General features: G+C 42.7%; 3 protein-coding genes, 3 long non-coding RNA genes and 1 pseudogene across 8 annotated transcripts; 5 read left to right on the top strand and 2 right to left on the bottom strand.

The window, feature by feature from the left end:
• The first annotated feature begins 1,409 nt into the window (after positions 1–1,409).
• On the top strand, positions 1,410–62,344 carry Arhgef33 (Rho guanine nucleotide exchange factor 33). Its single transcript, XM_052186762.1, has 20 exons — positions 1,410–1,516; positions 4,600–4,684; positions 11,280–11,389; positions 12,100–12,213; positions 12,266–12,390; positions 13,385–13,434; positions 21,868–22,032; positions 22,578–22,699; positions 24,313–24,473; positions 27,920–27,979; positions 30,054–30,278; positions 36,083–36,212; positions 40,911–41,043; positions 42,649–42,732; positions 43,950–44,033; positions 46,147–46,295; positions 47,148–47,312; positions 48,885–49,695; positions 55,058–55,197; positions 61,950–62,344. Exons 1-20 carry the CDS (start codon positions 1,410–1,412, stop codon positions 62,077–62,079), a joined length of 3,150 nt encoding a protein of 1,049 aa, XP_052042722.1. The 3' UTR covers positions 62,080–62,344.
• A 5,443-nt stretch (positions 62,345–67,787) lies between these two features.
• On the bottom strand, positions 67,788–154,898 carry Sos1 (SOS Ras/Rac guanine nucleotide exchange factor 1). Its single transcript, XM_052186454.1, has 22 exons — positions 154,297–154,898; positions 134,823–134,948; positions 129,768–129,899; positions 128,249–128,413; positions 126,516–126,725; positions 124,119–124,262; positions 120,493–120,603; positions 120,317–120,415; positions 109,152–109,279; positions 107,784–108,439; positions 98,417–98,498; positions 97,407–97,529; positions 96,969–97,072; positions 95,021–95,243; positions 93,800–93,919; positions 89,369–89,531; positions 87,026–87,143; positions 81,968–82,140; positions 81,650–81,766; positions 80,098–80,365; positions 73,578–73,696; positions 67,788–72,604 (listed from the first exon to the last, which is right to left on the bottom strand). The coding sequence occupies exons 1-22, from the start codon at positions 154,381–154,383 to the stop codon at positions 72,113–72,115; spliced, it is 3,960 nt and encodes a 1,319-aa protein (XP_052042414.1). The 5' UTR covers positions 154,384–154,898; the 3' UTR covers positions 67,788–72,112.
• LOC127687640 (60S ribosomal protein L17-like) lies at positions 119,531–120,064 on the top strand (annotated as a pseudogene).
• Positions 154,899–170,527: 15,629 nt separating the features above from the next.
• LOC127687643 (uncharacterized) lies at positions 170,528–224,661 on the top strand. The gene is made up of 3 exons (XR_007978444.1): positions 170,528–170,749; positions 221,305–221,430; positions 224,555–224,661. It is a non-coding gene; the product is annotated as an uncharacterized LOC127687643 (long non-coding RNA).
• Positions 207,380–244,038, bottom strand: Cdkl4 (cyclin dependent kinase like 4). The gene is made up of 9 exons (XM_052186456.1): positions 243,612–244,038; positions 239,301–239,422; positions 234,289–234,361; positions 228,689–228,779; positions 224,610–224,807; positions 220,662–220,744; positions 216,640–216,696; positions 211,073–211,207; positions 207,380–209,050 (listed from the first exon to the last, which is right to left on the bottom strand). Exons 1-9 carry the CDS (start codon positions 243,777–243,779, stop codon positions 208,949–208,951), a joined length of 1,029 nt encoding a protein of 342 aa, XP_052042416.1. The 5' UTR covers positions 243,780–244,038; the 3' UTR covers positions 207,380–208,948.
• Positions 224,828–234,075, top strand: LOC127687642 (uncharacterized). Of its 3 annotated transcripts, none has more exons than XR_007978443.1 (3): positions 224,828–224,980; positions 225,533–225,611; positions 233,284–234,075. It is a non-coding gene; the product is annotated as an uncharacterized LOC127687642 (long non-coding RNA). The 3 variants fall into 3 exon arrangements; XR_007978441.1 differs by lacking the exon at positions 233,284–234,075 and adding an exon at positions 226,737–231,361; XR_007978442.1 differs by lacking the exon at positions 233,284–234,075 and adding an exon at positions 226,737–231,361 and having other exon boundaries at positions 225,537–225,611.
• A 1,257-nt stretch (positions 244,039–245,295) lies between the features above and the next one.
• LOC127686751 (uncharacterized) lies at positions 245,296–248,807 on the top strand. The gene is made up of 3 exons (XR_007978236.1): positions 245,296–246,042; positions 247,280–247,436; positions 247,989–248,807. It is a non-coding gene; the product is annotated as an uncharacterized LOC127686751 (long non-coding RNA).
• Positions 248,808–250,034: the final 1,227 nt, after the last annotated feature.

A 250,034-nucleotide genomic window follows, 5' to 3' on the forward strand; every position in this document is an offset into this window, starting at 1 on the left:
GGCCAAGCAGGACTCCAAGGGCACTGTCGGCTATGCAACAAGGTGGAGATTAGCCTAGGTTAGCTGAGACTGCCTAAGATAAAAATAGGATTATATATATAAGTTGTGCCACTGAATCCTAATAATGATGAGTTAGATGATAACTTGACTTAGTAAGGATAGGTGACAGTTAAAAACCACTGAGGTAGGGTTAAGGTAGAGTTGGCAGCCTGCTTATCAAGCATGCATTAAACCCTAGGCTTGATGCCTGATACTGCATAGAAAGAAAGGCTGTGGTGTATGCCTATAATCCCAGCACTTAGGAAGCAGAGGCAGGAGGATCACCAGTTCAGTCCAAGGTCATCCTCCATCGCACAGAGAGCTTGGGCTACTGGAGACCCGGCTTCACGAAACAAACAAAAACCTGCATGAGCCACTCCTTGGAGGCCATAACTGCCCTTTGGTGAACAGGACTTGAGTTGCCTGGGGCGGAGGGTTCAGGCAGGACTGAGATCCTTAGGTGGCCCACACATGGCTTATAGATGAGGATTCTGAAGGATGAGGTTATAGTATTAGTGGCTACAGAATATCATTGACCTTCAGGGTACACTGACTATGACCCATGTTTTCAAAGTCAAAGATTTTCAAAATGTTGTCTGTGATTCCTAGCTTCTGGAGTCTGCTCTCACTGGGCAGTGGTGGGAAGGTACGATCATTCTGAAGACTGCATTTTACTGTTTTCCTAACAGCCCCCAAAGTGCCAAAGGCAGATCCAAATTGGATGTCCTTTTATTGGAATGATGAAAAACCTTCTCCCAGGAGAAGCAGTGATAACCTGCTTCCCCGTCTCACCTAAAATAGGCCCTGGCAACTGATGAGCTATTTTACAAAGTGCGTGGACTCAGCCACCTCATTTGGGACTTGCAAGACCTGCAATTTCTTGGCTTCAGCAGATGAAGTATTTCCCCATGACAACTAACTACTTAGTTTCCCTCAAGGGATCTCCACCCCCATCTCTGCAAACAGGATTTTCCTGGCTGGAGGGAACTTTCTCTGGAGGCCAGGACTGTCCCTCTGGGTCTTTAGCTGTCCCTTTTCACTTGCAGGTGGCCTTACCAGGGACAATGAATGTCACTTTGTTTTTTGTTTTTGTTTTACTTAAATAGATGGTTTCTTTGTGACAGAGTCCCACTATGTAGCCCTGGCTGGTCTGGAACTTGCTATAGAGATCAGGTTGGCCTTGAACTCATAGAGATCTGCCTGCCTATGCTTCCCAATTGCAGGGATTAAAGGCATGTGCTTTCCCTCTCACTGAGAGTCCCCGATGAGAAACAGAGACTGAAGAAAATCTAGTCAGGGTAGGAAGAACGACAGAAGACTTTCCTGACAGATCCACAGCTCAGGAAATACCCAGGCCATCAAAAGCCACTATGACACACTCAAGTGCACCCAGCAATAACAAGAGGCCGAGGGGCCGCTGGAAGAAGAAGGGCCTGAATTTTGATGAGTTGCGTCATCTTCCACGAGACTTAAACATGTACTCAAACTCATTCACCTCAAGGCAGGCCCTGGCTGAGAGAGCAGGCCGCCATGCTTTCCTTCTGCCAGGTCTGAGCAAACCTCAACAACTCAGCCAGTTACCCAATCCCAAGTGAATAGAGTAACATGATAATGGGGTATGGTTGGAGGATCAGTGACAGTCTGATGTTACATCAGAAAGAATGTTCTATGTGCTTCTGAGCTAAGAAAGTGTCTGCTCTGAGTGCGTTGTCTAGATTCTCATGGGCTCCGGACACACCAGGGCAATGGTGGAGCACCACAGTTGGTTTGGAACATGAGAGTTGTTTAGGAGTCCTGCTGGCTTCAAGCCCGCTGCTGGGTGCAGGATTTCTCACAGGGGAACTTTGCTGTGCTGAGTTTTGTTTTTCTCATCTATCTATCCATTAATTTTTGGTATTGGGAAACGAACCCAGGACCTGCACTTGACCACTGAATGACTCTTCCAATTATTATTTGGAATGGAGTCTGTAGTAAATACCATGTTTCTCATAGTCTGCTAGGTGAAAATTCACATCACTTTCTCAGACATTTTTTGAGACCACCTGAGGACCTTTGGGGAGTGTGGTGTTGGAGCTGGGGAGGAGGATGGACGCTCGCCCTGGGTCTTCAGTTTCTTGCAGCGTAGGGAGGCAGCGTGCATGCATGCGCTGTCCTCAACCACAGGTGATGATTCAGTTTTGACATAGGCATAAGAAAGTAGTTGGGAGGCTGAGGCAATCTTTGAGAGACCTTCATTTATTAATTTAAAAATAAACTAATACACACTGTGTGTGAGTGCTTTGCCTGGCTCACACACATATGCCTGTGTAACTCATTTTGTGCCTGATGCTCACAGAAGCCAGAAAAGGAGTCAGGTTACCTGGATCTGGAGTTACACATGGCTTGAGTTACCATGTGGGTGATGGGAATCGAACCTGGGTCCTCTGAAAGTGCAGCCAGCCAGTGCTAACCCATCTCTTCAGCCCTCATGACACACTTAATTTAAACACCATGTCATTACATGTCATGAGACTTGTTTTCTCTCATCGGATGACTTCCGATGAGAGGGTCACATTATAGTTTTTACTTTATTTTATTATGTTGATTACTAAATTATACAAACAGATTTACAAATATATTCTAGAGCAAATTATATGTATTATAGTATTATGCATTGTTTTATGCTATTTTACTTAAGATATGTGAGAATTCATCATTTTAGAGTAGATTTAATATCAGAATCCTAAAATGGCTTCAGTGACTTATATGTATTTCATTTGCAGTAGATTATATAACAAGTCATTGCTATTTTTAAAAATTTCCTGTGAGATTATTTGGACTTTATTCGAAAGGATCAATAACAGACTGTCCTCCTCCCCATCCCCCACTCCCGTTCTCCCCTCCCCTCCTCTCCTCTCCCCTCTTTCACCCTCCCCTCCCTTTCTCAGAGTCTTGCGATGTTGCCAGGGCTGACCTTGAATTCAAAAAGCCTTCTGCATCTGCCTCCAGAGAGCTGAGATTGCAGGCGTGTGATCCCGAACCTGGCTTGACCCTCTTTTCGGTCCTTCACACAGATATTTGTGCTGCTTAACTTCTCTTCAGATTCAAAGGCACCAATTCTCGAATGTCTAGAAAGCAGTCCATCTCACCAGCTAACTTTTGCTTAGTGTCAGGTGCGTTGGTGCGACAGGCAGAGTCAGAAGAATTCCAAGTTCGTGGCTAATCTGGGATACTTAATGGGGCTCTGAGAATGCACAAAGGAAAAGTGTCTGTGAGAAAGCGCACACAGCATTTCACCAGCACAGTTCGGTGTTCTTTGAGCTGGCAGTCACAGTTCCCTTGTGTGTGTGAGAGCGTGCACCCATGGGACACTATGTAAAGGTCAGAGGACCAGTTGCTGGGATTAGTTCTCTGGACCTCAGGCCACGAGGCTTGGTAGCAGGCACCGTTACCAGCTGCCCAAGTGCCCCAACCATCCTCTCCTCTTCTTTGCCCTCAGTCTTTCCCTCATCACTCTGCCAGGCTCCCTTTCTTTTTAAAGTCATCCACTCAATCTGTTTTATTCAAAGAGTTAGAAAGTAGTTGGGAGACAGAGGCAAAAGGGTTGCTCTGAGTTTGACGCCATCGTGGGCTCCATGTTGATTTCCAGGCCAGGCAGATCTCCATAGCAAGATCTTTTTCTCTCAAAACTAAACAACCATAAACTCAGAAATCAAGTAGGTACAGAGTCCACAAAGGAATCAATGCTTTATTTCTATTTACTTATTTATTTTGCTGTGCTATCTTTTTTAATGGTGGCTGCTGTGGCAAGAAGCAATTAAACAGAGAAAACTAGAAAACTAACCACCATGCGTAGGCGGTACACTTGTGTAGTGAGGGCAAACACTTAACGCTCTGAGGTGAGTTTCAGTCTGTAAAATGCCCGGGAGTAAGCACTGTGCCCACTGATGACCAAGGACAGTGTCTCTGACTCTGCATTAATCACCATCACGTACACACAAGCCAGTGCTATTCATCATTAATCGATGTTGATTTTAGCTAACATTGGGAAAAAAGAAAACCAATACAAGTGCTTCACACAATGTCTTCAGTAGTTGTTGGACATCACAGAGGTCATGTAGACTTTTTTTTCTGATCATGTTTGCAGGCTTTATCTTGATGAATTATTTAAGTTTCAGGGGAAATACTTCCTTGGCACCCTTCCCCCAACACGAAAAGTTCTTGTTCTATTAAATTAGAAATATGCACTGAAGACCCATTCAACAAAGGACACTGAAGTGGAAATTAACTCAAGTCTGCTTTCAATTAATTTCAATTCCCCAAAGTGCCAACATTTCCATTTCGGTCCCAGCAGTGATTGGAAAGTAATAGGCAAGCCCGAGTTCTTGTAATTGTGCGTGTATGTAGGGAAGGAGGGTGTGCATTCTAGGTCACCCTGGGGGAGGGGCAGAGAGCCTGCAGTCTTCTTCAGATCCCTGTTAATTTTACAATGCAGTTTTCCACCTAATTTCATGACAGTTCGGCCTTCCTGTTTTAGATGCAAGTTTCTGTGTTTCTGTTTCTATGTATTTACAATTTTAGAACCTTTGCTTTTGAACAGCAGAAACAGATTTTAAAAAGGGAAATCCTTTCCAAAAATTACAGCACTGGAATCAAACAAATGCAGGTATTGTGTGGGGGATATAGAGGCGGAATCAGAACCCTGAAGCTTCTGCTTAGCCCCCCAAAGCACTCAAGAAAACCTGGTGGAGCTGGAGCTCAGTTGGGTAGAGCACCTTGCTTGCAGAAGAGACCCACATTTAGTGCCCAGTACCACATAAACTGGACGTGGTGGCACATGCTTATAATCCCAGCTCTTGAGAGCTAGAGGCTGGAGGATCGGAAGTTCTAGGGCAACTTCAGCTGTGTATGAGTTTGAGGTCATCCTAGACAGACCGGTCAGTAGTTAGGAATGCTTGTTGCACAACCACAGGGACCCGAGTTCTGATCCTAGCATTCTTGTAATGAGCTGGATGTGGTCTCCCAAGCCTGTCACCCCAGCATCCTGGGGGTGGGGGTGGTTGGAACATATCTGTGGTTTGCTGGTTGGCAGCCTAGTGGGAAAACAGAAGCTCCAGGTTCGAGGACAGTCAGAAAGGAGGACAACTGGTGGGAGACAGACAGAGACACAAATAGGGGCAGAGACAGAAAGCCATGGGCAGAGATCAGTCCTGGAGATGTCAAAGAGAGTAAGCTGGAAACCATTGCTTTGTATACAGATCGGCATGAGCAGGGGAGATGAACAGATGGTTTCTAAAGCTTTAGCAGTGTTTCCTCAAAGATCTGCCAAGACCCAGATGCATATTTTAAAGGCCAGCTCTGCAACTGTGGAGATGCAAGGAAATCTAGGGAAAGGGGGCGCATAAGCCACGCCGGCCGGCGAGGGACACTTATTATTTCATGGTAGATACTGACTCAAAGACTGTCCAGTCAGAGTATAGAATTGCAGCGGACCGAGGACAGCCCGTGGTATAGCACTGGCCTCAGCCTGAACCCACATTGAAATGAATTCCTAACAGCACATTAATTAATTAATTCCTGGGTTCTGAGAGGGAGGAATTCTCAGCACAGAATGGGTAGCTTACAAGAAGAAAGATCTGGAATTGCCGTAAGACATTTTCTAGAAAAGTAATGCTACTTTCCCATGGAATCTTGTTATTCTCCCCTCCAAATGTGCTTTTCAGTCTATATTCCTCATTAGTAGGAGGACACACTTCAGTTGGTCCTGGGGTTCAGCCTAGGAGGAGAGTTGGGTGTGACGGTGTGTGCTTGCGATCCCAGAAAGTTAGGTTGAGGCAGGGGGATCAGCCTAGGAAACATAATGAGACCTTATCTCAGAAAAAAAATCCTTTCTGTAAATCTTGCTTAAATATAAAAGTTACAGTTATTTTTTTCATCCATGATGTCAGTGATACTCAGTTAACTAAGAATGATGGAAGGAGGGAGAGGCAGCCATTTTCACCTCACGCAGCAGTCAACCATGTTGACGCTCTGTGGGGAAAGTGTCAGTGACAGGAGCACTCATGAGTCCTCCTGCCATCCATTAACTTATGGTCCTAGTGCTTATTATTAGTATTACTATTGTTTTGTTTCTAAGAACAGGTCTCATGTAGCCCAGGCTGGCCTCATGTAGCCCAGGCTGGCCTGTTATTCTATATGTATCCAAATGATGACCTTGAACTTGTGATACTCTAGCCTTTCTACCTCCCAGTTCTGGGATTTCAGGGGTGCATTCACCTGGTTTGTAAGGCACTGGGGATCAACCACAGAGCATCATGAGCAAGAGGAAAGCCCTCCACTGAGCTACAGGCCCAGGCATAGAAGGGAGTCCAAGCAGTCCTAAATAGAGATCTTTTCTTTCCACATTATTACTAAAAGTGATTCTGAAAACTCTAGCAGCCGCCGTAAGGTGGGACAGTGGGATCCTTAGCACGAGGGTTCTGAGGTAAGGACGGAAGTATGACTGAGTGTGACTCAGTGGCAGAGCCCTTGCCCAGCAGGCGTAAGGGCTCATACCTGCTGTCTAACACCTCAAAACAAACAGGAAAAAAAAAAGGATAAAAATCACCTAATAATTGCTTCTCTGACTTTTAGCTAAGATCACCTGTAGGAATCACTTAATAAGTAAATATTTTACATTTTACATAAACGATGAAGAGATTTAGTATGATAGGTGAATGTAAAAATAAGTACACATAAATAGAGACTACACAGCCAGCTATGTATAAGAATGCGGGGGAAATGTTATTCAAAACATTTATAGCAAAGACTTACAAAGTACTTAATACATTTAAAAGTGCAGGATCGTTAGTGTGAAGAGATGGCTCTGGTCGTAAGAGCCCTTACTGGCCTTCCAGAGGACCTGGGTTCCGTTCCCAGCACCGACATGGCAGCTCACAACCAGCTGTAACTATTTCCGGGGACCTGACAACCTTTTTAACCTCTGTGAAAAGCAGGCACACATGTAATATACATGCATATATGGAAGAAAAACATATCTACAGAAAATACAATAAACAAGCCTTCAAAAAATTACAGGAGCCTGACCATACATGGTGGTTCATACTTGTAATCCCAGCACTTGGGAGGCCAAGGCAGGAGGATTACCATGAGTCTGAGGGTAGACAAGGGAAAGTCCAGGCAAGGCTGTGCTACATTGTAAAACCCTGTCTCAAAAAAAAACAAAAACAAAAACAAAAACAAAAACAAAAAAACAAAAAAAAAACCAAAACCTTAAAAAAAAGGGTACAGATTTATAACAAGAAAATTATGAAACTATTGAAAAACTGGAAAGAACTGAAGTTCTCTTGGATAGGATTTTGTTTGTTTGTCTTTTTTTGTTTGTCTGAGACAGATTCTTATTATGTATCCTTGGCTGGCCATATAGATCAGGCTGGCCTTGAACTCATAGAAATCTGCTTGTCTCTGTCTCCCAAGTGCTGGGAGAAAAGATATGTGTTACCACGTCCAGCTTGGATAAGATTTGGAAAAAGAAAAATTCCTGTTCTCCCAATTACCATAAACCTGGCACAATTCCAATGAGAACTTCTTCTTCTTCTTCTTTTTTTTTTTTTTTTTTTTTTTGACTTTAGTCACTTGCTTTTATTTACTGTCGTGCTGCGCCGTGAGCATGGCTGCCCTCGATGAAATCTAACCAGTGAGAACTTCTTCTTCTTCTTTTTCTCCTCCTCCTCCTCCTCCTCCTCCTCCTCCTCCTCCTCCTCCTCCTCCTCCTTCTTCTTCTTCTTCTTCTTCTTCTTCTTCTTCTTCTTCTTCTTCTTCTTCTTCTTGTCATGGGTATAATGTTTTTGGACTTTGTTTATATAATAAAAGAAAGACCAGGAAGAACAAGTTATAAAAAAAGAGCAATAGCTCATCTCACCAAATATTTTTTAAAGATTTATTTTTGTTATTTTAAATTTAGAATGTTATTGTGTGTGTGTGTGTGTGTGTGTGTGTGTGTACACATGTGCACGCAGGCATGCACAAGTGTGCACGGTGTGCTCAGGTAAATGCTAGAGTCACCAAAGGACAGAAGCACTATATTTTCTAGAATTAGAATTACAGATGGTTTTGAGACACCTGATGTAGTGCTGGAAACTGAACTCAGGTCCTCATAACCTCTGAGCCACCTCTCCAGACACTTACCAATTTTTTTTAATACACTAAAGACTACAACCTGTCATTTGGAGGTTGATAGATAGATAGATAGATAGATAGATAGAGATACGTAGACACACAGATAGATAGGTACATAGATAGGTGGTAGATATACATAAAAGAAAGAGTTCAGGGTATATGGAAATTTAATGTTACAAAATTGAAATTCCAGTTCCATGAAGAAAGATGGCCCTCTTAACCTGTGCAGGTGCCAGCTTTACATCTGGAAGATAAGGAAGTAGACTGTTCTCCTGTCCTACACATAAAACCAAGCTCTAGATGATTCAATCACTTAAAAAAAAAAAAAAAAAACAGAAGAATCCTGAGGAAAATTTAGGGGAAAATATAATCTTGTGGTCTTCAGAGAGCTTTAAAGTAAATTCAAGAAACCTAGCAGAAATTAGGAAAAAACAGTGGCTTGCCTTGAATTCTACTACATGTTTCAATAACAAAAGTGATTAGGAAAAAAAAAAAGTATGGAACTGGAGCGACGGCTCAGCAGCTCAGAGTGTTGGCTGCTCTTCCAGAGGGCCCTGGTGTGATTCGTAGCACCAATATGGTTACAACTGTCTACAGCTCGAGTTCTAGGTGACTCAATATTTTTTTTTTTTTGCCTCTATTGGCACTGCACACATGTGGAACACAGACATACATGCAGGCAAAAAGAATAAGATAAAAAATAATTTAAAAACTAGATGATGGCAACACTATAGCATGTGATTCTCTCTGTTATATAGTATTTTCTCTAATTGTTATGTAACAAGCAACCGATGAAAAAAATGTCAACTCAGAGGAATAGGTAATCTACAGAGTGACAAAGCCACCGCTCCAGTAAGGACACAGAGAAACATTCAGCAGCTGGGCAGTTAGCAGAAATAACTAGTAAATAATACTGGTCAGCCATCTGCCTGACTGACAAGAACTAAAACCTGTTAAGCTTCCCATTGGCCAGACTGATTCAGAAGAAAAGCAGACATCTGTTAAGACTGCTCACTGCCCTTCCACAGGACCCACGTTGGGACTCACCACTCACGCCAGAGCGCTCGCAGCTGTCTGCAGTGCCAACTCCAGAGGATCTAACACTTCCTCTGGCCTCCGCAAGCACACGCGTGGCTTTCATTCACACAGACACAGACACACAAATCACAACAAATCTTAAATCCACCACCATAGAAACTCTGTGTTCTGAGGTCGACCGGCTCAGGTTCTTTGGTGGGATTGCTGTCCGGTTCCAAGTATAGAATATTATAAAGGCTCTGCTTCAGCCCCACAGGCTTGTAGCAGGGGAGCGTCTGCCCCGCCCAGAACATGGAAATCATGAAGGCCAAGAACCCGAAGAAGAGCTGTTTACACATGATATTCTATGAAACGGGTGAAGGGTGTGTGCACACAATTCCTGATATGCATGTCTAGGTCTGGGCACCCAGTAACCTCAGTTCAACCTCGAGTCTGGGGGGTGCCATTTGTACATGGATCCCTCCCATGCTAGGAGACACCAGGGAACTTCTGTAGTCACCGTGCCCCATGCCATCACTGCATACGGCTCATAGATTATACTTGGGAACCAGGGCCTGTTCTTCTGGGGACAGAGGATACCATCCTGGCAGCAGGTCACGTGGAAGGCTGTCTGTGCCCCGAGTCGGGCTAGGCCACACGTTGCCCTTTGCGGCCGCCATACTCTCAGGGCTGCAGCTCCGGCCTCTCCCGTCTTCACCTTCTCCAGCACTAGGCTGTGTGGGTGGTTATAATTACTTTTGCTTTTGTAATTAACTAAATAGAACAAGATTTCTAAGTTATATTGATCAACACACACACACACACACACACACACACACACACACACACACACACACCTAACCAAACAACCAAACAAACAACCAAAAACTGGGTATAAAGGTATAATGCCTGTAATTCAGCATTCAGGAGGTAGGGGCTGGGGAAACCAGGAACTTCAAGGCCAAGCTTGGCTCCACAGAGTTTGGGACCAATCTAAATATATGAGATACTGTCTACAAAGAAAAAAAAAAGCATTAATCCCTATGTCATATTCATCAAGCCTGAGGTATGGGAGGCTGGGAGAATTGGGCACTGTCAGCCTTCGTAGTGGGAGGTTCACAAGATGGGGGAATTGAGCCAACAGGAGAAAGGGTTAAAATACCAAAAGGGGGAGATGCAGAATGGCTAAGTGGGGCCCAGCCTTCGCATTCTCTCCTTGAACTGGACTGCGTTCTGAACTTGCGTCTTCGCGCCGTGAGGTCGCAAGGGCCTGCCCACATTTGCTAGGCTTCTCCTGTGCACAAAGGACACCAGGAACTAAAAATGGTGGCTAGACACGGACTTGCTGCCCTTCCTTCTTGCTGAGGATTTTCTTCTTAGGGTAATTTTCCTAAACAGCAACTAGCTAATAAAACCATTAAATAAAGCCATTTGATTGGATCCAAAGGAGAATGTCATGCATTAAAAACTACCATATTTTTTAGCAATGAATTTCATAGTTATAAAATGATATCTGCAGGCCAGTGAGATGGTTCACCTGGTAAGAGCACTTGCCTTAGGCGCCTCATGACCCGAGTTTGGTCCCAGCACCCACATAAAGGTACAAGGAGGACCCCGAGTCCACAAAGCTCTCCTCTGACCTCCATGTTCATGTCATGGTATGTGCCCCTCCTTAACAATAATAAAGTAAAATATCTGACTTTGCTTTTTTAAATATTTATTTATTTTTATATTATGTGCATTGATGTTTTTATCTGATTGTAAGTTTGTAAGACAGTCAGCTTTCCTGGAACTAGAGAACTGGAGAGTTCCTAGGAACTGGACAGTTGTGAGCTGCCATCTGGTTGCTGGGAATTGAATCCAGGTCCTCTAAACAAGGAGTCAGTGCTCTTAACTTCTGAGCCATCTCTTCAGTCCCTGACTTTAAGTTTCAAGTTAAAGGCTTACTCGGTTTAGCAATTTATTCTTTTGAAATTGTTTACCCTTTAGCTGTGTTTAGCTAATCCATAAAACCAGTTTAGTATCCTCAGAGTACTACCAGATATCCTTAATTCTTTAATTGGCAGGTGCAGGGAAGGGGAGGTGGCCTGACCCAGGGCGAGGATGACGCAATGCTGAAGAGTGAGCTGGCGGAGAGAAGCGACGGGCACCATGGAAAAACCCAAAACAAAGCAAGGTCAGATCCCCAGCTGCGCTGGAGCTTGGCCTCCAGGAAACTCAGGTGTCAATCTGTCCTACCAAATGCCATTTTTCTGTCCTCACCTTGGGGACATAGACTTGCTGGGATACAGGAAATGCCACAGGTGTAACATGGCTTGAGTCCTTCTCTTCCTCAGTGATAACCTGAGGACTGCCTCAGGCCCTGTGGAAGAAGGCGCACTCCCTAATAGACCTGGGCCCCTCCCAGGCTGTCCTAGAAGAACAAACAGACGCTCTTTTCCCTGTTCACTAGACAGAAGCAGTCACTCTTGACATTTCCGATGGAGAGAGCAGTCAGAGAACAGTCGGATGACAACTACAAAGTGTCACATTTAGGCCTAAGGTCCTGATTTGTGTTTCTCAGTCTTGCTTCTTGTCATTTGTTTGGACACAGTATAAAATGGGTTAAATTATCCTTACTCTAAGCTTGTCTGGAGAGGTTCGGTAACCTCAAACCATTGGGATTTTATAGGGACAGCCTCTACCGAGTCCAGATTCTAGGCTGAGGTTATATATTAGTTATAAGGCTAACATATGGAGGCTGGGTCCTCCAAGGGGGAGGGGTCTATACCAGTATGCCTAAGGAGAACTTTGTGCACACCCATGCAGCCAAAGGCTCACGGTGAGGAGTTTCGTGAGAGCAGCTTGCTCTGTGCGATGTGACCCCTGTGCAATGTGATGCTGCAGGAGCAGCAGCAAAATGGTTGAGCTAATGTTCTGCATCGGTGGCCACCTCTTCACAGCCAACCCGTGTGGTTCTGAAAGAGACTTCCTAAGCCAACCTGGTTTTCTCCCTGAGTCGTAAATGATTTTTGACAGCTTCAGGTTTCCCTGTGTCTCCCTGTGGCTGTAGTGAGGGCATTATTCCTGCCTACAATCTTCCAAAAACTTCCACTGGCAAGTCCTTCCTATCAGCCCGCCTGCCTGATTGGACTAGAGTCCCTCATCTGATTGTGGCTGTGAGCTTTCAGGAGTTTGGTGATGATCAGAGCGAGGCGGGAGAAGTAGGGAGGGTTTATGTTTCTTCCTGAGATGGGTACATGACAGCTAGGCACCCACCTGGCTGGCTTCCCTTTCCTGTTGCTATGGTAAAGTACAGCTTGAGGGAGATGGGTCTTGTTTGCATAAGTCCAGGTGACAGTCCCTCATGGCGGAGAGTTGCAGCAATAGGTGACTGACCGGACTGGTCGCGTGACAGCCACATGTAAGAGCAGAGAGAAACACGTTAGTGCTTGCCCTTCTCCATTTTCTGAAAAACATTTTTTTTTTCAAATGTGCCTGCAAATATGTATGTGCACATGCATGCTTGGTGCCTGCGGAGGTCAGAAGAGGGGGCCGTATCCCTCAGATCTCAGTGACAAGGAATGGGAAGCAAACCCAGGTCCCCTACAAAAGCAGTAAGGTTCCTAATTGCTGAACCACTTCTCCGGCCACCTTTCCCTATCCATTTTATATACTCCAGGGTCATCAGAGAATGTCCTGCCCCAAATTATCATGCATCTTTCTGCATGAATTAACAAAGACATTCTCAGAGACCGACCCTGATCTAGGCACGTGTGCCCAGAGGTTTGCTTCCTAGGTGAAAAGTTGACAATTCATTCCAACCATAACCTTGGCAAAGAAAGGTTATGTCTGCTCAGGTAAACTTTAGTCAGCCCTAAGAATATAGGGAGGTTCTCCCAGGGTATGCCCTCTAGCCAGTTAATGACTACCACATCATTGAGTTTGGTAGAGAAATTTCCCTCTGTGGTAAGAAAGGGTTATCTACTGTGATAATTTTGTCCTGTAGTATGTAGAGTTTGGCCAGTGGGGGATGAACATGAGCATCACTGGCACCAGCCAGAATCATCTGGTTCTTGTCAGCCAGGCACAGTTACAGGCTCCTGTGTGTTACTTTATTTCCTATGTGTATCCAACAGGAGGCCAGGCAGAGCAAGTCCTACTGATTGAACAAAGCTCTTTCTCCCTGCAGGAGAGAATGAACACATGCCGGTGAATAGCCCTTCCACACAGATTTACCAGGTAAAGACGAACGCCTTTTTGTGAGTCCTGCCCTGTGAATAGTGGTGACTGTCCTCCTCACACAGCGATGCTTAGCGCTTAGGTGCTTCCAGGTGTCCTGGCTTTAACAAGGCCAAGGCACAGGCCACTCATTTTGAATCTTTGAGAGGACCAGCTGGCAGAGTAAAGTTATTCTGTTTGCAAAATTAAAGTACCTATACCGCACCTCAACTCTGATTCTTTTTGTTTGTTTGTTTGTTTGTCCCCCCCTCCCCCGCCCCCATGGCACTGTAATTGTGGTCACCGCAGGCAACAGCATTGCTATTAGAGCGCATACAGAGGGAGCATGTCTTTCTCAGTCAGGTGTTGCGGTGCACATCACAACCCCTTACACTAAGGACCCTGAAACACCAGTTTTGCAAGTTCAGGGCTGTCTTAGAGTACATAGTGAGACCTTGTGTAAAAACATTTTCAGAAATATGCTGTTTGTTTGTTTGTCTGTTTGAGACAGGGGCTTTCTTTGTAGCTCTAGCTGTCCTGGAACTCTCTGTAAAGCAGTCTGTAACTCAGAGATCGATCCTTCAGTGTCTCTCTTCTTGAGTTGCTGGGATTAAAGGCATGTACCACCACCATCTGGCTAAAATATGATCTTCTTAATTACCTCTCCACCCACCCTGGGAGAACTGAGAATTAAAGGAGTGCTAGCATCACAAATGGTGACAGGAAAAAAAATAAGTTCAGTTTAAACGATGGCATAATTAGGTTCTTTACAAAGAAAAGGTTTTGCAAAGTATTTTTGCCACAAGAGTTCCAGGGGGCAGCTCCAATGTGCAAATAGAATATATTTGGCTTCTCTCTTCCACCCAGAAATTGAATTAAAGTTCTGTCCTTAGCAGTTACAGTCGTTTACTCTGCCATCTGCTGTCTTGTAAAGACAGTTTGCGCTTCTTTGTAGATTTAACACGGTTATCTGAAATCTACATGAGAAAGAGCTGGCAGAGCTTAAGCTGGTCCTGGGAAAAGGCTCATCATTTTTTTTTTTTACATTTATTTATTTTTATTTACTTGTTAGAGTATGTTTGTGTGTCTATGCGTGTATGCATGTGTGTGTGTCTCTGTGTATGTTTATCTGTGTATATGGGTGTATATCTGTGTGTATGTGTGTGTTAGTCAGTTCTCTCCTTCTGTCATGTGGGTCTGTGTGACAGAGAGCAGGTGTCAGGTCTGAGAGGCAAGTACCTCCACCTATTCAGCAATCCCCCAGGTTCCTGCGTTGGGTTTTAAAGCTATTTCAAGTAAGAAGACAAGAGTTCACTGGGGGTGGGGGGCAGACAGCTCAGAGGAAATGTTATTTAGATGAGCTGAATTTGAATGCTGCTAAAGTCAACCTAACAGAAGCATCCTGCATGAGTTCCTCTCCTGTGGGCCTGACTAGAGCAAGCTAGCAGCAGGAGCACAAGGCAGTGTTAACTGCGCTGCTCTTAGATCAACAGTGTCAACAGTGGGAAGGAGTAGAAGAAACAGCCTTCTGCAAATGTCATTCATATTTGGTGAATAGCTATTATGTGCAAAGTCTACTGCTTAGCCCAACTGGAAATTAAACAGAGGTAATGGACTTACTAGTTTTTTTGAATGTCTGCAACTCTTGAAAATACATTGATGAATAAATAGCTCATAAGAGGTAGGCTTTGGAAACGGCTACAGTGAAGGCATTGATATACTTCAGTAGGAAAGAGATGGATTACTGTTGACTAAGAGATTTGAGCGAGTACCCAAGGACAAGCCAATCATTGGGACATGGACTATTAGGAAAGATTACTCCACATAGGGTGACCAGCTCGGAACAGAGCCTGGGGGCGGGGTAGGTCTCCTCCATGCTGATGTGCTGCCTCTTGGGTACAAGGCCTCTGGGTGCCCTCTGTGCTCACCTCTGTCTGTTCTCCTCTGACTTGCCTATGACCTTTGGATGGGTGTGCAGGCCTCTTGAAAGTCAGGCATGATTTGGAATCTGTTGTAGATATGTGGGTCAGTCCCTTGAAGTTGACTAAATTTAGCTGTGGGTGGGGGGTGTGCCCTCATTCTCTCACTGTGCCACAGATTCAAGTATATCAGTTCACGCTGGAGGGTTAGAGCTGGGAAAACCTTTGGTCTATACTGATGACACCATCTTTGTTTTAAGAGAGCACTTCCTAAGTCTGTTAATTCCAAGAAATTTTTAACCAAAAAAAGGAGTCAAGGAAGAGGAAAGAGGGCAGGTAACTGTCAGAAAATACAATCTGCTTTAGGAGGGACAATGGAAACATTTTTCCATTTTTTGGTAGATTCCATTCCTTGCAGATGCTATTGTATTAACTTGATTTTTAAAAAAATATTTCCAGGACAGGAAATAGTGATGCAAGCCTTCAAGCCCAGACAAAGGCAGTAGATCTCTGTAGATTCGAGGCCAGACTGGTAAGCAGAGTGAGTTACAGGCTAGCCAGGGTTGCATAGTGAGACCCTGTCTCAAGAGAAAAATCTGTTTTCCTGTTTCCTAATCTAGAATGTAAACCAAAAGGCAAGGGTTTAGTGCTTTGCTCTCGGCGCTCTCGGCATAAACCACAGCTTATGCACAGTCACTAACTAGTACTTGAACACACGGGTGGTGAGCTGAAAGCAAAGCGGTCTGATGCAGGCATTCCGGCTGGTGGGAGATAGTGTTGGGAAAAAGGAAGATCTTCACTGACCCAAACCAACTTCAAAGTGTTTCTTAAACAGCTCAGTATGAAAAGGCCAAGCTGGATGCGGCAGTGGCACAGCACTCAGAAAGCTGGGGAAGGCAAGGGCAAGGTCAGAAGTTCAAAGCCAGCCTGCATCACGTGGACCCTGTGTCAACAAAACAGATCTAAGAAGAAGTACCAGCAGCAAAGCAAGGCTCTGTCTCAAAACCAAAGCCCAACCTAAACAAGAATCTAGGAGAAACAAAATATGAGGGGCAGGAACAAACCAAACCAAACCAAACCCACCAGAGTCTCTGCAATGTGATTTTGGCTCTACAGACATCTTTGCTCATGCCCCATAACACAGGTTAGGTTAATTCTCACTTTGCATTGTCTAGTTTTCTTTGTAATGAATATGTCAGTGGCAAAGAGAGGCACAACTCCAGCCATCTCCCTCAGACACATGAAGTTTTCAGAGACCTCTTCGGGCAAAACTGGATCGTTGGTCACACCACAGAAAAGAGTTTCTGGAAAAGCCAGTGTGAGGCAGAGTTGGATGCCATTGAAAGAGATGGCAATACGATTTTAAGCACAAGGGTTAAGAGGGGCATGCTCAGGAAGAAAGTATGGTGAACCCCAAAGTATGGGTGTGGGCTTCTCAGAGAGCCACTCTCTGCTGTCTTTACAAGGCTTCCACACAGGGTGTGGTGACTTCTGGAGTTATTCTCTTCAGAGAGTTGTCAAAGAATTCAAATGAGTTCACAGGCTATTTCCCAAGGTTCGCCCAACAGGATGGTGATTAAGGAAGAACTGCAGAGCACAGAGGCTGAGGAGACTGCTCAGTGGGATGCTCCAGTCACAAAAGCATGGGCACCTGCATTTAGAACCCCAGAAACCGTGCCAAAGCCAGGCACGGCTCATACCTATAATTGCAGTGCTCCTATGGGGAGTTCAGAGGAGGGGGTGGGAGGATCCCCTGTAGCCCAGATACCCTAGACTGTATCCAGGGGAGCAGCAGGAAAGACTGCCTCACACAAAATAGAAAACGAGCCTGGTGTCTGAGTTTGTCCTCTGACGTGCACCGTGGCAATATGCCCCTGTACCCATGCACAGAAACATATGTGTGTATACCACACTGTTTAAAAAGAAAGCTAAAAGTTTTGTTTGTGAGTTCCCAGAAAATATCTGAGAGGAGTGAGGCTCCGCCCAAGGTCACACATATCCAGGTCTGAGCCTTGGTTATTGCTTTGTTACCTCTGTGTCAATAACCTTTGGAGTAGCCGGCAATGATGCTGGAATTCCTAACAGACAGTAATGATGCTGGAAGTTCTACTTCTCAGTTGACCATAGACTTCAAACAGACTCTACAGTAAGGGGGTCTCTGCCCTTTCCCCACCCTATAATTTTCTGTCTTCTTGACTTGCCTCAAAGGTAGTTTAAAGTAATAAGCTATGTGTCCAAAAGACCTCTAATTCAATAACTACGGACTGGGTTCATGGTGTTATCCTACGGTGGCTCATGTCTGTTACTTGAGACAGAGACAGGAGGATTCCAGCAAGTTTAAGACCAATCTGAGCTACATCAAGTTTTAGGTTAGCCTGAGATACAATATAAGCACTTATCTCAAACTATGGGAATTAATCTTGTATGTAGTACTAGGTTTCATTGTCAAAAAGGGCACTGAGGGTTGTCTGGGATCTCTACAACCTTGTTAGACCTCAGTGCCACTGAGGAAAGTCTCAACACCAGAGCAGTTAGCTCTTCCAGGTCAATGGTCTGTAGGGGTCAGTAACAAAAGTTTCTATACAGCAGGTTCACCTCACCTTCAGCAGGCCCTGTGAGAAGGACTCTTAGGTTATCTTCTACAGGAACAACAGAAGAGTGGATTAAGACATTTCCTCTCAGAATTAAAATACTCAACCTAGTTTGTGCTTTAAACACAGCATCTTTAAAAAAAAAGAAAAAAAAGAAAAAAAAAAAGGGTTTCTCTGTGTAGTCCTGGTTGTCCTGGAATTCACTTTGTAAACTAGGCTGGCCTGCCTCTGTCTTGAGTGCTGGGATCAAAGGCATGTGTCACAGTGCCTGGTTAAACACAGGGTCTTTGAGGATCAATACAGAGACCTAAAACTGGGAAAGTAGAGGTTGATTGAAAAAACAGGTTTCCTCTTCAGTTTGGGTTAAAAGCAAAAAGCAAAACAATTCCTTTGGTATCTTTGGAATCCCAGGACATTTGGGATCTTGCTCATATAGCATCATGGATTTTAGGAATTATGCATATCTTGTGGAAGTTTCTCAAATCTTGACATTGATGAGTTTACAATGTTCCTAAGGCACAGCTACCAACCTTGTAATATGGTGGAGAGAGATGGAAAGGCCTTGATAAACACAAATTGGAATTCATGAACATTTAGTTTGAGGTTCAAGAGATGTTTGATGGGAAAAAAAGAGGAAGATGTCTACTGGCATCATCTTGTGAAGAGTTAAGAAGTCGAGAAAGAAAAAAATTGAGAAGAGGAAGTCGAGAAAGAAAGAAATTGAGAAGCAGAAATCAAGAGCAGTAAGTAGGGAGAACTTACACTCTCTCCGGTTTCTAAGATGCCCTCTGTGGAATCTCTGAAGTTCAAGTCTCGTCTGAACCTGCTTCGAGCGGGGCAGGATGGAGGGATGGTGACCTCTCTAGGTCAGCTTATGAGATGAGGAATGTGTTCAGCTTGCTGGAGCACAAGGTAGACTCGGTTCTAAGCCGCAGGGCAGGAATGTGGGCTGTCCGATCGGAAGGCTGCAGAGGGTACCACGTTTAGACTGAGTTTTCCAAGTGGTTTATGACCACGGTCAAGTTGGTATGCAAAACCAATCTGCCTACAGCTGAAGATGGCTTGAGGAGCCCAGACGTCTCACACGTGACTCCTCACCTCAGGCACGTGGCTGTGCTCACGTGGTGCCTCCCTGGGGGTCTGGGTTCTGACGCTGCTTAGAGGATACAGGTCTCATTCAGGCATGTGGGGAGAAAATGTGCCAAGAGTCCAAAAACAATTACGCAATTCCCAGAATCCCTGTACATGGTCATCAGAGAATGTATCTAAATTTTAGTTTTTGAGAACTGGGGTTCTCCAGATGAGGAAAAGTTCTTTCGACTTTCCTGTTGTCTCTGTCGTTGTCTTTTGGCTTCTGGGGAAAATCACATGTCCACCCTGGGTAGCTGTGCTAACACCCATCCCCCCCGGAGAGTGTTCCCTTTTCTTCTCTGCCCTCCTCCCCACTCCCCAAGGCAGGAATAGGAGCATCTCAGGGCCCCGTGATAAGAGCCACACTGCCTTCTTCCAGTTGTAAAATCTGCACGGATTTTGCTTCGCCATCACAAAGATTCATTTAAAATGCTTGGAATGAGGAGCTGGTGAGATGGCTCGTTGGGAAAGGGAATTTGCTGCCCATGCCTGGTGGCCCTCGTTTCAAATCTCGAACCTAGTAAAGGTGAAGGGAGAGAACCAACTCCGCAGTGTTGTCACGTGACTTCCCCATGCGCGTGTTCACTACCCAGAATCATGTGTGCAGAGGGCAATCAAAACCAACGAGAAGGATTGGAGAGATGAGCGGGTCGCTGGTGCTGCTCCCCGGCCCCTGCCCTGGCTGCTCCCCGGCCCCTGCCCTGGCTGCTCCCCGGCCCCTGCTCTGGCTGCTCCCCGGCCCCTCCCCGGCCCCTGCTCTGGCTGCTCCCCGGCCCCTGCTCTGGCTGCTTCACAGGCTCTGCTTATTCTCTGCAGAGCAATCGCTTTGGCTCCTCTTATTTCTCTCTACTCCCAGTCCTAGAAGAAACCATTTGTGAAAACAGCAGAAGCCAAACATCTGTATCTGACAGATGTGGTATATATAGGGCAGGCACTAAGCTGTAGTGGAGGGGAGCAGAGCAGGATGGGATCATTTGGATGAGTTGGTTTTGGAAATGTCTAGAAGTTCACATATGTAGAGACACATATGTGGACTGTCAAGGCGCCTGGACTTTATCTTACTTGGTAGACATTTTAAAATACCCTTGTTTTAAAATTCTGTTTATATGTATATGTCTGTGTGTGGATTTGTGTGCATGGGCACAGTGCCCAAGCAGGCCAGCAGAGGGCTTCAGCTCTGCAGCTGGAGTTACAGGCAGCTGTGAGCAGTGGGTGCAGGCGGCCGAGCTTGTGCTCCTCGAGTGCAGCAAGTGCTTCAACTACTGAGCCATCTCTCCAGACATAAGCCTTCTCAATATTTCTGTTTTGAAGAGAGATGTGGGCCTAAGAGTTCTATGCTTAATCAGATTATAAAATCAAGACAACAAGATCATCTTACTATTATCTTAATTTAGTCTCTGTGGAAGTGCCTCTGATATTTGCTCTATAAATAAAACAGATCTTTAGAAGTGTTCCATTTCTCCATACTTCTGTTTGTGTTTAGCTTTTTGGTTTATCACTTGAAGAAGAAAGGATTTAAAAATTTGGAGCACTCAGTACAAGGCCTGTGTTTGGGGTGGGGGTGTGTGTCTTCACTTACATTCACTAGTTTCATCCTCCAGACAGTCCTGGGAAAGAGGTGTCATTATTGTAATTATTCTACAGATGAGCACACTGCTACCCAGAGGTTAACCAGTTTGCCTACGTTCTTCATCCTTGTTTGCCACAGCTTAGGATTTGTACCCCATGACTCCATCACCATCTCCTCTTATGGTGTCCAAGCAGCAGGTGTGCATCCAGTGCTTCACACATGCCCTGGCTGACTGCTGATAAATGGTTCTTGTCACCACCAACGCATGGAGCAAAGCTCATTGTGAAAAACGCCATCACTTCTTTTTCTGTCAAAACATAAGAAACTACAAGACAAAACCTTTTTTATTTTCAAAGAAAGTATTTCAAAGAATATTCAAATATTTCAAAGAACATTTATTTATTCTCCTATTTAAAAATATTTATTTTTAATATTTTGATTGTTTGCATGTATGTGTTTGTGTGATTGTATGTACACACATGTGTGCAACTGCCCTTGAAGGTCAGAAGGTATTGGCTCCCCTGGAGCTGGCATTACAGACGATTGTGAGCCGCTTGGCACGGGTGCTGGGAACTGAACTGGAGTCCTCTAGCGCATCATCTGGTGCTCTTAACCACTAAGCCAGCTCTTCAGCCCCCCTTATTTTTATTTTTCACTTCTTTAGGGGAAAAGTACAGAGTTTCTTTATATTCTAGAGACGGTGTCTCATCACTTCTTCACAGAATTCAAGTGCAGGATCAGAACTGTCTTAACTTACACTTACACGCTTTAGTTTCCTAGTAAGCAGCTCTCTCTCTCTCTCTCTCTCTCTCTCTCTCTCTCTCTCTCTCTCTCTCTCTCTCTCTGCCATGTCTGTCTGTCTGGGGACTCTCTGGCTGGTCTTGAAGTCTGAGATTCTCCTGCCTTTGCCTCCTAAGCTGGGATTTATGACATAGGCCATCCCCTCCCAGTTTCAACCTTATTCTTGTGTCAAGGGCTCTTTAGTAATGGCAGCCTGCATGGTGACCTGAACCCACTGCAGTTCTGTTGTTACCTGTCAAGTTTCTGTCACACTGCATAGGTTACCTTTGCCCTGGACGAATAGGGACAGAGTCACCTTAAAGATTCCAGCTTGGGTAAACAGAGCCCATGAGAGTTTTCAAGAACTTGTATTCTCAAAGAAAGGAAGAGGTCAAGGGGTCACTACTGGTGCCACTTATAAAAACTTATAGCAAGCCAAGTTCACTCTTTCCAAATTGTGTAGCTGCAGGCCCTGGCCTCAGAACTGAAAACTGGCTTCACAGAAGCAATGCAGGAGCTGACAAGGATCCAACATGGAGAATATGCTTTGGAAGAGAAGGTCAAGAGCTGCAGATGTTCCATGGAAGAGAAAGTCACCGAGATGAAGAATTCACTAAACTACTTCAAGGTGGGAGCCTCTTTTATTTCCCTGATGAAAAGAGTATGTTGGTTTCAGCACCAGAAGCAAGAAATTTGCCTTTTCTTATAGCGGATAGCGGCTGTTCCCCCTGAGTCATTTGTTAGTCATCAGGAAATAATAGCTACCCCATGCTTGCTCGCTGGGTTTGCAGTTTCTGAGCTCTGTGTTGAAATTAGAGACCACAATGAAAGCATATTCGCCTCTCATTCCCCATTTACTCAAAAGTATGCAACTAGGTAAAGGCTTAAGGGAGACTGGCTGTTATGTTCTCTTACCCCAGGTACCAGTGTAACAATGTAGCAATTTCTGCATTGTAGGGAGACCTGCCTTTCTGTTCTCTTATGCCATATACAATGTAGTGTAACAATGTAGCAATTTCTGCATTGTAGGGAGACCTGCCTTTATGTTCTCTTACGCCATATACAATGTAGTATAACAATGTAGCAATTACTGCAATGTAGGGAGACCTGCCTTTATGTTCTCTTACTTCATATACAATGTAATGTAACAATGTAGCAATTATTGCATTGTAGGAAGAGCTGAGCAATGCAATGTCCATGATCCAGGCCATCACTTCCAAACAAGAAGAAATGCAGCAGAAAATCGAACAGCTTCAGCAGGAGAAGAGAAGAGAATCTCGAAAGGTTAAAGCCAAGTGAGTATCTTAAAAATGTTCATTCAGGGCAAACCCATAATCAATGGCTCTTCCCCAGAAGCCCTGAGGAAATTTCCAGCTGTTAGCATGTAAGGAGTGGGCTCCTGAGCAGGAAGAGCAGCCTGCGCTGGAAGGGTTGAAGGCAGCATTCCTGGTTAATCCTGCACTGGAGAGATGGCTTAATAGTCAAGAATACTGGCTGCTCTTGCAGAGAAGCAGACTTCAGTTCCCAGAACCACACTGTATGGTTCACAAATGCCAAGAACTCCAACTCCAGGGGATCCAACACTCTTTTCTGGCCTCTGTAGGTGAATGGGCATGTACACACACACACACCACCACCACCACCACCAACAACAACAACAAAACAAAACAAACAAAAATCCCAACACACTCACCACAAATCCATAAAAGCACAGAGCTTGGATCTTTAGAACCCACATAAATGTCATGATGGAATCTAGCCAGTGAACTAATCATATTGGTGAGCTTTGGGTTTGATTGAAAGACCCTGCCTCAAGGGCATCAGGTACAAGAATAATGGAGGATAATTTACAATCTCAACTCCAGGCCTCCACATGCATGAATACATATCTACATATATGTGTTCACATGCATGCAAACATACAAACATATGTGCAAATGGAAAAATGGTTAGTATAAAAATGGATGGTAGCATTTCATGGGAAAATATATTTAACATGATATGGAATGAAATTAAAATGATATGCAATGTGTACATGGTTTGATTTTAGATGTAAAGTCATGTAAATTGATAACTAGGAAGAGCGTATTTGCTGTTTTAAGAATGTGGGACACCAGTGATTTTCCTTTGTTTTAAAACTTTTCACGGTTTCTCCAGTGTTGCTGTTATTTTACTTGGGTAGTTGAAAAATATTAGTCAGTGCCTCAAACAGGTAGAAACAAGTCAATGTTCACCAGTAAAGAGTTGCAGTCTTCATTGGTATGTTATGGGAATCATAGTTGTTTGAGCCTGGAAAACAGGTTATGGTGATGTTTTTCAAGTAAAATGTTGGTACTTTGAGGTTGAGTTGTTAAGGGAATATAAATCATCCCAAGCAAATACTCAACACTGCAAACTTTAAAGACCCTGATAAGAGCTAGGCATGGTGGCCATGCTTTTAATCCCAGAAGCTGGCAGAGGCAGGAGGGTCTATGTGGTGGGGTCTACACTATAAGCCTAGGGGGCTATCCAGGGCTACATAGTGAGACCCAGAGATAGCCATGGCTACATAGTGAGACCCAGGGTCACAAATGAAAATCAAAATAAAATCAAAGATCCTGGTGACAGGGAAGCCAGTAATAGAAAAATAAGAATGAAAACATCACAATTAGATGTAATTTATGATACTTAAAAGTTGGTGAATAAAGTTGAACCATACAGACTGTTTGGCTTCAGCCATTTATAACTTATTAAAAAATAGCAATTTATATAGTTCAACCTGTTTGTGCCTTGGCTGCACATTAAAAAAAGAGGGGGGGGATTTATAGAGTTCAACCTAAAAATTCATTCTCTGGTATTATTCTGAATTGAGTCTTTCTTAATCAATCAGATTAAAAACCAAAGTCCTTTGTATTATCTCCTTTGCTAGGAAAGCACAAAAGGAAGAACATGGCGCACAGGCCGGGCCTGCATCTGCTCCTGGGTCTGCGCCTACACAAGGAAGCCCCTTCCGTTCCATCAATGTCCCTGAGTCTGGGCTCCCCAGTGAAGACTTCACCAACATGTTGCCTTCTCAGACCTACGAAAAAGGTACAGCTCATAAATCTTGGGGGCTTGACCACACATCTCTCTCCCTGATTCCCTAGGGTTTGAGGAAAAGTGGGAACAAACTCACATCCTCTTTCCTCATCGGAAGAAAGTACAATGTTGCTGTTTTGCCTACAGTTCCTGAGAGACTGCCAGATTTTACTGTTTTCTCTTTGTGGAAAATACTAATTTTGACACTGCTTCTAGGTGTCAATTAGATTACAAATAATTTAGTGCATTCAGTATTATACTAACCATAAGAGAACTGGATTTTCAAAAAAGTCACTCTAAATAGTTATCTATTGGTACTGTAACTGGCCACCCATGTTTCTCTGAGAGCCCGGATGGTGCTGTCTGTGAGCTGAGACAGTTGCCAACCACATCCTGAGTGTACAGATGTGGCAGGGTGTCATGTTGGCAGTACCAAAGGAGAAGTCAAAGATTGTGACTCTGGACCTGTGTTCGAATCAGAAAAAAAAAACCAAAATAAGACAAAATTTGCTACATCATTATATTCTCAAGAGTGTCCAACAAAGTACCTATGTACAGAAAAATGAATGTAGAAATTACTGTACTTTGAATCTCTCTCTCTTTCTCTCTTTCTCTCCCTCTCCTTTTCTCCCTCCCCCTCCTTGTTTTAGTCATGTATAGAAAGTCCTCAAAAGGTAGTGTCAATGATTTTTTAATCAAGTGTAAACAGCTCAATGGCAGGGTTGCTGATTCCCTGTCCTGATTTTTATAGTTCAACCTAAAAATTCATTCTCTAGTACTCATTCTCACAGCTCAGGAAGAATGTGCTTTACTGATGCATACACAGTAAGCATGTCATCAATAACTGAAGGTAAAATTCTAAGGTGAGTGGCGTTCGTTTGGTGAACTACTGAGTCCAGACTTATTTGGCCATTGGCCGTTTGCCTGCACATATGAGCACGTCTTTTAGCAGCTGTATGTGCAGTCTGTGGACAGTGACTTGATCCATCTGGACGGGGGGCCCATCAGTGGCCCTCTCATCTTTACTGTACATTGTGAAGAGTAAGATGAATCAAGATGGCCATGAAGGTGAAGAGCCCAAGACAGGCTCAGGGTAGATGTCAGGTCAGGAGCCGGTCTTGGGAAGCTGTGTGTATTCACATGATGCCTTCACACCTTCCCGCCCCCCCAAGACAGGGATTCTCTGTATAGCCCTGGCTGTCCTGGAACTCATTCTGTAGACCAGGCTGGCCTTGAACTCAGAAATCTGCCTGCCTCTGCCTCCCAAGTACTGGGATTAAAGGCATGCATCATCACTGCCTTTAATCACATGATAGGCTCTTAGGATTTATTTATTTATTATATGTAAGTACACTGAAGCTGTCTTCAGACACTCCAGAAGAGGGCATCAGATCTTGTTATGGATGGGTTGTGAGCCACCATATGGTTGCTGGGATTTGACCTTGGGACCTTCAGAAGAGCAGTCCGTGCTCTTAACTGCTGAGCCATCTCTCCAGCCCCCACGATAGACTCTTAAAAACTAGATTTACAAAGCATATTTGTGCATCATTACAGAACAGGTGACAGCCGTCTTAAGCTGGAATACGTCCATGGGATTTTATTTTAAATCCACTGGAAACAACTAACCCAGATGATTGCAGTGCCCACATGCGTTTACTTATTTAAAATGTTTTATTTGTTATTGTTAGTTTGTATGGGTGTGTATGTATTGTGTGTGTGTGTGTGTGACTTCAAGTGAGTGTGTGCCACAGCTCGCATATGGAGGTTAGCCACTTTTTACTGTGGGTTCTCTCTTTCCATTAGGAATTTCAGATCCAGTTCAAATTGTCCACCAATTGCAGTGAGCAAGTTCCTCGGCTGCGCTGTCTCTCCTGCTGGATTTAAATGTTCTGCTCACCGGCAACTTCTCTTTCCCGCCTTGTGATAGAGACATAGTCATAGCTTGTACCACGCTGCTGTAAAGTTTGGGATGTGGCCTTTACTACGACATCATTCGTATACCTGGCAGTAGTTCATATGAAAATTCAGAATTAAAGGATCAAACCTTCAAAAATGTTGGTTTATCCTTTTTTAATGGCACAATGGTGTGACTCTTGTCTGTTACCTCAAATTCAGGAGCTCCAAGCAGCAAACATTCATTACCTAGGTTTCTCTGAGCCAGGAGTCTGTGCACAGTTGACCTGGGTACCACCTACTTGAGGTCTCTCCTGAGGTAGGTTGCTATTGAGGCTGGCCAAACCTCCTATGCCACGTGAAGGCTGTACTCAGAGGTCTTTTTCTTCCAGAAGTATGCACACTGTGTGGCAGTCCCTGTGATGTGGGCCCACACACACAGGTACCTACTTCCCCCAGGGGACGTGGACTAACAGAATGTTCAGAACAAAAGCTGTAGCTTTGCATAACCTACTCTTTGGAGAAGCAGCTCATCCTTCCTGCCTCATTCTATTTCTCAGAAGATAATCACTAAACCCAGCATCACTCCCAGGACCAGTCACAGCCTGGGGGGAGGAAAACTGCAGAGCCATCTTGCATGCTATTTACCATGGCTAACCATCTTTCTTTTTTTAAAAAAAGTTTTGTTTTTAATTATTTTAAACTATGTAGATTTTCTGTGTGGGTATTTATCTGAAAGTGCAGCAGAGACATCAGTTCTTCCTGGATCTGCAGTTACAGGCATTTGTAACACACCCAGTGTGGGTGCTGGGAATTGAACTCGGGTCCTCTGAGAGAGTGGCGTGTACTCTTAACCTCGGAGCTGTCTTCCCTACCCTTCATTCTAAAAAAACCTGGTTATGTAGGTCCTCTGTTGTGAAGCTTCACTCATATACATTATAATTGAAAAGCTTGAAATGTTATTTAAAGATATGAGATAATACTCTTTCAGACTTATTGGTTTCATTTTATGTGTATTAATGTTTTGCTGACACATGTGTATGTGTAACACATGTGTGCCTGGTGCATATGTGGGTAAGAAGAGGGAGATGGATACCCTGGAACTGGAGTTTTAGATGGCTGTGCACAGTGCTGAGAAGGGAACCCCTTCCTCTGCAGAAGCAACAGTGCTCTTAACTCCTGAGCTGTCTCTTCAGCCCTTGAAAATGCCTTTTTATGGAATCTCTTGCATTCTTCTAGCCTAAGAAGCCTTGAAGAAGATTTTTAAAATGCAATTGTACTTCTTAATCCCTACTTATTCTTGTTCTGAACATCTGAGAGCCAACCCCTTTCTGTGCTGGATCAAACCCATTGGAGTCTTTATTTGAATAGATATCACTAGTGGCCATCTTTAACAGTTGAGAAACTAGCTTTGGCCCCACTATCCTGCATCAAGCCCTGCTCTGTCTCTCTCACCTGTGATGAAATGGTAAAATCTGCGAGTCTGTTCTTTTCTCAGGTCATAGGAGGTGCTTGATCCGTTGTTGGCAGAATGGGTGCCAAATAAAGTTTTCCTTTCTCTGCAGCCCAAGAGTCAAGATCTGTTCATGTAGGAGACGGCAATGTGAAGGGAATGATGGGCCCTGGTGAGTGGCTCCTCTTGGTTTACGTTTTTATTATTATGTGCATGTATAATGTGTGTGTGCGTGTGCACGTGCTCACACACACACACACACACACATACATACGTGTGTTACTGCTCAGGGGTGGAGGTCAGAGGACAACTGGCGAAGCTGCCCTTCACATTCCACATTTAGGGTTTCTGGGAGTTGCACCCAGGTTATTGGACTTGCAAGGCAAAACTTTGCCTGCTGAGACAACTAAATAGTCTAGGCACCTTCCCTGTGCTACTCAGCCAGGCCCAAGCCAAGCAGGAAAGGACTCGGACATGTTAGTCACTTTCTTGACTGTGACAAAGACCTGAAAAACAAAAACCACTTAAAGGAAAGATTTATTTTAGTCCCTGGTTTTAAAGGTTTCAGTCCAAGGCCAACTTGCTCCATTGCTGCAGACAGCTGAGCAGAGCATCATGGGAAGCCTGTGGTAGAAGGTTCTGCTTACTCCATGGCCTCCAGGAGGCAGAGCGAGGAATAGGAAGGGATGGGAACAAGGCACACATGACAAGGGCGTATCCCCAGGGACCAGTTTCTCCCAAATATGCCCTGCCTTTCATAGTTTTACCGTCTCCAAGTTCTCTGTTTAAAGATGGAATCTGTTGTTGGATTAATCCACCAGAGAGGTGGAGCCCCCATTACCCAGCGCTTCCCGTTCTTACGGTTGCTTGCGTCAAGGGCCATGCCTTCCATCCCGGACCTTTCAGAGGACACTTCCTATCAAATCATAAAGCCAGATAAGAGTGATCATCCTTTTCACTTACGTTCCTACACACGGGCTGGCACAGGGACTCATTAAATAGAGGAGAGAGGAGAGCAGGTGCATTTTTAGAAGAATAAATCAACATTCTTAGCTCTTTCTCATCCCAATTACTGATAAGCTAGCATTTGCTGAAGTCTCACAGGGGAATACGCCAATGCAAATTTTTTCTTGCTCACATACTTTACAGTTTAATCCAAAATTTACTTAATTGATAATTCGCCAGAATTTATGCATTATTTAATCTTCACTCTGTTCTTCTTTCCTCTTCTTCCAATGTAGCATCCTAGGATACAGGGACTAAATACCAAATGAAATACCCCTTGTCACCACCAGGGGTCATTAGTGTCCTTCCCTCTCGGAAGCAAGCAGATACAGGGAGTCAAATGTGCTGCTTTAACTTTTGGTTAGCGCGTTGGTATAACTAGCCTAGCCTAGCCTAGCCTAGTCCACTCTAGTCTATTTAGGCACAATCTCATGTAGCCTTGCTGGCCTTGAACGTTTTATGAAGCTAAGGATGATAACATTGAATTCTTGATCTTCCTGCTGCCATCTCCCAAATGCTGATATTACGGGTCTGTGCTAACATGCTGGGAATTTTAAAAGCTTACTCATTTTGTGGAGTCTATGTATGAAAACAGATTAGAGGACACATGGGCCAGAAAAAGAAAGAGAAAGCTGACTCTGTACAGTTTGGGTCACTTTTAACCCTTAATTGACATATTTAGTCTTTCAAGGATGAGGTACCCATCTAGCAGTATATTAGTTAACAGTAACAAATACTATTTCCCTTTTCAAAAAGAAAGTTCAAAGGGGTCAGGGACACAAGAACCGGATGCATAGACTTGTCTAAGCAGGGCTCATAGGGGCTCACAGAGACAACCAGGGAGCCAGGGTGGGCCTGAGCCGGGCCCTCTGCATATGTGTTATGGCTTGGTCTTCCTGTGGGCTTACAACAGTGGGAGTGGGGCTGTCTCTGACTCTTTGCCTGCTCCTGGGACCCATTTCCTCCTACTGGGGTGCCATGATATATCGTCCAGCTCTGATATAGGTTTTGTGCTTAGTTTTACTGTATCTTGTTAGGTCATGTCAGTGGATATCCTTGGGGAGGGGGCTGCTCCTTATTTGAAGGGAAATAGAGGAGTGGATCTGAGGCAGAGGAGAGGCAGGGGAGGGGGCAGGGGTGGAGGGAGGGGGCGCTGCAGCTGGGGTGTGAGAGAAGAATAAAAGGGTTTTGGTTGTGTTTTTTTTAAAGGAAGTTTTTGTCTAGTAGGCATTGTTTTTCAGGAGTGAACCCAACAACTCCAGAATCAGATGAAAACCTTAAGCCTTCTCTCTCAGCTGAGATCCAGTCCAAGGGCCATCACACGCCTGGCCTGTGGAGACAGCCTAAGGATGGCAAGGAATGGGGCGAGGAATATGTCACAAAAGATCACCCAGATAAACTGAAGGACGCTGGCCAGGGCAGACACAGCTCCCTGGAAAATGTTTTATGTGAAACCTCTCTAGCTGGTAAGTCCTGGGAGGGTATGGGTGGGGGTATAAAAGGAAGCATTGTGAACGAGGCTGGGGCAGAAGGACCAGAACCCGGGCAGTGTAGATGGAATGGACACGCACCACCACCTTGTGTCTTTTCAGGACAAAGTCTCTGAAGCCTACAGAGGTGAAGGGACTTAGCTTGGGTCACCTACTCTGGTACCACCCTGATCCTGGGTGTTTATGACATTCTGTACTGTGGTGCTTCAGAAAGCAAGCAAGCAAGCAAGCAAGCAAACAAACAAAAACTAAAGTTCTTGGAGGTGATCTATTTAGTCAGCCAATCATTTATTGATAGTCTGCCCTCATTGTCAAACCCTGCAGCGGCCTCCTTCCTGCCTTCCTTCCTCTTTTCCTTTCCTTCTATGGGGAGTGGATACTGACAGTAGCATTTTCTATACTGGGGGAGGGGTAATTTTTTCAAAAAATAAATATTATTCTTAAGAAAATATGTAAAAATTAAATAGAATTAAAAGCTTTTTAAAATTATTAACAAGAAGCCTTAGCAACCACCTTTTGATTGTGCATTAATTTCTTTTTTGTTGCTGTGATTGAACACTACAACTAAGTCAACTGATAAAAGGCATCATTTAATTTGGCTTCTGGTTTCAGAGGGCTAGTGGTCATGATGTTGGAGCAAAGTCATGGTGAAAGCTTACATTTTGACCTACAACCATGAGTCAGAGAGAGGGAGGGAGGGAGGGAGAGAGAGAGAGAGAGAGAGAGAGAGAGAGAGAGAGAGAGAGAGAGAGAGAGAGAGAGAAACACTGGGAATCACATGAGTTCTTTGAAACATCAAAGTCTGCCTCCAGTAACACACCTCCTTCAACAAGGCCATAACCCAATCCTTCCCAAACAGTTCCATCAACTGGGGACCAAGGATTCAAATATGTGAGCCTTTGGACCATTTTCACTCACACCATCACAACTTGCTTCATATTTTATGCTAGTTTATAAATAATACTTTGTCTAAAGTTTATTTACATAGAGTAGAGTTCATATTTAAACTTAAAAATTTTTAATGTGTATGTGTGTATTTTTATGTGTATGTGTAGGTGTATGTGTAGCATACACTACAGTCGTGTAGGCTGTTGTGTGAACATGAAGCTTGTGTGGCCAGTGCTATATCCCCTGAGCAGCTCTGTGGGCCTTAGCTTATGACTATAGGGAATTTTTAATTAATTCTTCTTTTCATCACATTTACCACATCCCCAACTCCTCCCAGATCCAACTCCTCATTTTCTACCCTCTGCTTCCTGTACACAAAATTGTTTCCTCATTTTATGTTTTTTTTTATAAAATAATCCAATTTGTGTCGCCCATAAGCTCTAGGGTGTAGGGCCAGCCCTTGGAGCATTGCCAGTCCCCTGCAGGCCACACCCATAAGGAGAACTGACTCTCTCAGCTTGACTTTTTCCATACAAACATTGTCTGGGATCACTGTCAAGATCAACATATATTTATGCTATGCTGGGAATTTATCTCATGCTTCATTTTAGTCAACATCTAGGGAAAGAAACACTGTGACTATTGTAACGATTCATCTGTTCTTGAACTTCCCATAAATGGTATAATGTTTTATGTGTCCTTTTGTGCCTAGTGGCTTTCTCTCACCTTGTGTTTTTGAGATTCATCTACATTGTTGCATGTAATCTACTCAGTAGCTCATTCTTTTTTATTAACCACACTGAATGTCTTCATACTTTTAAAAAGATTTATTTATTTATCTTATTATGTTAGTACATTGCAGCTGTCTTCAGACATACAAGAAGAGGGCATCAGATCCCATTACAGATGGTTGTGAGCCACCACATGTGGTTGCTGGGAAGTGAACTCAGGACCTCTGGAAGAGCAGTCTGTGCTCTTAATCACTGAACCATCTCTCCCACCCCCATCATATTTTGAAATTCCATCATCTAGGCCTGGAGAGATGGCTCCTGGCTAAGAGCACTGGCTGCTCTTCCAGAGTTTGATTCTAGTACCACATGGCAGCTTACAAGTAGTCCTGAGATTTCTGTTTTTCTCCATGTAACAAAACTCTATCATATATATCTTTTTTATGGTTATATCCTTGTATTTATTTTGCATAGAGACCTCAGACACCTTACTCCATCTGTGGCCCATTATACTGCTGTCTTCCTGGTTTAACAGAAAGCCCTTTTTCTTATCAATCTGAAGCAGTTCTTCTATTGTCTTTCAGCTCTGAATGTTGCTGTTGGAGAGCACAGCATTCCTCTCATTTTAGTTCTTTGAATGTTACAAAGTAACATTCTGTTACTACCAAGTCTTTCTACTAGGTAGGTCCCCAGGGGAGAGGAACTCAGGTCCTCAGGCCTTTACCCTCTAAGCCATTTTGCTGGCCTCTCTACCTGGTAACTTTTAGGGTCTTCTCCTTATACCCAAAGTGTTACAACTTCACCAGGATGTGGTGGTCCTTAAGATGATATGTGATCTTTTTCATCATTTATGCAGAGAATAAAGGAGCCTCCTTCGGTAACACATGTCCTGGGATGCGTGTGCCCACCCCTCCACTATTAATTTTGCAATATCATCTTAGCTATACTTTCCCTTTTCTTTGAAGTTTTTAGTTTTTTTAAAATTAGATATATTCTTGTTTGTTTGTTTGTTTTTGTTTTTTGAGACAGGGTTTCTCTGTTTAGTCCTGGCTGTCCTGGAACTCACTCTGTAGACTAGGCTGGCCTCAAACTAAGAAATCCACCTGCCTCTGCCTCTCAAGTGCTGGAATTATAGGCGTGCGCCACCACTGCCCGGCCTAAAATTAGATATATTCTTTATTTATGTTTCAAATGTTGTCCCCTTTCCTGGTTCCCTCCTCCCCCTAAAATCCCATAAGCCATCTCTCCTTCCCCAATCAACCCTCTCCCACTTCCCTGTTCCTCTATACTAAGACACTAAGCCTTTCCAGGGCCAAGGGCCTCTCCTCCCTTTGGTGTCTAACAAGAACATCCTCTGCTGCCTGTGTTTGGAGCCATGGGTAACTCCATGTGTACTCTTTGGTTGAAGTTTGTAATTTAATGTTAGGGTCCCTGGTTTCATTTTTTCATGGGCCAAATATTTCTTCAAAGCACATTTCTCTCCTGCATTTGGCTTCTCCTGAGGGTGAAGGGAGATGCCTTTGGCTTGATCTACGCTTAAAGTTTTCTGCATTTTTTTTAAATGTCAGAGTTTCTTCTTTTAACATAGCACTCAGTAAGAATATTTTGCACATCTTTTGGGGAATAGTAATTGTTAGATTTGCTGTGCATCACAGGGTTTCCCTGGGGAAGGCAGTGAGGGGTATGGAGTCAAGATCAGGTCCCAGAGCTGCTTGACCTTTGGCTATTCTTCTGTCTTCTTTAGCTCCTTGCTATTCTAAGGCCAAAAGCAGCTGGCTTCTGGTAATTACTCCTGTTGTTAGCATTATTTCTGAGTTGTTATTATAATAAATAAAGAGACTAGTGCATAGGAAAAAAAAGAGTAAAAAAGCCTTAATTGCTAGGGGTTCTTTTCTCTCTGGGTCCCTTGCTGGCCAGGCCAGAGGCTTGGAGTTTGTTAACTCTTCATGAACCAAAGAGAAAAGAAAAGAAAAGAAAAGAGAGATTGAAACAAGGAGAAGAGAGACAACTGAGGCCTTGGAAAACATGTACAGAGTGGCACTGTTGCTTTCTTGCTGTTCTCAGAGTTTACACTTTCTCTAAAACATTTCCCACACATTTATTATCTGTTACTAGCTCCATAAGGTCATTGTAAGTTTAAAGCAGTTTTTTAAAATATTTATTTATTCTATGTATGTGAGTACATTGTGGTTCTCCTTGGACACACCAGGTAGAACTGTTACAGCAGGATAATTGCTTACATGATTTTCTAAATACTTTAACATTCCAATAGGTTTGGAGTAAGTTTAAGGCAATAATTTATGTCGTAGATCAATAAGACTTAAGGAGTTACAACAGAAGTGTTTATGTCATCCCATGAAGACTAGTATTTGACTTAACATTTATCATCTGTTACTAGCCCCATAAGGTCATTGTAAGTTTAAAGCAATATATTTTTTTTAAGATTTATTTATTCTATGTATGTGAGTACATTATGGTTCTCCTCAGACACACCAGAGGAGGGTATCAGATCCAAATACAAATGGTTGTGAACCACCACGTGGTTACCAGGAATTGAATTCAGGACCTCTGGAAGAAGAGCCAGTGCTCTTAACTGCTGAGCCATTTCTTCAGTCCAACAGTAAATTGGGCTAATTTTTATGTCACAAATTAGCACAGTTTTGTCAAGAGAAAAATTATCTGCCTGTGTCTTATTATTTTGAAGTTTGTATAGATAAACTAGTTAATATTGTATTTTCTGACCTTGCACATACAATAAATTGTTCACTCCCAGTTTATGACCTTTAGGAACCAGATAATGGTCTCACAGCTAACTTAGAATGTTTTCCTTGACTGTAATTTATTCCAAGCCTGATTTCTTTTCCTTGTGCAATTAGCCAGCGACACATGAAGGTTTACAGAGCTCTATTTGCAGTTTTCCTTTTATAGAGGGCTTGAGATTACTTGTATAAATTTAGGAGTTATATAAAATCATTATCAGGAATTATGACATCATCCATTTGTCTATATAGCATTACTACATGAAAGTTCATATTCACATTGATTTGTGGGAAATCTGCCCAATAGGGTGGGCTGATGCCCGGGAAACATTAGGCTATGTAAAAGAGACAGGAAAGGCAGCTCAAGGTTGAGAAGCAGTCCTGCGAGGAAGTCTCCAGGGATACTGCATCCTTAGAGATCAGGCAACCCCAGAAACTTCACTTGCCTGTCTTCGCCTTTTCTAGATGGCTTCTGACATGGATTTACTTCTCACATACCTTTGTGTATTTCTTTTCTCTCTTCTATGGTATAAATATTATTCAAATGTCTCAGTAGCCTTAATTGTTGATGTGTTTAAGAAAGATTACACTGCAAAAGGAGCGTTAGGAAGGAAGGAAGAAAGGAAAGAAGGAAGGAAGATCCTCAAATAACCTGGAAATTTGTATTATCCAAGCTTGTCAGTAGTGAGCTTCATTGTAGGTATGCTAATTAGATAGAACATTTACGTATCGGTAAGTGACCCCTTCACAGTGCCGCCTTAGGGTCCTGGTCCAGCCTGGGAAGTCCCCTCATGCAGCTTCTCCCACTTCGTGAAGCCAGGACGTCACCAGGTCTGCAGTGTGATCTGGAAGCTCTCACAACTTATTCAGATTTACCTCATTTACCCAAGTCTCTAGTCCTTCAGCCTCTACTGCTTTTTAGTGAGGTCTCGTCTGCAGACTCATGATTTTGTGTCCTTTGGTTCGCTGGATGAATCTCATACCTTCAATCTGTTTTTCCTCTTTTACAAATACCCCTGCCTGCCTGCTTGACCTCCCTCATTCCCTCCTTCCTTCCATCTCTCCTTCCCTCCCTCCCTTCTTTTCTCCTCTCCTCACGTCTATCACTTCCTTACTTCACTACTTTTCTTTTCCTTTCATTTTTGCCTCAAGGGACCCAGGTAGGCCTTGAACTGGCTAAGTAGCTGAAGATGACTTTGGGCTTCTGATCCTCCTGCCTTCAACTCCCAGATAATAACTGTGCACACCAAGCCTGGTTTTCTGGTGCAGGAACTGAAGCCTAGGCCTTCTGGCAAGCTAGGGACACACAGCCAGTTGAGCGTTTCCGTCTGTTTTTATCTCTCTGTTGCCTAGCTTAGTGTCCAGGAGGGAGTTAACAAAAAATCACCTTGGGTTTGTTTTAAAGCAAAAAGGCAAACTGTGGCTCTAGAGCTGCTTGAATCAGAAAGGAAGTATGTCATCAACATCTCTCTGATCCTGAAGATAAAGGCGACATTCCAGGGCTCGGATGGGAAGAGGAACCCCAAGGAGAGAAGGTACCTTGCTAACTGCCTTTGCTTTTCAGACGGACGGGATTTAAGGTAAGATGCTGCTTAAGGAATTCTGGGGCCTAGAGAGTTCCAGAAACAGTCTTTGCAAGAATAGGCTGTGACAATAGGCAAGTCTCAAACTGGTTCTCAGCAGGTAGACAGTGAATATAGTCTGTGGGGCCTTCAGTCTGCGTCAATTCAGAATCTAAAGTGAGGCACCGTGTGTCCTCATGGATGGCAGACTTCACCTAAGTCTCAGGAAATGGATGTGGCAGAGCTCTGACAATAAAGGCCCTTAGACAATGATACCGGAGATCCCATAGCAGCAGGTACTGTGTAAGAGCATACACTGAGGTGTGGCACTGTACCTCCAGCGGGCTGGCCCCCATGTCACCATGTGCCCACTTATACTCTTTACTCCCTCTGCTGGGAGATAACAGGATGGGGGAAGGGTTAATGAAGAAGAGCTGATTCAGACTGAAGGGAGGGAAAGAGCAATCCCGATCAATGGGAGTCCGGATCACGTGGCATTAGTACCGTAAATATTTATTCCATGAGGTGATAGACACGGGTGCTTTGTCAGTTATGAATCTACCTAAGGAAGTTCCTATTTTCCCGCTTCTTCTGGTTCCTCCCATTTTACGTGACTTCATAGCCGTTCACTATCCCCTCCTACCAAACACAAACACCCGCATACCCACCCTTGTCTCAATGACTGAGGTGAGGAACACACAACTGTCTTGAGTGTTTCTAAGCATTGGGAGGGCTCAGATGGAAAGAGGAATTCCAAGGAGAGGAGCTACCCATGTGCCCGTGGTACCAGTGGCCACCACCATGAGCTTGGAGTTTACCACCACAAGATGCTGATGATCAAAATATACCCAGCAGAAGGCTGACGTGAGGCTTGCTCATCTTCCCACAGTGGCCTAGACTTTCTCTGTCCCTTCCTATCCCATCCCATCTGGCCACCTGACTTCCCACTCAGAGATGGGATAGCCTGACTTACTTTCCCTCCTCCTCCTCCTGAACTGGGGAAGGTTCTGGACTGGAGCTTTTTGTTTTTGTTTTCCTCCAAGTACCCGCTCAGTTTAAATGACTCAAGTGGAAAGGGAATCTATCTTTCGGTGTCGGTCTGCTTATGTATTTAAGGTCTCTTTCTAGTTTCCATAAGATTGGGGGTCTGGGGTAAACGTAGGGAAGAGCCCTGTACCTTGGGTCCTATGTGCCATGCTTGAGCTGGAACTTCAGGACTGTCCTCAGTGCTGGGGGACAGAGCCATGGGGCAGGGCACTTATCTACTCAGGAGGCCCTGGGCACTATCACCAGACTGGAAAAGGAATCTGCAGAACCTTGTGATGTCTATATCCCAGAGGAAGACACCAAGGTCCAGAGACACTCAAAGCCACATAGATAAGGGATTCCTTATTCCATCGTACACAAGACAATGCTGTTCATCTTGGTTGTCAAGGTAACCCTTAGGCAAGCAGCACAAAGCGTCAACTCAGAGCACTGCGACTGAAAGCGCATTGCCCTGTTCTAGGTCAGGCTGGGCTGCCTTTTCTGTCCTACACTTGGGTTCTCTTCATCTTCATTTCCTCACTATCTATCTTCTTTTCTGTATGCTTTTCTGAAACCTTGGTGCACTGGGGATAGATCTATCTACCGGCAATGTTTTTCGTGAGATTTTATTTGGTGACTTTGCCCACCAAATGGTGGCGAGGTGTGAGCACTTTCTACCCCTTGTTGAAGTGGTGACCACTGACATTACCCCTGTCAGACCTGCAGACCACAGCCGTTGGCTGTCCCTGGAAACACTGAATCACTCAACGAGGCCTCAGTCGGTTCAGGCCAGCCTTGTGCATTTGGAAGGACACATGCTGCCAGAGAGCGCCTAGGTAGAAACTGGTCACATGTGGGGATGTGACGGAAGTTACTGTTCTGACATTGCTTGAGTCATTTTAAGACTGAGCAGTCTGGGAACACCTGTAGGGAGGACTGCTGTTTCACCCGATGTACAGAATTCAGAATCACATCTACCAAGAGGTGATGAGTTCTGTGTTACAGATTTCACTCATTTAATTATCTAAATCCATTCATCGGTGACCTGCTGCTCTTAAAGCCAGCCATGAACCCATTCAGCAGGGCTGTGGCCACTGCTTGTAAAGCCAGGCATCATCTTGGCCCAGTGCTGAATTAGCAAGAACAACGTGACTAAGTTGAAACGATAGCAGGTTTTCCTTGATGACTTTTATCTTGCTCTTTTTCTTCTGTTACTATTTAAATAGTATGTTGATGAGCAGAGAAAGAGAACTTTGAAGGCTGTAGGAACTATCCACATGGCCGTAAAAGAATTAGAACACGTCTTAGTTAGGGTTTCATTTGCTGTGAAGAGACACCGTGACCAAGGCAACTCTTATAAAGGACAACATTTGGTTAGAACTGGGTTATTCATGGCAGGAAGCGTGGCAGCATCCAGGCAGACATGGAGCTGGAGAAGGCACTGATCTGAAAGCAGCCAGAAGGAGACTAGATCTTCCAAATCTGATCAATGGTCACCACAGAACCCTTGAATGTTGTGACTGAGAGTGAAGCCTGCAGGGGAGTGAGGCCAATGGGAGCCTTTACTGCTTGCAATCTTTCGCCCTCTGTTCTCCATCTCCTGGTTTAATTCCTCTCTGCTCTTCCATGGCTTCATATAATATCTCCTAATTTTTTTCAAAAGTTTAAAAGCCTGTTTTCCATATTTGGTCAGAACACACTGTAAGTCTTTGCTCTTCATGAAACATGTGTTTCCACTATCATTGCAAGGATTAGCCATGCCTAACTGGACACTGAAATCTCAGTCATCCGGTGACAGCCCCAAAGAAGGTATCAGCTCTCTAGGCACTAGGAGCATTAGTTATAGTAAAGCAGAAAATGCTATTCTAGAAAGAAAAAGAAAGGGACTGGAGGAAAGGAGGAAAGAGAATCTAGAATAGATCCTATAATTTATATGGGCAACATCCAAAGTCAGGACTCAGCGTGGTACAGCAACTTCAATACCACAGTGGCTGTTGCCTGGAGTCCTCTGCAGCCTCCGTGTGTGTGTGTGTGTGTGTGTGTGTGTGTGTGTGTGTGTATCTGCTGTGCGGCGTTTGCTCTTCAGTGTGATCAGTTTCTCCAGGCTCCTGCTCTTCTCCCAGCCTGCCTGGTTCCCAGCTCCTCTCCAAATTCCTCTCTGGTCTGAACAGGCTATTTAGTTCTTCCAAGAATACTTTGCTCTGAGTAAGTTCAAGAGGCCTCTCTGTTTGTCTTAGAGGCAGCCAGCCTTGTGTGTGCCAGCCTTGTGTGTGCCAGCCTTGTGTGTGCCAGCCTTGTGTGTGCCAGCCTTGTGTGTGCCAGCACGCGTGGGCCAGCGAGCTGAGCTGGATCGCAGTAGTGGAAGGGCTCTTTGTTCGTCTCATAGGAGAGCTCACTGTCCTGCTCTGATGTTTTTCTCTTCTCTGAGATACAACTCCATGGAAGTCTTTGCTTTGCTTAGAAAACTGCAGGGGAGCCAGACAAAAACCCTTCTTATAATCTGACATCCTGTCTAATGCAGAGGTCTGCTTATGGCCAGATCACCTCGATGGTCCACAAATGTATGCCCATCACACCTTTGGGACATTTTTAATTAAACTCAGCTCTCAGAGACAAGCAGGCCATCATGTCTGTGTTAAATGTGTTGACAGCACAAGGAAATCTACTTGGCATTTCCCTGAGCCATCAAGTTAGAGCTCAGGTCCTTGCTGCTGTGCAGCAGTTCTGTTGTCTTCCTTTTCTTCTTGTCTTGTTCCTGATGTTCACTCCATCCTCTGAATTCCGGCTCCCCTTCCCTTAGGTGATCTCTTTGTCTCTCTTCTCTCCACCCCAGCCTTCTCTGACTTCTCACTTCTTCATTTCCTCTGGGTTACAAATGAGGCACACAAACAGGTAGAGGGAAGAGACTTGAAACCGGAAAGAGGCTCTATGAAACACCAAGAAGTGCTGGGCAGCCCTGGGCTATAGTGGGCAGGGGTCCAGACAGCAGAGCATTCGTGCCCAGCATGACTTTTTGATGCTGAAAGAAAAGGATGGGTGGGCTGGAGAGATGGCTCAGCAGTTACAAGCCCTGGCTGCTTTTCCAGAGGTCCTGAGTTCAATTCTCAGCACCTGCAAAGTGGCTCGCAGCTATTTCTAAGGAGATCCGATGCCGTCCTCCAGTGTTCAGATGCATGTGAAGCACTCATACATTAAATACAGACTTTTTTTTTAAAGAAGAAAAAGACACATGAGTTCCTTCATCGCCCTGACTCCCTGAATTCTATCTGCCAGGGTTAACTGAACTTTACTACTAACCCAAGTGGCATATTCTAGTCAGTAGCCAAGAAGAGATTGTTTGGGTATCAATCAGCTTGGAATCTAAAACACTGAAAAAGATTTCCTTTAGAATATCTACTGAGTGAAACCTAAAAGAACCTATTCTTTATTGTTTGATCAATCACATTGGCATAAGAGGCCATCAGTAAGGGGACCTTATCTGTTGTCTGGGGATGTCTGCTTTGTTGAAAAGAAATTTAAAATCCTAAATACAGACTTGTGAGAGTGCTTTGGATGTTAGAAAGTGGGGCGTGCTGCGTTCACCCCTGTGGGACCGTCTCTTCCCTTCCCCTGGCTGCTGTGACTCTCCCTTTGTTCTGTCTCAAGCCTCTTTCCCGGCTCCTTGCGCTACCTTGTCCAGCAGCACTTGGATTTGCTTCACGCGCTGCAGGAGAGGGTCCTGAAGTGGCCACGCCAAGGAGTCCTTGGAGACCTATTCCTGAAGCTGACAAATGATGAGGTAAGAAGCTCCCTTCTACACACTTGGAAAGGCCTGTGTCTCCCTCACCTGCTTCTCCTAATGGAAAATCAAGAGTCTGCAAGTTTCAGAGTTAGAGGAGGCCTGAGACCTAGTCCTCCCTCTCCGTGCTTCGCTGACACCAACCCCGTGTGCTGTGTAGTTGGCTATCCACGATTGGAACTCTGTTATGTCATCTATCTTCTGATTCACAACTTCGTAGTGTACTGTTGTAACCTCCACTGATTATGCATGTATATGTGTATATGTATTTATATATGTGAGTTTATATGTACATGTGTGTATATATATATCACTTGTATTCATGATATATAAATGTACTATCAAGCATGTATATAATTCTATATACATATAAAACAAGTGTGAATAATATATATTTTCATATATAATTTTCTTTCCTTATATATCTTAAAATATATGGTAGGTAGCTGTTTGTTTTGCATGCTTTTGTGTCAATTCATTAGAAAAAGAGTGCTGAATTTTGAACTCTCTTTGGTGTTACAATGAGAACACATCCAGACCAGAAGTTGAAAACCCAAATGTTCCCAGGACCAGACAGTGGCATATGTGATACATGGAATCGAGTGTGAAACAGTTTGGACTGGGAACTGGCTGAAGTAGGCTATGTTTGTTTAGATGCAAAGAAAAGCTACTCAGATATTTCCAGTTATTATTTAGGGAAGAAGGGCTGGAATTAAGTGCCATCTAGAATTATATGTAAAAGGTTCTTATTTTTAAACATCGTGTGAGGAAATTAAAGTTAGTCATTTTTTTCTGCACCTTTATCAACAGCCTGGATCCAGAGTGAGTTTCAGGACAGGGGTACACAGAGAAACCCTGTCTCCAAAACTAATAATAAAAATAAATAATAATAATAATTAATGTATTTTTAGTGTTTAACAATGTAAAAATACTTTAACTTACATGACTCTCAGTGCTTTCTTACTCTCTTGATATGAAGGTAGAACTGTTGTGTTTTGGTTCCCATGTTATAGTAATATTTATCTTAAAACCAAAACTAATTTTTATAGACATAGTCTCTTAGGTCACTGGCTGTCCTTGAACTTGCTATGTAGTTGAAGATGACCTTGAACTCCTGGTTCTCTTGATCTTCCTCTCAAGTGCTAAGATTATATATGTGTTCCATCATGTACATCTAAATGTGGAGGAAACAACAAAGGAAAAAAACCTCTTTAAAAGATGAATAAGGGTCTGGAGAGATGGCTCAAAGATTAGGAGTTCTCGCTCTTGCAGAGGATTGGGGTTTGGTTATGATAACCAGCATGGTGGCTCACGACCACCTGTGACTCCAGTTACAGGATATCTGATACCCTTTGACCTCTGAGGGTACCGGACACTTAAACATAGGTTACAAATTAGACAAACACTCAACCCACATAAAATAAAAATAAATCTTTATTTTAAAAAGATGACTAAATCATCCAAAAGCAAATACAGAACATAGTTAATAAATTGTCAAAATATTCTCTGAATGTTTCTCCTGTTTTATGTCCATGGCACTATAAAAAAAACGTTGTCATTCCTATTCCCAGGTTCTTACCATGCATCTTTGTGTTTGTTTTAAAGAATAATTTCTTGGATTATTATGTTGCCTACCTGAGGGATTTGCCCGAGTGCATCTCGCTGGTTCACGTTGTGGTGCTGAAGGAGGTAAGTAAGCTGAGCTTCGCTCACACTCCATGTGTGTCACGTCACCGATGACACCCATCCGCCAGGACAGCATGTGCTCTGTGAGCTTGGCTTCCAGCCTGAGGAGCCTCGAATACGTTCCTGGTGCCCTCCGCTGGGTCAGAGCTCCTTCGGGGACCAGAGCCATTGCTGTGGTCTGCAGTGCTTTAATGATCCACTACACTAAACTACACACAAAGCAAAAAGGAATTCCAGAGTTCTTCAGCACGCAGCTTAGGTGCTGTGTGTGTTGTTTTCAGGCTCAGAAAATGTGATCTCAGCACTGGATCCAAATCATCCTTTGTCAAGCGAGAAGATCGAAAATCGTCTCTGTCCTGTTCCATTTAAGCATGGCCACGTCAGCGATGGTTAGGTGGTTGATATGCACGTTTACATGCACATGGTGCTAATCTAAGTCAACTGGAAAACAGAGGTCAGAGCCCTAAAGCTGGGCGCAGTCATGTCTCACAGGGGATGAGAGGCTGTGCCTTACTTTTTACTTTACCTCCCTGACTCCTCTGAACGGAAAATGACGAGCAAATGTCTGGAAAAGGAAGCGAAGGGAAGGTGCAGAGGGGGAGTCCATTGCACTTCCTGTTTCTAGGCTTTTCTAGTCATGTCCCCACTCTTGCAGGGCTCTCGTTCACTCTTAGAGCCTATTAGTAGATGACTTGCTGGAAAACCTTAATGCATTAATTCAAGGACAGCTTGCTGAGTGCCTACTTCTGTCCAGCATTCAGGGTAGTAGGGCTGGGGAAGGAAGGGAGAAAACTTAGATCAATAATATATGTATGTATGAATGTATGTATGTATGAATGTATGTATGAATGTGTATGAATGTATGTATGAATGTATATATGTATATATATGTATGAATGTATGTATGTATGTATGTATGTATGTATATATGTATGAATGAATGTATGTATGTATATATGATGTATGTATGTATGAATTTATGTATGTATATATGTATGTATGCATACATACATGTATGTTCTTTACTGGGGAAATGTTGTCCCTTTGGGTGTGTCCCTGAACATGTGGCCTCTCCGGTGAGCGATCAAAGCCTCGTGATGATTTCTGGAAAGAAAGCACCTTGGAAATAAGCATTTCTTCTCTGGTGGGCAAAATCTCTGATGTTCCATCGGCAGAGCTGATGGGACACTGAAGAGTGACTGCACGTTTCTCTCATGCAGGGTGATGAAGAGATTAAGTCGGATATCTACACTCTGTTCTTCCACATAGTACAGCGCATTCCTGAATATCTGATACATCTGCAGGTGAGCCTGACCGGACGAGTCAATAGTCTACACATGGACTCATTATTTGAGTTTTTGACTTCCAATAATAAATACTGCAAAGGTGCAAGGACTCATTAATATTTCTAAGAAGTATTCACATGACTTAGGTTGTTATGGTTATACCACACCACCCAATACCATGGAGAATGAGCTAAAAAAAAAAATCTAATTTTGAAATTTTTGATTTATGGTACTTGTCTTTGACGTTCCATATTCCATCCAACTTACCAGCAATCTCCACTTTGGGGGGGGGTCTAGAATCTTTTATAAACACTCTTGATAGCATCTAAGTACCTAATTCAGTCTCCTCCTCTTCGGTTCTACAACCATCAGAATGTCACCTCTGGCCTCTTGATTTCTGCTTATGTGCCCACTCTACTACTATCCCGATGGCTTCAACTTGTCTTGGGTCCAGGGTTCCAGCATACAGTGCTCATACTTTATGTTGCCCCAGTAGAGACACAGGAGCTGATGGACAAATTCTCTACGTAATTTTCTATGGAGCGTGTAGGCCCATAGAGGAAGTGGAGGTGGGAGTCCAACAATTTCTTTCTAGAAGTCTCTCTTCCTCCTGCTTCACAGCTGTTCAGGTTTAAGGTTTAACTGAGCTTAAGTAACTCAGTGATGAATCTTAGAAATGCTTGTGATTAACCTCAGCATCAGTATTGAGATCTCCCCCTGCATATGGCTTCAGGTCCTAAAATATTTTCCCACAATAATTATCTTATGGGTCTGTTCACCAGTTTCACAAAACAGGTATTACTGTTACTATTTTTCATAAGGACACAGAGGACCAAAAAAATCCCAGTACTGTGTTCATGGCAACACACCTAGTAGGCAAAAGCCTTGGGCTGATGGCCAGGTCTCGCAGACACCAGGCAAAGAGGACTGCTATGGTTCACATTCAAATCTTCTGTCATTTATTAGACCTAAAGGAGACCACTGAGGATAGATATCTCTGTGTCTGTCCTTATTATATAGAGGTCATTTCTGTACCTAACTGGGTTGTAATAAAAACTAAATAAGGCCGGGCGGTGGTGGCACACACCTTTAATCCCAGCACTTGAGAGGCAGAGGCAGGTGGATTTCTGAGTTCGAGGCCAGCCTGGTGTACAGAGTGAGTTCTAGGACAGCCAGGACTATACAGAGAAACCCTGTCTCAAAAAACCAAAAAACAAAAACAAAAAACAAACCTAAATAAGATAATGAATATAGAAGAGCTTAGTTTCTGCTAATGGCAGGTGGTCAACAAACAAATAATATAGTTGGTAACTGTTAGCTTTTGCAATCTAAATCAGGTTAATATTCCACTGCAGCATATAAGATCTTTTATTCCATTTTGTACTACTATAACAAAATGCCTGAGGCTGGGTGTTTTTTGAAGGGAAGAGGTTTATTTTGGCTCCCAAAGCATGGTGCTAGCATTGGTTTCTGGTGACCCCCCTCATGGTAAACGAGGTGGTAGCAAAGATAGCAATGGCTGGTCACACTGTCTGAAAGACAAGTAATGGCGCAGTGACTTTTTTTCTCATCAGAACCCACTCTATTAAACCAGCATTAATTCCTTCATGAGGATGGTCAGCCCCCACTGGCATTTCTCTAGATCCCACCTCTTAAAGGTTCCTTACCTTTAAAAAATCGTTACACTGTAGCGTCCAGAACCTTTGTGAAGTAAAGCACATCCAAGCCATAGCATCAGCTTGTGTGGTAGGAGAGGCCACCATCCACGGTTCTAGTCCCACAGGCCCTTACTCAGGCCTGCCATTCTCACCACTGCTCTGACTCCCGTAAGTGTTGCTTAGAGATAGCAGTCGTTAGAATATGTCTGTCATTTCATTCATCTAATTATTGGGTCTTGCTAACTTTTCAAGATGGAATCACATTATGTCACATTCCACTAAAATAGGACAGAATGGCTTCTTTGGCCGTAATGGTTGAGCTCCCAGCGGATTGGCTGGATGGAGCACGTGTCTGAGCTATTTGTTTAGATTGAAGGGCTGCAGCCCTCACAGTAGCGCAAAGGGGGCTTCAGAAGAGACGAAGCAGCTTTCAGCCTGATTGTACAAAGCTGCTTCCTTTTCCCTCCCTGCAGAATGTCCTGAGGTTCACAGAGCAGGAGCACCCGGACTATTACCTGCTGCTTGTGTGTGTTCAGCGCCTCCGCGTGTTTATCTCTCATTACACCCTGCTGTTTCAGTGCAATGAAGATTTGCTTATTCAGAAACGGAAAAAGCTCAAAAAGTAAGGTTGTGCCGGTGCCACACCTGAGAGAGGTGCCTGAGGAGAGGGCACAGACTGCCACTTGTGTTGAGTGGCTGGAGAGGGGTGAAGGGAGTTGGAAGGAAAGGGTGGGGATGGGAAGGGGAGGCCGGCCACAGGAGGGACACACCTATGGCCTGGTGGAAATAACTTTACAAGAAAAGCACTTGGACTGCGTTGTTACCTCTTAAGTTGTTTCCCTTAACGTTTTAGGTCCAAGATTGCAATGTAATGGTCTGAATATAGTTTCCTACAATAATGTAATGAACATTTATTGAGGACCTGTTGTGTGTTAGGTACTGCTCTACCCAGTGAATATACAATGACTTAAATAGCCATAAACCTCTCACATGGGACTTAGTCTCTAGGGCTGGACCGTGGAGAGTAAGTTAGGTGTTGCGTGGTGAGGATAAAGTGTTGGGGTGGATGTGCTGAGTAGATCTCACAGTGTGAAGAAAAAGAGAGGAGGTGCCATCTGGACCTTGGGGAATAGAAGCAACCTACGGCACAGCTTCGTAATGACCTAGGTTTCCTTAAACATCCCAGCCTGTCTGGAGAACATTGTCACTTCTCTAGGGGTTTCCTAGAAAGACAGCTATCTCCTAACCCAGTGCTCTCCTGACGGTGTCTCACAGTCCTGTCCTGAATCCTCAATCTCTTTTTAGCCAACTGCCAGCTATTATGTAAGCAATCTGGCTTATAGAGGGCTCTGGGTATAGCAAACCCTTCACAGAAAGCTTGATCTGAGAGACACATCTATTTTTCTTAGCACAGTATCTGCATACACAGAGTCAGCTTTACAGGTACAGCCTGAGATTATTTCCATTCTCTTAGGTCATCTATGGCAAAGCTGTACAAAGGGCTGGCTTCCCAGTGTGCTAATGCTGGCCAAGATGCTGCCCCCAATGCAGGCCAGGAGGCTGTCCATGACAGTGGGGTCCACTCAGAAGAAATGCTCCAACCCTATCCTTCCACTGCCAGTTCCGCTCCTGCTGTCACGTAAGTATCTGTTGCTATGGAAACATTAACAATATTGGCCTTGTAGATAATCTGTACAGGTAAGCAAACTGGCCTGGATTAGGAATGTGTTCTGCAGAACTCCACCTTCTCCCTTGCCCTATTGTTTCCATATTAATAGCCAAGCTCATCAAGATGTTTGATGGATCCCAGAGAAAGAAGAGGCAGATTTAGAAAGTGCTAACAGGTGGCTTCTGGCCAGTAGTGCACTCCTTTAATCCCTGCACTTGGAAGGCAGAAGCAGGCAGATCTCTGAGTTCAGGGCCAGCCTGGACTAGAGAGTCCCAAGGCAGCTGGAGCTGTTACATAATAGAGGCCTTGTCTCAAATTAAAACAAAACAAAACAGTACTAAGAGGTGGAAAGTAGAAATTCACTTTGCTTATTACTTCAACTCTTTGGCATGAAATGTTTATTTTTCTTCAAGTACAACAAATAGAGGGGGCAAGATCTACATTATATCCAGGCCAAACTGTGGCTATTACACTCTTCCAAAATTAAGAGTATTGACGTAAAGTCAATTCATTTTTTTCACATCTGTAAATTTTAAGTCCTACGTTTCATTCTAAGATCTGTCTTGCAATCCCTTAAAATATTGTTAGTATTCACATATACATCCATATGTAATTCTGACAGAATTAAAATATAAATAAGAAAGTAACCACTTTGGTCAGTGTGCAGTAGTTCATTGACATTTGTCTAGAAGGTAAGCAAAACCAAAAATCCTAAGTGATGGGTATCCTACACCTTTTAAACTGTGTAAAAATTATGTGCTCCCAGACAACAAAACTACAGAACAGGGCAAATTCAGATAGATTTTACATCACATTGTTTTGTGAGTCGTTTGAGAAGACAATCAAGATGTTTTACAGCCACAAAACTTTGAAAACTTTTATTATAGAAGCATAAATTTTACACTTGAGTTTATCCTCTATATCTGCATCCAAAGTTCAACAGTTTATTCAGGAACACAATTGTTTATGTGAGAAGATCCAGGAGTTGTATCAAGTTCATTTTCCAGTATGTATGACTCTGTCACAGCAATACAGGGCGATAAATTGAAAAGAGACGCCTTGGGACCATGCCTGTTGGCAGGGAAGTTCGTAGCTTCCACCAGGCCAGTGATAGCGACAGCCATGTGCTGCCAGCCATGTGATGTCTCAGTGACTGAGCCTGGTTTCCTGGCCACTATTTTCACTCTTCCAAACAGGCCTAGGGATTTTTTAAAAAAAGATTTATTTATTTTATTATATATAAGTACAATGTAGCTGTCTTCAGACACACCAGAAGAGGGCATCTGATCTCATTACAGATGGTTGTGGGCCACCATGTGGTCGCTGGAATCTGAACTCAGGTTCTCTGGAAGACCTTAACCGCGGAGTCATCTCTACAGCCCCTAGGGATTCTTGAGAAAGTCCCCTAGTCATTTTGTGGAGCTTTTTAGGTGACCCACAAAGGTGGCTGGGAGATGAGGAGAGAAGCTGGCCTCTGGCCAATTGCTCCACAGGAGCTCTGCACTATTTGATCGTCTCTCTTGCACTGTTTCCCCTTTAAAGACATCTGATGGCCCCGGCGAAGAAGGGCCAGCAGCAGCAGAGCCTCATGGAGAGCATGCAGCCTGGGAAGCCTGGAGACTGGGAGATGGAGGGCAGAAAGCACGAGCGGCCCGAGAGCCTGCTGGCGCCGGCGCAGTTCTGCGCGGCCGAGCAGGACGTGAAGGCGCTCGCCGGGCCTCTGCAGGCCATCCCGGAGATGGACTTCGAGCCGTCCCCCGCCGAGCCGCTAGGCAACGTGGAGCGCTCGCTGCGTGGTCCGCCCGAGCTCCTGTCGGACGCGCGTGGCTTCGTGCCCGCCGGCTACGAGGAGTTCGAGTACGGGGGAGAGATCTTCGCGCTGCCCGCGCCCTACGACGAGGAGCCCTTCCAGGCGCCGGCGCTCTTCGACAACTGCTCGCCTGCCTCCTCCGAGTCCAGCCTGGACATCTGCTTCCTGCGGCCCGTCAGCTTCGCCATGGAGGCCGAGCGGCCCGAGCACGCGCTGCAGCCGCTACCCAAGAGCGCCACGTCGCCGGCGAGCAGCAGCGGCGCCTACAAGCTGGAGGCCGCGCAGGCGCAGGCGCACGGCAAGGCCAAGCCGCTGAGCCGCTCGCTCAAGGAGTTCCCGCGCACGCCGCCCGCCGAGGGCGTGGCCCCGCGCCTCTACAGCACGCGCAGCAGCAGCGGCGGCCGCGCGCCGCTCAAGGTCGAGCGTGCTCCCGCACCCCACGGCCCCGCCGCCGCCGCCGCCGCCTCCCGCGGGGCGCCGCGGACCTTCTTCCCCCAACAGAGGTCCCAAAGCGAAAAACAGACCTATTTGGAAGTAAGGAGGGTAAAGTAAAACCCAGCGGACGCCCGCCTCGGCGCCCCGCCCCGGGCCTAGATTTCAGGGCCAGCCCCGGTTCCCCTGGCAGGGAGGGAGCAGGCAGAGGCGGAGCCAGCACACACGTGGTCACAGGCAGTGGCCCTGGTGGCCTTCGAGGGCGAGTGGCAGGGCGGACACCACACCGAGAGCACGAAGGCAGAGAGGGCGAGCAGGGACTTTGTGTGTCTAGATGCACACAAAGAATATGAATTAGGAGTGAAAGGATTTGTTCCTTCTTGCGGGCTGCAGGCCTGCCTGGTGCACTTCCTGGCTTAAATGTACAACTCCCTCCCACCCCAGCATGTGATAGCCACTTCCAGTATCTAGGGAGGACGAAAGTTGCCCTGTCTCAGTGTGGACTAAGAAGTTTGTTGCAAAGCGGGTTCATTTTTCTTTGATTTCTTAGAATAGGCTGCCTTGACTCAAACGCACATTTAGCTTCAGTGAATGTTGAGCCATTCTGCTATCTGTCCTTGGTGTCTCCTCCAAGCCTTGGGATATTTAAAAGTATGTTCTAATACTAACCACGAAGAGGCAGGTTTGTGGGCAGACACACTAGTTTTCAATGTGACAGAATCAAGTGATTAAGCATATTGACAAGATAGCGCTTACCTGTGCCACTGCCCGTTCGTTCTGCTCATCATCAAGAGAGTGGGTTAGATCGATGGTTACAGACTTTTAATTTCCAGTGAACACGGCGCTTGCTTACCAGGCTCTCTGCCGATTGCCGAAGCTTCAGAAAGCAACAGTGCAGAATTATGATGTGGGGGCTTACAGGAGGGATAGCTAAAACCTGGGTTGATGAGGTTACAGAATGCCCTCTAAGTACACCGAATATCTGAATTAGATTTTAAAAGTGCTTAGGAGCTATTGGGGGCAGGGGGAAAAGCCAGGTAGTGAAGTTTCAAAGAAAAGACCCCTGGGCAGAGAAGAGCTGGGAATGCTTCTCCTGTGGCCCAATGCAAGGTGGAAGGAAGGCCCCAGAAACAGGAGGGAAATGGATCATGGCAAGCCCTGGAGTTGGCTGCTCACCCGAGGTCTGAGAGTCTAATCGGCAGAGGGAAAGAACATCCAATATTGTGGTCTAGTGAAGCCGCTGACATCCTTCAGGATTCTGAGAATTTTTTCTTCTGACTCTGATTTCTTGTCTACAAACTGTAAAAGTTCATTCGGACAAGTTTTCTGAGACAAATCAATCTTAGATAATCTTGAAAGTTCATTAAGAGGGGAAATAGAAGGGAATTAATAATACCTGTTTAAACTGGGATAGGCAGAGGCATACACCAGAATCTTTCAAGTAGTGTACTCGGCTCTCAAGAATGATTTTATTTTACATGTTCATAAAAATGTGAAATTTCTGCCCTAACTCATGTGAAAAACTTGAAAATTGTAGCAATTACCAAGGGGAAAACATATTAGAAATAACAAATAATGTATCTGAGAAGCAAACAATAAATATATTTGTGGCTATTTGCTGGACATACCTCTAAGAAATATCAATATTCCAGCAATCCCTAACATGGGAAGACATAGGTCAGGTCAAGAAGAGAAACCAAGGAAGAATCATGCAGAGTTTAGTTGAGAAGGGGCTGTGTGTGGATATACATGTTTGTGCATATGTATGTAACACATGTTTGTGCATGTGTATATAACACAAGCATGGTTGAGTATATCTGTGTCTAAGGTGGGGATATGGCTGGGGCTTCAGCTGCAAAAGATAAATCTGTAAAATGTATGGCAAAGCCATTTGGCGTCTTCAGACCTGCTCTACATGCCCCACCTGTGGCCAGAAGAGCCTCATAATGCCAGTTCTTTTGTCTGTATTAAGAGTCAAGAGAGGAGAGAGTCTTTTAGTGCAGGGCACTGGGCAGCAGGCACTCTCTGTTCTAACCCAGGCTCTGCTGTCAAACAGCTGCCTGCTTTTAGACAATTTGCAGGGCATCTCTGTGCTTAGTTTTCTTATCTATGCAAATAAGATACTCAGGGGCCTAGGGAGATGGCTCAGTGTTGAAGAGCGCTTCCAGTTGCTCTTCCAGAGGACTCAGGTTCAATTCCCAGCACCCACATGGCAGCTCCCAACTGTCTTCAACGCCAGTCCCAGGGGGTCTGACATCCCTTTTAGCTCTCCTCCAGCATTAGGCAAGCACATGGTACCAGACATACGTGGCAGGACACTAATACGCATAACAATAAGTTTCTATAAAAAGTAAGATGTTTAGTGGGTGGTAAGAGGGTTCAGTCAGATAGAGATGCTAACCAGAAGACCTGACTTTGGCCCGTGTCCCACAATGGCAGGAGAGAACCAACTCCTCAAGGATTGTCTCTCCCTTCCTCAAAGGCTCCCTGACACCTATGTGCCTGAACTCATACACATGGAATCAAAAGCTAGTAAGTTTGGGGTAGCGACAGCTCAGCAGATAAAGGCACACACCACCATGCTTGAGGACATGGGAAGCACACGAGGAAGGAGAACTTAATCTTGCAAGTTGTCTTCTGATCTCCACATGTGCCCCGGCATGTGAAAACCCTTCCCTCCATTCCAAATAATAAATTTGTGATTATAACTTTTAAAAAGTAGATCATATCTACCTCACAGGGTCATGAAGATCCAGCCAAGTAAGATACTTTGAAAGTACACTTTGTAAAGTATGAAGTGCTATGCTGATGAATGATATCAAGACCATAGTTCCATAGACAGATTTTCTTTAAATCACTTATGGTTTTCCTGAATGAAGGATTTGGTGTTGAGTTAAGGATCATTTTAATGGAGGTCCAGAGTTGTTAGGAGGCAAAAATCAAGCTCCTGCCTTCTCCGAAGTTCTCTCCAAAATTCTGAGTGTGGGACGTCCTATCTCCAGCAGGTGCTTTGGCCAGCAGTATAGCCTCACCTTACTTCCCGCAGAGACTTCCCGCAATGTGGTCTTGGATGTAGTAATAGATACATTAATCTTATATTTTATAATTTTATAAATCCAGAATCTGTAGACTTACCTACCGAATCAGAAACAACTATTAAGCATTCATAGGTGTTTGATATAGACAGTAAGTGGATCGGGCAGAAGCCTGCCTGAAACCCCTGGCTTTCATATCTAAGTATGCATAACAGTTATGTATACAGCAGAGATTCCTGATTTAGAGACTCTAGAATGGGGCTTAAGAATCTATAGGTAAAGGCAAGTGTAGATGGTCCTAGGGTGCCGGGAGTGTACTTTGAGAAACATTACATGAAACCACCAGGATGCTGGTCTCCATGGTTTAGTTAGGAATCTTAGTGGCATCTCAGGAACTTTTCAGGTTGGCTGCTACAACCCCAAGCGGAAGTCTCAAAGTCAGATCTAGATGTTTCCTAGAGAAACCTTTTGCCCTTGCTTTGCTCCTCACAGGCTCTCAGTCACCCAACTGGACTGGCAGGGCATGGTGGTGTGTTTTCCACTTTGACTTAGGGGCTCTTAGCTAGGGTTTTACTGCTGTAAACAGACACCATGACCAAGGCAACTCTTATAAGGACATTTAACTGGGACTGGCTTACAGGTTCAGAGGTTCAGTCCATAACCATCAAGGCGGGAACATACCCGCCTTGTATGAACATGGCAGCATCCAGGCTGGCATGGTGCAGGAGGAGCTGAGTTCTATATCTTGCTGGGCAGTGGTGGCACACGCCTTTAATCCCAGCCCTTGGGAGGCAAAGGCAGGTGGATTTCTGAGTTCGAGGACAGCCTGGTCTACAGAGCAAGTTCCAGGACAGCCAGGGCTATACAGAGAAAGCCTGTCTCCAAAAACTGAGAGAGAGAGAGAGAGAGAGAGAGAGAGAGAGAGAGAGAGAGAGAGAGAGATCTACATCTTCATTTGAAGGCTGCTAGCAGAATACTGGCTTCCAGGCAGCTAGAAAGAGGGTCTTAAAGCCCATACCCATAGTGACACACCTACTCCCAACAGGTCCACACCTTCTAATGGTACCACTTCCTGGTCTGAGCTTATATAAACCATAACATAGGGTTACTCAAAATTAAGCAGCTGCTTTTAGATTGTTTTGAGTCACAGTCACCTCAAGATAAATATTCTATTCCTGTAGGATATAAGTTTTTGTACATACCTAACACATTAAACATGCATTTAAGTATATTTGCACATGATAATACATCTTACATTTGAAAATAAACAAGTGCACAAAAAGTATCTTTGTTTTTAATCGTACTCTATGGACTGAATTATTTAGGTTGAAAGCGTATTCATAATTCAGATACAGGAGTTGATCTCTCTCAACAGTTCTGACCTCCAGCCCCATAAAATACAGAATTATGAATACAACTTTAAAATTATGGTTACATTGTTGGGCATCCTAATTGATCTGTTTCTCTCAAAAGTGAAACAACAACAGTAACAAAACCCCTTAATATTAAGTTCTCTTATTTTGTAGGAAGGGAAGCATATCCAACTATGCCAGGGATCAAGTGCTGGCTTATTCAGCAAGATACAGTTGACGCCAGAACAAAGTTTATTTTCTGTATTTAAGGCGCTATAGAAATGGCTCCGTGGTTAAGAGCACTAGATGCAAAGGGTCCAAGATCAATTCTCAGCACCTACATGGTGGCTCACAGCTATCTGTGACTCCAGTTCTGGGAGATCCATTGGCCTCTTCTGGCCTCCATAAGTACCAGACATGTATGTGGTACACAGAATCAGGCAAAATACCCATATACATTAAAAAGGGAAGAAGGAAAAAGAAAAGAAAAGAGACATACATCCATTGTTATCATGTGTGCCATGGCAAGTGTGTTGAGGTCAGAAAATGTACTGGTTAATCTTTTATCAGCTTAATAGAAACTAGAGTTGTCTGGCAAGAAAAACTTAAACTGAGAACAGGCCTCCATCAGGTGGCTATAGCCCGGCCTGTAGGGGCATTTTCTTGATTACTAATGGATAGAGGAGGACCCAGTCCCAGCACCCAGGGTGTGTGTGTGTGTGTGTGTTTGTGTGTGTGTGCAGAGGGGTGCTGTCCCACGCACTCTGAGCAAACCTAGGAGAGTAGGCCAGTGAGTAGTGATGCCCCATGGTTTCTACCCCGAGTTCCAGCCCTGCCTTCCTGCAGTGCTGGAATGTTACCTGGAAGTGCAATCCTTCCCAAGTTGCTTTTCAGTCATGGCCTCTATTTATCACAGCAATAGAAAGCAGAGGAGGACAGAGGGCAACTTGTGGGGTCAGAGTTCTCCTGCCACAGGTAGTCTTGGGAGTAGGAGAGGCAGGCGGCAAAGCTAAAGCACCATCCCACAGCCAGGGCAGATTTTTCTGTGGAAAAGAGTACAAAAACACTCCTTTTCTGTGTTTTCAGGAGATGCACCTAGAGGATGCCACCCGATTCTGTCCAAAGGAAGAAAGAGAGAGTGAACAGACTTCTTTCAGCGATCAGAATCCCAGGCAAGACCAGAAAGGGGGCTTTCGCAGCTCATTCCGCAAGCTCTTTAAAAAGAAGTGAGTAGCCCTTAGATAAAACAGTGTTGTGTAACTCATTTCCCTCTGACAAAAACCCTGAGGTTTTAACAGTAGTGATTACTAAGTAGCCCAGTCATACACAACTGTTTTAAATTTAGTGTTTGTGTTCAATTTCTGAACAGAAGCAAACTCAGCTTCCCTTCCACTTCTTAAAATCCTTCCTCCTCATTCTTAATGTTGCTTTGAGAGGAGTGAACAGAAGGGTTACCCTGGAAAATGGGTTGAGAGGGGCATGGTCCTCTCTTTGAGGGGCTGGGTGTTGAGTCAGAGTCTTCCACCTGTGGAAAGTGTTCTTCAGGCACTGGAGCGCTTCTGCCCTCTTGGGCCGCGTTATCCACGTTCTTAGAAGTGGGTATTGATCACTCTGTAAGGGTTTTCCCTGAATGAATGGAGTTTCAGGTCCTATTGAAGACTTTCAGAGTGTCCATATTAGTTGGGAATTAGTTCCTTATTCTAAGTCTTATTGTTGCATGAAACATTATTATTGCAGGCATTTTGGCCAGTGTCATGTTGTAGATTGGGAGGTAGGGCCAGGTCCCAGTAAGGGGATGTGACTCCCAAGTGACTCGGCAGTCCAGCCTTTGCCTGCCGGGTGGCCCCTGTTCCACTGACACTGGTCCTCAGGCCTGCCTTCCTCTCCCTAGAGAGGTCTGCTTACTAGTCACTTCCTCTTGTTAGAGATCATTTTAAGTCAGGTTTCAATCTCAAGTCTATTTTTTAGTTATTAGAAAAACTAAATGAAGGTGTTCTTGTTGCCTTTGGAAACTTACTGGGAAATCCCTTTCTCCTTAAAGGTAGATTACTGGTTGATTTAGATACTGGTCTTGATAGAAGAAGTGGGGGAAAGCCTGCCCTTGACTTTCTTTTTTTTTTTTTTAATGCTTTGTCTAATTCTCCTGCAGTGGGAGGGTGATGTTGAGATTAGTGGGTATCTGATTGTCGGTCCTTGCCTGTTGTTACTAGAAGGAGGAGGAAGAGGAAAGAAGAACATCGGGTCTACAGTTAACCAAGCCCTCCAGTCTCCTTCCAGTTTTGCTAGGCAACCTAATGCATGCATGACTGTTGCTGGACCTCAAGCCACTTTACATAGGGATTGAGGCTTAAGAACTGTTTTATCCATTTCTAGGATTATGGATATAGTTCTTTCCTGGTCTATACTGCTAATGACATGACCAGGAAGATGTAGACAACTTGCCAGTCTGAACTTGGGATTTAGGTTCTAAATCCTTTGAAGAACTCCAAACTCCTAAGGATACACACTGCTTGAGTCTGTTGGATACTTTTTAAGTCATAAGATTCTCCCAAAGAAACAATTGTTTGTCACTTACTACCATTTATAATGACTGAGCACTAGCTGTTGGAAAATAATTGGCAACAGATCTACCATTGGTTCCTTAAAAATTCCTGATTATCAAAGAGATACTTTAAAAAAGCCCTTTCAGTCATACAAGGCAGGGAAGAGATTGCCCCTTTATGTCCAGGGGTAGCACTAGCCAAAGTGAGGAAGAGGAGCAGGAATACACTAAAACTGCACTTGCCTGGAACTGGGGGACTCGGGAGAGTGAGTGGGTTGTCTGAAACAGAAACTAGATGGTTCTAGCTGGGTTCTCTGAACAGTACTCCCACAACTGGATGGGAGATTGCACAAGAAATTAGAGTCTCTTATAGTTTGTATATTTGCTTTATTTATACTTTGACTTTTTTATAGCTCAGTCTGAATAGTCACTTAGTTATACCGCCCAAAACAAGAAATGAATGTGCTGTTGGGCCTATAATTTCAAATATTATAGAATGCCAGGTTTTAATATTTCTCTAGCTCCCTACTCCCACGGACCTTGGTATAATGCAGATGACTTGCTATAGCTCTCCAGATTCATTCTGGTTAGTTGCCTTCAGTCCTCCGGCAATGTTGGACATGTTTCTTAGGGAAGAAGTCAGTGGATTCTCTTAGTCTTTTCTTAGATCAGTCTGCGTTAGTCACATCACTATCAACAGTAATGACACTGTCCTTTGTATTTGGAATGTGAAGTATTTTCTGAGTGGAGGTGAAGGTGGAGCCACTGAGACAGGTTTTCCTGGCTTACAAGATCTGGTCTAGAACAGTCAGTACCATGGAGATGGCCTCATTATAGCTTTGTGCTTAGGGAGTCTTTGGGAAGAGGCAAGAGTTAAAGAAGCAAGTTAAATAGCCTCTTCTGGCATTTTCATCTGAAGACCATGGAAAGTCTATTAAGGACCACACTTGTATATCGTATTACAGAGAGAAGGGCCTGTGCTTTTAACTCAGATGTGAATACACCATTCTTGTATGTGTGCACAACTCCAGACATGCATATAGGATCATGAATGACGTGGTCCCAGCCATTGCACAGTAACTTGCACTCTGAACCCAGGAATGCATAGGATGAAAGATAAACTATCCCTTCTAGAGGAATCTGTCTGGAAGTTATTAAAGACTTAAATCTAGATTGTTGTAAAAGATGAGGTACAGGTAGAAAAATGTCAAACCATTTTGTGTCAGGAAGTCAGTTGGCAGCAAGCCCGGTGACCTTAAGTAGCTAACCCTGGCTACTGGAATCACTCCAGAGCCTGGCCTCCCAGGAAAGCCACCTTCATGCTTGGGGCTTGCTGCCTCCCTCCCCTGTAGTCCTCTGAGGTTCGGGCCTCTCTACACTGACACACTTTTTGTTCCATAGGGGCTTGTTTGGCTGGTGGCCCCACACACCCAGAGTGCTGCTTCGGGATGAAGCTAGGCATGGAACCAGATGCAGCAGAAAACCTGAGAAAGGGTTCTCTTCCCTCTGAGGCTGGGAGGGCCGAATGCTCATGCCCACAAGGATTCAAAAGGCAGAGTCAAGTTGACATCATAAAACATATTCTGAAAAAGTGCCCACGATATTTGAGGAAAAGGGTAACCCATTTATCGTTTCCATCTCAGGCACATTTGCCCTGGGTAGATACCAGGTCCCTGAAAACTCTGGTCAGAATGAAGTGTACTAACTTACAGTCTGAAAATGTTAAATGACTTTACACATTTTAAATGTGATTCTTAGACACTAGGGACAAACGTGATAGTAAAGGCCAATGCTTGACTGAATCCTTACCTGTCCTCCCTTAGAGTAAGATGCAAGATAAACGATCCCCTAGAAGAGTATATATGTATGTATGTATATATGTATGTATATATATATATATATATGTATGTATGTATATACATACATACATATATATATATATATATATATGGACACCGTCAAAGTCTTAAACCCAGACTGACATCAAAGCAGAGGCAAATGCTTTCACACCTTTATTCATAACTCTTACTCCTGGGTAAGTGAGTAGTCTGAGCTGGGCAGAGCGGCGGGGAGACTATGTAAAACAGGTGAGGAGCAGGGCAGAGAGGGAGTCTCCACTTTTTAGTATTCATGTTGTGGACAGAAGATAAAGAATATGGCCTCTGGATGCTGAATACATTTTTTCACCCCTTCTCTTCTGTTTTAGTGCTTTGTAATTTATACGATTATTTCTAGTCCAGCTGTCATATTCCCTCCATCAATGGCATCAAATCTATTTCATTCACACATGGTCAGGTGTGCTTCTGACCCTATATATTCCATTGTCAGTGAGCCCTTTTTTGTTTGGTGTCTTCTCACAGTTTTTGTATATGCCTCCCTTTGGAACAGTGCATAGAACAGAAAGCAGAATTCGAAGATCAGTTGGTTCCTTTATGATCATTTCCTCTGCCTCCTAACACCCACCCCAAGCCCACTCTTCCTTTTACCACTTTGTAGTTCTGTCTTATCTCATTTAGTTTCCTTATGCAAATTTCAAATCCAAGAGGGGATGCTTTTAAAGGATAAGAGATTTAGACTACCAAGCCTGATTGTTAGTGCTTCTCAGCAGGTCACCCACAGTCAGTTATTTAAGTGTCTTTAGGTTCTGTGCAGCACCAAACAAGGAGAAGATCTAGCTCCTGCCCACTTGGAGCTCATTGTCCAATGAAAGGGCAGCATAGCTGCACGGTCTAGTCCGCAGCACGTATTAACAGAGCGCTTACTCTTCAGCCTGTGAGTGCCATGACTGTTTTCACTATTAGGGCAGGTGCTTCTCCACCTTCTCCAATCCTCTCCATCTGCAAGCATAACTCCTTCAAGGAAGTAGTCTTTCATATCCGAGAACCAAGTCTCTCTGTTGGAGATTATGAGCACTTGACTAGACCTTCCTTTCCCACTCCAGTGATTTCAGGGTTATCTGTTAAAATTGTACTTACTGACCTACCCAGCTTGCAATTTTCTTTTTTGCTGTCACTTGAAGGAAGGTTAGTTACAAGTCCATTCTGTTTCTTTCCATTTCCATTTATGTCAAATTATTGGATAACTATGTGTCAGATTATATTGGCAGCCATTGTTCCCTTCCCAGAGAGTTCCTGCCTGTCCTTTAGTATCTGATGTGCCCTGCAGCCTCTCAAAATGGTGTAGGGTGTTCAAAAGCCATTTTTGTGTTTTACAAAAAAAGGGAATAAAAAGAAAACATACTATCTCTTTCTCTTAGATTCTGCAGGGCTTTCCTTACTTATTTACACCTACTCCTTTGGAAGAGTCCAGGTATACCTATCGTATGGTGAGGATTATAAAAGTCAGCTAAAATTGTCTTTAAAAAGGTGAAAATGAGCTCGGACTCATTGCTACAGTAGAACTCTGTATTTTGAAAACAATTAGTAAGTTAGCCACTAATTACTTAGTAATTAATAGTAATTAGTAAATGTCAGAAATGTAGACATTTGTACTGGAGACAAAGGGAAAGTACATTTTGTAAGAAGAGTAGTTAAAAAAAAGTCTGAGCTCAGTTTGTGGAAACTAGACAGGGCGATTTTGGCATTTGTTTCAGAAATGGGAACTCAACTGGTGAAGATTTCTGTGGTCCTTGGGGCTGGTGGTGACATCAAAGCTTTCCCAGTTCCAGGTAAACTCCAAACAGTTGCATGTGGGAACCTAAAAGTATGACATGTTGGGCTTTGGAGAGGTCAGATGTAAGAAAGAGGGAAAACGAGAGGTGAAGGCATTGATTGTGGACTAATGACTTCATTGAGAAATATTCACGAGGGAAAACAATTGAGAATAGACAGCAGCAATTGAACTCCTGCTCCCTGCCCTAAACCAGAAGGAAGGGCTTCCAGGCTCCCACATAGCAGAAGAAAAGGAAAGAGTGAATAGCCAGGATGAAATTACCAACATTTGGGGCACAACTATGCTGACCAGGAATGATCTGAACTGGAGGGAGGCAGGAGTTCTGAGAGCTGAAAGCAATCGTAGAGTTTGCGGGAAGTTGTGAATCTGTTTTTAGGGAGCTTAGGCTGACCCCTGAAAAGAGGTTATTTACCCTACCCAGGCACTCTTTTATCTCACGAGTCCCCAGATGTACTGATGCTGAGAGAGCAAGGTTTCTCTGTTAGGATATAGTGGGAAAGCATTCCTTTCTAACCAGAAGAAAAGCATGCTAGGTAGCTATAGCTTCATTCCTGTTATCAAATTGAAAAATAAAACTATCTAGTCCATTTATCACTTTTCCAGACATCTTTAGTGTTTCCATAGGGCCAGTGTTTTTACTTGAAGAATAGAAAAGGATGTTTGAATTCTTCCCCAGTAAATTCCTCAGTAAATGCAGATTCATAATTAATAGAAATAATTATTAATAACAAGGACTTGGGCTGGGGATATCTTGCAATAGAGCATTGGCCTTTTGCGTGAGGGCCCTATGGTCAGTCACCACAGTAGAGCAAATAAAGCACCCTCCCACATACACAAAAAGTAACCAACAGAAATCTCCCTGAACAAACAAGGACACAAAAATAGTGTACTAGTGACAGTGAAAGAACTTGGTGACAAGTTGCCCTGCGCTTGTGTTTAGGGAAAGCACGCCTGATGCAGTGTATGGAGAAATTATTCACTTCAACAGGAGCTTTGGAACATCCCTTTCAAACATCCTAAGTAGGACTCTGACATTGGTTCTTGGTTACTGGGCTACTTTTACCCATCCAAACTCAAAGTTTAAATTAGTGAGAGGGCTTCAGTCTAGTTGTATAAGAGATTATTTCTAGAAAGCCTCCTCCCTCTAGGGACTTCTGACATGAACAGACTGGAGAAGGTACAGATCTGGAATGGATTGCCTAACTGGTTTAACCAAGAGAAAGGAAGAATGCACCCTCGACTGGCACTCAAACGGACTGAGCTGACTATTGATTAGTCTTGGTTTTCTTTGTGGTGGTTGAGACAACTGTACTGATTTCTGCATTCAACAAATGTAGCATATATGTGTGGTTGGCTTCAATAAACCTCTCCTTTAAAAATGAAAACAAGCAAAAGCAAGAGTTTGTATGTATTGTCTAGATTAAGCAAGGGCCCCTGCTAACCGTTTTAATTTAAGGGCCTTGGTAACCTGTGGAGTAGTTATTTCATTGAGCTTCATTCCTGCTACAGTGCTTTTCCACGGTGACTTACACTGGCATCTGTAGTTGTCACAGAAGCCCTATGAAGCACTAGAGAGAGATTCTGTATGTTCACTGCAAAGTTTAGATACACATATCTTAAGTTTTGAAATCCAGGGGAGTAAAAAATGATTCCAGATCTAGGAGGCAACTGTTTTACAAATGCAAAACAATTTGGATAGATAAAATACTTGAAAACAATTAAAACCAAATCAACCTGTACTTTATCTGTGTGCTGAGATTTTAGGTCCAGTGGATCAGAATACAGGGAAAAAACTAATGAGAACCCCTCAATGGATCCTTCACCCACCAAACAAGATTTCTTCAGAAACCGACTTGCTCTTGCAAATGACCTTGACCAAGGAACAGCTGTGTAAATACATTTACAGTTGTATTATCGAGTGGTAAGAGGAGGGTAAAAGCTTGTATATATCTCTGCAGGAATATATATATATATATCTCAATGTATAAATCCCTAAGGAAAACTAATATAAATATTTACATATGAAACTAAATCAACATACAAGAAACCTGAAGTGATGACGATTAGTCTATGGTTAAGACTTCGCTTTATGAACCTCAACACTTGGGTAAAGGGAAATGAAGACTTTCCACATCATTACAGGAAGAAACATACTAAATTTGGAGGAAAATAAATGTTTGTAAGAACAAAAACTTGCACCTTGAAGTCATTCCCCAAGTATAATAATAATCGTGTTCATTTTTAGCGTGGATATGAATTTTGTTCTTCCTAGGAATTTTAATGCATAGTTCATGAGTTCCCCCACTGTGCTTAGACTAGAGCAGTCTATGTGAGGGCCCAGTGTGTCGTGCTTCATACCTTTCCAGACCTCAAGGCAAAATGTAATGTCTTTTAAGGCATCAGGTTAACAGAACCGAATTTTATGTGTACGAATCAGAGTTCTAAAGAATTTGTCCTTAAAATATGACTTAGAAGCTTCAAAACTTAAAGATACAGTGCTCTCCAACTTGTTCTCTGGTTCTGGAACTCAAATGAAACAGGGGTGGAGACAAAACAAAGAAATACTTTGCTTGTGTGGGCTGTGTTGGTGACTGCAACAATCATAGATCCAGAGATCTCAGAGTGTTTGATCCACTTAAGCCCAGGCAGACCAGGAGAAAAAGAGCACTGACTTGCTACATCCTCTTTCAAAGGCTTTGCACCCAGGGTCTGGGGCATGCCAGGCAAGCGCTCAGCCACTGAGTTATATCCCCAGCCCTAAAACCTTCCTTTAGTCTAGACTGAAGCTGACCCCAGCACCAGTTCTCTAATGGTTACATTTATACAGTGGTTACTACAAACACAGGTCAGAATGAAAACTTGAGGTACTCCTCAAGTCTCCTAGGGGTAATAAAGAATAGAAGCTATTGTAGCCCAAGTAGAGGACTCAGTCCTACTTGAGTGAGGCCTGCCTGGCTCTGGAGTGGTAAAGTGTGCTCTTGAACCTAGACATGCCCCAGATGGCCAGCATCCTTTTCCTGGATAGACCCCAAACATCAGATTTATAATAGGAAGAAACAAAACAAAGGTTTAACCACTTGGCTCCATGGCAGGCAGTTGCCTAAAGACAGTATTCACATTGATTTCTTCAGACAGTACTTCTGTAGGAATGCACTGTTGGGTGTTTTATTTTTAAGTATTATAATTTTCTCCTTGTCTAGTGATTAATTGGCAACACACCTATCAGCATACAATTAAATATGTGAAACATGTAAAGGATTACTACCAAAGTTTTGGAGTTTCAGTATTTAAATATCAGCTAAGGTTTTCATTTCCTGGAATTTAATAGACCACTGAAATCAGATTTTTTATCAGGCTAAAATTGTTCTGGGCAGTGTTTAAAAGCACAATGTCAAATCAACCAGATGTGGAGAGTGAAACAACTAAACTACAAACAAAAATAAGAATTTTCTTCCTGCTTGTCATCAAAACAGTGGCTTACTAGAAAGTTTTAAAATATTGCACGCCTCTGAGATTTTATTTTGACAGCATACCTCATCTCTATCTGCAGACCACCGTTGTATATGATTAAACTAATAATGTTGCCACTCTGGGTCCCTGTTTCCTGTTAAGTGGACCCTGGCTGAGTGCAGTTCTACCTACCTCTAAACACTCCTGCTTCCCATATTCCCCAGAATATCCATATTACCAAACACAGTTTAGTGAAATACAGCTCTTATCTGTGCGCAGATCCCCAAGTCCCTAGTGCCACAGTTTAGGGTCACTCTATCATGGCTTCTCGTTTTCTGTTTGTGGCTCTGCATAAACCAATGTCCACTAAACTGGGCTCCCTCTTTGCCACTGAGCCGAGCCCTTTCCAGCTCACCCCTGCTTCACATCCCTGCTCTGGCTCTTCCCGCTGAGCTGATCGGAAGATCCAGGTTAAGCCTGCCCTCATTTTTCTGAGATCCTGTGTGGTGGTCTAGTTCATCTTTTGATATTTGTCTTACCTGCATATTAAGACAGCAAGTCCTCTCAAGGGTGAGACAATGCTTTGTGTGTGTGTGTGTGTGTGTGTGCTCCACTAATCACTTCCACTTTGCATGTGGCAGAACTACAGCATTGTCAGCTCAGACTCTCACATTTTTTTTTTAAGGAAAATGCTAATCAGAAAGGAAGTAAGATACAGTTGTCTTCAGAACCAGTTAAAGATACCACGCCACTCTCCCAGTACTGAAAAACTTCTCCAATTAAAAGAGTAATAGGTTACTATCTTTTCTTCTGGCTCATTTCATAATCTTTCTAGATAGCACTGAAAATTGAAAGGGAAGGTGGGGTCTTTAGTGACTTGTGATATTGGGCATAATGATGACTTAGGCATGAATTAGTCAAGGTGAGACAGTTGCTCTACCTCTGGTCTCCAGCCCTCTGACCACTGGTGTCTGCAGGAAATGATCAGGGTAATAGGGAGAAAGAAGCCACTTCACCAGAGATGCAGATTTTTCTACTAGAATGTCCCAGTAGTAACTTTTGCCGCCTTGAAGAGTCTAAATACAAGCCCAAGCAAGGAGCATCTTACTTCTCTTGAGTTCAGAGCTGGACCGTCTGAGAAAGAGGGACGTATGGGTTACAATGCTAAGATTCTTCTGCTGGGCTGTTTCATTTTGTGTTTAAGCTCATCTGAGATTGGAACTAGATCGTTAGGGAAACTCCTAGAGTGGAGTTCTGTGGTAGCTGATGGTACTGCTTTTCCACCTCATTGTTCTTATGTCATCTCAGCAATGGCACTGTGCAGTCCCGTTAGGGTGGGGTTATTTGGGTCTTGGTCCAGAGTTGCATTTATGTTTGCCTAGGCTGAGATTTTGTATTCCTAAATTTGTTACCTTTGTAATGAGCAGTACACATTGTGATTTTATTAAAATACATGCATACACAGGATAATTATTCCTTATTAATTAATATTCAAGAAGAAAATCAATTGCAAGCCCTTAAAAATAAATGACTAAATGTCTTAGATAACACAGGGCAATAATATTATCTAGTGCTTATATTAACTTTTTCACAAAACATTGCCATTAGTAAGTTTCTACAAGAGCCTAAAACAGCAACACTTCTAGTAAAGTTGGAATTCCTTGTCACACAGTGATTTAGAGATGGAAATGTGGGACTTGTGGCTGCTAAGCATTCTTGGACTTGTGATTTCCTTTTGACTTAAGATGTCAGATTTACTCTTTGAATGTTCAAACTTATATCTAAGCCTTTTCCACAGTATCTTCCCCATCTCAGCTAGTGGTAATCTTCATTTTTGTTGCTCTGGCCCCAAACCTTGAAGTTGACCTTGATAGTTCTGTTTTCTGATAGGATGTTCAGGCTGTGGTAAAGTGGGTGTCGCCTAATACATTCCTAACTCAGCCCTTGCCCTCGTTCCCACTCCCACTTTCTGTTAGACTCGCCTCCCTCTTCCTGCTCTTACTTTATTCTCCATGCACAGTGAGTGTAAAGTGGATCTTGTTCTTCAGCTCCAACCTCTAAGTCTGTGCTGCTCACCCTTCCTAATGCTGCAGCCCTTTAATATCATATTGTGGTCACTCCCAGCTACACAATTACTCTCGTTGCTACTTCATAAGTGTAATTTTGCTACTGTTATGAATTGTAATATAAATATCTGTGTTTTCTAGTAGTCTTAGGTGACCCCTGTGAAAGGTCATTCAACTCCTCCAAGGAGTGGTGATGCATAGGTTGAGGACCAGGCTCTAAGTGCCCTTAGAATGACAGCAATGGCGTTTAAAGCTTTAAGTGATCTGCAGTGCTTAGCTCCCAGTGGCACCTCTTTCTAGTCTATCCATATTCATTTCTCATCCACACAAGCAACCTCTGTACTCTCAAATATACTAAGTATGCCTCCACCTCCAGACTATTGAACTGCCTCTGGCTTAGCCATTTAGATGTCTCATTCTTTCACCTCTTGGAAAGTTTATATACCTCTATGAGACTAACTGACCATCACAGTTAAATTCCACACTTCTACTCACCAGTCCTCTCTTCTCTTCATAGCAGTTACAATTGTTTTGTTTGTTTTCTCAAGACAAAGTTTCTCTGTGTAGCCCTGGCTGTCCTCCATAGACCAGGCTGGCCTTGAACTCAGATCTACCTGCCTCACCTTTCAAGTGCTGGGATTAAAGGCATGCATTACCACTGCCTAGAAGTAGCTGCATTTTTAATATACAATATTCTACTTATAAAATATTATCTACATCTTCATACTTGCTCATAAATCCCATGAAATGGATTTTTCTTCATTCATGTGTTCTAACATCAGTTCTGTAAGAAGACCAATATTTACTTGTGGCTGAATAGTCAAATGGGCTCTTAACAAATGCTTAAGGTCACTCAAAACCAATCTGTCTAGTGATAAACAACACAGGAAGCCATACTGAATCAAATCATAGGGTGTCAGGACAGACAGCCAACCTCTTCAGAGTTTTCTAAAAAGACAAATTATAAACACATCCTTTATACTTTTGTTTGCCATGTGTCAAGTGCTTTGTGGAAGGCATTGTGATGTACATGTCAGTCATTCACCCAGTAAGTACTGGAAGCAGAATAGACAGGTTTTCTCCATAGCACTTGCTTACTCTGCCACAGAGAATCTTACATTTCTTGCATCAGTTATGAAGGCAATGAAACCAGCTACTAAAGGTCCCAAAAGTTTAGCATGGCCATAAACTGCTTTTCTGCATTTGTAGTCAATCAAAGGTGCAGAAATGCAGGCTCAAATGTGGAGAAGGCCTCCTTAGCTCTGCCTTGAAATTTAAGGCTCTCCTTTTTGATGACCTAGCATTTACTTTTGATTATAAAGCAAAAAGGCGAATCTCTTGGTTAAAGTTCAGAATTAACACTTAAAGAGCAAATCAGAATCTCACTAATATCAGTGTTATCTTATTTACTTACAGTTAGTGAACTCGGTGGCCTAGAATCCATTCAGTAATACATGCCAAGTCTCAGCCGTGCAGGCCTCCCTCTGGGCACTGGTAGCACGGGACCTCTGTCTCTGTCAGGACCGGACACACCACTGCCTAGGGCTTCACTTGCCTGGCTTCTGTTTGCTTCTCTGTCTGGTAGAGGGGACGAGGACCAGGGCTTCACTGTTAGCAAGCACTGTATCACTGAGCAGCACCCGAGCCCATTTATTTTAAGACAGGTTCTTGGATGGCCTTGAACTCACTGTTGCCCAGTTGTGCTTTGAAGTCTCCTGAGTAGTTGGGCTCATAGACCTGTACCACATAGCCTGGCTTGCCTTTGTTTTGAAATAAATGGACTGAATCTAATAATCATTTAATATTTCTATTTTATGGTATACTTCAAGTGACTCTATATTTACAAAGTTCTTTAGATACAACCTTAAGCCCTCATCCCAAATTGAAAAGGACTTGTAAAGTCGATCTTCTTGACACCAGCTGGTTGCACCACCCAAGCACATTCTTTTGGAAATGTAACTGCCTTCGGTGTGTACCCCAAGGCCGTCCTACCTGTTACAAATAGAAGCTAAATTAGAATCACTAACAACTTCAAAATACTGCCCTCTAAAATAATACATGCAAAATAACACACTTGTAGGCTATATAAGGTATTTTTCTTTATTATTTTTCAATTTATCTTAGTAATGCCAGAAAAATAACAGCCATTTTTCCACTTTAACGCAAACTGAATATTGCTGCACACAGAATACAAAGATCACCTACAAACATGGTTAGGTACAAAGGCCATCATTAGATGTGTACACCACACTTTGCTCTTACATCAAATAAGACTGACAGAGCATTTTTTAACAATCATTTCAGCAAGTAACCGTGCTTCTAAACAAAGGCAAATACACATATATACACAGACACATCTCAACTAAAATTATACATGTCACGTTGACAAATTCTCTGGTGGTTTCACCAGATATTTGTGCCCCCAAGTCCCCTGCCCTAATCGTGTCCCCAAATGCTGACTTGATTTGAAGAAAAAAAAATTAGAGATGTTTTTAATTAAAGGCACATTTGGCAGCTACTGAAGTGGCATGCATCTGCACAGGTGCATGCTAAGCCACACCACGTACAACTTGCATCTTTTATAGATCTTGGTTCTTTGAATGTAGTCCAGTGTGACCCACCTTTAGCTAACTTGCTTTGTAATTTTTCAGCAACTGGCTACTTAATGCACTATGTTTATTAAAGGCAAAGGGAAATTTGCTCACAGTTGACAGAAAATGCACTTTATGGTGTCAAAAATGGAAATAAGGCATGAAACTTATAAAAGAACTTACCAGTGTTTTTGTAGTTTAGATTTATCATGTAGAGTTCATGCTTTATTTTCTTAACAGAACTCAGAATATTTCATTGGCTTATGTATAAGGGACCATGAAATTATCTTAAAAGTTAGTAGTATTTCAAATGAAAAAAAAAAACTGATTGAATAAAGTCATTGCTTTCCTTCTAATTTTACTGCACAATTCTCTTTCAGCCAAACTGAAAGTAACCTTGTGATGTGCATTTACTGGTAAAGATTAACATGGGCTACACAGAACCTGCACCAGTACAACAGGCAGACAACTGAGCATGCAAACCCATCCAGCAGCAGAAAAGCAGGAATGAATGGTTGCCTTGGTTTTGAATAGGAAAAGGGTAGGAAAGGCTTTCTTCTGTATGTTCTCTAACTGGGACAACATCCCCATTTATTTTCCAGAACAACTAAATATCTCTAACTTAAGCCATTAAGATAATGAAATAACATGAGCAAACTTAATTAAAAGATCATTCTGATAAATACCACTTGGGGTTTGCATTAAGGAAGAATTCGGAATTGTAGCATGGCCTTCAACTTAAACAGTACTTAGTAGACTGTTCTGCTGATTGTGTTTATTTGGTATTCTCTTGCCTCACTCAGATCCATTAAAACATTGAGTTGGAGAATAGTAACTTACTAAAATCACAATTTGATACCCAACAGCCTTTATTTAAGCAAAAAGATTTCAATTAGGCAGACTTTCAATATTTGTCATTTGTAGTCTTTAAACACATTTGAAGGAGTAAAAGAATAAATATCTTGTCTTAATAAACTAAGAAAAACATACTTTCCTGTCCCTGTTTTCCAAAGTGCTTAGCTGTGAACAAAGCATTTCTATTGAGGAGCCCCCTTTGAGAGCTAAGGATAAGGAAACATTTGCTGGCACTTTGATTTCTGGGGGAAATGTCCCATATTTGGGAACGTAGTTAAGCAAGATTTGCTGCACTGGCTGCCTTGTAATCTCGAATTCAGATGCAGTTCTTAATGGTGCATTTGTGTTCTGCTTTTTACCCCTGAATTAGTACATTTTAGTTATGACTAAGAATAAATCTGCCAGCCAGATAATGGTTCACACAAGAATACAGTTTTCTCACCTTCTCAGAGCATCCAATTACAATTTTTAAAATCAGTTACTGCTGCAGAAAATATTTTTGCCAAAATGCCATATTGGAGAATAAAAATATCTTCTATCCATGATGCATATAAAATGGCTGTATGGTGAAGTGGTGTCCTAGAACAGTGGGATAGAGAATGCCCTTGGGGAGAAATACAGTTAACTCCAGATCTGAGCTCCTTGTTGGCTCAGGCAGACTGAAAGGGGCCATCACCTTGTTGGAAGGCAGCACTTGCCAGAGAGAGAGATACTGAATGGGTTTCTAATGTTGCTTTTCTTAGATTCTCATTTGAAGTAAGGACAGGATGATCAGTGATCAATAAGCCATGGGAACTTCTCCGGACAGTTAGGCTGATCTAAAAAATCATAGGAGATTTGGGGACATGCATTACAGTCACACAGAGCAGCATTAGTAAGTATGCTTAACTATTTTTGTTCAATGAATGGCCTAATGGACACTTTGCATCCAAGAAGGAATTTGAAATTAACTTTTGAGGACTCTTAAGAAAGGAGACCTTTTACAAATCGAAAAATGGCTACCATAGCTGAGTGAAAATGAATTAACTCTAACAAACTAGATAGACTCCCTCATGATGATACAATTCATGTTCTTCTGATCTGAGAAGACTATACATTGCACCACCAAGATGTACATTTAATGCACTAATAAATACTAAGTTGCCACTATGAAGCAGCACAGATTAACAGAATTACTGAAATGCTGCTTCATTACTGAGGACACATGCACACACTGACAACTGCCAAGAATGGAATACACAGTTCACAGACATTGTGGAGAATAAGAAAATGTTTTCTCTTCAAGTTGCATGCATTTTAGTCACAGTATTTTTCAGACTCAGAAGAGCAGTACAAGGCTTCATGAATCATCATGTATTAAGGATGCAGGTAGATACTCTAAGGAGAAACTCTGAAGGAACTGAAGATCTTAAGCAAAGTAGAATGTTCAAAATAAATCTTCACAAATATGTATGGTTGCTCAAGAAATTTTAAGAAGCTGCAAGGTTCTGCTTAAAAGATGCCTATCCCACCAGGCGGTGGTGGCGCACGCCTTTAATCCCAGCACTTGGGAGGCAGAGGCAGGTAGATTTCTGAGTTCGAGGCCAGCCTGGTCTACAGAGTGAGTTCCAGAACAGCCAGGTCTATACAGAGAAACCCTGTCTCAAAAAAACAAAACAAAACAAAAAAACCAAAAAAAAAAAAAAAGACCCAAAAAACAAAACAAAAGATGCCTATCCCATTTTAAGCCAGTATTTCCCTTCACGCCAGACTCCAACTTGAGATTATTCTGCAAGAACTAGACACCCAGGTTCCACCTCATGTGCTTTTATGCTTAGTGTTTGTACGTTTTCCAACCCAAAGAAATAAGAATCAACCATTTTCTCCATATAATAATTTAATATATGCCAGCCAAACAAAGTAGTTTATCTTTATTCAATTAAATAAAAACAGACCTGTAAGGTATATTATATAACATTTACTATATACACATGATTTAGGCAATGCAAGGTAATTCTAGGTATGCTAACTACTCAACTATTAGTAAAACATGAACAGTGTCAGGGAGGCCCAGAGAGTGCTCTTGTTCACATTGGGTGCCTGCGTTTCTGTGTATGGTGGAGGGACGGCCACGAGCCAGGACATACATTACCAGTAAACGTCTGTGAGACAAAGGGCTGGGGGAGGACAGTCTAGCATAGATTAACAGTCTCCTAAGTGAAAAGAGTATACTTGACAGTTACATTTTAAAATGTTCTTCCATCATGTTAATGACATTGACATTTTTTGTTTAAAGGCAACACCACCACATTTTGTTTGTGAGTGGGGGTAGGTAGGGAATGTTCTTAAAATTGGCATAATTATTCTTAAAACAATAACAATAACAAAAAGTACCTCTTTGGTGAAGCCTCGGTACCCATTCAATTCACTGTTATAATCTGTAAACAGGACTGTAGTACAGTGCTGGGCCTTGGTTTCAACAAGGTCAGGTACCACAGCCTTTTCTCACAGTCCTCTGAATAATTTTTACGAAAATATTCTAAAGTAGAAGAGTAAAGCAAAGGAAAACAAAGGAAGGGGAGAAGATCCCTGTTTAAGATTTTTTAAAAGTGCATAATATTTTGAATTACAAAAACTGTCAACATATGGGCTTGTTGGACATTAGACTGTTTTCCATCCCTTTAACGATAAAGATCACTTCACAATATGAGGATGTCTGCCTATTGGCTAGAAAAGTCCCTTCACGTGATCTCTGGGTGCAATCAGTTATCCAGTTCTTCTAGATCAGTCTCCACATTCTAAGCTGGAATACCATCTTATTTCATAATTCCATGCAGGTTAAAATTGTCTTACACTACATCTTGAAGTAGAGTCGTTAGTGTTTGGAGTTCTCACTTCAACTTCTCAGTGCTGGCATGTTCAGTGCATCCGTTGCCAGCAATGGATTGGGGGCTAGGAAACTGTGTGTATCCCAGCTGAGAGGAACTCAGGAAGAATGGGCATTCTCCAGCAGTGGTGGTCCATCTCTATGCATGGATGGGTGTGTGTGCTCCCTTTTGTAAGTTTTTGGAGGGAGTTTGGGAATAAGTTGAGAAGTGCTTTGTCGTGGAGGAACAGGAGGCCCAGCAATGGAATGAAGGTCCACTTCCTGTGTCAGTGGTGGTGATGGCAGATGCCTTCTTGTGCCATGAGGAGAAGGGGTCTGAGGAGGTGGTGGGGTAAAAGGGGAGGGGCTGTTTGGGAAGAAGGCATTGCCATGATCACTCTTTTTGCCCAAAGGGGGAGGTTGGAGATGTAATGGCGAGCTTGAGAAAACATCAGGTGTCCTCACAGGTTCCCGTGGTGGTAACAAGGGAGGGCTCTCAGGAGGATCTGATATAGAGGTCCGATCTGATATTGAATATCGCGGTGAATAGGCTTTTGATGTGGGTTGCCTAGGAGGAATAGCTGGGGGGCTGTCCAAGTGCTTAGACATAATCTAACAAATGAGAAAGAACAGAACATGTTAATTTTATTTTTTAGAGCACATAAATATATTAAGTTGATTTGGAGTTTTCAGACATGCTACTGGCAGAACACTGGGTATAGAATGTGGAGTTTTACCATATATGTTAATCAAGATGTTCTGTTCATTCTTATGGGACAAAAAAGAAACTAATTTTGTCAAGATTAGTCAAAAGTTTGTTGTTTACTACTGACTGCCTGTCACACAATACACTAAATTCTAATTTAGCATAAACTATCCACAATTTTTGAGTGTACATATTAGGCAAAGAAACTACCACAGCCCTCATTGTTAAGTTTTAAATATACTGTATGTTTCACGAAATCTACATGGGCTTGACTTATTCTGCTGCTTCTGTTCTCTGGGTTGCTCAAGACCAAATAGGATTATTGAATAACTTGCAAAATAAACAATAAAGAGAGGGGGATTTAAATAGGCACCAGGCTTAGTTACTATGAGTCTTTAGGATCTCTTTACCCCACAGTTTAAGTCTCTCCCTATCTGGCTCAGAGAATAACTTTTCACAGATACGCAGTACAGTTTCATTATCATATACCTTCACATGCACGTGCACACACATGTGCACACACACACACACACACACACCATACATTTTAAAAGAACTGCATGAGGGCTGAAGCGATGGTTCAGCTGTTGAAGACAAGGCTCACAAGCAAAATATAAAAGAACCATACAAGGCCAAGTTACTATTTACTACCTTGTAAATAAAACTTGGTTTTTTTTCCTTGATAATGCTCATAGCTTTAAACTTACAGGTATTTGCATGCATACTCTATAACTACCTTTATAGGAAAAGACATAAACATCTTGCATGATAAATTTATACTTAATCTTTGAACTATTAAACCAGCAAGAAATAGACTTGACATTAATAGCTGACACAACTAAAGACTACAGTTTCTAGATAACCAGTGCTTTGCTTTACCTTGGATGGGGAGGATTCCGCTGGGGCAGACTCTGGCCGTCTTCGAGGGGGAACAGGAGGGGGAACAGGTACTTCATCAGTACCCTTGGATAAACTTATAGATGAAACTGAAGCAGATCCTGTAGGGTGTTAATTAAAAAAAAAAAGATTATGGAACTTTTATTTCACTTATTACTTTTTTTTTTCCTTCAGAAACAATGGTAACTGAATCTGTGGGCAAAACAACTAAAACCTTTTCTTATAAGCCCTACTAATTCAATTATTAAGTCTTGAAAAGACTTAGATAACCTGTACTGACTAAAAGAAATGTGTTGAATTATCAAAAGCAGTTTTTATAAACCAATACCCAAAACTATTCCACTCATTAAAACAAACTGCTATAAAACCATGCAGAAATTTCCTAGCAATTTTTTTTTTAAAAGAAAAAGCTGCCTAAAATAGTGGGAATTTTTGTTTGTTTTGGGTTTTTGTTGTTGTTGAATTTTTTGAACAAAATACTGTTACCATTGTTAATCTATAATTGGAATTTTTAATTGGGTCTAATTTTCAGATTTCTGTTTGAAAGGTAATTTGAAAAAAATCTTTGAAATGGTCTTTTTTTTCTTCAAATTGTGGTAGGTTCATTTTTTTTCCTCTAGTTTTACTGCTCTCAAGATGCTGTGCTCTGACTAGATAGTTTCTAGAAACAGTTTCTGGTCGTGCAGTGTTCTATCTCTTACATGATACATAGGAGAGAATGCTGCTTCCTGAGGCCTATTCACATTTTGCTTGGGTCCAGACTCCCCTTAGCATATAAACAAAATCAGAATCATCACATCTAATCCAAAAGCTGATCATCTAATCCATGATGAAACTATTTAGAATGTCATGGGGCAGGGGTGCTCTGACAGTGAAAACAGGAACTGTTCTAAAATCTAGTGATCTGATGTAAGACCAAGGTGATGAGATGCATAGAGAGTGATGTAAAACCAAAACCCATCTTAGAGACACTCAGTGATGAAGGCATAATGCAGGCCTCAGTGCTTATGCTTTGAAAGACAACTTATGCTACTGTTAGTTTATAAACTATAAAAACAATAAAAAATGATGTACTTGGCAGGCTTTTTTTTTTTATTCCTTTAAGCATTCTTCCCCCACCATTAATATGTTATAACAGTAGAGAACATAAGAGTATTTTGTGCACTTATATTCAAATGGTCAACATTGTGTGTGTGTGTGTGTGTGTGTGTGTGTGTTTGCGCGCCCGCATGCGCAGGACAGAGATCAATATTGAATATTGGGTGTCTTCCTCTCTTACTATCCACTTTACTTTTTGGGATGGGTTTTCTCTCTGAAGCTGCAACCCACATTTTTGGGCTAGGCTGGCTGGCAAGTGAGGCCCTGGGATGTAGTGCTGTGATCACACGCATGTGACATCACGTGAGGTTTCATGTGGATCTGGGAGATCCAGTCAGATCCTCGTGCACTCACAGCAAACGCTGTCTACTGAGCCATCTCTTCAGACCATGATCAACAATTGGTCACCTACTTTTTAAGAAAATATATACAATTAATTTAGTTTGTAACTGATATTTTTAATATATATATTTTGAAATCATTTGTACAAGGATTAAAGCCATTGATTTATTTAAAACATTAAAAATAGTAGAATTTAGCCGGGCGTGGTGGTGCATGCCTGTAATCCCAGCACTTGGGAGGCAGAGGCAGGTGGATTTCTGAATTTGAGGCCAGCCTGGTCGACAGAGCGAGTTCCAGGACAGCCAGGGCTACACAGAGAAACCCTGCCTCGAAAAGCCAAAAAAAAAAAAAAAAAAAGTAGAATTTATAGTGAATTGTTAGTCTAAAGCTAAAGCAAGTAACTATACCAGCACTTGATTTTATCTAAATATCAAGAACTTGTAACTAGTTAAAATGGTAAAGTAGTCCTTATAAAGTTAATGCAGTTATCTGCCTGCACTCTGTTGTCTACAGGCTAAGTGTACTTTCTAATACTGATGTGCACACCTACCTCATGCACATGCATGCTCTTGCTTTTTTAAAGTTGAGAATGAAGTATATTTAGAATTGTGCAGTTGGAAAGAGAAATGGTTACATGTGGAAGCTACTTATTCAGTAAGTTCTTTTAAGAGGAAAAAGTTCTGTAAAAACCATGAGATGTATATAAACTTAAGGCAACTGTTTATGGTCAAAAGACAGCAGCAGGGGAGGCTCACTTATAAGATGGAGAGGAGGGTCAGCAGGGAACGTGGCCTCAACCTGGTCTCAAGCCAAAGCAAGAATTAGGTTTAAATCAGGTATACTGACTTAGGCCATGGGGAAGTGTAACCTGGGGAAAGACGGTATCGACACCTCTGGAAAGGAAAGGGGAAAAGTTGTTTTCTCCCACTGATATTCTCAACTGACTCATAAAAATGTATATATGATGGATGACATGTTAGTTTTAAAGAATGTCATAATCATGTTTAGAAAAAGCTCATTAGGCTGGGCGGTGGTGGCACACACCTGTAATCCCAGCACTTGGGAGGCAGAGGCAGGTGGATTTCTGAGTTCGAGGCCAGCCTGGTCTACAGAGTGAGTTCCAGGACAGCCAGGGCTACACAGAGAAACCCTGTCTCGAGAAAAAAAAAAAAAAGAAAAAGCTCATTAATACTTTTGAGAAAAAAAAGGAGTTAATATTCGCATTGGGATTTTTGAAGTTCTTCTTACTATTTGTAATAATATAAATGAAAACATTCATTAGAAAACAATATAATGCTATATTATTGGAAGGCTTTTTATACATTTGTGTATGTGTTGAGTGTGTCTATGTACCACAGTTTGTGTGATGAAGTCAGAGGACAGGACACAACTTTCAGGAGTCAGTTTTCTCCTTCTACCACGAGGGTTCCAGTGTTTGTATCTAGGCTGTCAGAATGGGTGGTAAGCACCATAGACTGCTGAGCGGCTCTCCTGCCTTGGAAGGCGGTGTACACTATAAAACCCAGTGCAGCAAAGAATTTAGCTAGACTCAAATCATTTTGCAGAAGACTAAAGGGAAAGTGATACAGATATTATCAGATACCTTTGAAAATATTTTTTCATAATATATATTGTCATAAAGCATTAAGAACTTTGAATGTTCAAAACAAGCTTCTATACTGAAACACTTAAAAGATTTCAGTATATTTGGTTCTTAAATTTTTTGAGGAAATTCCAAGATAAATTTAAAAAATATTCTTTTAAGAAAAATCAAATCCTTAATTAAATTAAGTCTTAATTATTTTTCTTTAAAGAAAATATTCTTTAGAAAAGCCCAGAAACATAAAAAAGTGGTTCTCAACTTTCCTAATGCTGAGACCCTTTAGTACAGTTCTTCACATTGTGGTGACCTCAACCATAAAGTTATTTTCATTGCTACTTCATAACTGTAATTTTCCTACTGTAATGAATTGCAATATAATTATTTTTGGAGATGTTTGCCAAAGGGACTGTGACACACAGGTTGACAGCCACTGTACTAAAATGAAGGAAAATTGAGAGAACCCTAGAACACCTAGGCTGTTCTAAGTCGTCATTAAATCATCATTGTTACACTTCTGCTGACACATGGAACACAACTTCCCAAGTGGCTAAAATACTTATTACAATAGGGCACTGAGCCAATTATTTCCAACTTTTACTTGTTTTATACAGTATGCAATAACTCATTTAATTTGGGACATTTTTTTTTCAGTTTACTTGTCAAGAGGAGAGTAACTACATTCCAATTTCAATCAGCCTTATAGCGACTCTTATGTTGATTTGATTGCCTTCATAAGCCAGTGTTGTATCACAGTATCTCCTTTTATATGTATAAGTAGCAATTTAGCATCAATAGTAAGTAGATGAAAACTCATTTCTAAACTCTGAATGACATGAAGCTGGTGTTCTGATTTCTTTAAGTCCTTCTGAGTGAGGAGCTACAGTGGAGCTCAGGAGAGAGTATGTGGCTTGAGCACTGACCTCCTTACATATTTCTCACTTTTATTTGTTTAAAATAAATAATTTTGATTGTGTATACAAGCCATGTGCATGCTGGAGCCTACAGAGGCCAGAAGAGGTCGCTTGGCCTCCTGGGACTAGAGTCTGGATTGAGACTGGAGTCCTGGGACTGGATTGGGAACTGCCTCTGGGTGCTGGGGACCAAATTCAGGTCTGCTTGCACCAACAGTAAATGTTCCTACCGCAGGAGCCAGCCTTCCAGCCCCTCAATTTTCTCAAAAAGAAAAACAGTATACTTCCATAAAACTCAGCCTCGAGAACATTACAACCAACATACTAATTCTAGTCAACTTTAGCCTTTTGGAACATAAATAACATGGACTATGCTCAGGTGGATGCAGGCTGCCGCTACAGCAGCCCTTTGACTGGGAAGCGGCTTCAGAAGGCATTCAGACTGGAGGCAACCCAGTGGGAGCAACTGCAAGCTCTCGCAGCCCTCCCCCGCCCCCGTTTGTTCAGGTGGGTACCTTTAAAATAAATAGGCTACAGATGAAATTTAAGTAGTTGTTAGTTACACATGAGGATAGTTTTATAATAACCTGAGTTACTTTATTTCAAAATGAGTTCTTTGCAGTTTTTAGTAAGAAAAGATGGAGTATTAATAGTTTCTTTATGATAAGAGTTGAGAAAACCCTAAAGTTACAAAGCTTTATCTTGGAACAGTCCTTCTTTGTCTAGAAACTTTTAGTTAATACCTTTCCATGGACACATGCCAAAGAACAGAAAATGCATTCTAGAGTGATGCCCTCTTCTTTGGCTGGTCATTTAGATTCAATAAATCTAGTCTAGTAGAGAAAATGGGTTTCTCTATATGTACCTCTTCTAGTTTTAGTGACTTAAACTAATAAGAATTCACAACTGATAGTTTTCATGTGCCTTCAATAATTCATTTATTTGGGAATCCTTATAATTGTCTGTTCTAGGAGGAGAAACCTTGCAGCTAAGTGGATCCAACAATAATGAATTTTAGTCATACAGGCTGGAAAACTGTGGGTTTTGTGTTTTAGTTCTTAAGAGGATTGCCAAGTTAGAGAAAATATATATTTTTACTTAGTGAATGTCTGAACTTATAAAAAATATATGCAATAGCTTACTGTGTGTAATGTGACTTCTATGTTCCTTAGTCACAAGTGAGCCAAGTAAATGCTCAATACAAATACATTTTGTGTAGTGCAAAGACAAGACATACTTTGCATTGAATATAAATGCATGTATGTATGCCATAGAAATAATTACACAGGATCCTGGGACAAATCTCAAACTATATCTGCAAGACCTTATACATTTTTAGTTGGTTTCTTTAGGTTAGAAGCAGCCTAAAGTTCCACAAGGTACACACAAAGTGTTTTATCAAGACCCAGGAAGGTCTTGGGCAGACCTGGATGATGAAGCAGGACTCCTGATGCAAAGGTTGCTGCTCTTCAGCTTTTGCCTCAATAATGAGGCTATGCTGCCCCTGACGCTGGCACTGCATCAAGTCTTTGGGTGGAGTTTGACCAGTTAGGAAGAACATGTGGAAACAATCACAGAGGATTGAAGTTGATTTGATTCAAAGTTTGATCTAACAATAAACAAATGTAAAAAGGTGATATGTTGTTAGGAGAGCTGCCATCCTCATGAAATACCTAAGAGTGAATGGTACTTGTAGAAAGTCAGTTTGATAACCCTGTGACTGTTAAGCATTCTTGGGCTTGTTTGCATTGAGATGTGGCATAAGTAGGAAATGCACGCTGGATTTTAAATACTTAAACAAGAATGTGTGTCTTGAAATAAGTTTTTATAGGATTTCACACCGAAATCTTTTTTTACATACTAGGTTTAATAAAGGGTTAAGTTATGTTGCTCTCATCTTTCTGTTGCACAGTGGTGATGTAGCAGTAACTGTGATTTGTGATATTATCAGAATGCTACAGCGAGTCTGAGGAAGGGTCACCTCAGAGGTAGAATTGTATGCACTGTAAAACCAGAAGTCACTGCAGAATTTGGTGGGGAGGGGATGGTATACCTTATATTCAAGTAAAATAAATGTATGTGCTGAATGGTTCAATTGTTGCTCCTCTAGAAGACCCAGCACCCACGTGGCAGCTCACAATCATCTGTAACCCCCACTCCAGGGAATCTACTGCCCTCTTCTGGTCTCTGCAGGCACCAGGGACACACATGGTGTACAGATATTCATATAGGTAAAACACACATGTGCAAAAAAATTAAATAAAATTAAAAAACAGTATTGATAGTCTTTGAAGATTTTTAAGGATGGTCTTTGTTTCTTCTAGATATGAGCCATGCACTTGGATAGATTGAAAGAGTGTTCTGCAACGTTTTAAAAAACTCCCAAGTTCTAGGGTTTAGATTTAAAGAATTCTAGTATCTTTTGAACTTTGGTTTCTGTATACTTACATATACAAATGAATATAAACACAATTACAGAGGTTATTTTCACCTCTGGCATGGGCAATACTAACAACCACTCAAAAGCACTTAAAGTTTTAGCACTTACTTGAGTGAAAAGGGCTTGCTGAATGGTCAGAATCGAACACACTGCAAACATCTGTGTTACTAGAAGTGCCAGATGCAGGAGGAGGCGTCAGTGGTGTTCTTGGAGAATTTGGTGCAGATGCTGTACTTTCTGTTTCACTTTCAGGGATTCTACTGTAGCTAATTTTTCTTGGCTCCTGCTGCAGAGGTGTGGGATGTCTCATGGTTCCTGGTCTTGGATTTGATGGACGAACACCAGGAGATTTTAGGGGATAGCTGTATTTTTTTGGCTATAGACATCAAAAACAAAAACAAACCACAATAGTTAAAACATCATGGTTAAAAGGAAGTTTTTCTTCCTTTGTTTTGTAAATGACCAATATGAAAATGTCATGATGGTTCAGACCAGAGCACAGTGCAGCACTCCTCTGTGAGCGTTTCTTATGGCAGGTGTTAAAATGAATGTATGCGATTAAGCTTTAATATAGATATAAATAGCAATGCTTGTTAAGGTAGCATCTTGGGGGATGGAAAATTTCCTGAAATACATCGTATAATTCCAGTTTTTAAAACACTATTTGAGGTAATTAAACCTTGTTGGAAAAGCCAGGATAGTCATGAATGTGGGCATTAGGGCATTTGGACCATAGGCACTACCTACTGATAGACTGAGCTGCTTGCATTTTGATTTGTGTGTATATGCTAATTTTAGGGCCCTTTCCCTGCAGAGTGATTACTTTTCAGTAATGTCCGACTGCCTCACTAGAGTCAACATACATATTTCTAGTTGAAGTTCATGTTTAAAAACTGACTTAGAGTTTGAACAAAATTTGGCTGTGAGTCAGACATTAGTAGTTTATTGTGACCTCTTAGAAACCATTTATATTTATTTTGACTCTTTAATGAGGGAATATATTCAGATCAGTGAGGGGTGATACTGAGCATAAACTTGGCTAGGCACTAACAAATTACTACATTACTAAAAAGAATTATTAAAAATATTTTTATGCAAACTTTGCATTACTCATGGCTAACATTTCTAATCATTACTTAAAAAAAAAATCCCAAGTATGCTGGGGGTGGTGGCAGCGGTGCACACCTTTAATCCCAGTACTAGGAAAGCAGAGGGAGGAGGATCTCTATGAGCTTGAGGCCAGCCTGGTCTGCAGAACAAGTTCCAGGACAGCCAGTGCTATGAAGAGAAAATGTCTCGAAAACCAAAACCAAACAAACCAAGTAAATATGCTGATTGTAAATGAATTAGTATAAACTTCTTAAATTCCATGTCTTTGAAATAAATTTTAACTTTTGTTACAACTAAAAATAACAAACATATATTGGTCACTTTTATAATTACATCATATCAAAATTTATTAAAATCAATATTAATGTTCATTATTTGAAACCAGGTGGGATATCCCTCATTATTTTTACTTATTAGTCACTAGTAAACATCACATTTACATCTCGTCCTTAAGTAGTTTCACAAACCTAGTCTATGTTTCACATGGTGTGAGTAACTACAGCGATGGAAAAGTGTAAAACAGGAAACTTGTAAACATTTGAATACTTACAAATCTTGGAAGAGGCTTAGGGTTCCGTGGTTCTATTTCCAGGGATTTGTTGAATAGATAGTCTGTAAATTCTTTCTCCATTGTATTTCCCATTGGATTCAAGTTTTCAAAGAACCTCTGAAATAAAAGCAAAAAAAAAAATATTAGTATTAAATATTTTAAATTCATGAAAATAATTTAGGATACACTCAATATAAGAAAATTTGAGTTACTGACTTTAAATTTTATTTTTCCTTTTCTCCTCTACAAAATGAACAGCCTTTATGAGGCACTGTATAAAGTTGGTCAGAATATGCATCCTCACATAATTCACCTCACCTTGATGTCTGACTCCACCCGTAAGCAGTAAGGCTGATTTTGGTACTGCTGGATCTCTCCCGTTATCTCAGCCACTCTCCTCCGCTTGCTGAAGTTGATGAGCTCTTTTCCGTGTCTTCTTAGGACCTCAGGGTTGCCTTCTTCTGTTTTTAAGATATTTGTGAGATAAATTCCTAGAAAAGACCAGGAAATTATTTCATTGGTAGAGAAGGAAAAAGGTTTTTTTTTTCTTTTTCATTAACTGTGGGCATAGATAGTCATAATAAGCAAAGAACCAATGCCCAGATATGTCTCTGTATTAAATCCTTCTTCTGTATAAAATATTTAAGTTTATAAACATTCAAGGAAAAGGAGAAATTTCAGAAATAGATTATTTTTAGTAAATAAAGGCTTCCATACTCCTCATTGTTACCTGACGTGTACTGAAAAACTAAATGCTATGCTGTCATGGGTGAGATGTACTGCCAGATGGGGAAAACTCAAACTCACAAGATGACATCCCCTGCCCTTCCAATCCCTAGTCTCACAGTTTGGAGATGACCATATTTGAACAAGTTTATTATTTGTGGAAACACAGAAAAGGCTTCAAGTCTATCAAGCAGAGGGTAACAGAATTTTTGCATATTTTAGACTTAGTGCACCTGGTGATATAGACTGGTCTCCAATTTGTCATGCAGCTGGGGACTATCCTGATTTCAGCTCCTGAGCCCTGGGGTTACAGGTGCAGACCCCTTGCTGGTTCAAGCTCGGCAGGCAGGCACCCTTCTAACTGAGCTACCCTCCGTCCACGCCTGCTCCTTATCTAGCCCTCTGGTTCTAGGAGCATTTTAGTTCCTTCCTGGCACAAAGGTTCTAGAGCCAGCCATGCTGCTCTCTACCTGTGCTGTCTTACACAAAATGCGTAGGCTCTCTGTGCCTCAGTTATTCATCTGTGGGAAATAAATTTGTATATAGATTGAGATAGGACCTGACAAAAAAAGGAAGTGTCCATTAGTAATAGTTGCAACTGCTAATGTTGGTATCTGAATATTACTTCTCTTGTTTTTCCTCCCAAATTACACATTGCCTTTTTTTTGGTGAAGGGGTGGAAAACAGGCATGTGTATACCTGAGATCGTTTACCAACTACAAATGTACTGCCTTTCTGCTACATTTAGGTACAGCAAATGAAAATATACTCTGTATGTGTGTGCGTGTGTGTGTTATACTGTTTTATAGCTGCACTATGAGGAGATGCTATGGTAGTAGTGTGTTAAGAGCACAATAGGTGCCTTTCCTATTTTGAGTTGTTAAGATTACAGAAAAGATGATTAGATTACATCTCAAAAAAGTGAATTAAGAGTTCAATGGGTAGAATAGGAGAGGGTACCAGTGTGACACTCCCACGCGATGAGGCATGGAAGCATTCTTTAGAGCAGGCAGGCTGTTTGGGATGGTTAGACTCTAGGGCTTTATTTATTATATGGAGTGAAAGAAGACTGGGAGGATGCTAGACAGAGATACGAGCAGTAGTTGTAAATGTTTAGCAGCAGAGGAGTACTGTGTGTGTGTGTGTATATAAAATAAGGTAACACTGACACCTTCTTGTTTGCTTTGGGCACATGATTTGTCTGTTAGATATGATTTATTTGTTTCAGCACCAAGGCCACTCTTCAAGATGTTCATAAAATAATTACTGAGTGTTGTAGTAAGCATAGGCTCTTGTGCTTTCTAACAAATATGTCCTTAAGAGTGTGCATATTCAATGGCAGCTAAAATCAACTTTCCAAATTAGTCAAAAATTGAAGTGTTTGTGGATGGTAGCAGCTAGTACTCAGCTTGTGAAATATTCTTTGTTAATTTTCATGCTAGGCATAGTGGTACAGGAATATTAGGCCCAACTTACAGTACACAACGAGTCTCTGTCTTAAGAGGAAAAAAAGCTTAAAAAAAGCTGTTATCTAGGAGATAACCGGGTAGAAACATCTTTGCATTTTAGGATTGCTAGCTATACTGACTGCCAAAGAAGAGCCATGTGCAGACTCTCACACTCTGTGTGCCTGCAGAGAATAGAGGGCATAAATGTAAGAGGGAGGCCGTGAGGAAGGGGTAACTGGACTGGAGAGATGGCTCAGTATTGACATGTGGTCTTGCTTTCTTTATTACAGAGCTCAGTCACGTTCTCCGTACCCATTATCAGATGACTCCCAAGTACCTTTAAGTACAGTTTCAGGGAATCTAACACCCTCTCTTGGCCTCTGAGAGTTCCTTCCCTCCAACAATGGTGTACACACACACATACACACACACACACACACACACACACACACACACGCACACACACACGCATGCACACACACACAGATGCATACACACGTACACATACACACATGCACACACACACACACACACACATGCATGCACGCGCACGCACACACAGGACATAGCAGGAAGGCTTTGAGCTCTGTTCTTAGGATGACTGAATGACTGGTACAGTGAACAGGATGTCCACGCATGTTATAAACAAAACACTTGGATAAAGCTGTAAAAATAAAGAAGCACTTTGGGAAATGTCAGGATAAAATTTGGAAAAGTATTTTATGCCTGATTAATGAGTAGTCAAAAGAAGAAAATCATGGTAGTGCTGCCCAAACTTTGTTGATCAAACATTGCATTCATATAAATGTTTAAGCATATGTGATTTTCAAAGAATATTTGTATATGGACACATTTAATAGGTAACTCAATACTATATACTAGCAAGCGTAATTATTCTTATTTGATTTATGTGCATTTTGCCTGTATGTATGCCTGTGTAGTACCCATGGGGTACTACAAATTGAACTTGGATTCTCTGAAAGAACAGTTAGTACTCTTAAATGCTGAGCCATCTCCCTAAGTCTACCAAACTTTGATTCAAGAAAGAGGTGGGGAGGGAGGGATGAAGGGAGGGAGAAATAGGAAGGTAGGTAGGGATATGTTTGTGGATATGGATATATACACATGTAGATCTAATTGTCACTGTGTCTATCAAATACTAGTCTAAGTAGCCAAATTCTCTTCTGTTCTAAAATAATATGGATTCTTTCTATCATTCATTCAAAAAACATCTGTGATGCCTCTATGCATCCTAGGTGCTAAGAATAGACAAGACATTGTCCCAGAGTTTTGCTCCTTTGAAAGACCAAGAACCTAAGCTACCTAACCTAACCTAACCTATTCTATAAGCAGAATATTATACTATAGCAGTATGTGCACCAGAGTATGAGCAAACTGATGGAAGACCAAGCCTTTTAACTGCTAAGAAGGTAGGGAAAAGCAGTGGCAGAAGTTAAGCTCACCCTTCTTTGTAATTTATGTCACAATGTTCTGTTTTCCCTATTCCCACACAACTTGAATGTATAAATGGATCTGTTGACACACAGGAAATAACACACTGAATCATGGGGTAATGATGAAAGAGTCATATTAACTTTGTGGATACCATGTGGCTCCTGTACATGATGATTTAAGATTATTAAAAATAAAATGTACTTCAGATATGGCAAAAAGCAACATATATGGCATGTAATCACATACAGTGTGTACATCAATAAGACCAAAAGCAGGCCAGGGAGGGTGGCACACACCTTTAATCCCAGCACTCAGGAGGCAGAGGAGGAAGGTCTCTCTAAGTCTGAGGCCAGCTTGGTCAAATAGTGAGTTCCATGGCAGCCAGTGCTTTGTAGAGAGAAAAACAAACAAACAAACAAAAAACCAAAAACCCACAAGCAAATGTAAAAGTATTTAATTACAAAGTACAACAATAAAATATGAGAAAATAGATACATTGAGGAAAACATCTGGATTACCACTGTTCTATGTATCTCAGCTTAATACTACACAGAAAACAACATAGATGAAGATAAAACTAGGAGAAAATGTACCAATTACTAAGAAAGTCAAACATAAGATTAGATCAATTTCTACAAATTCAGAAGAACACTCACCAAAGCATGCACATAGGCAGAGGAGAGAGGCTGACCCAAGGGCTGGGTCTAGCCCAGGCAGAGCATTTGCCTGGCATGCATAAGCTCTGGGTTCCATCCCATCACTGAATGGGGTAAGAGGTGTGTGTGGCGGGGCAATGTAAAGAGCACTGAATGTATAAAATATAAGGCATAAATCACTGCAAGAGATAAAGGAACCTAAAAGAAGGCAACAGACAGGTACCATTTTCAGTTTCTATTCAAGAAAAATGGCAGGTTCAGCCGGGACAGTCAGTCTTGAAAGGAAGAAGGCGCCATCTTCCAGTACAAAGGGGGATGGCAGAAATAAAGTCTAATGTGCTGACGAGGTCTCAAAGGCGCAACAGCGGATCTCAGACATGTTTTGTCTACTGCTGCTGCTTCTTTCCTTTATCAAACTAAACTACAAGGTCAGGCAAGGTGGTGTACATCTATTTATGCCAAGCACCAGGATTGCTGAGGCAGGAGGGTGGCAGCAGTAACAAAAATAACAAGCCGACAAAGACATGAGTGATGTGATATGTGATGGCTGTCAGAGATGAAACTAGAAAGTGAAGAGTGTAGAGGCTGAGTCCTCGCTGAATGAGATCAGAGGGCTTCGGACTATGGATGTCTATGGATGACTATGGATGACTATGGTGTCTATGGATGTCCTGGGTGTGGCCGCATGCCATACACCTACACCCTGAGTGCTGGACACACCCACTTAGTCTTGTTTTCACACATGATCTTGCTATGCGTCCCAGGCTGATCTCACACTCCTGCGCTACCACACCCATCACCTGAATTATCGGACAGAGTTTGCAATGAGCTGACATTTTGTCTGTGACTCCAGAAACAAGGTCAGACATCAGATTTCGCACTTGTGGTGTCTTCTCAACAAGTTTCAATGTTTTGAACATTGTGGATTTTTACATTTAGAATGCTTAATCTATATTAGGTCTGATTTTTTTTTTTTTAAAAGTCCTAACAAGAAGAATCTGAAAGGATTCAGGTGCTATTTTGTACACTCACTTAATAAAATGTTTTTGTTTTATCCAGAAGCGCAATAAAAAATAGGAATAAATACTTACCAAAGAAAGGCACACATGGTGGATTAATAGACCTGAGTTTTGCCAAATATTTCTTATAGTGATCTTCACTCAACTCATGAGCTTCTTCTAAAATTTTCTTTTGTCTACTTGGTATTTGCTATAATAATAAAAATAAGGATTAGGAGGTCTCAGTTCTATAAGAATTGCAAATCTTCCCAAAACAAAATTTAAAAAAAAAACCCCAAAACCAAAACAAACAGAAAAAAAACAAAAACAATTAAACAAAACCCCAAAAGAACAACTAACTCTTACGGCTCATTCATAATCCGTTTTGACTCCAAGAATGTTAATACTGTTTTTACTTTTCAATTTGTAATGTATATTTTATATTATATCAGTATCCCTGGCTAGGTTGGAATTCATTTGGTAGGTCAGGTTAACCTCAAGCTTATGGAGATGCACTTGCCTCTGTCTTCCAGGTGCTGGGATTAAAGGCTTGAGTGACAACACCTAGTTAATTATTTCTTAAAAAACCTATCATATATACTTTAGAACAAGCGTAAAAGCATGCCTGCTATACTCTATCTTGTCATCCCTCATACAGTTTATGTGAATGTTTAACTGAGCATTACAAATAAGCTGCTGAGTGCAGGTCAGCAGGCGGAGTGCAGGTCAGCAGGCGGAGTGCAGGTCAGCAGGCGGAGTGCAGGTCAGCAGGCGGAGTGCAGGTCAGCAGGCGGAGTGCAGGTCAGCAGGCTGTGTGCAGGTCAGCAGGCTGAGTGCAGGTCAGCAGGCTGAGTGCAGGTCAGCAGGCTGTGTGCAGGTCAGCAGGCTGTGTGCAGGTCAGCAGGCTGAGTGCAGGTCAGCAGGCTGAGTGCAGGTCAGCAGGCTGAGTGCAGGTCAGCAGGCTGAGTGCAGGTCAGCAGGCTGTGTGCAGGTCAGCAGGCTGAGTGCAGGTCAGCAGGCTGAGTGCAGGTCAGCAGGCTGTGTGCAGATCAGCAGGCTGAGTGCAGATCAGCAGGCTGTGTGCAGGTCAGCAGGCTGAGTGCAGGTCAGCAGGCTGAGTGCAGGTCAGCAGGCTGAGTGCAGGTCAGCAGGCTGTGTGCAGGTCAGCAGGCTGTGTGCAGGTCAGCAGGCTGTGTGCAGGTCAGCAGGCTGAGTGCAGGTCAGCAGGCTGAGTGCAGGTCAGCAGGCTGAGTGCAGGTCAGCAGGCTGTGTGCAGGTCAGCAGGCTGAGTGCAGGTCAGCAGGCGGAGTGCAGGTCAGCAGGCTGTGTGCAGGTCAGCAGGCGGAGTGCAGGTCAGCAGGCTGAGTGCAGGTCAGCAGGCTGAGTGCAGGTCAGCAGGCTGAGTGCAGGTCAGCAGGCTGAGTGCAGGTCAGCAGGCTGTGTGCAGGTCAGCAGGCTGTGTGCAGGTCAGCAGGCTGTGTGCAGGTCAGCAGGCTGAGTGCAGGTCAGCAGGCTGAGTGCAGGTCAGCAGGCTGTGTGCAGGTCAGCAGGCTGAGTGCAGGTCAGCAGGCTGAGTGCAGGTCAGCAGGCTGTGTGCAGGTCAGCAGGCTGAGTGCAGGTCAGCAGGCTGAGTGCAGGTCAGCAGGCTGAGTGCAGATCAGCAGGCTGGCACAAGCCTGTGACTCCGTCAGCGTGGGAAGAGGGAGCCTACTCTATAACATTCCTTGGGCCTCCACGTGTGCCTATGGCAGACACCTGAGTGTACACACACAAAGTTAAGAAAATAAAGTGCTGATTGTGTTTTCTTCTAACAAATTGGAACCTATGAATGAATGGATTTTAATGAGAATACTTAATTTTAAAAGAGAAAACAATTCATTATGAAATTTAGGTAAGTCCAATATTTAACCTATTACTGAAAAAACAAAACAGACATTTAACTGTATTATAATTGTTAAAACTCTGATCTCCCATTTATATTAGCAGGTATTAGTTATACACAACGCAGGCTTCATTATGACATTTTCCTACATGTGTGCAATGCACTCTGATCATTCACCCTGGGCGATTTCTGGCCAGTCCTGTGCTGGAGTCCTTCTGCCTCCCAGCCAGTCCGCCAGTGTCCTGCCTGGTCTTTTCTCTCGCTGGGTGATCCAGTGCGGAACTTACAGCTGCTTATAGGAGTATGGGTGAGGGTTTTTTTATGAACACAGGACCTAACCTGTAGTTAGACCACTGGATAAAGTATCTCCTTCTCTCAGCAACCACTAACCACAGTGACATGCTGTGGAAGAGATGGGCCCGTACAAGCCTGCCCAACTTCCATGACCTCATGCTGAAGGCCAGTTTTGTTATGCTGATAATCACAGCTGCTGAGGCTATCATAGCCATGTCATACAAATTCCCAAGTTCACTTTAAAACACGTACAAGCTTACCTCAAATGTGTGGTCCAGTCTGTAAACAGGTGATGAGTTCATAGCACTGACCACTTCAAGAACACCATTGAAGTTGTTCAGCTCTTGAAAGACTTGTAGAATCTCAATTATTCGACTCACCACAGCTACTCTTTCTTCTAAGTTTTCTGTTTCTACAATACATCTGGAAATTGAAACAAACTAGAAATTAAATTTTTTATTTCCCCTAAACTCTGATTCACAAAGTGTTCAGTATGACTACAGAAAGGACACATGCACACTGCTGGCTTGGCTGGGCAACTGCAGAGAAAGGCTCTGGTGGAGCACGCTGCTCTTTTCTGGTGTCTGCTGTTGTAGTGCAGACACCACTCCCTAATCTCCCGAGTGCATCCTCTATTGTCAGCTTTAAATCGTGCTGGACATGTGACTCGCTGTCACTAGGTATATGTTCTAGGCAGGGTTATTCTAGAACCGTTGCTTCTTCCTTTGTGTGCATATACACAATCCTATTACACTGATTCATTTCTCCTTTTGCCTGAGGAAGGTCTTGCTATATAGCTGAAGATGGCCTAAAACTTGTAGTATTCCTGCCTCTGCCTTCTGAGTGATGGATTATAAGTGTACATTACCATATCCAGCTTAATTTTGTTTTTTAATAGAAATAATTGGTTATGTTTATAGAAATAAGAAAACCATTAGTATACTGCAAAATCAGTTGAAATATTTTACTTAAAAAGTAAGTAAATAGTGGCAAGTGGGAAGCTAATGCATGGGCTCTGGGCTTAGTTCCCCAGCTGATGGTATGGTATCACCATGCATGGGCTCTGGGCTCAATTTCCCAGAACATGAAGCAAACAAAACATACTATCTAGAAACAAACAAACAAAGCACATTTTTACATACCAACAATTTATATATTAGTTTATTATATAGTATGATACGATATATATATATATATATATATATATATATATATATATTATATGTTATATCTTTATTTTCCCATCAAATAGCTAAAAAGAAAGAAAGACAATTCTAGTGAAGTATGGTTGATCAACAGCTGCAAAGGCCAGCACTTGGATGGCTAAGGCAAGACTGCCAATACATTAGCTTGAAACACACACCGAGTTCCAGGACTGCTTGCGTGCGCACACAAACGCGCGCGCGCACACACACACACACACACACAAACTGCTTAGTCATCACTTAATCTTTTTTCTATTTGAAAGAACTTTTATGTATTAATAATTTATCAGTTAAAAAACATTTTAAACCTAGTTCTTGGTGACATTAATAATCTAAGAAAAATTAAGTTCAAAACTAAATACACATATTTTTAAAATGTAAAGCTAGCAACAGATTATATTATTCTCGATGAAGCTAATATACTAAGAATAAAACTTCTATAGTTAAAACAATCAAAAGAAATGGCTTATCAAATTAAACATATTTGAAGAATGTATAAATATTTATGTATAAATATTCTATTTATCTTAACAAGTATAATTAAAATCATGTAATTCAAGTATGCTCTATATCTTAACTCTTTTAGTTACTAAGTACAGAAATTAAGATCAGTGCTCTTGGGTCCAAGTCTATGGGCTCTGTAGCTCAGGACTACTGAGATGAGAAACACGCATCTGTCTCACTGACAACAAAGGCAATGCTTTCCCTTAAACAGTCTATGAAAGACCTGAAGGACACTGCTCTCTCTATCTCATCAGTTACACGGCTCCTTCCCAGTATCACACAGTGAGAAAGGACTTCTGTGTATTTAAATATATCAACTTTAAAATAAACCAGGAAGCAACATTTTGGGAGAAAATTCTAGTTTTTACTTTTTAGAGGTATATTGTCTCTGATCTCATAGACAACTCTAGTTTTCTTCTGTGTGACTTGGACTGCTTCAGGCCTTCGTCTGGACTGTTTTGTATGCTACCAGCTGCCTGTTCCTATAACCCCAGTACAATCTGTGGATTCTCACATCTTTGCTGAGAAAAACAAAATCCATTATATAAAACTAAGTAAGTTATCTAGTCCCCAGTTATAAAAGTACATTGACTTCTTGACTTTATCAGATAGTATAGCTCTTCTGATGTACTCCAGTGAAAACTACTAAAGCAAACCACACCCACCCACCATAACTCATAATACATAAAGAATCTTTGGAGGTGGCCCTAAGAACAAGCTACAAATGAAAAATCGTTCAGGAAAATCTACAAAATAATTTCTTTAAAAGGGAGAATCTAGAGTATTTCAGCTAAGATCATCCTCCTCTCCATCCTTTCTCTGGAGTACCTGTTTGCGATTCCTGGAGTAGGTGCACCTACTTCCAGCTGGGGATTTTGAGGGTTTGGGGGCACACACCTGGATAGGTTCTTACCCTGCTGAATTACAACTTCACTGAGTGTAGTCTTTCTTACTTACTTATTTACTTATAATATTTACTTAATATTTAAGATGTGTGGACCCCTCCTTGCCTACTTTGCCTACTTTGAGCTGAGGCTGCAGGGTAATTAAAATGCTGAGAGAACAGTTCTCGGCTTGGCTCCTGACAGGAGTCCCACGCTAAGAGAACCCGAGGCTACAGCATCATTCTTGGCACTTTGACCCTAAGCTCTCGGAATGTAAAGAAACCTTGCAATCATGTCCTCTCCAGAACTGAGTCACACAGACAGCTCCTAGCCTCTCACCATCTAGAGCAAATGGAGGTTGTTATTAAAGGTGTGATCAGGGACAATGGAGGTTGTTATGAAAGGTGTGATCAGGGACACTGGAGGTTGTTATGAAAGGTGTGATCAGGGACACTGGAGGTTGTTATGAAAGGTGTGATCAGGAACAATGGAGGTTGTTATGAAAGGTGTGATCAGGAACAATGGAGGTTGTTATGAAAGGTGTGATCAGGAACAATGGAGGTTGTTATGAAAGGTGTGATCAGGGACAATGGAGGTTGTTATTAAAGGTGTGATCAGGGACAATGGAGGTTGTTATGAAAGGTGTGATCAGGGACAATGGAGTTGTTATGAAAGGTGTGATCAGGAACAATGGAGGTTGTTATGAAAGGTGTGATCAGGGACAATGGAGGTTGTTATGAAAGGTGTGATCAGGGACAATGGAGTTGTTATGAAAGGTGTGATCAGGGACAATGGAGGTTGTTATGAAAGGTGTGATCAGGGACAATGGAGTTGTTATGAAAGGTGTGATCAGGAACAATGGAGGTTGTTATGAAAGGCAGCTGGAAAGAAGTCTGGAGATATGGGAAGATATGTAGCCTCAACTGTAGCTAGTTTACTGAATCAGGAAGATAGTTGCAGGTTAGAACAAGTATCAGTTATTAAGCACCTTAAAAACTTTACTTCCAAGAAGCCAGGATTTCATTGGCTTATTCTGCACAGCAATCTGCTACCAGGGGTTCCTGACAGAGGAATGAGGATGGAAATTAGTAGTGCAACATTTAGCAGCCCGGGGTGCAGCCTGGGAGAGAGTGGATGTGAGCCATACTGGAACTAGTCTTCCCAAAGTTGTGACTGTGGGCATCCCCTCATCTAACCTGCTTGGTCCACATCACATTTAAGTAGCAAAGACAAAGCCGTGGAAGGCAGAAGGCAGTATTGAAAGTTGCTATACCCATTATGAAACATATAAAGAAATAAAAAGTATGACCTCAACAGTGGAATAAAAGCAGAAGCAGAAACTGCCTGTTTGAGTGACTAGATGTAAATTAACTGAGATATTTCAAAGTTGCCATCAGAGAGTATGGTGACAGAGCTAAAGGACAACCTGGTAAATGTGTAAGGAAGGTGTAATGACAGAATCAAACCAGCAATACATCTGCACATTTGCTCTGAGTTGACCCATTGCACTACAGGAAGTTCTCTCCAGGCTGAAAACAAGTGACCCCAGAAGGCAATTTCAATCAACACAAAGAACATCAGTGAAGGTAATTATGGAATTATAAAAACACTCTAAATGCCCATTTTTCCTCTCACCTTGTTTAAAAAGCAACTAATTTAATGTTTATGAATGTCCTTTTGGGTGTGTAGTATAAAAATGTGAAACACTGCCAACAGAAGAAGACATGAGTGGATGGAAGGAAGCTCTTTAAGATAAAGTGGTGCCAGTAGATGGTAAAGTCATCACTGTAAGGAGGCATTGCTGGACCTGCAGCGTTAATTAGGTCAGGGCTATCCACTCTGCAGAAAGGGAGCCTCTACCTGCTGGAAAAGAAGCTGCAGCCAATCTGTAGCCTAGTCTGATAAAGTCAGATACATGTGGTTAGCTCCAGGCAATCATGGAAAACCAAAATACCAGTGAAATTAAAATGCACATTAGAAAAATATTTAGTTTACAAGAGGGGGTAATGAAAACACTGAAGAAGTGGTATACAGAAGCAAAAAGCCCTGAATTCATAACCCGCCCTCTGCCACAGGAAAAAATGTCCGCAACACTTACTTCTCGAACCACAGAGTGAGGTTAGTGGTGTGCCGAATCATTTTCAGAAGGTTGGGAGAATTAATTTCTTTATCTTCTTTTGTCCACACACTTCCAACTAATTCTGATGGCTGCACAGCTCTAAAATCATCAACATAAAATGGCACATCACATTTCTCCTCAAGTGTATAGTTTACTACATAAGAAAACCTAAACTATGTTTGTTTATAAGTGTTTATAAGTATTCCTCTTTTATCAACAGAAAGTTGATGAAAACAAGATAAACATTTTTATTTTTCTATGTTTTCAGATTAGAAATATGTTAGTAGACACTCTTACCTAATACATTCATTGCTCGTTTGCTTACTTTTTAAAGACAGTGTCTTCCTAGGTAGCCCTGGCTAAGTTCTGGCCTCTGCTTCAGCATCCTGAGAGCTGGCATTGTTGTATATATCACATTATGGTGCTTTTACATTTGTTGCATACTTTTGCATAATGACTTTCCTAGCACTTGTAGATATTATTTACTAAGTTGGGGTGGTAAGGTAGTTACTTAAATGGTATCTAGTAAGTAACCAACAAGGATATAGCAATTACTAATTCATTTTTGGTTTGTTTTTGCTCTTACAGTGGGTAGAAAAGAAAAACCATCCTGCAAAAGTCTCTAAAAGTAAACTTTAAAATTCTAACATTATCATTTGGGGACCACAATAAATATAGATGGGAACATTTATAAATTTAGCTCTTTTTCTCATTTTGTGAATAATAATAATTTGAGGTTTTAAATAAAATTTCAAACCAGAATTTTTCAGATAGTTTCATCAATGAACAATATTAAACTATGAAGGGCTGTACTGGCTGCAGCTCAGTGGTGGCTCTGTCTTGTGCTGTGGTAACTACTGCAGTAGTGTCTATGTTGCTGCAGTGTGCTCAGTCTTGGTGAGCATCAGACACACACCAGAAACTTCACAAACTTATAAGATAGTACAAGCTTTGGCCAGCAACTGGTACTGCCAGAATTTGAACCAAGCTTACCAAGCAGGGGTAACTGAGAGAGCACAAAGTTAAGCAGATCAAGACTGACTAAGGGGTAAAACCCAGAACTGACTGCAATGCCTCAGTGCTACAAACATGTCATAACCATCTCATTTACAACTATGACAGCTCTAACAGGCAGAACATGTATTCCATCTTAAAAATGAACTCGAGATAACTTCTGAGTTTGAATGTTGAATAACATACCGGTATAGATCTGATTCAAGTAAAGTGAGTTGTCGAGCAATTTCTATTGGGTGTAAGGTGAGCAAGTCAAAAGTCTCTATGTGCCCAGGTCTGCTTATGTGCCACTCAACTGTGGGCGGTGGGCTCTGAAATGTAATATTATGACCTGGGCCATTGTCTCTCGCAATTTTTTTCCTTTGGATTATCTTAGTGATGGATTCGACCCATTTTTTCATTGCTTTACCTGAAATACATTTTAACAAATATTTAAATACTCTTTAACACTATGTTTTTAAAAAATGTTTAAAGTAATACAAGTGACACATGAATAAATCATTGCTATAAAGTTCAGATGAGCAAAGTAAATACTAACAGTCCCCTCCCCCACCTCCTCCTCAGCCTTCCCTCCCCACCTCCTCCTCAGCCTTCCCTCCCCACCTCCTCCTCAGCCTTCCCTCCCCACCTCCTCCTCAGCCTTCCCCTCCCCACCTCCTCCTCAGCCTTCCCTCTCCACCTCCTCCTCAGCCTTCCCCTCCCCACCTCCTCCTCAGCCTTCCCCTCCCCACCTCCTCCTCAGCCTTCCCCTCCCCACCTCCTCCTCAGCCTTCCCCTCCCCACCTCCTCCTCAGCCTTCCCCTCCCCACCTCCTCCTCAGCCTTCCCTCCCCACCTCCTCCTCAGCCTTCCCCTCCCCACCTCCTCCTCAGCCTTCCCCTCTCCACCTCCTCCTCAGCCTTCCCTCTCCACCTCCTCCTCAGCCTTCCCTCTCCACCTCCTCCTCAGCCTTCCCCTCCCCACCTCCTCCTCAGCCTTCCCTCTCCACCTCCTCCTCAGCCTTCCCCTCCCCACCTCCTCCTCAGCCTTCCCCTCCCCACCTCCTCCTCAGCCTTCCCCTCCCCACCTCCTCCTCAGCCTTCCCTCCCCACCTCCTCCTCAGCCTTCCCCTCCCCACCTCCTCCTCAGCCTTCCCCTCCCCACCTCCTCCTCAGCCTTCCCCTCCCCACCTCCTCCTCAGCCCTCCTCACAGGTGATCATTGTTAACAGTCTGGCATGTATCTAGACCTTTCCTAAACACATTTTTAAAGTAACTTAATTTTTCACCTCCACCATTTTGAAGCTTCATAATCTATATTCCATATGAAATGAAAGATTAACAAGCATAAGTTCCATATATTCACCATCTAATTAATATTGTATTTTATAACCCAATCATGAGGACTGATTCATCATATTAGTCTATTTTTTGATGTGCCCGTCTTTTGTACTATATAGGAAAGTAATCCACTTAACCCTTTTTCTGATTTTCATTTAGACTGAACAATGGATATAAAACCAAGTTTGTCTAGACAAACTTGGAGTCATATAATTACAGAATTTTGAAAGTAAAGGAAACCTTGGAGATAAGCAATGCTAGTTTCTCACATTTTTCATAATTAAGCTGAGTGAGTCTAAAAAATCAAAATTATGTTTCTCATTAGTGCTGGTGTTAAAAAGCAATGTCAGTATAATACACTATTTTTCCCCTGATTTGCTCTATTTAATCTAATCATGCACTTTTACCAATGGTGCTGCAGTGGTAAAAGAATTCCAACTTGTACCAAGGGTAAAACATAGTTTCAATTAAGTGCTCTAGCTTAACCTGAGACTAAAAGAACCAGTTCCATAACAGACGAAAGTCTGCTGAGTCAGCAGGAAGATGATGAGCACTTTCCGGGGTCAAGGCTGGCTTTGGTTGTTTTGTTTTCTGAGAGAGGGTCTTACTATAGTCCTGGCTATACTAAAACTCATAGAAATCCTCCTCCCTTTGCCTCTTGAATGCTGGGAATAAAGGTATGCACCACCACACCCAGCCTAAATGCTATATAATAAGAAAGTTTAACATTTTCAAATGAACTCTAATGGTATCAATTGACAGTAACCATATTGGTAATTTTATCACACACAAAAGTAGAAACTTAAGAAAAACATACCTCTTACTGTTCCAATAAATTCCTCCATTCTCTGTAAAAGGTCTGCATCTCTTTCAAAGTCATAAAAATGGTGTTCCACCCAGTGCCGACACACGTTTAATACCCTATGGCATTGATACAACACAGAATCTAACATTGAGTGTACACATGAAACACATACGGTCTCCTAAAGCTGTAACAACTCAGATAAGACTCTTAACTCAGCCTGCTTCCCTTCACCATGCCTAGGAACAGTTTTTTGAACATTTCCACTTTTTTCCCCTGGCTTTGTTTTCCTGAGACGGGGTTTCTCTGTGTAGCCGTGGCTGTTCTGGAACTCAGAGATTGGCCAGCGCCTGCCTTCCAAGTGCTGGGATTGCACCACCACTGCCCAGCTTTGATCATTTCCACTGTGAACCCAGGTGTGAGACAAAAGACACACAAGTCTTCAGTGCCTACCTCAGCTGTACAGGCTGAATATACTCCTTTCTAAACCGTTTCAGCTCTGCACTCAGGGGCTGATCTCCGTTCTCTATAGCTATGCGGTCAGCTTCTGTTGGCTCAGGCTCTGGAATTTCAAATCTAACATGAAATAGAAAAAATAAGGAAAATATTGTATCAAACCCAAATTCACAAACTTATAAGAAATAATATAAAAAATTATTACAGATACACAGACACATCAGCGAAAATCCACTTTTATAATGTAAAGGCTAATGATAATATTTTTTAATTAATACTTTTAAAAAGTTAGTTTTGTCAACAGCTAAAACTAACTTAGAAGCAAAATAAAACTACATGTAAAATTTAAAACAAATGAGGCTAATGTCCATTTTTAGTTTGTAGATAACTTTAAATCAGTAGACATAATTTTAAGGGTGATTAATGCTTGAAACTTGATTGTTCTTTGGGTAGATCAAAAACATTTTCCTTGATAAAAGCATTTGCTCACTGACAACATTCATTTTACTCAATATATAGTAACTTGAAAACTTGTTTAGAACTTATGAACCATTAAAATCTGAATTTCTAGTGTCTCATTATTTTAAAGGCATGGATGGTTTCGTATAGTTCAGAGGAATCCTAAATTTCCTATAATAGTCAAAGATGACCTTGAACTCCTGACCCTCCTGCCTCTACCCCCCAAGTTCTAAAATTATAGGCACATGCCCAGCCTATATTCTAAATCATCTATATTGATATAGTTCTTTAACTATTAATTCAAGCTGGGAATACTGCTTAGATTAAACCGAAGGTTCATGTTTCAATCGCCAGTGCTGCCAAATCCCTGAAAAGTTAGAGTTTTAAATACTAAAGCAATATCACATTTTGATTATTTAAATAATCATAGTTAGCTTTTATTTTGAGTCCAAATACAGTTAAGCTTATTAACATATAAGCTTATCATATCTTAAACCTATCTTAAATCTTTTAAAAACAAAGAGTTTAAACATTTAAAATTGACAGACCTTTCTATTAGAAGATTCAGTAGTTCTTGAGGTTTGCAAAAGGATCTGTATGTTGTAAGGAATGTTCGAACAAAATTTGGATCTAGGAAGAAAAAGGAAAAATATTAAAGTCTTGTATAAGAAATGATTAAAACTTATTTTCAGTTTCAAAACAGATCAAATACTCAGTCTTAATAAGTCCCCAAATATTTTACCATAGAGATAGCTTTAGATTTTATAATGTACTGCTAGCTTCAGTTGCTTCATAAATCAGTGGCAAAAAACAAAAACAAAACAAAAACCCTCAAAAAAACACTGATTGTAAAATATAATCAACTGACTTCTTGCCCTGTCTAAATTTATCATTGACAAGCAATGTGCAATGAAGAAAAGCAGGAGCAGGGAACTGAAGCACCGGGCCCCAGAGCCTCCCCTGTTGGCTCGTTTACCTTGTAGAGGTGGCAGCAGCAGCAACCATCCACTCCTGACATCCAGGTTAATTAGCTACATTTCCTAATTTCCTTTAGATCATGTTAACCAAGCATAAAACTAGAAAACAAATCTTACAAAGTAGTAGGGTAAGTTAAATAGTTTTTAAAATCTCTTAATTGTCAGAAGCCAACTGCTTAAAAAAAATAAAAAATAAAAAAATAAAAAAAAGTTTCAGATTCCTCTAAGCTATGAGAGTAAAAGAGCAAAAGAGCAAAAGTCTTCCGCTACACAAGCTTGATCACCCTGAGATCAATCCCAGATTCCAAAAGCTGGTTGTTGTCCCTCTCTCTCCTCCTCCAACCCCACACAGAATAAAACAAAAGTTCTAAAAAGCTCTTGCTCTTATTTGATGCAGTTTCAATGGAGTTCATCACAGAGCAGGGGCTCCAACCCCTTCTTTAATGGCCTGCTCTGCAGTTACATCTCCAAGGAATAAAATGGAGGCCCACTGGCTCAGGTGACTCTCCTAGTCCTGCCTCCTGGATCTTTTCCGTGACAGTATTCTTCCAGGTTAGGAGAAAGGCAGCACAAAAGACCCTAGGCTATTTTCTTCTGCATAAGGAAGGAAAAGACCCTCTTGTAGTGGAGGAAACAACAACAACAACAACAACAACAAAAACCAATAACCATTTCTTTGGGTTTGTGGGATGAGCCCTGAATCTCAGCAGATGCAGAGGCAAGCATGTATCTCTGGGAATTCAGAGCCAGCTGGAGACACACAGTAAGACTGGCTGAAAAACACCACACACTTCTACAACTCAGACTTTTCTAAGGGAGAACATGTGTCAACTTGAGTCTCTTGTAGGAACATTTCTGTTTACATTATTAACATGGGTAAACTGATGGCAGTAAATACCTATACATTATTGATCAAGATTTTCATAAGAAGTCTTTTATTGGATAAGTTTAGTGAAATTAGAGTATATTTTGAAAATTTTTAAGTTGATTCTAAGAAACCTAAATTTGACCTTAAAAGATCACATAGTAAGTTTTTCAACCTTAAACTGAAATTCATGGATTTATGACAAGATAGGACCTGATCTAATCTGCTGGTATATATTATCATCAAGATAGTGAACTGATTTAACTATCAAACAGCCCTGAATTTAAAGTACTTAATAATTTTTCACTTTGAAGAAAAAAAGTATAAAACAAACATATTATTGTAGGAGTTTTTTGCTTTTGAGACAGGGCCTAGCTAGATATCCAGACTGGCCTTGAATTCACAATCCTCTTGGCCTTAGTCTCCCCAAAGTGCTGGGATTACAGGCATGTTTGACCATGCCTCCAGCTAAAAACTTCTTTGGTTTTATTTAATGGTCTTTCCTTTAGTTTATATCTCCTAAGGCTAGATTGGGTTACTGGTAAAAGTATTTTAAATACATAAAATCTTTTAATAATTTCCTTTTTGTTGGTATTTTATTGTTTGTCTTCAGTTACAGAGATCCTCAGTTAAAGACTAATGTCTCATCCAGAAGAAAAGATTTAAAAACAGAAGGCTGTACAAGATTTTAAAACAGAGGTATTTATCGGTACCATCACAACCTTCCCTTTCAAGAATCTTCTTCCTGTTCTACAAATCTATTTGTAAGGTGAGGCTTCTCAAAATAGCATGTGTTTAGGAAGCAACAGCAGGGGCCACAGTGGGCTGCTCGGCTGGCTGCCCTTGCTAGAGAGCTGTGTATCCTAGATAAGGTCACTGAGAATCTCTGGGCAAGTGTGTGCCCACCAACCCTCCAAACCCAGGTTTATTTGAGGCTGACAATCTAACATCATACCCAGAACTATTTCTTTTCAAATGATACCCAACGTCAGGCTAAAAGCTGTGGTTTTAGACAGAAGGAAGAAAGTGCTGAGTATACTTTAAGAAAAGTATGGCTGTTTCTTAAAGGGGGTCTTCCTCTTAGGTGACAGCTGATGGCAGTGCTGGGACAGGCACACTGCACCTCTATGCCATACAGTCACACGGGCCCATGCCACTTCCCCGCGGCTGCTGCATGAGCTCTGGGAGGTGAGGAGCTCCAGTCAGAGAAGTAAGCAGACTCCATAGGTCAGACAGTAGAGAGGGGCCACAGAAGAGAGCACGGCCATCTGGTTCCCGCTCTGGCGCTCTTCTATCAAGGCAGATACCCTCCGGGATAAGAGGACTCCCACTAGCCTTCCCTGGCTCTGACATCTAAATATGTAGAATTTATCAATGAACTGCAGTGTCACTATAGAAGCTCACATACCTGACCAACTCAGAAAGCAGTTGTAACTGCTAAGCTGGTTAGCGGCACTGGAAATGAACAGTGAAACCATGGCCTAATAACTAGTGGAGTGCCAGACGCAGCAGCTGTGCTTCCCATAACACTGTTCTTAGGAGGAGCTTCTGGTGGTGGCAAATGAAATAAATACTCTACAGTAACCACTACTGCAGTGTGCTCTAAAGTGACTGAAACTTAATTGGTTCTTATTTTGGCTGGAAACTAAAAGCAGCCTTGCCAAAAAGGGAGGGTGGGGTGTGTGTGGAACAACTAAAATACTCCAAGGAAACTGGCAGAAGCTTAAGTACTTAAAAAAATTTTAAAGCTACCTATATTCTCATGCTGGTTTTAAAGCGCGCGCGCATACACATACACACACACACACACACACACACACACACACACACACACATACACACACACACAGTAATTTCTAATCTAAAGAAATGAACAATTCTTAATGAATAACAAACTTATTTTGAGAACCCTTACCTGTATTTAAGTCAGGCAGAATCTGGCTTTATGGTACAAACATGGACAAATACCCACTAATAAGATGGCAGCTCAGTTTGACATGCTCTTCTGATAGAACCAAAGGTCAGTCTGGACATGCCCTGCTCAGACACAGCCCTACAATTTCAACACAAGCAGAGGAGCTAACCCTCCAGAGGCGACCTCTTCCTTCCCTACCCTACCATGTTCATAGCTTCTCTGCTACTGCCTCTTCATACACTCTTCATACAAACACCTCCTGAAGCTAGTCTGGAGTTCTTGGTGTGAGCCCATGTTTCTTCATCTATAAGCTGTGGTTATTTTCAAGTGGTTTTCTTGTTTGTTTATTTGTTTCCTGAGATGAGGTCTCATGTATCTCAGATTGACCCAAAACTTACTATATTGCTGAGGATGGCTTTGAACTTGTAATCCACCCCCCTCTGTCTCCTTGAACGTTGCATGCAGAGATGACAGGCATATGCCACTATGCCCAGTTCATAAGGTGCTGGGGACTGAACCCAGAGTCTCATGCATGTTAGGCAAGCATTCATCCACCTGAGCCACAACCCAGACATGGTTACTATTTTTTCGCTGTCTGAAGTTATAGCTAATTTCAGCTCCTGAACAATTCTATGTTATTTGGTGTACAATAATTCAAAAATCTTCTGAACTTCCACTCTATCCACATTATATCTAGTATTCAGAATACAGCACATTGGATTTGAGGTCATCAATCTTCCTTTTTCTGTCCCTATTTTGATTTCACATTTGACATATAATATGGCAAGGTCTTAAGACGTATGAAATATTTATTACATTAAAAGCTATTTCTGCAGAGCAGCCTCGCCATCTGCCATAGTGGAGCACTGTTAGTCAGGATGTCTGTGCATGTGATAGTACTCCCTTTAATACAGCCATTTAAACCTCAAGGAACAATGAGCTCTCAGCGAGGACTTATAAACAATCGCTTTGAATTCCTTAAAAAAGGAAACAGACGCTATGCTGACGCACAAACACTTAAAAAAAGCAGGGTTTAAAAATAGAAGAGTGCTGCCCTATAGATCAGAAATTGTTCAGACTTTAAAGTCAGACACCCAAACTGAATGCAGGCGAGATACAGACTCAAATCTAAATGTAGATTTTTTTTTGAACATTTTATATTTGAGTACAAAGATAGCGGTAAATACATCAGAAAAATACCTTAAGTTTTATTAATTTCATCTTCTACAAAAGTGGCTTACCACAGAAAGGAACCAGTCTGGCACAGCTAGAGCTCCAACTTAACCCTCCCCTTGCCTCAGTTACAGTCCATTCTCTACAATGCCTGGCCAGACCACCAACCATTTTCCTTCCAGTGTTGCTTTATCTCAGATTAGCTGCAGTGCAGTATCTACAGCAGCTCTGTGAAGGACTTCCTGCTCTCCTTTCCCTTGTGACATTGTTTTGTGATCGCTTACTCTAGGTAAGGAAACTGTCTCTTCATATCACTGCCAAATTTAAAATAATCCAACTGAGTAATTTTCCTGCCAGCATTCAAGGTGAATTCCCCAAAATCCAATCTAGTCAGTGAACTACTCTATGTGCAGAAATACTGGGGATGAAAGACAAGTTATCAACTAGACAGTACACTGTTATCACTTATGTACGGCATCCATCTTTTCACTCACGTTGATACAATGTATTCTTCCAGAAGGCACTATTTATAGAGCACACTATTCTGATAGCCCAATACCTAGGCTCTGTCAGGGAAAACCAGGTGGCAAATACCTATAATCCCAGCACTCAGGTGGCTGACAAACGTTACATGCTCGCCAGACTGCTGTCCTCTCTCCAGAACATAACAAAGTAAAGTACAGGCCAGGGACAGAGTTAACAGAGATGAACAGAACGCAGCTGCATACAGACCTGCTTATCCCAAGGCTCAGAACCCACTACCTACTTCAGTTAAAAACAAAACAAAACTAGATCTTTTCATATATACCTGCATTTGCTTCAAATGAATAACCACGAGAGTACTTAGAACTCCATTTTTATTATTCATCATATATAACTTTTTAAAAGGTGTTATCATATTAAAATAAATTTTAAAAATTCAGATTGAAAGTGTCAGTGGGACATTGGTAGAAAATATATTCTGCTGAATAGAAATTAATTTCTAGGGGCTGAAGAGATGGCTCAGCGGTTAAGAACATTGGCTGCTTTTCCAGACGTCCTGAGTTCAATTCCCAATAAACCACATGGTGGCCCACAACCATCTGTAATGGGATCTGATTCCCTCTTCCGGCTTTCATTAAGAAGACATTAAATAAATAAATAATAAATAATTTTTTTTAAAAAAAAGAAACCAATTTCTAGATTTCATTCTGTAATTAACTCATAGGATTTCTAGCAAATCAAACAAGCCACAGGGGTGTTGGCTTCTGTTACAAACTGAGGGTGTAGGCAGCCCCTGGCACTACAGGAGTGCAGCCCTGTTGAGTTATTGTTGCATCACTTGAGAAATCAAGTTAGCCGAAGCCAAGCTGAGCATGAACTAATCCAACGTGAGCCAGTTCCTCCTCGTTTTTATTATGTCTAAATAATTTACAATACGTGATGTCCAAGTACAGTGCTCACCATTAGTTATCAGATTTCCTCATGTATATACACAGTGCCTTTTACTATATAATAAAAAAGCACATTATTAATCTTAACTTTTGTATCCATGTAAGCTACAACCTGGTCTGCATGTTCTCCCACAAAAACACTCTAATAGCTATGTAACCAGACCAAAAAAAATCCATTTTTTATTTGGGGAGACTGAATAAAAGAAAAACACAGACTAATGTTTGTATCAGTTACACTGGCACTGCACACACATACTGCATGAACATAAACATAAAAGTTTTTAAGAAAAGCTTGTAAAATAATCTCACAAGTAGTAACTACATATGTTCTAATTGTAGGTAGAGGAGACCTTACAATACTAATTTTATATCTTACAAATCTATGGTTATCTATCAAAAGCACATTCTATACTTCCACAGTAAGTCAAGAATGGACTTTATAGGATAGTTAGTCTAGGTAAAAAGACATCTTACACTGCAAGTTAAAGACATCAAAGAACAGCGAGTAAACTAACACTAATTTCATGTATTTCAAGATCACAACTCACAAAGCTGCTGGTGGACACCAGTTACACCAGGAACGTATTTATGAATAAAATATTTAAATTTCAAAACAGGACAAAACAATGTCAAAAAACGTATAACACTGACATTCTTGGTTTTATTTTTCTTTAATACTGGAGGATTTACATTTTTTCTTTTAATTTTAAAAAGTAAAACAGGGGAGCTGGAGAGATAGCTCAGTGAGCACTGGCTGCTCTTCCAGAGGTCCTGAGTTCAATTCCCAGCACCCACATGGTGGCTCACAACCATCTGTAATGGGATCCGATGCTCTCTTCTGGTGTGTCTGAAGACAGCGACCGTGTACTCACATACACACATACAGTAAAAAAAAAAAAGTAAAGCAGGCTGGAGAGAGGGCGCAGAGGCTAAGGTCACCAGCTGCTCCCCAGAGGACCTGGGTGTTATTTCTAACCACCATCTGTAACTCAAGTCCTAGGAAATCTGACCCCCTCTTCTGGACTCTACTGGCACTGTACACACATGGTGCAGACATACACATAAAAACAAAAATAAATCTTAAAAAAGTAAGCTCATTAAATTTCAGTAGTCTGGACTTCATCAAAACTGTATAAAGTTAGAAATTTAAGTGTTATATTAAGACCATAAAAATATTACTTTATGCAAAAGCTAAAAGCGAATGATTGACAACAGTACAATCATTTAGGTGTGTATGATAACATCATTACAATAATACTTTGCACACATAAGGAATAAAGACTGCTGGACCACATAAAACCTATTAGCTTCTGAAGTATGCTTAAATGTATATGCACTCAAAATAAGTAAATTAGTTTTAGCTTATAACTGCTAATTATTATTTCTGTCAAATACAGTAGCTTAAAAATTACAGAAATGTTTTAGAAACAGATTGTAAATTTTAGAATAGAGAAATAATTAATTTAATTTTAATAGAAAAAAGGACAGCATGCTCTATTGAGTCTACAGTAATCATTGCTGACTATGCTGTAGAGAAAATTAAACTGTATCCTTAATAAGCAAAGATAAAATACACACAATAACTTACTCTAAATAGTCTAACAATGACACCCCTCTAAAGATTACTCAGGGCAAAAAGTCAGTCCCTGTGACACTGCAGTACCACCATCAATTCATGTGTTGATTTTCTTTTAATTGAGGTTATATGATTTTTCCTTTGTCCTTTTCATAAAAAACATCAAGCCGTATTGAGAATAAAATGAGCAGGTTTTAAATTCACAAGGATTTAAAAACAAAGACAATGTAGTAAGATAAACAACTTGAATTTCTATTGTTGAAAAATTACTTAGAGTATTTGGAAACCACAAATTTGGGTTAACAAAGTATTTCTGTTATTTTAAAACTTTAAACAGTAAACAGAAGATTGATAAAGATTATGTGAATAGCTAATTTATAATAATTACTAAGAACTGCAGTTCTTTAAAATAGCTTTATATGTAACAAGAAAGGTAACTACTAAGCAGCTTAAATTTTCTTTTTTAAATTTAATTTTTTTCTAATTTTTGAATAATAAACACACTGACTACAGAAGTCCCTGGGTAAAGTTTATAGTAATGTGGAACCCCAGATGAGGCATCTCACGCTGTTCACCATGTCTCAGCTACTGTGCATTACCACTGAACACGCGTGTTCAGAGAGGCTGAGTCGTTTGTAAGAACTCGCCTTTGGAAAACACTGTCGATGTACTATGGAAAACACTGTCGATGTACTATGGAAAAAGCCTGCAAGAAGTCCAGATAACTAAAGCAAAACTAAACTCTAGCTTGTATACCAGAGATATACAGGTAATGGCAATTATACATTACAAAGTGGTTTGAGATCACTAATAAAAAATAGTACTCAAATTTAACTTCTCCCCCTTTGGTAGTTCCTAACCATACAGAGCTCTACTTGCATTTAATAAATTGAAGGAAAGGCCTTGTTAAATAATCTTCAGTTTTACAAAGTGGGAAAACTAATGGATATTTTTAAAGGCTAATCTCACTAGCAGCAGAATAGCTTCCAAAGGAAACAAAGAACCCACTTAGAGAACACTTAAAAAACAGGAAAATATTTTTCCCCAGAAACTTACATTTCCTAAAAATAGGAATATATTTAAATGAGAAGTATGGGGATAGAGGTTAATTTTCACATTCAGGTATTTAAGAATACCATATTATGAGTTTTATGATTTTAAGTCACACATTTCTTTTAAAGAAAAGACATTAAAAATTTTCATGTAAACTTACAAATAGCTTTCACATTCAGCATTTCATGTATGTTTCCTGACAGCATGCTATGGTATAGCATCTGATGTTCATTTCTGAGATGAAAACTATAGTTCTGGGAATAAAGGGACCCTGACCTGGTGAAGAGGCAGAGTCTGAATTCAGTGCTATCTGCTCCACCACAATTCTGAAATGGCAATTATCAAAGTCCCCACTATGTGTCAGACCATATAAGATGCTGCAGTGTGCCCTTTACGTCTTAACCACTGTATTTAATTCTACCTAGCATCTTTCTAGGTGTTCTTTAAAACCTGTTAAGGTAAAAACTGTTTGCATAAGTAATATTAAGATCAAAATACTGAAAATGGAAATGACGTCCAGATTTCCTAAATAGATGCAGGAATGGAGAGTAAGAAAACATATTTTTGCCACTAACACAATTTTGATGATGGGTGAATATTTAATGTTTCATTTAGTTTGTAACCCAGTTATCGAATAAGAAAAAAGAACACAGGAGTGGGCACTTTTAGACAATCAGGTTGATGCTTGGTCTTATTTCTACTGTTTTTTACTGGGTAACGTTAGACAAGGGACCATTTCTCTTTTGTAAATATGATAGAAAGGGTAAAAACTTCACAGAAGTGCAGAGCGATGATTTTACCAATGCTCCTCTATTAGACAAGTGCTTGCTTGTTGTTAGTTTTCTATTTCAGGCACAGTAACCCACCCATCAGATCAGTCAGTTTAAGCAGGAAACACAGTAAAGCTATCTCGTGTTTCTTACCTGCATACATATGGTATGTGAGCCTCTCAATCAGCTTAACCACGGTCCCTGCTTTGATAATGGGGATCCCAGCCTTGGGCTGCACATTCTCTTCGAATAGAATATTCTCCTCTGAGTCGGGCTCTGCAAACCTGTACACATCTGCGCCAGGCAGCCTCATCTGCTCCTCCTTCTCTTCCTGAAGCATTGTCACATCAAGCATCCTCTCCAGGGTGCTACGGTACTGCAAGGATATTAGTGCTGCCATCCAGTTGTTCTTCTCTTCAGCTGACTTGGCAGAAAATATCACACTATTCCCATCTTTCAGAATTATTTCAAAAGCATGCTTGTATTCACTGGTGTCATCTTTATCGTTAATTTGTACCTTTCTCATAAAAAACTTTTCTTTAAGTCGATATTCTGCATTGCTAGCACCAGGAAGTCTTGGCTGCCCATGATTTGATTTACAGCAAATCATTAAGCCATCAAAGAGAAATATGTGCCTGTCGTGCTTGGCCCCTACACGTGTAAGAGTCCCCTCCATTATGAACTCATTGCAGCACTGCCCGATGTCCCTCCCCTCCCAGCCGTCAATATTCTTCTGGATCTCCGTCATCTTCTTGATGGCAAGTTGTTTCCCCTTCATTTGCTGGCTGTAGAACCGACACGCAGACTCACTGGGGCAAAGGAGAAGACAGAACTTAGAGTCATGCAGATAAGATGACAGGGCAAAATATAACTTAAAACATCACTAACTCCACAAATAATACATGTAATTATACAACAATAAGAACTAAAACAGCACAGAATTTTTTCAGGTTTATAAAAAAATAACAGTGATGTTCAACTACATATACAAAACAATTATCTCTGTCTTGAATACTAAACATTTAAAAAGATAACTGTTAAAAAGCAGCCCAACACAGTAAAACAACTGAGATATGAAAGCAAATTGTAAGTATTTTTAAATCCACAAGCCTCAAAGATAAGAACGTGCAGCACGTGTTACAATGGGAAAGCAGATCTGCTAACTGAATCAATGTCTGAGTTACACAACCCCACACTAACCAACACTGCTAGTGTGACTGGGAAGACAATGACGAGGACGCAGACCTGCCCGCCCGGGGCCCTTTGCTCTGTCCCCTTTAGCTTACCAGCTGCTCCTCAGGAGGTCTTGTCTGGGAGTAAGCAGGGAAAATGCACAAATATGAAAGGTTTTTTAAACAATAACAAATTCTCCTGGCTTTGATGTCACTTCCTCTCAAAGACCAAGCTTGTCACTAACACCGTTTTCTTCATTGTTTACTCAAGAAGGGGAGCTAAGGCCCCTGAATTTGTACCACAACTTTCAGGATAGAAAGGAAGAGACTTTAAAGTGGGAATATTTACCTCAGTCTTCGTTTTGCAAGACTTTTGGAGCAAATTTTTTCCATGCCACTTTGGACATTGAGCAGGGCTGTTATTGCTTGCTTCATACACTCCTTGTCTTCTTGATCCTCACTTTTCTCTTCTAACTGCTGTGGAAAGGGCAGAAGGAGGGGCCTCACTTTACTTAAGGATAAAGAATGCTCATTCAGCTTTTCCTACTTCAGTAATTTTAAATGTTCTACAGACATTTTTTAGATTTATTTTATGTATAATGAGTGTTGGCCTGCATGTCTGAAAGTGCACCCTATGAGTGCTACAAGTTTAAGAGAGTCAGAAGAGAATTTCAGATCCCCTGGAGCTGGAGCTGCAGGTGGCTGTGACCCACTGTGACCCACTCTGTGGGTGCTGGGAGCTGAACCAGGGTCTAGTTCAGAAGCAACAAGTGTATTAACAACCTCTCCAGCCTCTCAATTTGTTTCAACTATTTTTCTAGGCTGAGGATGTAGCTGGTAGTGTTTACCTAGCTTGCAATAAAGCCCTGAGTTCTGTTATCTGATACTGTATAGTTGCAGACACCTATAATCACAGGACTCAGGAAGAAGTGGCAGCCTGGGGTGCCCGAGAAGCTGCCTCCACAGAAAAGCAGCAGTTCCTATTGTTTCTGCAAGGCCTGCAGCACTGCATGCCACTGTGGCAGGAGTCTGAGGTCAGCTGAGCTCTTGAAGCAGAAGAGAAGGTTCTGTCTCAGAAGACTTTCCTTTTCTATGTATTACTGTCTGTATTAACATGTCACCACACTTCCCATGTAAAAAGCATGAAGAGCCACTTTAGAAAGACCATGCTGAACCTTGGAACAGCAGTGTCATGTATGTACCTGTCAGCAGTCACAGTCCTGAGAAGACACAGATTAGAATGGTTTCCAACTCCCACAGGAGTTAGGCATGGTTCTAGGCACAAGGATACTCTTGGGGACAGAATCAAAAAGTTCAGGGCTGGCGAGACTGGTCACAAGGCAAGCTGCTGCCAGGCCTGGTGGCCTCAGTTTAGTCCTAAGGGCCACACAGTAGCAGGAGAAGACTGACTCCTCCCTTAAGTGGTTCTCTGACCTCCAAGAACAGGGGCCACCCCCATCCTCTGCTTACCCCTCCCTACATAAATGAATGAATAAATACTTTAAAAAAAGTCTTTAAATGCAAAGTCCAGAAACATTCAAGTTATTAACATACAGAGCAAGATGTGACAATAGGGAGAATATTGTTCCCTCTGTATTTTGTTCTGATTATAGATATATTATAATTGTGAGTGTGTGTGCATGTGCGTGCGTGTGTGTGCGTGTGTGTGTGTGTGTGTGTGTGTGTGTGTGTGTGTGTGTGTGTAGTATGGACTTCTACATATGAGTGTAGTACCCTCATAGGTCAGATGACTGTGCTGGAGTTACAGATGTTCCTGAACCACCCTACATGGATGTTGGGAACTAAACTCTTGTTGTCTGGAGGAGCAGCACGTGCTCTTACCTACTGAGCCATCTCTCTGGCTCCTGTTTTTGTTGTTGATATATTACCAACTCAGCAAATAGACCCAATGTACAAAATTCTAATATAAAGCATATACCAAAAAAAAAAAACATGTTTAGGGATGCATTGCTTTTCTATTAAAAAAATGTTTCAGAGTCCTTTATGTATCATTTAACTTGCATTCTGCATATGGAATATATTGGCATATGAAAAATACTGCGTGTGTTTTATTTTATGTGTATGGGTATTTTGTCTGATGTATGTCTGTGCACCATGTGCCTTGGAGGCCGGAAGAGGATGTCAGACCCCTTCAAATAGAGGTGCAAATGGTTACTAGCTTGCGTGTGGGTGCCAGGACCGAACCTGTGTCCTCTGGAGGAGCAGCCAGTGCTCTTTAACCACTGAACCATCCCTTCAGCCTCACTGTTAGGATTTTAAAAATTATAAACCCAAAGTTTTTTGTTTTGTTTTGTTTTGTTTTTTCTGTTTTCTTCCTTTGTTTTTTCTGAAGCAAGGTCTTGTATGCCTTTGTCTGGCCTTGAACTCTTCAATCCTGAGGCCTGCCTCCCTTTTTAGTGCTAATATTATAGGTTTGTGCCACCATTTACACAGTTCTGGGGATGGAACACAGTGCTAGAAAAGCACTGTATCGACATGGCTTACTTCAGCCTCACGGTTTTTGAAATCATAAAGTTCTCTGATGAAATACTTTTAAATACTCTTTTTGCCTTCATGGTTGACAGGCAAGTGTTCACAATCTCAGTGTAACAAAGACTTTTCTGAGACAGTCTCACTATGTAGACCAAGGTGGCCTCAAACTCAGAGGATCGACTGAATGTCTCCCAAGTGCTGGGATTAAAGGTTTGTGGTTATCACACACAACTAATAAAAACCTTTCTGTTTGTCCATTCTTTTCTTTCTATTTAAGTTGATTTAAATTACAAAATTATATAAAACAAAGCTAATTATCCTTAAAGAGGCAGCTTCTTCTTGCCACAGGAACAAAGCGGCTGCAGTTATGTAAATGACAGCAAAAAGCACTGTCATTACTTTACACAGTGGCTGTGACCAGCACTGCAACTCTAAGAAGGTGTGGTGTGTGCACAGAATCTCACCTCAGGAATCCCTCTAAAGCACAGTAAAAACGTGTATGCCCTGTACAGATGACAGTATCAGTGTGGATGTCCTATCCAGATGATAAAGTTTATCTTTTCTTTTCTTTTTTTAAGATTTATTTAATGTATATGAGTACACTGTACCTATCATCAGACACACCACAAGAGAGCATCAGATCCCATAACAGATGGTTGTGAGCCACCATGTTGTTGCTGAGATTTGAACTCAGGACCTCTGGAAGAGCAGCCAGTGCTCTTAAGTCCTGAGCCATCTCTCCAGTCCAAAATTTACCTTTTCATAGGAAAGGAACCACACATACCCTTGATTACTTTCTGGTTCCGTAGAGATAAGCATTGGGGTGGCCCCTGCTTAGGATGCGGTGGCTCATAACTAATCCAGCGCTTGGGAGTCTGAGGCAGAAGGATCACCTCGGCGTCAAGGCTGGCCGGGCTACAGAGCTGGGGTTTTTCCTGTCTGTGCCTGGCCCCTGACTAACAGAAGGGAACAAAGCAAAGTAGTGCTGATGGTGAGTACACGTGAGGGTGCACACAGAGCAGTGCTGATGGTGAGTACGTGTGAGGGTGCACACAGAGCAGTGCTGATGGTGAGTACGTGTGAGGGTGCACACAGAGCAGTGCTGATGGTGAGTACACGTGAGGGTGCACACACAGAGCAGTGCTGATGGTGAGTACGTGTGAGGGTGCACACAGAGCAGTGCTGATGGTGAGTACGTGTGAGGGTGCACACACAGAGCAGTGCTGATGGTGAGTACACGTGAGGGTGCACACAGAGCAGTGCTGATGGTGAGCACGTGTGAGGGTGTGCACACAGAGCAGTGCTGATGGTGAGTACACGTGAGGGTGCACACAGAGCAGTGCTGATGGTGAGCACGTGTGAGGGTGTGCACACAGAGCAGTGCTGATGGTGAGTACACGTGAGGGTGTGCACACAGAGCAGCTCCAGATGGTGTAAGAGAGCTTCTAAAGAAGACACAACTCACAGAAGCACTCACAAGAATAAGACTCGGCTATTTTAACACAAAACAAACTGTAGATAGTTGTGTGGTGCTGGGGGCTGACCCCAGGACTTTGTTCACAGTAAGCAGGTATTCCACCAGAGTTCAGTGAATAACTGATTAAAGTTCACATTAATCAAAACACAGAGTAGCCAGAATGGCTTCCCTTTTAAGAAGAACATATGAATTAATGATTTTATTTCTAGAAGCTACTTTTCTCCAACATAATATAAAATGAATACCATTTACTTAAATGAATAGGCAGGAAATACCAGAACCTAAGGGTCATGACTGTCAGTCCAAAGACCTTTCCACTAATGTACACAATTAACTGAAATGAAATAAAAGCTATTTAGAAATGAGGTCTTTGCAGGTTTAATCAAATGAAACCATGCTGGATTATGACTGAACCCTAAATCTACTGAAGTTAACTGTGAGAAAGGAAAGGGCAGCTGTCTGATGCAGATGTGGGACGTGATGGGGTGATGCAGGCAGAGGCCACACCCAGGGCGTCCAGATCGAGGCTCTCCGTGAAGCCCGTGAGGATGCTGGTGGTGCAGCCTCCTCAGAGCAAGCGGGGCCGTTCCCTAGACCCTTAACGCCGCAGGCCCTCTCAGCTCCTGTTCTCTGCCTCTAGAGCAGAAAGCATAAACTACTGAAAATGAGTGTTTTCAGACGCTAAGTTTACAGTCTGGTATAGCAGCCTTAGAAAATATCAGTATTACATACATAACAGACATTAACCTGATTTTTTTTTTTTTTTTTGACGCAAAAGCATCAGGTAACCTGATTTTTAAAATGAAAGAAAACTCATTTTTCCTCAAGTTACATGGACTTGGCATACTGCAAAGAGAATGGGGTAATTCTTTAGGATACAACTAAAGTTATTTAAATTTTTGGTGAACGAATTCCTAGTACTCAGAATTTTAGTCATTATGTTTAGTTGCAAGAATCTAGTCTAAATTTGTTTAATAAAGCCAACAAAATTTCATATAGAAAAACCACATTATAGAAGGAAATGATTTCTCAAAAGCTCACATTGATTCGAGTGTGGGGATGCACACTTTTGATCCAAGCTGTCAGGAGGCAGAGGCAGGCAGATTTCTGAGTTTGAGGACAGCCTGGTCTACAAAGAGAATTCCAGGACAGCCAGGGCTATACAGAGACACCCCGTCTTGGAAAACAACAAGAAAAAGATACACAAGAAAGTTTTTTCTACTTCATAAAATATTAACATTAATGTTTCTAACTAATAAAAGAGTCTGTCTAAGGACTGTCTAATTTGTGGAAATAATTTTTAAAATTTAAGTAGTACTAAAATCAGTAAAAGTTTAGGTCAAAGAGATGGCTCTGATTAAGAGGACATAGTGTTCTTCCAGAGGACCCGAGTTTGACTCCTAGCACCTACTCAGCTGCTCATAGTGCCTGTAAGTGCAGTTCCAGGGGGGTCTAACAACTTTAGCTTCTAAGGACACCTGCACTCGCAATGCACACACGCGCCGCATTCACATACACACACGGAGATATAACATATGATTACAAATAAAATCTTAACAAAAAATTAATTGACAAGTAAAAATTATATGCTTATGGTATACAATATGGTGCTTGGCAAAACATTTAATAGTATATATACCAAATATTTTTCCTCAGATGTAAATTCTTAAAATCTACTCTCAGCAATTTTTAAAACTATACAATATTATTATTTGCTATACTCACCATATGTATATACACACACACATATGTATGTATGCATGCATGTATGTATATGTGGGTTTTTTTTCCCATTTTGAAGTAAGATCTTACTTTGTAGCCAAGGCTAGTGTTAAATCTTTGTTCCAGGCCCTGGATGCTGGAAGCATATTCTATTCTAGGCTGACATTCTCTTGAATTTTTATTCCTTCTGTCCTGAGAAAAAGACCCAATCCAGTGAGGAATTCATCCAAGCACTCAGTCAGGAAGTGAGTCTTCTGAGTTCACAGAGGAGTCAGAGTTTCAGTCACCATAAACAAGATCTAACCAAGGTTGTATTTCAAGGAGCGTGACAAACACTCACTTCTTCTGGTAAATGGGTTTGAAGGAACAAATTTACAGAAAAAGCAAAACTACAGCAAACTTAAATTCTAATGAAGTCAGAGAGCCTATTTTCGTCATCTTCCTACGTTACCTAGGTAAGATATGTTAGTGAGCTAACTCAAAGGTAGGCGGAGCCCTCACATTAGTCCTTCCCTTCCATGTGAGTTAATGTTTTCTGAGTAAGCTTATTAAATTCATTTTAATCATACTTCAGTTAACACTATAAAGTTTAATACTTCTTTCCCTTTTCTATCCTAATTCAAGTTTTGTATCCATTGACAAATCTCTTCCTAATTTCCCCAACCCACAGGAAACATTACAATACTCTATTTCTTTGTCTGACAGTATTATGCAAATAACAGCAAAATCCCATCCTATGAATTTGTAAAGTTTAAGGCATTCTAAGTTTCCCAAATAAACAAATACACATAAAATTTACAGCTAAGCTTCTTTTAAAATACAACAAGAAGGAATTGAGAAAATCCATATTTTTGCTACTTATTATTATTATTTTTTTATTTTTTGGTTTTTTGAGACAGGGTTTCTCAAGAGGGAACTCACACTGTAGACCAGGCTGGCCTCAAACTCTGAAACCCGCCTGCCTCTGCCTCCCAAGTGCTGGGATTACAGGCGTGCGCCACCACTGCCCGGCCTCTACTCATTATTTAACAAGCATTTAATAAACGACTTTAATGCCAGGTACTGTGCTAGGCATGAAAATTCAAAGGCATAGGCTTTGTTCTGTTTCCTGGGAGAACGCGCTGGCTGTCTGAAGACAAGGCAGACAATAAAATGTGACAAGTTCTCTCAGGAGGTGTGACAGCAGCAGCAGCTCGATGACAGCTGAGCCTGGGAACAGGCGCATCTGACAGGGAGCCTGCAACAGAGCAAACCTCGACTAGAGACTAAAAAGGGAGCTCAGAAAAAGAGCGATTCCACCAGGCCAGCGGGAGGACAAGGAGAACAAATGGTCCGTGCACGGTGCACGGAGCTGGCATAGGCAGGGCTGCTGACGCTCATGCATTGACTGACTACAGAGATAAAACAAGACAGCAGCAGTGGGGCTCAGCAGTGGGACTTCCTGTTGCTGGTGCCAGGGAACCAACTGTACCTTTCCATCTCAGAGTTCAAGGAATTACAAAGACGATATAAAGAAGTTGTTATTGTGTCTAAACAGTGATATGAAGGTGATGTCACTACAAATGAACTTGAGGCTGAATACAGGGTCATTTCTGATGTTAAATCACGGGTGCTGCCAGTGAGGGCGAGAGAAGAATCAGAGGCACTGTGATGGGCGGGGCCCAGGCTAGCCAACAAAGACAGTGAGCATAGAGAAAAAGCAGAGCTCTGGGCGGCCATGAGAGTGAGGGTGTGGTCAGTGTGGAGCAGTACGACAGTGAGAAATGTCTCCAGTGCTGAGAACACACAAGTGTCTATGTCAGTGTCGGTCTTGAAGTGACCTTCACAAGTGCACTGCTTGAGGCTGGTGGTCCTACCTAGTGAGAGAAGCCGTCTTACAGACAAGGAAACCAGGAATCAAAAAAAAAAAAAAAAATAGAGTGACTTTTTTCTAGCCACACAGCAGGTAGAAAGACTTAGTGTCTACACAATTCTGAACCCACTCCACACACAGAAAAATTATGGTTAGGTTTCAACTGCCCGGATCTCATGCAGTCATCTGTCTCCAGAATTACCAAGTATAGATGGGCATTTGGGAGTAATAACAATTCCCCAAAGAAAAGAAAATAGAATACCAAGAATCATGTGTGTATATGTGTAGAATACCAAGAATCATGTGTGTCTGTGTGTGTGTGGGGGGGTCCTTTTGGTTCACTAAACATTGGAACCTTTTCCGTAGCTTCCCTAAGTAACCTACAAATACATTGCTGTATTATATAATTTTGCAAACCTTCCAATGGTGTATACTGACCAGTTCTCCACTTATTTAGGTTACGTCATGACATCAGAATCTCAAAACAGAATCTGAGGCAGCTGGTAAAATGCTTGCCTACGTATGAGGACCTGAGTTCAGATGGACACTTAAAAAGTTAGACACTACACACCTGCCTTTAATCCCAGAACTCAGGAGGCAGAGGCAGGGGGATTTCTGTGAGTTTGTGGCCAGCATAGTATACATATTGAGTTCCAGGACATCCAGGGATACAGAGACCCTGCCTTTAAAAAAACAGGCAGCTATAATCTCAGCATTGGCAAGATAGACAGACACAGGCAGACCCTTAAAAATGGCTGGCCAGTAATCCTAGCTGAATTGGCAGGTTCGAGGTTCAAAAAAGACCCTGTCAGATACAACAAAACTAAGGTAGTGAATAACTGAAGACTTCTTCAGTTACCCAATGTTGACGTCTGTCACACATACATAAGCACCACCTACCCACAGACATATACACAGTATTACACCTTGAAAACTCTCCCCTATGAAAATAAGTCGAATGCCGTACCAACAAATACAAACTGAAGTACAAGCAAGACTGGCAGATGGCTTGACAGGCACAAGTGTTCAGGGTTGATCCCCGAGCCCACGCCTGTGGCAGGAGGGAACCAACTTATTACGTTGTCCTCTGGCCTCATGCACACTGTGGTGCACTTGTGTGTGCATTTGTTAAGTTGTCCTCTGGCCTCACGTACACTGTGGTGCATTGTGTGTGCATTTGTTAAGTTGTCCTCTGGCCTCATGCACACTGTGGTGCACTTGTGTGTGCATTTGTTAAGTTGTCCTCTGGCCTGCATTTGTTAAGTTGTCCTCTGGCCTCATGCACACTGTGATGCACTTGTGTGTGCATTTGTTAAGTTGTCCTCTGGCCTCATGCACACTGTGATGCACTTGTGTGTGCATTTGTTAAGTTGTCCTCTGGCCTCATGTACACTGTGGTGCACTTGTGTGTGCATTTGTTAAGTTGTCCTCTGGCCTCATGCACACTGTGATGCACTTGTGTGTGCATTTGTTAAGTTGTCCTCTGGCCTCATGCACACTGTGATGCACTTGTGTGTGCATTTGTTAAGTTGTCCTCTGGCCTCATGCACACTGTGATGCACTTGTGTGTGCATTTGTTAAGTTGTCCTCTGGCCTCATGTACACTGTGGTGCATTGTGTGTGCATCTGCTTGTGTATACACATGCAAAATAAATAAAAATACAAGTTGTACATTAATTCTTAAAGACTCCAGAATGGAAAACTGCCGAGTGCGTGTGTGGCCTGATGAGTCCCCCGGTCCGTGGATTACCGTACCATGCCCCACTCTGCAGTGTAATAGAAGTCATAACATGAACCAGGAACAACACAGTAGAAAAACATTAAGTCCTAAAGTCTTGAGAAATCTTAATTATCTATATAATGAAAATCATTCCCCACACCTCCCTAAGGCAAGGTCTCATACTGTAGCCCAGATTGCATTAGAACTCTGTATGTTGCTTTGCCTGGTCTCAAATTCATAGTAATCTACCTGTCTTAGTCTCTCAAGTGCTGGTACTATAAGTTTGATTCATGATACCCAGATAATTTTAAATAGCATTCTTTTTTAAAAAATAAATTATTATTTAGAATGTGCATGTGTGTGCGTGTGCACACGCTTGCTTTTCTGTGTACATGTATGGAGATGGATAAGAAGGGCAACTTACAGAAGTCTCTCCTTCTGCCATGTAGGCCCCAGGAGTCAAACTCACGTAGTCAGGCTTGGTAGCAGACACAACCTCACTGGTCTTTCTAGTTTTTTTGAGAAAACGTTGCCTTGTCTAATTTTTTTCTTTAAAAGCCATTTTGAATTATGTGTCTGTTGTATGCCATGTGTATACAGGTGCCAAGAGAGGCCAGAGGAAGACTTTGGAGCTCCCTGAATATGGAGTTACAGGTAGTTTGTTAGCTGCCCAGTGTGGTGTTAGAAACTGAACTCAGATCCTCTAGAAGAGGACTAAGCCATCTCTCCATCCCTTAAGTTTGTGTGTGTGTGTGTGTGTGTGTGTGCATACACGCATGCATGTTTGCGTGTGTGTGCATGTGCGCGTTCACAGCGCATCTGTGTGTGAGAGTGTGTATGTGTATGTCTGTATATATGTATGTATGTATGTATAGGCATTCATATACATGAAGGTCAGGAACAACTTTTGTGATACTGGTTCTCTCTTTCCACCTTGATGTGAGCTTCAGGAGTCAACCTTGAGCTGTCAGATTTCTGTGACTAATGCCATCCACAGCACCATCGCAGCCCTTAATTTTTCTTATTAAGCTGCTTGGATTTTATAGCCTTTCAAATCCTCATCAAAGCTTCTTGCTTTTATTTATAAAGTAATACATTTTCAAGTTGTATGTGTCTACTAATCCTTTAGAATTTTTTTACTTAATATTTTAAACCATGATCAGTTGGAGAACTTTTACTAGTATACAAATTCACTGTTTCTAAAATAACAACAATATTGAGTTTAACAGACATTGTTGCAATGCTGAACAATGAAAATCTATTGAAAAAACAGTTTTTATTACTTTAGCCTTATTTTCATATTGGGTCCCTGAGGAGAGACCCTGTAGCTATTGAGTCCTCAAATGGAGACTTGGATGCATATATACACAGATAATCAAAGAACCACCCATCTAAGCAAAAAGGCCACATGATTAAAAATAAAACTGGGCTCTTCCTGTAAGTGGCCAGAGGTGACCTGTGAATATGGTTCACCATTCTCTTGACCCAGCAAACCCCACAAAATCATGCAATTCAAGAGATTCAAACCTTCTTGTTCACTTTAAGAACACCCAGGAACCTGCTCAGGTTATCAAGGGAATACATATCTGCAAAGCCACCAGGTATCTGAAGGATGTCACTTTAAAGAAGCAATGTGTGCCTTTCCGGCGGTGTAATGGTAGAGTCGGTCGGTGTGCCCAGGCCAAACCGTGGGGCTGGATATGTGGACAGTGGCCAAAAAAGAGTGCTGAGTTCTTGCTTTACATGCTTAAAAATGCATAGAGTAATGCTGAACTTAAGGATTTAGATGTAGATTCTCTAGCCATTGAACACATCCAGGTGAACAAGGCACCTGAGATGCGCCGATGAACCTACAGAGCTCAAGGCCGGATTAACCCACACATGAGCTCCCCTTGCCACACTGAGATGATCCTCACTGAGAAGGAATGGATTGTTCCAAAGCCAGAAGAGGAGGTTGCACAGAAAAAGATATTCCAGAAGAAACTGAATAAACAAAAAATCATGGTATAAAATAAATGCAGTAAAACAAACAAACCAACCAACCAAACAAGCCTGGGTAACTGCTTCACAGGTACATAGCGAGCTCAGAAAGCACGCTCCTCTCTTGGAGAGAACTTAAAACTGCTTCTCAGCTAAACAGAGGAAATGAATATAGACTGATGTATGTGGACGCTCACATACGTTTGCAGATGAAGAAGTGGCAAACAATGACGCGTGACGCTTTATAAATAACAATCAGAGCTTTCTTACCTTCAGGAGTTCGAAGTAATGCAGACAGTGGTACACAGGCGCGAGCAGCAGCCGCGGCAGGACATACTGCACGGCTTCTTTGAAGCCTTCGCCTATGGACTAAAAAAGGAAGGGATTTAATAGGTTTTAGAGTTTATTTTTCTAACATTTGCAATTTAACTTAATAATCACTATACCTGCAAATAAAGTGCTGCCCCAGGCTTTGATAGCTGACTAAGAAAACGGTCATGGAATCCAGGCCGTAAAATATCCCGAGCATATGATTCATATGGGTCAAATGCCAGTTCCTTAAAAAATGAAGACAGTGAGGTAAAAATAATCATAATACATGATCCGCCACAGAAAATATAAAAGATTAAATCATAAACATTATCTACAGAAACATATTCCTCTTAAAGACTCCAAATAAAAATTGAATGGCTATTATAATTTTAACAGAATAAATGTAATATTCTCAAGTGAAAGAATCCAGGAGTTCCTTCTTCTGAGTGGCAGAGTCACCGTACAAATGCTGGTTCTCAGTCAAAGCTTCCCGTGGAACTAGCAGTCATCCTAAGAGTGGGCTGACTTGACCCTAAAAACCAGCACAGCTGAACATGGACAACAAACAGTAGATGTATGGTATGTAGGTATGTAAGACACGAGCATTTAGAATGCTGATGTTAGATACTTATTTTTTCCGATGTAGTGGGAGGGTCGGAGCAATGGCTCAGAGCTAAGAACACTCACTGCTCTTGAAGAGGACCCAGGCTTGCTTCCCAGCACTCACACAGCGGCTTACAACCATCCCTAACTCCAGTTCCAGGGTATCTGATGCCCTCCCCTGGCTTCTGGGGGTACCAGAGGCATAAATGGTACAAATATGTGTAAGCAAAATATATAAAATAAATCTAAAAATATTTTTGGTATCAGAAGTAACTGTTTCTATCATCTAAAATTCTGTTTTCATAAAACTAACTTAATCCAAACTGGAAAAAAAATCCCCATCATTATTAATATACCAATCACCATTAAGGTCTCATAGCAAGGTATAACCGAGTATGATGATGGCTGGGGAAACACAGTAGATCTATTGATTTGAGCATGGAGAATAGGGCCTTTCCCATCTTTGATCCAGCACCCTACCCAGTTATAACTGTTAGGAGGGACAGACACAGGCCGGTGAGCAAAGACACCTCGTAACATGTCTGTTGACAACCCAGAGTGGAAGGATAGAAGTGACTTACACAAACTGTCCTCCGACCTCTACTGCATGCAACACACACGCATGCACAGCTTCAGATTCTAACAAGTGTTCACCTGGCACCGGCTGATGCTAAGAGATAAGTGGATGGATGCAGTAGACAAGACAGACAAGTGATTCGATAGAATACAAACTATGTATCAATGACCTTCATACTGTTTTTACAGTACTTAAGGAGTTACTAGTCAGAACACCGTATCTCAACACTTCAGACTAGAGCTCTGGACACCATTAGGTGCCATATGGTAGGTGACGCTCCAGGCCATCCTGATTCCTTACATCTTGGGTCAACTCGTAATTCAATTATTAATTTGTTCTGTCTCTAGTGATTAATGCAATCTATGCCACATGTCAAAACTGTAATTCTATTCTGTTTCATTGTCTGCCTATACTGGCAGCAACTCTGATATTCCTATTTAATAAATCTAAATATGTTACAAAGCAAGTCTCCTCCATGTGCTGTTTCTCTAGATTGATTTTGTTTCTTCTTCTGAGTGGGTAGTAGGTAGTGGGTGAGACAATCTAGCTAGACAGGATCTCATTGGATATCGAGAACTTGCCACAAACCAGGCTTCAATGCTGAGATTATGGGCATGGGCCACACATCACTTGTGCCCTCTGCTGTCCTCTGGCTGCTCTGTGAACGGCTGACATGGATGTAACACTGAGGTCTCCACCCACAGACACAGCACTGTATGTACTGCCATTTACCTGTACATTCCCTATTAACCTAAACAGCTTACGATTTCTCTTAACAGGTCTTATAGACTTCTATTTAGGTTTCTGAATTTTATTATCAGTAGTAGTAGTAGTAGTAGTAGTAGTAGTAGTAGTAGTAGTAGTAGAAAAAGTAGAAGAAGTAGTAGTAGAATCATGTATGTGCATGTGTGTACTGGAGTGCACAGATCAGAGAAAAACATTTCGGGGTCAGTTCTCTTTCTACCACAAGTTCTAGGGATTAAACTCTAAGGCTGGGACTCCCCCAGGGACCAAACTCAGGCTGTCCGGCCTGCACAGTGCTTTATGGGTGGGACTATCTATCTTGCCTGCCCTACTTGCTCACTGTGTACTTCCAAGACAGGGCACCTTCTGCCTGCTAAAGCTCTGTGCTCCAGCAGCTGTAACTGCAGGAGTGCTGGTCTTTTCTCTAAGTCAACACGGTGAACTCACCTAATATTTTAGTATATTTTCTTGTATTTGCTAACTATTGTAGTTTGCTAACTACAAACAAGACAATCCTATCTATTCTGTTCCATTTCTGACCTTTCGCACCACGCAGGCCTTCTAGTAGTATTCATTTCCAGTTCCTGAATTCTCCTGGAGGTTTCTACCCACAGCATTGGTTTTGTCTGTCTGTTTTCTGAGATAGAATCTCTGTGCTGGGTAGTCATTTGTCAACTTGACAAAAGACTGAGTCACATAGGAAGAGAGAACCTATATTGAGGAAAATACCCCCAACTATTGCCCGGATTGGTGACTGGCATGAAAGTTCCAAGCCCACTGTGAGTGATGTCATCTCCAGGAATACATTCTGAGTTATATATGAAAGCAAGCTGAGCAAGCCAAGCTGCTGTCCTCCTGTCTTTTGCAGTTCCTGCCTCATGGTTCCTACTCTGGCTTCCCATGATAGGTTGTAGCCTGTAAACCGAGTAACCCTTGGTCATGGGCTTTAGCACAGCAATAGAACTATAAGCGTGAGCGTCACAAAGCTCTAGCCTGGCACCCAACTTGCTCTGTCGCTGAGAATGACACCCATCTTCTCAAAGCCCTGCATCCACTTTCCCACTGCTGAGATCACAGGGTTACAGGGTGTGTACCACCAAGCCAAGTTCATATGGCCCTGGGAACCGAACCAAGGGTCTCATGTGTGCTGGGAAGAGCTAGACCCCTGGCTCCTCTCTCTTTCCCACAAGTTCAGCACTATTATACAGAGAGATTGAAAGGGTTTTAGAGCAAGACAAGAGTAAGAATTACTACCAGTGATGACTTACTACAACTAACTCACAGTCAGCATTGGGAATACTCAGGCTTACCAGACTTCCATGGGCTCTGAACTGTCTGTGCCATGGACCTGAGTCTCCTAGCACCTCATTGTTCAATTCTAAAGACTAATGCAGCTATCTCATACTGGTTATTTTACTATATAAAGGGAATTAGCCAAATACTTAAGGGAGATTATCTTAATTTTTACAAAAATCTTTGAGTCTTGTTATTGTTACTCTTCTTACTTTACAAATGTATAGAGGAGCCCCGCATGTGACACCCAGTGCTGAGCAGTGGGCTGGGAGGACTGGAGCCCCCACCCAAGCTCCTGTCAGATGCAGGCAGCTTGCCTTGGTCTGTCTATCAATGTTTCAGAGGGACACTGGGACTGGCTGCAGTGCTTGAAAGCTGTGTCTGTGCTTGATAACAGTATTAAATATTGGCCTACTATGAAAAAAGAAGCAATGGTATATGACTTGAAACAAAAATAGGAATTATGAACCCCATTTCAATGCAAATGTACTTACAAACAGACTTCTTTTGCTATATAATTGATAATATAATTGATATACTTACTTCTGCTAAGTCTTCAAAACAGCTTCCTACTAATGGGTGGGGACTGCCTTCATCTGTCATTTCTACAGTATCTTCTATATGGCCCAGTAACTTTACACTGAGTTCATGTATATCTACTATACGACTAAATATGTTTTCTACATCCTGTGGAGGAGAGGGAAAGAAATATTCAATCATATTGTATAACAAGATATCTTTTCAATAAAAAATATCATTTTATAATCAAGGTTTAATGACTAAGGTCATCTCTGCAAAAGACAACCTAAACTCATTAGCAAAAGTGACTTTTCATTGTTGGATTTACAGTCCAGAGCCCTGCTGCGCACGGCTACTACTCGGGGCATTCTGTGCAAACAGATCAAATGTTTGCTCTGTTTGCCTAATACTGCCACTAACAAATTTGGTCACTTTGTACATTTCTCAGAGACCATATAATTTTATACTGTTCTATTAAAATCTGTTGATTACTATTTTATCAATGATTTTTATTCTGTCAATTTTGAGATATGGTTTATATGCAATGAGATATACCTACTTTAAATGTACTTTTTGGTGAGACTATATACAGTTATTCCTCTTTGTAACATCATAACAGTCACTATTCACAATGTTTTCTTGTCTTAAATTTCCTTATGGGAACTGGAGAGATGGCTCAGCAGTTAAGAGAACTGGCTGCTCTCCCAGAGGACCTGAGTTCAGTCCCAGAGCCCACATGGCAGTTCTAATCATCTCTTAACTCCAGACCCAGGAGAGCCAGTGCCCTCTTCTGACTGTCACAGGAAAACAATTGCACTGAAAATAAAATTTACAAAAATTTAAAAAAAGTCCGCTTATGACTCATCTGCATCAGCTCCCACCATCCTCACTGCCAGAAAACGAGTGTTCTCCTCCCCATGACCAGACAGTTATTGTCCAGAAAGCAGAGACATGTCTCGTGCGTCCAGTGTCTCTGCTCATGCTCTTGAGGCTCAGCTTTGCGAATGTATGCATAAGTAGTTCATTCTTTATTCTCGGTGAAAAGCTGTCTGCTGTATGAGCAAATCACAATTTCTGTCCACAACTGGTAGGCACTGAGTTATTTCCAGTTTTGAGCTATAAAATAAAACTGCTTTTTTTAAGGCCTTGTTTTTGTTTCTTCTAAGCAAAAACAGAACAGAATTGTCAGAAAATGTAGAATTGTGTTACAAAACCAGCCAATTTTACTAATTTATATCTTACAAGGAACATTGACATTCCACAAACCCATGAGCACTCATTGCGCATTCTTCTCAAGATCTGATACTGTCTTTTTTTTAACTCTTTCTAATAAGTGTACAGAAGTATCTCACTATGCTTTTGATTTGTATTTCTTTGATCCTGAATACCATTTAGCAAATTTGATTGTTGATTTTTGTGTAAGATATCTTTATCTCTCCTTTGCTATTTTTTTAAAAAAAAGATTTATTTATTTTATGTATGTGAGTATAATGTCGCTGTCTTCAGACACACCAGAAGAGCGCATCAGATCCCATTACAGATGGTTGTGAGCCACCATGTGGTTGCCGGGAATAGAACTCAGGACCTCTAGATGAGCAGTCAGTGCTCTTAACCATTGAGCCGTCTCTCCAGCTCCCTCCTTTGCTATTTTTTTAAAAGCAAATTTAATGAAACAACTTAAATACCATGCATTCATACATTTAAAATAATATAATAAACAGTGCATATTTGCAAACTAATTACAGTCTAATTATTTAATTTTTGTAGTGGTGGAAACTGAACCCAGGATTTCATATGCAGATTTGACAAGCGCTCTGCCACTGGGCTGTACTCTCGGCCCCAGTCCGTTGTTGTTTAATAGTCACAAACGGCGTAACTGGACCCCCAGAGCTAGCACTGTTCCCGTCGTGAAAGTTCTCTTGGTTTAGTGAGGTTAGTATGGGCACTATCCTGAGGCTAATCTCTTGTCTGAATTTCAGTTCCTTTATGTTCCCAATAATTCCGCTGTTACAGTTGTACTATGACTCTCTTCATCTTACGTTTCCAGCTCTGCCCTGACTAGAGGACTGTTCCTGACTCATTTACATATGGTGTCCAACAATACAGCTGCTGTTGATAAGTATCAGTTAAATGACTCAAATAAGTCAATGAATGAAAAATATCTTCCACCTAAACAAGAGGCTTCATTCCCTGAAATAAATGGATTATTGTGATTTCATTTTCACTTACATAATTAGTCTATTTTAGATTTTGCCTTTCAATTTCTGATGTTGAATCTCTTGAAACCATTGTACTTTATTTGTGATCATGACTATGTCCCACAACTTTAGAAAACTGATAAATTAGAAATCATGAATCATATAAATTCAAATTTGAAGTGAAATTTACAACACATGAAAAAATAGCATAAAATATACTTACATAAGATGAAAACAATTTGGAATTAGAGACAAAGGGTTCTCGAAAAACTTTTATAATTAGATTCAATTCTCTTATATATTGTCGAATTTCTGCCATGAATGCTTTTACCAAATCATAATAAGTCTGTTCTCCTGAGGTGGAAGGCTCTTCATCAGTTAAAGATAAGATATTTATATCTTCTACATCTTGATGAAACATATCCATCAATACCTATGTAGTCAAGAGATAAAATAAAAGTGTCAATAATAATGTAGTCTCATGTGAAGGTAAATGCCCTAGAAATTCTTTTCTTCTTCCACAAGGGGACAGACATGCCACGTGTGTGGGGATGCAAGGACACACCGCCCTGGGGATTCTTTGAATTGGCCTCTAGAGAAGAGATGGCTCAGAGGTTAAGGACAATTCATGCTCGTCAGAGGTCAGAGGACGCGGGCTTCATCCTAGCACCCACATGGTGCTCACAATCTTCTTAGACTCCAATTCTAGGGAATGAGATGCCCCCTCTGGCCTCCATGTCAGCCAGGCATCAAGATGGCTACAGGCATATATGTAGCTAAAACACCCATTAAAAACCAGGTTTCTTCACGAAGTTTCCCCACGGCTACTCTGCTGAAACTCACCCTTCCCAGTCTTGTGGACCTGCAGTATAGAGATATGGCCTCATATAACTGAAGCTAGCCACAAAGTCACTATGTAGCCCAGGCTGGCCTTGAATTTCTAATCCTTCTGCTTCCACATGCACATATCATTCTGTTTACTCAGGACCAGAAACCAAATCCAAGGTTTTATGCAGTCTAGGCACACACTCTACCAGTTATATCCCAGCCCCCTTTTAAACAAGTTTTCCTGTATCTCATTTCTGTGTGAACACATAATAGATACTAAGAAATATTTTACTTATATGATTCATTTAAAAAGTAGCCAGCAGGAGGGTTAGATAGATAGCAGAGTGATTAAAAACACATAATTGTGTCAGTTCCCAGGAGCCATGTCAGGCAGCTCCCAACTTCAGGGGTCTGGTACCTCTTCTGGCCTTCACAAACAGCTGTGCTCATGTGCACAGAAGCCTCCTCCCATGTGCCACAGAAATCACAATAAATCTTTTAGCAAATGGGTTAGAGAGATGGCTCGGCTGTTAAAAGCACTCACAGGTTCACAGAGCACCTGGGTTCAGTTTCCAGCACCATAATCCCTCTGTAACTCCATTTCTAGGGGATCTGATACTTGTTCTGACTTCTCTGAATCCCTGTGTGTACACTGTGCACATAAACTACTATAAGTGCACACACATACACATTTAAAACAAAGTAGCAAACATTTGGTATTCATTTTCAATTGTAATCATAAATATGAAGTACTTTATCTCCATTTAAAAATATCAGACCGCTTTTAACTCTTCAGACCAGATCATCTTTCACTTTTGATTATTCTGTTAAAATAAACAATAATATACACACAAGAAGACTCTGAAACCTGAATGGTCAGAGTGTGAGGAAAGTCGGGTGGAATGCCATCAGGTCAGGAAACAGCTTCTTTCCTGAAAGCCCTGTGTAACTGTCACCCACCTCTCCTTATCCCATATAGTAACAACCAGGATGTGCGCTATGAGATGACTGGAACTCTCCCCAAACATAATGCGGGGCACAATTCTATTCTTTCTGAAGAGTATATTAGCATCTAATAGACCATAAGTAAAATTTATGAATAAAACACACAGAAGCTAATTCTCCTACCTTATCAGCACACATTGCCACTTTAATGTCTTGTTTTGTAATTTCATAATGCCGTATATTTCTTACATAATTCCCCACCAGCTTTAAAATATCTGCAGAAATGTATTCTAATACTGCTACTATGTAAACAGAAACCTGGTGGTCAATTTTGTAACCCAGGACCTCCTGAAAAGCGAAAAGGAGAGCACGGTTAGCCATCGTATACAGTAATTTAATATACCAGTCACAACACGAAACAGCTACAGCCCAGTGTGACTTCCACTGATGTCTGTCATTACTGATAGTTAACAATTTAATTTTCACTGATTTGATCATGAGAAACACACACACACACACACATACCCCTATTTGTATAGAACACATGCATGTACACAAATTGAAGAAAGTAAGCTTTAAAAGGAGGCAGAATTGTGTTTGATTGTGTGCAACACTGGAGCAGCACACATTACTGTGTAATGTCAGTGGCCCAAGCCACAAAGTCTGCGTTTGGTGTAGGGAGCAAATGGTGTGTTACCAAGTAGGAATAGAAGAAACTATACAAAATAACTTTCATGCCACACAAGAGTGATATAATATTGGCATCCAGGAATAGCTATGAGTCTTGTAACTCTATCCTTTCCTAAGGAGCCTTATGACACACTCTTGGCTTTCAATAAAAACAAAATTAAAAGCAAAACAAACCCTCCATGCTATGTACTACTAAGCATCTTAAATGATCCTAATATTAGACTTCATAGAGAGTATGTTCTTTTGTGGAACTAAAAGTTCCCAAAGGAAGATGAATTCTTAACAGGAGAGAAAATACAAGGCAGCCGGCATAGCGGGGCACACCTTTAATCCCAGCACTCAGGAGGCAGAGGCCGGAAGATCACAAATCTCAGTCAAGGCCAGCCTGGGCAATAATGAAGACTCTCTCAAAGGGAAAAGCAGAAAAACTTTTACTAAGGTTTTTACAATACACACAAATACAATAAGGTGTGTGTGTGTGTGTGTGTGACAGAGAGAGAGAGAGAGAGAGAGAGAGAGAGAGAGAGAGAGAGAGAGAGAGAGAGAGAGTTATTTTGTTTGTCATGGTAAATAAACAAAACTAACGTTATTAGGATTCCTGGTACTTTTCTAGTTCTTGGGACATTAAAGTGGTTAACTTATTTAAGCAGAACCAATTTGTTTGTTCCACAAAACCACAGATACTCACTGCAGTCTCACAGATATAGCCCTACACAAAATGCTAACAGACTTTAAAAGCTTTATGGGATACTTAGCTCTGATCAGCAAGACAGAAAGTTTTACAATTTTATTTTTTAGCAATCCTGGGGTAAACAAAATCAACAATATAACTTTCCCAAGTCTCTTCGACTTGTTTCTTACTGTTGGTATGAAATGACGTGAAACTACGTTGCCCAGTCTTTACTCATTACCACAGGACCCTCACCTCAGCATGAATCCCTGGAAAATTTAAAAGGATTTTACTGTTGAGTTATTTTGCTTTTTATAGGTAACATGGTTTATTTACGCTTACCCTTAATAAGTGATGAATTCTTTCTGCTGGCAGGGATAAAGGGTTTCTTCTCTTCCTCTTTTCAATAGCTGACTGGGCATCAGCTATTGCCCACTTATCAATTGGATGAGGGAAACTTTTTTGAACTCGTTCCTTAGAAAAGAGGAAAATCATAACTAAGCAACAAATAAAGTACAGTTCATCACTTAAAATTTACTTTTAAATAAAGTATATACACATTTTAAATAAAGAATATACATGAGCTTTTAATATAATTTACACTACAAACAAAAATCCTGTGCTTGTCAATGTATTAGTTTCTTTGTTTTTGTTTGTTTGTTTGTTTGTTTGTTTTTCTTTTTATCAAGACAGGGTTTCTCTGTGTAGCCCCGGCTGTCCTGGAACTCACTCTGTAGAACAGACTGGCCTTGAACTCAGAAATCCGCCTGCCTCTGCCTCCCAGAGTGCTGGGATTACAGGTGTGTGCCACCATGCCCGGCTCGGCTCCGGCTATTAGTTTCTTAATTAGGTAACTAAGGGACTAAATACAGTATTTTATTATCAGGTTAATCATACCCTGAATCCCACCTTTATTAACACTAATGGCGAGACTGGTAAGTCACCTTAAACATCACAGTTTCAAGAAAGAAGACTTACACTTATTTAGTAAATAACAACTCCAATAAATTCTTATTTATTTTATCCTTACTTTAATCCCAGTCATAAATTCAAGTAGTATTTTTAATTAAAACCTCAAAGATTTGTTTCTTCACCATCATGTGAGAACCGTTCCAGGTCCTGAGCCTCACGCTCTGCACCGCTAACCTGTGTTTTAATGGTGGAACTGCCCCTCAGGCACAGGTCTGTCTTCAGCAGAGTACTTCAATCCTCACATCTAGATGTTATCCAGTTAAGAATGAGCCATTATAACAGCTAAATCCCCTGCTTTAATGTACCTTACTATTAGCTCCCTTCAAATGTTTAAAATCCATGAGCACACGCCTCAGTTAGAGCCAGTAGAGGTCGCTATTACAGAACCTTGAACAAATTCTCAGTATTCAATTAAAGTACAATTAAATGAATTAATTGACCACTGCCCCTTGAATACAAACCTGAATGAAAGTTGTATCAGTAAATACACTGCCTTGGATACTCTAGAGCTAGGTGTGAGGGAGGCATAGATGCATTTAGCACATTCTAGGAGCAGATTTATAAGCACTTATCCTCTCTTTATCTATGTTCAAGGCTGTTCAGGTACCACCAATGTTTTAATTAAATTAGAAGTCTAATTTAATTAGAAGTCAAAGGAACTCTTGTAGTTAAAAAAATTACAGTAGCAGCCGGGCAGTGGTGGCACAGGCATTTAACCTTGGGAGGCAGAAGCAGGCAGATCTCTTGAGTTCAAGACCAGCGTGGTCTACAGAGTGAGTTCCAGGGCAGCAGGGACTACACAGAGAAACCCTGTCTCAGAGAACAAACAACAACAAACAAACATAGGTTAAAGCAGCAAATCTTTATCCTGTGTGATAAAGGTGATTAAAAAGGTAGAAAATGGTGGCAGAGCCAAAGGCTGGGAGGGGAGGGGAAGAGGCACAAAGAGCATCCAAAACAAAGCGCTCTGCAGTAAGAGCTCTGTCGGAGTTGCAGCTGTCTCTAACCTGAGTCCTAACACTCTGAAACCTCAATTCAGAGGACAGACAGGAAAGTAGGAGGAGGGAGAAAGCATCTGAGGGAAGAAAAGCCAGCAAGGAGGAGGGATGAGGGGCAGGATGCATAAAACAAGGTATAAATGACATAGACACGAAAACGCCCTGTGAGGTCCCTGCCTCACAACCTGCCTGGCCGTGACATAGCTCAGAACAGGCACTTGCTGCACAACTCTGAGGACTTGATGTCAGTCACTTGATCTCGGAAACCCACAGGGAAGGAAAGAATAGACACTGGAAAGATGTCCTTTGACTTCTATGCACACTGCATGCAGACCTACACTAACACAGCCTCTCCTCTCCCTTCCCCCCCCTCTCTCTCTCTCCCCCTCCCTTCCTCCCTCCCATCCATCCATCCATCCATCCATCCATCCATCCATCCATCTAGCATATTAAAAAAACACACTACTTTGTATGTGAACTTAAAAAACTAAATTGAGAGGGGTTTCGAGAAGGAGAGAGAAAGAGAACATGCAATAACAATACTAAATCCCCTTGTGGTGAAGACAGCCCAGGAGGTTAGGGCACTGGCAGCCTAACGCCTGGTGACCAAGCTTGAGTCCCAGATCCCACAGGTGGAAGACAAACTCCTAAAAAGCTGTTCCCTTTATGTCTACATTCACATACAAATAAAGACAGGAGTTAGATAATACTTTGCAACAGTTTATCTTGTACCATCATAAAGAAGCTGACGGGAGACGGGGCTTCCTAAGCAAACCTTGCCCCGTGTCACCCACACACACACACATGGGAGACAGGGCTTCCTAAGCAAACCTTGCCCCGTGTCACACAAACACACATAGGAGACAGGGCTTCCTAAGCAAACCTTGCCCCGTGTCACACACACACACACACACACACACACACACACACACACACACACACACACACACACGAGACAGGGCTTCCTAAGCAAACCTTGCCCCATGTCACACACACCAGTCTTCTGTATTCTACTTCTCTTTGGATGATCAATGCACTAAAGTGATTTATGGCCCAGAGAGCCATCTCTCCAGCCCCCAGAACATTGATTTTTGTTTCTTGGATCTTCATTTATGTCCATTCTGTTCCGAGGGTCAATTTTCAAGTACGTAAGCAAAGAGAAGATACCCCCATAGAATTGTTGTAAGATATAGAATTTTATAAAGTAGCACTTTGAAATTAAATTTCAGTGGTTAAAAGAAAGTAATGCTCTTCCAAAAGATCTGAGTCAGATTTTCAGGCCTGATGTCCGGTGGCTCACAACTGCCTGTGACTTCAGATGGATTGTCCTGGCTAGGATTAGAGCCATCAGATATGAGGGAGCCTCAATTGAGAAAATGCCTCCACAAGACTGGGCTGTAGGTAAGCCTGTAAGGCAGGGCCCAGGTCATTTTGGGTGGTGCCACCCCTGAGCTGGTGGTTCTGGGTTCTATAAGCAAGCAGGTGGAAGAAGCCATGGGGAGCCAGCCAGTCAGCAGCACTCCTGCACGGCCTGTGCATCAGCCCCCGCCTCCAGGTTCCGGACCCCCCCATTCCAGGTTCCGGGCCCCCAGCCCCCCTGCCTCCAGGTGCCGGCCCTGTCTGAGTTCCTAGCCAAATAAACCCTTTTCCCCCAACTTGCTTTTTGGTCATAGTGTTTCACTGCAGCAGAAAAAATCCTAACCAAAACAGGGATCCAACTCCTTTGGCCTCTGTGGGTTCCTACACTCATGCACATACCTACACACAGATGTGTACAGATACATGTAACTGTATGTAATACAAATAAGTATTGTAAAAAGAAATCATAAAGCTTATTACATAAGTGACTGGTATTTCTATTGGTCATATTCTAACATATTCTTGCAAAAGACAATCTCTAACACCAAAACCTACACATGAGAATTTCATATGGCTTTCTGTTCCTTGTTTATATTAATTAAAAATGAAATTAAACAAGCATAGTTATGTAAATATATATAGGAAGGTCCGATTTATGTTTGCAATGTCAGCAGATTAGCAAATTTCTAGAATGTACCAACAACATCAGCATAATAAACAGGGTGAAATTGTAAGCCCTTCCTGTAAGTCTGAATTCTGCTAAACGACGGGAGAATATAGCTAGGATCAAAGCCAAGCCAAGTGAAATAGCTAGTGTGATACAGAGTCAGGCAAGCCATGCTACTCAAGAGCTCTGTGAAACACAAACACAAACAGGTATTTCAAAGAAATTATGAATTAAAAGTCTGACTTTACAGAAGAAACCAGTCGGGCCTAGTAGGAAATCCCAGCAACTGGGAGACAGGCTGGCGAACCAAGAGTCATTCTTGACTCTGCAGCAAGCTGAGTTCAAGGCCCGACTGGGCTATATGTCATCCTGCCTCACAAACTACAAAACCAAACCACCTTCCTCCTCCCTTCCTCTCCTCCTGCTCCTCCTCCAGTTTCTCCCTCCATCCCTTCATCCTTCCCTCCCTCTTTCCCTCCCTCCCTCCCTCCCTCCCTCCCTCTTCCTGTCCCTATCTCTCTCCCTTGGCTTCCTATAACCCAGTCAGTGAGCCCCCTCAGGTTACTGTTCCTAGATCCTTGCTTGCCTCAGGTGAAATCCACACTTCCCTCAGGACTTTACTGTATAACTCACGTGCCAGGTTCTACTGCTTCTTTGAAATCTTCCACATCCAACTACATCCTGTGACGTGAAGGGTTAAATACAGTACTCCCTGGACTCTTTTGTTTTGCTTTTTGAGACAGGATCTCGCGTAGCCCAGGTTAGCCTTGAACTCCTGCATAGTTAAACTGACCTGGAGCCCTGACCCTCTTGCCCCTGCCTCCTAAGTACGAGTATTAAAGGCTTGCACTACAGTAAGGTGGCTGCCATCTTAACTCTAAATGCTGCCCATACCTTCAGCTTTAGTCTGTCACCGCATGTCCATGTTTGCTTTGTGTCTTTTACCAGTGAAGCTGTAAGTTCATCCTCTGACCCAAGTGTTTGCTATAATTCTCCCTCAGATATTTTCAGATATTTTACTATCAGACCTTTGACTCCCTGAAATTTAAAGGAAATGTTTTGGGATTGAAACCTTTGTGTGCATTCTGTTTATATGTATGTATGAACAGGGATCTTTGAGCTCAAGGCCATCCTGGTTTATATAGTGAGTTCCAGGACTACATACAGAGCGCTTATCTCAGGCCATTCTAGTAGTAACATTAAGTTGTTTATTTAAGCTGAAAAGTAAAGTCTGAATGTTTCACAGCTAAGACACATATAAGTTACCACATACCCAGGTCAGAGTTCACAGAGATGGAGGAATGAACTGAAGAGCACCTTTCTCCTTCACCTCCATTACAATCAACATACAGCAAGAAACACATACAGTTACTACAGAACAAAAGTGGTCGTCTGCTGTACCTCCACATCTGAAGCACTCCGGGGCTGAGCTTGGCAGAGCATATTTAGTAACTGCAAAATTAATTCTTCAACATACTGAAGAGCATCATCATTAGACTCTAGAGTAGGGTGAACTTGCCCCTGAACCTGTAAAAAAAAAAAAAAAGGCAAGTAATTAAAATGTGGACTAGCCTACAAATACAGATTGAATGTTACCCAAAAAATCAGGGCTTCACAAACTTTGTTTCCAGCCTCATACACCATGCATGCTATTCTATTTTTTAAAGATCTAGTTACCTAACTGTAATTTCAGTCTTTTTTGCCTACACTATGGTTTGCAATGCCATGCAGAAGTGGGAAGCATGAGGAAGAGGCTAAGATGGTGATAAAACATTGTTTATGTAGGACCCCTGCCCAAAACCAGTCAGAACAGTCATTCAGCATTCTACTAGGGGGAAATTGACCTCTGATGGGTCTCTGTCCCCTTTAACTCTACCTTCCTTACAAAATGATAAGACCAAGAGGAGATGACTCATGAGGATCACTACTGAATCTTCAGAATCTAGTACATACTATGCAAAGCACTCAGTACAAACAGTGAACACAAAGCCACCTTACATCAAAATGATAAAAGCCTGGTGACCAGAGTTTGAGCCACATACAAATTACACACTTGTAACCACAGCATTCCTACTGCCAGATGGGAACCTAAAACATCAGAATTGCCAAGAACCTGGTAGGCCAGACAACTGGGAAGAGCAGAACAGAGGGAAAAATAGAGACCTGTGTGCCTGCCTCAACAAAGTGGAAAGGAAGAGCTTACACCAAAAACATGCTGTCCTCTAAGTTTTCTATGTGCGCGCGCGCACACACACACACACACACACATACACTCACACACTCACAGGGTGGGCAATGATCGTCTTGACAGTTTGTGACTTAGTCTGCTATCCTGTGAGAAGATGGACAATCATTTAATAATCTTTATTTTTCCCTTACTTTTTTTCATAATCACTTTAGACTGTTGGCTACTACAAAGTTTGCATTTTAATAACCAGCAAACAGTTTTGCATCCCTTTATCGCTTACTGTGGGTCAGAACTATCATACAACAATAAGCTAGGAATGGCAAGAAAAGCCATTCCTGATGAAAGTGATGTGTTTAAGGCATGCACCCACTGACAGAAGGCAGGCATTCTGTGTGGGGAGGATGGCAGCCTCGGGCTGGGAAAAATGTTATTAGTATACTAATGATGACTTTTTTCTTTAAAGCGTATATCCCAAGTATATTCACATCCACCTTATACAATTTTAAAGGTAAATATTTGAAGGAAAATAATATTCTAACAGTTCAGAACTGCATAAGAGAATATTTAAAACGAGTGGTTTTACCAATGAAGCAACAGCACTGTAAACCGAAACCATTTACCTGCACATTTTTTAAAGATATTTTCTTTTTTTATTATAAAATATTTGCTTTATTTACATATCAAATGTTATCCCCTTCCCTTGTTTCAAAATGTATAGCCCAGGATGGCCTCGAACTCATGATCCTACTGCCTCTGCCTCCTTCAGCAAACCACTACCAGCGTGTGTCACCACAACTGACTACCTACACATTTTTAACCATAGTCAATACATTAGCTGCCAACCTAATTATAAGTTGTTTACAAGTTTTTCTACTTTATTAGATGACTGGGGTGATTTGAATAGGTAAGGCTCCCAAGGATTCAAGGGTTTGAATGCCTGGCCATAGGAGTGGTACTATTAGGAGGTGTGGCCTTGTTGGAGTAGGTGTGGTCTTGTCAGAGCAAGTTTGTCACTGTGTGGGCAGCAGCCTGAGGTCTTAGGTGCTCAGATTACACACACACTGTAAAACACACACAGCCCCTCCTGCTGCCTTGGATCCAGATGTAGCACTCTCAGCTCCCCCAGCTTGCGTGCCGCTGTGCTCCCCGCCATGAGCCAGCTCCAGAGAAATGCTGTCCTTAATAAGAGTTACTTTGGTCATGGTGTCTCTTCACAGCAATGAAACCCTGACTATGTCACTGGTTATACACAGTTAAAACAATGGACAGTTGAGGATTCAGGGTTTAAATCCAGTCTTTTCATTCACTAACATATTCTGACTAATGTGTGTAGGTACTGTGATAAATTCACTCCTGTATACACTTATCATGATGCTATTACCCTTTTTAAAACTCTGGGAACACATTTCACTTTTGCAAGTTGAATTGTGTGCCTTTATGGTTCAAACTGACTTTCTATATCCTCATGACTAATTTACAGCAGTGAATCCTAAAGTCACTTGGAGCAATGCTTCTAAATGGCTATCAGTTCCTTTCTAACGGTTATTAGTGAGGGGGCTTCAGTCTCATAATGTTTGTCATGCAAACATAAGACCAAATTTGAATGACTAGAGCCCACTTAAAAATCAAACACTGCAAAAAAAAATTAAAAAAAAAAAGAAAAACCTTGCACCTGCCAAGGGTGGTATGCTCCGTATTACCTGCTCTGGTGAGATAAGATAGGGGATCACCTATCTAGCCAACCAGTGAGCTCCACCATCAGTGAGAGACCCTGCCTTAAAACAAGGCAGAGGCAGTTATCAAGGCACAGGCGCCGGGCAGTAGTGGAGCACATCTTTAATGCCAGCACTTGGGAGGTAGTGGCTAGCCTTATCTACAGAGTGAGTTCCAGGACAGCCAAGGCTATACAGAGAAACCCAGTCTTGAAAAAACAAAACAAAACAAAATACCAAAACAAAGTTCAATAACAGACATGAACATGAATTTTACTCAAAGTGACAGCAATTCCATTTGTAAGACACAATCACCGTATTCAATAAAAGATGAAACCTATGAATGTTAAACTGCCCATAGGACTGGCTGGCTTCAATCCTGATGGCTCACCTACCTGCAGTAAACTCTAGCACATTATATAACATTTTTTTTTGCTATTATTACAACATTTTGTAAGAATTTCTGTCTATCTGATATATGAGCCATCCAAGGACACTCAGGAACCCTAGGGTAAACTGCCAGAAAACAGTGATGAATTCTGATGAATCTTTCTTTAATGGCCCTTTCTAGCTAATGTCTCTCTAAAAAGCTAAAAAGGCTTTAGAAAGCCTAGATCTTCTATTTCCTTTATTTGTGTGTGTGTGCATGTATGTACCTATGTGCATGTACTATGTATGCACATCATTGTACAATTGCATATAATGCAGAGGGCAGAGCAGGACATAGGTGTCTTACTTTACGGCCTTCTGACAAGGTCTCTTCTTCAACTGGAAGCTTGCCATTTTGGATAGGCTGGCTGGCTATGAGCTCTAGAGACTGCCTGTCTCTCAGCAGTGCAGGTTACAGATACCCAGTCATGCCTGGTTTTTGTTGTTTTAATGTGGGTACTAGGGATCTGAACCCAAGTCGTAATGGACGCAGAGCAAGTACAACATAGACAGGCAGATCCACAGCTTCCTCTGAGGAGTTAAGAGCCAATGTCAAGGTCATTGATTTGCTTACATACATCAATGCAACAGGACATAGGGCAATGAGATCATCTGTAATGCATCACACTGAGAAATCAGGAAGTCTGAAAGCAACGACTCACCACCTTAGCGCAAAAAGCCTTCCTAGCTTGCACCTACACAATACCTTAAACTGCAACTTGTACTAAATACACAAATGCCTTCCTCGGTGCTGTAGGATAGCTGGCTGCAAGGTCACTCCAGATAGCTTGCTTCCCACAAAGACAATGACATGATCCTCTGTCCCATAAATTAATGTTTCCCAAAGAGATTACCAAATGCTGACTACCCAGCTACCGCCAGGCCAAACGAAGCTCATTCAGGCATGCCTAGACTCACCTGTGACCACCTTACAGGCCTCTAAAAGCTTGAACATTCACCCTAATGGAAATGACAGAGGTGGCCATGGACCTGCTGAGCAGGAGAACCTGGAACTCTGTGTTGCATCAACCAGAATCACTATGAAGGCACACTTATCAGGCAGCTGACGAAACCATCATGTCTGACTGCCACGAAGAAGGCAGGACAGCTTACCTATGAACAGGACACACTGCTCCTCGCCACTGCTCACCACTCCCACGCCTTTGCTTTTGGTGGCCACATATACTTTTGGGGAGACATCCATTTTCAGGCTGGGTCCCTCCAAAGCTCTAGGCTGAGTCCTTTACCACTATCATGTATGACAAAGGCCTGAATAAAGCTCTGCCATCTTCTGTAGCTGCTAGCAGAGATGCTGCCATTGCTATGGGGGTCAGCAGCTAGTGAGACTGGGATGTCTGAACCCTGACAGTTTGTTTGTAGGGTCCTGGGTCCTTAACCAACACTCCCGTCTGAGTTCTTCCAGTCCTCATAGCTCCCTGTACCCCCACTTCCAGGCCCCCAACCTTGAACCCCGACTAGGTGCCCCGACTAGCATCCCACCATGGACTCCCAACAACAGACCTCAGCTGAGACTCTCATCTCCATTCTGGGCCATTTCTCTGGTGCCAATCATTAACTTCTCCTCTGTTCAGATTGTACCTTGGGGAGGACCAAGTGGATCCCAGGATTCCACAGGCCAGGATAAGATCTACTGCTATCCTTTTTTTTTTTAGGGTTCACAGCAGCTTGGACTGGGAACCCAGTAAAACTTTGACACAGCCATCCACTGGCCCTTCCCTTCATCTAGGTTCCAATAACAGAGGTCAAGGTAGTCACATTACACAGACGTGGTTATGTGTTACTGTGGTCATCCATGTTTTATCCTGTGCCTGTTCTGTTTTGGAAAATACAAGATGCCCTTTGCAACTGTTAAGGTAAAGCAGATAGCCCAAGAACAAGCCCCTTCTCAGCCACTCTGAGCCGGCACTGACCTTTCTCTTCTTGCACCCTATCCCCAGTTTGAGACAGTATCTTATCCATGTTGTACTTTAACTCATAATCCTCCCTGATAATGTCCAAAGTGCTGGGATTACAGGTATGGGCCACCATGCCTGGCTTACACATGGACGTTTGAATAAAGAACATTTCCTGTCGTCCCGGCTCTACTAACCTTCTGGACTACACATAGCAATGATAAAAACAGACCACGATGCCTCCCCACATATCTGGCTCTAAGCAAGATACAAGTTAAAAACCTGGGAACTCCTATACCCTATACAAGCAGCTTTAAACTACAAATGACAAACAAACAAACAAACAAACACCTGTATGTGTTAGTTTAAAAGAGAACGGCCCCCGCAGACTTGAATACCTGATTCCCAGTTATTACAACTATTGGGGCAGGATTGGGAAATGCAGCCTTGCTAGAGGAGGCGTGTCAAGGATTAAGAGGTGTATCCTTGTTAGAAGAGGTGTGTCACTGGCGGTGGGCTTTGGGCCTCTCCTCTGCCTCTTGCTTGCAAATCAAAACGGTGACCTCTCCAGTGGGTGCCCTTCCAGCCATCTGCCTGCCATTCCGCCTTCACTCCATCATCAAAGACTAAACCTCTGGAGCCATAAGCCTTGGTCACGGTATCGGCAATAAAAAAGTAACTAATACAGTATGTAAAAATAACTTCTCGAAATTTGTTCGCACAGTTAAAAAAAAACCCTTTAGGCCAGGCGGTGGTGGCGCACGCCTTTAATCCCAGCACTTGGGAGGCAGGGCCAGGCGGATTTCTGAGTTCGAGGCCAGCCTGGTCTACAGAGTGAGTTCCAGGACAGCCAGGGCTACACAGAGAAACCTTGTCTCGAAAAAAACCTTAAAAAAAAAACAAAAAACAACAACAACAACAACAAAAAAAAAAACCCTTTAATCCCACTAGCACTTGGGAGGCAGAGGTAGGTGGATCTCTATGAGTTCAAGGCCGGCCTGGTCTATATAGAGTTCTAAGATAGCAGGGCTACATAGAAAAAACTGTCTTGAAAAAAATAAAACAAAAAGAAAGAAAAAAAAAGAAACTAACTTCATGAAAAGTTTTATATTAAAAGCAATAAACAAAGAATGATGTTGTTAACACAGATCAAAGAATTCAAGAAGAAATTTAAAGTTTTATATGAAATCATTCTGAAAACTAAGAACAGCCATGACAACTGAGCAAGTAATCTGAACACACAAAATCCAAGGGCTGTTCAGTCAGTGAGCAGCACAGGCCGACCAGAGCCGCTGCACAACAACAAGATGTCAGTGAGCAGCACGGGCGACCAGAGCCGCTGCACAACAAGATGGCAGTGAGCAGTACGGGGCCGACCAGAGCCGCTGCACAACAACAAGATGTCAGTGAGCAGTACGGGGCCGACCAGAGCTGCTGCACAACAACAAGATGTCAGTGAGCAGCACGGGCGACCAGAGCCGCTGCACAACAACAAGATGTCAGTGAGCAGCACGGGCCGACCAGAGCCGCTGCACAACAACAAGATGTCAGTGAGCAGCACGGGCCGACCAGAGCCGCTGCACAACAAGATGGCAGTGAGCAGTACAGGGCCGACCAGAGCCGCTGCACAACAAGATGTCAGTGAGCAGTACGGGGCCGACCAGAGCTGCTGCACAACAACAAGATGTCAGTGAGCAGCACGGGCGACCAGAGCCGCTGCACAACAACAAGATGTCAGTGAGCAGCACAGGCCGACCAGAGCCGCTGCACAACAACAAGATGTCAGTGAGCAGCACGGGCCGACCAGAGCGGCTGCACAACAACAAGATGTCAGTGAGCAGCACGGGCCGACCAGAGCCGCTGCACAACAACAAGATGTCAGTGAGCAGCACGGGCCGACCAGAGCCGCTGCACAACAAGATGGCAGTGAGCAGCACGGGCCGACCAGAGCCGCTGCACAACAAGATGGCAGTGAGCAGCACGGGCCGACCAGAGCCGCTGCACAACAACAAGATGTCAGTGAGCAGCACAGGCCGACCAGAGCCGCTGCACAACAAGATGTCCAGCCAGACAACTGGCACACGTGCATGTCATCTACTTTAAAAGAGACAAAAGTGGGAAGCTAACACATCAACAAACATAAATTCAAAATATAAAAAATGTTAAACCGGGACTGGGCATTCGTGCCTGCAATCCCGCACTCAATGGGTGAAGGCGAGAGGCATGTGCTATAACGTAGTTAGGGACAGCTTAAAACTACAGTCAGAGTCTGGAGAAATGGCTTCACAATTAAAAGCACATACTGCTCTTGCAGAGGACCCAAGCTCAATTTCTAGCACCTACATGATAACTCACGATCAAGATGATCTGACATCCTCTTCTGACTTCAGTGAACACCAAACATGTACAAGGTGTACAGACATACATGCGGGCAAGACACCCCCACACATAAAGCAGTAGTAGCGATGATAATTTTTAAATGTTATTTCAGTTAAGAATAGTAGCTCATGCTTGTAATCCCAACATTCAGGAAGCTAAGGCAGGAAGATTGCTAAGAGTTCCAGGTCACTCTGGGCTATACAGTGAGTTCCAGGCCAGCCTGAGTTATAGAACGAGACCTTGTTTCAAAAATAAAAAAAGACTTTAATTTTTCTGTTTCATTATTCTTTAAACAAACTCCTAAGTTATAGTCACTGTTTATAATATAGACTTCAAACCTTTAAGAAATTAAGGGAGAATAAATGGTAAATAGCTCAGCAGTTAAGAGCACCCACTGCTCCTCCAAAGGTCCCGAGTTCAAATGCCAGCAACCACATGGTGGCTCACAACGGTCCGTAACAAGATCTGATGCCCTCTCCTGGTGTGTATGAAGACAGCTACAGTGTACTTACATATAATAAAAAATAAATCTTTAAAAAAGAAATGGTAAATGCAAGAAATTAAGGGAGGGCGGAAGAGCTGGCTCCTGGGCTAGCAGCACTTGGCCTTGAAGAGGATCCAGGTTCAGGTCACAGAACTGTGACTCTGCTTCCAGGAGATCTGCTGCCATCTTGTGGCCTATGCAGGCAAAACCCATAAAATAAACAATAAAAAAATTAATTTTTTTTTAAAAATTAAGAGTACCATTCTGATGCAGTAGGACATGTGTATAATCCCCAAATTTGGGAGGTAGAGGCTGAAGGATCAGATGTTCAGGGTCAACCTGGGCTACATTCTGTCTTAATAAACAAATCCAAAAAGAGAGGCCTGTAGGAGGCCTTAGCAGGTAAGGTATGAGGCAGGTTGAGTCCGCGGAACCCCAGCAAGGCTGAAGGAGAGCTGTATAATTTAAAGGACACAGCCGTAAACCCAGCCCTAACACTCACACATAAGGAAAGGGCAAACATCGTGCACTGACTGCCTCGATATGAACAAATCAGAATGTACTGTCTGTGAATAGGAGTACTTAATTGCCAGTAAAGCTAATTAACTATTTAAAATCTACAAGGCGGACTATAGGTACAGTAATGTTTAGCTAGCACACACATGTCCCTCGGTTTTATTCTCTGCTCCATACACCAAACATACATACATACATACATACATGCTTAGAAAAAATATGATAGGCTAACTGAAATATAAACTAAGTTCTAGGCAGCTATTCTATAAGACTGTGCTTCTTAGCCTGAGTATTAATTAAATTAGAACACAGAATATGCTTATTCATCAACCTTTAACACTAATGACGTAATTCTAATGAGTTTGGTCATAAGCTTTTAAAACTCAAATACTGTTTTTAATTTCAATATTAAGTGATGAGAAACCAAGACAAACTTCAAAATAAGAAAGAGACCTCACACGAAGGCATGGATAGAGTTTTAGTATGGTTTCTCTCTTCTAGTGAAAGAAGTGAAATCAAACTATACTTTTCAGTCAGAATTTAATTAGCCAATTGTCTGTCTTTAACTTTTATGGAAACAATCAGTTTAAATTCTGGAAGACAATCCATCCTTTCATTTTGATTGGACTTTACCATATAATCACACTTAGGGAATGTATGTTCTCTTTAGATATAGATTGTGTATGTTTAATAACACCCACACCTGCATGTACACACACATCTACACTAAATAAAGGTTCTATAACTTTATAAAACCTTTCTGATGGTAACAAGACATTCTGAATTTTTAAAATATACACAAATATTTAATACTATATTATTTTATTGTAAATCTGCTTTGAGGCTCTCATGAGGGGGATGAACAGAACAGAAAGCTCCATCTTACCCCTGACTCTTTTGTTTGTCTGAGACAGGGGCTCACTATTTGTAGACCAGGCTGGCCTTGATGGCAGAGATCCACCTACACCCACCTCAGAGAGCTAGAATGATTCTCATTTGCAACCCACTGCTGGCTGCAAGCTTCTGTTAAGACTGGAAAGTTAATCTGAAAAGTGGTGATCAAAGCACCAGGAAGGCTTCACTCCAGCCTTAGACCGCACCTCTTATATTATTTTAATTTCTTTTTAAAGACGGGATCTTACTACAGCTGGGACTAGCCTTCAGCTCCAGATCCTACTGCAACTGGTTCAAGAGCGTTGTTTTTGCTTGTGGGTGTGTATTACCACACCCACCTACACTATTACTTTTTAGAGTCACACATCAGGTCAAGAAATGCACTGCATTTGATTTATTTTGTGTGCACACGTGGAGGGGCACATGCATATCCACAGGCAAACGGCTCAGTGGGAGGTACTACTGGACAGATGCATAAGCCTGGCCCAGAACCCACATAAAGGTGACAACAGGAGTGACTTTACTAAGTCATTCAGGACATAAACCTGTGGTCCTCCCTCCCCCGGCAATGCACACACAATACAGTAAGTAAATACAAATTAAATCTTAATTGTGAAATAATGCATTTTAAAAAGAACATAATTTAACTAAATGCTTTGTTAAATCTTCGAAGAACAGGAGGCATATCTTTAAACATGCATACAAGATGGCCCTGACGTTCCCCATTATACAAATACATAAGGACTATATGCAGGGCCATTGCACATGTAATTTAAGATATGACCTAAAGTCTACTTCTTTAATTTGACAGATGACAGACATACTTACTCGCTACTCTATAAAATAGGGATAATTTGGCAGGGATAAAATGGTAACAGAAGGTGAGGAGGCAGAAGTCTGTAGCCCAGAACTACAAAGGTGAAGGATCAAGAGTTCAAGGTCATCCTCGGCCACTTAGTCAACTGGAGGTCAGTGTGGGCTATATGAGAGCCTGAGAAAAACAAACAAGCTATAGATTTAATAATGAATGCAGATTTGCTATTTAAGTGATAACTATAAGCTACACATCAACTACACTGAGAGCCAAGAACGGGGCCTGAAGAGATGGCTCAGCAGTTAAGAGCACTGACTGCTCTTCCAAAGGTCCTGAGCTCAAATCCCAGCAACCACATGGTGGCTCACAACCATTGGTAATGGGATGTGATGCCCTCTTCTGGTATGTCTGAAGACAGCTATAGAGTATTTAGATATAACAATAAATAAATCTTTTAAAATAAAGAGAGAGAGTCAAGAATACAGAGAGACCTTGTCTTGAAAAAAAAAAAACAAAAATGCTTTAAAAGAAATAATTACACACTTAGTTTGTGTAATTATTCCTATAGACCTTATTGTAGGTCCCATGTGTGAATTTCTATTGAAAGATCTCTGACTTCACTGATAATGTCATTTTAAATTCTGTGGACACATATAAACTATATCTGAATAATACTCTGCCAAGAAAAAGCAAAAGATAAAAAAGTTTTTCCAGATATTGAAACTTCTGACATTTTTAACAGCTTTAAAAAATTAAATTTTTCATAGGCTTCTATATTTTCATAGGTGTGTTTATTTTATATTATGCCTGTGAGTACATATGTGCATCACATGTATGTCTGGTATCTGTGGAGGTCAGACAGGAGCATCAGATCCCTGAAACTGGAGTTGAGTGATTGTGAGCTATCATATGGGTACTGAGAACCAAATCTGGGATCTCTGCAAGAGCAACAAATGCCCTTAACCACTAAGTCATCTCTTTGGCCCTGAAATACACTTTAAAAGAAAAAAGAAAGAAAATTTAAACTGACAGTGTGTTTTAAGACAAGATTCAATAAATTTCAGACTTTCCTTCCCTTTATTATCTAGTGTGTGTTGTGTGTGTATATATATATGCACATATATACCTAGGAATGCACATTAAAATCAGAGGACAACATGCAGGAGTTGGCAAACTTGAACTCTGATCACCAAGCTTGGTTTTCTGAGCTCTACAAAGTGTGGCACGCACACACCTACATGTGCACATGCACTAAAGCACATATGCATGAATTCATGCACGTGTACATGCACGAGCACACATATGCATACATATAACTGCATACCCACAAATGCAAGCCTGTGTATAAACACACACAGTGCTATTTTTTAAAGAGATGTAGTGGGTAATAATTATGCAAGTACCGCCCCACCAGGCCTCTTTACCAAGTCCCGGCCAGTCTCGCTCTTAAACTTAGTTAACCAAATCTTTATGTATAAAAAATTCCCTATTACATAATGCCAATTTACAATGATAAAGTCTTATCCCAATATTTCTAATCTCTCCAAAATACCAGAAATACATCTGAAGCCATCTGGATATCCGTGTCTCCCCCTCTGCCCAGCTCCTGTCGCCCACCGAGCCCCTCTCCCTCCTTAGCTCCTCCTCCTCTCTCCCCTCCAATCACTGGCCTCTTACTGCCTCAATGTGAATGGACAGGAAATATCTTGCAACAAAGAGACTCTCAAAATCATCTTACAGCTTAAAAATACCTATCTTAGAATAACAGATGAGGGCCTGGGGAGATGACTCATCAAGAAAAGGCCCAGCGTCGTGCCAGACAGCCTGTGTTCAAATCCCTGGAAACTATTTGGTGACACTCTCCAAAACTGCCCTGACCTCAAAGCATACATACTATCACATAGCACAAATAAATGTTATATAAAATAATGTTTTAAAAATAATAACATCATAGTAATTAAGTGTCCATAATTCTAAAACTTGAAATCACTTTTCAGTGAGGCAAGAAGATTGAGTTCACAGCCAGTCTTGGCTATGCATCAGGACAATGTCTCAAAACTGGGAAGAAAAGACATTTTCCCCTTTACTGCTTTCTCCCATGTGTGCCTTCAACCCCACTGGAAACATAACCAGATTCAATTTGTGAGGAAGTTCACCTGCCCATTGTTTCTGTCTGCCTCTCAGTAACCTGGATGCAAGGCTGCTCTAGGTTAGTTACACAGTGATTATCTAGGCATCACTGAACTGTTTTCTTCAGAGTTACTGTCCTATCTGTGGTTTTGTTAACTGCATATTTAACGCACAAACAGCCTCACACTAGGAAACACAGTTTATTTGATCAGCAGAAGTTATATACCATTAAATTCTAATGAAAATTAAATTTTTATTTGTATTTACTCTAAGATATCTTTCATTTTTTTAATATACAAAGTGTTGAAGGGACCAAATCACCTACTTTACATGGGGAAAATTGTAACTGAATTATCCCAATCAGGCAATTCATAGCCAGAGAAGAGCCTGGTAGGCCACAACAATGGGCCTCTCAGATCTGACTGGAGGCAGTATAAGGACTAAGGGCCCAGCTGCTGCACTCTGAAACCCACCGCTGTGTTTGTGCAGGGCCATGCCTGTAACCAGCTCCTCCTAGTCAATCACCGAGCACCGCACGCACACTAAGGCAGACTCAGTTTCTCAGAGATGCAGCAATTCCTGTGATAGTCAGCTCTCACTCAAAGACTTCCTGAGGCCTTGGAAGACTTTCCTTAGCACTGTCAAATCAAAGACACATTTTTGTTTGTTTGTTTGTTTTGTCTGTTGTTCTGTGAGGGTGCCAGAGCCCATGGCACTAGAGTTATGAACAGTTGTGAGCTGCTGTGGTGTGTACAGTGATCCTTCAGAATTCCTATCTAGCTGGATTAGGTGGCTCCCTTGGAAGGTAGAAGCACAACGGTTGTGAGCTCAAGGTCAGACAGTGAATTTCAAGCCAACTTGGGCTACAAAATAAGACCTCACAAAAACAAAGCAGACATGGTGACATAGGCCCATAATCCCAGAACTTGGGACATGAAGGCAGGAGGACCAGGAGTTCATAGCCAGCCTCAGCTACACAGTAAGTTCAAGCCTAACCTGGGCTACCTGAGACCATGGACAGATGGATAGATGGGTGAATATTTAAAACTTTTCTTGTCAAAAACACTACTACTAGAAAAGTTGAATTTATAAATTATAGACTAGAAGAAAATACATATACCCAGCATGGTAGTACACACTTAAGATGCAGACACTCAGGTAGTAGAACCATGATAATCATGAGCTACATGAGGCCTTAAATAAATAAATATACCTCATCAAAAGGACAGTTATCCAGAATATGTAAGGCATCTTACCATTGAGTACTAAAAAGAAAAAAATAATTCAAGGTTTTATTGGAAAGAAGAGTTGAGCAGACACTGTCCAAAGGAATATACAAAAATGACTAATAAGAACATGAGAGCAGGAGGCCAACAAGATGACTCAGGGGGTAGTAGGTATCTGCTGCCGCTGCCAGCGCTGACCACTGCACCTTGACCCTGAACACCCAGAGTGGAAGGAAGGAAGGAGAGTCTCAACGCCTGTAAGCTGTTCTCTCCGTCTCTCTGTGTCTCTGTCTGTCTGCCTTTGCCTCTCTCTCTCTCTCTCTCTCTCTCTCTCTCTCTCTCTCTCTCTCACACACACACACACACACACACACACACTCACACACAATGCAAAAAAATAATATAAAAAAGTGACCAATATAATTATCTACCATGGGATATAAGACTCAGTTAAAATAAGTTAGCACTTCAAACCACTAAAATTAAAGACTAGTAACATCAAACACTGGCAAGGAACCACCATCTATCACTAATGAGAGACTTTTCAATGGTTTGCCCATCTTGGGGAAAGGTCTAGCAGTCTCTCATAAACAGATATCTATTCTGTAAGCAATGTCTCTTGGTATTAGTGTACAAGCAATAAAAGATGCTTATAAATAGACTCCTGTGAGAACCATTTGAGCAGAGTGTGAACACCTATAACCCCAACATTTAGGAGACAAACGCAGGAGGATCAGGAGTTCAAGGCTACTCCTGGTTACATGAGACACTGTCTCAACAAGACCATCTGAGCCTGAGAAATGGCACACCTGCCACCATGCCAGAATTGGATTTGAGGGATCCACAAGGCAGAAGAGCAGATTCCTGCAGGGTGTCTTCTGACCTCCACATCTGTGCATGCATGTGCATACAAATGCAATTTTTAAATTGTTAAAGAACATTTATGGCAGCTTTAATAATAGTTCCAAATTTAAAGCATCAGATATCCATCCACTAGATAGATAAACTGTGACATAGTCACATGATGGACAAAAGGATGAATTCTTAAAGCATACTCTCAAACAGCTAAGAATACACTACTTGAACCATTTACATGATATTCCAGAACAGATAAGATTCACCTGCGTGGGATGACGGACGGTTACAGCAGTGGCTACCTCTGCGAAGAGGGGCATGAAGGGAACTTCAAGAGCCATGATAGTGGTCTGTCCTTTAGTGGAGACTTTGGTAGTAAACAGTCATTAAACACCTGTACGTCCCACTGCATATATAAGCTTCTTAGTAAAACAAAAGGAACTGTTTTTTAAAAAGCTACTGATTTCTAGTTACTCATGCAGGTTGAAGGATTTAGGAATTAAGTGTGCTTATAACTACAACTATAAAATTCATCAGGACATCACATAAGTGCCAGGTGTGGTGGTGCACCCCTAAATCCCAGCACTCGGAAGGTAGAGGTGGGCAGAGGACAGCAAGAGGTGGCTTAGAATATAGATGGATGGGTGGATGGATGGATGGATGGATGGATACCCCATCTTTGAAAAAAAATTAGGTAAGTTGGACAGAGCAGCTCATACCTGTTAGCTCACCGCTGAAGGGGGAGGGGCAGAGACAGGACCATTGCCACAAGTCTGGGACTAGCCTGCGCTTCATAGTGTTTTCCAGACTACATTGTGAGAGACTGTCTCAAAACAAAACAACAGATTAGTGGGAGGGAAAAGTGGATAGGCATGTGATAAAGCAAGCATAGTGGGAGAGCAGTAGATTCTAATGTGATGGCCACATGGGTATTTACGGAGAATAACTAGTCAACACTGAGCTGCATAGATCTAATTTGTATGATTTGACACTACCTAGCACTACAGCATATTCAAGATAAGTAGGCATAAAGGTCTCCTTTTGGTTTGTTGCTCTTCATTCACTATGTAGCTAAACTCCTGGTCTTTCTGCCCGCCCTTCTCATCTGTGTGATCACAGGCCTGTGTCAGCACAATAATCTAAAAGTCTATTTTTATAATAGTCAATCATCTGTATTAGTTTGTATTTCCCAGTTTTATGAGAGTGAAGTTTCTAGAACATGCAGTGTTTGGCTCTGTTGATTACTTAACAGGGTGGCCACACTGCATGTACATCACTAACCACATTCCCACTTATTCCATTATACGGCTGCACCACAATTTGTTCACTCAGTTCCTTGTTGGTTATGGATAGACTACTAGACATTTGCTGTGTGGCGCTGAACAGACCTGATAGATAGATAGATAGATAGATAGATAGATAGATAGATAGATAGATAGATATCTTTCGTCAATAATGGTAACTAAACCCAGGATCTCATACACACTAGGTGTGTGCTCTAATCTACAAGCAACATCCCCTGTCCTTTTACTACTTTTAATTTTGAGACAAGTTCTTGCAGGAGTTGTCCAAGCTGGTCTTGAATGCTTACTTTCCCCGCATCAGTCTCCTGAGTAGCTGGGGTGACAGGTCTGTGCCACCAAACCTGACTCACACATAAAATAAGTCTTTCTATAGATACACTTCATCTGTTCTCTACCAGACTTCAAAATCTGCTGCATCAGGTAATAAAGCTGGGCTGCCAACTGGAGAAAGAAGCCGAGATGATCCAAAAGGCCTGTAAGATCAACATGTTCCAAATCATTTCATTATGTCACCATCTCTCCAACCCAAAGTTTGGTGACTAGCTGCAAGCAAACCAGACTTCCTTAACATTCCTACAGTCACATAATGAATAAGATGCTAGGTCCTGACAGTTCTGCCATTTCAACAGCACTCACATAGCATCCATCCTAATCCAAATGTGTATTTACTCTAAGACAGAGCCTTCCTGCGTCTCTCCCTTACCCTAGGCCTCATTCTTCCTCTTCCTTGGCCAAAGTGAGGTTTCTAAACTTCAAACCAAGTATAACTTCCCTACTTAAAGCACCTCATTGGCCAGGTGTGCTAGCTCATATTTATAACCTCAGCACTAGGGTAGTTGAGCCAGGACAGCTAAGCTGCAAGTTCAAGAATAGTTTGAGACTGTCTAAAAACAAAAGCCCTGGCTTAAAAAAGCCAAGTCCTCTCTCCAGACATACCCACTACCACCTTCTACTTAGTCTTTTTTAATATATGTCATATGTCCTTAGTGTCAAGCACAATAGAGACAAGCATCATGTATCTTGTGCTTGTGATAGATGTGATAGATGTAGTAGGAAAATCACTCTGGGCCTAATAAATACATTCAGGGGAAGTAGCAGTCCTCTCAAGAAAGATTTTGATAGGAAATCAAATAGGAAGGTCAAGGTAAAGCCATCTTATAAATTCCATGCTTAAAAAACTTAACTTTAACTTAAAGGACATCAACAATTTTGAACAAATGTATAACATGTTCGAAAGCACTTTATAACTTCTGAAATATGTAAAGGCAAGTGGGGCTGGGGTAAGGAACTCAATTGAGAGGCTCCCACAGTAACCTTGGAGAGGAAACTGGAGCAGTTAGAGCAGAGCAGGAGAGCATGGCAGAGGGTGATGAGCCTGGGGTTTTGTCTGAGGCAGGCAGCAGCGCACAGAGGGGAGTCCTAGGCTTCAGTTTTGAGCCAATCAAATAAAAGTTTAAAGCCATTAATCAAGAAGTTAAAAACTGGTGGTGGGGGGTTAGTTTTATTTTGAGTATCCCCTTATACACTTGGCAACATTTCCAAATAACTTTAACTACTGGCAAACTGTACATAACATACAAAGGCTAAAGATCCAAAAAGGGCAAACCAAGAGGAGGAAGATTTGAAGATTTACTAAGTTACAATGTTACTTTAGAAGCTTTAAAAAATGTAGCAAAATTTCTAATTTACTTTACTGTCTGTCAAACAAAGTAACATATTCAAAGACATATTCAAAGTAACAAATTCAAGATGAGTCCTAACAGGTGTCAGGCACAGCAATAGGGTAGCTAAAGTGAATACAGACAAGTAAATTAGGACTTAAAATTCACTGCTGAGTTAGGAGGGGACCTAACATAGAAAGAAACAATGGATGGAGCGCTACCCAACTCAGCCCTGAGGGTTTGAGAAGATCTCAGAAGTTGAGTAGTATTAGACCAGATAAAATGTGCAGGCTATCCAAAAAGCCTCAGGTAAGAAAACACATAGTTGGGCACTATACAAGTTATAGAGTTCAAGATAAGGACACACCCACAACAAATGTCCAAGGACATATCTACATGAAAGGCCCAACACACATATGAAAATTCAAGTTTTAAGCCACAAGAGCATATTCAAAATATGAGAAATATATCCAAGCTTGTCTTGGGTGTCTTGAGAGCATTGCAGGTGGAAATTTAGATGAGGGAAGAAGCTCACACAGTAGGGAGACTCTGTGAACCCCTCTCCATTGCACTTCTGCAGGGATGACTCTACTCCATGTTAGTGGAAAGCCAACTAACCATGAAGTCATAGAACACAAGCAGCACTGTGGTCAACTGGAGACAAACCCTTTCCAAAGAAGGCAGAGTCACTCACAACTCTAGCAGTTTACTGATGGTGACAATGTATGGCCAGTCCCTCTATAATTCAAAAAGAAACAAACAAACAAAAAACAAAGAAGAACTCAGATTGTATAATGGTATTTCTCATTTTAAGATACTGGTGACTAATTACAGAAATTGAAAAACAAAACAAAACAAACAAAAACAAACAAAATCCACAATGCCAGTCACACAAGATAGATTTCAGCAAGGGCCACCCAAGTGGCAGGTTACAGTGGTCTGCCAACTTCTACCATTCTGCTCTTTCTACCATTCTAAAGGATCCTCAAGTGTTATTTTGGAGGTTTCCTTAGAATGGGAGCTACTTGATTTCAAGCCATATACCTAAAACTGGCAATGTTCTATGAGAGTTTTTGTACATATAAATCGGTTTTTCTGTCTTATCTTGTCCTGTCAAGATACCAAACTTCTAGCGTCATGAGAACTTCTCTAATTCTACAAGCTAAGCAGGCAAGTGTGCAGGTAAGCTAATGCAGAAATACACTGATGCCTCATGGGCTCCTTAACGATGCCAAACAAGGTGGTCTCTTTGATTTCCTTAGAAAACATACAGAGATTTGTAAGTAGCAAGACACTTGAGGATAAAAAACAATAACCCAAGTCTGAAAAATAAAAGCAAAGTCTTCCACCAAAGCAAACAGTTTCCACCGTAACATACCAAGAGTGGAAAGGGAGAACAGGGCAAAGGAGAAATTAAAAGATGCTGGCCTCTGAGGGGTATGAGACACCTTTCCAACCTTCCTGGTAAACCAGAAAAGCTCTACATAGGGGTACAGCAAACACTAGGTAGTCAGTAGTAACAAAACTGCATTTTAGCAAAGATAGCACGAAAAATCACTTGAGCAACAAGAAATAGAGATCAAAACTCCTGGAAGAGTAAAACAATTTCTACAAGTAAGACAAATGAAAACAAAAAGCACTCTTGCTTTTAAAACCATTCAAACACGCCTGTTTCAGATGTCTTAGTACAGTATTTACTAAGTCACTACGTGTTGCTTTAGAAGCTTTTAAAATGTAGCAATATTTCCAAATAATTTACTTCAACCTCTGGCAAACTCAGACACAAAGACTAAAGATGCGAAACATCAAATCAAAATGACGTTCAAAGATTTCTCAGACATTTCAAAAAAAAAAAAAAGCCAATCTGAATACAGTGGCATGTGCATCGCCGCTGTAATGGGGGGGAGGGCGGTTAAGAAAACGGGGAGTTATGACTGAGGACAAGCAAAGCCAAGCAGGCCATGTTCTTGCTGGCAGGCAACCTCGCAATTTCTTAGGCAAGCACTGTAGCCAGGGCACTTTCGAGCCAGTAAGAGCACTGGACTCCTAAAACGAGAGGTTGACCGCAGCTCGGTAAGATCGAGAAGGTAGGCAATGGCCTTCTTTGACCTCCACGGAAAACCGAGGCTCCTCCAACCCTCGCCTCCGCGCTTGGATGATCCAGACCAACCCTCCCCTACTGTGTGCGGCCTTCCCACGCACCCCGGGCGAGTGTCAACAGCTGGAGCAGCGGACGCGGGGAGCCTCACAGCCTGAGCAGACCTCCCCGAGACCCGAGACAGGGAAGAAAGACGGCAGTGGCGCCCCGCCTCCCCGCTCTCGCCCGGCCCCGCGCAGACTGCGGCCGGGAAGCGGGTTCCGCGCCCCTACCTTTTTCAGCGCAGGCACCAGCAGCCCCCGCCACTTGGGCGCGTTCTCTTCGCTGAAAAACTCGTAGGGCAGCTGCTGCGCCTGCATGGTGCCTGCGGGGCGCCTCGGGGCGGGCGGAGGGGCGGCGGCTCGCGGCGCGGAGAAGGGCCACAGCCCGCGCACAGCCCGGCCCCCTCGGGGCGCCGTGCGGCCCGGCTAACGCTGGCGAGGAGTCTGGGGGGCGAGGCCCGCGGCCGGACACCCACCCGACACGCGCGCCGCTCGCCGAGAGCCAACGCAGCCCGGCGGCGGCGGCGGCATCCCGCACCACCGCCCGGGGGCAGGCCCCCCGTTCCGCCCCGGGCCGCTCTCCGCCGGGGCTGCGCTCCCCGGCACGGCCTGCCTCGCCGAGAGACTGGCGCGTGGATGGACGCTCGGGCCGGTGGCGCCCGCTCGCCGGCGGGGAACTCAAACGAGAGGCCCAGAGCGGGGCGGAGCGGGGTGCCGGGGTCGGGTGGGGAAGGGAAAGGGCCTGAGGTCGCTGCCGGGTAACCCGGCCGCTCGGCCGTCGCCGCCGCTGCTGCTGCTGTTGCTGCTGCTGCTGCTGTTGTTGCTGCTGCTGCTGCTGCTACTGCCGCTGCCGCCGCCGGTGTAGCGCAGGAGCTTCCTACTAGCAAACTGGACCTGCTCACAACTGAGCATGCGCCGCCGGCCCGGGCCGGTTCGCTCCGGGTTTTCCGACTGCCCGCGGATGAGGAGGGGTGCGCGCCAGAGGCTGGGGAGGGCACTCGCAGAGGCGGGGCTGAGGGACCCTGAAGGCGAACCCGCGACCCGAGAGCCTGGGTGTGGGGGCCTGCGAATGGGCTAAGCGCCCCCTTTGTGTGGTCCGACAGGCGGGGAGCACATCCAGCTCTAGGAGATGGTAGACCCTGTGCTTCAGAAAAGGGGTGTGTGTACTTTGTTCCCAACACGAAGATAAGGAGTGCCCTGAGCATGCACTGTATACCAAACAGATTGCACAAAAGATAGATTCCTCTCACAAAAAAACGACTGCGCAGTGTTTGTCTGGTGGGAGGAGAGATTGCCTTGTTTCCATCTGCCTTTCCTTGTCATGAGAACGTAACGTATACGTGTAGTATTTATTGATCATTGTGTCTATTCAAACCCAGGAGCTGTTGTTTATAGATTTAGTCCGCCCTGCTTGGGATCTTTCATAGCTTAAGACTGCATAATTAGCTTCTGGAAGACAGCCCCCCTACCCCTCATCTCGCCTTGGTACACGGCCCAGAATAGAGACATGAAAATCGCAGAATGCTATAAAAGCAGTATCTATGAATTGTCCTTCCATCCTAGGGATGGAGATGCTTATTACAGTGGCACTGTACAGCGCTGTGGCACATTGCATTGTGCTTTATCATTGAATGCTTTCTGAGTTAAACGTTGTTTTAGTTCTCAGTTCTCATTTCATAGGTGAGAAGACAGTTGGAAGAACCAGCCTGGGTTCAAACTGACATTGTGCCTTGCTGTTTTGGACTACAATAAACAAGATCTCACAGATGAAAATATTTGAAACCACCATCTTTTAGACGACCTTATACAATCTGAATGAAATCTTCAAGTCTTTCCTTTTATAGTACATACACAGAGTTACATCTTAAAAAGAAACCCCTCATTTTGAACGCATTCAATAACAGTTTGAAGTCCACCCACATTAACCATCAGAATAATAAGACAGCAGAGCAGACCTGCTGGTAAAACGGCTCAGCCAGCAAAAGGCACTTGCAGCTAAGGTTGAGAACTCAAGCTCTGTCTTAGAGACCCAAATGGTGGAAGCAGAAAAACTGACTCCCAGAAGTTCTTCTGATTTCTACACTTGCTCAGTGGCAGGTGTGCCACACACAAGATAAATTTTATTTTATTTTTTTTTAAAGAGAAAAGCAGAGGAATTATAGCTTAGGAAGGAGTTAGGAAAGGAATTTCTGAGAACAATTGATATATCAGTTATTTTCAACAGCTAGTTTGTGAGGTCTTAAGTGACTGAACCAAATCAACTATTATAGAAAACTATTCCTGGGCTTCTCATTATTAAAACACACTTCAAGCTGCAAGCAGTAATGCAGCTGCTGATCCCAGCCCTCTGGAGAGACAGATGCAGAGGAACAAGGCCAGTCTCAACTTCGTGGTGAGTTCCAGACCAGCCAGGGTTACATGACATGCTATCTAAAAGTCTAAAGAACACTCACTTCAAAGCTCTACACAAAGTTACAAATCTGGCATCTACTTAAAACAGTCTTAAGGTTTTCTCTCAACTATCAATAATGGTTCATCTAGTCAGCTCTAACCTTGTCCATTCCCAGAAAGCACCACTCCTGCTTCCATGACTCCTCCCAGTCTGGAGTGCCTAGATGTTTGCATGGCTAGCTCTAAACACCAAAATCTCCGAGAAAACTATTCCGATCGGTCTAATTAGCTACCATCTTGTATAACTCTTTCCAAGTGCTCAATCATCTGTGACATCCTCTCACTAGAATGTAAATGCCAAAAAAATCAACATTTTATGTATGTAGTTCATTATTATATCCCAGGATTTATTATGTATGCACAGCAGGAAGCCTTGCTTTTAATGGCATCAAAATTGCCTAGAGGAAACTTGCAGTAAGAATGAATAGTTGCCAGGTGTAGTGGTACAAGTCTTTAATCCCAACACTTGGGAGGCAGAGGCAGAAGAATCACTTAAGTTCGAGGCCAGCCTGGTCTACATAGTGAATTCCAGGGCAGTCAGAGCTACATAGTGAAACCCTTTCTCAAAATAAATTTTTAAAAATCCATAAAATTATTGCAGGAAAATAGGTGATCTTTGAGATTGTGCGAGCAAAATCTACACGAACTCACTTCGAGATATCAGAGAGCATTAAGGTATTGGCAACTAAACTCCAAGATTCCCTTGCACTAGAAATCTGATTTAAGTACAAAGGGAGCAAACCCCAGGAACATGGATTGTTGCTTTTAGCGGCCAGGTCAGGTTTTCACCAGTGTGAAATTCTGGCTGCAGACTGAAAGCAAGTGACTCAAGGGAAATTGCTGTGGAGCTAACGAGCCTCTGCCAACTGTATGCCTACATCTCTTAGGACAAAAGCAAACACCTATAACAGCAGATAGCATTGCTAGGCACAAATGGGTCGTTTTCGCACAGGGGCCTCGGACTGGCGGCGCAAGCGCAGACGCTCCCCTTGGCTCCACTCCACGGTGCTAAGAAGCCTCACTGCCAGAACGGAGGTGACGCACGGGGGCGCGTCTGTGCTCACTAGTCGCATCCCAAAGCAGGAGGGCCCAGGCATTGGAGTCGAGCTCCGAGCTCATCCGACCTGGAGCGCCCAGGGAAGGGGCGGGGAGGACGCTAGGCCGAGACCGCGCTCCCTGCAGGTGAAAGGGTGGCCCAGCTGACTAGGACAGGACCTCCTGCTTTCCTCCATCACAGCCACATTAATCTTAAAGCCGATGTGGGATCTCCCTGCGTTTCGGTTCCAGAGCATCCATTGGCATCGCAGGACAAACTCCAAGGTCCTTAACCTGGCAGTCATGGTTTTGCACAATCGCACCTCTACTTATCAGTCCAAATACATCTGGCCTCCCTCCCTCACACCCATCACTGTTGTTCCAAGTGTTGGGAATACCAGTAACTTCTTCCTCCTCCTTTTTTTTTTTTTTTTTTTTTTTTTTTTTGGTTTGTTGAGACAGGATTTCTCTGTTAGCCTGGCTGTCCTGGAACTCACTCTGTAGACCAGGCTGGCCTCGAACTCAGACATCTGCCTGCCTCTGCCTCCCAGAGTGCTGGGATTAAAGGCATGTGCCACCACTGCCGTGCAATACCAATACCTGCAACTTCTTCTGCAATCCGTGTAGCACTGTCCCATCTCAACACTGCCCCCCCCTCCCCGTACTCTAGGAATCCTCATCTAGTCTCCCCAAACCACACCCCAAAGTTTAAATATCAAGTCTCTACAGTCCTCAGTCCCCATACAGGATTCCTGTCCTTGAATTTCGGGGTCTCAAGGCTTTAGGAAGAGCAGCTTCAACCATTAACATTTATAGCCTCCTGAAGCATATTCAACTGCATTCTTTGGTTCTTTTTTTTTTTTTTTTTTTTTCCTCAACCCTCAGGTTCAATTACCCTGTTTCAAATAGTGTGTCCTTGGGAAACATACCAGAGAAAGAACGGATTGAGAAGAGCGCAGGATGCCTACGAGTTAATACTCATCCTCCCCGGTGTCCTCCCTCCTCCCACTTTGCAAAGGTGGTAGGAAGCAGGGTAGATACAATTAATAGAAATGGTCAAAAGGTCGTCAAGATTTTTTTTTCCCACTTGCTATGTTCCTTAGAATCTCCACGGGGTCCAACTTTTTGCAAAATCTTCTCCAATTGATTCACATAGTAACAGATCCTCAAACTGATCTCACAGAACTCAAAGCAATTTTAATCAAATCCCCAACACTATTTTTGATTGAATACAACAAACTAATTCTAAGCCGTGAAAGAACATAGACAAATTTTCTTTTAAATAACAAAATGTGTGTGTGTGTGTGTGTGTGTGTGAGACTATGCTAGTCAAGAAGGGATTTTTGTCATTATTATTATTTTCTTTATGTGGTGGGAGAAGGGTGTCTCATGAAGTTCAGGCTGACATCAAAATCATGATATAGCTAAAGATGACAGTGAATTTTTTATCTTCCTGACTTCCCCTGCCAAGTGATGGGATTACAGTTGTCACACCAGAGTTGGGTTTATTTAGGTAAAGAGTAAAAATCTTAACTTTGGAAAGCAGACATTGATAGAGTATCAACTAGATGGCCACTTTGTTCAGATTTCACCGAAGTGTCCCAATGGTGTTCCTTCTCGAGAGATTCTTTTGTTTCGCTTGTTTGCCTATAGACTTGTGTTACCTCAGATTGCCCTCTTAACACAGACTATTTCCATCTCCAGGGGGTTATTTATTCCTTATTATGGTGCTGGGAACTGAACATGACTACTTCCAAATTGTTTCTCTTAACCTTCTTCAGGCAAATACTCTACCGCTAAGTCATAACCTCAACTTTGATTTCTTTCAGTAATGATTTGCAATCTCCATAGGGTGGCAGGGGAGGAACAGTTGTTGTCAAACACACTCATGAGTATTTTATTCCTTTGAATTTCTAAGGCCGGCAAGTTTTCCACTCACTGGGCTATCTTTTTAGCCCTGAAATGATATTCCCAGTGATGGATATTTGGATTACTCTCATTTATTATGTGATTATATGCACATATATACTTACTTACATATACATACATACATACATATATGCATACATATATATAAAATAAAGTGAGTTTACTCTGTTAGCTGGGATTATTGTGCTCAACTATTGCGTTGTATTATAATTCAGTAGCAAGTTCAAGGCTAGCCTGGATGCTACATGAGACCCTGTGTCAAAAATCCAACAAATAAACAGCTCCTACAAAACAAAGCAAAGGTCAATGTAGGTGAGAACAATTAAGTCTGGAATACAGCTGAGCTCTTAAAATGTGTTATGTCAGGCTGGAGAAATGGCTCAGCAGTTAAGAGCACTGACTGCTCTTCCAGAGGTCCTGAGTTCCCAGCAACCACATGGTGGCTCACAACCATCTGTAATGGGTTTGAATGCCCTCTTCTGGTGTGTCTGAAGACAGACACAGTGTACTCACAAATATAAAATAAAGAAATCTTTTTTAAAAATGTGCTATGTCCTGTGATCTATGAAAAACTTCAACCAAAACTGAGTGTGCTATCATACTTGGTAAAGAACCTTGACCAGCTGATGATAAGGAAAATATAGAATGGGTAATAAAAGAAGGAAGCTGTTAAGAATGAGCTACACTCACATGCCCAGTCATAAAAGAGGACAGTGATTGTCATGAGGTTTGCCAATAACATATTATGTGTGTGCATATGTCTTTCTACATGTATGTATATATGTCTGTGCATATGTGTGTATGTGCATACATGTGTGCATATGTATGGATATGTGCATGTGTGAGTACATGTATGTGCATGTACATTCACATGTGTATGCACATGTGTCTACATAGGTATGTGCATGTGTGTGTATATTTATCGGACACCTTTCTTTTCTCTCCTTCCTTTATCATGTAACATTGGATGCACTGAATTCGCATCAGTAATTATCTTAATTTTATATCATGTTTGTTATAGACTATCAGAAGAGTAAACATTACTCAGTGACTTTACTCCTTCTTCTAAGAAAGAAAATAAACAAAAGCAAAACTCCACAAAATCAAGACGATGAATAAACACCTAAAAATCCAGTTCCAACAGCTTCTCCTTGGTCATAGGATGCTCTTGGTGCTCATAGTGGGACTTAGATGGACTGAACTTGTCACCCCCTGTTAGTGAGTTCTAGACTCCCAAACTCCAGTGCTACAGGCATGTGCTACCATGTCCAACTTCTGAAAACTTCAAACTGTGAAATATTATTTCATTGACTTGAATCCAAATAAGTAAATACACACGCATGCCTCTGTGGACTGGATCCGCTCTGACTATGCACTCCTCTGTGTATCATTATCATGAATCAAGCCAGCCAAAGGCGATGCGTATGTTCCTCTGCGGGTTCCAAACTTGACACATTTGACTTGGGATTTTGGATTAAAGCCAGTATCCCAACTAGAGTTGGGAACCACAGGGAAATTCCAGGCCCCTGGGAGAGAAAAGCTGGGGCCTCTGAAATAAGAATGCTGGGCCACCCCCTTAAGAGTTGTACCTTCTTTTCTGACTCTTTAACCCATTTTTATGACAGTAACCAAAGGGTATTTTACTGGTATCCAGTAGGGATGGGAGCAAGAGGAAAACAGCATGGTTTGAGACATGGGATGAGAATGTAGCAAAACATTCAATCCAGGAGTCACTTTAAGTAAAGGGTAAAGGTAGAGGGTACTCTATCAGCTTTACTTAAAGTGACACATAGTGTTCATTTGTCACATAAACACAATGAAAGCCGGTTGTGTTTCTTTGGGTCATCTGCTCCTTCCCTCCAGATAGACAGTTTCAGACTGCCCAGGCCTCTCTGTTCCCTGTGGTACCCACGCAGCAGCCTCTAGGAACCTGGGGCCTCTGCCCTGTTCCTCCTTATGTCCTGCTTTCCAATCTCATCATGTGCTACACTGTACTTTTATTTCTTTGGATTCTCATTTTTCCTGGGCAAATATGGGCAAGGGGTTGGTATTTATGCCTGTGTTGTCACCTGAGCGAACCTCCCTTCACTCCAGTGAGCACTTTCCTTGGGGGATTTACCTTTGGCTCTGTGTGACCATCAAGATCCCTCCTTTTCTCTGACTGAAGGAAGTTTGTTTTCTTTTCCTTCTTTATTTCTTTCTGAGACAAGAGTCTTGTTTTGTAGCCCAGCCTGGCCTGAAACTCACAGTGTGGCTCATGCTGTCTCAGATTCCCATCAATCCCGTTGCTTCAGCGTCCAGAGTGCTGGGATTATAGGCAGGAGACACCATCACACTGCTGTCAGACAATTTGGGGAGCCCTACCTAGGGTGTCACATGTTACTAGGGAAGCTGGAGTCCCTTCTCAGGGTTCTTAGTCATGTTAATGAAAGAATTTAAGACTCAACTCTGAAGGAAGCTCAATGACATTTTTGTCAGAATTTTAAAAATAAAAACAACAGGGCTGGCAAGCTAGAACTCTTGGCAGCTACCAGGGAGGGAGATGGAGACTAGAAGGAGAAGAAGCTGTGCTATGTGGGTTAAGATGGAATGTTAGGCGATGGTGGTCAGGCACAGAGCAGACAAACTGCTGTGTGGCAAAAGACTGTGGAGAGAGAGCAGCTGAGAAACAGTAAGAAAGCCCACAGTACCAGGAAAAGCATCCTTGGGCTCTGGCCAGAGTCTGGAAGGAGACAGAGGAGAAGAGAAGGAAACCTCTGGGTGGGTCTGTGGTAGTTGTACCAGGGGTGACTTTCTAGGAAGGATGAATGTATCTCATCAGAAAAATAGTTACTGTTTAGGATGGCTTCCGATGGATCTATTTCCTGAGAGATAGTCCTTTAGCCAGGTGACTGACTCCACCAATTGAATTAATTCTTCTGTTTGTGATAGCTTGAGATAGTATGTCTCTGCTCAAGATGAGAAGCAAACAACTTTCTACTAATGGACCTCACAGAGTCTTGACTTTCAATGCAACTGCAAAACCCCATATCTCTGGGGTGGTGGTGGAGGTGGTGGTGGTGGAGGTGGTGGTGGTGGAGGTGGTGGTGGTGGTGGAGGTGGTGGTGGTGGAGGTGGTGGTGGTGGAGGTGGTGGTGGTGGTGGAGGTGGTGGTGGTGGTGGTGGTGGTGGTGGTGTTTCAATGAGAGTTGTGTAAAAAAGGTTAGGTGCTGTCCTAGTGGTCTTTGAGTCATGCTTTTTTGTATTAGATACTTGCTTTATTTGCATTTTGAATGTTACCCCCTTTCCTCGTTACCCCTCTGAATGAGGCACACTTTTGATGAAGGTCATCGAAGCTCCAGCTCTACTATTTTCTGACTGATCTCAAAGAAGAGATACACAGGGTCTGTTCTAACAGCATGGAAGCTGGGCCTGGTGGCCCAAGTCTAGATATTGTTGCAGTAGTTGAGATGTGGAGGTAGGAGGTAGCCTGGGCTACACAGTGAGTTCTACACCAGTGTAAAGAGCCTGCCTCAAAAAAAAAAAAAAAAAAAGGAAATAAAGAAAGTGTACTATGCTGATATGCTGAGTGCAAGCTAAACGCATGTTTGTTTGTTTATTGAAATGGCGTTTTATTTAGACAGTTCAGGCTGGCTTCAAACCCACTATGTAGCCAAGGATGACTTTGAACTGTGACCCCTTTCTTCTACTTCTAAAGGCCAGGATTACAGACCTACACACCCACCTAATGTTTGTTGTTGTTTTCCTTTACCTTTACATTTTATCAATGATTTAGTGTGCGTCAGGTGTGCAGTGCAGTGACCCACCTTCGGAGGTCAGAGGTCATCCCGTAGGAGTCGGTTCTCTCCTACCACGTGGTTCCAAGAATCAAACTCAGGTTGTGAAGCTTGTCAGCAGGCACCTTGCCCTACTGAGCCATCTCTCCACCCCTGAATGTTCTTCACAGAGCTTGCCTGGTGAAGGACATGATTTCCCGACAGGGGCTCCCTGAATCTGCCTAACATCTGCACAGAGAATTTTACTTCAATGATTTGTGGTTTTCTATCTAGCAAAAGTTCAAAAATACTGAGTGAGCCTGTTTCTGCAGGGCACAGGGACCCCGGTCCTCTATCAATAGCAGGGTGGCTGTAGCAGTATTGATTTTTAAACTTGTCTTAGAATGTGACCTTTCACATCGTTTTAAAATATATATTGCTAAGACAGGCATCTTTCTAGAAAATGATGCGCTTCTGTAAAGCACTTTCTTTATTATTTATTTATCTATTTATTTATTTATTTATTTATTTTTTGAGACCGGGTTTTTCTGTGAAGCCCTGGCTGTCCTGGAACTCACTCTATAGACCAGGCCAGCCTCAAACTCAGAAATCCACCTGCCTCTGCCTCCCAAGTGCTAGGACTAAAGGGACATGCCACCACTTCCCAGCTGTAAAGTACTTTCCACTAGAGATTGTGCCTGTCGCTGATTTCAAAGCTGCAGGATGACCCAGAAAATCCTAACACTTACAGCTGAGGCAGCAGGATCACCATTAGTTCAAGGCTAGCCTAGGCTATGGGCAAGGCCCTGTCTTAAAAAAAATAAAATTAAAAAAAAAAAAAAAAAACCTTGGCCTAGTGACTCATGCCTGCAATCCTAACACTCAAAAGACTGGGGCAGGAAGATTGACACGATTCCAGGTCAGCCTGGGCTACATAGTGAGTTTGAGAATAGTCTGGACTATATAACAAGATCCCATCTTCTTCCTCCCTCCCACTAAAGCCCATAAAACCTACAACTCCAATGCAGGAGGAGCCCATACAGCTCCACTGTAGGAGGTGGCGATATGCCTCAGTGGTAAAGTGTTTGTTTCACATGTATGAGGCTCTAGGTTTGATGCTGAGCCCTGAAAAAAAAAAGACAGAAAGGAAGGAAGGAAAGAAGGAAAGAAAACTACTATAGGCTACAATAATGTCCTCTCTAATGTCTTACAGCTTTGTACCCCTCTGCAATCAAGCCTGTAGAAAAGCTTAATTCAAGACCCTTATCTTAGCCAGGCTTGGTGGCATACTCCTGTCATCTTAGCACTTGCAAAGTGGAGTCAGGAGGGTCAGAAGTTCAAGGCCATCCTTGATTACACAGAGAGTTTGAAAACAGCCTGGACTCTATGTACAAAAACCCTTATCTAAAAAGTAAGCCAGTCAGTTAGTGGAGCACTTGCCTAGCCCTGGGTTCGTCCTAACCCCTCAGACGCTGACCGCAGCGGTGTGTAGGAGTGCAATTCTGGTACTTGGAAGGTGGAGGCAGAAGCATCAGGAATTTAAGGTTATCCTCCAACACATTGTGAGTGTACGCCTAGGCTACAGGAAATCATGTCTGAAAAGATTGAAGAAAGGAAGCCTTGGGCTCTGTAAGTAAAGGGGATGGAATCTCAAGAAAAGTGAGCAAACTTGTTAACAGTAGGAAGAGGATGTCTACGTCAGTCCTAAAGCTCTCAGCGCCTGCTTCAGGTCACATGACGGGAGGAGGAGGTGGCAATGGGGATAGTGTGCTGACTTAGAAGTTAGTGTTCCTTTTTATCTCTATCAGTCACTTGGATTTAAAACAAATGTTTAAAGACTGTGATGTGCCTGATGTTGCTCAAGAGAATTTATCACCTGACTGTTAGGTCAAAGGTCCCCCTAGACAGGTGTGGTGGCACATACCTTTCAATCCCAGCACTCGGTAGACAGCAAGAAGGTCTCTGTACTTTCCAAGTCAACCTGGTTTACATATCCAGTTCCAGGGATAAACAGAGCTACATATAGAGACAAAAAACCAGGCAGGACAAAGTGACAACAGTAAAGTTCCTCACATCCTCTGGGATTAGATGAGCAGGAAAAGCAAATTCTCAGACCTGGCTCCCAGATCTTCTACGCTACAAACCATAAGGCCAGAAAAGCTTAAAAAAAGTTTTTTGGTTGGTTGGTTTGGGTTTGGTTTGGTTTTATTCTTGAGACAGTCTCAAGGTTGCTTTGTAGCCAAAACTGACTTAAACTTCAAAAAGTCCTTGTGAGTCTTTGTAGATGTAATACTTCTAAGTGTTAGGATTGCAAGCTTGAGCTAGCACAGAAATTTCATCCAGAGCCTTGTACATACTAGGCAAACACTCTACCAACTGAACTACAGCCCTACACCCACCCAGATTCTGGTGATCTGATGCCCACTGATACTGGGGAACCACCGGTTTAGATAATTCTGTGTTACTTTTCTTGTCACCATGACTAGCTACCCAACAGAAGCAATTTAGGGGAGGAAAGATTTATTTAGATTTATATGTGGTTCCTCACATCTGTGAATCAAGAAGCAGAAGCTGGCTGGAGCCAGAGACAGCTATCACAAGCCTGTTCCCAGTGACCTCCTTCTGCTAGCTATCCCAAAGTCCCAGTAGTTTCACAATGTCCCAAGCTAGCACCACCAGTTGGGGACCAAGTGTAAGAATACAAGAGCCATCAGGAGATAGTTCAGTCTCTTAGTCACTGTTCTATTGCTGTAAAGAGGCACCATGATCAAGACAATTCTTAGAGAAGAAAACATTTAATCAGAAACTTGCTTACAGTTTGGGAGACTTAATCTATTTCCATCTTGGGGAGCATGGTAGCAGGCAGATATGGTGCTGGAGAAGTCGCTAAGAGCTATATCCTTGATCCACTCCACAAGGAGAGAGAGAGGGGAGAGAGGAGAGGGGAGAGGGAAGAGAGAAGAGGGGAGAGAGGAGAGAGAGGGGGTGGAGGGAAGAGAGACAGAGAGACAGAGACAGAGACAGAGAGAGACTGGGCCTAGCATGGACTTTTGAAACTCCAAAGCCCACCCTCAGTGACACTTACTCTAACAAGGCTACACCTCCTAATCCTTCTAACCCATTCAAATAGGGCCACCTTCTGATAAATAAGTATTCAAATTTAGGAGCCTATGGGGCCATTCTTTTTTTTTTTAATTTTTATTGGTTATTTTATTTATTTACATCTCAAATGTTATGTCCCTTCTTGGTTTCCCCTGTCTCATTCTCCCTCCCCACAACAGGACTATTCTTATTCAAACTACAATATAATGCTTTACTTCAATTAATTACAATATTGGGGTTGCAAAATGGTGAGTTTCTATCATCTGTTGAATAATCTTATTCTGGAGGCGTGCACAGGAACTTCTTCTTCACTATTCTGCTTTTCTCCTTTCTTTGCCCTCCCTCCCATCCCAAGTCACCAATTCTGGAAATTCAACATGCTGATTCTTATGTGGCACCAGGCTTTTATTTTATTTTATTTTATTTTATTTTATTTTATTTTATTTTATTTTATTTTATCTTATTTTTGAGATAAAGTCTGGTGTATCTTGGGCTGGCCTCAAATTTACTATGTAGCATAAGACAACCTTAAATTTCTCATCTTCCTACCTCCATCTCCCAAATGCGCCACAATACCTGTTTTTAGGCAGTTCTAGATTTGAACCTAGGCCTTCATGCCTAGGTAGGAGCTACATCCCTAGCCCCTGACCCCACCTCTTTTCTTTCTAGTACTGGGGATGAAGCCCAGGGCCTTGGGCATGCTAGGCCAGGGCTCTACTGCTAAGGTATGTGACCAGCCTCTCCAAGATGTGTGATGCCCAAGCAGTTTCCTGTTGGCCTGATTGCGTATTATCACACTCTTCCTTAGTTCTTTTCTTCCTCTGGGGAACTCAGCGTTTAAATTATGTTCTAAAGAATACATTGCTAGAATAAGGGAAATGTTTATTGTTTTGGAAAGCACAGAAGCCTTTTACAATTATATTGAAGTCCTTGTGAATTTTAGATTAGGGTGATTCAGGTTTCCTATAGGTTGCAGTGTGAAGTTATGACTTAGGTTAATTATTTAGGCTCCAAGGTCTGATCCTTAATCAGATAGCACAGAGACAATTTTTCATGACTGGCAAGAGCAAACTGGAGGTGGTAAAATGAATTCCAGTCACTAATTTGTACAGTTTCAAGTCTGTTCAATGCTACACAGGCACTGCTACTTAAAATATCACAGAGCTAATTAGCACAGCTTAAGTCAAAAAATTACTTTACCAACACGATCACACACTGCATTGAAAAGATGATTATTATTGAGGGACCCTATCAAACCCTTAACAGGTTTCAACTAATTTATAATTTGTAAAATCCCTATTGCTTCTAATATTTGTTCCCTGCAGTTAAGTAAACTGAGGTACAAATATTTTTAGTAGCCTAGTCAAGGTCACACTGAGAGGTAATGACTCCATGTCCCATGTTCTCAAGTACCACTTTCAAACACCTTTCTAAATTTGTACTCGTAAATACTGTTCCCTCAGGCGTTAGGATTGACTTACTTTGTATCCTCTCAGGAGGAACAGCAAGCGATGCTGTACTGGGGCAGCAGCCCAGGGATTTCAACCTGTGTGAGGACTCTAAATGAAGTCCAGATTTGACATGAACACCTGAGATTCAGCTTCTTCACCTGAGAAACAGCCTAATAAGTAACAGCCACCTGCCTCATCTGTAGTCAGCTGTAAATGTCAGACACAATGACGTGAGGAATAGCTATGGAAGTACTAAACTGAAGTGTCTAGAGCTCTCTTAACACAATAAATAAAATATGTATGCATACATACATATCTTTAGGTTATTTTTCTACAAAACAACACGTTTGCATCCAGGTATCAATTTTCCTTCTTCCTTTCTTCCATTTCGAGTCTGGGTCGCGCTCTATAGCCCTGGCTGGCACGGGACTCACAGAGATCTGCCCACCTCTGAGGACTGGGATTAAAGACATACACTATCACACCCAGATAATACTGGATTTTCTTCCTCTTTTTATTTTATTTTTTTAATGTTCATTGGTGTTTTGCCTGCATGGATGTCTGTGTGAGGGCGTCAGAAGCCCGAGTTACAAACAGGAGTTACAAACAGGTGTGAGCTGCCACTTGGGTGCTGGGAACTGAACCTAGGTCCTCTGGAAAAGCAGCCAGAGCTCTTAACCACTGAGCCATCTCTCCAGCCAAAGATTTGATGGCGCGTGCTTAATTAACACTGTTCTCTTCTTTCAGGAGGGTGATTCCAGGGAACAAACTTAGGTTGGCAGATTTGCTGTCAAGTGTCTTTACCTAGAGAACCATCTCACCAGCCCAACCAGTTGGAATATTCAAAATTCTGCTTGGCATGGTGGGCTACATACACTGCTGGTGGTTAGGAGCAGGGCAGCACTGTCCATTGGTAGGCAAGCAGAGTTGCAGGCATAAAGAACACAAATGCTATGTGTTGGTAGAATCAGCAGCCAACTGTGAGAACACCGAGGAACTAAAAATCCTAAAAGCCCTGACTCATCAAGATGTCAGCTCATTGCTGGCCTTGCTTGTTGGTTTGTTTGTGTGTTTTAACTTCCTATGTCATCACTACCCCTCCCCCATCTGGCCCAGTTCAGGACTCTTTTGAACCTCTTTTCACCCTGCAGTGTGCTTTCTAAGCTTATACATGGTCACATGACACACTGTCAACCAGTATTCGCCATTGTACATTCAAACTAGCCAATCATGCTCCACCTGAATCAATGCGACCTTTACACACAGCATGAGTCAATCAGGAACAGTCTTAATACATAAACGTGCTTCCAGTGAGTACTAGTCTATGAGGAGCCCTCCAGTTCCCTCTAGGCTGTAGGGTTTCTACTTCTCAGTAAACCTGGTTTGCCCTAGGTCCTGGCTTGTCATTCCTCATGACTGTGAGACAGTGGCATTAGAAGCCCTGGCTTGGGCTGACTTTGGAGACTACCAGTTTCCTAGGACTCCAGCCCCTTGAACTAAGGCCATCACGAGTCAAGAAAGACACCTTGCTCTCAAAAAACCCCATCCCACCACCTCTAATTGTAGTCAACTTAGGCAAGAGTTCCAGGCCAGCCTGGGCTACATAGTGACTTCTAGCATGAGCAGCAGTAGGGGATCCCTATCCCTAAAACAAAAATACATACATACATATACACACATACATGTACATATACATATATACATGGATACATATATACATACATAGAATATATATTCTAAATCCTTAAAATGGTTCCTATTATACCTTATTTGTATTTTTCAAACTTGATGTTTTTCTCGACATCCAGTAACTATTTGTTTTGCCATCCCAGATTTATTAAAATTCTTTATAATGGAACTGGAGATCCCAGAGGATCCAGGTTCCACTCCCAACACTGTCACGGCAGTTCACAATTTTCTGTAACTCCAGTTCCAGGGGATCTGATGACCACTTCAGACCTTTTTGGGTACTAGGCAACAACATGGTCCACATACTGTAGGCAAAATGTCATATTTGTAAAATGAAAACAAACCCCAAAACTTTTTATAACTTCACATGTACACAAACTGTCCATTGCATGGTTTCTCCTGAGGGCAAATTTTAACATATGCCATATGTCAATCATATTTGAAGTACTAAATTGATATAATCTACTGTTCTTGTGGCTTTATCTTACATCTTACATATTTCATACAAGAAAGTAATGAAAAAGAGAAGTCTGCCAGATGGGATTCTCTTTCCAGGCAGAGAACTAGCAAAAATTTGCATAGCCACAAGCTCTTCTGCAAAGATGCTTGTTTCAGTAGTGACGGAGGAGGCTGCCCTGTGCTCCCATCTGAGCTTCTGTAATAGGTCTCTAGATGCAACTTTTGCCAAACTTCTTTAAACCCCAGAAAAGAAGGAATTAAAACATGATCGTGTAAAACCCATACCTAAACTTAAAACTATGCCTTCTACTAAGTTAGCCAAGTCTTACAAAAGCTTGTCCACCTGTTGGGGTAGGAGGGGCAGGTGCTGAAGTTCTCTGGAGGCGACTGTTTGGGCAACTTCCTCTGCTGAGATTTTGAATTTGGTGTGTACAGAGGAGCAAGGAATGCTCTGTCCTCCCTTCAGGTCCATCTCCTAAACCCTCCTTACAGTAACGCCCCTAAAACTGTGTGGCAGAGAAGGGCCCCCCCTCTCTTGGCACTCACTCTTCCGGTCCATCTTCCTCTACCTCCTGGAAGTCAGGCCTGCCCTGTTTCCCAAGCTCACCCCACTACCCGCTACCCAGGAAGTTGGGTGTGGTTCCCAGAAAGAGTGGTTAGGATTTACATTTTAGTTTGCATTAATGACTTAATCCATTGTTTGGACCCTTTTCACCAGAAAAGCAAGCAGGGTATTTTTGTTACCAAATTTGTTTTACTTGAAATTAAACCTCCACAAAAGAAAACAGAGGAGTGCCACCAAGCAAAAGTGGGGTAAGTGAGATTTCTCCTTTTTCTCTTGCTTTTTGAAGCGGTGTCTGACATAGCCTGGTCTGGCTGCAAATAGACTGGACTAGTACCTGAGTGTGACTGAACCTCTTATCCCCCTGCCTCCACTTCCCCAGTGTGGGACTGTAAGGCGTACCACCAACCACTGCCTTCTGCTTCGGTTTCTGTCCTCAAACAAGTCAGCATAGGAGCAAAACAGAAGCAAGAAACAACAAAACTATTATTCTAGTATATTATTATTTTCAGTTCATCAGAGGGTTGAGCCCAGGACTTCCCACATGCTAAGCAGGCAGCTGTCTTATTGAGATGCATGCCAGCCCTGAAAAACTATTTTAAGATTTGAAAGAACTTGTGGGTTTTCATGTTGACTTGCACTGAGAGGAGGAGAGATGAACTCCGCTTCTCAGGAAAACCTGAATTGCTTTTTATACATAACATTTAAACGTGTGCGTGTGTGTGTGTGTGTGTGTGTGTGTGTGTGTGTGTAGAGGCTCTGGATCTCCCTGGGACTTGGTTTTCAGGTAGCTGTAAGTCACCTCACATGGGTGCAAGAGATTAAATTGGGGTCCTCTGGAACAGCAGTACCTGCACTAACGGTCGAGACATCGTTTCAGTTCCTTGGATTCTGTGTTCTCGGTTTTTATTTTTGTTTGAGACACGGTCTCAAACCATCGTCCAGACTGGTCTTGAGTCCATGGAAAGCCTGCTTCAGTCTTCAAGTTTCCTGAGTGCTGCAGGTATGCCGCCACACACTGCCGTCCTGGTATGATTTTCTTTGGTAGTGTCTCACACCTTTGTTTTAAAACTGTACTGTTATTTTAGCATTTCTGAGACAGGGACCTGGTACACTCTATGCGCCAGGACATGTGCTGTAAACCAGGAGAATCCTCCTGTCTCAGCCACCATTACAGATACAAGCTGCCACCATACTTGGCAAGTTTTTCTTTTCTGTTTATTGAATATATTCTTTGTTTACATTTCAAATGTTGTACCCTTTCCCAGTTTCCCCACTCCCTGAAAACTCCCAACCCATCCCTCCACCCTCTGCCTCCAAGAATATGCCCTTCCACCCAACCTAATCCCACCTACCCCCCCTTGATTTCCCCCCGCCCCCGGGGCATCTATTGAGCCTTCACAGGACCAAGGACCTCTCCTCCCACTGATGCCCAACAAGACATTCCTCTGCTACACTTTTGGCTGGAACCATGTGTGCCCCTTAGTTGATGGCTTAGTCCCTGGGAGCCCTGGGGCGTCTGGATAGCTGACATCATTGTTCTTCCCATGGGGCTGTAAACCCCTTCATCTCCTCCAGTCTGCCCTCCAACTCCTCCATTGGGGATCCTGTGCTCAGTCCAATGGCTGGCTGCTAGCATCTGCCTCTGTATGTGTAAGGCTCTGGCAGGGCCCCTCCAGAGACAACCATGGCAGGCTCCTTTTGGTACGCACTTCTTTTTGTCCATAATAGTATCGGGTTTGGTGACTGTTTATAGGATGAATCCCCAAGTAGGACAGTCTCTGGGTGGCCTTTCCTTCAGATTCTGCTCCTCACGTTGGCTCCATAGTTGTTCCTGTGAGTATTTTGTTCCCTTTCTCAGAGGAACCCAAGCACCCCCACTTTGGTCTTATTTCTTCCTGAGCTTCCTGTGGTCTGTGAATTGTAACTTGTTTATTTTGAGCTTTTGGGCTAATATCCACTGATCAGTGAGTGCATACCCTGTGTTCTTTTGTGATCGGGTTACCTCACTCAGAATGACACTTTCTAGTTCCATCCATTTGTCTAAGAATTTCATGAACTAATTGTTTTTAATAGCTGAATAGTACTCCATTGTGTAAATGTACCACATTTTCTGTATCCATTCCTCTATTGAAGGACATCTGGGATCTTTCCAGATTCTGGCTATTATAAATAAGGCTGCTATGAACAGAGTGGAGCATGTGTCTTTATTACATGTGGAGCATCTTCTGGGTATATGCCCAGGAGTGGAATAGCTGTATCCTCAGATAATACTATGTCTAATTTTCTGAGGAACAACAAAACTGATTTCCAGAGTAGTTGTACCAGCGTACAATGCCACTAGCAATAGAAAAGTGTTCCTCTTTCTCTACATCCTCTCCAGTATCTGCTGTCACCTGAGTTTTTCATCTTAGCCATTCTGACTGATGTGAGGTAGAATCTCAGGGTTGTTTTGATTTCCATGTCCCTGATAACTAAGGATTTAACATTCGAGTTTCCTCAGTTGAGAATTCCCTGTTTAGCTCTGTACCCCACTTTTTAATAGGGTTATTTGACTCTCTGGAGTCTAACTTTTTGAGTTCTTTGTATACATTGGATATTAGCCCTCTATCAGATGTAGGATTGGTAAAAATCTTTTCCCAATCTGTTGGTTGCCATTTTGTCCTATTGGCAGTGTCCTTTAACTTATAGAAGCTTTTCAGTTTTATGAAGTCCCATTTGTCAATTTTTGTTCTTAGAGCATAAGCCATTGGTGTTCTCTTCAGGAAATTTTCCCCTGTGCCCATGTGTTCAAGGTTCTTCCCCACTTTCTCCTCTACAAGCTTCAGTGTATTTGTTTTTATGTGGAGGTCCTTGATCCACTTGGACTTGAGCTTTGTACAAGGAGATAAGAATGGGTCGATTTGCATTTTTCTGCATGCAGACCTCCAGTTGATCCAGCACCATTTGTTAAAAATGCTGTCTTTTTTTCCCACTGGATGTTTTTAGTTCCTTTGTCAAATAGCAAGTAACTGTAGGTGTGTGGGTTCATTTCTGGGTCTTCAATTCTATTCCATTGATCTTCCAGCCTATCTCCATACCAATACTATATATATTTATATATATATTAATCACTATTGTTCTGTAGTAGAGCTTTAGGTCAGGGATGGTGATTCCCCTAGGAGATCTTTTGTTGTGAAGAATAGTTTTTGCTATCCTGGTTTTTTTTTTATTACAAATGAATTTGCAGATTGCTCTTTCTAGATCTATGAAGAATTGATTTGGAATTTTGATGGGGATTGCATTGAATCTATAGATTGCTTTTGGCAAGATGGACATTTTTACTATATTAATCCTGCCGATCCATGAGCATGGGAGATCTTTCCATCTTCTGAGATCTTCTTAGGTTTCTTTCTTCAGAGGTTTGAAGTTCTTGCCATACTGATCTTTCACTTGTTTGGTTAGAGTCACACCAAGATATGTAATATTATTTGTGACTATTGTGAAAGGTGTCATTTCCCTAATTTCTTCCTCAGCTTGTTTATCCTTTGAGTAGATGAAGGCTACTGATTTGTTTGAGTTAATTTTATATCCAGCCACTTTGCTGAAGTTGTTTATCAGCTTTAGGAGTTCTCTGGTGGAATTTTTGGGGTCGCTTAAATATATGATCATAGCATCTGAAAATAGTGATATTTTGACTTCTTCCTTTCCAATTTGTATACCTTTGATCTCTTTTTGTTGTCTAATTTCTCTGGCTAGGACTTCAAGTACTATATTGAATAGATAGGGAGAGAGTGGGCAGCCTTGTCTGGTCCCCTATTTTAATGAGATTGTTTTAAGTTTCTCTTCATTTAGTTTGATATTGGCTACCGTTTTGCAGTATATTGCTTTCATTATGTTTAGGTATGGGCCTTGAATTCCTGATTTCTCCAATACTTTTATCATGAAGGGATGCTGAATTTTGTCAAAAGATTTTTCATCATCTAATGAAATGACCATGTGTTTTTTTTTTCTTTGAGTTTATATAGTAGATTACATTGATGGATCTCCATATATTGAACCATCCCTGCATCCCTGGGATGAAGCCTACTTGATCATGGTGAATTATCTTTTTGATGCGTTCTTGGATTTGGTGGGCCAGAATTTTGTTGAGTATTTTGCATCAATGTTCATAAGGGAAACTGCTCTGAAGTTCTCTTTTCTTGTTTGGTCTTTGTTTGGTTTAGGTATAAGCATTATTGTGGCTTCATAGAATGAACTGGGTAGTGTTCCTTGAGTTTCTATTTTGTGGAATAGTTTGAAGAATATCAGTATTAGCTCTTCTTTGAAGATCTGATAGAATTCCTACTAAACCCATTTGATCCTGGGCAGTTTCTTTTGGGGGAGGGGGAGAATATTAACATTCTATTATGATATTCATAATATTCTATTATGTTTCTATTTCCTCAGAAGTTATGGGACTATTTAGATGATTTATCTGATCCTGTTTTATGTTGGCACCTGGTATGTATCTAGAAAATTTATCCATGTCATCCAGATTTTCAAATTTTGTTGAATATAAGCTCTTATAGTAGGATCTGATGATTTTTTTAAATTTCCACAGTTTCTGTTATTTCTCCCTTTTCATGTCTGATTTTGTTAATTTGGGTAGTGCCTCTGGGCCCTCTGGTTAGTCTGGCTAAGGGTTTATCTATCTTGTTGATTTTCTCAAAGAACCAGCTCCTGGTTTTGTTGATTCTTTGTATAGTTCTTTTTGTTTCTATTTGGTTGATTTCGGCCCTGAGTTTGATTATTTCCTGCTATCTACTCCTCTTAGGTGTATTTGCTTCTTTTTGTTCTAGAGCTTTCAGGTGCACTGTCAAGCTGTTAGTGTAAGCTCTCTCCATTCTCTTTTTAGAGGCACTCAGAGATATGCATTTTCCTCTTAGCACTGCTTTCATTGTATCCCACAAGTTTTGGTATGATGTGTCCTTATTTTCATTAAATTCTAAAAAGTCTTTAATTTCTTTCTTTATTTCTTCCTTGACCAAGCTATCATTAAGTAGAGCATTGTTCAACATACATGTGTATGTATGTTTTCCGTTGTTTTTGTTTGAACTTAAGACCAGCCTTAGGCTGTGGTGATCTGATAGGGTACGTGGGATTATTTCAATATTTCTGTATCTGTTGAGGCCTATTTTGTGACCAATTATATGATCATGATACCTTGAAGAAGGTATCATGAGGTGCTGAGAAAGAAAGTATATTCTTTTGCTTTAGGATGGAATGTTCTATAAATATCTGTTAGGTCCATTGTTTCATAACTTCAGTTAGTTTCACTGTGTCTCTGTTTAGTTTCTGTTTCCATGACTTGTCTATTGTTGAGAGTAGGGTATTGATGTCTCCCAGTATTATTGTGTGGGGTACAATGTGTGCTTTGAGCTTTAGTAAAGTTTCTTTTATGAATGTGGGTATCCTTGCATTTGGAGCGTAGATGTTCAGAATCTAGAGCTCATTTTTCCTTTGACCAGTATGAAGTGTCCCTCCTTATCTTTTTTTGACAACTTTTGGTTGCAATTTGACTTTATCCGATATAAGAATGGCCACTCCAGCTTGTTTCTTGGGACCATTTGCTTAAAAAATTGTTTTACAACCTTTGACTCTGAGGTAGTAACTGTCTTTGTCACTGAGGTGGGTTTCTTGTATGCAGCAAAATGTTGGGTCCAGTTTATGCATCCAGCCTGTTAGTCTATGTCTTTTTACTGGGCAATTGAGACCATTGATGTTAAGAGATATTAAGGAAAAGTGATTGTTGTTTCCTGTTATTTTTGTTGTTAAAGGTGGAATTCTGTTTGTGTGACTATATTCTTTTGGGTTTGTTGACAGAAGATTACTTTATTACTTTTTCTAGGGTGTAGTTTCCCGCCTTGTGTTGGTATTTTCACTTATTATCCTTTGTAGAGCTGGATTTGTGAAAAGATATTGTGTAAATTGGGTTTTGTCATGGAATGTCTTGTTTTCTCCATCTATGGTAATTGAGAGTTTTGCTGGGTATAGTAACCTGGGCTGACATTTATGTTCTCTTAGGGTCTGTATGACATCTGCCCAGGATCTTCTAGCTTTCATAGTTTGAGAAGTCTGGTGTAATTCTGATAGGTCTGCCTTTATATGTTACTTGACCTGTTTCCCTTATTGCTTTTAATATTCTTTCTTAGTTTAGTGAATTTGGTGTTTTGATTATTATGTGCCAGGAGGAGTTTCTGTTCTGGTCCAGTATGTTTGGAGTTCTGTAGGGTTCTTGTTTGTTCATGGAAATCTCTTTGTTTAGGTTAGGGAAGTTTTCTTCTATCATTTTGTTAAAGATTATTACTGGCCCTTTATGTTGTAAATCCTCACTCTCATCTATACCTATAATCCTTAGGTTTGGTCTTCTCATTGTGTCCTGGATTTCCTGGATGTTTTCGGCTAGGAGCTTTTTGCATTTTGCATTTTCTTTGACTGTTGAGTCAATGTTTTCTATGATATCTTCAGCACCTGAGATTCTTTCTTCTGTCTCTTGTATTCTTTTGCTGATGCTTGCATCTATGACTCCTGAATTCTTTCTAAGGTTTTCTGTCTCCAGAGATGTTTCACTTTGTGATTTATTTATTGTTTCTACTTCCATTTTTAGATCCTGGGTAGTTTTGTTCAATTCCTTCACTTGTTGGTGTTTATCTGAAATTCTTTAAGCAATTTTTGTGTTTCCTCTTTAAGGGCTTCTACGTGTTGACATATGTTCTCCTATATTTCTTTAAAGGAGTTATTTATGTCCTTCTTGAAGTCCTCTATCAGCATCATGAGATGTGATTTTAAATCCAGCTCTTGCTTTCCCAGTGTGTTGGGGTATCCATGATTTGCTATTGTGGGAGAACTGGGTTCTGATAGTGTCATGTTGCCCTAGTTTCTGTTGGTAACGATCATGCGTTTGCCTTTTGCCATCTAGTTATCTCTGGTGTTAGCTGGTCTTGCTGTCTCTGGCTGTGGTTTATCTGTCCTGCAAACCTGTGTATCTGTACTCATGGGATTCCTGTTCTCTTTGTGCACACAGGTATGTAGGCACTCCTGGGAGACCTGTGCTCCCAGGCCTCTCCATACTCCAAATGCGCTGAGTGTAGCTGGTTCTCAAATGCCCTGAGTGCAGGTGGTTCTCTAGGAAGTATCAGGAGATGGTGTCTTCACTGTGGCAGATCTGGCAAGATTCTGTCACAGCAGAAAGGGTATGTGGCAGCGGAATGGGGAGAAGGAATGGAAGGCCAGTTTTTCTTAATAGAATTGTTCAAACATGTTTCTAAAGGAAAAAAATCTTTTTAAACATTACTTATTTTCCCCCACAATAAAGCTCCCATGTGGAACTGTAAAAAAAAACAAAACCTTATTTATCTTATTTTATGTACATTGATGTTTTGCCTCCATGTACATCTGAGTAAGGGCATTGGGTCTGTAACTAGAGTTACAGACAATTGTGGGTGCTGGGAATGAAGCCTGGGTCTTCTTAAAGAGTGGTCAGTGCTCCCAACTGTTGAGCCATGTGTCCAGCCCCAGGCAAATTTTTATTTAACTTCGATAACATTTTTTAAAAAACTGGATAGAGAAGCAAGCTTGGTACTCTCTATGAAACCATGAGAACCTAGTTATATGGACCCAGCATCCACATAACAAGTCAGGCCTGGTCTCACATGCATTTATGACCTCAGTGCTGGCAGGGGAGGGGGCAGAAAGCAGTGACAGGGGAGGGGGTACCAGCTGTCCTGTGTACACACACTATCCCGTGTACACATATAGACAGATACAGACATCTTCAAATTTACCACACACACACATTTACCACACTAAGATACTCATTTCTCTTTAGATTATCATGACTTTCAGTTGACACTTTAAAACAAGACTTAGATACTTACTGTACAATCCTATCATACAATTTTATAACACTATGTTTATTTACCTTTCCAAGCAAGACAGAAAGTATTTTTGTCACTTAGCATGTTCCTTTGTACTTACTTCCAATTAATTACTCACCCCAGCACAGCTCCCAGAAACCACGTGATTTCTATCAGTATAAGGTTCAAAGTGTCAAAGCCACAGGCCGATGAGGTGGCTCAGTTAGTAGAATCCCTGGCCCAGCATACAGGAATCCCTTGGGTTTGATCTTTAGTAACAAATCAACAGAATGTGGTGCTGCATGCCTGTAATCCAAGGACTAGAGAGGAGGAGGGAGAAGGATCAGAAGTTCAAGGCCATCCCACAGCTCCTCAGAGAGTTCCAAGCCAGAGGAGGTTACATCAGCCTGTGTCTCAAGAATCAAAAAGGAAAAGAAACCTAAACTACCATTAGGTTTCTTAGTAGCTGTCTTTCTCTTTTCACCAGCCCACTTCCACTCTTAGGAGTGCCTTGTTAAACCTCTATTTCTATCATTGAAAAAAGAAACAAAGTTGCAAAAGATGTCCCAAGCCAGATGTGCTAGTGGCGCATCTAAGCACTGAGGAGCAAGTCAGGAGGGTTGTGAGTTTGAGACCAGCGTGGGTTATACTGCAACACCATCTAAAAAAGAAGAAAGAAAGAAAGAGAAAGAGAGAGAGGGACAGACAGACAGATAGACAGAAAGTCTTCAAAAGGGGGGTGGAAAGATAGCTCAACAATTCAAAGTCCTTACTGCTCTTGCAGAGGACCCAGGATGAGTTCCTAAGAACTACATCTAACAACTCACAACCTCAAACTCTGTGGTATGCACTTGGTGCATATCAATTCCTGTAGACTTGAGAGTGCACACACACACACACACACACACACACACACACACTAAATGAATAAACAAACTAAAATATCTTGTAATGTGCTGAGCAGAGGAAGTGGTTTCTATATAGGCAGAGAAGGGGCTGACAAGAGTAGAAACAGAAACAGAGGGGACTGGGCATTGAGAAGTTACCTTCCTCGTAGGGTTAACACAGAGGGCACTTCCTTACCTTGCTGAAACTGGGGATTTGGATATTATTTCTTCCTCCTGATTTCTGAGGAAGTCCAGCAAATTAGTTTGGGTTTGGTGAGTTGAGCTTCACCGTGACTCCAGCTCTACATTAGTGGGGCCTGGTACAGGCAGTCTAAACCAACTGCTGCCCACGATTATATTTAATAATAGTTTAGATATTTACATTGACATAAGTGAACTTACACAGAGCTTTGTGTTCGGAACTTTCATTCAACCGAATCTCCATAACCCTCCAAATCCACCTATGTTGCAGTATGCATCAACAGCTCTTCTTGCCTTTAAATTTTTATTTTTAGAATTTTGGTTTGTTCTGTGGGGCTTTTTGTTTGGTGTGTGTGTGTGTGTGTGTGTGTGTGTGTGAATGGTATATATGTATGTGTGTGGTATGTGTATGGTGTGTGTATGTGTGTGTGGTGTTTACATATGTGTATGGTGTATGTGTATGAGTGTGTGTGTGTGTGTGTTTATATGTGTGTGTGTTTTGAGACAAGGTGTCACTCTGTAATCCATGCCAACTTTGAACTTGCTTTTTTTCCCAGATATTTTATTTTAAATATAATTATTTTAATAGTATTCTATTCCATTCCATCTTATACTGAATTCTAATGCAGTATATAGGAATATTTAGAGCTGTTTTTTATTACTCAACATAAAATATGAATCTTCCAGAACAATCAACTTTGAGTTAACTATACATAGTCACTATTTGTCACAAAACATGTCACATGGTTAGCTCTTAGGAGTCTAACTGACTGTGTACAGTTCTATTTTTTTTATTTGATATATTTTTTATTTACATTTCAAATGATTTCCCTTTTCTGGCCCCCCTTCCCCGAAAGTCCCATAAGCCCTCTTCCCTCCCCCTGTTCTCCCATCCACCCCTTCCCACTTCCCTGTTCTGGTATTGCCCTATACTGCTACACTGAGTCTTTCCAGAACCAGGGGCCACTCCTCCATTCTTCTTGTACATCATTTGATATGTGGATTATGTTTTGGATATTCCAATTTTCTAGGCTAATATCCACTTATTAGTGAGTGCATACCGTGATTGATCTTTTGAGACTGGGTTACCTCACTTAGTATGATGTTCTCCAGCTCCATCCACTTGTCTAAGAATTTCATGAATTCATTGTTTCTTATGGCTGAATAGTACTCCATTGTGTATGTATACCACATTTTTTGCATCCATTCTTCCATTGAGGGACACCTGGGTTCTTTCCAGCTTCTGGCTATTATAAATATGGATGCTATGAACATAGTGGAACATGTGTCCTTATTACCTGCTGGGGAATCCTCTGGGTATATGCCCAGGAGTGGTATAGCAGGGTCCTCCAGAAGTAACATGCCCAGTTTTCTGAGGAACCGCCAGACTGATTTCCAGAGTGGTTGTACCAATTTACAACCCCACCAGCAGTGGAGGAATTCCTCTTTTTCCACATCCTCATCAACACCTGCTGTCTCCTGAATTTTTAATCTTAGCCATTCTGACTGGTGTAAGGTGAAATCTCAAGGTTGCTTTGATTTGCATTTCCCTAATGACTAATGAAGTTGAACATTTTTTAAGATGCTTCTCAGCCATCCGAAGTTCTTTGGGTGAAAATTCTTTGTTTGGCTTTGTACCCCATTTTTAATAGGGTTATTTGGTTTTCTGGGGTCTAACTTCTTGAGTTCTTTGTATATATTGGATATTAGCCTGCTATCTGATGTAGGGCTGGTGAGGATCTTTTTCCAATTTGTTGCTTGCCAATTTGTCCTTTTGATGGTGTCCTTTGCCTTACAGAAACTTTGTAATTTTATGAGGTCCCATTTGTCAATTCTTGATCTTAGAGCATACGTTATTGATGTTTTGTTCAGACACTTTGCCCCTGTGCCCATGTGCTCAAGGGTCTTCCCCAGTTTCTTTTCTATTAGCTTCAGAGTGTCTGGCTTTATGTGAACTTGCTTTAATTCCCCAAGTGAATGCTGGGATTATAAAACCATCAAAACACCTTTTTCTTTCCTTTTAAAAATTGCGGTAAAAGACCAAAAACAAACAAACAACAAAAACAAACACAAAAACAAAACTGAATGACCATTGTTGGGTGTGGATCTCACTATATAGCCCAGGCTCAACTCCAAACTCAGTCTTCCTGCCTCAGCCCCTGCACGCTATGGGACTCTGCCCATGCCTACCACTCTGGTTCCCATTTAAGCAGCTTTTAGCTATATTTTTCTTGGGGTTTTGTTTTATTTTGTCTTGTTTGAGATCGGAGCTCATCATTTAGCCCAGGATTGCCTTGATGTCACTGTATAGCTCATATTGGTTCCTGTCTCAGTCTCCCAAATGCTGAGCTTGCAGGCACGCACCGCCCAAACGGAATAGAGCAGAGTTACGTATTCAGGGTGCTGTGTGGCTGCCACCATTGTCCAGGCCCAGAGCGTTCTCGTTGGCCTGAACGGGACGGTCCTTTTCAAACAACAACTTCCCTCCCTCCACACACCTCCCAGTCTCTGGGAACCACTCTTCTGCTCTTTTTGTTTGTTTGTTTGTTTGTTTTTTGTTTGTTTTTGTTTGTTTTTCGAGACAGGGTTTCTCTGTATAGCCCTGGCTGTCCTGGAACTTACTTTGTAGACCAGGCCTGCCTCTGCCTCCCAGAGTGCTGGGATTACAGGCCAGCGCCCCCACCGCCCGGCCACTCTTCTGCTCTTGATGGGAATTTGGCTATTCTGGACAGCACACACATGGAGCCATATGTCCTCGGCTGCTGTACCTGGTCTCTCTCACTTAGCAGAATGGTGTCCAAGTTCACTCATTTGGGTTTTTTTTTTGTTTTTTTTTTTTTAAAGATTTATTTATTATATGTGAGTACACTGTAGCTGACTTCAGACACACCAGAAGAGGGCATCAGATATCATTACAGATGGTTGTGAGCCACCATGTGGTTTCTGGGATTTGAACTCAGGACCTTCAGAAGAGTAGTCAGTGCTCTTAACTGCTGAGCCATCTCTCCAACCCCACTTATTTGTTTTTAATAATATTTAATTATAAGCCACTGTCCCCATAATCTCAGTTCTTGGGAGCTGACTGAAGATAGGAGGGTTATATAGTGAGAGATTCTCTCAAAACAACAACAAAAAGAATTACATTAAAAAGTCATTATTTGCCGGGCAGTGGAGGCAAACGCCTTTAATTCCAGCACTTTGGGAGGCAGAGGCAGGCAGATTTCTGAGTTCAAGGCCAGACTGATCTACAGAGTGAGTTCCAGGACAGCCAGGGCTACACAGAAAAACCCTGACTCGGAAAACAACAACAACAAACGAAACAAAACAAAGTCATTATTTATTTATAATAGTATTCCCCCTTCTATTATGTTATGAGAAAAAGACAGAAGAAAAGAAAAAGAAAAAAGGCAAAAAACTTAAAAAGAAAGAAAAATAGAACTAGAAGTATTATAGCTGGGGATATAGCTCTGTGGCTGAGGGCTCTCGTAGCCTTTACAAGGCCCTGAATTCACCTGGCTAAACCCCAGCACCACAGAGAAAATAAAGGATTTAATTTTACTAATCTTAAAATCCACTTGGAATATAGTTTTAATCCATTGGGAATAGTACCCTCCCAGGTGGTTCAGGGCAGGGCTGAGCCACGAGAAACACAGTATCTTAGCATAAGAATTCAGCGGGACAAATGACTCCCGCAGGAGTGCTCTTGCCTTACAAGCATGGGAACTTAGATTCAGGTCCCTAGAATCCTCATAAAAAGGTAAGTGAGCTCCAGGTTCAGTGAGACTCCCCTGTCTCCAAAAACACCGTAGAAAGAGATGGAGGAGGACATCTCACATTGACCTCTGCCGTCTATACACATACATGTGGGAGAGCACACCTGTGTTCATGTGTACACCTATACAAACTCCATACATAGACATATACCACATACATACATGCAAAGGGGTATGTGTAGTGATCTGGTTTGTTTTAGTTGTCAACTTGACACAGCCTAGAGTCAATTGAGGAGTCACCTAGGTAAGATCGGCCCTGTGGGTGTGTCTGTGGGGGGCACGGTCTTCACTGTTAACTCGTGCAGAAGGTCCCAGAACACTGCAGGGCCCAGCTGTCCCGATGGGTGGTCCTAAACTGTGCAGTAAAGCTAGTGGAGTATAAGCTGGGCTGTGAGCCAGAACCAGCCAGCAGCATCTTGCATGGTTCTTGATCTATATTTCTTAGTCTGCAAAGGCAATTTCTAGGTCAGCATGGAATAGAACCATGCCTACCTTCAAGTTCCTACTTAATGGTTCTGCTAACTTCCCTCAATGATAGACTATGACCTGGAATTGTAAGCTGAATAAGCCCTTTCCTCCCCAAAGTTCCTTTTGATCAGAGTGGTTTTTAATCACAAAAACAGAAATGAAACTAAAACAAAGAGTTTGCCATTAGTCACTTGAGTGCCATTTTATACCCCAAGTGAGAACAACCATTTTCTGAATCCAGGAAAAGGAAATAGTCACGATGTAATGCAATAAGTAGTGGTGAGGGACTAGCCCTTCGGAAGTTTGAAATGCGTGGTGGAGAGAGAGAACCTGGTAAGAACCGGGCTTGCTTGGAGCTAACACTTGCTCTTGGTGCCTCGTGTGTGGCATCATTAACAACCGAATGACTCAGATGTTGAAAATATTTCTGTCATTTGTTTCTAGCATTCTGTGTAGAATTCAAGATTTCCTGAGCTAGCAAGGTGGATCAGCAGATAAAGGTCCTTGCTGGCCAAGCCCAAAGAGCCTAGTTCAATCCCGGGAGCCATGTGGTAGAGAGAGCCAAGGCTGTCCTCAGGAAAAGAAAGAAAATTATTTACTTCAGTTAAGTAAATTGCTCTTGCCTAGCAATATGCAAAGCTCTATAGTCAAACTCCAGCAAGGCCCAGGCAGACACAATTCTGGTAAAGGAATCAACATTCCCACTGTTGGCCACTGTCCTAGTTAACATCAGAGGTCTACTTGACACAGTTATCTGGCTGGGTCGCCAAGTGTGGGCTTGCTTGGATCAGATTGCCCTATGACGTGTCTGTGGGGCATTCTCTTGATTGCTAAGATTCATTGGTGTGGGAGGTCTCGTCCACTGTGGGCGGCGCTATCCCTAGGCAGGTGGCTCTTGGCTGTGTGAGCCAGATAGCTGAGCGGGAACATGCAGTAAGCCACATTCCTTTGTCATTTCTCTTTCAGGTCCTGCTATGATTTCCCTTAATGGTGGACCATGACCTGGAAGTGTAAACAGAAATAAACCCCGCCCTCTTTAGTTGCTTTTGGTTGCAGTGTTTATCACAGCAAAGTAGAACAGCCCTCAGATGAACAATAGCCCAAAGTGTTTCCTTAAGGACTGGAGCCCTGGGCAGTTGAAGCAGGGGAGCAGTGGAGAGATAAGGCTGATGAGGACGCCCATACTTCCTCGCTAATACAGGCCTCTGAGTGATTTCCTTTCTTCCCCAGCTTTCCCAGGATGACTCACTGACGTCTGGCTTGGTGTTCATGTCTCATGACTCCTTAAGGAGCTCTCAAATAGCTGTGGCAGTGTACCTAAGGAAACAGTGGTCAATGTTGAGTAGCCAAAGTAATTAAATCAGAGTAAAAACATTTATCCCAATGAGATTCCCAAATCCAGGCATTTGAGCTACATAGGTGTTTGCTTTTCTGTCATGTAACAAACAGTCCAAGGTAAAAGATTTAGATCAGTGGGCATCTATACTCCATAAACACGCATGGGTCCTGTGTGCTCGATGTTCATGTGTAGCACTGGTGATGGAAGTGATGGACTTATACGTGCTGGGCAAGCAGACTATCCCTGAGCTGCATCCTCAGCAGAGGGACCTTAGTGATAGGTGCCCTCCAAGGTCAATTTGGTTATCCCTATTCAAGCCAAAAGGAAGGAAGAAGACAGGGTAAAGCCAGCAGCCTACTCTTGATGAGAACTGGAACCTGATGAGTACCCTTCCTCATTTTCTCCTGGATTAACAACGTACTCAGTGTGGGTCAGACCAAAGTGGGCACTGGGAGGGGTGATGGCAGGGTAGGCACAGCATGGCTGTCTGGGTGGCCAGCTCTCAGCTGCAGTGCTCACAAGTCTCAAGGGCTATGATGGGGGCAGTTGGCTCAGTTTCTGAGAAGTGACGTCAAAGATGGTTGGGAGAGCACAGCTCTAGTTAAAATCTACTTCTAAGGTCTTAGCAATTGGAAAAGTAGGACTTATTTCATCTGCTTCAAGATTCCTTCAGACTGCATCCAACTAAGGAAACAGATGAGGGATTTTAGATGCAAAAAACCCATATCTCCAGACTATTTTCCACAGAGCCACATAGAACTCTGATCTTCATTGGTGGTATCTTTCTGGCCTGTTGTTTTGAAAGATTGTTGGTAAGATTCTGTGACTGCTTGTTCTCAATACACTATTCCCATAGAAACAGCTCATGTTAGGAATGACACTGGAAATAAGGAAGACGAATCCCATTTAAAGCCCAACTCCCTAGAGCTGAGTTGTCTGTACAGAGGCCACTGGTCACAAGTGAGCCCTGAAGATATGGCCGCTATGGGTGAAATGTACCTGCATGTTAAAAAAAACATCCTGGGGTGGTGGCACACCTATACATACTCCTGTGCACAAACACAAACACAAACACACACACATGTGCATGCACACACACACATTATTGACTTTAAAAACATGTTCTTGTAAGGCAGTGGTTCTCAACCTGTGAGTCACTACTCCTTTGGAGGTCTCATATCAGATATCCTGCGTATCAGATAGTTTGATTTGATAGTTTGATAGTTGCTATTATGATTTATAGCAATAGCAAATTACAGTTATGAAGTCACAACAAAGTAACTTTATGGTTGGGGTCACCGCAACATGAGGAACTGTATTCAAGGGTCACAGCATTAGGAAGGCTGAGGACTGCTGTTGTAAAGGCTCTCAATGCTAAACAATAAAAGAAAGATGGGAAGGAGAAAGGAAGAGAGGGGATAGGCTGGGTGTGGTGGCACATAGCTATCCTCACAGAGCAGGAGAACATCTATGAACTTATTATTGAATAAAAGTATCAAATAATACTCATTTTAATCATATCTAATTATTGTGTGTTTTCTTGAAACATACTTAGCTAAAAAAAAATTGTTTTTCTGAGACCAGCTAATTAATTTTTAGCATGAATTCTTAGTCAATCAATTTTTAAACTTTTAACCAGACATATTTAAAATGGGTTGGGAAGGACAGCATCCTTCCAGTTTCCATCTGCTGACCCTGTGCCAAGTTCTCCATACCCAAAGCTGACCAGGAGAGATCTGGTCTCCCAGGAGTGCTGACAGATCTGAGAGCACAGGTAAGACCACCACTTCCGCTCAAATTCCTGGCCCAAGAGGAAGCTGCAACCTGGAGCTGACCCTATGTCACAGTTCTCCATACCCAAATTCTGCCTGAAGAGAGCTGGTCTCCCAGGGACAAGCCACAGTCAGAGACAGCAAGACCAACTTACACCACATATAACAAGATGGTGAGAGGGAAGTACAAGATCATAAGCAACACAAACCAAGGTTACTTGAAATCCGCAAAACCCAGCTCCCCACCACAGTGGGCCCTGGATACTCCAACACACCAATAAAGCAAGACTGATTTAAAATCACATTTCATGATGATGATAGAGGACTTTAAGAAGGGCATAAATAACTCCCTTAAAGAAATACAGGTAAACAGGTAGACAGAACACAAGTAAACAGGTAGAGGTCCTTAAAGAGGAAACACAAAAGTCCCTTAAAGAATTACAGGAAAACACAATCAAACAGGTGAGGGAATTGAACAAAAACATCCAGGATCTAAAAATGGAATAGAAAAAATAAAGACATCACCAAGGGAGACAATCCTGGAAATAGAAAACCTCAGAAAGAGATCAGGAGTCATAGACATAAGCATCATCAACAGAATATAAGAAACAGAAGAGAGACATAGGAACTAAGTAACAGCCAGGGACAGGATCCTTCCAATTTCCATCTGTACCCCAGAGCTGAGCCTGTGCCACAGTTCTCCATACCCATACTGCATTTCAGGTGCAGAAGATACCATAGAAAACATTGACACAAAAGTCAAAGAAAATGAAAAATTCAAAAAGCTCCTAACCTAAAACATCCAGGAAATCCAGGACACAATGAGAAGACCAAACCTAAGGATAATAGGTATAGAAGAGTGAAGATTTCCAACTTAAAGAGCCAGAAAATATCGTCAACAAAATTAAAGAAGAAAACTTCCCTAACCTAAACAAAGAGATGCCCATGAACATACAAGAAGCCTACAGAACTCCAAATAGATTGACCAGAAAAGAAATTCCTCCCATTACATAGTAATCAAAACACCAAATGCACAAAACAAAGAAAGAATATTAAAAGCAGTAAGGTCAAGTAACATCTAAAATCAGACCTATCAGAATCACACCAGACTTCTCAACAGAAACTATGAAAGCTAGAAGATCCTGGGCAGATGTCATACAGATAGATCCTAAGAGAACACAAATGCCAGCCCAGACTACTATACCCAGCAAAACTCTCAATTACCATAGATGGAGAAACCAAGATATTCCATGACACAACCAAATTTACACAATGTCTTTCCACAAATCCAGCCCTACAAAGGATAATAGATGGAAAACTCTAACACAGGGAGGGAAACTGCACCCTAGAAAAAAGCATGAAAGTAATCTTTCAGTGAACCCAAAAGAAGATAGCCAAACAAACATAATTCCAACAACAAAAATAACAGGAAGCAACAATCACTATTCCTTAATATCTCTAACATCAATGGACTTAATTCCCCAATAAAGATAAATACTAACAGACTGGCTACGCCAGAGAACCAAATAATCCTATTAAAAAATGGGGTACAGAGCTAAACTGAGGAAACTTGAATGGCTGAGAAGCACCTAAAGAAATGTTTAACATCCTTAATCATTAGGGAAATGCAAATCAAATGACCCTGAGATTCCACCTCACACCAGTCAGAATGGCTAAGATCAAAAACTCAGGTAATATCAGATGCTGGTGAGGATGTGGAGAAAGAGGAACACTCCTCCATTGCTGGTGGGATTACAAGCTGATATAACCACTCTGGAACTAAGTCTGGTGGTTCCTCAGAAAATTGGATATAGTACTACCTGAGAACTCAGCTATACCACTCCTGGGCATATACCCAAAAGATGCTTCAACATATAACAAGGACACATGCTCCACTATGTTCATAGCAGCCTTATTTATAATAGCCAGAAACATCTGGAAAGAACCCAGATGTCCCTCAAGAGAGAAATGGGTACAGAAAATGTGGCATATTTACACAATGGAGTATTACTCAGCTATTAAAAACAATGACTTCACAAAATTCACAGGCAAATGGATGGATCTAGAAAATATCATCCTGAATGAGGTAACCCAATCACAAAAGAACACTCATGGTTTGTACTCACTGATAAGTCAATATTAGGCAAAAAGTGTGGAATACCCACCCATGATACAACTCTCGGACCACATGAAGCTTGAGAGGAAGGAAGACCAAAGAGTGAATGCTTCATTCCTATCTAGAAGGGGGAACAATATAGTCAAGGGAAGGAGAGGGTGGGCAGGACTTGGCAGGAGGGGAGGGGAAAAGAGGATCGAGTCAGGTATGGGAGGACATGGATGAGATGTACAGAGGGCCAGGAAAATGAACAGAGCTGTGTAGCAATGGGGATGGGAAACTTGGGGTAGCAACCAGAAAGTCCCAGATACCAGGAAAGTAAGAGCCTCCCAGGACCCCACAGGGGTGACATTAGCTGAAATACCCCACAAAGGGGAGGGAGAACTTGTCAAGACCATACCTAAAGGTAGGGCATGGTTCCCAGTTGAGGGATGGGGCCACCCATCTATCTCCAAAATTTTAAGCCAGAATTGCTCCTATCTAAAGGAAATACAGAGACAAAGAGTGGAGCAGAGACTGAAGGAAAGGCCACTCAGAGAATGCCCCTACCTGGGGATCCATCCCACATACAGACACCAAACCCAGACACTATTGCTGATGCCAAAAAGTGCTTGCTGACAGGAGCCTGATACAGCTGTCCCCTGAGAGGCTCTGCCAGATCCCGACCAATACAGGTGTGGATGCTCGCAGCCAACCATCGGACTGAGCACAGGGTCCCTAATGGAGGAGTTAGGGGAAGGCCTGAAGGAGCTGAAGGAAATTTATCTGGCATCAGTAAGGGAGGGGAGGCTTGGTCCTCCTATGGTCCTATGAAGGCCCCAGTGTAGAGGAATGCTAGGGAGGTGAGGTGGGAGTGGGTGGGTAGGTGGGTGGGGGAGCATCCCCATAGAAGCAGAGTAAGGGGGGGTGGGATAGGGGGTTTGCAGAGGGGAAACCTGGAAAGGGGATAACATTTGAAAAGTAAACAAATAAAATACCCAATTTAAAAAAGAAAGTCACTCACAGACTTATCAGCTACAGGCTAAGTGAGTCAAAGCTTCCCTGGCCAAGCCTGGTGTCCTGAGATTGACGAATCTCTCATGACTCAGAGCAAAGGGACTCTGGACTTTTGCCCTTCACAGGAGGCATGATGGTTCATGCACACCCATGCACATACAATTACACGAAATAAATACTCATTTTTAAGTGCTGGTCAATGAAAAATAAATGGGTTGGAAAATTCTGTTTCCAAGGTGTTTTTTTTTAACTGTGCAGAAATGTGATATTTTTGTTTCAGCATGTGATTATACTGTTGAGGTTTTTAATCATCTGACAATCATAAGACCCTTTCCAAGCATGACTTTTCAAGACAAATTCCCTGAAGTATAGGTTTCTATTAAAGATCAGCTCCTGTGTCAGTTGATATTAACTCTTAATTTGTTTTCCAAAGGTTTAAGCTGGGATGCTTATAAATTATTGAAAGCCTCTTATCGTTACTTAAATGTCAACTTGTTTGGAAAGCTTATCTCTTTGTTAAAAAAGATAACTCTTTCCTAAGTTGGAGGATTCCAGTAAGAACTTTGTCTCAAGATAAACAGGGAACCTTTGGCCTCCTGTTGCCAGGCTCTGGATGGTTCTGTCTCCTGGGAGTCCTTTGTTGAGCCCTAACCCCAAATGCAGTGGTGACTAGAAGGGGCCTTCAAGAGGTATCCAGGGATGAAGGTGGAACTCTTACAAGACGCTCAGGGAGGGCTGGAGACATGCTCCTTGATATAAAATACTTCTGCTCTTGGCGAGGGCGTGGGCTCTCTTTCCACAGGAGGCTCACCCCACTCTGTCACAAACACCTGGTCTCTTCTAACACCACGCATGCTCATGGTGCATGTACACGCATACATGGAGGTGAGACACTCACACAAAAATTAAAATAAACCTTTAAAAAAGAGGCTAAAGAACAAGCGCATCTTTTCCACTTTAATCCTAATTCCTTGTCTCTAGAACTGTAGGAAATCACTCACGGAGGCTGGAAAGACGGCACAGTGCTTAAGAGCACATACTGCTCTTGAGAGGACAAAGGTTGAGTTGACAACTGTCTGTAACTCTAGCTCCAAGGGATCTAATGCCCCTTTCCAAGATTCTTCCAGTATCCGCAGTCTCAGGAGCATGCGCACAAGCACACTCATGCGAGAAAACACACACACTCATACACACACACATACACACACACACTTAAAAACACAAATAAGGCTATGGAAGGTGGACACCTTTAATCCCAGCACTCTGGAGGCAAAAGGAGGCAGATCTCTGTGAGTTCCAGGCCAGCCAGGGCTACAGAGTGAAATCTTGTATCAAAAATGAATTAATAAATAAGTAAGTCATAGAAATCACTCATTATATAGTGCAGGCCAATGTCACACTTGTAGCAATTCTCCTGCCAGTCTTTCAGGTGCTGTGATTTCAGATATGTGCTGCCACAAGCTGTTTGTTTTTATTAGACAGGGTTTCTCTGTGCAGCCCTGGCTGGCCTGGAACTCACTCTGTAACCCTTGAATTTATATAGATCCACCTGCCTCTGCCTCCTGAGTGCTATGACCACTCAGATTTAAAGACACAGTAAATACACTGATACTTTTCCTACAAGGAAATATACTAGTACAATTAAGCTCAGTCTTCAGAAAGTAGAGGCAAGAGGGTCAGGTATTCAAGATAATCCCTGGTTACCAATCAAGTTTAAGAACAGCATAAGCTGCCTGAGACTCTGTCTCAAAAACAAAAAATGAAAAGGAGGTAGGGAGCGGGGAGCTGGGGCTAGAGAGATGGCTCAGCGGTTAAGAGCACTGACTGCTCTTCCAGAGGACTTGGATTATTACAGTATCCATACGGTGGCTCACGACCCCCTGTTCCAGGAAATCTTAAACTCTCATCTGGATTCTTCTAGCAATAGGCACATATGTGGCACACAGACACACAGACAAAAATGCCCACACTCAAAAATAAATCTTAAAAACAAAACTGTTTTTTAATCACCCATTGTAAGGTATTTTGTTATAGCCTCAAACATGAAAATAGTCTCTTGAAATTACCAGGGCTCCAGCATGCAATAAGGACACATGCTCCACTATGTTCACAGCAGCCTTATTTATAATAGCCAGAAGCTAGAAAGAGCCCAGATGTCCCTCAATAGAGGAATGGATACAGAAAATGTGGTATATTTACACAATGGAATACTACTCAGCAATTAAGAACAATGAATTTGCTGGGAAGTGGTGGCGCACACCTGTAATCCCAGCACTCTGGGGGGCAGAGGCAGGTGGATTTCTGAGTTCTAGGCCAGCCTAGTCTACAGAGTAAGTTTCAGGACAGCCAGGGCTACACAGAGAAACCCTGTCTCGAAAAAAACAAATCCAAAACAAAACAAAACAAAAACAAAAACAAAAAAGCAACAAAACAATGAATTCATGAAATTCTTAAGCAAATGGTTGGAACTGGAAAATACCATCCTAAGTGAGGTAACCCAATCACAAGAGAACACACGTGGAATGCAGTCACTGATAAGTGGATATTAGCCCAGAAGCCCTGAATACCCAAGACCCAACTCACATATCAAATCATTCCCAAGAAGAAGGAAGGAGGGGCCCTGGTCCTGGAAAAGCTTGATGCAGCATTGTAGGGGATTACCAGGACAGAGAAGAAGGAGGGGGTTGATTGGGGAATGGGCAGTGGGGAGAGGGCTTATGGGACTTATGGGGAGGAGGGAACCGGGAAAGAAAGGGAAAATCATTTAGAATGTAAACAAAGAATATAGAAAAGAAAAGAAAAAAAAAGAAATTACTAGGGCTCTTGTTTAAAAACAACAGAATTAAGCTTAATTTAGGTAGAAAATATATAAATGTCTAAAAAGAATAATCAGAAAGGCTAACCAAAGCAAACAAACAACTGTGGGGTGAGCTTCTAAAAGTCTGATACAAATGTAGTTCTTCAGCAACTTGACACTCATGAGTGACTTTTGACTCTAAGACTGTGCTACTTAGAAACACAAACCAAAGGCAAAGGAAAACTCAGCTGAGCGTGTGCTGCACACCTTTAATCTTACTGGTGAGGCAGAGGCAGGTGTTTCTCTGAGTTCGAATCCAGCCTAGTCTGAGAGAGAGTTCCAAAACAACCAGTGCTTCACAGAGAAACCAGATCAGAAAAAACAAAAACAAACAAACAACAATAACAAAGACTAAACAAAATCTCCTCACCCCTCCCTCTGTGTGAACATATGTACATATGTGCTTGTGTGTAAAGGCCTGACACAAACTCAAGTGACATGCCCAGGAACTGTGTCCATAGCCCAGGGTTATTGACTCTGGACTTTTACAGACTCCATGGAGAAATTTGGCTAGGGCTTGCTACCCTAGCTCACATTTAACTAATTTTATTACATGTCCCAGATCCCCTGCATAGGAGTGGCACTGCCCGAGTGGTCTACCCAAGTCCTCTCACAGCAATCACTAATAATAATTTTAAAAATCCCCCAAAGATTTGCCTAGAGGACAATCTAATGGAGTCACTTTCTCAACTGAATTCTCTTTTCCTAGATGACCATAGTTTTTGTCACATTGATAAAAATAAAAAAATAAAAAGCTACCTAGTAAAGAAAAGTGTGGAAGTATGGGAAAATATCCAGCATCATCAGGCATTAGGGAAATGCAAATCAGAATCAGGAGAGGGTGTGACTTTCTAACACATTAGGATGGCTGTCATAACTCTAGTGGCAGATATGGGAAGCCTCCCTTTTAATGGTCGGTTAGTCAGGGTGCTCCAGGAGATACCCCAAACAACAGAGGCTTACTGTTGGTTGCTCCCCAGAGCTTCCAGGTTAGCTTGCAGAAGACACCACACACTGCAGACAAGACTTGAGGAACAGAGCTGGAGCTCACTCAGGCCTAGCTCTCTTAACTTGTTGGTTGTAAGCCTTGGTCTTTAAGGGCTGGGTCACCCCTCCAGCAACTGGCTCCCATTGTATCAAGAGGGGCCTTTCAAGTTCCAGGGAAGAAAAGAATCAATGGTCCTACCCAGTGATAAAGCCTGAGGTCACTGTAAAGCAAGATAACCACTGGCCAAGCAAGATATCCCCCGATAGTGTGATAGTGGCACATACATCTTGGAGGTAACCAACAGCTGTCTAGTCAACCTTGAGGTCCACTCAATAAGGATCCATGTCTGGTACTGCAAACCTAGCCAGCTGCCTGGGATGGAAAAGTCCAGACCACAGAGGGACCCTGCCACTATCATTTCCTTAAATTAATATAGTTTATAACTGCATTCTAATAGCTGTATTCTAAATACTTACATGTCCCCATACCCACAGAGAAGTGTAACTCTCACCCCTCATCAAAGAATCGTTTTTGCAGAGGTTAGTAAAACTAGTCAAGATGGAGAGAATGAACAACACAGGCAACCCCGCCCGCCTCAGTTTCCATGTCTACTCTACAACCCCACATCTAAGGCTTGGAACATTGCAGAAGAGGGACCGAAAAGATTGTAAGAGCCAAAGGCCAGTTTGCCAGATTTGAGAGACTGCCTTCTAGATTCAACAGATGCTGCACCGGCGAAATCTCAACAATTCGATTGCACAAATGAGACCTACCTAAGGACCACACTGGTCGCCAGGCTCATGTGGATGGGGGACATTTTCCTAGGCCCCACCCCTTACTCAATGGGTCTCAGCCTTCCTAATTTAGCTGAGACCCTTTAATACAGTTCTCGTGTTGTGGTGACCGCCAACCATAATTTTTCTTTTGCTACTGTTATAAATTGTAATGTAAATACTTTTGGAGACTGAGGTTTGCCAGGGGGGTGTCGACCCAAAGGTTGAGAACCACTGTCTTAGGTGAAGAATTGCAGTCACTGGATATTGTGAAAGGAAGAATCAGGTTTCCCCACTGATGAGTCCCTTGATAGGTTATTCCATCCCAAGTGGTCAGTCTTAAACACATCGTTAATGAGCAACACCAAACGACCTCAGCAGATTTCTACGTTTTTCACGCTTCTGCAATCCCAGTTCCACTGAACTCAGACTGGCCCTGGGACTCACATTGATTATAGGAAACAGCACAAATGGTAACTTGCCATTTCTGGCCTCAGTCTGAAGGCCTGGTTGTTTCTGCTTTGACACATTTTGGAGCTGTAAGCAGAGAAAGGAGGTAATTATGTAACGAGCTTAAATGAGAGAAAGACAGAGAGGACTGACTGTCCAAGTGAATCAGCCATTCTCCACCTTCTAGTAGAGACCGGGGTGATGCCATCTTGGCTGGTCAGCCCCCAGCCAGTCCTGGATTATCTGAGGTCAGCCACATGAGTTCCAGGGTCTGAGGAGCCAGAACAAAGACTCAGGCTGCTGAGTCCCGCTAACCCCGGAGAACTGTGGGAGATAATGCTACGACTGTTGGTTTTAGACCTCACATTTGGGGTTGTTATGTAAGCAGAGATAACCGAACCAGGCACGTTTAATCTTCTGTTGGGTCACCCACTTCCTGCTCAAGTTCTAGAGAACACCGGCCCAAAATTCCAAGAACTGAAGAGAGTGAAGGGCTGAGGTGAGAGATAGGTCTGTAGTGAGGCAGCGAGAGCCCTCCCTACACAGTGCGAACCTGGAGGGAAAGGATCCCCTGCAGCTGGGGCATTGGCTGGGTTTTATATCTCTAAGGGAAAATTCAAATGTGAAAGTTTCGTTTTATGCCATCATTATTTTCTGCTTCTGTCTTCCTTCTTCCTAATTGTCGTAGTTTGCTTTCTAGTGTTGTGATAAACCCCACAACCAAAAGCCACTTGGGGAGGAAAGTGCTTGTTTCAGTGTTTCATTGTGAGGTTGTATCCTACCGTTAAGGGGTGTGTCAGGTCAGGAACCTGGGGCAGGAACTGAAGTGGAGTCAGTGGAGACTGGAATCTTCCTCTTGGCTTGCTTCGTTTGCTTTCTTATACATCCCGGGATCCCCTGGCCAGGGATGCTATTGATCATGGTGGGCTGGGCCCTTCCACAACAATCCTCAATGAAGCAAATTCTCCACAGGCTTGTGTATGGGCTAATCTGTCAGGGGTATTGCCACAGCTGAGGTTCCCTCTTTTCTGATGACTCTAGCTTGTGTCAAATTGATTTAAAAAAAACAACAACAAAAACGAACAATAACAAAGCCATACACCAGTCCTTTATCAAGGCTCCCATTCATATTTTTGTGAAATCAAGTTTATGGCCTTGACTTTGTGGATGCTATACCCTAGCAACCCCGTAAGAAGGACATCTATTCAACGCCTTCCTGTAGACTCTACAGCTTGGAGAAACTTACCTGGTTTGGGTGTGGCTCTTCAATTTGCTCGGGGGAAAGAGATGATCTGTAAACCGACGGGACAGCTGAGCACAACTGTCTGGAGGCAACGTGACTCTCCACTGAGCTGTCTGTCCCTCTGGCCTCTGACCCCAAGAAAGGACTATCCCCTGTCAGGGCCTTCGGTGTAGCCTGAGTGCCTGATAAGTCATTCAGACCTGCTCCCAACCTGCAACCTGGAGGAGACCTGAGGCAGCCAGATCACAGCAACTGACCCCAAACAGGACGAGGACACAAACATCTGCTGCTGGAGACAGCAAAGACCTTTGAGTTCATTGTGCTGTATAGTCTAGCAAGACTCAATGAAGTCCAAACTTTGGAAGTTTCCAGAAGGGAAAGATGGTTCGGCCAGTAAGAGTACTTACAGCCTAGCCTGACTTCTTGAGTTCTAGTCCCCTAACCTTTATCATGGAAAGAGAAGTGATTCCTGCCGTCTTGTCCTCTGGCCTTCACCTTGATGTCCCCCACCCCTCTCAATACGTGTGAAAGAAAACGAAGGAGGAGAGGAGAAGGAATTCTATCTTCAGTGAGGCCTACGAATTCCCACATCCCCTGTCTACATCATGAAATCAAAGAAGGAAATGAGAGTCTGTGGAAATAAGGCAGTCAGAAAAGTGCCCTCGGGGTAAGCACGAGGACCTGAGGTAAACGCCCAGCATCCGTGTGAGAAGTGAAGTGGGTGTACTTGCTGCTCTGTGGGCCTAGCGTAAGCGGGCAGTGACAGGCTGGTCCCTGGCGGCCAAAGTCTAGTCAGCCTAGCCAACCCATGAATGCAGGGCTCAGGGAGAAACAGTTTCAACACACACGCATGCACACACACATTCATGCTTCTGTTGAGGAAGATACCCAGTATTGACCTTTAGCCTCCACCCATATACATATATATATATATATACATACACTAAACACAAAAGGAAGATATGTTGAATTTTTATCCCACCAAAATGATGACAATCTACATCTATATCATTATTCAATATCTGAATCTACCAATATGGATATTTCATGTGTATGGTGGCATTTTAGACTCGATACTCTGGCCTTGGCTTTTTATACTTCTTTGAAATTATTCAATATAAATGCATGTTGGTCTACTTAAATCTATGATCATCCCTTTGATCCCCTAAGCCATTTTGAGATCCTATTTGTGTAAGATTTATAGAATAATAACATGCATAGTGTTCATGAGTTATCAACTGAAACTAAGTAACCTACCAGATGACCAAGTCCTGGAGAGCTTTGGCACCCTGTAAACCCGTGAGTGGCCTCTCAAATGTACAGGAAATCCTCAGTCAGATGCAGGCTTGCCATTTGCTCTTACAAATTCCCGCAGTGACACAATCATTGTGCCCTTTGTCCTAGTGACTTGGCCTTTGGAGCTAGAGAAGCAGTCTGGCTCTGGCTCCTGATCTAAGGAGATACTGGGGAACTGGCCGCCAGAAGGCGAGAGGCAGGTCATAGACTATGGATCTTAATCCCCCTTTCTTCTCCACTGTGGGACCAACCCTCACACACACCCACAACATGTCTCTTTTGCTTGCCAACAATTAGAAACACAGCACAGAAATTCACCATTTGGTCCTGCCGGAACTGTAAGGCCAGTCCTTAGCTGGAGGAACAGGCTTTCGAGACCATTCTGTCTGTCCTGTCTGAGTTTCTCTTCTGTCATCGCCAGATGGATGCTGAGAGACAATATCAAGGAGGAGAGAGACACAGGCTCAGACTCCGATAGTCCTAAAAGCCTTCTGCGGCTGCACCTTGTCTGTTCCATTATGGTAGTGATCATATTTAAACAAGCAACCTTAAAAACAAACAAAACCCATCTATTTTGGAATGGTTATAGACTTATAGAAAAGTCATCATGATAATACTGGTAATTCCTCCATGATACATGAAGTACGTCTAATGGCAACATTGCAGGTTACTGTGGCACCCAAACTAACAATGGCACGTTACTGCTGACAGATTTTATTTGGATTTCTCTAGTTTTTCCATTAAAAAAAAGCCCAATGTTTGGCTCTCCCCTATCCTACTATCCACTCCAGGACCACACCTTTCTTCCCTGATCATGCAATGTTTACTCCTCCTGAGTGGTAGTTTCTCAGTCCTTCTTTTTCATAACCTTGATGGGTTTTGTGTTTGTTTGACTGGCTAATTGATTGAGATGTATTCTCAAGGGCTTTGTCTACCCATCCTCCCAAGGTCTGAACAACAAACAGAGGCCCAAGTTCAACCTGCCCCAGGGAACCAGTGAGTTTACTGGGCTTCGTGATGGAGCTCAGGCGAGAAGTCACAGAGGTCTGGACATTCCTTCCTCAAACAGCCGCACCTGAGAGCCCGACATAGCACGGAGCACGGTTGAGGCCTTCCTCACAGCTGCCCAGATGGAGGCCTCCTATTCAAGCCTTCCTCTATACACTCTAGCACCTCCCCCAGGCCATCTGCAGCAGTACCAGATGGTACAGAGCAGCTGGATACTCAAGGCAGGAATCTCCTGCCCTAGTCTGCCCCTCTGGGCGGGGTTGTCAATTGACCAGCTGGGATGAACTTTCAGGAGGGAGTGGAGCTAAATGCCCCAAGACGACAGTTGCTTGGCTCAGAAGACACCCACTTTTGACAGATGGTGTCCAGTAACCCAGGCTGGTCCTGAACTAACTTTTTAGTTCAAGGGTGACCTTGGATTCCTGGTCCTCTTGGCTTGGTGTGGACTGCCACACCTGGTTTATGCAGGGAGCTATATCCCTAGCTCTAATACGTGTATACCTTTGTAAGATTCACTTATATTTGTTTTGTGTTTGTCTTAGGGTTTCTATTGCTGTGATAAACTACCATGACCAAAAGCAACTTGGGGAGGAAAGGGTTGTTTCATCTTACAACTCTCAGGTCATAACTCCATCCCTGAGGGAAGTCAGGGCAAGAACTCAAGGCAGGAACCTGGAGGCAGGAATTGAAGCAGAGACCATGGAAAAGTACTGTTTAATGTTTTTATTATTCATGGCTTGTTCAGCCTGCTTTCCCGTACAACTCAGGACCACATGCCTGGGGTGGGATCCTCCCCTGCCTCCCTTCACTCCTGTCAGCTGGATCTGTTCACATTACTCAAGAAAACTCACAGACTTGCATACAGGCAACCTGACAGGAGCATTTTCTCAAGTGAGGTTCCTCTTTCCAGATAACTCTAGCATGTGTCAAATCAACAAACCAATGAAGCAGAACAATGTATATATATCCTACACAAAGATGCACAGGGAGATGTGAGCCACTAATGTAGGTGCTGGGGACAGAACCCAGATCCCCTTACAAAAGTGCTCTTAAACTTTGACCCATCTCTCCATCTCCTGTCCTTGACAGTTTTGTGGAGGACTGGCCAGATGTTTAGCAGATCTCACCCTCAACCTGGGTTCATCTGATGTCCCTTTCTCATGGTTAGACTGAGGTTATGGGTTATGGGGCTGAGACTACAGGTCAAAGATAGGACATCACGATTTCTCAATGGTGATACCTGGATGACGTGGCTCCAGTGCGCCTCCAGGTCCGTCCGCTGTAATGTCACTGCTTCCTCATTCTCATGGTCTGCTACTTGGAGAGTGTGAAGCCCACCCTGTACTCAAAGGGCAGGGAGCCAATCCCCGACTCTTGGAGTGCATCCACATATTTTATTTGAAATGGCTTACTAGGAAAACTGCTTCTGATTCCCCCTCTTCTCCTCCCCCCCCCCCCCCGCTTATTTAGTTATCTAATTAATTGTATACACAAGCACATTTTTCATTAAATGCATAATCCTGTGTAGGGATACATGCTCTGCCTTCAGTAAAGTGAACAGAAGACCACCTTGGAGTGCGTAGTGGACATTAGATTGGGGCGTCTGAGAACAGACACCCAAACATCAACAACTGCCCAGGGCCAGGTATCTAACTTCTCAACTCAAAAATATGGATATTGAGGCCTGTGAGATGGCTCGGCCTGTAAAGGGGCTTGCTGCCAACCTGGTGGCCAGAGTTCAGTCTCCCAGACGATGCAGAAGGAAAGAACGGGCTTCTGTGAGCTGTCTTCTGACCTCTACATGTGTGCCATAGCATGTGAGGATGTACATACACACACACACACACACACAGTAATAAAAACAAAAACCCAATACTATATTATCTATGTTTATTGCTACAGTATTCCTAACAGTTAAAAAATAGAATCAGCTTAAATGTCTATCAGTGGAGGAATGGGTAAAGAAAATGTGGCATGGTATACACAATGGAACTCTTTAACCATAAAGAATGAATTAATGACATTTTCAGGAAAATGGATAGAACTGGAGATCATTCTGTTATGTGAAGTACACCAAATTTGAAAAGACAAAGGCAAAATGTTTTCTTCATTTATGGAATTTATGTGTGCATGTGTATGTGTGTGTGCATGTGTGTGTATGTTTGTGCATGTGTGTGAATGTGTATGTGTGCACTGTGTACATGTGTATGTGTGCATGTGCATGTGTGTGTGCATGTGTATGTGTGCATGTGTGTATACATGTGTGTGCATATGTGTGTGCATGTGTATGTGTGCATGTGTATGTGTGCATGTGTATGTGTGCATGTGCATGTGTGTGTGCATGCGTATGTGTGCATGTGCATGTATTGTGTGTGCATGTGTATGTGTGTGCATGTGTGTGTACATGTGTGCATGTGTATATATATTGTGTGTGCATGTGTGTACGTGTGCATGTGTATGTGTGCATATGTACATGTGTGTGCATGTGTGTGTTGTATGTGCGTGTATGTGAACATGTGTGTGCATGTGTATGTGTGCATGTGTGTATACATGTGTGTGCATATGTGTGTGCATGTGTATGTGTGCATGTGTGTACATGTGTGCATGTGTATGTGTGCATGTGCATGTGTGTGTGCATGCGTATGTGTGCATGTGTGTATATGTGTGCATGTGCATGTATTGTGTGTGCATGTGTATGTGTGTGCATGTGTGTGTACATGTGTGCATGTGTATATATATTGTGTGTGCATGTGTGTACGTGTGCATGTGTATGTGTGCATGTGTACATGTGTGTGCATGTGTGTGTTGTATGTGCGTGTATGTGAACATGTGTGTGCATGTGTTGTGTTGTATGTGCATGTGTATGTGTAGGTCATGGAAGTAGCAAGGGGACTGGAAGAGCAAGGATTAAATCCTAAAACATGGAAGGAGAGGGGAAGAGCAGGCAATGGAAGGCATGTGGCACAAAAGAGTAAACAAGTTTGGGGAGGAAGAGGTAAGACAGGGTCAAGGGGCATGGAGGACGGCAATGGGGAGGAGTCAAACGAGGACAAAGTATAATAGGAAGCATGTATGGCAATGTGACGACGGAAGCCATCATAGTGAATGCCAACTTAAAAACAGACTTAGAAGGAGAGAGGAGGGGACTCAGACAGCAGTCCGTACCCAGCATGCATTGAGCCCTGGGTTTGATTCCCAGCACCACAGAACCTGGGGCTGCCGGCACACATCAGTAATTCTAACACTCAGGAAGTGCAGGCAGAAGTTCAGGGTCTAAGAATTTCATGAATTCATTGTTTTTAATAGCTGAGTAGTATTCCATTGTGTAAATATACCACATTTTCTGTATCTATTCCTCCACTGAGGGACATCTGGGTTCTTTCCAACTTCTGGCTATGATAAATAGGGCTGCTGTGGATGGATCTGGAAAATATCATCCTAAGTGAGGTAACCCAATCACAAAAGAATACACATAGAATACAGTCACTGATAAGTGGATTATTAGCTCAGAAACTCTGAATATCCAAGACACAATTCACATATCAAATGACTCCCAAGAAGGAAGGAAGGAGAGGCCCCCTAATCCTGAGAAGACTTGCTCCAGCATTGTAGGGGAACACCAGGACAGAGAAGTAGGAGGGGGTTGATAGGAGAATGGGCAGAAGGAAGAGGGCTTAGGGAACTTATGGGGAGGTGGGAACCGGGAAAGGGAAAATTATTTGGAATGTAAACATAGAATATATAAAATAAAAAATATGATAAAAAGCAATCCTATGAGGGGGATTTACAGCTCTAAGTACCTACATTAAATGTTCAGAAAGAACACAAATAAGTGACTTGATGATGCCACTCAAAGATTTGGAAAAAGAAGAGCAAGCCAAACCTAAAACCCATAGCTGGTAATAAATAAAAAAAAAAAAAAATCAGAGCAGAAACTAATAGAAACATAAAAAAGGATCAGTGGAGCCTAAGAGCTGGTTCTTTCAGAAGGTAAACAAGATTGACAGACCCTTCCCCATGAACAAAAAGAGAGATTTAATAAAACCAAATTAAAAAAAAAAAAAGAAGTTCAGGGTCATCCTCCATTACATAACAAGTTTGAGGCCAGCCTGGGCTATAGGAGACGCTGTCTCAAAACAATACCACCCAAAAACCAGAATGGATATTAAATATGAAGAATACTATATTATATAGGGCTGTGAAGACAAGGCTCTGGAACACAGTCATATTGATTTATACTATTAGCCATCACTTCTTACATAATTTTAGCAAATTAAGAAACTATGTGCATGTCTGTACATGGCAGAAAAATGTAGAGAGAGAGCATGTGCAGCCTGAGGATCCACAGTCTTCAGTGACACAGAAACAGTGACTCCCAGTTTAATAATACGTGACCCTGCCGCAAGTGTGGACAACGACCACCACCTCATACCACTGCTGGGAAGAGACCTTGCCTTCCTGAGGAGTGTCTTAGCAATGTGTACCGTAAGCAGCAACACGCTGCAGACTTGCTGACCCAGCAGTTCCATTCGAAGCTGCTTACCTAGAGGGAAATCTCATCCAGCAGACACTTGCAAAGATTTAGCCATACAGATACTAAGGCATTGATTTCAAAAGCAAAAACTAGTAATAACTGAATGCCTATAGGATTATGAATGTTTAAAAATTAAATGCACTTATTTTACCTTATGCATGTGCATGTTTGGCCCGCCTGCATGTATGTGCACCACATGTAAGGCTATTGGATCCCCTGGAACTGGGGTTATGGATGGCTGTGAGACAATATGTGGGTGGTAGGGAATTGAATATGAGCCCTCTGCAAGAGCAACAAATACTCTTACCCACTGAGCCGTCTCTCTGGCCGCCGTTATGAATACGTAATAGATTTAAGTATTCATAGTACTTCAAAGTGACAAGAGGTAGTTACAAAAGTTATGGCCAGTGTAATTTTATTTCTGTGAAACCCAGGTGTCTGTACAAACAGACCAAAACGGACATGTGTAGATAATATAATATAATATAATATAATATAATATAATATAATATAATAGCCACTCCTATCTCCAGTTCTGGAGACCATAAGTGAGTCTTCTTTGTGACTTTGTTTCTTTCTCTTTCAATTTGGGTTTATCTATACTTTCCAGATAGCCTATATTATTTATGGAAGAAGGAAAGCTACTTTTAACACTCGTCCTAGAAAATTTGTAAAACACTCAATCCAGTTGCAAAACACTATTAAAGGATGATTAGACAAAGCACTCATTAAGCATTTAATTTGATAATTTTTTGAGATTGTCAGAAAATATTTGGAAAAAAATTATACTGAGTAGTTAGTTGTCGGGCCTGTGAATCCAGGGGTTTCCTGTTCTTCAGAATGCCACAGTGGAAAACTCGAGTTCCATTCCGATTCGGACTTTAGAGGCATTCTCTGTAGCCACTCACGTTCCTCATCTGAGAGCCTGCGGTGAGCTTACTGGGCATTCTTTCATTCCAGAGGGGCATCCAGGTCTATCTGGGATCTGCCACTGTCTATGGCCAAAGAACTCGAGTGTGCTTATTAAGGCAAGCTCAAACAACAGCGACAACAAAGCGAACCACGCAGCCACAGCTAACTGCAAAACCACCGCGCAGTCCTAGATAGCGTTCATTTTCTCAAAAATGAAAGTTGAAAGTTGGACTAGGTTTTTTTTTTTTTTCTCTTTTGTAAAGCAACCCCACCCGGGATTCTACACCACAGAACTTACCTTGTTTGTTGCAGACAGGAAAGAGTACAGAACTCTAGCCGCAGACCAAGAAGCCAGAGAACACACACTAGCTGTCTAGCTTTTCGCGATGCTGGCCGAGCATGCGCCCTGGCTAGGGCCCGGGTCTCTGTCCTCACCTTGCCATTCCATCTACAACGGGCCGCAGAAAAAGCTGTTTGTGTCATTTCACAATGTACCCGAACGGGACAGAGCCTACAAACCATCTTGCTTGACTGTTCATTGCCTACCATGAAGTCCCTGAGGGTCACTGCAGTTAAGAGCATGATTGGTTCTGGAGGTCAAAGGTTCGTATTTCTACCCGTGGATTTGTTTGGAAGAAACGAAGGGCCAGACCCCCACGCTGGCACCAGTTAATATGTCAGGCCTGGGGTTGCTTTACAAAAGAAAAAAAAGCCCATTTTCAACTTTCAGTTTTGAGAAAATAAACACTATCTAGGAACTCTGCAGTGGTTTTCCAGTTAGCTCTGGCTGGGTGGTTCACTTTGGTGTTTTCGACATATTTTTAAACCCTTCCTTCTTTCTTTTCTTTTCTTTCTTTTTTCTTTCTTTCTTTTTCTTCCCTTTTTCCTTTCTTGAGATAGAGTCTTATGTAGCCTATTTAAGGCAGAATGTTGGGGGCAATTTTTTTTTTTAAAAAAAATTCTTTTAGGCTAGCCATTTAGTAGGTCATAATTACTTTTCGGTTTGCTCAACTTCAAGCCTCGAAGAGTTCAAAAGAGCTGGTGTGATAAATCCTTGAGATCCCAGCACTGGGGGGGGGGGGGGGGGATCAGGGCTGGAAGCATGAGGATCAGGAGTTCTGGGCCAGCCTTGTCTACACAGCAAGCTCAAGACCAGGCTGGGCATCCAGACAGCCTGTCCCAAAGTAAAGCAGCAGCAGCAGCAGCAGCAGCAGCAAGGGCAGACAACAAAAATCTAAACAATCTGCTGACTTGCAGTCAAGGGGCAGAGACTCTATGGTGCCGGGATGTTACCCAGCAGAGCTCATCGGGGACGGCGCCTGGGTCCTGGGAGACATTTAGAAATGGGAAGGGGAGCATCTACTCTGAAGTGGAGGGAGGATGGTAGAGATCTCCAGACAGCAGCTTCAACGCAGCTAACAAGCATGGACTTGTTTCTAGTAGTAAGCTAGCTGTTGCGGCTTCTCTTCCCTCTCCCCACAAATCTTCCTTCACAGCCTCCCCTCCACCCACCTTGTGCTAGCTAGGTTCTAAGTTGACCTTTGACCTCCACATACACACCTCAGCATGCATGCCCCTCCCCACACATCAAAGAAACAAGTGTAATTAAAGAAATATTTAAGTCTTAGAGGATGCTGAGAATAATTAATACTTATACAGCTTCTTAGATTACAAAGCATATTAATACAATTGTCTTATTATTTCATATAATATTCTTCCTCCCCTCCCCCAGTACTGGGGTTTGAACTTAAGGGCCTCAGGCTAGGCTGCCCTCTCAGAGAGAAGAAAGAGAACTGCCAGGCTTTAAAGGCTAAACAGCCAGTGCCTCACGAGGTCACAAAGCCATCCTGGATGGAAGGTGAGATGGGATGAAGAGGCCATCACTTCTTGATGGCAAAGAATAGATGGACGGATGGACGGATGGACGGATGGACAGATGGATGGATGGATGGACAGACGGATGGATGGATGGATGGACGCATGGATGGATGGATGGACGGGTGGACGGACAAAAGGACGGACGGATGGGTGGGTGGACAGACAGATGGACGGACGGACGGACGGATGGACGGGCGGGCGGGTGGATGGACAGATGGATGGTCAGACGGACAGATGGATGGATGGATGGGTGGGTGGATGGACGGACGGACGAATGGATGGACAGATGGATGGATGAACGGATGGACAGATGGATGGATAGATAATGGATGATGGACTGATGGATGGATGATGGACAGATGGATGGATGATGGACAGATGGATGGATGGATGATGGATGGATGGATAATGGATGATGGACAGATGGATGGATGATGGACAGATGGATGGATGGATGATGGATGGATGGATAATGGATGGACAGATGGATGGATGATGGACAGATGGATGGATGGATGATGGATGGATGGATGGATGGATGATGGATGGATGGATAGATGGATGATGGATGGATGGATGGATGGATGAACAGATGGATGGATGGATGATGGATGGACGAATGGACAGATGGATGGACGGACGGATGGACGGATGGAGGGATGGATGGATGGACGGATGGATGGACGGATGGATGGATGAATGGACGGGTGGATGGATGGATGATAGATGGACAGACGGATGGATGGATGGATGGATGGATGGACGGACGGATGAATGGATAATGGATGGATGGATGGATGGACGGATGGATGGATGATGGACGGATGGACAGACGGATGATGGGTGGACGGATGGATGGATGGACGGATGATGGATGGCTGTGTCAGCCGTTCAGATACTGTAACCTGTTGGAAAGTATGTGGTGGAATTCACAAAGAGAGAGAGGACAATTTTCTCACTTAAGTATGAAGCATTAGATAATAGACTATTGATCTGAATAGAAATTAGGAGACAAAAATGTTTCTGGCTTTTATTAAAATAAATTAAAGAAAAATCAAGGTATATACACAAATATACAGTCACTAAAGTGTTTACTCCTTAGCTTTCATAAACATCTTAAGTTAAATTTTTAAAATCCATAGTATTATATGTTTAATATAATTCAACCAAAACCCCTTTATAGTATACTCTAATAGTTTACACTACCATAATGCTAATTGTTAAATGCTAATTAACAATAACTACAGTTAAGTTATCTGAAATAGCCAGGCTTCTACATTAATGCATTCTAAAATAAACTAAGCATCTTCTTCAGCGGGGTGATATTTAGAGAAATGGCCAGTGACCACCATCAACAACTATTAGTTTGCTTTCTTTTTGCTGAAAAGCCTCAACTTACTATGGAATCTCCCTTCCTGCCCTTTGATACAAACACGGACCATCATGCCTGGAGATATTTAGCCCAGCACAGACTTGAACTCTATATGTAGTCAAGGACAGTGACTGAATTTCTACTTGCAGGTAGGTGTGACTACAGCTGTTTTATTCCATGCTGGAGACAAAACCCAAGGGTTTCCTACACACAGGCAAGAACTCCACAGGTTCAGTTATGGCCCCAGCCTTTAACAAGGTTTAACATAGCTAAAACAGGTACAATTCTAAGATGTAAGGTAATACATACTCATCCTTTGTCTTAGTCAGGGTTTCTATTCCTGCACTAACATCCTGACCAAGAAGCATGTTGGGGAGGAAAGGGTTTATTTAGCTTACACTTCCACATTGTTGTTCATCACCAAAGGAAATCAGGACTGGAACTCAAGCAGGTCAGGAAGCAGGAGCTGATGCAGTGGCCATGGAGGGATGTTTCTTACTGGCTTGCTTCCCCTGGCTTGTTCAGCTTGCTTTCTTCTAGAACCCAAGAACACCAGCCCAGGGATGGCTCCACCCACAAGGGGCCCTCCCCCTTGATCACTAATTGAGAAAATGCTCCACAGCTGGACCTCATGGAGGCATTTTCTCAACCAAAGCTCCTTTCTCTGTGGTAACTCCAGCTAGTGTCAAGTTGACACACAAAACCAGCCAGTACATCCTTTGATGTTTGAATCTAACTATAATTAGGTCAGAAATGAAATACTAAGATACCCGCCAATGTGAAAAACACTACTACTTCTAACAAGATCTTTAGCTATTTCAACATATGACAACAATGGCATCCTAAACATATAGGAATTATTCATATGTTATACAATCAGCAGCAAGGACTTGCTTCAAGAAACCTTAGAGAGTGGGTGTTGAGAAAAGGCCTTGCTATATAGGTCAGGATGGCCTCCAGCTTGTCCTCTGACTTTCACACATGAGGTTTCTCTCGCCCCTCTTCCTCTCTCTCATATTCACAAATAGATTAAAAAAGAAAAAAAAAAGAAAGAGAAACCATGGTGAACCAGGATAGCCTTAGAGTGGGCAGCCAGGGATTCAGGGACATTACTATGATATATATGGTGGGTGATTCCTTGTCGTCTGTCCACTACTGGTCATGTTGGAGTTTTCTCTAGCTCATTTTAGAAGCAGACTCATCAGTTCCTCATGATAAGAATAGCGTGGGCTGTGGAGTCAAGAGGTAAACTTAGATCACCTTTCACGATTACTGTGCCGCATCAACATATAAAGTAAAGACTAAAGTAAGACCCAGATACACTGAGAAGAAATTCCAGTGAGGCGGTTCAGGGCCATCCCCTCCACAAACAGCAGCTGGCAGATCTGGGTCTGCCTCAGAACATCACATGGTAAGCTGAAGTGAGGGGCTATGTGGAAATCTTTCCCTAAGTTGAAGCGTTAAGTCCACAGATTTTCAGTATCTGCCTAGCTCTGGGGAAACTGGAAGCGTCTCTTTGAAATGCCATTTTGGCATTACAATGTCTAAAGAGAATATTCTAGGAGGTGAGGTTGGCATGGAAAAAGCACAGGGAATGAATCAGTGGTGATCAGAGGCGCCTTCATATTCACGTCGCTCACTGCTTTTGAGACGCCGAGGATTCCTGTCTTGTATATATATTAAAAGAATGCGCTGAGATGGGCAGGTCCCCTAAATGTTTGGAAGATGATCAAATCTTAACTGCACGACTTGTTTTCTTCCATCAGGTGTGGGGGAGATGTGGCTTCCAGGTATAAGAGGCAGCAGTTGATTCTAACAGAACAAGACAAACATGAGAGAGTAAACAGAAAACCATTCCTATAGGTACCGCTTGGGTTAACAGTGTTAAAATAATAACAGCAAGGCCTGAAGACCACTCTTCTGAAGGTCCTGAGTTCAAATCCCAGCAACCACATGGTGGCTCACAACCATCCATAACGAGATCTGATTCCCTCTTCTGGAGTGTCTGAAGACAGCTTCCATGTACTTACATATAATAAATAAATAAATCTTAAAAAAATAACAGCAAAACACACATACGCAGCACAAAGATGTCAAAAGTCACCAGTTTTAAAATTATGTTTGTTCCTTTTCCAAAAATCGTGCTCCTTTGATACTTGAAGGAAAATGTGGTCTGTGAGTTATCTTGGGGTTCCCACACTCATGCTGTTACTTAGTTCAGTATGCTATTTCTGAATGTGCAGTTGACATTTAAAAGATTTCCACCAGGTATTCCACCAGAATCCCTGGGCACAACATATCATATCATACTTTAAAAGGTGAGGCCTTTTCCTAGATCCTTTGACACTGGTCTAAAGGAAGTTGTTGCTTACAATAAAAGGACCAGAGCCCACGCCTAGTGCCCCTTCTTCCTTCCTTTCTTTTATATATAATGGAAACGAAATGGCAGCCATCCATCCGGATGCTGATCTATAGCCAGCCTTTAGAGGGAGGTTGATTAGGAAAAAGGTTCTGGAGACCGAGCCTTGGGGTGGGAGCCGGGGAGAGTTTTAGACAGAGATGGTACGATACGTGTAAGAGAGAGGCTTCCTTATAAAGCCTGGAGAGGGCTTTACTAAGAGAATAGCAGTGTCAGGATGGCCAAGCAATTTAAGAGTGAGACGTGGGAGGCATGGGAGGAGAGGAGAGAGGGAGGAGAGGGGGAGGAGAGGGGGAGGAAAGGGGAAGGGGAGCAGACGGTGAGCAGAGAGGGAGGAGAGGGAGGACAGAGAGAGCTACCATCAGACAAGCGCTGCAGAGCAAGCTCTAGAACAATGGGTACCAGGCCTCTAGACTCTTTCAGGGATGGTGGACATGACCTTTGTCCCAGTTACACTTCCTTTGTGGAACACATGGTAGTGAGCAGATAAGTGACCAGAAATTAGATCAAAGAAGGAAGATTCAGGAAGCACAAATATATCATTCATCAGCCACTGATAAACTGAAAATTACCACATGGGCTTATTAGTAAATAACATTCACTTATTAATTCATCTCAGTGATGTGTTAAGTGCCTTTTATATGTTAGATAATATTTTTGGTATTGATGAGGAGGAAAAAATTTAAGACAAACCTACTATCGTGAAGTTTATGTTTTAACTTTGAGGTTTTCTGCAGAGTCAACGCTTCTCATGAGGGTTTGCCATCTTGTTGTGTAATATCAGCCCGTTGGATGATAGTTCTTGGTAGGAGAGAGCTCTGTCACCTAGTTATTCCCAGCCCTGGTTTCTTCCTTTTGATCTGGAAAAGTTAGAACTTGGCTTCTAGGAGAAGCCACAGTCTCAGCTGCCTGTATGGGCAAGAGACAGGAAGATAGAGACCACTGAAAGCAGTGGAGTCTGTCCCAGTGGTGGCGAGATTCAATCCACCTGTGGTCGAGGTGCTTGTTAGGTTTTAGGTACATCATTTGGCAGGTTGTATTTCCAATCAGTGTAACAGAAAGGATACAATATTTGATTCAAACGCAAACTGAACACAATGCTGTTCACCTCTAATCCCAGCTACTTGGGAGGCTGAGACAGGAGGATCACTTGAGCCCAAGAACTGGAGACTGACCTGGGAAACATGACTGACAGCTCCTCCCATAGGCATGTATGATTAGAGTAAAATTCTTCAACAAGCTGGCTAGTTTCACAGTTGTAGGTTTTATTACCGCAATCACCGATACTTACTAAGTACAACTAAATCAAAACAGCAGCAATAGAGAGTTGGCATTCCTTCTGCCTCACTTGGGAAGGTAGAAAAGGGTAAACAGAAGAACTTTTCTATCGCCACAAGTTGGGAACCAAGAGGTACCTGCTGGCGCCTTCGGCTTCTCCCCTCAACGCGGGCTTTTCTTTTCATTTGATCCTCTCGAAAAGAATCGAAGTAGGCACTGTCGAGCAGCTGTGCACAGCCCAGCCTCTCGTCGGGATCCATCTTCAGACATCCCTTTGGGAAGGGAGAAAAGGCAAAATAGGGTTGCGGTTGGCTTATCTGGTTCCTGGGCAAATCTGCTTACTCTCCAAAGCTCTGGAGAACAAGTTGGCAAACATGGTTTAGGAAGGCAAGTGGTGGATAATAGGAGGAAAACACCAATACCAGGAGGCAAACTTCATCCTGGAAAAAGCAAGATAGTAACCTTCTTTCATCAAATCCAAAAGAAGATAACCAATCAAATTTAAAAAATAACATCAAAAATGACAGGAAGTAATAATCACTATTCTTTAATATCTCTTAACATCAATAGGCTCAATGCCCCAATAAAAAGACATAGACTAACCGACTGGATACGTAAACAGGACCCTACATTTTGCTGCATACAGGAAACACACCTCAGTGTCAAAGACAAACACTGCCTTAGAGTAAAAGGCTGGAAGACAATTTTACAAGCAAATGGTCTCAGGAAACAAGCTGGAGTAGCCATTCTAATATCAGATAAAATTGACTTTCAACCCAAAACATCAAAAATTGACTTTCAACATCAAAAGAGACTCTGAGGGACACTACTTGCTGGTTAAAGGAAAAATACACCAAGAAGAACTCTCAATCCTGAACATCTATGCTCCAAATGCAAGGGCACCCTCATTAATAAAAGAAACTTTACTAAAGCTCAAAGCACACATTGCACCTAGCACAATAATTGTGGGTGACTTCAACACTGCACTTTCCTCAATGGACTGATCAGGAAAACAGAAACTGAACAGGGACACAGTGAAACTAATTGAAGCTTTGGACCAATTAGATTTAAGATTATATATATATGTATGTATATATATATATATATATATACACACACACACACACACACACACATATATAAAACATTTTATCCCAAAGCAAAAGAATATACCTTTTTCTCAGCACCTCATGGTACCTTCTCCAAAATCGATCATATAATTGGTCACAAGACAGACCTCAACAAATATAAGATTGAAATAATCCCAAGCCTATCAGATCACTATGGAGTAAAAGTGGTCTTCAATAGCAATAAAAACAACAGAAAATCCACATACACATGGAAACTGAACAATATTCTACTCAATGATACCTTGGTCAAGGAAGAAATAAAAAAAGAAATGAAAGACTTTTAGAATTTAATGAAAATGAAGACACAACATACTCAACTCTATGGGACACAATGAAAGCAGTGCTAAGAGGAAAATTCATAGCCCTGAGTGCCTCCAAAAAGAAAATGGAGAGAGCATACACTAACAGCTTAATGACACACCTGAAAGCCCTGGAACAAAAAAGTCCCATAACACCTGAAGAAATAAAAAGGGTCATAGAAATTCTCCCAACCAAAAACAGCACGGGACCAGATGGCTTCAGAGCAGAATTCTATCAGACCTTCATAGAAGACCTAACACCAATACTCTTCAAACTATTCCACAAAATAGAAACAGAAGGAACTCTACCCAACTTGTTCTATGAAGCCACAATTACGCTGATACCAAAACCACACAAAGATCCAACAAAGAAAGAGAACTTCAGGCCAATTTCCCTTATGAATATTGATGCAAAAATACTTAATAAAATTCTTGCCAACCGAATCCAAGAACACATCAAAACAATCATCCACCATGATCAAGTAGGCTTCATCCCAGGGATGCAGGGATGGTTCAATATAAGGAAATCCATCAATGCAATCCACTACATAAACAAACTCAAAGAAAAAAACCATATGATCATCTCATTAGATGCGGAAAAAGCATTTGACAAAATTTAGCATCCTTTCATGTTAAAAGTCTTAGAATAGGAATTCAAGGCCCATACCTAAACATCATTCAAGCAATATATAGCAAACCGGTAGCCAACATCAAACTAAACAGAGAGAAACTTGAAGCAATCCCACTAAAATCAGGTACTAGACAAGGCTGTCCTCTCTTTCCATATCTTTTCAATATAGTACTTGAAGTTCTAGCTAGAGCAATTAGACAACATAAGGAGGTCAAGGGGATACAAATTGGAAAGGAAGAAGTCATATTATCACTATTTGCAGATGACATGATAGTCTACTTAAGTGACCCGAAAACCTCCACCAGAGAACTCCTACAGCTGATAAACAACTTCAGCAAAGTGCCTGGTTATAAAATCAACTCAAGCAAATCAGTTGCCTTTCTATACTCAAAGGATAAGCAGGCTGAGAAAGAGTTAGGGAAATGACACCCTTCACAATAGCCACAACAATATAAAGTATCTTGGTGTGACTCTAACCAAACAAGTGAAAGATCTATACGACAAGAACTTCAGGTCTCTGAAGAAGGACATCGAAGAAGACCTCAGAAAATGGAAAAATCTGCCAAGCTCGTGGATTGGTAGGATTAATATAGTTAAAATGGCCATCTTGCCAAAAGCAATCTATAGATTCAACACAATCCCCATCAAAATCCCAACTCAGTTCTTCACAGAGTTAGAAAAAGCAATTCTCAAATTCATCTGGAAAAACAAAAAACCCAGGATAGCTAAAACTATTCTCAACGACAAAAGAAATTCTGGGGGAACCATCTCTGACTTCAAGCAATACTATAGAGCAATAGTGTTAAAAACTGCATGGTATTGGCACAGTGACAGATAAGTGGACCAATGGAATAGAATTGAAGACCCAGAAACGAATCAATATGTCTATAGTCACTTGATCTTCGACAAAGGAGTTGAAAGCATCCAGTGGAAAAAAGATAGCCTTTTCAACAAATGGTGCTGGTTCAATTGGAGGTCAGCATGCAGAAGAATGCGAATTGATCCGTTCTTATCTCCATGTACTAAATTCCACTCCAAGTGGATCAAGGACCTCCATGTAAAACCAGACACACTGAAACTAATAGAAAAGAAACTGGGGAAGACCCTTGAGGACATGGGCACAGGGGAAAAGTTCCTGAATCGAACACCAATATCTTATGCTCTAAGATCAAGAATTGACAAATGGGACCTCATAAAATTACAAAGTTTCTGTAAGGCAAAGGACACTGTTAAAAGGACAAAATGGCAACCATCAACTTGGGAAAGGATATTCACCAACCCTACATCTGATAGAGGGCTAATATCCAATATATACAAAGAACTCAATAAGTTAGACCCCAGGGAACCAAATAACCCTATTAAAAATGGGGTACAGATCTAAACAAAAAAATTTCACCTGAAGAAATTCGGATGGCCGAGAGGTACCTTAAGAAGTGCTCAACATCATTAGTCATTAGGGAAATGCAAATCAAAACAACCCTGAGATTTCACCTTACACCAGTCAGAATGGCTAAGGTAAAAAACTCAGGAGACAGTAGGTGTTGGTGAGGATGTGGAGAAAGAGGAACACTCCTCCACTGCTGGTGGGGCTGTAAGATGGTATAACCACTATGGAAATCAGTCTGGTGGTTCTCCTCAGAAAACTGGACATGACACTTCCGGAGAACCCCACTATACCTCTCCTGGGCATATACCCAGAGGATTCCCCAGCATGCAATAAAGACACATGCTCCATTATGTTCATAGCAACCTTATTTATAATAGCCAGAAGCTGGAAAGAACCCAGATATCCCTCAATGGAGGAATGGATGCAGAAAATGTGGTATATTTACACAATGGAATACTACTCAGCAATTAGAAACAATGAATTCACAAAATTTTTAGGCAAATGGTTTGATCTGGAAAATATTATCCTAAGTGAGGTAACCCAATCACAAAAGAATACACATGGAATGCAATCTCTGTTAAGTGGATATTAATTAGCCCAGAAGCTCTGAATACCCAAGGCACAAATTGCATAACAAATAACTCCCATGAAGAAGTAAGGAGAGGGTCCTGATCCTGGAAAGGATTGATCTAGCCTTGGAGGGGAATATAAGGACAGAGAAAAAGGAGGGAAGTGATTGGAGAATGGGTGGAGAGAAGAAGGTTTATGGGACATATGGGGAGGGGGTCTGAGAAAGGGGAAATCATTTGGAATGTAAACAAAGAATATAGAAAATAAAAAAAATATATATATAAAAAAAAGAAAATAAACCAAGAGTGAAAAGTGCTGAGAAAAAAAAAAAAAAAGGAAGGCAAGTGCCCGGTCTGGGACGTAGGTGGTAGGGTCCTTGCCTAGCACACATGAGGTTCTGAGTTTGAGTCCCCAGAACAGCATAAGCTGGTTGTCTGGCTCAGAGTAAAGGCACTTGCTGCCAAGGCTGACAGGGGTTCGATCCTAGGAACCCCCACAGGAGAAGAAAGAACCAACGTCTGCAAGCTGCCCTGTGACCTCTGTGCATGTTGTGGCATGTATGTGCATACACGCACAGTAATAATCAGAGAAATGACCAAAAATTGACCAAAGATAGGCGATTGAGCAAACACAAAATGTATCAACCATTAGCCTCTGGTAAACTGAAATTTACCCTGTGGATTTATTAGTAAATAACATGCATTCATTTAGTATATTTCAGCGATATATAATAAGTAACTTTTTATATGTTAGATACTAGTATTGTTGTGGTTGAAGAGATTAAAAAATCAAGGACTCTGGAGCCACTGGCCACATTACATCCAAAAGAGTAGACATCAGTGAATCAGAGCTTCACCTTGGTGCCCGACGTCACCTTCTCAACTCTTACACAATCAGAGCGGAGGCCCAGAGAATAGTTCCTCCCACTGTGGGTCTCGCCTCAGTGAATTTAATCAAGGTAATCTCCCACAGACTTGCCCGTGGGCCAACCTAATCTAGAAAATCCCTCATTTCCCAGGTGATTTTAGGCTATAACACGTTGGCAGTTAAAGCTAACCACCACACTTTCAAATACTCCTTGAGTTCCCTCACATTCTTATGTGGGGCTTCTCATATTTGGAGATGGAGTCCACCAAATGAGTTGTGTTTATTTAAAGGGCATGTTCAGAGTCTAAGAACTGGCTGCCATTAGAGTTCTACGGAGCTTCAGACTGAGCGCAGTGTCTTGCCTGACCAATCATTCGAGCACTGATAATGTGACCCAGTCCATGGAGGCGCGCCTCTTGGCAGTCGAGCTTCAAACCTGGGAAAAGGTCTGGAGTCAGGGTGCGAGAGTCAGACCGCCACGTCCCAGGTGGAGTCCATTTCTTTCTCAAAGGTAATTTAAACATTGGTGTGGGAGAGGATGTGTATACCAGACACGTAAGTTGTGGAACGTGTCAGGGTGAGGGGTGTGGTCAAAGGATAACTGTGAGGTCAGTTCTCTCCATTTTGTGTGGATCCCAGGGTCATCAGGGTCATCAGGCACATGCATGTGCCCCTGCCTCCCGGTAGCCATCATCGCCCCTCCTCCTATCATCTTGAATCACCTTTCCCTCCATTGGCTCTGCATTCCTCACAGCTCCCCCCACCTCCCTGCTGAATGACCAGGTCAAATCATTATAATTTATAGTTAATTCCCACATACCTTCATGAAACCTAAAGCCACAGGCTGAACATTTGAGAATTTTTCTTCAAGAGTCTCCTGGAAAACAAAGAATTTTCAGTGTCACATAACCATGAAGTAATGAATATGTACATGTATGCATGCATGTATGTATGCATGTATGTATGCATGTATGTATGTATGTGGTTCACAGTTCTGGGGGAACCTTACAGGCCTTATGCATGCTAGGCAAACACTATCCCACTGAGTGTGTGTACCTGACAATAAGAACACGTTGGAGAAACACCCTTAGTATGCTTGATGACCCTTTTGAAGTTCTTTTTAAAACATGTTTTTACATAATTTCATAGTGTACTGGCTGGTTTTGTGTGTCAACTTGACACAGGCTGGAGCTATCACAAAGAAAGGAGCTTCAGTTGGGGAAATGCCTCCATGAGATCCAGCTGTGGGGCATTTTCTCAATTAGTGATCAAGTGGGGAGGGCCCCTTGTGGGTGGTGCCATCCCTGGGATGGTAACCTTGGGTTCTATAAAGAGAGCAGGCTGAGCAAGCCAGGGGAAGCAAGCCAGTAAGAAACATCCCTCCATGGCCTCTGCATCAGCTCCTGCTTCCTGACCTGCTTGAGTTCCAGTCCTGACTTCCTTTTGTGATGAACAGCAATGCAGAAGTGTAAGCTCAATAAACCCTTTCCTCCCCAACTTGCTTCTTGGTCATGATGTTTGTGCAGGAATAGAAACCCTGACTAAGACACATAGTATAGTATAAAGGTTCAAGAAATATAAAACCAGAGTGATTTCTTCATTTTGTAATGACTTATTCTTGGAGTTAGTACTCTGAGAGGGAAGGGGTCAGGGACGAAGCTGAAAAATGCCCGACTGGAAATCCTGCCACAGTGCCTGGCTGCTGGAGCCTGGCCTATCAGGGAGAGTGCTCTGAGCATTCTTTTGTTTTCTTTTCTTTTCTTTTCTTTTGTCTTGTTTTGGAGACAGGGTTTGTCTGTGTAGTCCTGGCTGTCCTGGAACTCACTCTGTAGACCAGGCTGGCCTTGAACTCAGAAATCTGCCTGCCTCTGCCTTGCAAACATTCTGACTCACATACTAGAAAACACTACAATAATAAACAGGAGATGAAGCATCTCAGAACAGCAGAGAGGGGAGGAGATGGAGACACTGCTGAGCTCATAGGGACAACCTACTCTTTATTCTTTACACTAAACACATATAAATAATCCTTGGGTGGCTTTCTCCCTTTTTCCATCCGTCCATCCGTCCGTGTGTGTGTGTGTGTGTGTGTGTGCCTGTGTCTGCACCTGTGTGGGTGAGTGTTTGTGTACAGAGGCAAAGGTTGAGGTCGAGAACATCCTCTATCTATTGCTTTATTTGCGGACTGAGAGTTCATCAGTGAGTCTAGTCTTGCCAGGCAGCACGCTCTGGGGTAGAACTGCAGGCAGGCCACTGCAGCTAGCCACCTATATATATGGATGTGGGGGACTCCTCACTCTGTTCCTCACATGTAAGTGAAGCAAGAACCTTAACTGCTAATCTGTTTTTTAAAAATCCCAACTGTTCGATTTTACTAATGAAGACTTGGGAGCCTGGTACCTCAGAGGCAGAGAAAGCACCCAGCTGACCTTCCTCCTCAGCCCACAGCCCAGAAGCCACGTCCCACTCTCAGACTGTCTCAAAAACAAACAAACAAACAAAACCCTCCTCCCAACTCAATGCCCCTCCCTTCTTCAATGCCTCTCACTCTCTATGGTTTTTTCTTAATAGTCCAATGTTCACTTGCTGTCAACAGGTTACTTGATTCCTGCTTTTGACCTATGGCTGACTTTACTTAATGCTGTTTACAATATTCAAGCAGAAGGCTCTTGGATTGAAGGTGTGTGCCAAGGCTGAGCCACATTACAACAAAAAACTGGTTTTTCTAGTAAATGATACAATCTCAGGGTTCACAGTATGATCAAATATCCTGCAACATCTACCAGGCCTCTTATTTAATCTTTATCTTTGTAAGACTACCTTTATTCTTGTATTTGTGAAAGTTTTACAAACTGTATATAATAAAAGTGAAAATCTTAGGTAAATCGAGGCGTTACATGAAAGTACCGACTTAAATCACATGCCACACGTCACATGAGGGAGGGGGAGCTTCTCGTTAAGTTTCCTGGGCCGCAGCCTGGTGGTGTGTGGACCATGCCTCTCCTGAAGGTGCTTCCTTCCCTCCACTGGGCAAATGGGCAGACATTCTGACACAGCTTTCATTGGTGGTATTCTGAGTCAGAATCTCATGGTCGCTCTGGAATTGATTATGTAGTCCGGGCTGACCTTCAGCTGTGGCATCCTCCTGCCTCTTGATTCCCTAGTGCTAGGATTATAGGCTTGGACCACAATACTAAGATCCACATGGAGTGTTAGCTAGACCAGGCCAGACTGGGAGCACACATACTCCATGGGTCAGGAGTTACAAGGGTATAGTAGATTTTGTAGAGTGAACATCCAGAGGAAATTATGAAAAACGGGATAAGAGTATTTTTTATTCGCCTGAGTAACTATTATCTCTGAGGCTTACTGCCTCCATCTGCTAACTGAGGCCTAGTTCTGGAAGCTTCTAGTCTCTGTACAATCTTATCTAGGCCTAGAATATTTTCAGCCTCTGATAGTTACTGCAGAATAAGCTCGCCCTCTTATTCTTTCTGAACTCTGGCTGGCTGGTTCAACTCAGCTGTTCTGGCTCTAAACTCTCCAAGCTGACTGATACAATCTGGCTTCTCTCTCAGCCTCTGACTTTTTGCTCTGCTTGGCCTCAAACTAACTCTGAAATCTGTTCTAATCTTCTGGCTCCTTCTGGCTTCATCTATGTGTAGCTTGTTGTCTCTCTGTAACAGTCCCGGTTAGACAGTCTCCCCCCTCTCTCTGCACTGCCCCTTAAGTAGCTTCCTCGCTTGTAAGAGTTAGGCATATCTTGTCAAATCTTTCTCTGATTCGTCACTTTGTCTGCCACTCAATCAGACATCACTTTCAAACATAGGTGTTTACTTCTACAAACTTTACTTTCATTGTTTGGGATTAAAGGTGTGTACTAGGGGTGTGTCTATATTCTAGCCAGAGGGATTGAAGATGTGTGTTAAGGGCTGAGCCAAACCACAACTAGAAAAAGGTTTTTTTTTTTTTTAACTAAATAATACAACCTCAGGGTTCATAGTGTGATCAAATATCCTGCAACAAAAAGGCGTGGGTTTTTTGTTTTGTTTTGTTTTGTGGAGGGTGATTGGTTAGCTAAGAGTCTTCTCTCTGTTTCAGGCTGGACTTGAACTCATGATCCTGCTGCTACTGCCTCTTACATGCTAGGATTATATAAGTAAACTGAGTCTGACTTGAAAATGTTTTTATTTATTTCTGTTTCTCTCAGCTTTGTTCTATAAGCTGGAGAATAATAAAGACAGAACATATCTTCAAAATAAAGAAAATGGTTTGAGGTACTATTTGTGAGGAAGTAATTATTTGAGGGAATGTTAATTTCAGTGTTTGACCAAAAACATTAAGGGGTTATGCTGAATATTAGGCATGATTTAAATTTAAATGTACCTGAATTATATAAGAGATAGGACATGTGAGCTGTTGTTTTCTTCCTGCTGTTTGTTTGTTTGTGACAGTTTCACTATAGTGCTCTGGTTGCTGCAATCCAGAATGTTCTGTATAACCCAGGCTGGCATCAAACTGTGTTAATCCATCAACCTTCTGAGTGTCAGGATTACAGCTGTGCTGCCGTGCCTGGATTCTTATACATAATTTTGAGTCAGGGCCTCAAAACTGCCCAGGCTGGCCTGAAGCTCTTGAGCTCAAATGACCCAGCACCTTGAATAGTTGGGGATTCTGTAGTGTCCTACTGTGTGTGGCTTATACATTTTAAACTGACTTATTTCTATTTTGCATCGGTGTTTCACATGGAAAACAGTAACCCAAAGCACACGCATGAAGCAACCACCTCCATACAGGAGGAAACAGCACAAATAATAAAACATCCGACACAGAGCCGTTTACCATGTCCTCTGGTTCAGGTATGCTGATGCCACGGAAAAACTGGTTACTTTTAAAGATGGACTGATGCCTTGGGATCAGCTTTCCTGTAAAATACAAACCACATAGCTCATCAAAACTTGGGTTAGGAAATTATAAAGTGTATCATAAAAATCCCCTGAGATGTAGGTATTAAGGAAACATTGTGCCTGAGTGCTTCCTCCAGACAGAGGCGGTGTGAGCCTGGGCAGAGGCCCCTATACTCATGGGAGGACCACCCTCCACACAACTCTCGTGACAGATCGAAAACCAACTGAAGACAAGGACCTTCAGTGTCTGGACACGCAGATTCAAAGCATCAGCACCAATCAGACCCCACCTAAGCCTAAGTGACAGAGGACTGCTGGGCTCCTCCTCTGCCTCCCTCATGATCTCTCAACAGAACTGCTGCCTTCCTTCCTGCCCTTGTTTCCCCCGTCCCTCTCTTCTTTGGTTCCTTTTATTTTTCTTTTGAGGCAGGGTTTTGTCTATTCTAGGCTGGCCTCAAAGCCAAGCATGACCTTGAACTCTTTAATTAATTAACTTTACATCCTGACCTCAGTTTCCCTCCCTCCTCTCCTCTCAGTCCTTCCCCATGCCCATCTATTTCTTTTCTCTTTCTCTTCAGAAAACGGCAGGCCTCCATGGATATCAACCATCCTTGGCATTTCAAGTTGAATGAAGACTAGGCGCATCTCCCCCTATTGAAGCTACATAAGGCAGCCCAAAAAGAGAGAAAGGATCACAAAGGCAGGTGAGAGTCAGAGACAGCTCTCGCCCCACTGTTAGGAGTCCCACAATGAGAACCAAGCTACACAACTCTTACATATGTGCAGAGGGCCTAAGTTAGATCCATGCATGGTCCCCAGTTGGCAGATGAGTTTCTGTGGGCCCCTATGGGCCCAGGTTAGTTGATTCTACAGGTTTTCCTATGGTGTCCTTGATTCTGACCTTAAACTCTCTGCTTCTCACGTGTTGGGATCACAAGCATGGGCCACCATGCCTGGTCAACACAGTGCCAGGATCCAACGTAGGCATTTACCCATGCTCAGCAAGCACTGTACCACCCGGGCCCAGCCCGGGAATCCATAGTTTTCATCCCCATTGCGACAGTGAGGAGAGGGAAGCTGAGTGAGGTTCGTCAGTCGGTCATAGGAACAGGATTCAACTCGGGTGTGTCTGGGGAGTTAGGGAAGAGCAAGCAGACCCACACAGACGGTGTGACCTGTAATGATGCTCTGCCTCATCCATTCCTGTTGCCTGGGAGAATGAGGTAGAGAGGAAGCAGAGAACTGACCAGCAGGCAGAAAGCCAGAGCAGCTTCAGGAAGGAGTCTGTGTATTCATCCAGTGGAGAGAGAGGCCAATGGCTTTATTTGCAGGCTCCTGGAGTGGGTCTGTGGTCTACATGGGCTAGATCTCCTTCCAGACGCAGAAGATTTAACTTCTGACTGCCAAGGATAACACAGTGACCAGAGCTCATCAAACAAGCTTCCAAGTGGGCTGGTGGACAGCTCAGTGGGAGAGGGGCTTGCTTAGAACACATGAGAGGCCTTGGGTTCATCTCCAGAATCTCTCTCTCTCTCTCTCTCTCTCTCTCTCTCTCTCTCTCTCTCTCTCACACACACACACACACACACACACACACATAGACGCATACACAGAGACACACACACACACATACACACAAATCTTTTGTTGGTGGTGGTTTGTTTTGTTTTGTTTTTTGACTTGGGTCTTTCTACATGGCCTTGTCTGGCCTGGAACTCACTGTGGAGACCAGGCTGACCTCTACTTCACACAGATCCTCCTGATCTTGCCTCCTGAGTGCTGAGATTAAACACTCGTGTCACCACACCTGGCCAAAATAAAGCAAATCTTTTAAATAAAATATAACTTCCTTAACAGTTTTTAAAAGTTATTTTAATATATATATATTTTACTTATATAAAATACAACACAAGCGGCCAACGGAGGGGAGCGATTGAACAATCCTGAGTAGCTGCAACACCTGTGAACCAGACCATTACCAACGCAGCAAGAGACGCACACGTGGCAAGCAGCAGCTGTCTGACTGCACGGAAAGCCCGTTTGACAGGAGGGAGTCCCCGAGTCAGTGGAAGGGTACTAGGGACCTAACCAGCCTCCCTGGCCTAGTGAGGTCATGGGCCGTAGAAAAGAATTTACCACAGCCGCTTTTCTAGACCAGCAATAATTCCTTACCACACCCTAAATCTTGGATTTTATACCTACAGGTAAGTGCAGCAACCACCCTTCATCAAAGAAGCCTCTCTTAGGGCAAATGGAGACCATCACAGACAACCATAACTGAACATGACACAGACCTCCTCCGATCATGGGGAGGACACTGCAATGGATACACCAGGCACACACACATGTGCATCACAGCTTCTACATCTGTGGTTCAGGTTACATCAGGAGCAGGGGTGGAAAGATTGTAAGAGCCAGAATTCCAGGAAGTCTGCTGCAGACAGTCTCTCCTAGAAATGGCTGCGAATACAAGCCGGAAGCAAACAGCAGCAGCATCACCAGGCATGCTAATGCAAGAGGTCCCTGGGGTCTCCCTTCTAACAGAGAACAGCAGGCTACAAGGGCTGCTGGGAGGAGAGGCAGCCTCTCAGGGTGAGCCCCTTACTGGTTGTCCAGTGCAGAATGGTCAGCCCTAAAACCATATACCCACAAACCATATACCGCGTGTGTGTGTGTGTGTGTGTGTATTTGTACACACACATGGTCTTCCTTAGGGTTTCTGTTGTTGTGAGGAAGCACTATGACACCCCCCCCCCAAATAGCAAGTTGGGGAGGAAAGGCTTATTTGGCTCACACTTTCATATCGTCGCTGTTCCTCGTCAAAGGAAGTCAGGGCAGGAACTCACGCAGGGCAGGAACCTGGAGGCAGAGCTGGTGCAGAGGCCATGGAAGGTGCTGCCTCCTGGCTTGCTCCCATGGCTTGCTCAGCCTGCTTTCTTACAGAACCCAGAGAAGGCACCACCTACCATGGGCTGGCCCTTCCCCCAATTTATCACTAACTGAGAAAATGCCATACAGCTAAATCTCATGGAGGCATTTCCTCAAGTGAGGCTCCTTCCTTTCTGACAACTCTAGTTTGTGTCAAACTGACACGGAACCAGCCACCACACATATACATATATGTGGATGTATATAACAATAATAATCAAAGGAAAGCTATCAACTTGAGAGTGGGGTCCATGTGAGGAGTTGGAAGATAAATGGGAGAGGCTGAAGGGAGGAAAGGAAGGAAACATGTGATAAAAGTTCTATTTCAATTAAAAACATATTAAGAAAATAATAAAAGATTAGTTTGGGTAAAAGACGTTATTCTAGTTCACTTATGTGTTATGTTGGAGGTGGATGGTTACACACATGGGTAGGGCCAGAGGGGTGGAATCCCCTGGAACTGGAGTTACAGGAAGTTATGAGCCGCCTGAATCAGGTGCTGGGAACCAAACTGCTGCTTGCAAGAGCAATCCATGCTCTTAACCCCTGAGCCGTCTCTCAAGACTACAAGGATCTTTTCCTTAAAACTGAGAATTCCTAATGTTTAAATGAATTATGTTAATATTACTTTAAATGTTGGCTGACATTCAGATCAGACTGACTGAATTTTCTTGGCAAGGCCTTTGCAGACTCATTGCTGGCTCTGTGTGTTCAGATAGAACTGGGCTTCTGCTACAACCAACTGTTGGTATCAGGACCATGACATCACATGGGAGGGGCATACCTGGCTGTTGCTAGGTAATTGTGGGGTGGAGCTTAGACAGAATTCTAACAGGGATAGCCCAGAGAACTTCCCTGCAGAGCGTTGGAGAAGCAATGAGCCTCTTGCTTTCATTCCAGTATCTATCATACGGGTGCTACAACGAACACAAAAACCACAAAATGCAACTCTTACCCAACGTCCTGATGATCAGGTAAAGTTGGTCCACATCTGATTTTCCTGGCCAGAGTGGCTGACCGGTCAGGAGCTCTGCAAAAACACAGCCGACCGCCCACACGTCCACAGAGGAACCGTACTTCGTGTCTCCCACAAGAAGTTCAGGGGCTCTGTACCACCTGGTGGCGACGTAGTCTGTGTAGGCGTCTCCGGGGACTGTGAAGAAGAACATTGGGCAGGGGAACAAGTTAACATCTCATGACCGCAGCACCTCTGACCCACTCCCTGGAGCAGCGGCTCAGTCAGAGGAAGTGGTTCTCCTGACACCGAGTAAGACCTTCACTGTACCAAGGAGAACACTCTAGCTGGAGAATGAAGACCTGTCCCAGGTCGGTGTGAGAATTTCTGTCACCACACTTAAGTTTACGCCACTGTTTCTATTTTTCTTAAATACGTTAAAAAAAATTATGTACATTGGTGCTTTGCCTGCATGTATGTCTGTGTGAGGGTGTCAGATCCCCTATAACTGTAATTATAGACAGTTGTGAACTACTATGTGGGTGCTGGGAATTGAACCTGGGTCCTCTGGAAGAGCAGCCAGTGCTCTTAACCTCTGAGCCATCTCTCCAGCCCCTCTTGTTTCTATTTTTCATCAGCACAGTGCTTGTCGTTGGCTAAACTGTGTTGACTCCAAAAAAAACATAGGTTTGAAGTCCCAGTTTCTGGTACCTGTGAATCTGACCTTGTTTGGAATAGGTGTTATTGAGTTACAGTGAGGCCATTGTAAAGGTGGACCATGAATCCAGGGGCTGGTAGGAGTCCGGCGCAGGGTGGGAGGTTGCGGGGGGGGGGGGGATGTATACATGTATGAGTGTGTGCAGCCAAAGATCAACCTCCGGTGTCATTTCTCAGGCCAACGTTCCTTTTGTTGTTGTTTTAAGACAGGGTTTCAAGCATCCACGAGAGGCCTTGAACTCCTAATGCTCTGCCCTCTCTACCTTCCAAGCCCTGAGATCAGAGGTGAGCCGCATACCTGGTTCATGTGTGCTAGGTGGGCATGTCAGCATCTGAGCCACACCCTAACCCTTACCTTGGTTTGAGACTGAGACTCACTGTTACCGGGAACTTCCCAATCTGCTGAGGCTGTCTGACCAGACAACCTCAGGGATCTGCCTGTCTCTGTCTGCACAGCACCAAGATTATAAGTGAGCGTACAACATAATATCTAGATGTTTATTCTTTTAAATGCGGGTTCTGGGGATTGAACTCAGGTCCTCGTGGTTGTAGAGCAAACGATTAACCATTTGAGCTGTATCTCCAGTCCCAGGGTTGGCACTCTTACAAGGTGGCCTCAGGGACACAGAGCAGATGCTGAGGGGTGTGGCTGCCAGGTGGAGAACAGGACAGCCTGGGTGCAGGAAGGAGCCTCCCCCTCCTGGAGCCCCCCAGGACCGAGAGACCACATTCTGCTGCTTTAAGCCCAACAGGTTGTGGCTGTCCACTCCGGCAGCCATAGAGACCACTGGCGTCCTGGATGGCGGCACCTGGTGATTCTCTGTCTATATTTATCTTTCGGGATTATTGTGACAACTTGGTTTGTCTCCTTGGACCATGAGTCATTCCTGTCTGACAGACTATGGAGAGCTGGGGAAATCTCCCTGCTTAGACACATCCTACTGCCCTGAGGGTCGCACTGCCCTTGGTCAGGTGGGGGGAACCCAGTCCCACCATACTACCTGAGCTGGAAGTCTTGGAATCCTAGTTTTGCTCCTCTGAGGCTATGATGGTCAATTCCAATAGGCTTTTCGGTGGCAAGAGTCACATGGGAGAAAATTGGTAAAATAGTGGCTTGCAGGAACTGGCGAATGGGTGCCTGCTTTTTAAAAAAGTAGGTCTGGGCCAGTGAGATGGTTCAGTGGGTGAAGGTGCTTGCAGCCAACCCTGACAACCTGAGTTCTATCCTTGGGAACTGCATGGTAATAGGAGAGAACCCACTCTGCCAGGCTGTTCTCTAACTCCACAGTGCTCTGTGGGGTGCACACACTCTAAATAAATGTTTTTCTTTTCTTTCTTTTTCTTTTCTTTTCTTTTCTTTTCTTTTCTTTTTCCTTTCCTTTCCTTTTTCTGTTTTTCTTTTTGAGACAGGGTTTCTTCATATAGCCCTGTCTGCCCTGGAACTCTCTAATAGACCAGGGTGGCCTCTAACTCACAGAGATCTGCCTGTCCTTGTCCCCCAAGTGCTGGGATTAAAGGTATGTGCCAGACAGTTATGTGTTTTGTTTTGTATGTTTGAGACAGGGTCTTACTATGTAGCCCTGGCTGGCCTCGAACTCATAGACATCTGCCTGCCTTGCCTCCTAAGCTCAGGATTACTGAGCCACTACAGCTTGAGACGAGATTATGTAGCTAAGGCTGACCTGGAAGTCTATCACACTGCTTCAGCTGGAGAGACAGGTGTGCATTATTATACTCGGGTGACAGTTCTCCTTAGTAAGGGACACACAGGTAGCAATCTGACTACCACAAAGGACAGTGCAGAATCCAAGGGTCACAGCTCATCAATCAATAGTCCCCACAGCCAGAACAGAAACCAACCTTGACCGCTGCGGCTCTTTTATAACATTACATAAGCTTATTTACTTAATTTTTTTTTTTTTTGAGACAAGGCCTTGGGTAGCCCAGGCTGGCTCAAATTCCCTATGTAGTCTAGGATGACGAATGACCTTGAACTTCTGATCCTCTCTACCTCCTAAAGTTCTTGGATCACACTATGTGATCCTCCACACCCAGTTTCCGTAGGCCCTCGGCATGCTAAGCAAGCACGCTATCAACCCAGCCCCAGCGCTCGCTCTTCGCTGTTTCCCACTCACATTGCCTGTCTATGCTTATGGTGTCTTGCACATTTTCTTTCTTTTTAAGTTTGGTGTGTGCATTTGAGTATTTGTATACAGCAGGTGGACGCACGCGCGTGCAGGTCAGAGGACAACCTCCGGCATCAGCCCTTCCTTCGCCTTCTTTGTTTGAGGCAGTCTCTGGTTTTCTGCTGCATCCTTGAGGCTATGTGCCTGTGAGCTTCTGGAGTTCCTATCTCAGTTTCTCATCTCGTCCCAGGAGCGCCAAGATTACAAATGCGTGCTATGCATTCAGCATTTACATGGCTTCTGGGAATTCAAATTCTGACCCTCAGACTTGTGTACCCCAGGCTGGCTCAAACTCCCTATGTTGTTAGGACAGGTGCTCTACCCTGAGCCATCTTTCTGAGCTTTGAACATTTCCTAGTGTCACCAACAAATCTGTGACCATCATTTCTAACCGGGATCTTGGACTCCATGAGATGAACAGTGATCACGCAGTTCTTGCCTTAGGAGTTTGTCATTTGTCAGTTTCTCTTTTCAGCCACAGTACAGGACTTGAGAATCATCTGGGCCCTACTGCTTTGCACCAAAAGTACATCAGCCTCAGGGAAACTTGGCCAGTTTTGTTTCAGCCTGGCCCTTCTTCTCCACGTCTCCTTTGGGTGCCATTGGAGTCCTGAGGATTTGCAAAGCCCACAGTAAAGTATGTGTTGCTAACGTGGGTTCCTGTACGCTTAGAGAGAACGAGTTATCTCTCCCTCTCCCTCTGGTCCCTCACTGCCTGGCTGAGATACTTTGTCTTTGTACTGCCTCTGAATCCTGGAGGCGCTGTAATTTCCAGCTGACTCTTAGAGCATCACCATCTCTGTGGAGCTCTTCCAATCACTCACGCCCATGTTGCCATCTCTCTCCAGAGAGCCATCTGCCTTAGTGCTTCATGGCTACCCGTCTTGTTTTATTCGTTCATCTCCTTTACTTTAGGTTATACGTGCCCGTAGAGCAGAAAAGCAGCTTATGATTCCTTTCCACTCCTGTGGTGCCAAGCACGCAAAGATGTCCCCTAATAAATTCTAGCTGAATTGTCAACTTACGCTGAATGGGTAAAATGAGATTTTTTTTCCCCATCTTTGAATAAATAATAAGACCTTTAGCATCTATCCATTAGCTTAAGTAAAACTATGAATGACACCAGTTTCTAGTCATCTGAATTAGGCAAAATAGGTAAAACAGGATTGTACTTACTTAGAATCCGTGCAAATCCAAAGTCACAAATCTTTATCACTCCTTGCTTGGTTATTAGGATGTTTTCAGGTTTTACATCCCGATGAATACACTGCAAGACAATATTTGATCAATTATCCGAGCCATCAAAATGACAAAGAATCAACAGTGCCTATTAGTCTAAATGTTAGATACATACATGGCTTACAATTGAAAAACAAATAGATATCACCTGCATTTTTCTGGAAAAATTTAAATTGTCAATTTTTATGTATAAATCTTGTCAAGTAAAAGAAACTTTATCTAAATGTCAGTATATTATCAAAGAGATTAAAACTGTAATTGTTAGCTGGAGAGTGTTGGCACATGCCTTTAATCCCAGCACTCAAGAGGCAGAGGCAGGAGGACCTCTGAGTTAGAAGCCAGCCTGACTGATTTACAGTGTGAGCTCCAGGACAGCCAGAGCTACACAGAGAAAACCCTGTCTCAAAAACCAAAACCAAACCAAACTGATAAAAAAAAAACAAAAACAAAAACAAACCTAAACTATCACTGTTACACGAGGAAACTCTCTGTCTGGATCTTTTGAAGAGAGGAACAGTATACGGTGACTTTGTTCACATCCTGCTGTGCTGTCTGAACTTCAGTGGAAGACGAAGACACAGGAGGAACAGGAGAGTCCATGTGTCTTCACCACGAGCCGCGGCTACTCATGAACCACGGTGCGGTGTGAATATTGATCACAGGGCTGAGAAGCTGGAAGCACAAGGGCAAACCCCAGCAACACTGAGATGACAACAAAGGTGTGTAAGGAAAGCAGCGCAGTCAGAAGACATTTTAATCTTGGGGTCGTTAAGTTTGTCTAGAGACTCTTATTCTTATTTGCTAGTGAGAATGCTCAGCAGATAAGGGAGCTCACGCCACAAATCTGGGCACCTGAGTTTGATCCTTGGAAGCCATGTGACGGTGGAGGGAGAGGATCAGCTCCACAACGTTGACCTCTGGCCTTTCAAATGCACACTGTGGCATGCACCACCTCATCGTGAACATATAGACAATAATCATACTAAGAAAGCATCCATTTTTAATAGCGGCCATATGAAGGGGGCCATGGTTCAGCCCCAGCAAGCAGCAGAACTCAGCAGCTTCAGCCTTGTGCATCTGGCTTTATAGTCAAGGGGAGAAGGAGACGACTGGGATAACTGATGCTGGTTAGCTGGAGCTAAGAAATTAGTGGTGATTAAGAAGAGACCAGCATCATTGGGGTGAGATCTGGAAAGTATTTTCTAAGAATACAAGGAAGCTGTGTTTCAGAGATAGCCAAGGTTGTACCGTGTGCTGCAACTGTACTTCGTAATGTGTAAGAGTCACCCAGATGGAGCTGGTTTTGAAGGCATGAAGGGGTCACGGAGACTAGCTGAGGCTCTGCACTGTGAGAGGCCACGGAGGGCCATTGGTGAAGATGCAGCCTTGATCGCAGTTGAAGACCTAGGACTGAAGGGGTCATGCAAAGAAGTTGAGGCTCGGCACCATGAAGAGAGCCCATGAGAGGTTACTGGTGAAGCCTAGTTGCAGCAGAAGACCCCAGCATATTGGAGATGCCAGTACCATGGGATGATCACCAAGAACAGCAGCAGCAGTGGAGTGGTGGCAACCTGAGCCTAGAGCCCACAGAGGGCAGAGCTGGAGAAGTGACCAGAAAATCATCTGTGGATCCCAGACTATGGAACAAGAAGATATGAAGTTGAAGTCGCTTTGGTGACCCCAAGATTCTTGAAATGCCAGAGCCGTGGGATATCTGCCGAGGAAAGCTGCTAACAGGGAGTGGAACCAGCCCAGGAGAAAGACGTGTGTTGCTGTCTACAAAGATGAAAAAGGAGTTGGAGATCTGAAGGCTGCTTTGACATCAGCCATGGAGATGCAGAGTTTGGAGTTTGCCCAGCTCGTTTCCTATTTTGCTTTGGGGATTACAGTTAAGTGATTGAATGAATCTCAGAAGAGACTTTCAACTTTGGACTTTACACATTGTTGAAACTGCTATAGACTAATGGGGACTTTTGAAGTTGGACTAAATGTATTTTGCATTATGCTATGTTTAGGTATGGCCCCTATAGACTCATGTTTGGACAAGTCTATAGGGGTCAGGGAGTAGAATGTGATAGTTTGTATATGCTTGGCCCAGGGAGTGGCACTATTAGAAGGTATGGCCCTGTTGGAGTAGGTGTGTCATGTGGGTGTGGGCTCTAAGACCCTCACCCAAGCTGCCTGGAAGTCAGTATTCTGCTAGCAACCTTCAGATGATGTAGAACTCTCAGCTCTGCCTGCACCATGCCTGCCTGGATGCTATCACACTCCCACCTTGATGATAATGGACTGAATCTCTGAACCTGTAAACCAACCCCAATTAAATGTTGTCCTTATAAGAAAAAAAAATAGTGGCCATAGATAGTTAAAGAGATGTTTGCAGTATTTTAAAGTATAGGATATGCTCTTTCAAATGGAGATGTAATGTTCGTTGCATTAAGCTACAGTAATTACTTGGTTACAATCAGGTGTGAAGGTTGAATGACTAGCTAACCCATTATCCTATCTATCCAATTATTCAATAGTATTTATTGAGCACCTTTTATATAAGTGATCTATGTTAAGCATCAAAGAAATTTAAATAAAAAGGAAGAAGCAGCATGAGCCTCAGACATTGTATCAGTAATTTGCATCAAGAGAGTGTCTTGGTGTACAGATAAAAAGCACAAACACTTGTGGTAAACTGTGTTTTTAAAAACCATCTTAAAAGGTCTGGAGAGATGGCTCAGTGGTTAGGAACACAGCTACTCTTCCAGAAGACTCAAGTTCAATTCCCAGTACTCACAGGGTGGCTTACTAACAACTATAGTTTGAGTTCCAGGGGATTCAGTGCTTTTTTTTTTCTGGCCTCTGCAGGTACTAGGCATGCATGTGGTGCAAAGACACACATGCAGGAAAATATTTATACACATAAAAAAGTTAAAAACCAGCTGGGCGGTGGTGCCGCACGCCTGTAATCCCAGCACTCTGGGAGGCAGAGGCAGGCGGTTTTCTGAGTTCGAGGCCAGCCTGGTCTACAAAGTGAGTTCCAGGACAGCCAGGGCTATACAGAGAAACCCTGTCTCGAAAAAACCAAAATCCAAAAAAAACAAAAACAACAACAACAACAAAACAAACAAACAAACAAAAAAAGGTTAAAAACCGTGCCTATTTCTACATCAGCTTTAGGTGAGCATTTTGTCTTCTGTAGCACCGTGGAAAGCCAAAGACTAGTTCCATCCAACATCACCTTTTCTAAGAATCTAAAGGCAAGAACTGAGTCACAAAACCAGGACCTTGTATACAGCACCCCTCTCCAGTCATAGGAAATGAAGGGTTTTGCTTTGCTCTAGTGGAAATTTCAGTGGCTTTTTAAAAACTAAAGAGAAAACTCCACAGCCTCAGTAATAGCTCAGGCCTTGGGGCCTCCCCTTGGGCTGGATCCCACTGTGGGCCTGCCACTGGACCTCCTTTCCCTCAGGCTCTTCTCCAGTTTTATCCCTGCAGTTCTCTCAGACAGGAACAACTATGGGTCAGAGTTTTGACTGTGGGATGGCAACCCCATCCCTCACTTGATGCCCTGTCTTTCTGCTGAAGGTGGCCTCTACAAGTTCCCTCTGCCCACTGTAGGGCATTTCCTCTAAGGTCCCTCTCTCCCTTTGAGTCCTGAGAGTCTCTCACCTCCCGGTCTCTGGTACATTCTGGAGGGTCCCCACTCCTCCCTCCTGAGGTGGCCTGTCTCCACTCATTCTACTGGCCCTCGGGGCTTCAGGCCTTTTCCCTCACCCAATACCTAATCTTGTTCCCTCTATGAAGTGCTCTCAAAAAGGGGACAGCTCTCCAAAAGACCCAAGAAGCAGCTGAAAGAATCAGATGCAGATAACTACACCCAACCAATGGACAGAAGCTGCCCACCCCTTTGGTTGACTTAGGGAAAGGCTGGAAGAAGCTGAGAAGTCCCCCCTGTAGGAAAACCAGCAGTCTCAATTAACCTGGACCTCCAAGATCTCTCAGACACTGGACCAACCAGGCAGCATACACAAGCAGACATGAGGCCCCCCAACACACATACAGCAGACTGCCAGGTCTGGATTCAGAAAAGTTACCAAACCCTCAAGAGATTGGAGGCCCCAGCAAGTGGGGAGGTCTGGTGGGGTAGGGGATGGGGGGGATATGGGAACATCCTCATGGAGGGGGGATGGAGGAGGTATGGAATGTGGAACAATCAGAGGGTGGACCAGGAGGCAGATAAAATCTGAAGTGTAAAAAAAAGATTAAATAGGGGCTGGAGAGATGGCTCAGCAGTTAAGAGTACTGACTGCTCTTCCAAAGGTCCTGAGTTCAAATCTCAGCAACCACATGGTGGCTCACAACCATCCGTAATGAGATCTGACACCCTCTTCTGGGGTGTCTGAAGACAGCTACAGTGTACTTATTTATAATAATAAATAAATCTTAAAAAAAAGATTAAATAAAATTAAAAACAAACAAAACTAAGGAGAGCTTTCCTAAGTATTTCCTATTTAGTTACCCAATCTTATTTTCTTTTCCAGTGATCCCAACTACCTTGATACTGTCATCTTGCCGGCATCAGAACTGCCCACATGAGTGTCAATACAGTCATGACTAGGTATACCAGATGTCTTGCTTTGGCTTGCGCTGAACATGGACAGCCCATGCACTCATGCCCCCAAGCCAAGCCAACTTACCTCTGTATGCATGCATGCATGCATGCGTGTTTCCACCAACTGAATTCACTCACACACACACGATTGAGTCCCAACCAACCACTTACACTCACATATACACACGCATGCATGTGACCCCAAACCAATACAACACAGGCAGGCACGCACACATGCATGCTCCCATGAACACATAACATATGCCCCCATGAACTCAACTCTTACACGCATGCGCATGCTTGAGCCCTCAACCCAAACACACACACATACACACACACACACACACACACACACACACACGCCCGCGCGCGCACTCGCGCACGTATGCATGCAAGCACTACTCGCAAGTACTATACGCAAGCACGCACGCACGCACGCAAGCACATGCACGCATGCACGCACGCACGCAAGCACTACACGCAAGCATGCACGCACGCAAGCACTACACGCAAGCACGCACTATACGCAAGCACGCACTACACGCAAGCACGCACGCACGCAAGCACTACACGCAAGCACGCACTACACGCAAGCACGTACGCCTGTGCAGTACATACACGCGCATATGCTAGAGTGTGCCCAAAAGTCCTGTGGTGAGAAGAAAGCCGAACAAGTGCCATGGTGCACCTGGCTATAATATATAAAATTACTTTAACCCAATTTAAACAATTCTAGGAATCAATTCTGTGGTGGAGGGAAGCATTAAGTCCACACAATTTTGAATTCACAAGCTGTCATAACTTAGTTCTCATGGAACTAGGAGACTGAGCTCTTCCCATGGCACTTGTTTTGATTTTAGTCTTCAGGGGCTTCTTTCTTTACTTCAGAAGAGTCCCTACAGAGAATGTCCCAGCATTGGAAAATGGTACTCACATTATGTTTGTGGCAGAAGTTAAGGGCTTGAAGGGTTTGCCATAGCACACTTTTAATCACTCCATCAGAAACTCTGGAGAGAAAGATCAACAAGAGAAATGAAAACGCGGTCCCAGGAGCAAGGGCTGGGAGTGGGGTGGGGCAGGGGGCGGGGCAGGGGCGGGGCGGGGCAGGGGAGGGCGCACTGTGCCGTAGCCGGGCACTAGAATCTTTCGAAATTATCTGCATGGTTGTTCTGCCTGCTTGCATGTTTGTGCACCACATACATGCCTGGTGGGGAATACCACAGCGGGCGCTGTGTTACTGGGTAAAAGCCACACAGCTTGCACAAGGGAGAGGTCAACACCCAACCAGGAGCCCAGAGAGAATTAAAAGTCGTGAAAGAATACAAGGCTATGAGCTGGTCTTGGTGGAATCAGCTTTCTAAGTGACAAGTTACTTGGCTGGTTATTGTTTACTGGGGAACAGGGGATCTGATCCTCTTGCCTCTACCTCCTAAGTTGAAGGTTATTCGTAGTTACATAGCAAGACTAAGGCTAGCCTAGGCTGCATGAGACTGCCTCAAATTAAAGAGATATTCACGTGATTACTGGGCACTAAACCTACTTCTTTGTCTTTTTATTCCTCCTTTTCCTTATTAATTTTTTATGGGGTGTGCATGCGTGATTGTGTGTGTGTGTGTGTGTACACAAGTGTGTGCATACAAGTGTATACATATATAAGGTGGTTCAAGGTTGGTGTCCGGAATCATCTTTGATTGTTTTTACCATGAGACAGTCTTTCAATCAAACCGAGAGTCTTCATCTGGCTAGCCGTGCTCCCCGCTTGCTTTGGGGAGCCCACCTCTGCCTTTAATGCTGGGATTGCAGGTGGTTGTGGTATTTACACAGGTTTCTAGGGATCCAGACCCTGGTTCACGTGCTCCTTGTCAAGTGCTTAACTGCTAAGTCATTTCCCCAGCCCCTTGCTATCCGTTATCATTTTTGGATTTCTCTCTTTCCCTCCTTCCTTCCTTCCTTTCTCCTTTTTCTTCTCATTTGCAGGTTTTTTTATAATTCATTTTTCTTATACAATTTCACATATATGTATGCACACACATCAAATCATTTAGATAACATGTCCATGAATATCCTCACCACCCTCCCACTTCTGACACACCTGACATACTCCCCCATCCCCACTTACACTTTTTTCCTTTGTGGTCACTGTGTTTAATCAGGTGGCTAGCGCCAGTCTTAGCCGTTACCTGCTCGGTGTGTCCTGTCCTGTTACAGACCGTGCAGATCTCTTTCTCGTGTGCTGTTTGTGTATTCAGTTATGCTGATGTACCTGGGACTGTTGTTTTCAGAAACTAGAGACCCAAAGGTTTAATTTGTATATTTAAATGTTATTTTAAAGATTTTATATATATACTGCAGCTGTCTTCAGACACACCAGAAGAGGGCATCAGATCCCATTATAGATGGTTGTGAGCCACCATGTGGTTGCTAGGAATTGAACTCAGGACCTCTGGAAGATCAGAGTCCATGTTCTTAACCACTGAGCCATCTCTCTCTCCAGCTCCCATATATTTAAATTTTAAATGATAGTTTAATTTGCTCATTTTGGGTGCGTGCATGTGTGTGTGTGTGTGTGTGTGTGTGTGTGTGTGTGTGCCTGTGCCTGTGTGTGTATGTGTGTGTGTGCATCTGTCAGTAGCATGGAGACACTTGAGGGAGTGAGCCTTCTGCTTCCATCATGGGGATCCCTGGCCTTGAACCCAGGTCATCAGTTTTGGCCCTGGGAACAAGGTGCTGGCATGTGAGGCTGCTCTATTCAGGAAAATAGATGTGTGTATGTGTGGGGGGAGGGGGTATTTTCCTCAGAGCCGTTCCTTATCGCAGGGCCTCGTTATAGTAGCCTGCCCTTGACAGTTAGGTACCTGGTGGCAACCTTTGACTCCACTCCTAATTATTAATATTACAAGATACCTAATTCTCAGTATAAATTTGTTTCCATATGAAATATCTATTCCTGTTTCCTGTATGAATTTTGTTATAATTTTGCCCATGCCCACCCTTTCCTAGCCAAACCTGCAATGATAGCTTTTCTTTTTTATCACGTGGAAGGGTGCCCATGGCCATCCGGGCACGGAGAGGCGGGGTCTTCAACTTCACACCCCACTATGCTACTTTCTACCATTGTAACCACAGAGAGTTGGGAGCTTCCATTTTCTCCTGTGTGAAAATGGGATAACGCTGTACACTCCCTGAGAAAGCGAGAGTAGTGAGCTCCCACCCAAATACTCCCGCCTAACATCCACTTGTGTTCAGGAGGTGACGGTCTGAGGTCGGATGAAGTCAGTAGACATGACCACATTCCAGGCACAGTGACCAGAGGTCTGAAAGGTAGAAGTTGCTCTGGGGTGAGAAAGAACCAGGAGTTGGGGAATATTAGGCAGAAGCAAGGTAGAGTCCCACAGAACTTTCCAGAGCCTGGACTTGGCTCTAAAATCAACGCCATCGAAAGAATCAAGCAAGAAATGATACGGTACTAGGAAGTAAATGTGAAGAAATGGATTAGGAAGCTGATGGAGCAACCCAGACCACACAGATGGTGAGAGTGGTGGGGGGAGGGGTGGCTTCAGCCTTCAGGGACCGGCCACAGGCACTAGGCAGCATAGGATCCTGGGTGGGCATCCAGAGAGACTCCCAGTGAGGGGACCTAGGAAACAAGGCGGGTATGAGGGGCCAGAGATGTTTGAGAACCCTGACTGCTAACGTCATTAACGAGAAACCAAGTACAGCTAATTCAATAGGGGTATCGGTCATCAATAGCATAGGCAAAGCTTTCTTACTGGGACATCATGGTTCTGTCCACTGAGCTCGGATGCCAAGGAGGCAGAGTCCACTGCTGGGAGAATGGTACGCACTAGGGACGGACCACATCGATCTTACAGAGGAGATGGAACCGTAGGGACTGTAGGGACACACCAGGACCAGACCGGAGAGCATTCCAATGCTCTTCCGCTGCAGGCAGCAGTTTTCAAACATTACGGAGTGAAATAAACCCTCTGTAGAAATTGGCGGATACTTGGTGTGTAAGTATTATCCTTTGGTCGAGCTAATGTCCAGGTGACCGGAGCTACCCAGCTCAGAAACTGCTCTTTTAGTCACCTGAAGATGACACTGACCTTACAAATTCACTTTGTGTGTGTGTGTGTATGTGTGTGTGTGTAGATGCATGTGTAGGTGTTTGGGTATGTGCATTCCTGTGTGTGTACATGTGTGTGTGTTGAGTGCCAGAGGTTGGTTTCTTGGGATCTTCTATCCACCTAATTATTACTTTTAATCACTTTTTATTTTCAATCTTTTATATTTAAATTTTAACAAAAATAACTTATTTAATTTTTCATATGTGCATGTCTGTGTGTGTGTGAATTCAAGTGCACCCTTGGAGGCTAGAGGTGTCAGATTCCCTGGAACTGCAGTCACAGTGATAAGTCACCTGACATGTGTACCTGGGAATCTCTCTAAACCTATTGTTATTTTGAGGTAGGGTCTCTCGTTAAACCCGGAACTCACTGATTTAGCTAGGGTAGCTGGCTAGTCAGGGATCTGCTGACTACTTTCCCAGCACTAAGATTACAGGTATGTGCAGCTACTCCTAACTTTACACGGGGTTAAGGAAAGAGAAGATAAACACAGTCAGTCGTAGGGATGGACTTGTCAAGGGACAGCCGTGTCTCGGCTCAGTGATTCTTCTCTACTGGGAAGTCAGGTCAGTCTCAATCTTTTCTGTTCTAAATATCTGCCTGAATATAAATAATTTTGCCCTTATGGTTCCTATATTCCCCTATATCTCCTTGTTGCATACTTTCTCTAAGTGGAATTTTGTGTTTAAAGTGTGGCAACAGCTTTCAAAATATTCACACTCATGGCCAAATGACCTGTCTAGTTCCACCGTCTCTAGGCGGAGGGGGCCTGCTTCCCTGTTTTGTTTGGGGTGGGATTCAGGTGGAGCCCCCGTGCCTTGCACATGCCGCACAAGCTCCGTACCACCGAGCTGTGCCCTAACCCTTTTGAAAATATTTGAGACGGGGTCTTGACTAAGTTGTTCAGGTTAGTCACCAACTTGCAGTCACCCTGTCCCAGCCTCTGATGCACCACAGCGCTCATCTTACCCAACTGGAAAAGTTATTGATTGTGGTAATAGTTTATTGAAATTCTTTTTTCAATTTATTCATGGCTTTATTTTTCACAAAAATCAATTGCCAAAACATTGTTGACCCTGTTTCCCTTCCTTCTTTAAAAAGTTTCTTGGCTCTAACTTTTCAAGTTTAAAAAATATCCTTCCTATTGGTGCTGTAGTTAGAATTCTATGCTATAAAAAACATGAGACAACGTGCTCACACTTTCATAGCAGGTATCCCCACCTAGAAATATATACTCATTTCAATAAAATCTTTTAATCATTTCACTCAGATTTTAGTTGTCTTTTTTTTTAAATTAGCACTTGAAAAAAAAGATTTATTATTATATGTAAATACACTCCAGCTGTCATCAGACCCCATTACGGATGGTTGTGAGCCACCATGTGGGTGCTGGGACCCACACCTGGGTCCTCTGGGAGAGCAGCACTTGCTGTTCTTAACCAGAGAGCTGCGCTCCAGCCCCAATGGGCGTGTTTGTACTTTGACTTACTGGTGGGCCCTACGATTGCATTTCCTCACACTGAATTATGGTCACTCCTTGAGGTCAGATGACCCTGTGTGTGCTTTCCCCTCAGCAACACTGGGGTTTATACGCGCGCGGCCTGTTTCTTCTGCTGCTTACACTTTAGGTTAATAGCCATCACCCTTTGAGCACATCCTACCTGAAGCTGGAGGGTGGTAGCCGAGAGAGCATCAGGGTAGCCGGAGATGGGGTGGGGGTTAGGGGTGGGGCTGGGAGACTGGGGCTTGGATCCTACCTGGGGCGGCACACAGAATGAAAGGGAACTGGCCTCAGAACTCCAGGTTCTGGATCACCTACCCGTTTGGGTTTCTCTCCAGTTCATTTAACAGCGTGTGATCACAGTACTCAAAAACTAAATGCATCTTTCTCTTTCTTCTGAACACCTCGATGAGGTTCACAAGGTTTGGGTGTTTCAACTGCTGCAAAAGAATTGCGGTGCACAGGTTAGTGGTGCGTTTCCACTCACAGCCCTCCCAGCTCTGCTCTGATGCTGTGATGGTTTGTACAGGCTTGTCCCAAGAGGAGCACTATTAGAAGGTGTGGCCTTGTTGGAGGAAGTGTGTCCCTGTGGGGATGGGATTGGAGATCTTCCTCCTAGATGCCTGAGCATGCCCGGTCTGCTCCTGGCTTCCTTTGGATAAAGATGTAGAACCCTTAGCTCCTCCTGCACCATGCCTGTCTGGATGCTGCTACGCTTCTGCCTCGCTGACAATGGACTGAGCCTCTGACCCTGTAAGCCAGTCCCAATTAAATGTAGTCTTTTATAAAACTTGCATTGGTCATGGCGTCTGTTCACAGCAGTAAACCCTGACTAAGACAGATGCTAAGAGGACAAGGCCCCTTTATCATTCTATCTCCTGGGCAGAAGTTTCTTTTCTTTTCTTGTGTGTTGGTGTATGTGTATATGAGCGGAGGTGCACGTATGTGCATGTGTGTGTGTGTGTAGCCTAGAGGTTGACATCAGGTGTTCTTAATTGCTCTCTCCCTTAACATTTTATTACTAATTAATTAATTAATATCTGTGTGTCTGAGTATATGGGCATATGCGCACCCATGGGTGTGTGATCTCGCATGTGTGAGGGTCAGACGACAATTTGTGGGGACTGGCTCCTTCTATCACTTAAGTCCCAGGGATTGGACTAAGATTGTCAGACTTGGCTGCAAGCATCTACCCGCTGAGCCCTCTCATCTCCCTTCTCCCTTTAATCTTTGTGACAAGGTCTCTCACTGAGATGCAGAGATTACCGACTCAATGAGATGGGCAGTCCAGCCAGCCCTGGGAATCCTCCTGCCTCTGCCTTCCAGACCAGGGGTTAGACACATGCCATTGGGCACAGTATTTGACATGGGCACTGGGGATCTGAACTGGGGCCCTCATGATTGATTGTACAGCAGGTGCTTTCTGGTTAAGCAATTTCTCCAGCCTCTCACAGGATTTTGTTACGGTGTTTAAGGTCCATCGATTGTTCTTCCAGCCATAGACTTCAATGTGGAATGAATTTAAGGTCTGTAACACGCCAGTAATGACAGTAGCTAAACTGCTTAAATCCCCCTGGTGAGGGGTGAGGGTACCATGCACTGTAAGAAAACCAGGAATGCAACGCACAACGTAAACGGAGAACTCAATCTGCGAAAGACTGTAAAATAATCAGTCTTTGCATACTTTACACATTATCATGGACTAAAAAAAAAGGCTTATTTTATTTTTAATTGTATGTAGTGTATGCATATGCACACATGTAAGTGCCTGCAGAGTCCAGAAGAGGGCACCAGACCCCCTGGAACTGGAGTTAACAGGCATTGTGGCCCGCCATGTCTGGGTACTGGGAAGCAAACTCGGGTGGTCTGCAAGAGCAGTATGTGTTCTTAATGTGAGCCCATCTCCCCAGTCCCCCTTACCACTGACTTATGTCAATATTGACTGGATTTAAATGCAGTTTGCTTCCTAAGTGTCTGTCACCCTTCTTATCTTAGGACTCTCCCAGGTTCATGCATTTAGACTTGCTTTTCATTGAGTTCTGTCCTCTGGCTGATTCTGCTGCTTGCTCTGATGTACAGATGTTTTAGAAAGCAGTCTTTTATATTCTCTTCCTTCTTTTCTGCTTTTCTGTGCAATATATTATATATATGCATTTAAAAATGTTTTATATGAATACATGTTTTGCATGTATGTATGCATGTGTGCATGTATGTGCACTACTGGTATGCCTGGTGCCCTGAGAGGCCAGAGGGCATCAGATCACCTGGAGTTAGAGTTATAGATAGTTGTGGAACTAAACCCAGGTCCTCTGCAAAAACAGTAAGGACTCTTAGCTGCAGCTCTCTAGCCCCTTGTTCAATATTGTAAACCAGAATTAAGATAATCTATCCCTAGGGTCAATATACAAATCTTAGTATAGAAATCAATATAACCCGTAGAAACCGGGTCAATTGTAGCCAAGCTACCTCACAGGGCTACTGTGCCTACGCCGAGAGAGACCAAATAGCTTAGTGTTCCCTCTAGATCACTTCCGAGAGTGGTGGGGTATTAGCTACAGAGGAAGCTAGGGCAAAAACTCTAAGCCAGGACAAACCAGGACATATGATCTCACCTATCTGTAGCTCCTTTCCCTTGTTGTATATCTAGCAGACAGATCAATTTTCCTACACACACACACACACACACACACACACACACGCACACACACACGCACACGCATACGCACACATGCACACACGCGCGCGTGCGCGTGCACACACACATGCGCACTCACGCACGTACGCACGCATGCACGTACGCACGCATGCACGTACGCACGCATGCACGTACGCATGCACGTACGCATGCACGTACGCATGCACGCATGCACGTACGCACGCATGCACGCACGCACGCTCACAAAACAAAATCACCTGACAACTCAATAACTGAGGAAATGAGAATCTATTCCAGATGGAAACTGTGTCCAGAGCCCCGGGTCAGCCGGCATTCTGTATACACACTGGCTGAAAGAGCCGAAGGTCAAAGGGCGGCAGGGGTGCTTTCACAAGAGAGCCGCTGCTTTGTGCTCTAGTAAAGCCACGGCTGGAAGCTGGACCGTTTCCCTGGAGGTGAACAGGGGTTGCACACACACTGCAGCTCCATGCAGTGCCCGGGTTTAACCTGGCCAAACTGTCTGGGCAGGCCCCTGATTCACAGCTACTTAGCCCGCACTGGGGTGTAACAGATAGTGCGAGGAAGAAGCCAATCCAAGTTAAATAGGAGGAGAGTTGAAGAAAATAAAGAGGTATGTGTTCCCAGCTAGCAATGGAGCAACAGCAAGAGGCGGGAAAGAGTGTTCTGAGCTATCACCAGACACATGGTGAACGAAGCTTGGGCTACTTTGCGTCTTAGGACTCATCATTAGATTGGGGCTGTTTTAAATCAGAAGTTAAACCTGTAAGCAATAACCTAGGTATTACATTTATCTGAAGACCAGAGAGGGCTAGGGAAGAGGGTTAGGTTAACAGCTTCCCCACCCCCCCCTCCATCTTAGCCCAGCAATGTCGCTGGATCAGGCTGGCTCACTGGCGCCCTCTGCTGACCAAGTGTTAAGATTGAACTTTCTTTCTTTCTTTCTTTCTTTCTTTCTTTCTTTTTTTTTGAGACAGGGTTTCTCTGTGTAGCCCTGGCTGTCCTGGAACTCACTTTGTAGACCAGGCTGGCCTCGAACCCAGAAATCCGCCTGCCTCTGCCTCCCAGAGTGCTGGGATTACAGGCGTGTGCCACCACCGCCCGGCGAACTTTTCTTTAAATCAAATTATATTTTAAACAAAATTGCAACAGATGGGGAAAACTGCATATGGTACTTGAAAAGTAGAAACAATGTAATTGTTCACGTTTACAAGCTAAAATTCCATTAAAAATACCATAAGATACTTAGCAAATGATTGTGCGAGTGCTCTTCACACTGCAGGGGCTTGATAATGAATGTGTGTTCACCCATTAGCGGTTTCTCCACCACTGGAAGCTTGTTAAAAATGAGACATTTTGGGACCCACCCCAGATCCCTCCACCTCCAAAGTCTGCATTTCAGTAGATCTAGGGGTTCCCATGATGGTCACATTGGAGAACCCCTGACAGCTCTTTAAAAATGTAAGGGTTTTTAGGCTGGGCAAACATTTCCATTGAGAACATATGAAACTTCTGCATGGCGTTCCGTCAGAATACAGACAATAGCAACAAAAGAAAAATAAGAACCGTGACCGTGGCGGCTGCGTGATACTTAGGCAGAGGCGGAGCCTGGCTACTCCAGGGCTGCCACGGGCGGCCCCTCTCCGCGGGGAAGGGAAGCGCTCCCTCCGGACTCCGACTAAGGTCGGTTGGGAAAGTGGGGGCAATGTCCGGAAGATGGCAGGAGCGGGGGCAGGACGCTTGGGACAGAGTGGACGTTTCTCAATCAGGATGTGGTGTACCGAAGGCCACTACTTCCATGTTTTAACCCCCCTCCTCACACATACAGATAAAGCAGAAGCCAAAGTCCAACAATGTTTCCCAAAGTGGCTGATCCCCAGCAGTTAGGAGGGGTGCGCGCTCCACGCAGCCTTCCCAGCGCAGATGCCGCCTGCCTGCTGCGGGGCACGGCCTACCTTCAGCATGCGGATTTCCCGCAGGGCGATTTTCCTAACCACAGGATCTTCTTCAGATCCCACGAACTTTTTGATGGCTACTACTTGTCCGGAAGATTTGTTTCTGCACTTGAATACCACGCCATAAGACCCTTCTCCAATCTTAGCTAGCTTCTCATACTTTTCCATTTTAGTTAAAGCCACTTAATGTAGTGTACGGATCGACTTGAAGTTTAGCGTTGCACCTGGAAAATAAGAACGACATTTCTTAATCAAGCGATACAGGCAGGTTTGCCTGGGTTGCCCAAGGTTTATTTCCACACTTGAATGTTTGCTTTCTGTGTGCGGGAGAAGCGAGCGCTCACATGGGGTTTTGTTAGCACAGCTCTCTGTCCTTGTGGCTGTCGCAAAGCCTGCAGGGCTCACTTGTGATGGTGGCTCTGCGCTGACCACTGCTTGGTAAAAACAGCCTCGGGGAAGAAGCCTTGCCGGATTTATTGTTTTCGCTACCTGGAGCAAATGATTAAAATATAGGGCTGTAAAATGCAGCTGAAGGGGATGGACTTTCATACCCTTGAATAAGGTGTTTATCTTCTAGCTAGCTACCGGAACCCCACCGCGAAGGGGAAGAATTGCGCAACAAGACAGACTACAAAGCTCGACACCCCCACCTGGTGGAGAGAAGAGGGAAAACCACGGTCGTCGAGCAACGCAGCTTTTCTCAGGGCACTATTTCCTTAAAATGTTTGGATTACATTTACTCTGATTGTTATTGTTATTATTATTGTGTGTATGTGATATACGTATGTATCTGATATGATATGAATGTAAGGTGTATATGTCTATGTAGAAGGCGGTATATGTAGTACGGATGGGAGTATGCACACACGGGTCTGTGTGTGTGTGTGTGTGTGTGTGTGTGTGTGTGTGCACGCGCCGGAGTGTAGTAATCAGAGGACAACTTGTGGGTGCCTGTTCTCTCCTACCATGTACTCTTGAGGATGTGACCCAGGTTACAAAACTTGCCTGGCAAATGCCTTTATAATCTGTTACATTCTGATGGTCAAGGCACAATCTCTTTCTCTTTGTTTCTTTGTTTCTTTCCTTCTCTCTCTCTCTCTCTCTCTCTCTCTCTCTCTCTCTCTCTCTCTCTCTCTCTCTCTCTCTCTCTCTCTCTCTCTCCCTCCCTCCCTCCCTCCCTCTCTCTCCCTCCCTCCCTCTCCCTCCCTCTCCCCCCCTCTCTTTTATTTTGTCTTTTTTTTTTTTTTTTTTGAGATAGAGTTTCTCTGTGTAGCCCTAGTTGTCCTGAGACTTGCTCTGTAGACCAGGCCGGCCTTGAACTCACAGCTCCACCTGCCTCTGCCTCCTGAGTGCTGGGATTAAAGTGTGTGCTGCAACCACCTGGCAAGGTACCCTTTCTTGTTCCTAGCTTTTATTTGTATTGGGGTGACCAATTCTAAGACCACCCCTAAAGAAAATAATTATAATACAACAAAAAGAAGGTCTAATTCTCCTGCAACTGCTCCACGTCCTCAGGACTTCTAGAAAATACTGGACCTCGTTTTTATTACTTTTTGCATTGTTTATATTTATAATTGTGACTAGATTAAAAATTCAATGAGAAATAATGCCAAAATCATTAAGCAAGTCAGGGTAGGAATTAACATTATAAAAATTTGTAATTAGCCTCAAAAAGTCCCCCCTTTATCCAGCAGAATCTTGTGTGTATAATTAATAACTGTAGGAGCTAGCCCTCAAGCAGCTTTGCTTATTTACATAGAGTCTGCACACACAAACATAAACACAAACAAGGGCTGCTTGATCCAGTTGTACAGGCGAGAAAACTGAAACGCAGTGCAGCGGTGCAGAATTACACTAAGTTTTCTGGGTTCCACGATGCACATCTGAAATCACCACGCTGCCCTGCCTCTGGGTTAATTCCTGACACAGCACAATCTTTTTTTTTTGAGACAGGGTTTCTCTGTGTAGCCCTGGCTATCCTGGAACGCACTCTGTAGACCAGGCTGGCCTCGAACTCAAAAATCTGCCTGCCTCTGCCTCCCAAGTGCTGGGATTACAGGTGTGAGCCCCAACGCCCAGCTGACACAGCACAATTTAAAGAACTGTTTTGTCTGCGTCTTGGTGGTAGTGACCTTAAGTGGAGGGTTAGCATTCCTTCATAGATGCTGACTCTCAATCTTGCCAGAAATCTGCTAAATGTAATGTTAAAACTTTAAGCTTAATATGATAGACAGAGACCTCCAAATCCTGACAGTCTACCCCCCAAGGTCTCTGAGAGGATATGGGCACAGCGACAAGGGTCTACCTGGATTGTGGTATAACCATTGAGAAACACTGCTCCGTTGCTTTGCCTGCTGCCAGGGCTTGGCCTACACCGTGGACAAACAGAAGATACCCAGAGAGTTAAATGTCTCATGTTGCCTAAGACAAGGTGAGTCATTTCTTCCATGTTCCTACTCCACAGGAAAAAAAGCCTCTCATCTTCTGGGCCTGATGGCCAGACAGACTCTGCCCAAGTTGCTATGGAGACCACAGGACCTGGAAGCTGTGTAGGTAGTGGACTACAGACAAACCTCTGCTGTTTTAATTAAGGACATCTAGATTATAATTTATTCTCCCCAGATTTCTAACTACATTGACAGCTAAGCTAACTGCAGCTTGGCAGCTAGAAAAGAGACCTCTAGCTCCTCACCACAAGGTCATCTGCCCGCTTACTAGCTCAGGAGACAGGTTTGCCTAACTCTCGGACTTTACCGTAAAGTATACACAAGTTCAGATGTAAGCTTTCACAGATGTAACCTTCTGCTATTTCCTTATTTAAAATCAGTTTCCAGTGACTAATAGCTTCAGATTTCCTCCCTTTGTTATACCACTGCCATAACATTAATCAATAGAGTTCATATAAATTAGCCTAACTCTAATAAAACATTCCACTATATGATCCAACATTTACAATCACAAGTTCAAAATTTAAGTTTCCATTAATTGTCTTTTAGCTATAGACTTAAAATGTTTCTTGTGCTAAATCTATCAGCTACCATAGTTACAAATATAGTTTTCCTTTGGTTGTCTTTTAACTATAGACTTAAGGTGTTTCTTCTGCTAAATCTATATGATCAACTATTCACAAGGTCAAGGTTTTGAGTTTCCTTTAATTGTCTTTTAAATGTAAACTTAAAATTGTCTCTCATTATGATATATATATAGATATAGATACTCCTAGATTGAAGATCAAAGCCCTTCTTGCTCCTTTTGCTCCACAAAGGTTTTTGTCTTTTCTGAGCTCATCTTAAGGACTGTTCATGCTGCTAACAAACTTATCTCTCTTGTAAATGTATAAGCTCTAGGAAACCCACTCAGATCTACCTCTTGTGGACCAAACAGACTCCATCCAGACAAGTACAACAGCCTAAGTTCCCCCTGGCTACCTATTCCAGAGGGTCAGATTCCTCTCCTGTTCCCTGGGATCGGGACTCCCCTCACCCCAACCACCAAGACCTAAGGTCTCTAAGAAAAAACTTTTTCTCCCAAATTCATTTAACTTTGTGATCTACCTCTAGTGTGTGTGTGTGTTTCAGCATTTTGTCAAGTCCAGGCATTTACTCAAAATCTACATCCAGGACAGCTCCAGAGAAGCAACTTACAGATGCTTTCATCTTCTTTCACAGACACAGATGCTCCTACTGGACCTGCTTCTTCCTGCCCACAGATGGTTCCCCAGATCCGGGACAGCAAGGAAACAGCTAATGCTCCTAAGACTGGACCAACAGCATCATGCCATTTCCCTAGGTTTCCCAGACACGTCGCCCCCCAAGCCAGCAGGAAGTAAGTAAAGATCACGATGACCCTATTCCTGCTTCACCATCTCCTCTTTCTAGTCTCCCCCCCTTTAAAATTAAACCAAAATGGAGGAATGTTAGTATTTCTTTTAGGCTCTGCCCCAAGTTACCTGGTAACAAGTATGCCTGGCTTACTATACAAGAGGATGTTTCCCCTCCTCACTCTCTTCCCTCCCTGCCCTTCTCTACCTATTCTCCCCCCACCTCTCTCCATGTGTTCCTGACTGGCCTCTCCTCCTCCTCCTCCTCCTCTCTCTCTCTCCCTCCCCCCTCTCTTCCCTTCCCAACTCCCCTCCTCATGCCCTAAATAAACTCTATTCCGTACTATATCCATCTATAGCTGGTCCCTCAGGGGAAGGGATGCCTCACATGGGCCTGCAGAGATACCCCCTCCCACCTCATCATGCCTGGCACCTCTATCAAACATATCCTGGTCTCTTCTTCTCTTTTTTATAAAGCACTAACCACATAAAATTTCTCATGTTCCAAAAACTATACACTTAAGACGGTTATTGACATTCAATCTTTTCATTCATAGATTGTCTCAATGGAGAGAGAAATAATCTACCCTTATCTGATGCATGACAAGACACTGGGAGCATGTGGGACTCAGCTGGCAGAATGCTTGCCTGGCCGGCTGAAGCTCTGGGTTCCAATGCATGGTAGTGCACACTTCCAATGCCAGCACCGGAGAGAGGCACGGGCTGAATGATCACAAGGTTCAAGGTCACCCTTAGCTACAGAGTGAGCTTCAGACCACTATACAGTGGCTATATACTATACTGTCAGACCACTGTACACAACAGGCTATACAGTGAGACGCTATCTCAAAAAAAAAAGAAAAATATATTATGGTAAACAATGTTTAGCAGAGTAAATGATTACCACTTTAGTGTTTTTTCCAATATTTTAATTTTTTAAATAGTGGATTCAAACCCCTATTAAAGGGGAAAAATAGACCCCACAAAACAGGGAAAATCCATGACATTAAGTCCTGGAAACTTTATTGTATTTAAAATACATTAAATACATCAAAAATGATTTTTTTTAAATGTACGTGAGTGCTCTATCTGCATGTACACCTGAAGGCCAGAAGAGGGCGTCAGATCCCATTACAGATGGTTGTGAGCCACCATGTGGTTGCTAGGAATTGAACTCAGGACCTCTGGAAGAGCAGCCAGTGCTCTTAACCACTAAGCCACCTCTTCAGCCCTACATTGTATTCTTTGCAATGGTATCATTAAGATAGCATATATACATTTGCCAAATTAGCTTTGAAGGTTATTGGTATAGAACTTCATAGAGTCATTAGTTCACCTAGTTTATAAGCACTACAGCTATTGGGGGAGCCTGTGAACATAACACAAAATTTAAAATAAAACTGTTGTGTTTGGTTTTGTTTTTGGAGAGCCTTCTGTACCCAGATTCAGTGTGGTGGTTTGAATCTGTATGTCCCCCATAGGTTCATGTGTTTGAATGCTTGGCCATAGGGAGGGGCGCTATTAGGAGGTGTGGCCTTGTTGGAGGAAGTGTGTCACTGTGGGGGAAGGCTTTTAGGTCTTACATATGCTCAAGCTCCAGTGTGGAATCCTGTCTCCTGCTGCCTTTGGATCAAGAAGTCGAACTCTCAGCTCCCCCAGCTCCATGTCTGCCTGCGTGCTGCCAAGCTTCCCGCCATGATGATAATGGGCTAACTTCTGAACCTGTAAGCCAGACCCAGTTAAATGTTTTCCTTTATAAGAGTTGCCTTGGTCATGATGTCTCTTCACAGCAATAGTCTGGCCTCGAACTCACTATGTAGCTGAGGATGGCGTTGACCTTCTAATCCTGTCTTGCCCTTTTGAATGCTGTGATTATTGATGTGTACCATAGCACCTGGTTTTTAAACATTGCTTGGTTTTAGTCTATGATTTTTTCTTATTTCCTTCTAGGTAAGTTATCCTGTAGATTAATTATCTATACCTGCTACTTTTGTCCAGCAGGTTTGTTCACTACTTACTGATTCTCCACCTCATCAGATCTCTTGTCACCTCAACCAATCTATTGACTCCAATAAAACAAAGCTCCAGCCAGGCATGATAGTGCAGTGGGGAGGCGGAGGCACGCAGATCTCTGTGAGTTTCAGGTCAGTCTGATCTGCATAGCACATCCAGGTGCTCTATAGAATTTCTCAGTACGATCTTCCCTTATTCAAGGATGCTGAATGTATCTCAGCAGGAATTAGATTGAGGAGGCAGGGGATCCACAAAGGACTTTATGGATCTAATTCCTGTTTATTTAACTCTATCAGATTCGGGAAGCAGTAATTCCCACTCTTTTACCTGGGGTCCAGGCCGACTCTCCAGTGAGCCATGAGCATCTAGCTCTACACGAGTGGCCGGGGCCGTCCTGACACAGGGCTGTTCTAAAGTGATGCCGGCTCTGCTCTCTGGCCCTCTTCCTGTCCAAGGCTCACAAGCATACTCTATATTACACTGAAATAACTTAGAGATGACACAATGTGATCTCTTTGTAAATAGTGCACAAAACTATACGAATCAGCCAGTACACACAACCACATACATCCAATGCTTCAACAACGGAC

The sequence above is a fragment of the Apodemus sylvaticus genome, chromosome 6, assembly GCF_947179515.1.
Source record: "Apodemus sylvaticus chromosome 6, mApoSyl1.1, whole genome shotgun sequence".
Lineage (NCBI taxonomy): Eukaryota > Metazoa > Chordata > Mammalia > Rodentia > Muridae > Apodemus > Apodemus sylvaticus.

What these genes read in the sequence shown, in the direction of transcription:
- Arhgef33 (XM_052186762.1), top strand. Translation starts at nt 1,410, where the DNA reads ATGACACACTCAAGTGCACCCAGCAATAACAAGAGGCCGAGGGGCCGC. An exon ending in CTGGAATCAAACAAATGCAG is followed by an intron (nt 4,685 to 11,279) that starts GTATTGTGTGGG and finishes TTTAATTGGCAG; the next exon opens with GTGCAGGGAAGGGGAGGTGG. An exon ending in ATTCACTAAACTACTTCAAG is followed by an intron (nt 22,033 to 22,577) that starts GTGGGAGCCTCT and finishes ATTGCATTGTAG; the next exon opens with GAAGAGCTGAGCAATGCAAT.
- Sos1 (XM_052186454.1), bottom strand. Translation starts at nt 154,383, where the DNA reads ATGCAGGCGCAGCAGCTGCCCTACGAGTTTTTCAGCGAAGAGAACGCG. An exon ending in CCAAATTGTTTTCATCTTAT is followed by an intron (nt 124,263 to 126,515) that starts GTAAGTATATTT and finishes TCTCCTCCACAG; the next exon opens with GATGTAGAAAACATATTTAG. An exon ending in ATTTATTGGAACAGTAAGAG is followed by an intron (nt 95,244 to 96,968) that starts GTATGTTTTTCT and finishes AATGTATTTCAG; the next exon opens with GTAAAGCAATGAAAAAATGG.
- Cdkl4 (XM_052186456.1), bottom strand. Translation starts at nt 243,779, where the DNA reads ATGGAAAAGTATGAGAAGCTAGCTAAGATTGGAGAAGGGTCTTATGGC. An exon ending in ACTTCTGCCACAAACATAAT is followed by an intron (nt 228,780 to 234,288) that starts GTGAGTACCATT and finishes ATTGTCTTGCAG; the next exon opens with TGTATTCATCGGGATGTAAA. An exon ending in GAAGCCGAAGGCGCCAGCAG is followed by an intron (nt 209,051 to 211,072) that starts GTACCTCTTGGT and finishes TTGTTCTGTTAG; the next exon opens with AATCAACTGCTGCCTCTTAT.